This window comes from Perognathus longimembris, chromosome 22 (genome assembly GCF_023159225.1).
Source record: "Perognathus longimembris pacificus isolate PPM17 chromosome 22, ASM2315922v1, whole genome shotgun sequence".
Lineage (NCBI taxonomy): Eukaryota > Metazoa > Chordata > Mammalia > Rodentia > Heteromyidae > Perognathus > Perognathus longimembris.
The window spans coordinates 7,753,012-8,039,771 of record NC_063182.1 but is presented as its reverse complement, the minus strand read 5'-3'; the positions used below and the strand labels follow the sequence as shown (position 1 = coordinate 8,039,771).

Sequence of the window (286,760 nt, the reverse complement as noted above, 5' to 3'; positions counted from 1 at the left end):
CCTCCTGAGTAGCTAGGATTACAGGCGTGAGCCACCAGCACCTGGCTTGAAATCTATGTTTTCAGTGTGTATCAATAATCACTTGACATTTATAACTGATTTGTGGGAAAAGTTCAAAAGAGAAAACCTAATAGTTGGTTCTTACTCATGGTTCCTTAACAATACTATTAGAACAACTCACTTTTCTTCATATTGTTTAATTTCCTTATTTTAAAAAAAACACAGGAAAATGATCTGGGTGTAGTGATGCATACTTATAATCTCAGCGCTCTCAGCACTCAAGAGTCTGAGGGATGAAGACTGAGGTTGAGTTCAGCTTGGGCTACATACCAAGTCTCTGTCTCAAAAAAGAAAATAAAACGACCAAAAAGAAAAAACAAAACAGGAAAATGGTACTACTGAATCTATACTTCCAAAACAAGGATATGTAAATGTGGCCTTCATCTATATTTATCCTCATCTCTATTCATCAGACACTTGAAGAACCTCAGGGAAGGCTGCTCTTGGAATGTAGTTTAAATGGCAAAAGCCAAAATTTATCAACCATTTACAATGTTCCAGACACTATTCCAAATATTTCATATCTATGATACCATGTATGCCTCACAATAACCCTGTGAGATAAAGTAATTATTATCCCCATTGTGCTGAGGCTTGAAAGTTATGATTCTTGTCCCAATTCCAAAGAAAAAATCATAATTTGAGTAAGATAACCTGGTATTTTCTATGTATATATAATAGCAAATAATCCAGATTAAAATAGTGAACATGGATGAAAAGACTCTGAGTAGTCAAAGATATGTCAAAAGGTTTTGTTTTGTTTTGAGACAGGGTCTTGTTATGTAACCCAAACTAGGTTAAAAATCTTCCTGTCAAACTCATAACTGCCGGGACTACAGACACATAAATCTGGCCTTTCAAAAGTACTCAACAGGGGCTGGGGATATAGCCTAGTGGCAAGAGTGCCTGCCTCGGATACACGAGGCCCTAGGTTCGATTCCCCAGCACCACACATACAGAAAACGGCCAGAAGCGGCGCTGTGGCTCAAGTGGCAGAGTGCTAGCCTTGAGCGGGAAGAAGCCAGGGACAGTGCTCAGGCCCTGAGTCCAAGGCCCAGGACTGGCCAAAAAAAAAAAGAATATAGAAATTGGAGAATGATTGTCCCAGCATCACACATGAACAAGCAGACGTATGTGGTAGCACACACCTGTAATCCCAGCACTCAGAAGGCTAAGGCTGGGCTGGGGATATAGCCTAGTGGCAAGAGTGCTTGCCTCGGATACACGAGGCAAAAAAAAAAGTACTCAACAGTGGACTGGGAATATGGCCTAGTGGCAAGAGTGCTTGCCTCGTATACATGAAGCCCTGGGTTCAATTCCTCAGCACCACCTAGAAAATGGCCAGAAGTGGTGCTGTGGCTCACGTGGCAGAGTGCTAGCCTTGAGCATAAAGAAGCCAGGGACAGTGCTCAGGCCCTGAGTCCAAGCACCAGGACTACCCCCCTCCTCCAAAATAAAATACTTGCCTACATGGTTTTGAGTACAATTTTTTTTTTTTTTGGCCAGTCCTGGGCCTTGAACTCAGGGCCTGAGCACTGTCCCTGGCTTCTTTTTTTGCTCAAGGCTAGCACTCTGCCACTTGAACCACAGCGCCACTTCTGGCCATTTTCTGTATATGTGGTGCTGAGGAATCGAGCCCAGGGCCTCATCTATACGAGGCAAGCGCTCTTGCCACTAGGCTATATCCCCAGCCCCCTTGAGTACAATTTTAACAAGCATGTTGAACCCCCAGGGGATGATAAGGAACAAAAACAAATGCTGATTTGTAAGAGAAACGTTAAAAAGAAAATGAGAAACAATGACAAAATTAGAGGTACACAGGAAGTCTGGCTCTCTTTAAGATAATGACAAACATACTTCACAGTAGTCAGTGAGGTTATCTCTATGTGAGAGTATTTGTAAGTGATGCTTTCTATACCTATACTGAGCCAGCAATTAAAAGTTAAAGGATGGCCAAGTGCCAGCGGCTCACACTTGAAATCCTAGCTACTTAGGAGGCTAAGATCTGAGGATTATGGTTCAAAGCCAACATGAGCAAGAAAAGTCCACGTGAGACTCTTAGCTCCAAATTGCCCAATAAAAAGCCAGAAGTAGAACTGTGGCTCAAGTGATAGAGTGCTAGCCTTGAGGAAAAAAATGCTCAAGGATAGCTTCCAGGCCCTGAGTTCAAGCCTCAGGAATGGTGTATGTGTGCGTGTGCATGTATACACGCACGCACATACATGCACACACACACACACACACACACACACACACACACACACACACACACATAACCAAGTCAATGGGAAGTCCAGAACCCCTAAATGGGAGAAAAATAAAGGCTGAGGGCTTAGTTCTTTTTTCACTTTTTAAAATTTTTGTTGGTGGTACAGGGGTTTAAATTCGGGGCCTTGTGCTTGCTAGATTGGCACTCTATTATGAGCCAAGCGCGATATGGCAGTTGCAAAATATTCAATCAACAAATAAACAATCATATATCATTATGCATTTATCTCTGGTATTCTATATTAATGTCTAGGAATAACAAATGCTATTACAGAAATAAAGCAACCTATGGGCAAAAGAACGATGAGAAGGATTCTATTTAATTTAAGGGACCAGAGGAGGTTTCTCTTAAGATTTCTTTTTACTTTCTTTTTATTGCATTTTGATTAATATACATTATAGGAAGGGGATTCATTGTAACATTGCCACACATGAATACAATGTATCTCAGCCAAATTTACTCCCTCTATCATTCTCCCTTACTCTTCTGCTTCTTAAAACAATTCCAACAAGTTTCATTGTTCTATTTTCATAGATGCAAACAAAATATTTCAATCCTATTCATCCTCATTCACTCTTTATGATTATTTTTATTAAGTAGCTGTACTAAGGGGTTCCAATTCCACAAGTCAGGTTATGTGTACAATGCATCTTGATCCACGTCACTCCTTCCATCGTTCTCCCCATCTTTCCCTCTCTCACCCATACCCTTGAGTTCCTCATTCACCCTTCCGAAGATTAAACTTGAACTGGATGTAAAGAAGGTGAGGAGGCTAGCCAAGGTAACATCTGAAGAAAGGGTTCCAGGAAGACAGAACAGCAATGACCAAGACCTAGAGGTAGAGGTAGGAGAATGCTTAGCATTTTCAAGGGCACCAGTATGGCTAGAAGAAACAAAACAGAGACCAGAAAACAAGATCAGGGAGACAGAGGACAGAGACGGGCATATAGGTCATAGTGAGGATATTGGCTTCTACTTTGATTGAGATCTACCGTTCCTAGGGTTTGAATAGTAAAGTGATGTGAGGAGATAATCTGCCCCTACCATAAAAAGATCATTCTGATGGCTAGATTAAGAATATGGCTGATGCCTGTAATCCTGGCTACTCAGAAGGCTGACATCTGAGAATGGCAGCTCAAAACCAACCCAGACAGGAAAGTTTGGGAGACTCTTACCTCCAACTAAGCACCAGAAAACCAGCAGTGGGGCTGTGGCTCAAAGTGGTAAAGCACTAGCCTTGAGCAAAAGAGCTCAGGGACAGCCCCCAGGCCGTAAGTTCAAGCCCCATGGCTGACCAAAAAAAAAAAAAAGACTCAGCAAAGCATAGAGGCAGACATCTGTAATCCCAGAATTTAGGAGGGTACAGCAGTAAGAAGATGAGTTGAAGACCAACCTGGGCTACATAGTGAGTTTCAAGTCAACCAAAACATAATGAAACCTTCTTGTTAGGAAAGTCTCAATAACCTTCCAACTCTCCCCCCAAAACAAAGCAGGTGTCACCTGTAGAAGCAGCTGACAAGAGAGGAAGATGCTACTGAGAAACAGTAGTTCATGCTTATAATCCCTACCTACTCACGAGACTGAGATTTAAGGATCTGGTTCAGAGCCAGCCTAGGCAGACAAATCCAAGAGACTCCTATCTCCAATTAAGCAGCTCAGAGCTAGAAATAGAGGCATGGATCAAATGGTAGAGCAAATAGTGAGCAAAAATAAAACTAAGTGAGAGTGTGAGACCTTGAGTACAAGCCCGAGTACCAGAACACATACACACAAAAATAGTGAAATGTTGGGGGCTGGCTAGACTACAGTGATAGAGCCTTTACCTAGCATGTGTGAGGCCCTGTTTAATCCCAGCATCACTCAAAAAGGTATAAAGAATTGAAATATGCTGCAATAGACTGAATAAGGAATTGTGGTGACTAGTGCCAGGATGTCAGTAATGAATGTGGTTAAGAGGTGGTTTCATTCTGGATATATCATTAACTTGTAAAATGTACAAAATTAGGGATCATCAAATGCCAGTATATGTGACTATTTTCTGTTATTAGTTCAGTTTCTCCTGAGATCCTCTGACTTGCTGCCTAGGGTTAACAACAGCCTGGCTGCTAGCTTTCTGAAGCTGGATAGGTTTAGATAACAGACATTCAGGTCCTCCTAGCTGTTCACACCCATCCCTCAGCAATTCCTATGGTTCAGCCCAATTTGTTTAAGATGATGCCATCTGTCCCGACTGCTTCGGGTGGGAGTGGGAATGAGAAGCTCAGTTGTACTTGATCCTAATACCGACTTTTAAATAACTTCCTTCCTTGGAGTCCCTTCTCTAGTTCACCCTCTCTATTTCCTGTGGGCTTCAGAGGTTCAATGGGACAGGTTCCTGGGCAGATGCCTAGTGTCCTCTACTATTAATGTTCCTCTGCCTTGTTCAATCATTTATCCTTTCACCACTTTTAGCCATCACGGACTTAAAGATGTGTCTTAGTATGAATATGGAGTTTGTGCTTTTATTTCTGGTCTTCCTCCTACAAATATCTTTAAACATGTTAAAGATGTCTCCTGTCACTCCCAATTTAAAACTTTGTAAGATATTGCTTTCCACCTATCATTAATAGTCAGCAAAGACAATTAAGCAGTAGCCAGATTCTCACTGGCTACTAGCTACTCACTAGCTAGAAGCATCAGTTTCTTGCAGTGTAAGCCTTTTCATAGGTTTTAAGGATGTTCTGGTGTTCTATGACGTACCTAACACACATTAAAACCAGCCAAGGTTCTAATATGGCCTATGATCCCTAGGTCCTTGTAATCTTTTGTAACATAATCCTATAAATGGCATGTCATTATTTTTCCTATATGCAGTATGACTAATCTTCATTGAACATGAGAAAGAGCTACATAAGGGTATGAATACTACAGATCATCTTAGAGGCTGGCTATTACAGTAATCATGTTTGGTTCCTGTTATAATCCATGTAAAGATTCAATCTTTAGCTATGCCCATATCATACACTACTACCTAGAAAATAACAGAAACACTTGTACTGTATGATTTTTAATGCCCTTACTTTGAGGGAGTTTTGGGGGTTCTTTTGTTGTTGGTTTTGTTGGTGGTGCAAATGTACTGATATTAGGGCTTGAATTCAGGATGTAGGAGCTGTCCCTTAGCTTTATCTTTCAAAACTGGAGCTCTACTGCTTGTGACACAACTCCATTTCTGGCTTTTTGGTGGCTAATTGTATATAAGCGTTTCATAGACTTTTCTGCCTGGGCTGGCTTCAAATCATGATCTTTATATCTCAGCCTCCTGAATAGCTAGGATCACACTTGTGAGACACTGGCACATGGCATTTTGCGGAAGTTTGGCAGGAATCATTCTTGCTCCATCTACACTTGATATCTTGAATGGCCAGCATTACAGGAATGAGAAAATGAGGCTAAGCATTTCTCTTAAAAAAAAAAAAAAAAAAAGAACATTGTGGGGCTGGGAATATGGCCTAGTGGTAAAGTGCTCGCCTCGTATACATGAAGCCCTGGGTTCGATTCCTGAGCACCACATATATGAAAAAAGCCAGAAGTGGCACTGCGGCTCAAGTGGTAGAGTGAAAAGGAAACCAGGGACAGTGCTCAGGCCCTGAATTCAAGCCCCAGGACTGGCAAAAAAAAACAAAACAAAACAAAAAGAACATTGTAATTGGGCACTGGTGCTCACACCTCTAATCCTAGCTACTTAGGAGATCTGAGGAGTCCAGTCTGGGCAGGAAAGTCTGTGAGAATCTACAATTAACCACCAAAAGCCAGAAGTGGAAGGAACTGTGGCTCAAGTGGAAGAGTGTTAGCTTTGAAAACAAATAACTCAGGGATGGTGCCCAAGCCCTGAGTTCAAGCCCCAGGGAAAAATATTTAAGAACATATAGTGATTTCACTAAACAGTGTTGGTTGTATGAATGAAGTTTAAAACACTTTGACCTAACAGAAATGTTTATGTCTAATGAATAATTATTTCTAAGAATGAGCTCTACTACTGTAATAGTCTTGATTGTCAACTTGATTGGCTCAGACAGCAACTGAGATTACTGAAGTATTACTTCTGAGAGTCTATCAGGATGTTTTCCAAAGAGGAATAGCTCAGAAGGAAAGACTCATCCTACGTGTTGGTGGCACCATCTCTCTGTTTTCTGGATGCCATAATGTGAGCTGCTCAGCTCTACCACACCTTCTCTGCCATGTTGGACTGATGATGAGACTTCCGAAACCACAAGCCAAAATAATCTTTCTTCCTTTAAGTTGTTTTGCTCAGGTATTTTGTCACAAGAATGAAAAAGTGACTAATGCAAATACTACAGATGTAAGTAATTGCAGCTTTCTTAAGGTTTGGCCACGAATATTCACTCAAGTCTTTTTTGTTATCCAGCAAATATTAATGGTACAGAGGGAGACTTTTATATTTAATTAACATTCTCTGAATGTGCCTTTGGTCTATGACCCTATAATTAACAATATAATAAGAGACATAAAATAAAAACACAGTCCTTTCATTTAAAATTCTTTCATTCAAAGGCAGAAAACACAAGTCACAAACCAGTATTTCTTTGTCTTTAAGGACAATAAACACAAATAGCTATAAAAGTCCTTTAAAACCAAACATATATTGCCATTTTCTTGAATGGCTTTTTCCATCTCCATATGTTTTTATTTATCATTGAAAACTGTTTGTATACAATGGCTTTTTCAATTAAAAAGCACATTTTAGGGCACAATGTAGCAGAACCATCTGTTGGGCCTATTTTTATGGTTAATGTGGGGGTTCAATTCAGCAGACAGTGATAAGATGGGGATTTGGGGCTTAGAAATTCCATTGGGAGATTAGTTTATATTGGACTATACAATCAGGTCAAAGGACAGTAGTTGAATCTCTTTGATACAATTAAAATACAGGGGAATGCATAAATATATCTTTACTAAACTTGGTTCCATGGAAATAGTCCAGATCAACAGATTGAAGAAGTCTTTTCTTAAAATAGTTTTGCAGATTGGTATAAGCTCTAGATCAGATTAATTTGTGATAGTAAAGAATAGTGCAGAACATAATTTTACACATTTTCATTTCTGTAGTATATTAAGAGTAGATTTTGGAGTACACATAGCTTGGTATTTATTTGCTGAATAAACTTAGAAACAACATTCAAAAAATCCAGTTTTTATAAAATCTAAGTTTTTATACACTTAGCAGAAATGATCACATAAACAAATGACTCTCTAAAGAAACTCCCAGACACAGGAATGTCAAATGAGTCTGTTAGCTCTTAACATAGAAGGAAGAGGATATTTTTAAAGTTTTAGGCAAAGATGACTTTTCCATTATATAAAAAATAGATGCATACCATTTTAACCCCACTAAATTGACAAAAATGAAGATATATAACAATTCAAATCATTCAGGAATTCTTATAAATAATGAGAGAGTGAAAACTATTTGGCATGTTATTCCAAAAAGCTAAACATTTGATGTACCACAACTTAGCAACTCTACTCATTGCTGGAAGCAAAGTATGGTCAGAAATAAACATAAGAATATTTATAACAACAGTATTTACAATAATTTAAAAGGCTAGCTAGAAGTATCTCACCTGTGTATCAACAGAAGAATAAATTATGGTATATCTACACAATAGAATGCTATATTGTACTGAAAATGAGCAAACTATCTTTTCAAGAAACATGGATAATCTTAGAAATACCATGTTGAGTGAAAAGGGTAAATCCACCCAACTGTATTTTTGATAACAGTATTTTATTTATTTTATTATTTATTTATTTATTTATGTTTGCCAGTCCTGGGGCTTGGACTCAGGACCTTAACACTGTCCCTGGCTTCTTTTTGCTCAAGGCTAGCACTCTGCCACTTGAGTCACAGCGCCACTTCTGGCCATTTTCTGTATATGTGGTGCTGGGGAATCGAACCCAGGGCTTCAAGTATACGAGGCAAGCACTCTTGCCACTAGGCCATATCCCTAGCCCAGATAACAGTATTTTATTAAGCTCAATAGCAACAAATTAAACAACATTATTTTGGCATATATACAAAATAACCACAAGTTTAGTGCTCTACCACTTGAACTAGAGCTCTACTTCTGGCTTTTAGGTGGTAATTGGAGATAAGAGTCTCACAGACTTTCCTGTCCAGGTTGGCTTTGAATTGCAGTCCTCGGATTTCAGCCTCCTAAGACTCACAGGCACCCAGCTACATTCTTTTTTTTATTGTCAAGATGATGTACAGAGGGGTTACAGTTAGATGCTTAAGGTAGTGAATACATGTACATTTCTTGTCATACTTGTTATCCCTTTCCTCATTTTTCTCCCTCTTTCCTCCCCCTCACTCCACCCCCTTGCTTTCTTCATTATTTTTTCAAAAACCAAAAAAAATAGTCTTATCCTTAATGTACATTGTCACTGTAGTCTACAATCCTTATGTCCTCCATGATTATTAACTGTAAAACAATTCCTTCCAAATCAGGTGATAGATACATACATGTATCTTTTCTTTTGCTTAGTGTGATCTGTTCCTTCTTTTTCTCTAATTTCCCCCCATCCCTGCTGTCCTTGAGCTGCTTAGTTCGTTCTCATTAGTGTCCATTGCAGCTGTTGGGCCCTTTCTACTGTACTCCACCCCCCCCCACCATTTTCCATTCATTCTGTGTCCTCCTCCAAGCTTCTTTCAGATGTGCACCTGTGTACATCTTGTGTGAAGTAAAGGGTACAGGATCCTTTAGATTCTCTAAGATTGATTACAAATATGTCTTTTTCTTCCTTCTTTGGTGTTCTTTACAGCCTGAATATTAAATTATGTACATATGAATTTATGTACATATGAATTAGTGTTTGTGTTTCACTTTTGGGTGCCTTTCTCACAAGGCTGACCTTTTTTTTTTTTTTTTTTTTTTTTTTTTGGTCTCCCTGTGAATTGGTACCTAGGGTTCTGCTTTCTTTGTCATGTCTCTTTGTTTTTTATTTCTAACATCCACATATCAGGGAGACCATGCATCATTGTTCTCTATGTTCTAGGCTTTTCTCACTCAATATTATTTGTTCAAGACCTGTCCATTTCCCTGCAAATGCCATTATTTTATCATTTCTAATAGCTGTGTAGAATTCCATTGTGTACAGGTACCACATTTTTTTGATCCATTCATCTGTAGTGGGGCATCTGGGTTGTTTCCATATCTTGGCTATTGTGAACTCTACAGCGATAAATATGGATGTGCAGGTGTCCTTGTCATATCCTGGATCTTATCGCTCAGAATAGATGCCTAGGAGCGGTATGGCTGGGTCATAGGGTATGTCTATGCTGAGTTTTTTGAGGACCCTCCAGACTGCTTTCCAGAGTGGTTGTACTAGTTTGCAGTCCCGCCAGCAGTGCAGTTGCGTTGCTCTTTCTCCACATCCCCTCCAGCATTTGTTGTTGCCTGAGTTCAGAGTGTAGGCCATTCTGACTGGGGTAAGGTGGTATCTCAGGGCTGTTTTTATTTGCATTTCCTTCACTGCCAGGGATGTTGAACATTTCCTCATGTGTTTCTTTGTCATTTTTATTTCTTCTTCTGTGAAGTCTCTCTTTAGCTGAGCATGATGGAACTGATCTATAACACCAACACTCTGGAGGTTGAGATAAGAAGAATCACAGGTTTGAGGCCAGAATGAGCTACATGTGAACTTTCTCAAAAACAAAACACCCACCCCCTCAAAAAATATCCTGTAATGCATTGAGAAGCATACAATTTACCATATTAATTCCCTTGTGTCAGAAGGAAGAGACAGCAGAGAAATACAAAGGTAAATGTAAGTGATGTCAATGTTTTAAATCTTGGATTGGGTAAAGGTCCATGAATGTCCATCAGATCACTAAACTTTATACTTAAAACATGGGTTACATATATATATTTCATATGCATTAAAATTGTAGTATATATATCTGATTCATCCTCAACATGTTTTAATGAAAAATAAGACCTAGATGCTGGTGGCTCATAACTGTAATCCTAGCTACTCAGGAGGCTGAAATCTGAGAATCACTGTTCAAAAGGCAGCCTGTGAGACTCTTATCTCCAGTTAACGACTGAAAGGCCAGAAGTAAAACTGTGGCTCAAGTAATAGAGTGCTAGCCTTGAGCAAAAAACGCTCAAGGAGTTCAAAGTCCCAGGACCGGATAGGAAAGCCTTTGTGATTCTTCTTTTCAATTAACCACCAGAAAACCGGAAGTGGGGTGGTGGCTCAAAGTGGTACAGCAAAAGAGTTCTGGGACAGTGCCCAGGCCCCAGGTTCGAGCCCCATGACCTGAAAACCAAACAAGACCTAAATTTGTTGATAACTTACCAGAAATAAAGAAGAAAATGAATACAGGCTAGCATTTTTTTATCTAAAATCCTTCAGGCTAAATTTTTCTATTTTTATTTTTTCATACTTTAGGACTATGGTATATGCTCTATACTTAAATATGGTATCCTGGGCAACAGCTCTTAATCAAATACATTAATATTTCTACAATGAAATGTAGAAATAGGCACACCAAATGGAATAAGTGAAGATTTAAATAGACTGCCAGTTCTGATCTCATTTTGCTACAAATGAATTAAGAAAAAAATTGGTGCTTCAGAATTACAGATAGGAGATTGTGAAGCTGTATCTGTATGGAGTCATAAGTTCTGTATTCAATAATTAAATAGTAGAATGACTATTAGGGAAATATAGAACAATGATGAGATTAAATAAAAACTTTTCTGAGGACTGGGAATATGGCCTAGTGGCAAGAGTGCTTGCCCAGCACCACATATACAGAAAATGGCCAGAAATGGCGCTGTGGCTCAAATGGCAGAGTGCTAGCCTTGAGCAAAAAGAAGCCAGGGACAGTGCTCAGGCCCTGAGTCCAAGGCCCAGGACTGAAAAAAAAAAAAAATTCTGAAAACATAGTAAGGATTTAGAAACCTAATAATCCTTTTCTCTTGAAAGAATATGTATAGAGGGATAGGGTTACATTGTCCAAAAAGAAATATGTTCTTTATCTGACTTATGTAACTGTAACCCCTCTGTATATCACCTTTATAATAACAATTAAAAAATTAAAAAGAATATGCATGTAGTTCTCATATGGGAAGCTAGCTGGTTTACATGTGAGTGACTTCATTTGGCATAAACTGTTCACAATGTCTGGAACATCTTCCTTGAATTTTTTTTTTTTTTGCCAGTTCTGGGGCTTGAACTCAGGACCTAAGCACTCTCTCTGGCTTCTTTTTCCTCAAGGCTAGCCCACTATCACTTGAGCCACAGTGTCACTTTTGGCTTTTTCTATATATGTGGTGCTGAGGAATCAAACCCAGGGTTTCATGTATGTGAGGCAAGCACTCTACCACTAGGCCATATTCCCAGCACTCCCTTGATGTTTCTGTGACTGTTTCAGATCACTGCTAAATGTTACCTATTCAGAGAGGCAGCCATGATCAATCTTTGTCAGATGGCATACACACATATAATCACACAGAAACTCTTTTCCCTTCTCTATTTTCTTTTCTTCTTAGCACTCATCATATTATTTCTTGGCTTAGCATATGTCTTCCTTACGTAAACTGAAAACTCCATAAAAGCAGGCTTCATTTTCTTTGAACATCTAGAACAATGTCTAAAACATAGACATTCAAGAAATATTGTTCAATAAATGACTTGCGAATAAGCCTTACTGAAAAACAGGGTCCAAGAATGAATTCTGATATTGCAGATTACACTTACTTTCTAGAAGGAAACACACACATACCATTTTAATATCCCCTATACTATGTTTATATATTTATTAATGGGATTCCAAAGTAGTAATTACAAATATCTCTTCATACCATTAAGTAAATATTGATTTGCTATGTAGGAAGTGAAAATTAACTATTACATTTTGTTCATTAATTAATCTTGCTGAGTATTTAAGTAGACAAGAAGTATTCTCAAGCTAGGTGCTGGTGGCTCATGCTTGTAATCCTAGCCATTCAGGAGGCTGAGATCTGAGGTTCCTGGCCAAAACCTACCCAGGCAATCAAATCTGAGAGACTGTTATCTCCAGTTAACCAGTGAAATGCTGGAAGTGGAGGTATAGCTCAAATGGTGGAGCACCAACCTTGAGCAGAAAAAGTAAAGCCACTATACAAGGCTTTGAGTTCAAGCCTTGTATACATTTGTATATGTGTGCACACATGCCCATGCACATATACACAAGTATACTCCTACTCCAAGTATATTCAAAAGATAAAAAACAAATACATTTAAAGTATTAAAGTTTGCTTCTATTTTATTGTTTGTGTGTGTGTGTGTGTGTGTGTGTGTGTGTGTGTGTGTGTGTATACTAGTCCCGGAGCTTGAACTCAGGGCCTGGGTGCTGTCCCTGAGCTTCTTGTGCTCATGGTTAGCATTCTACCACTTGAACCACAGCTCCACTTACAGATTTTTGGTGTTTAATTGGAGATAAGTCCAGGCTGGTTTTGAACCACAGTCCTTAGATCTCAGATCCCTGAGTAGCTAGGATTACAGGTATGAGTGCCTACTTTTTATTTTTTACTTGGATTATTTTTTTATTGTTTTCTGGTACTGTTTACTTACCATAAGAAAAAAAGTCTACTGATCTTCATCTAGTTGCAAAGTAATACGGCATCAGGTTCAAAAAATGGTCTGGATTAGCCTCAGAGGACAGTGGCATATGGCTGAATGTATGTATCTAGTCTTAATCCAAATAATAAAGTAGCACCACTTTGATATTGCATTAGGGGTAGGGAACCTTTTATCTGCCAAGGATCACTTGGATATTTATGACGTAATTTGAGGGCCATAAAAAGTATCCATGGGCAGATGGACATAGGCAGCCATCAGGAAGAATGTGTCTGTCCAGTCTTCTATTGGTTGATTTTGAGGGCCCTATGCGGCCCTTGGGCTGGGCATTGCCCACCCTTGACTAGAAGTACTTGTAGTCACCACAGAATGTGAAACAACAATTCCAATAGTGCTTTCCAGTTCTGAGAGATCTTTAGCTAGTTTCTCTACATCTGACCTCATTCATCTATTCCAATATCTGAATTATGTTTCATTTGCTTGTGTGTATGCGCCCGTGCGCAAGTGGTAGTCCTGGGGCTTGAACTCAGGGCCTGGGTACTGTTCCTGAGCATTTGTTCAAGACTAACACTCTACCACTGAGCCACAGCTCCACTTCCAGCAGTTTTGAACTTTCTTGCCCAGGCTGGTTTCAAACCATGATCCTCAGATCTTAGCCTCCTGAGTAGCTAGGATTACAGGTATCAGCCAACATTGCCTGGCTGTTTGCTTGTGTTTTTCTGTTACTTTTCAAGAGAAGGAAAGAAAAGAAAGATTTGCAAATAAGTACATGCTCTTTGCAAAAGTACCAAGAATAAGTACCACTTGCAAATGACCAGACTTGTGGCTCATATTGATATTCCATAGATCACAAAAGAGACAAGACAATAGTATTATTACAAAATTAGTTACCATTAATTTTCTCTTTTTTCTCCCCATGACTCATTGGAAGAAGAAACAAAAACAGCAAAAAGAGTATTCCAGCCATGGGTCGGGGCTTCACATCTATAATGATAGCTATTAGGAGATCTGAAAATCTCAGATCTCAAAATCATGGTTCCAAGCCAGCTTGGGTAGTCTTAGCTCCAATTAAGTAGCGAAAAACTAGAACTGGAGGCCTGGTACAAGTGGTAGAACACCAGATGTGAGCAGAAAAAGCCAAGCAAGATCAAGAGGCATAGAGTTCAAGTCTTAATACTGACATAAATGAATGAATAAATAAAAGCATACTCCAGTGCCCAATGTGGTATTACATGCCTATAATCCTACCACTTAAGAGTTTGAGGCCAGAGGACTGAGTTCAAAGCCAGTGTAGGCCATACAGAGAGAACTTGTCTCCAAAAACAAAACAATTTAAAAACCCAGTAGCACTTTGATGGTTATCCCAGTTCTGCAAATATTTTCTGTTAGATTATGATTTACCTAACAAAATAATGGAAACAGAGATTGTAAATGTTTCCAGTTATTAAAGAATCCCCTGTACTAAGTCAATATAGCATATATCTCTAGGCCAGGTGCCACTAACCTGGAGTGTGATAGAGAAGAACCAAAATGATTTATCAGATAACCGGTACCAAAAAAAGATCAGTGACCCATAATTACCAAAAAAATTGACAGATGATATCAAGCTTAAATAATTTTAAGTGCCTTCGCTGTCAAGTGGTATATTATTGTGAGTCTCGTCTGAGTAAACACATTTTGGATTTTTAAAACTTATCTTTAAGTACCTGCACAAAGGAGTTGCCACTTAACAAAGCAGTTTATGAATGTGGTATTGGAGCTAGGAAGATAAGGAATGGTTTTCCCCAGTTCTGCAGCCCCCACAGAGAAGGCCTTTACCTGCTCATGAGAGCTGGTTCATGTTCAAATTTAAGAAGTAAAAGGCCCTCCTATACAAACAAAGAAAAAGTTTTTAGTCTAAGTGAAAATTCAAGATTGCTTATATAGTCTGTCTGTTTCTGGGCACATATGTACTCTGTTAAGTCTCATGCTTCTGACCCTTGTCTTCAAGGCCCTAAGTTGGAATAAAACCAAATAAATGCCTGAGGAACCACTTCGCACCCTAAACACGTGCAAACTTTGTTCAACAGAACAGTTTACTGCCAAAATGGTGTTGGCAGAAGTTTGGAGCAAGGGCCCCTGGGCTGCATGATTTGCTGGCACCAGAGACCTTAAAAATCTTAACCTAATACTGCTGAGTCTGAAAACTAACAATTCACTTGAGATTCCAAGTTTGACTTAAGATGGGAGCTGTCATCAAAAAAGTTTATTAACTCTTTATTCAGAAATAATTTTAAATACAATTTGATTTCCTACTCCTGATTGTCATACATTTATGTTCCTTTGTAGTTGTACTTACATAATAAACCAAATGTAGTTTATTTTTAAATAAATGTAAATTCCATTTTATTGGGCTACTTGGAGCACAGGGAGAACCACTATAAATACACAAAATTATGACAAAGTTCTGTTTAGAAAACACTTGGTTTAAATAACCACCATGTATCACAATTTATTATCCTCAAAAATGTGGAGAAATTAAGATATAGAATTACCTATAAAACGCTGTTTTACATCTGGTTCAACTTGTTTTCTCACTTCTCTTGTAGTCTACTTATAAATAATATAGGAAAGCCAGGAAAGAGGCCAAGAAGAATTCTTTTCAACAGGACCAACAGTATAAGTCCTGTTTGATACATAAACAGCATTATGCTGCTTAATGAGGAAAAATTGCATCTAAATTTTAAAATCGCAGTTAGAACACTGGTGACTGTACTTTATAAAGGTATAAATGTGTAATGCACTTCCCGTATTGAGAAACTATGGTTTGGGGAGATTATATTTCAATGGGAGACCAAATTTTTAAAGATAGTTGTTCCTTATAGGTTTTTTGGGGGACGGGGGGAGGGAAGGGGTGGAGAACTTCCTAACCTCTTCTTTCAGTACCTCCATGTATTTCATTAATGTCTCTGGGTAGCATTTCTGTGCTGGGTCCCCTAGAACCTCATAAATATTCTATTTCTTAGCTCCCATTTTGTATTTTCACCAGATTCTCATGTTCACAATACAGTTGGAAGCATTTAAGACCAATTACTCTCTAGGATATCAAGTTGCAGAAGACTGTAGTTTTAAAGGTATTTATATAGTAGTGCTGCCACCTAAAGATGAGGTGAATAAAAAAGTAATTCAAAAGAATGACCCAACACACTTAAGTCAGTCTCAAACCTTTTCTCACCTCTAATTGAGGCCTGATAAACATTTTAAGTACAGGAAGTTGAATGGTTTCACAACTGATTACTGAGTTGTCATATTTGTATGGTACAAAACTTCAAAAGGAACAGTTCTTGGCGATCCAGCCACTAATCGCTGTCTACAATGTAGAAGAGAGGGCATCAAACGACACTTCATGAGACAACAGAGAGATTTCTGGTTAAGTGGGTAAATTATAGACCTAGGAGGCTTTCTCTCATCCATGACAGGCTTCTAGAATTTCTTCATCCTGATTTAAAAAACAAAACAAAACAAAACAAAAACTGGGATGAATCACAGCCACCATTCCTATTTTGCTCCACAGGATAAACCTCTCAGAAGATTAATAGGTGAGTTTACAGTCTACGACTGCCTAGAAAAAAGATGAGGGGGGGGGGCATTTTGTGGTGTATTTGTAAGGCAACTTCGAAATAAAAGTTACTCAAGCTGGGGGGGGGGTCATGCCTTCGTTGTTCTAAATAACTAGCTGACTTCTTGGGAGATCCATTTTAATCACAACAGATGGCGAAGGCAGGGGTGTGTGTGTGTGTGTGTGTGTGTGTGTGTGTGTGTGTCCCCTCCATTTACTTTGCAGCTTATTAGCTGATCCACCTTCCTCCATGCGTTGCAGGATTGAGATGCGACGGCGTGGAGACACCAGAAGTTATCCTGTGCACCAAAAAATATTGTGATATCCAGAAAAAAAAACAACACACAATCGTCCTAAAGGACGGGCTGTTTTGCATTTTAGTCTTTGCGTGGCAACGCGTTGGCCATCAGCCCGGCCCATCGCCCCGGTCCCCCCGCAGCCTCGGGACGCATCTAATATTTATCAGGGTTTTGTCCTTCGTCACGTTCCCTCCGAGGGGCCCGGCTGCACCTACGGAGCGTGGGAGGCTGGGCAGCCACCCCACACTTCCTGTCAAGGCTTCTCCGAGCCGGAGCCGAGCGCGGCCGGGGCCTCCTCTCCGCGCTCAGGCCGCGCGTGCAAGCCCCTCGCGGCGGGCGTCTCAAGGCCAAGGTGAGCCCCGCCCGGGCGGCGCGCGGCCCCCGGCCCGGGGACAGACGGGGGGAGGGGGAGGGAGGGTGGCCGCCGCCGCCGCGACGCAGAGGCCCCGAGTCGGGGCTGGCGCAGGCCCCGCGGGCTCCCACCCCCGCCACAGCCCGGTCTGGGCCTTCAGGTGGCCCACGAGGGGAGGCTTGGCGCTCCCTTGGGCGCTCTGGGCGGTGAAAGGAGCGCGGTCCAAGCGGACCCCCCCCCCGCCCCCCGCGATCAGCCCCTTCCTCCGTGGCGCCCCGGGGCCCCAGGGCAGCGGGATGTTGACGCGCCAACGGCAGAGAGGGCGCGCGCCGTTCCCGCGCGCGACTCCGAGGGAAGGGAGCGCGCTCGGCGGCCGCCGCGGCAACAACTGAAACGCCGGGACGCGAGAGCGGAGCGCGCGAGCCACGGCGGGGGTGGGGGCCGCGGAGCGCGGAGCGCGCGCTGACGTCGCCGGGAGTCACGCACGGAGCGCCGGGTTACGCGCCGACGTCTGGCTGCCACGACTTGCCGTCTGCGGCGGCGGCGGCGGCGGCGGCAGCGGCGGCGGCGGCGGCGGCGGCGAGCGGTTCCCGCCGGGGAAGGAGGAGGAGGAGGAGGAGGGAGAGCCAAAGAGGGCTGTGAGTGCGCGGGAGAAGCCGGGTGTGTGCTGGGCTTGACCGCGGGAGGGTGAACCGAGCGAGAGCCGAGCCAGCCGCGCGAGCCGCCGCCGCCTCCTCCTCCTCCCCTCGGCGCCCCGCCCCCGCCAGCCAGCCCGCCCCCCTCCCTGCTCAGCCTGCGGAGCCCGAGTGAGGCGCAGCTCCGCTCGCGCCGCTGTCCAGGACAGGTGTGCGCGCGCGCGCCCTCCTCCCCTCCCCTCCCCCCTCCCCGCGCCAGCCTAGCGCGGGCCTCGCGCGCGCGCCCTCCCTCCCTCCAGCCTGCGCCCTCCCTCACCTGCGGCAGGACAGCGCCCGCCCGCCCGCCCGGCCCGGGTAAGCCCCTCGCGACCTTCCGCGCTGCCATCGCCGCGGCTCGAGATGCCACCCAGCTCGTCCCCTCCATTTGCCCTCCCAGCCCGAGAATAATCGTGGTGCCATTGCAGACATCCCCGCACCCTCCCTCTCGGGGACCCAGGCGGTGCAGCAGCAACGCCTTCCTCTCCCTCCCCTCCCCGTCCTCTCCCCCCCACCCACCCCCCGCCGCCGTCGCCGCGCTCCTGGCAGCAACGTAGAAACGAACCCCCTTCCACGTCTTATAAAGGACAAGATACCTCCCCCCTCCGTTTTGGGGGGCTCCCTCCGCAGGCGCTGGAGTCAATGATGCAGTTTTCCTATCCATCTCTGATCCCCATTTCCCCTGACTACCTTCGCCGTGGGGCCTGGGACTGTGCGCTAGACGTGGCCGGCACTCCCTTCAGGCAACCCTGGAAGGAGGGGAGAGGAAGGGAGGTTTTATATACTACGCTATGCCTCTTCCCTCCCCCCTCCCCCGTTTGAACATCCCCCCCCACACACACACACCCCAGGTTGCAAATTGCATATGCCCCCCCCCCGCCGCCCAGGATGCGTTGTTTAAAAAAAAAAAAAAAAAGCAAAATAGAAAAATCTGCGCTGACATCGCAGACGTAGCCAGGCCCAAGGATGGGTGGCGCGAACGAGGCAGTTTTACTGCCCCACCGGGCTAGGTCAGCTCTGCAGCCTCCTCTGCCTTTGTCCAGGGGCAAAAGAAAGGGCTGTGAAGCTCTAGAGTCTCCCTTCTGAAGGACAGTGGGCCCAGAGGTGGCCTGTGATGTTTGTAGGAGAGGTGAGATATGTATGATGTTTGTAGGGGGTAGGGGCCCCACCGATTTATCAGCCATAAGCCTGAACTTGGGTAGGTAGAGGCCCGGAGACGCGGGCTAGGTAACTTACTATGGTTCGTAGCTGCGAACCCCTAAATAAATGCCACCTTCATTTCCCTAGTCTCTGCGGGATACTCTAGATGATTTTACTCGGTTCTGTGCTGGGCCCCCCGTGTTTCTGTCGGGCCAGAAGGTTTTGGACAGCTTTCCGCTTCGGTATCTATGATTGTGCCCCGTGTCCTTGGAAGGGAGGTCCCAGCGTTTTACAACCGCCTAGATTTGGTTGGATTTGGTTTGACATGTTTTGGTAAACTGTCAGAAGGGTAAGGAGATTTGTGGATTGCTTCAAGACCCCCCTTCCCCCGCCCAAGCGAATTGTGGCTTTGGAAATTAGAGTGTTGATTGGAGTGTGGAGAGAGTTGCTGTTTTCATTTCTTTGAGTACAATACTAGTAAAACCATTTAAGACTCCCTGGAAGAGAGTTTTTGACATTTGACTGGGTTCTGCTTGGACCTTTGGGGGTCTATAAAATGTTGGGTTCTGTGAATCTTTTGTGAATTTTAGAATGTGTGCTAAATTTGCTTAAACTATTTTATAAATGTTTCAACAAAACATTTGGTAAACTCGAAGATTATATCAAATGAATTGTTTTCTTGAGATTTTACATGTTTAATTCATATCTCTAATCCTTAAACATTAATATAGCATTGAAGAAGCCTAATTTTCAAGAATAGGTAAGCTGTAAAGAGGGGCATGTTTTTACAAAATGATTGATGAAACGCGGGTACTATGAGATGCTATTGTTGATGTTATGTTAAATGTTAAAATTTACTTAAGCGTTTCCTTTATGTTTCCTGGTAGATAGCCATGAAAGGAAAAAGAATGGGTAATTCTTCCACTTTGACCATTTGTAGAACAACATTCTGGTTCGATTTAATGATTGAGGTATTGAAGATAATTGTTTTAACCCAAGTAGCTCTTGAGACACAACAAGTTCTAACATTCTCTTTTATTTTGGAAATTTGTGCCTTTGTAAAATATTAATCAACATTATCTCTGAGAGATGCTCTCCAGATTTGTTTTATAAATATGTATTGATTTTTACTTTAAAAAGTAGAATTATATTGTTTTAGAATCACCTGTATCTTTGGCTGATGAAAATTGAGGATTTTTTTTCCTTCTAATGTCTGTTTGTTTGTGTAATTTCTTTTGTGGGTAAGAGTTTGTTAAATACATAGTAGAATGAAAAAATAAATGAGCTCTAGTCTCATCAAAATATGTATATAGTGTCAATAAAATAGCTCAGGAAACCCAGACATCTTTATCATGTTTATATGTAATCACGTTTTGAGGAAAATAATATTCTTGTGAGTTTTCATTAACATGGATATTTTACTACATATTTCGTTTCCTCTTTTGCTTTCCTACCCTGTATTGAGATTGTAAATTTAGTTTTGCAACTACTTGTTTAAAGTAACATACAAACAGCTCACCTATAGGTTTTTCACTCATCAGGTTAGTATATTGTTTAGGTGATTCACAAATAGCTAAGTCCCTTTTAAATACACATATTTTTATGGATTTTCAATGTTAGATTGCAACTATAACTTTGAAATTCTACTTAAAGTTCTAAACTTTTAGTTTTAAGGCTTTTCTTCAAGTTAATATTTATTCCTCCCAGACTGCATTTTAAAACTATTCTCTATAGTGTAAGGAAAACACCTTTTACCTTAGGAGCCTGAGAAAAATCCTACACTTACCATTTTATACTCAGATTAATATTTCTTGTTCCATACTAAAAACATGCTATCTTTGAATTGTTCTGGAAAGGAGATTATTAGCCTTGTTTATTTTTTAGATCTATATAAAAGAGACAAGCTGGAATATACAGGCAGAAAGTACGTATATAACGACTAGAACAAAAGAATTGCATATTTACCGAAAGAGTTCCGCGTCTTAGCCATTTGCCCATTTTCACTTAAAATTTCCATATCAACTGTGCAAATTTAACATACTCTCTCCAGAAACTTCAATGGCCTCTGTGCTGGGGAACTAAGAAGTCAATTCCCAATTATATGTTTTTCTTTAAAAAAAAAAATTCCCAGGGCATTGTAAAACTGCTTCCAAACCCCCTGGACATAAATGTTTGGGACAGAGGGTAAGAAATTTAGACTGTGGAAACTAGAACAGAAAGGCAGGTAGTTTGGAGCCTTTGGCTTCTGTCTCTGCTGCCTTGATCATCAATGGCAAGGTGTAGCTGGGACCAGTGGTGGGCAGCCCTCTCATCAAAAACCGCATTGGCCTTTTTGCTGCTCAGAGTTCATTATGGGGTAAGGGTTTGGTTCACTGCAAAAGGAAAGACTTGAGGAAGAGCAAAATCCTTTCTAGATTGGACTTCATCAGATCTTAGCTTCAGTTTACCAGTGGGACCCGCTCTGCTGTATGCAGATATACTGCTACTCAGCCTTTATATTTCTGGAGAGGCTGGGGTCTATCCAGGGTTCTGATTGCTGCCTGAGCCTGAAGGAGACACCGCTACTTCACACATTTATTTTTTCTGGGGCAGGAAATAGTCCAGAAGTTTGTGTCCTCTTCCAACAGACTTGGGGATATGGGGAGGGAGTGCTGGAAAACAGCATTGAAGGTGCTCAAATGCAGTACTAGAGTTGCCCCCCAAATTAAAGAGAAGTTCTTTGTGGGCCCCAGAGCCTGGGTTTCTATTTCTCATTGTGAGCCTCCCCTTCAAAGTGCGGTTTCAGAGACCACTGGACATGGGCACCTGTCTCTAGGGCTGGTTCACAGCATCATCCTGCAAGTTGCTCTTTGGTGGCCAGGATTCTCTGCACTATTTTTTCCTCTTAGTAGGAAGTAATGAACTTTCAGTATAAAGTAGCTAATGCTGGAATAGGGGAGACACAAATACCTAGCAGACACATTTGTCCAAAAAGTAAATGATTAAGGGGTTTTTGAACTCAGGCATTGATACGGCATGTATATACCCCTAGACTTATTAGTTTCTCGACTGTGCTCTTTTTGGGGCAAGCATGTGTTTCTAGAGCTAAGAATTGGGGAATAAAGAAAGCTCTTTCCATTTGGGAGGGAAGAGAGAGAAGTTTAATGGGAGTCAATCTTAGGATGAAGGCAGCACTCAGTGTTGGAAAGGCCAGAGGTAAGGCTGTATACCTGTCCTCTGCAGGTTATAGGAGTGGAGGGGCTTTGGCGGGGTCCCTTGGAAATAGGCCTTAGCTTTGCCTGAGCTGCCTTGCTGCAGGTAACTGCAGTAAGGGAATATTAGCTACCTATCTGGGAATTGGAAAATAGGCCCTAGATTATGCATCCGTTCTAGGAAGAAAAAAATATTCCCAAGCCTCTAATTTACTATAACCAGAAAATATCCCCGCTTAGCTGTCACTGTCCAAAGACTCATTGATCAATTAATGGTGGGTAACCTAGTTGCCTAAGCAAAACCTAGCGATCGGTTAGTGTTACCTTTTGGGGGATGGGGGCTGTCTTTGACACTGGGGAGGCCCTGGGAGGAAGAGTAAAAGAGTAGAGTGAACCTGTTTTAATGAATCCTGTAAGGAACTGCGTATCCCAGGAAATTCCTGACATTTTTAGCTCATGAATTTCCGAAAGCCTGCATGGTTTTCTCTTCCATTCTGGGTCCTTCCAGAGAGGAATGAGTGGGCTGGGGTCTGAATGTTCAGGAGGGCCTGGTTCATCCGCAGAGCTGGCCTTCAACCCAGGCTGGGCTTAGCCAAGGATAGGGTGCCCCCCCTTCCCCAAATCTCGGAAGGAGGAGGGGGAGACAGGAAGGCAGTTGTGGTCCCAAGAGGGGCTGGTTGCAGGTTTGGGGGTGAGTGGGGGGTTTCTTTTTGATTGCTCTTTGGGAATAGGGGCAGAGACGGGAATAATCATTGCAGGCACCCGGGTCCTGGTGCGGCTACTGTCCTCCTCTTTGCTTCTCCCCCCCCTCCCGCCGGTGAGTGCGCCCGCCCGCCCGCCCGACTGTGCGGGGCTGCGGTTGGGGGGAGGGGGGAGCGGGATCATCTGAGGCCAGAGCGGCTGCCTGGCGCGGGGAGGGGAGTGGAGGGAGAGGGGAGGGACGGACTAGGTGTCTGCTGCTCCGCGCCACTGCTGCCGGCGCCCCGTCCTCATCCCCGGCAGCCCCCTCTGCAGCGAAGGGTTCCCGCCGCACCACCTCCCCGCCTTCGCCAGCCTTGGCAGCCGGGGTTCTGCGGTAGGAGGCGAGCCGGCCTGGCGGCGGGAGGGCCTGTCTGGATCGGGGTCTGGGTCTGGCTGAGGCTCGCGTGGGAGGGGGCGGCTGTGACTTGGTGTCCCCTCTGCAGTGGACTCTGCTGGGCTGCGCACGCCCTCCCCCGCCCCCCCCCCCTGCTCCCTGGGGTCTCCGGAAAGCAGAGCCCAGGGCCGGCCTGGTGCTTAGTATGGCAGCTGCCTTCTCGCCCTCGTCCCCCGACTCCCCAGGCCAAGGCCGCCTAGGGTTTGGCCAACAGCGACAACCGGGGTGGTGGCGGTGGCAGTAGCTGCGGTGGCAGCCGAGCTGCGACGCGGCGCGTCCCGCTCCCTCCTCCCTCGAGCGAGGGGTGTAGGGTGAGGGCTGGTGGGTGGGCGCCGCCTGGCGGGCGGGGGCCGGCGGGGTGAGGGGGCTGGCGTGGGGAGGGGGCGCGGGTCACGTGCCGGCGGGCGGGCGGGTGGGCGCGTACAGTAGGGCGCCCAGCTACTGTACTGGGGAGTCAGTGCCCTGTTACCGGGTCTCGTCTGTCTCGTCTCTCCCGCAGATCTCGCGAGAGTGGCTGACTGGCTGTGGGGGTTGCAGCGGCGGCGGCGGCGGCGGCAGCAGCAGGCGGAGCCGGGGAGGGAAAAGCAGCGGCGGCTGAGGCGACTGAGGCGGCGGGCGGAGCGGCAGGCGGCGGCGGCGGCGGCGGCGGCGCGGCGGAGCGCAGCATCATGGCGGACCGAGACAGCGGCAGCGAGCAGGGTGGTGCGGCGCTGGGCTCGGGCGGCTCCCTGGGGCACCCGGGCTCGGGCTCGGGCTCCGGCGGGGGCGGTGGTGGCGGCGGGGGCGGCGGCGGCAGTAGCGGCGGTGGCGGCGGGGCCCCGGGGGGGCTGCAGCACGAGACGCAGGAGCTGGCCTCCAAGCGGGTGGACATCCAGAACAAGCGCTTCTACCTGGACGTGAAGCAGAACGCCAAGGGCCGCTTCCTGAAGATCGCCGAGGTGGGCGCGGGCGGCAACAAGAGCCGCCTCACTCTCTCCATGTCAGTGGCCGTGGAGTTCCGCGACTACCTGGGCGACTTCATCGAGCACTACGCGCAGCTGGGCCCCAGCCAGCCGCCGGACCTGGCCCAGGCGCAGGACGAGCCTCGCCGGGCGCTCAAGAGCGAGTTCCTGGTGCGCGAGAACCGCAAGTACTACATGGATCTCAAGGAGAACCAGCGCGGCCGCTTCCTCCGCATCCGCCAGACGGTCAACCGGGGGCCCGGCCTGGGCTCCACGCAGGGCCAGACCATCGCGCTGCCCGCGCAGGGGCTCATCGAGTTCCGCGACGCCCTGGCCAAGCTCATCGACGACTACGGCGTGGAGGAGGAGCCGGCCGAGCTGCCCGAGGGCACCTCCTTGACTGTGGACAACAAGCGCTTCTTCTTCGATGTGGGCTCCAACAAGTACGGCGTGTTTATGCGAGTCAGCGAGGTGAAGCCCACCTACCGCAACTCCATCACCGTGCCCTACAAGGTGTGGGCCAAGTTCGGACACACCTTCTGCAAGTACTCGGAGGAGATGAAGAAGATTCAAGAGAAGCAGAGGGAGAAGCGGGCTGCCTGTGAGCAACTCCACCAGCAGCAGCAGCAACAGCAGGAGGAGACCACCGCTGCCACCCTGCTACTGCAGGGTGAAGAAGAAGGGGAAGAAGATTGATCAAAATGAATGGAAAAACACACACACACATACACACGCTCACACACACACACATATATACATACACACAGCCACACAGAAAAAATATACTGTAAAGAAAGAGAGAAAATAAAAGTTAAAAAGCTAAAAAAAAAAACCACAAAAAAAATAACTCTTAACTCCAAGGGAGCACCACCCACAGAACCTCCACCAACTGACAGTTTCTCTTCTTGACTTGCCACCCATCGCTGGATGTTGTCCACTTTATCCACCATATAAAACAGTAAGCAGCTGCTAAAAACAAAAAAAAAAAACAAAAAAAAAACAAAAAGTAATAACATTATATGAACTGTGTTTCCTACTTGATTAAAAAATATAAAGAACTGAGTGTTTATTTCCCTAATTAACCAAGAACTTTTGTACACATTTAAGCTATTATTATTAAAAGTGTTTGCAAAATGGTCAAGATTATAATATTGCTGAATTATATAAAAGTCCTTTTCATGTTGAGCTAACATTTGACTTTAGCACAAAGAAGAGATATTTTAGAACACGTAAAATAATATTTTTAGTTTTTCTCATTTTGTTACCAAATTTCAAACCTTACATGGAGGTTATTATAGTATATTTGACACCCTATATACCTGTGATTAGAGATGTGTATATATATATGAGGGCTAGGCATGCTGTGTGTCTGAGCTTTGTCTAAATGTTATGCAGAAGTTTGTAGAGTTAAAGGTACGTAGGTTTAATTCATGCAAGGTAAACAATAAGTGCTCTCTTTTATACAATATGCATTGCATCTGGACCTTAAACATAAAAATGGTCAGTGAAACTTCTGTGAACATGAAGAAATTATTAAAAAAGGCATTTAAATGAAATTTGCTAAGTTGTGATTTTTAATGGTTGGAACCAAAGTTATTCAAATAGTAAAAGGAAAAAGAGAAAGAAAAAAGAAATCTCCCATATTTTTCTGCATCTGTTTGCTTTGAGTAGGTGTTTTGTTATTATTGTGTATATGAGATGTACTTGTATCGTTCATAATATATTTTTTTTATGTGTAGAAAGATTTTAAAACTTAACTAACGTGCAGCAATTTCCAGTGAACCTGTATTTGGACATCAGGTAGTGAGTCTGTTTGTGGTCACTAGCACTGTCTCCTAACCTTGTAAGAGGTCTGAAGCTATCCTTTGGTTTTTGCCAGTGCTATTAACTTATGTAGACCTGTTAAAAAGCAGAGTAACACAATTATAGTTATCCTACTGAGCCATGGATTCTGAGTTTCATTTTAAAAGTGAAAGCCAAGTTGGTGTTTGTAAAGGATTTCCATGTAGCTGTGGTGCTAGTTATTACTGGCTACATTATATGCTAAGTGTATTTGTGTTCCCCAAGTGTACAAGCCTTCTATCAAAAGTATGTTCTATAACTCATATATTCAAAGTGTTAGGGTATAAAAATGCAAGCTTAGGAGAGCACTTTACCAAGCTGGTGTCCTCCAAACTGAAATTGTTTGTAACGATAGTCTTTTACAGGTTTTCATTTAAAGATGTTTGTGTGCTTTTAATTGACAACTAACTTCTTGCTGCTGTATAGTAAAATATTAATATATTTTTATCATTAAACTGCTGCATGACTATCATCTTTGAGTGAAGAGAAAATGTTATAAAAAAAAAAAGATGCCTTAAACAGTACATTTTGGTTTGGAATTCTGTAGAAAGTATTTTGGTAAAAAAAAAAAAAAAAAAAAAGAAAAGAAAAAGAAAAAAAGGATCTTTGATCTTGTCTGACAGAGAGTTCTGGGGAAGGAGTTGTTTCTTGGCAAATCCAGCCATTATAGATCTAACTGCTGTATGTAGAAGAAACACCTGTAGAGTGGGAAGGTATCACTGCTTCTCACACTATAAAGCATTGGCCTAGGAAGGTGAAATGGTTGTCTTTTTGAAGGATTTTTTTTTTTTTTTTTTTGCTGGTTCTTTGGGTTTTGAGTTGATATTTTTTCGCTCCCTGGTTGAGTATGTTGTCTTTGTTTTTGAGATCTACTGTATGTGTTGAATAACAAGCTATTTTCATTGTACTGTGCATTTTTTCCATTGCTTTTACTATTCATACAATGTTAAATATAAGGTGACCGTACAATAGTTAGGAGTTTCTTTACTTACAAAAATCACTGGAAATGATTAAATTGCTTTCCCCCTCTCCCCAAAGGTGCGTTTTTTCTTATTTCCATATAGTAAAGTTGAGCTTTTACAGTGCATAATGTGACATTTGGAATGCTTATCAATTGCATGTATACATTAATAACCTGCACTTTTTTGTCTTAAGGTTTGTTGAGCTGTTTTGTTCACTGTACTTTAACTGTGATATGGAAAAGATTGCATTCTCTGTGCTGTTGCTAATTAGGAAAGAGAATTGCTTTGATTTTTGTCTCTTGTTTACTATAGCTTAAAGTTAAGCCTTGTACTACAGGTTGTTGGAGTACTCTTAGATCAGTGTTTCATAGTAGCCAGCAATAAGTAGTGCAAGTCAACAAAAACACAGCAAACTTAGGCAAAGTGTCCTTTCTTTGAGATGTGAGTTCTTTCAAGAGGTTTTCTTTAGGGTCAGTTACCTAAAGTGAAGCCTTTCTTACCTATAGACTTCAGATTCTGCTTGGAATCCTACCGGATCAAGAAGCACATATATTGTGCAGTTGTCTTTACACTATTACAGTTGAACACAATCTTACTAGGATTTCTAAACCATTGTCTGATTTATGGTCAGTGGGTTTTAAAAGAAATCCACATGCAGATCTTTAAGACTAAGAAGTGATCATAGAAAAAAACTGAGTGACTGTAAAAATGCTCTTTTTTTTTTTTTTTTTTTAAGCATCTCATTTTACCTCCCCAATCACCCAACCTTCCCTTCTCCCCTCTCCTATTTCATCCTTCCACTACCTTTCCCCTCCCAGGTGCTCGGTACTTTACCAAGGTTCTATATCTCAGTGTTTTATGTTAGTTTTTTCTTGTTTTTATTTACTAGTTGGTAAACCCTGTTTGTGCTGACAAATAAGGTATATTTGACCATATGTGTTATTCATAGAAGACAGTATGATCAAATGTGCCAAAAATAAGCAAACAAAACTTAATTCTTGACAATGCCTTATTTTTAATGATCTGCTCTGTCTTATAGTTAAAGTCCAAGAGCTTGGTTAAACTATGTTATTTGCCTAAGTAAAAAGGAAAACTTGAACTGCATTTCAATATTGACATTCTTAAAATGAGAGACACTGTCAAGTAATTTAATCCAGAGATCAGCCACCAGATTTGAAGTGTGTGTATGTGCGTGTGTGTATTGTTACTCATGTTTCTTTTTTCTTTTAAATCACTGAGTCTTTTTTTAAGCTATTTTTTTAATTTGTGCCTCCTATTTATCATGCTGATGTTAGAAGCAGCAGTCATCCAGCCATAGAGGGAGCTAAAGTTAACTAACCAGAACTGTAGAAATCATAATACATGCCTTTGACAACAAAGGAAGTTCATAAGGAAAGCCATGCTGGCTTTTCCTCTACTACATACAGATTGGAGGTACATGAATATTTGCCAAATGGAAAAAAAAAAAAAGAGAGACAATGCTAGTCAGAAATGACAAACTGTTTTCCAGCTTCACAAAAGCCATGGAAAGTAAAAACCAAAACCAACAGAAATTTTAAAACTTTGAAAGTTTCACTTTCTAGTGGTCCCATGCAGGGGTTAAAATTTGACTCAATATGGAAAGTATATTGTTTTGTTATTGTTTTTAGGCCTTCATATCTACCAATGGATAGTCTGATATTTCAGGTAATGGAGAAAGCTGCTAATAATTTTAGCCCCTGCCTAAAGAAGACATTATTTCATTTGGGAGCAAATACTTATTGCCTTGAAAAATAGCACTGTAATAGCCTATGATAATTAGTTGTAGAATAACCTTTATCCCTTTCAAACTATGCAAATTATTAAATGTAAATTAAAATTAAATTAAAAATAGTTCATTATATTGCAATCAGATGACATTCACAAAAGTAACTGGAGCATAAACAAAATATATTAGTTTCAGAGTTTTTATGCTAATAAAAATATAACAGCTACCTAGTCTAAAAATGGTGAATATTAATACTGTATGATAGAACTGGGAAGACTGCCTCCCTTTTTGAAAAGAGAGATTGAGGATTTTTATAATTGTTTTTCATCAAATTTTAATATTTTTGTCAAATTTTAGGATTTAATTTGTAAAACAGTTTGCTTTGTACTGGCATATAGAAAATAGGGTATTGGTTTTAAATTTTTTGAAGCCAAGTGATCAAGTACATTTGTAATAAAAGTCAATGGATCTATATCAGTTGTACGCACTGTTTTCATTTCTTGTTGTTATTAATATAGGTATGATGTGCTTTTTCTGCAGGAAACTGAACTAAATTTGGGTTGGAAGGGAGAAAAAAATGATAAATCTGTTGATAATGAGAATCTGGGTGGGTACAATGGCTCAGGCACTTTCTCTAAGCCTTTTAAGTCAGATTTAATGTATTTTTAAAAATGCTATGCCAACTTTTTTTCTTCCTGGTTTCTTGATGTTTGGAGAAGTTACTCATTTTTGTTTCTGTGCTTTAATGTTTTGTGTTCTGGCATAAATGCTGAAACATTGCCATAACACATTTTTTAATTGTGACATTTTCAGTTTTCTGCCAACCGTGGTAACCTCACCATGGGCATGAATTTATACTTATATTTCCTATGTGGCTCACCCTCTTCTCCACAATTTTCCCACTCATTTTCTTCATGTTAACACCCACACACACATTTCCACATGATTTTAGAATGAGTTTTTCTGAAATTGTTGGTCTTGGTAGCTTTCTTTTTCTATAAAAAAAAAAACCATAAGGTTTTATTCCCCATCAAGAGAGATAACAAATCTAATGACTTTCTTCCTCTTTCAAAGTCTTTTGAATATTAGAATGACATTTCACTTACTATGTGAAAAAGTGCTAAAACAAGGGCATCTTTAGCAAACTAGATTTTGAAAACAGTTGGTAATAACTGAACGTTTATAGTTGATTATCCCTGGATTTGAATATCAAGAATTTAGATATATGGACATATTGTATTTCTTCATGTGAGTAAAATATAGAACATTTTAAAGATTTGATTAAGCAAGTAAATTCACTAATTTTGTTATGCTGCCTTTAAAATTTTTGTCAATTTTTGAATCACATTATATATTTTGTTCTCTTCATTGTGTGTTAACCAAATTTAGGCCATTTATAATTAAGTACACCATAAAACTAAAGTGATCATTACTATTAAAAATTACCATTTTCACTCAACAGCATTAATTAAAGTCTTTGCAGAGTTGCAGTGTATTTTTAAGAAAGGGTGACTTTAATATTTATGAAGCTATTTGATTCTAAAACCAAACCTAAATTTAAGGCCTGGGCCATTTTTGCTTTTTTTAAACAGACATTTCATTATTATGGGCTAAGTGAAGATAATCTAAGCTAGCATTGATCTGAGTTAGAATCTCAAGATGCAAGAACAACCAGATGAAATGTGAAAAATACCATTGGTTCTAAGCCAACAACTTTCTATCTTTCATCTGCCAAACTGACCACCAAATTTGATGCTAACTGGTGTAGACAACTTATGTCTTTAGGAAAGTTTAATAGGGTAAAGGTCACTTGTTTAAAACATTTTCCTTAACAGTCTGGTAGCTATTCAGTTTTGTTTTGTCTCCATATTACGTTTGGCATTTGCTGTTTTATTCTTTTCCCCTTCCTTTCTCCCTACTTGGTTCCTCCCTCCACCCTGATGTGTTTTTGTTTTTTTTCCTTCCTGATGTCCTTTGCTCATGTGGAAAATTGTCTTGTTGATAACATAGAAACATGGTGGTGATCTTCTGAAAAATTAAGTTGCTTCTTACAGACCAGAACTATTTTACATACCTTGGACACAAGATTTTTGTGTTTCCATGAATACATACTTTGATGATTACAAGTAACTTAACTATTGAATTTTTATAACATGGGGAAAATTTAAGTTAAAGAGTTCAATTTTCTTGATTTGGAGTTCACTTTTTTAATAATTCGAGACCTCTAAGTTTAGGAACCAAGTTCTTGTATTCTAGAATTGTGAAAAACACAGAAACATGCTTGTTAGTATGCGTTTTGGTTTAAGATGTATTAACACAGAAGGCATCTAGGTGGATTTAAGGAAAGATGACCTTGTGAAGTGGTAGTGAACAGATAGTACCTACTCACCTTGACTAGCTCAAACAATGATGACTTTCGGGTAATTTATTAGATTCATTACAGTTCTATCCAACTCCCATTCAGCTGGAATAGGTTTGGCAGTTTCCAGCACATTAGTTGGTAGCTCTTGACCTACCTCTTTAATGAATACATCTGACATCTTGTCTCCCATCCTGTTTTCCTTGTCTTTTTTTCTTTATTCTTCTTGCCGTAGGCCTGCGCTCAAGCTTACTCCCTTCAGAAAGAAGTAAAGAAATTGCTGACTTCTACCTTAGAACATAGCTAACTGATGATCCAGAGAGATTTCTGTATTATGAGGTAATTGGGCAGTATTTTCTGACTCTTATTTTCTACATAGTCTTAAGTTGGCAGTTTGAAGAGCTTCTAAATTAATGTTTGTTAGGGAATTTGTAAATTGAAAAGTGTAAGAAGTATGTGCTTAGGTAAGTTACTGGGAACTGAGACTGGTTTGGAAATTGGAGAGCAGGAAGGGGAAAAGCTGTTTAATGTCTTTGTAAATGGGGATGTGAGAGGTAGAAGGGAATGATTGGAAGTAAAGTGGGAGAAAATTTTATTGGAGGTAGGAAAAGTACTCAAATGAAGTCTGAAGGACAGTTGTTTGCTCAGAACAATGAAATTGATCTTTACTAAGGAAGTTTCAATAATGCCAGAGAAAACAAAACCTCTTTGGCTAAGAGAAAACTGATGTTCTATAGCCAGTTTTGAGGATTATGATGCATTGTACAAATATATTTTCATGTGTAGGATGATTTGTGGAATGTTTCCTTTTCTGGGCCAAATTTAAGTTGCACAGTTGTGAGATCTCAGCTTCTGGTCAAGGCAATACTAGGTACTTAGCATTTTGAAAAAAACAAATTTTAAGCTTTTTTTAAAATAATTATTTAAGCTACCAGTAATACTTATTGTTTTCTGAGGCTTTTGTCATATACTTTCAAAATAGTCTTGAGGTCAAATTATCTGATTTTTCAGTCCCCAGAGATCCATTCTCAAACACCCTTTCTTTTACAGAAACTTTAGTCTTAGGTTCACATAATTTTTTTAATGAGCTGGGTAAAAAACATTAAATTGCAATTTTAAGTATTTTTTGTATTTAACATTTGCAGTCGTAACTGCAAATTAGCATCATGGTCTTGAGGTCCTCAACAAATACTACGTTTCTAAAACTAGACAGCCTATTTCCTAAATTGATGTTTTTGTTAGTTTTCACACTTTTTCTCTTACTTTAAAATCATAGAAATCCCAACATTTTAGTAATGGCAGAATTTATATAGTTTAATATATGTTTGGGAGTTTATACGTTCTTTGTAGGATGATCTAACAGTATTGTTTTGTGTTGCTATAATCCCAGAGGTGTTTTAAATTATTTAAGATGAAGAATTACTGTTAATGTTTGTTTTTAAAGTTACCTAATTCAGATATACTTGGATTGACTCTTCACTGGCAGATTTACAATGGGTGTATACCCAGTGATTTTTGCAAACTTACCTTCAAGTTTTCATTTTAGTCAGACTATATACATTAGTAAAATAAAATATGTTTTAAAATAGTCCAAAGGAATTCTGTACTTGGAAGGTAATTTTTTAAAGTCAAATTCATTAACAATAGTAGCGTTATTTTTATGTGTCTTATTTTTTTAGAGTTAGCACTTAGTGTAGTTTTCATATCTTATTGTGTGTCAGATCTTAAATTATAATATAGTATCACTCTTAAACAGCCCCTCCCCTAGTAAGTAAATTCCTCCCCTAGAAGAGAATTCCCAAACCTACACCAAGAACCAGTGATTTAAATAACTGTAAGACAAGTCTTTGGAAGGTTTGAGTTTAGTCAGTAGAGATGATAGCCCATTTCCATGCTGCATACAGTTGTTAGGGTTTGTAAAGGTGTCATTATATATAAGTGCAAAAGCAGGAAAGACTATATAAAGTTGCCTATAAATTTTCTAGTTTTCATTATTTGCACTATTATCTTTGCACTTGATATTTTGAAAGTTAAGACTAGTCACTTTCACTTTTGTTTCTAGTCTTTTCTAATTTCTTGCAGAATTATGTTTTCAATATCCCACCCAAAGCAAAACTTATATGCAATTAAATCTGCTTTATAAGGCCAAGAAAATATTTCTTAATGTTAGCTATGTAATGCAAGCATTTGTTTTGATAAAAAAAATTTTTACAAAGAGCCCTTATTTGCCAATGAAGTCTTTTGTAAGTGTGAGCTTTATTAAACTGTTTAAGTAAAATGAAAGTTTAGGATAGGATATGTATAATGATGTCATTGAAATCCAAGTTCTGGCCTCGGATGGCTTGGTTTTGGAGTGTTGGTCTGTTTTTACTTAGCCAATGAGATCCGAATCTTCCTGGGTACATGCTTAAAACGTTGGAAGTGAAGTGGGTTGCAAGTCGCAGCTCCCTCCTCTATGTAGTTTTCCATAATATTCATATAGTTTTCTCATGATCTGTGTGATTTAACTGGTATTGAAATAATTATATTAAATGACTGTTCCTTTTTGGAATTCAGAATTGACTCACTTTTTTTTTTGAGGGAAGGGGACAGCAAAGGGTGTGAGACTTTATTTTAATCAGATGCTATCATATAACCTCACTGATTCGCTCTACAAAGAGAAGAACAAAAAGTGTACCTGTGAACATATCTTTTTGTCTTAGTGAGATTGTGCAATATGAAGTGTTCAGAATTGCAAAAATGACAGTTTCATAAATAGAGCAAAAGATGTGTTTTGGGCTAAAATTGTTTTTCTAAGTTACTTAATTATTTTATTTTGGATTCCCTTGCCCATAGCTTTTTACACACCTCATACTTAAAACCAACAAGTGAGAGGCTTTTGAGATTTGGTTTATTTTTGGAATGCTTGAGTGTGTTTCTGGATGGAGGAGGGGTGTTAATTCTTGACATGCTCTTCTTAGTATGTTTTGCTAGTCACTCTGCATCTTATGTTTGCAAATTCTGTTGAAATTCTGTGATGTATTTGAAATGAGAATATCTTCTATGAATGTGTGAGTGTTTGTGGCTGGATTCTATTGTGGAACTTGTGGCTTTGTTTTCAATTTGAGTAGGAAGTTTAACTTCCATTGTCTGGATTTTAGTTTTATCTGGTAGAATTGTGCCAGGTAGTCTCTAAATATGCACCAATTTTGAAAATGATAGTTAACAAATGTGGATTTGTCTCTAGATTATCCTCTACTCAAAAACCACATCACTAATTGCCTATGTTTCATGCTGTTAGATCTTTCAGTGTGGATGATGTGGATGGATGGGGATGATATTCAGCATAGATCCATGAATTAATTCTCTTAGGAAAAAAAGAAATTTGTCTCCAAACATTTTCCAGGAGACTTAAATTTGCCCATATGGAAAAGGAAAAAAAGAATGAAGGAAGTGGCTTTGATTACGTTTTAAAGGAGTTTAAACAGCTTAATCCTTTTTTTTTTTAGTTTGAATCAATTATTTCCTAAATGAAAACGAAAGAAATGATCAGCATCCCTTCCTCCTTTTTGAGGCCATTTTTCATTTTCTGCCCCCATTTCCTAACCCTGGTATTGAATGAATTACGGGTATTCCTCTAAGTCCCTGTAACCCTTTTTTGGGGGGGTCACAGATATCTAATAATCTGATGAAAGTGATGAACCCTCTCCCCAGAAAAAAATGCACATACACATAATTTTGCATACAACCTCAGGGGCATCACAGATCTTTTGAAACCCAAATTAAGGATCTCTGCTCTAAGTAAATTCTAAATAAAATTGTAATGCAAACAGTTGATAAGAATAGGAACTATCAACTTAAAATATTTCAGGTTCAGATTATTAAATGGTAGCCCCTACTAGCAAAATGGCATTGCAACCAGCTTTGTTAAACATTGTAACATCCAGACAGAAGGAAAAAGAAGCAAGGCTCTGAGAGCTGTTTATAAGGAGTCAAGGCATCTCTAGACATGGGAGCCATTTTTGGTTCAAGGCAGGGATCAGGATGCCTGACAACTTCTAGCAGGGTAGAGTTTGATAAACCAATGCTCAGGATGCCAAGGGGTTAGCTATTATCTTAACCCCTGCCTCACCAAAAGATTTTAGTTTTGTCTATTGGGAAACAAGATGTCACTAGGGAAAAAAAAAAAGATTTGCCTTACAACTTTGCTGGAACACATCAGTTTGGTGGGACACTAGCATTATTTTTAAGAAGGTACATTAAACCAAAGTAAATTATTCTCTATGTAGAACATTATTTACTAGTAACATTTATTTGGGTGTATTAGCTTTGACAATTTTTACCAGTAAATATTGATTTTATTTAAAACTGGGAATCCAGTTTACTAATAGGATAGTTGATATATCCGTTCTTCATCCCCATGTAAAGAATAGTTTAGAGGTTTATGCATACTTTTTACGTTACTCTCTTGATACCATGGGGTGGGTTGGAAGGGGGGATCTTTGAGTCAACAACTGACAAAATGTCAAAAATTCAAAATTCAAAATTTGAGAAGCAGCACTTTAAATCTAACTCTACACCATTTTAGTGCATGTATTAGTTTTAATAATGATTTTTGGTGCATGCCTTTGGGCTTATTCAAAAGTGTACAATAGAAAAGTATATTTCCTTTCTTAGAAAGGAGATGTTTTTCTACTTTGCAACATGTGATTACAACAATCTTCCTCTGTGGGAAGATTAACCATGTATTGAACTACTGAAAAGTATATATTTTTAGATATACAGAAGGAATAATCTACATGGAGCAGCATTCAGACCTATATAGAAGTCATAGCATTCTGTATAGGACCAAAAAGGAAGTAACCTTTAACACTTAAACAGGCTTTGTTGGGTAGAAATACCTTTAGATCTTGCATTGACTTCCAAAAAAAGAAAATGCCACAGAAGTTTGCTGAAACTTTTGTTTGAATTTTCTCTGTCAGTGTATTTAACCCAAAACAACAGCTTTGGGTTAGCACATATGTAAGAATCAAAACACAACAAAACAAAACAGATCAGTCTGGTTTGCCAATCCAGCCTAACTGAAATAAGTAACTCATCACTTGCAACATGAAAAACTGTACAACTCCTCTAAGGTTTTGACAAAATAACCTTGGCCGATGTGGGAAGATTCCCACATGAGTTTCTGACCCGACAGTGAAGATTCATGTTTGACATGATTTCAAACCTGACTGTCTGTTTAAGGAGCCATGGTACAGTTTGCTAATTCAATCCCAGATACCTGTTGATTACCTGTGAGATCTAGAGTCCAAAGTAGCCAGCAGCTGTATCCCTGGGTGCTCTGTGCCCATCAGATAGCATAAAGTAAGTAGGGTTGGGACAGGTCACAGCTCAGATGATTGACCTCAGGTGCTGTAGACAGCTCCAGATTCAAAAATTGTATCTGCTTTCTTGGGAGTCATCACTGAACTAATGTCCCACACTGTAACTTACTGTAGATGCTTTCTCTTACAGGAGGCCCAGAGCACACATCCTAATTGCTTGTGGTACTCAGAGAGGGGGTGCTAACTCTGATGCCCTGGCCAAATTCCAGTTTAGGGATGTGGGTCTTCTTGTCATTCTAATTGGAAATGTTCATCACTTCCCATTTTTCCTGTGGCTCTCCGTGCAAACTACACTAGTCTCTTTCTTTGCCTCCGTCCCAGGTCTTTAAGATACTGGTGTGTATTATGTGGGCCAAGGTTATGCTTTATGCTCATGCCCAAGAGTTCAGTTGGCGTCAGGATGCCCTGTGATTGGAAAGTGGACTCTTGTGATGTTTAGGGATGAAATAGGCCCACTTTTTGCATAAGTTAGGGAACATACACACTAGTGGGAGGCTTCCAGCCATGAGGTGTCAGCTGAAATCAATTTTCCCTCTTTACTTATGGCATGATTAGAAAATCTGTTGGGCAGTCAGGGAAGGCCGGAGTTCTGCAGCTTTAATCTGGGTAACTAAGGCTGGTTTGAGCAAGACTTTGGTTAATTAACTGGGTTCTCAGATGCCACAGACTCCGTGAGAAGTCACCATTATTTTCAATGGTTGTGATAGAATTTCCCCCTAGTAGCCATTATTTTAAGATTATATTGCAGAGTTGCTTTATTTTGAGCTTTTTGTGTATACACAATCCCAAACTGGAAGAAATTTTAAAAAAGGAATCCTGCTGTGAAAGGTATATATTACTCTAGATTTTTCTTACTGTAAATATTGTAAGATTGTAATACTGTCGATATTTTATTAACCAACAAATGTTAATCTATGTGAATTCAGACTTATTTTAAATGTGCTTCTTATTTACTGTGTGTGGTCCCTGTTGCTGACAGTATTAAGTTATATTCTGATGTAAGATTAACTTTATTAAAGAATGTAAACATTAATGTTTCCTTATGGGAAAACATATAAAGTATAAAGAAGACAATTCTTTTCATCAAAATATACTGTGTATTTACACTTGCTAGACCCAGCACCACTTACAAATTTAGTACATTGCTCAGAATTTCAGTTAACACAGCTGACATGGTTGTACTCTGTCTGAAAGTCTTAAGAGTAGGTATTGTTGGAATATAAACAGTTTGTATTTGTCTGCTGTGAATCATAATCTTGAAGTTTCTAATCAAGTTTGTAAATTTTTATAGTAAAATGTTTTAATGACAATTGAAAATTTTGTCTTCTCTAAAGAATGGTCAAAAATATCCGTTCAAAAATAGAATTGTTCTTTACTATCTTTCCAAAATGACTTTGGTTAAATGGACCAGATGTATATTAGTTAAAATTTAGAACTAAGTTGTTGATATTCTTTGCGTTTACAAGTTAATCCTTATTGGAGATGTGCCAATATACAGTAGAATATCATTAATTTGCACTGTTTCGGGGACCCCATTTAAGAATGCTGAATTTTGCCAACTAAAATGTAAGCAAATGTAATTTAAAAAGTAAATTTGAGCATTCTGTATTAACTATGTGCAGTTATCATATGAAGAAGCGCAGTGTGTTGGGCTGTAATATAACCATATTTGCTGTCATGTTCTCCCATCTCAGTGCTGGGAACTCACCATGTGGAAACCAAGCAAACGTGTTGTGCATCAGCCGGCTTGAGTTTGTTCAATATCAAAGCTGAAACTAGCGAGGTCTGCTGTACTGCTTATTGAAGTATTGTGATTCTTTTAGGCATTGATTCTTACAAAATATATACTGTAACAGTATACTTTGTACAGATTTAAATTTTATTTGAAAAAAATGAAATAAAGTAGGCAAAAAATAAAGATGTTTATTTTTCATGTGACTATATAAACAGCTCAGTCTTTTGTTTCAGTGCTTTTTGGGGAAGGGATCAAGGGCTTTTTTTTTTCTTTTTTGTTTTATTTCCCCATACATGGAAACCATTTTTAGGATTTAGTACACCTCTACTTGCCTGTTACTTGTGATCATTAATTGCCATAGCATTGAATGTACTCTCACACTGAAAACTTTCCATATTCTATTTGAAAACATCTATTTTTTCCAGGCACTGGTGGCTCATGCCTGTAATCCTAGCTATTGAGGAGACTGAGATCTAAGTATCGCAGTTTGAAGCCAGCCCCAGAAGGGCAGGAAAGTCCTTTAGACTCTTATCTCCAACTAATCACAGAGGGCGGGGGCGGAAAGCTGGAAATGGTGCTCTGCCTCAAGTAGTAGAATGCTAGGCCTTGAGCAAAAAGAAGCTCGGTCAGCACCCAAGCCCAGAGTTTAAGCTCCAGGACTGGCAAATACATACATGCCACACACACACACACACACACACACACACACACACGTCCACACACACGTCCACACACACAAAATATTTTATATGAATGGCTTTTCTGAGTATCTTCTTGTCGTTACACAGATCACACTCCTTTTGTTTTCTGTCCTTTTAAAGTTGAAGTCAGATCAGGGTATAAAGGCTTACAAAAGTGTCTATGACAAATCAAAGAGAATCTGCAGAAAACAGAAACTGTGTAAGACCTTTTCAAAACTTTCCTAGTGAGTGGCATGGGGGGGAGGCAGAGAATTAAGTTACCCATAAAAACATGGCCCAGGATCCTTCAGGACAGTTTCATTGGGGCCTCCTAGGAAAGCACATTATCTAACCAAACAGAACCACCTAGTTTTGACTCAAAATCCCGGAGAGGCCTCAGAGGTCTCAGGTCTATATTTCCCTCCACTTTTGGAAGTGGAAGTTAGAAATTTTCTTTGCAGATTTTTCCATTTTATCATTTTTATCATTTCTACTTACCTTCAGGCAGGATATGAAAATACTTGGGAGAACTCATTCTGCAAGGTTCTTGGCAAAAATCACACTACAGAAAATTTTTCAATATTAAACATATATGACAGTGGTTATATTCCTAACAACTGATGCATTGCTATAGATTATCTCAAGTTCACGGAATTATAGTTCTAGGCTTCCCTGGGTGGCTCCCAAGAAACTTTACTGTTTTATTGTCTTCTTTGAAGCAAACAACAGGATTGAAGTAGGTTTCACACTTGACAACCACCAACTCTGATAAAAATAACATAAAAGCTGAATCAAAACTTAAAGCTGGGAAGTATAAATGTGGTTCAAGTGGTAAAGTGCTAATTTTGAGGGGAAAAAAAGCTAAGCAAGAGCCCCAAGACTGGCACAAACAACACAAAAATTTTACAAGTTTTGGAGAGAGGCTAGGTACCCAAGAAACTAGTTTTACCTAAGTTCTTCAGTGTTTCTGATTTTAGGGGGCACACTGAGTGTAAGTAGTACTTCCTGAAAAAGACAGATTCTCCTGAAGAGAGGGTCAGATAAAATCCAGGTGTCCCTATCCAAGAGAAAGTTTCTGACAAACAAATTCATAGTGAAATCTAGCCATGATTTGCTCCCAATAAGTATAAGGGAATGAGGAGCCAGGCTCTTTCCTAACCTTGCCTTTTAAAATCTCCAAATGGGGTTGGAGGCATGGCTCGGTAGAGTGGTAGCCAGTGAGCAAAATCATCAGGTACCGAGTTTTAATCCTGGCCTCAGGCCTAAAAGTAAAAACTCCAAATGGGACCATCATAAATATGCGCAGCTTTCCACTTCAAGAGCAAAAGGCCCCAGGGTGAGATTTTACTATGATTCCACAGGGAAATGTCCAAGACTTGGGATAAGTAGGGACAATAAGACAACACTAGTAGGGCCACAAGGACCTCAGGAAATGTGACCAGTGTAACAACATGTTGGGGAACTTTTTTAAAATTCACATTTTATATTTTATATTTTATATCATAATGGTGATATACAGAAGAGTGATCGTTTCATAAGCCAGGTAATGAATACATTTCATTTTGGACAATGCCATCTTCCTTTGCCTTCTCCCAGTTTTTCCCTCCTGTCCCTGTCCACAGGTTATACAGTTCATTTTCAACATAGTGTCTAGTGAGCATCACTGCCGCATTTGTTCACCCTTTGTCTCTCCATTTCTGTGCCCTCTCTTTGCCCTCCCCCCAAAGACAGATAAGCAAACAAGAAAAAAAAGAAAAAAATCTCTTATTTCCATTTCCTGAAGTTAATTTCCATAAATATTATTTTATATGATCAGGGTCATAGAGGCATTGCACCTTTGTGTTCCTCCCCTAAGAGTATTCTCCTTTGGTGTCACTGTATGTGAATGTCTAGAATCCTGTATAATTTATCATGTCTCACTGTAATTTGGATTTAGCTTCCCATATTAGAGAAAACATGCACCATTTGTCTCTCTGAGCTTGGCTTACCTCATTTAACATAATCTGTTCTAGGTCCATCCATTTCCCTATAAGTGACATAGTATTCTTTCAAATGGCTGTGTAAAATTCCATTGTGTATAAGTACCACGTTTTGGGGATCCACTCATCTATTGTAGGGCATCTGAGCTGTTTGCTTGCCTTGATTGTGAATAGTGCAGCAATGAACATGGATGTGCACATGTCTTTATGGTATCCTGGCTGGTGATGTTCTAAGTAGATGACCAGGACTAGTATGGCTGGGTTGTAGGGAAGATCTGTTTAGTTTTTTGAGGAACTTTCAGACCGCTGTCCACGGTGATTGTACTAGTTTTTAATTCCCATCAACAGTGCAATAGGGTTCTTTTTTCCCCACATCCCCACCAGTATTTGTTGTTCAAATTCACCATGTTGGGCCATCTAGCTGGAGTGAGATGGAATCTCAGTTGTTTGGGTTTGCATTTCCTCAGCCAGGGTGCTGAGCATTTCCTCATGTGTTTCTTTGACATTCTTTCATCTGAGAAGTCTCTCCTTAGCAACTTTGTCCATTTAGTGATTAGCTTATTAGCTTTGGGAGGGGCTAATTTCTTGAGCTCTTGGATATTTTGGATATTAGGCCTGTGTCAGATATACTTCTTGCAAAGATATTATAATCTGTGGCTGTCTTTCTAGCTTAATAGCTGTCTTTTGCTATGCAGAAACTTTCTTATGGGCAATCCCATTTGTCAAGTCCCTCTCCTATCTGCTTTGTCCCTGGGCTCTTTTCAAAAAGTTTCTGCCTATGCTGATAAGTTCTAGTGTTTGGAGAACTTTTAATCACTTTTCTTTAGTACTTTCTTTTCTAAGATGATATAACTGACAATCTTCCCACCCTTACTTCCAATGAATGTAAATTTTAACCAAGAGAATGCAATTAATTTTGGCTTTGTATGGATTTTTTTTCTTAGGATTCACACTTTTTTATGTTGTTTCTTCTTTTTTTGTATTAATTTATTGTCAAAGTGATGTACAGAGAGGTTACAGTTTCATATATAAAGCAGTGAGTACATTTCTTATCAAACTTGTTACCTCCTCCCTCATTTTTCTCCCACCTTCCCCCATCCCCAGCCCCCTCCCCCCTTTTATGGTTTTTAGAAATATCTTTATTCCTAGTTCCAATAACAATTGCTTTCTAAGCAGATAGGACTTTTTGATCAGGGGTGCTGGGCTTGATAAGAACTTTACTCATTCAGGATCAAAGGAAAGAGATCTTTCTCAGCTTCTGACTGCTAAACCTCATGGCCAGCAAACACCTCTACTGATGTCACTTCAGCACTTCCCCCACACTTCTGGAACATGAGTAGGAGGAATCACTTTTATCCCCTGATAATGGGGATTCTACCTTAAAACCACAAATCACCAGTGTTCCCAATAGTATCAGTCCAGTTTTCCAACCAATGTTGATTTTTCACTCATTTTTATTTGCTCATATTGGGCCATTTATACCTAATTGAAGCGAGTAATTATCACAACAGACTCACTAAATATTGGAATGTTTAAAAAAGTGGGATGGAGGCATGGCTCAATTGCTAGTGCCAGCCAGGAGCAAGAGCATGAGGCCCTGAGTTCAAACCCCAATACCAGCACAGATAGACAGACAGATAGTTGGATGGATGGACAGACAGATGTAGAGAGGTAGGATAACCTTTATGCTTCCTGATACTCCCATCTGCTATACTCATACCTCTGCCAATATGTGGAGAATGGCAGAGTTCTAACATAGCTATTTTCTAAACCAGTGATATTTTTGGTCTACGTTATCACTATTCTAAGTCTTCCAAGCACACCACCTTTTACGCATTTAATCTGGGTTATTTCATTCTTTCTATAACCCTGTAAGATAGACACTCCTATCACTTCTACTTTATAGATTAGGACACTAAGGCACATGAACAAAGCCAACATCCCACAGTTGAAATTGAAAGTCCAGGTAGACTGATGTCAAATCATATCCTTGGTCCCAGTTACCCCTATCTTGACTTCCCAGGCCAGTGAGGCACTCCCTGCATGTCCCCCAGCTTTGTACTACCTTACCCCATGGTGTATTAAGCTGGATGGCAAAGACAAAGTTCCCTATACCAAGTAGGCTTCCTCTGCAGAGCTCCAAAACCACACTTCCTGTTTGGAGGGGGATTGTGAGTGGATCCACCCTTTAACTTTGTTTTCACCTTTCATGAGACTTGATCAGAGCAAGTTTGAAGGAAGCTGGCAAGTGGCCCTTCCAGCCCTGTGTCTACTGCTCTTGGTTACAGTAAGCACAGCCCTGAGTACTGTCCCTGCCTCCCTCTATCCTGCCCACAATGACCTGAATAAAAGGCTCTATGAACAAGGCCCTTGACCTGTCTCATTGTGTTAACCATTTCCTTTTTCTAACATTTTACCCACCTGTTGACATCCTACGTGAGCCTGTGTGGTTCAAACGAAAGCTTAGCAACAAGTGTCAATAGGTAATCTCTGGAAGAGACTCTGGGTTTGCCCAGATTCCCAGAATCCCACTCTTCACCAACAATTGACCCAGGGATTAGATCTGAAAAAACAGCCATGTAGTTTCTAGTTCAGTTTTGCTTGGACTTTTAAATTTCTGGGGACATGTTCCTGTACCCTCTAAAATACTATTCCCCAGATATTTCCTGACCTCCAAAGAGAGTTCAGAGTCTGTCAAGCTCCAAGGGCTTCTTCTAAAAATAAAATCTTAAATTCCTTGATTATTAGGAGATAATTTAGAGGTCTATGGCATCTTTTAGAACTATTGTCTAAAAAGGGAAGATCATAAGTTGGACCTTAACTATTAAAGATTTTTTGTGTGTGTGTGTAGCAGAGTCTCAAAGTATAGATCCTGGACCCTGCTTTGAACAGTACTATCTCCTGGCAAATACAAGTTCTTAAGCCCCACTGCAGACCTAACAAATTAGAATTGTGGAGCGGGGACCTAGCATTTGATGTAACATGCTCTCCAAGGTGGTTCTGACACACATGGAAGTATGAACGCACTCCTCTCTCAAGCAAAAGTTCTTCATCTCTTTTCTAAGATCCTGATGAGGGCTGGAGTTGTAATTCAAGTGGCAAAGTGTGCCTTGCAAGCATAGGCCCTGAGTTCAAACTCCAGTACTGAAGAAAAAGCTTGAGGCTTTCATTACAGAGGAGTTCAGCTACTTCACAAATTTGCGCACGCACACGCACACACACACACCCCTAAGGTCCAAGTTAAGAATTTCTGCTCTGTAATTTAGAGCCTCTCCATCCATTCCTTTCTTACTTCCTTCCACTTGCTCTCAGCACCACTACAAAAAGTAACTATATACTCCCAGTTTGTCCTTTTGTCCAAACAGCTGATGTCACTGAAGGTGTGTGTCCCCAGTACCACCATGTATGAGCTATAACTGCAGCCCATGAACACTGAACAAAAACCAAGTGCTAAGCCAGACATAGTTGTATACCCCTATAATCCCAACAGTCAATAAGTTGGGGTAGGAGGATAATGATTTTGGGGCCAACTTTAGCTACGTAGTAACATCTTTATCTCAAAAAAAAAAAAATCCTAAGCCAAGTAGCAGGGGCTAATGTCTATATGTATTTATGTATGTACTCCTATATAGATACACACACCATATATATATATATATATATATATATATATATATATATATATATATATTACTTCTAGCTATTTAGGACACAGATCTGCCTGGCTCAGGCAGACTCAAGATTGTTATCTCCAGTTAACCAGCAAAAGTCCAGAACTGGACATAACGGCTCAAGTTATAGAGTGCTAGTCATGAGTGGAAAAAAGCCCAGTGAGAACACAAGGCCCTGAGTTCAAGCCCCAGTACTAGGGGCGAAAGGTTCCTCAGGCATGGGCCACCAAACCAGAAGTCTGAGAGTAGATAGGAAAATACCTTCTCCTAGAGCTGGCAGCTGTGTCCACACAGTCCTGGCTTGAAGGTTAGCAGCAGCTAGAACTTGGTCAGTAAAAAAATCCCTGATCTCCCTAAAACAAGGCCCAGGCTTGGATTCCCTAGCTAAGAGCATCTCAGCTTACCCCTTCAAGTTGTTTTTGCTTGAGAAACCAGTTACTTGGTTTGGGGTCAGCACTTAGCTTTTTCTCTACAGTCATTCTTGGGCCATGACCTGACCTGGTAACTCAGAGCAACAGCATTGAGGAAAGTCCCTTCTCTCAAACTAGGGCCTCTTAAGGAGATTTCCTGAAGAGCCCCCAGAGCTGTAGTTTGGACTGCCTATTCTTCTCTCCCTCTGATTAGGGGAATTGCTTCCTGGTTCTAAGGAAGTCCAAGGAAGAAAGCATGTTTTTGCACCTTGAGTTTACATAGCTGAAGCAGAAGCTTAATTCCCTCCCAAAGCCATTTCTCCAGTCTCACTTCTGTCAATACCAGTAAAGAGTACCACCATACACAAATGCTTAAACCAAAAGCAGAATTCATTCTGGACTCTAGTTTTCTGCCTCTCTAGAATCCCAAAATATAATCTGTAAGGCCACATTTTACCAATACAACAGAACAGGTACTCTGATTCTCAAGCTTCAACCTGGATTAGAATCCCTTGAAGGATTTGGGGGAGGAAAAAAAGTTAGGGCTGGAGGGTATAGCTGAGCTCTCTAAATGTGGTAGAACCTGGCTAGAAAGTGCAAAGCTCTAAATTCAATTCCCAGTGCTGGAAAACAAAAAGACAGCCAAAATAGATTCAGAGGCTGGCATGGTGGCTCACACCTATAATTCTAACTTAGCTTCTTGGAAGATGGATATAGAAGGATTAAAGTTCAAGGCCAGCCCCCACAAAGAAAATTAGGGAGACCCCCATCTCAAAGAACAAATCAGATATAGTTAGTCATAATCTCAGCTACATGGGAGGTAGAGTTACAAGGATCACAGTCTGAATCAAGCCCTAGTAAAAACTGTGACCCTGTCTGAAAAATTACTTTAAAAAATGGAGGAGGGGGTGGTGCTAGAATCCTGGCTCAGTGGTATAGTGCTTGCCTTGCAAGTGTGAGGCCCTGAGTTCAAGTGCCTGTATTGCCAAAAATACACACACACACACACACACACACACACTACTGTTGAGCACAACCTGCGTTTCTGATGCAGCAGGTCTGAGGTGGAGCCTGCAGATACCATTGATCTAGGAATCACACCTTCAGAACCCCTTCTCTTAGCCTGTCACATCCAAAGTGACCATATATCCTACTTTGCCTGACACCATCCTTGTATCCGCTGAACCTGCTTAATTAACTGTAGCCCTCCTGTTCACTTGTACAAGTATCCACTTTCTTATCTAGAGACAGACTTAACTGGTCTCCCCATTTCCATTTGCACCTCCTGCATTCCATTCTCCACATGGCACCCAGAGTTACCTTTCTTAAAATACAAATTTGATGGTATTATCCCCCTTGGTTCAGTTCCACTTAGAATAAAAATCTAACTACTGTGTTTAGGAGACCACTCTCATCTCGCTTTGCCTGACTCTCCAGCTCGCTCTCTCTCTCTCTCTCTTTTTTTTTTTGGCCAGTCCTGGGCCTTGGACTCAGGGCCTGAGCACTGTCCCTGGCTTCTTCCCGCTCAAGGCTAGCACTCTGCCACTTGAGCCACAGCGCCGCTTCTGGCCGTTTTCTGTATATGTGGTGCTGGGGAATCGAACCTAGGGCCTCGTGTATCCGAGGCAGGCACTCTTGCCACTAGGCTATATCCCCAGCCCTCTCTCTCTCTCTCTCTCTCTCTCTCTCTCTCTCTCTCTCTCTCTCTCTCTCTCTCTCTCTCTCTCTCTCTCTCTCTCTCTCTCTCTCTCTCTCTCTCTCTCTCTCCTCTCTCTCTCTCTCTCTCTCTCTCTCTCTCTCTCTCTCTCTCTCTCTCTCTCTTCCTCTTAACCTCCTGGTTAATTTCTCTAAAACCATGCTACTGCTTTTTGTTTCTTTTTTATTATTTAATTTTATCGTCAAGGTGATGTTCAGAGGGGTTACATGCTTTTGCTTTCTTAAATCCATGGAGTCCATTGCCCGTAGTCCTTTGGCTTTGTTCTTCCTGCTTCCTAAGATGTACGTCTCCCCTTTTCAGAGTCAGACTTAATTCTCATGGTCCCTCTTCAAAAAGGAAGTGGGACCATTCCAGTCTCTGCCTCACTGCTCTGTCTGTTTTTCCTAGTGCTTAACACTGTCCAAATCATCTTCCTTCTGTTTTTTCTACTGGTGGTCTAATACTTGGGGTAAGATTCACCATAGCATCCTTAGTTGCCAGTCAATTCTGACACACAGAAAACACTCACTCAACATCTAATGACTAAATAAATGGATTCTGTTGAATCCAGGCTATGTTATAGGAGTCAGCTTTGCCCCATTTGAATTCAGGCTCTGTCATCCTATTTTATCTCACCTCTGGCCTACAAGTAGCATAGAACACACACCCTGAATATGAGGTAATTTTCTATGTTGCCAACTTCTTTAACTTCCTGGACCTCCTGCTTGTATACAGGCCTCATCACCTGCTCTCTCTTAGCTATTTCATTTCAAACAAAGCTCTGGAGCTAGGACACGTAATCTTGGTCTCAGAAGATAGCTTAAGATCCACTTGCCTTCTACCTAGCCCCTCAAAGACCATTAGTTGGGGCTCTAACAATTCAGCATGTGCTTGAGAGTGTGCCTTGGTTGCTGGATACAGGATGAGCAGTTTTCTCTCGGGCCTTTCCCTTGGTGAGCTGGGCACTCATTCTCCCTGGACCTCACTAGCTCAAGAAAAGGATGAGGCTATCTATTTGAGGGGTGATACGTCCTGTGTCTACTCTGAGGATGGAAAGTCTGGCCTCCAGAGAGCACCAGACCAGAGTGACACTTTACCAAATTTAGCTCCTCCCCTCCTTGTTCCTGAGTTCCCTCCTAAGATCTTTAAAATCAGTTGATGGCCGTTAATCTCCCACCCACCACTAACGTTCCAGGAATGAAGTAGAAAAAAAGTCTTCCTGATTATAGTCCTGAGATAGAAATGAAGCTTCCAGGGTCAACCGAGTTTAAAATAAATTTAGGCCCTTGGATAAATTTAGGGCTGTGGAGTATGGACTCATAAAATAAAGTCCTGTAGAGAAAAGATTTCCAACTTGCTCTCCAAAAAAGTTAGTCTCCTTGGAGTTCTCTAAACGTTCTAATATGCAGAGCCTGCTAGGTGCTCAGAAGTAGTAGGATAGTTTCTAGGATTATAATGCCTGTTTTCTCTTATGAGTTGAGTTGTATGCCTATCATGGCCAGTTAAGTTTTTCTCAAACAAATTCATGCTATTTATATTAATTAATATAATTATGTAACTTAAGCATGCCCAAAAAAAAGCAAGTCTCCTTTGAAAATCAAGCTGTTGCTTGGTGGACAGGAGAGGAGGAGGTAGCATAAACCAGGAGACAAAATCATAACTCTGGAGTGGCTCCAAGTCCTTTGTCTGGATTCTGATTTTTTAGAAAGGTGCAGTGAGAGGAAAAGATAAATGAATTATGTTTCACATCCAGCTCCATAACTCACTAGCTCTGGGGCCTCATAGAAGCTCTACTTACCATCTTCTGGTCTCAATTTCCTGATCTCTAAATGATATAGCAAGAATGTCCATCTCATTTGATTGTTGAGAAGATTGAGTGAAATAACTTAGGTCAAGAACTTTAAGCTTAGTACATGCCTTAGGGTAATGTTTAATAAATGCTTCTATCATTATACTCATCATTTTTGTTATTGTTGATAAAAAGGAAAGGAATATGGATGTTGATTAGATAAGAAAAACTCTAGTAGCTTCTATATGCCAGGTAGAGACAATGAGGAAGAACAAGTGTGTTGCTTTACTTTTCTCATTAATGTGGCAAAATACCTGACATATACAACTTAAAGGAAGAAAGATTTATTTTGGCTCAGTTTCTATGGGTCCAGTCCATGGTTACTTGGCCCCTGTATCACCATTGTCATGATGGCCAGGATGTGGTGAGAACTACTCATCTCATGGCAGACAGGAAGCAGAGCAGCTTTACTTCATAGGAAACAGAAAAAGAGAGCATAGGACTAGACTATGGGATGTACCACCAGCCTTACTTCCTCCAACTAGGCCCCGCCTTCTACTTTTCACCACTTCCCTATCAAAGGATTCCTCTATTGATTAAGTCAAAGTCCTTATTTCCCAAGGATCCAGTCACTTCCCCAAAATGCCATCAACTGGTAGACAAGCCCACAGTATATGAGGCTATGGAGAATACTTCATACATATTCAAAAGCTATAACATATGTTTCTAGAATCATCAGCTAGTTAGTGTTCCTCTAGCTGGAGGGAGAGAGACATATTCTGATTGCTCCCCACTGCAGTGTTGGGCCTATGCTCTTGCTTTTCTCCTGACAGCCCCTGGATGGCCCAATCTATGATTCTATCTTCACCAATCTAGATTGTATAATGGATCACATATATATTGGCCTTGCCAGTTTGTTTTTGTATTGCAACCTTCAATGTCTGAGATAGAAGAAAATACAGAAAAACAAAATGATCTTGGGTCTAAGGGCTCTGCTTCCTTCTGGATAGAGGCAACCATCCTGCCATCTGCCCAAGGTGTAGGAAGACTAAGAGGTTAGTGCTCAATATTAGTTCACCTGTTGGACATTTAAGATAACGATTAATGGGGCACTGGTGGTTCATGCCTATAATCCTAGCTACTAAGGAGGCTGAGATCTGAAGATCAAGGTTCAAAGGCAGCCAAGGCAAGAAAGTCCATGAAACTAAACTGGAAGTGGTGCTGTGGCTCAAGTGGTATAGTGCTAGCCTTGAACAAAAGAGCTCATGGATAGTGCCCAGGCCCTGAGTTCAAGTCCCACAACCGACAAAGAAACAGGGAAAAAAAAAAGATAGTAATTCATCAGACCTAGGAATCGCTCTGGATACTTTTATATCCATTTAAGAAAATAGGGGTTTTAAGCTTATGAATTATCCTCTATTTTTCCTACAACATGGTTGCAATATTAGAAAGCATTCTAAAGTGCCATACTTTATGCCACAAAGTGGACTGCTTTGATGTCATCTCACATACGAGAGGTGGGGTTGGGTGACTTCGCTAGCTCTGTGTTGGTGGTAGTAATGGCGAGGGAATACAGGGGTCTCTTCGTGCTGCTTGGTACTCAGCCATTCTTTGAATATTGATATAAAGGAGTCTTTTCTTTACCTTCTGGAGAGACATTGAATCTATGTTCCTCCATCCAGTTTTTAATTTCCCAAGGACTAGTGCTTTCTCCTTACCCCTGTGGCATCCTTCATGAAGGGTCAGGTGCCTTCAATGTATCCCCAACTGAATTTATTTACTCTTTACTTCTTACCCTCAAAACCCTGAAACATCTCTGAAAGCCAAATCTGGGCCCGTGGGATTGTCTGATGGTTCCTGAAATATGGTTCCATCATTAAAGCTATTTTGTAATTCTGACCAGTCTCTTGCTTTTCCTACTATACTTCATTGCTTAGTGCAGCTCTTGTTCATGTTAGAAAATGCCATCTCTCTCTCCCTTATTGAGAATTTTCCCCACTTCTCAGACATCAAGTTTATATGTTCAACCCGTTGGCATGGAAGGCCACAAGATTTCCCAGACTTGAATGTAGCTGTCATCCTACCCGAATCAGGCACGCTCGGAGCTCAGAGCCAGTCACGGGCGGGAGGGGATGGGCTGAGAGTAGCAGAGCACAGTAGTTCCTTGACTCTAAGAACAAGCCCAGGTCCCCATAGAGCGAGTCAGCTGGTGAAGGCTTCACAGAAGTTTCTCTCCACTTTGGAGGCCTTGTGCCAGAGTGTTCTAGACAAGCAACAGAGTGAATCTCCCTAACATGTGCCTCTGATCTGGAGCTGCCAGACGATGCGAAGCACCAGCTCACCCACAGATATGGGCACACTCACATTGCTGTCACTCGGGGTCTAAGCAGGGACCAGAGGCTTAGAAGCAAGCAGAACTGTGGTCTCATGGAGATGACGAAAGCCCACCACAGAGTGACATTTTCTTTGCATGCATTCCCTAAATCTTCTCTGTTTAGGGGAAATGAGGGCTTTGGCAGAGAGCTGCCCGTGCTGCTCCACTCTTAAAGAACTGGAGCCTGCGATGTCTACAGAGACAGCCCTTCCTCCAAATTCCCACCAATTTTCCTAGGCAGAAAAAAAAAATTTTGCTTCTACTCTAACTTTGCCTCTCCGCTTATGCATTCCGCTCCACTTAACCCATTTTCATGGAGCTGGCTCTTGATAACCATGTCTTGAGTTAACTCTTGATTGCAGGACTGTAGGGAGGTTGGACCATGGGAAATAGCCACCCCTCTGCAGCTACTGGCGTCTTCCCGAGCCTTGACTTCTGATGGCCAGACAAGCCACCCTCTACCCACATTGACAATATTTTATGACCTAATGATGTGTTACCTGGTAAGCGGCTTTTTATTTTAATATACTCAAAATGTATTCATGGATCTGTGTTTTGTGAGTTTTAAAGGTTTCCCTACTGACAAACAATAAGTATGTTTCCTTGTATTTCTCACAGTGTTTCATGTTAGTTTTTAATCCATCTAGAATGTGTTTGCATGAATGATGAGAGTTAGAGATCTAAGTTTTCCCCCCAGAGGGTCACAAGCTATCCAGCATTAATTATTCTATGGATCATATTCTTCCTCGGTGTATTGAAATATTACTGTTCTCATACTCAAAACTCCCCTAAGTACATGTGACTAAATCTTGTATCTCTGATGCTTTGAACTTTTTTACATTCTATACCAGTAATATGGTATTTTAATTATTAAAGCTTTTGGGTATGGTTTGATACGCTGCATTTTTTTCCTGTTTTTCCAAGGTCATTTTGCTATTTTTACTTATTTTTTAAAATTCTAGCTGTATCTCTAATCAGATTGTCACATTTCATTTAACAAGTCCTCTTGGGATTTTGATTATAACTGTATTGGTTACATGGATTAAGTAGGGAAGTTATATCTCTATAATACTGATCTCTGGAAGCAAGATAGCTCATCCTTGTTCTTAAAGGCCGCGGGGAGACATGCTCTCTTTTCCTGACTTGTCCAGTCCCCTAGCTTCCCTGAGCAACCAGATGCTTGTATTACTATGTTGCATGATCTTAGCTTAGTCATTCTCTTCTCCTACCCAAAGATGGGTAAAATGGTGGATAATTTGCTTTTGTTCAGTAATTATGAGCTTTATCTTTCCAAGACCCAAAGAACTCTGAGGGGATTATCTCTTGTCTTTTTCACCCCTACTTTTTTTTTCATCCTGTTCTCCCTCAGAATCTCCCTTCTTATCTTGCTCCTTCAGAAATTCCAGTATTTCTAATCTGGAATAGGTCAGCCTCATGTTCCCTTTAATTTAGACTTCCCTAAGAATCTGGTTGACCTGAAATGTAACCTCTCATTCAGATCTTCTCTCTCTTCCCATTGTTTTGTGATTTCTGAGCTTTGTCCAGAGGAGATGGTATCTTGGAAGACTTGAAGCATTCACAAGGACCTCTAAGGCAATAGCAGTGTTGGTGATTCTATGTTTAATTGTCCACCCTAAAGGTAACAGCTTATGACCCCAGATTTGCCACTGGACACCTGCCTATAACTTTGCTCACCAGGATGAACTCAGGATATGAAGGAATTCTAATTATTTTCTAACCCAGATTCTCTCGTGCACGACAGCCTCAGCAGCAGGCTGCCACATCTGGCTGACTGCCAAAGGCCCTGGAGTAAAGTGGAAAGCCATCGGCTCTCTACTTACACCCTTTCTTAGGGACAGCAGTATTCATTGATTCCGAAGAAGGATAGTGGCCAGAACTAAAGTTGTGTGGGCTCTTGCACCAAGTGTGACATCCAGGTAGGAGGCAACAGGAGCTCAGTACAGGTTCAAGATCCTCCAGAAGAGCTGGATTTGCTTTAAGGCCAAGGAGAGTAGCAACGCGAAAACATAGGCATTTTGCCAATACCTTTGATATTTAGACCTGAGGACCCAGAAAGGCCAGAGTCGTAGCATCCAGACACACTTTGCCCAGCCATGTTCTTCGGTTTCTGCATCTCCTGGGCTCTCCCTTTGATTCCTCCTTTTTCTGCTTCCAGGCTCCTCTCAGGCCAAGTCAGCACAGAATACCACCAGATAACTCACCTGAGCTTGATGGCTTTGTCACCTGCTGCTTCTCTAGGGCCACACTTTCACTATGAATACTGTGGAATGTATGGCGGTAATTGGAAAGTGACTCCACTCTAAGACTGTGACAGAAAACGAATTCCTACACATTTGTGTTTCAAAATAGAATGAGGTCTTGCATGGTAGTGTGTACTTGGGATCCCAGCACCCAGGAGGCTGAGATGAGAGGATCTTAAGTTCAAAAGCTCATCTCGAATGACATGGACCCCATCTGGGGGAAAATTGAACCACTCTCCAACAGCGAACAAAATCTGCCACATTGACTGGAAAGTTCTGGTAACCTAAGCTAAGCCACAGCATCTGATTCCTTGGGGTTCTCCTTCCAAAGACGACACTCTGCAAAGCATTTTCCTAGTCATCCTTACCCCACCCCCAAGTTGCTCCGAGCCCAGCTAGCCACCCAGTTTTACATGTCTAAATCTGAACTCAAAGTCCCAGGCAAGGAGCAGGATTGTCACAAGTAATTGCAACATCCCACAAGAATTTGTTTGGGAGTTAAAGGGAGCCAGACCTGGGCCTTCTCCAAAGTTTGCAAGTCTGAGCTTTTTGAGAACTACATTTGATCCTTCCAAAGTGTTGAATGTAAATGTTTGTCTATACCTGGGGATACAGTAGGTTGTGTTGAAATACATACATCATAGAATGGCAGCCACGTCCAGGGCAATATACATTTCCCACTCCCTGTGAATCTCTCAGCCATGTGAAGCCATTATTTCACTTTCCTCCTTTCAAAGAGGGACCTGGGCCTGGAAAGGTTAAGCAACCAGCTCCAGGTCTCCTAGCTGGTCAGAGAGGTACCTGGTTTCCCTAGAGTTTGGGACATTGTCATGACACATTTTTTTTTTAATCCCCAAAGGAGCCAAAAGGAAGCACAGCTCAACATTTCAAAACTTCCAGGCATGGTTGGAAGGGACATTCCCATCTTATTTTTCGTGTGGTCCCAAGACCAATGAACATGATACCCCAGGGATGGTGATAAGATAACAGGAGGAAGACCAGGCCTTCCTGCCTCAGTGCCTTAGAAAACTGTTAGGTTTTTCATGGACACATAGTACCTAAAAGAAGCATTAGAGCCTTCAGGCCTCCTCCAGGTTCTTCAGGGCCTCTGGAGAGCTGAGGATTGTTCCTCATCAATACCACTCTGGCTCTAGCAGTAACAAATGCAAAGGCCAGAATAGGCCAAAGCAAATTTCCTACTTGAAGGCAAGGGGCTGACAGACTCTTAGCAAGGTTTCTTTGAGCACAGCCTAACGTCTCTGGGTCCCCTCTGTTGGTTTACATGGCAGGTTTATTTAATTAGCCAGAGGCAAGTCAAAGTGCAGCTTGTCCTTCGATGTCAATTAATGTTTACTGAGCCACCACACCATGAGTGGCAATGAAGCTGATCTGTGTTTCTGTATCAGCTTAGGGAACAGACTTCAGCCACTCTTTCTTGGTGGAGTTGAGAACCAGTGTCAACCCATAAGTCAGGCTGCTGGGCCTCTGAGCTACATCTGAAGTGAATAAGGTCATGTGCTACACAAGCTTGACCACAGTAGTCATGCCAACGCCAGTGCCCGACACACGGTAGAGACTTAGAAATGATGGCTATGTTTTTAAATGTTAAACAGAGATGGCAGAGAGAAGCGGCTATTTCCCCCTTTGCGGCCTAGTCCTAGAGGGACTAGGTACCTAGAGGGACATGGTAGCAAGGAGCACGGCCCGCTTCCGTGCACTGTCATAAGCCTGTATGACAAGCTTCTTCCTGTGTTCACTTAGCCCCTTAGAGAAGATGGAGCTGGAGTGACTGACTGACCCTGGAGTTGTTCAAGCAACACACGAGTGCTCAGCTGTAAAGGAAAGGAAGTGTGGCTTCTTCTAAAGCAAGATCCTGCAGGTTTTTCTTTTACTCTTGTTATTTTGTTGTTGTTATTGTTTTTCCCCTTTTGTCACAGTTTTTTTTTTTTTTTTTTGGCCAGTCCTGGGCCTTGGACTCAGGGCCTGAGCACTGTCCCTGGCTTCTTCCCGCTCAAGGCTAGCACTCTGCCACTTGAGCCACAGCGCCGCTTCTGGCTGTTTTCTGTATATGTGGTGCTGGGGAATCGAACCTAGGGCCTCGTGTATCCGAGGCAGGCACTCTTGCCACTAGGCTATATCCCCAGCCCTTGTCACAGTTTTTGAGTTCTGTACTTTTTGTCTTGTATGTAAGTTTATCGGTTTGGGGAGGGGAAGGGGCAGCACAGAAAGAGTGGGACAAAGAGTGAACTAATGCAGCAGTGATCCTAGACACTATGATAAAATGAACTATACAAGCTGTGGGGGTGGGGTGGGAGGGAAAACACTGGGAGAAAATCAGGGAAGAGGCAACACTGTTCAAAAAGAAATGTACTCATTACCTGACCTATGTAACTCTAAGCAACAAACAAACAGGATCCTTTCTTTCCTTCCCTGACCCCAATCCCTGCACACACCCTAGTTCCCCCAGACTCTTAGAAGACTTTTGTCCCTCTTTCCCTAGATGTGCTTCCTTGAACAAAGTCATCATTGTGGTAGGGTTCAGTGACAGTGCCTTCCCTCCATCCTCTGCTTTTTGTGGGGCTGCCACACCTGATGAACAGGCTACCCCAACTTCTTAATGGCATGTTAGTCCCATTGCCCAAAGCTACCTTTGTGGTAGCTGGCTCTGAACACTGCCCCTCCCCCACCCCATAGCTTCCTTCCTCCTTGTGGCAGACTCCTATCAGGTCTGCCCCAGAATCAGGTTGGGGAGTTAAAAGCAGCCCAGCCCCAGGCATGGACCATTCTGAAAGCCAAGGTCAAGTGAGATGACACACTGCCAAAAGACCCAAAGGTCTGCTGTCTCCACCTGCCAGAAAGACAATTCTTCTGGTTGAAAACTAGAGCAAGATCCAGCAGCCTAAGACCTTTCCCGGACAGGTTTGAGCAAGAGGGTACAATGAGGCCTGCAAGTGTCATTGAGTGTATCACCTCTATTCAAAACCAGAGGCTGCATGGGATGGGATATCCTAATTACCTGAAATGACTTTGACAGAGAAAATGGAATGGGAAATGGGGCACAAACTGACAATCCGCTACAGCCAGCCCTGGTGGGCCTGAGGTATGGAGGCCCTTGCGCCCCCTGCTGGTCCCTTGGACAGGCTCTATCTTTTGGCTTCCTCCCAGGGATTCCTGGTCCTTCCTTCTTGCCTCAGTGTCCTGAAATGGTTATTTCACTACTACTACTACTACTACTACTACTACTACTACTACTTCACCATTGGCCCTAGCCTGAAGCTGCTGCCTCTCCCCTGCTCTGTCCCAGGCTTCATCCTTCTGCTAAAAACCTCTGAGTCAGAGCAATGTCGTGAAGGAGCCGGGCCCCCTGCCTGCTCCCGGCCTCCTCCCCCTCACCTGTACACAGCTGCTCAGCACTGGGAGTGGAAGTGTGCCTCTCTCTGCTGCTTGCCCCCCAGAGGGGCTCCTAGCCTGCAGCTCCCCCTCTCCCGGGTCTTCCAGGGCAGAAGTACTCTAGCTTTATGGGGCCTCTGGGCTTGGCTGCCCTCACTCTCCACACCACCCCCCCCCCCCCAGATAGGGCCGTGAATACTCTCGCTTTCTCTTCCCATCCACTTAGCAGGTGCTGATAGCCCGGGGGTTCACAGCCCCCTCCCGGGGCTCCCGGGTGCCCTTGCTGCCTCCTGGGTGTGTGGTCTTCTGGATTAGAAGCAGGTAGAAGTCAAGATCCTTGACCTCCTGGAAGGCCTGGGCCGTGCCAGCCCTCCCCACAGACGGTCCAGGGAGCGTTTTGAACTCTGTTCCTCTCCTACTAAAACCTGGCGCTGCCCCAGAGCTGGCCAGGGTGTGGCGGGCCCCGGGCGGGCCAGGCTGGCAGGCCAAGGCTGCCGTCGGCAGATCTCTGCAGGAGGCGGGGAGATAAGGACATAGCTTTCCAGAAAGGGGAAATAAAAAGGAAAAAGAAGCTTTGATTCCCAGGGAGACCGGGCGAGGGGAGGGGCGGGATCCGCTCCAGGATGAGGTCCCCGGGTGTCACTTACGCTGGTGGAGAAACACACGGGATCTGCAGGATGTGGATGGAGGAGAAACCACCTCCCCCCCCCCCCCCCCAATCTCCTAACTGCTTTGTTCCATCACCGCCTCCACTCCCCTCTCCTGCGGCCGGCCTCGGGCGGCGCCCGGTGGGTGCTGCTGTGGACAGCTCACCCGGCCTCCCGGCGGGCCCCGGCGCCGCCAGGGGGCGAAGAGGGGGCCCGGCGGCTCCGGAGACGCGGGGCGCGCCCGCCGGGCGCTCCGCTCGCTCGGGGAGGCCCTGCCCGGGGGGGCGGGCGGGGGGGGGGACGGGAGGGAGACGCCGGCGCGCCGGGGCCCGCGACCCGCAGCCCCGCCCCGGGCCGGCCCCGCGGCTCCCGGCGCTCAGGCCGGGGACTCGCGTGCAGCCTCCGCGCGCGCGCGCCGCCCGCGAGCCCGGCTCCCCGGCTCCCCGGCTCCCCGGCTCCCCACGCCCCGAGCCCTGCCCGGCGGCGCCGCCGTCCCTCCCCGTCCTCGGGCCTCCCTGGCCTCTCTCGCTCGGCTCCCGCGGCCGCCCCGATCTTCCTCCAGCCGGGGTGGGGCTGGAGTTAGGCCGCCATCGGGGCGCCGCGAACCCGAACGCTGGAATTTGAGGAGGGACCCGGGGGGTGGGGGGCCGGGGAGGGAGGGGAGAAGCAGCCGTGTGGCCCGCGCCCTGCTGGCACCCCAGGGCGAGTGCCAGGGGAAGAGACCCCCCCTCCCCCCCGCAGAACCCCGGTCCCGAAGAGCACACCTGTTAGAGCCCGTCCGCCCGCCCGCCCCACCCGAGCCCCCACCACGGCACCGTGCGCCCCGCTCGCGCGCGCGCGCGCTCGGGCTCAGCCCGTGGCGAGGGCCTTATTATGGGCGGTAAGTTTCTCGCAATCTCACAGCCACGGACAGATGTGCCCCCCTCCCCCTTTCCTCCCCACCCCCGCCCCCATGCTGTTCCCACACAGCGGCATTCTGTTCCTGCAATCCCAAGGCTGCCTTCTATGGAGAGAAAGGGAGTGGGGCGGGGGGGGGGGGGGGGGGGAGGGGGGAGCATGAGAGAGAAGGGGAAAAAAAGGGAGCACACACATACACACACACACACACACACACACACACGCTAGCAGGCACCTTAGGTGTTGTGCCACGGAATAAATCCTTACCAAAGGAAGTCAAGTTTCTGTTGGATTTCAAAGGGAGTGCTTCAAACAGCACCTTGCAGCTTGCTTCCTAGTCAATCGCCCATGCTTTCTTTTAATTTGGTGTATGGAGGGATTGCAACCCCCCTCCCCCACTCCCCTCCCCACCAGTTAAAGGATAAGCGAATTCTCAAATGGCATCTAGACTTGGGCCTCGCATCCTAACGCGCACGCGGCCAGCGCCAGGGCTGACCCCTGTGGCAATCAGAACTTTTGATTCGTGGCTGGTCAGATCCACACTCAGATCCTCGAGGGAGGGCACCCCACTGCCCACCAGGATGTCCACAAGATACCCTACCACCTACGTGGGGTTGAGAACTGCAGACCTTCAGATCTGCCTTTGGATGGGGATCTGAGCCCCAGGAGACTCCTCTGCTTCCTTCTCAGTCCATCAGGCACAGAAGTGAGCCCAGCGCTTGACTCCATGGGCAAAGGCCCTGGAACTCCATCCCAGAATGCTTTGAGCCCTTAGGAAGGGGGAGGGGTGCCAATGTACAGGAAAGGAGGCAACGGGAGGAGGAATATGCTTGGCAGAATGCGTTTTGGTGCCCATCTTTCTACCGAAAGAAGGCGGCTCCCTGTGCCCCAATCCTAGTCTTCACCCTCTACAGCTGCCAGCTTTCCATCTGGCCCCTCCCTATCTGAGGACCCCGGTGCCTTTCCTTGCTGCCTGGGGATTTGCAGCAGGGGGCTGCAGTGACTAAATGGTCACTAATTGAAATGTCCAGGCCCGACAAGGGGTGGGACTTCAGGCTGGAGGAGAAGAGAAATTGGAATAAAAGAACTGAGACAAGGGCAATGGAGTTTTGCATGTGGTTCCCTCCCTTAGCCTCTACTACCCCCCCCCCCCCCCCCCCCCCCCCCCGTCCGCTGGCCTTCTCATTTGCAAGGCCTGGCTAGGATACATCCCCAACCCCCACTTTCAGCAGAGCGGCAGGGCCTGAGCAGCAAAGCTTTGAGCCTGGGACCCATCCAACAACACAGCCATTCCAGACGCCTGGTCCTGCCTGTCTTTGGCTTCTCGGATTCAACGTCTGGCCTGGATATGGGTAAGCTGGGCTGTCCTGCTTTCAGGTAAGGACTGCACTGCCCCACCCTGGGAAATACCACTTACCAGCCCTCACCAGGGTGCCATCTCCACCCATGACAAGCTGGGCGGGAGGGGAGACGACAGGACTGGTTAACTCCGCAGTTTTAAGAGCCAGCAGTGTAGCCAGGCTCCCTAACTGGTCTGAGCCCCTAGGCAGACACTTGGGGACCCATGCCAGGGCCACGACATAGGCAGTAGCCATTTGCATGTAATCAGGTGACCTGCAAGGCTGAAGGTTTTTTGCTTTTCTTTACGGATGTGGATAAGACCGCCCCCAGGACCAACTAGGACTTGGCCAAGTGCTTTCCATGCTTCCCTCCTGTGGCCTAGGCCTTTGGGAAGGTGGCTCCCAGCTTCTCCACGCTGCCCTTCCCACCACTGCAACCTCAGGGTGGCTACAGAACTGGGCTGAGTTGCCTAGAGGACGGGGCACCTTCTACCACACCATGCACTGAGAGAAGGTCCTTGTCACTGCCCTGACCCTACTTCCTTCCTTCTGCTTCCTGGCTCCCAGAGGCGCGGGCAGGAAGGGATGGCACCCCCTGCCTCGGCCCTCAGGCGGGGGGTCAACTTTCTCTTGTTGTTTGAGTGCCTGGAAATCCTCTTCAAGGTATTATAAATATTAACCAGGTTCACTGTGAGGTTGGACAGCATATCCCAGGTAGATGCTAAGAACGCAACAAAGAAGGGATTCCAATAGTAATTTGACCATTTGTTGTTCACTTGGCATGGGTGCTCTAGTTAAATGCATGGATTTTAACATTTAAGCCTTTTTAATAACTAGCTATTAAATCATAGTAATTATCTAATCCTTACAGCTCTAAGAGTCATGTGCCATTGTGATCCCCACTTCAGAGCTTAGGAAATGAGGTGCCCCCCAGGATCACACAGACCTCCAGGAGTTGTATCTCTCCACCCTTCCCCCTTGGGTGTCCCTGCCTGGGTAATGACTCCCCCACTCCTGGTACCCAGCAGGCAGCATAACACTCAGAAGGAACCCCTAAAAACAGAGGCACCCTTGAACCAAAGCCCAACACAACCACGTGGGCAGAGAGAACTTGTCACTGAAGCTACTGGTTTGTCCGGAAGTTTCCTTAGAAACCACAGCCATAGGTCCCAGAGCACCCCCCGGGAGCACTCCAGAGTATGGCAAAGAGATGTGGTCCTAGGGAGAGTGTATTATGGGGAGGAGGACTGCTGCAAGTAGAACGTCAAGCCAGACCTAGAACTGCCCAATACCCCTTGTTCTGCGTGAGCAGGGCGGAGGTGGGGGTCCCCATGGTAACGGCCACTTTCAGGCCTTATAGCCATTAAAAACCATGGTGTTGCTGTGTTTTACAGAAGAAACTTAGGTCAAAGTCCCTTAGCTAGCAGTCCCTTATCAGCGACAAGGGCTTGAATGGGGTTGCATGAAGAGAGAGAAGGCCTGCTATTGAGGGATCAGAGAGAGAAGGTTCTGACGGGCGTGGAGAAGTATGAGAATGGGAGCCACCGTGCACAGTCCTTTACTCGCTGATAAACTGGGGGCTCTTAAAGCTGCCATGGGTGACCACCATTCACACGTCCATGACAACCTGTAGATCTCACAGACCAGGACTCGGAGCTACCACCATCCCTGTCCCCACCCTCTGGGCAGTCACCAGGTGAGCCCAGGCCTTAGGACAGGGAAGGGCAGCCAGCCCAGTTCAGTCTGAGTCAGAGAGGGGTCAGCGAGGCTGCAGGAGGGGCTTTTAAGGAAAGAGTAGGGTTGATAGTCTTGGGCAAGGCACTGAGCCTCAGCTCAGCACGCACCTGTGGGCTCCCCAGAAAGGTGGCTGAGGTAAACAGAGGCAGACGAGAGGCTTGCTGGTGGGCAGGTGAGGAATCAGGAGCTGGAGAGTTAGTTGTGTATACTTCCAAGCCTGTGGAAACTGGGATAGCCTGACCCACCCTTCATTGGACCGCAAAACAACCCAGACTGGGAACATTCCAGTCTAATCACAGCTCAGATCAGCAGCCCCAGAGGCTCCGTTTACAGTGCTGGAACTTCTAGTAGGGGAGTGGGTGCTTTGGGAGTTCAAGGGTTCCCTAGACACTCAATAGCTGGAGGCCCAAGAGTTGTGGGAGAGCTGGGTATGGATGGAGGGGAAGAGGGTGGAAATGAGCCAGAAGCCCCACCTTTGGGAGGAGCACTGAGGTCTCCTCACAGGAACAGGACTTTGAGTGATCCCAGTTCTCAGGAGGCCCCTGCTCTGGCCTCTATTTCTGGAAGGGCTGGAGGTCAGGATCTCAGCTGGGGCCCAGCCTGGGACCTGCTGCTCTTGCGTGTGTCTCCTGCACAGGCCCACATGGCCTTGCTCTGGGGAAGGAAGTGGAGCCTTTGGTGGTAGTGCCGAGAGAAGCCTGCACAGGTTCAAGAAGACCTGGGGAGAGGGCTCAGGCCAGTGGGCTGGTGTCCACTACAAAATGGGATCGGGAGTCATTCCACTGTGTCAATATATAAACATGTATGCCCATCCACATCAGCCGGCAACACAGCAGGGTAGCGGAGAGCACTGTGGGCCACGGAGCAAGGGTGCTAGGAAGTAGCTCTGCGGCACCTTGCAACTTACAAAACCTGTGCCTTGGTTTGTCCTTGCCTATAGAACAGGAGTAAAACCACTACAGGGTGGTTTTGAGGATTTAATAAGATATTGTATGAAACATTTCTGGCCCAGACTGGGCCTTGATAAACATTAATGCTATTACTGTACATTCACATATATATGTATGTATACACACACATATGTATATATTACCACCAAGTGTTCTGCTAGTTTGAAGATGAGAAATCTGAATACCAGAGAGGGTAAACTACTTGCTTAGTGGATACTAAGCTAAAAAAAAAAAAAAAAAAAAAGAGTCAGTTTGGGTGTTGGTCTGAGATCTAAGGATCATAGTTCAAGGCTAGACTGACCAGAAAAGTCTCACTCCATCTTCATTAGAAAAATGCTGGGCTGGAGGTGTAGTTCCTGCAGTAAAGCATCAGTTGTGAGCAAAAAAAAAAAAGCCAAGTGAGAAAGTGAGGCTCTGAGTTCAAAGCCTAGGACCAGCCATTTGCCCAGGAAGTGCTGCAATTCCTTTGGATCAACCCAGAAGCAACCTCTCTCTGTGTGGCTGTCTTAAGGGATGGCTTTTCCTGACTAGCTCCTCTTCTGCATCCTTAGCTTCCAGCCCTCAAACCACTTCCTCAGGGAATGTTCTAGACCAGACCTTGTCCCCCGACGTGCAGCAGGAGGGGGGGGGGTGTCCCAGCACAGATCTGACCTCTCACCAGACCTGCCATCAAAGGAGAACAGGCTTCACGGGCCTCTGCTTCCTGGACCAGACCACAGCAGAAGCCAAACCAGAAGCTCTGTGAAGCAGCAGGCCTGTGGAGACCCCTTGCCTGAGCCACCCTGCACAGACCGGGCAAGGGCAGCCATCACCAGAATGACTGGTTAGCTCTGAGTTCTCAGTGCCCTTCCAAAGGCCTTTGAGATCCATGCCATTTTCATTCTCATCTCACCGACGAGACAGAGACATTGCCCAGCTAAGTGGGTGGAACTGTGACGCGGGGGGGGGGGGGGAGCGGGAAGGGGAGGAGGAGGGGATGGGGGGCAAAAACCCAGTCGGAGGTCTTAATCCGGAAGCGGTCCACATCTGGAGCATGCCCAGCTAAGGCGATGGCCGGATGCAGCCTGCTAAGCGGGTGCGTACCCGGTGACACCTCCATCCCATTGTTCGAGAGGGCGTCATTCATTCCCTCCCGGTGTCGCCAGGTCTGTCCGGAACGCCTCCCAGTGCGTCAGACAGTCCCGGGCTCCGGGCTGACGATGCCTGAGCAGGGCCCGCCCCGCGCCGCCCGCCCTGCGCGCCCCGGGTCCCCCCCCCCCCCGGGCCGGTGGGAAGCGGACGCGTGGAGACGCGCGCCCGGGGAGAGCCGCACCGGGCCCGGCCGCGGCGCGCGGGAGCGGGAGGGATAGTTACACACGAACACAACCCACCCGTGACCAGAGAAGCAGCTAGAGCTCCGCCTGCTGGGGCGTATTTTATTTAATTCTTAATTTTTTTTTTTTTTGGAGCAAAGCCCCCCCCCACTCCACCCCCCCACCCCCCACCCCCGTTTCCTCTCCATCCGGGAAAAATGCTGCAGTCCACGGCCATTTTGCCGATGGCCGAGACCAGAGCGCTTGCGACTCCAGATCGCTGTGACCTCCGCGGAAAGGACGGAGGCGCCCGCAAACCCGACGGGGCTTTTTTTTTTTGGGGCGCCCCCGGGATCAAACAGGAAGGGCAGGCCGGGCTCCCCACGCCCCGACCCGACCGGCGACGCCGCCGCGGCCGGCCCGGCCCCCTCCCCGCGCCCAGGGCGGTGCTCTGCCGCCACCTGGTGGGCACAGCCGCCTCTGCCAGGGCGGCCCGGGCCCCGCCGCCCACCCCCCCCCCCCCCCCCCCCGGGGCTCGATCCAGAATCCAGGCTCCTCCCGCGGACGGAGGCGAAGGCCCGAGGCCGAAGGTTCGGGTGACTTCCTGGCGGGGGACCCGGGCGGGGAGCCGCTGCCTGAAAGTCAATCGACCCGAGACCCACAGGGGCCCCATTGTGTCTCGGGCCTTGACCTTGATTTCCTGCCGCGCTCAGCCCCTGGGGAGTGGCATCCCCGGGGTCTGATTGGCTCGGGACTCGGCGACAGTGGGCGGGTTGCGGGGCTGGACGCCAGGCGGACCCGGCCCCCCCCCAGGAAACCCACGGGGCAGGGGGGGGACAGGGACCGACGCCTCTCCTCCAGGAGGAGGCAGCAAGGCTGGGCGGGCGGCCGAGCAGGCCTGGGGTTCGCAGTCTCAGACCTTGCTGCAGATTCATCCTGGGATCCTTACGCGGGCTGCAGCACTGCCTTCCTTTTTTTCCCTTTAATTACACACAAATGGCTACACATTCCCGGTGTGAAACGAAGGCATCACACACTATCATAATAGCTAAAGCCACTGTCATCCTCGGGTAATTATTATTGTTCGTTTAATAGATGCCCTTCCCGACCTCAGGCAAAGCATTTATCCACTCGTGTGTACATAGGGAGAGGTGTGTGCTACCTCTCTGAGCCTCGGTCTCCTACATCTGAAGATGGAGATGACAGTACTCACATGGTAGCATTACTAAGGTTACCTGAGATGCTTCGCGCAGCAGTGCTTAGCTCAGTACCCAGGATGTTATTCTTGTCCTTGGGCCCCAGACCCAGTTCTGAGCTCCGAATTAGTCGCCCTTCCTCCCTTCCCAGCCTGGCTCTTCCCTCCCCCCTCCTCCCTCCTAGTGCAACAGACTGTGATAAAAATCTGTGCTCCCTAATGCCTGTGTTTTTTAAGAGCTAGAAAGAGCATCTGGTGTTTTCTGTATGTTCACCCCTTCCCTCCCGCATTTGACCTAGATGCGACCCACTCTCGGGTGGAGAGAGCATTCCTGTGCTATGCTAGAGAAGAGCTGCTCCGGCCCCCATAGCACTGCCCTTGAGCTATCTCCATGACAGCTGAAGGGGAGAGGGTGCTGCTGCAAGAGGCCCCGCGGGTGACACAGGTAAGTGAGCACCCTAGGAAGTAATCATGCCTCTCTGAGCCTTGACTCCTCACCTCCACAATGAGCGAAGGCCAGCAGCTGGGACTCTCAAGTCCTGTGAAGAGAACGGGGCCTGGACAGGGACCTTGCCCTGAGAAAGCCTGGAATACTCGTTCTTATTATGTAAATTCACTATGGAAATTACCAATGTCTTTCTACTCTTTAAAACAAGTTAGTCCTGCAGGGTGAAGGCACAGCACTTTGAGAGGCAGAAGCAAGACCAGCTCAGGTGTAAGGCCAGCTTGGGCTACATAGCAAGACCCTGCCTCAAAACAACAACAATAAAAAGAATACTTTTCAGAATTTACAAGTTTGAGTTTCACAGGCAAGTCTCTTCTTTTAAAAAAAAAACAACACAATGTATAGTTAGTTGTACAGTTTTCACTTCAACCTGTCTGTTTATGAGCAGGATGCGGTGGCTCTGGGGTGCAATGGCTAGCACGTTGGACTAACAGTTTATGAGTACAATGCAGCTCAATCAATATCCTCTAAGTCTCCTCTAGGTCTCTTTGACTGGGGTCCCAGTTGGAGCATCTAGTTGTCACCTTAGAGCATTGCTGGTCCCCTAAGGTTACTTTCAGAGCTTCCTCTACCCAGAGACCCCGGAGACATGGAAGGAACTCACTGTTCCAAGGGAAACAACACGTACCTACTGGGCACTGTGAATTACTGGCTAATATGTATTACATTCTATAAGACATTCAACAAGGCTGAGATATATAATATCCTTGTTCTCATGTGTCTTTCAATAGTTTTTCTGAACTTGATATTTTCTCTACTTTTTTTGTTTTGTTTTGTTTTATGCTGGTATTGGAGCTTGAACTCAGGGCCTCATGCTTTTTTTTTTTGGCCAGTCCTGGGCCTTGAACTCAGGGCCTGAGCACTGTCCCTGGTTTCTTTTTGCTCAAGAATAGCACTCTGCCACTTGAACCACAGCCTCTTCTGGCCTTTTCTATATATGTGGTGCTGGGGAATTGAACCCAGGGCTTCCTGTATACAAGGCAAGCACTCTTGCCACTAGGTCATATTCCCAGCCACCTCATGCTTTTTTATATAAGGCTAGTGCTTTACCACTTGAGCCACATCTCCGCTTAGAGCGATTTGCTAATTAATTGGAGATTAAAGTCAGTCTCATGGATTTGTCTGCCTGGGCTGGCTTTGATCCTTGATCCCCAGATCTCTGCCTTATGAATAGCTAGGGTTACAGACATGAGCCAGGTATCAGAAAACCTCTCTTGGTTTTTAAGGTACAATTTATATACATTAAAATTTACATCTTTGAATTTACATCTATGAATCTTGACCATCACAGCGGCTGTGTGACTACCATCACAGCTTGAATACAGCACAATTTCAGCACTCCCCAAAGCTCCATCTGCAACCAGCCCCTCCCCCACCGGCAGCCGGTGAGCTGCTGTGTGTGTCTGCAGTTCATCTTTTGCAGAGATGGACTCCTACTGTGTGTCCCTTTGCAACTGTCTTCTTTCATTCACCATCACACTTTTGGACTCATCCATGTTATTACATATACATAATTCAATTTTCTTTCAACTTTTTATTATGAACATTTTCAAATATAAAGTCGAGAATCACAATGAACACCTAGCAAGCAACCTACCACCTAGACTCAATAATTGTTTGCATTTTACCACATTGCTAAACAATGTATGTACATAGGCATGTATTTACTGAGAGAAATTTACAGAAACCTTGACCTCCCCTTTAAAATTATAACCTACATCACCTTAGGGGTATACAAACATCATCACACCTAAGAAAGCTGACAGGATTTCCCAAACATCATCTAATATCCATCCACTTGCAAATTTCCCCAGTGTTAACAACAGCAAACAACAAAATCTCATAGCTTTTTACCCAACCTGTTAGGGTTTTATTTCTGAACTTTTTTGGGGGGTAGTACTAAGGTTTGAACCTAGGGCCCTCTACCATTTGAGCCAACCTTCAGCCTATTTCAGAACTTTTAACTGTTAAATAATTATGAACTCACAGAAAGTTGGGCTTGGAGTGTGGTTCAGTGGTAGAGTGCTTGCCTAGCATGCATGAAGCCCTGGGTTCGATTCCTCAGTACCACATAAACAGAAAAAGCCAGAAGTGGTGCTGTGGCTCAAGTGGTAGAGTGCTAGCCTTGAACAAAAGAAGCTCATGGACAGTGCCCAGGCCCTGAATTCAGTGCCCACTACTGGCAAGAAAAAAAGAAAAGAAAGTTGTGGCTGGGTGCCCATGGCTCGCGCCTGTAATCCTAGCTACTCAGGAGGCTGAAACCTGAGGATTGCTGTTCAAAGCCAGCTGGGGCAGGAAAGTCCATGAGACTCTTATCTCCAATTAACCACCAGAAAACTAGAAATGGTGCTGTGGCTCAAATGGTAGAGCACTAACCTTGAGCTGAAAAGCTCAGGGACAGAGCCCAGGCCCAGAGTTCAAGCCCCATGACTGACCAAAAAAGAAAGAAAAAGTTGTAAGTATATTAGTCTCCTGTACCCTTTCCCCAATTTTCCCTCCAATAGTGACACCTTACATCTAACTGTACTAGCAGAACAAGGAAATTGCCATTGGTTCATCTGTTCTCAGTGGTGGCTTGCACCTGCACTCACTTAGGTGTGGGTGTGTTTTGTTCTATGCATTTGTATTCCAAATAGACATTCCTGTAACTTCCAGGACATCCAGCTGCATAGCTGTTACATCACCACAAAAGAACTCTTGTCTGCTGTGCGCATCCACACCTGCCGGTCACTTGGCTTTAATCTGTTCTCCCTCTCCGTTCTTGTCCTTTTGGTTTGTTTCTTGTTTGCTTGTTTTGTGGTTCTGGTTTTAAACTCAAGGCTTACCGCTTGCTAGCTAGGCAGGTGCTGTGCCCCTAAGCTACACCGCTGGTCCTTTTTAGCTTTGGTTGTTTGCTTGTTTTAGTCCCAGGCCCAGGGCTTGTCCCAAGGCCTAAGTGCTGCCCCTGAGCTTTTTTGCTCAAGGCTGTTACTCTACCACTTAAGTCACAGCTCCATGTCCAGCTTTCTGTGGCTAGTTGGGGATAAGAGTCTCAGGGACTTTCCTGCCCTGGCTAGCTTTGAACAGCAGTCCTCAGGTCTCAGCCTCCTGAGTAGCTAGGATTACAGGCATGAGCCACCTCACCACACAAGCTATTTATTTTATGAGGCTACCTAGCTATACAAGGAGGATTTCCTTGTGCCACGCCTGTATACCATGTATTCCAAGTAATCTACCCTGCTGTATCACTTCCCCTACTCTCCTCTCCTCCTTCCTAATACAATTTCAACAGGTTTTGCCGTTCTGTTGTAACACATGTCCACAATCTATCTCAATCATACTCATTAGCTCAGCTGCTTCCTCTAGTGCCCACCTTTGCCCAACAGCCTGTTTTCGGTTCCTCACCCCCAACTCCCTATTGACAGACAGCTTTTGTTAAAGTTCTTTATGCTTTTTTTAAATATACAATTACAATGTACTTCAAAATTATTCACCTTTTAAATTTATTTTTATTTTTACTTTTGCCGGTCCTGGGGCATGAACTCAGGGCCTGAGTGCTGTCCCTGAGAGCTTCTACTGCAAGCTGGCTGTCTACCATTTTGAGACACAGTCCCACTTCCAGTTTTCTGGTGCTTAGTTGGGGTAAGAGTCTCAGGGACTCTCCTGCTGGGCTGGCTTTAAACCACGATCCTCAGACCTCAGCCCCCTGAGTAGCTAGGATTATAGGTGTGAGCCACCTGTGCCTGACCCACACACTGGTTATTTTTGAGATAGGGTCTTGCTTCCTGCCCAGGCAAATGCCTGAGCCATAATCCACCTATTTCTGGCTTTTCATGGTGGCTAGGATAACAGGTGCCACTATGTCCAGGTTATTTCTATTGAGATGGAATCTTGTGAATTGTCTGTACTCAGGCGTGCCTGGGATCTTGATCTCCCACTTTCAGCCTCTCACACAGCTAAAATGACAGGGACGCACTACCTCACACAGTTGTTGATTGAGTAGGGGAATCTCACAAGAATGCCTGAAGTGGCATCTCAATCCTCCTGACCCTTCTAATCTCAGCCTCCCAAGTAACCAGGATTACAGGCATAAGCCACTGGCACCCTTTTTGTTTCGCTTTGTTTTAGAATGTTACATACATGCAGTTCAGTTTTTCCACTGGGCATAACGCCCTAAGCATGTCGCATACAGTATTAACAGTTCCTTCCTTTTTGTTGCTGACTAGCATTCCTGTATGCATGTACCACATTTTAGGCACTTTCCAGGTTACATGAAAGGCATTTGAATTTGTTTCTAGCAATTATAAATAAAGTTTCTGAAATCATTTGTATATAGGTTTGGTTGGTGGTTTTGTTGTTTGGTTTTGGTTTCTGGTTTTGCAGTGCTGAGGCTTAAACTCAGGGTCTTACATTAGGCAGACGCTCTAGCACTTGAGCCATACCCTAACTAAGCCCTTGTGCTTTGGGTTCTGAAATAAGGTGCCATCTAGCCTCCAAATCAGGAGACTCTGCCTCTAGCCTCCCAAGAAGCTGAGATTTGGGATTTCAGACCAAGCCACCATGCCTTCTCTGTGTGTGTGTCTGTCTGTCTGTGTGTCTGTCTGTCTCTGTCTATCTCTCTGTCTCTGTCTCTCTCTGTGTCTCTGTCTCTGTCTCTGTCTCTCTCTGTCTCTCTCTGTCTCTCTGTCTCTCTCTCTAAGATAGGTACTTCCTATGTATCCAGAGTAGTGTGGAACTTTGAATTCTCCTATCCCATCCATTTAGGTTTAGGTTTACAAGTGCTATGATTACAAGCATGTATCAATTATTGACCTGTCTCTTGTCTTTCTCCCCCCAAAAAGGCAAAGCTTGACTTTTTATGATGATGTCCAGTGCATAAACACACACAGGTACAGGTAGGAATCTTTGGAAGGGGTGTGTCTGGGAAACCTCCTGTGGTCCTCCTCCTCCCATTCACTTGTGTCTCTTACCAGGAGCCGGCCTTCTCTCCTGACTCCCTGTTGGACTCAGCACTGCCATTTGGAAGTCTGAGTAGTCAACCTTCCTGGGCACCTGTGACCCACGGCGACTGGAGCTAGTGGTGACACGCTCCATCCTGACCCGTGTGGACATTTCTGAGGTACACTTCTCGTGTCCCCACCACATCAAGTCCCAGCCACAGTGGTGACAACATTGTGCTGGCTTTCCTGGCTGTCCCCCTGCTCCAGTGATCATGTCTTAAATTATCTGGTAAACAAGACTTTTTTCTGCTTTCTCTACCTGCAAGTAGGTAGCAGGGATAGAGAAGAGCCCAAACTAAACTCGAACTAATATATCACATGTATAGCCTAATAGGAAAGATCAATAATAAAGGGAAAAAAGTTTAAATACGTACAGATGAAAGGACAGACTTTTAACAAACGGTGTTGAATAATTGGATATCCTTATGGAGTGTAATACAACTCAATCCCGATTTCACATTGTACTGGATGGAACAAGTAAAGGTTTTTATAAAAGAAAACTGTGGGCTGAAGATGTAGCTCATCCATGCATGTGTGAGGTCCTGAACTCGATCCTCAGCACCATAGAACAGTAAGAGAGCAAGAGGGAGGGAGGGAGGGGAAGGGAGGAGGGAGGAGATAACTAAAACGTCTAGAAGAAAGAATAATAATAAAAAAAAAAAACACCTTCAGGGCTTTGGGATAGGCAAGGATCACAGAAAGAAATAACCATAAAAAGAAAAAAAGCTAGAACCCATGGCTCACACTTATAACCCTAGCTACTCAGGAGATTGACAACAGAAGGTCGAAATTCAAAGTCAGCCCAGGCAGAAAAATCTCTGAGACTTTTATCTCCAACTAACTAGCAAAAAAAGAAAAGAAAGAAAATGAAAAAAAGCTGGAAATAGAGGCATGGTTCAAGTGACAGAGCACTAGCTGAACAAACATGAGACCCTGAATTCAAACCCCAATACCTGAAAAAAAAAAAGTGAATTGGGGGCATGTTAGGTCTGCCTGGGAGAATAGCCCCTCCTCCTTCGTCTTCGTGAAAGATAGCATGAATCCTCACCAGAAATCACCTGACTGTCAATCACCTGAGTCAGCATAGAGGGACTCTGAGGTCACCTCCTCATCCTCTGAGGGCCTGGATGGCTATGGTCACGCGCCTTCAGACAATGAGATCTGCATCCAGCCTTTCCCTAACTAATGCCACTCAGCCACAAGTTCCCTCTCTTCCTCCCTTCCCTTCTCCTCTCCTCTCCTCTCCTCTCCTCTCCTCCTTCCTTCCTTCCTCCCTCCCTCCCTTCCTTCCTTCCTTCTTCCCTCCCTCCCACCCTCTCCTCTTCTCTCTCTGCAGGCTGGCAGTTTCCTCTTCCCTCCCCCCTCCCCCCAAACTCTTTTCTGTCTGAACCATGTGACAGTCTCCTTTTGACACTCTTCTTACGGGGATGTAGCTCAGTGGTCAATTACTTGCCTAGAATGGGCAAAGCCCTGGGTTCAGCCTCTAGCACAGGTAAGAAAAAGAAAAGAAAAAGTGAATCAGCGATAGCTTGTGATAAGTGCTACAAAAGGAAGATAACGTGCTGTTGTAAGAGAAAATAATAAGGAAGAGATTATTTGTGGTTATCTGGCCAGGGAAGGACTCTTGAATAGGCAACACAAGAGAGAGCCAGTCAGGGAAGATGGGGTGGAGGGTCTCTCAGTAAAGGGCACTATAAACTAAGGCCCAGCATCAGGAAGGAGTTTGGGGAGCTTGGGCACAGTCTGAAAACCATGGCTACTAGCCAAGTAGGTGGGGCTAAGAGTGGTAGAGACAGGGTAGAAAGGCGACAGGATTCAGATCCTGTAGGTCCTTACCAACCGGAACAAAGACTTGGAATTTGAAATGAATGAAATGCAAATCCCTGTAGTCTAGGTAGCAGAAACATATCTGAAATAAAAGTAATTCGGAGTCACGGTGATATGTTTAGGAAATGAACAAGCGTGGGCGAGAGGGCAGGTCCGTGCTTCCTGGGGATATGGGAAGGCTTCACAGAGGAGAGCAGTAGCTGGGACTGAGGAAATAGAGTCAGAAGGGACAGGTCATTCCTGTGGAGGTGCTGTGTGTATCGACACCAGAGGCATACAGCCTCCTAGGCTACTCAGAGAGCGGAGCACAGACGAAGCTTACTGGAGTGTTTCTGGAGGGGAGATGAGGCAGGGACCAGTGGCCAAGGAGGCTCCAGTGCCTTGCCAGCCTTGATCCCACAGGAGATGGGAGCCCTGGAAGAAGTCCAAGTTGGGGAGTAGCAGGGCCAGGTTTCTACTTCCCGTCAAGACCACCAGCCTGGGGTGGCAGAGAGTACGACTCCTGGCTCTGTGAGATAAGGGAGAAAGCCTGAACACCTGGGAGAAGCATCCAACTCTGCTAAGAGGCCATTGGCCTGCCCAGGTTGAGAGAAAGATCTGCAGAGCCTGAGGCACTGGGGGGGGGGGGGATGGGCAAGGCTGCAAATGCTCATTTTATTTGCATCTGCCCCTATCTATCCAGACTATGACTAAAGCAACCCAGAGATGGAGGCAAAAGTGCATCCAGCGTAAGACTCTGGATGGGATGGGGTCAAAGGTAACAGGTTATGCCTCCACTGCTGTGCCGAAGCTTTACCAAAGTAACCTTAGCCATCACAGGTCACCATGACTCCTGACCAGCTGCGCATGGAGCTGAGACTCCACGGTGGGGCATGGTGGGGCCGACACTGCCTTGTAGCAGTTAGGAGATGGGCTGGGTCAGGCGGGGACCACTGGGAACTGCAGTGAATTGGAAGACTAAGTTCTATGTAAAGGGAACAGCTCAGTACTTCACATGAATCTCTATGTAATCCATCCCATCGTATGCCCATTGTATTGATGAGGAAAATGAAGCTCAGAAAAGTTCAAGAGAACCTGGAGCTGATGGCTCACATCTATAATCCTAGCTACTCAGGGGGCTAGATCTGAGGATTTGGTTCAAAGCCAGGCTGGGCAGACAAATCTGAAAGACTTGTACATCCAGTTAACTACCCAAAACTCAGAAGTGCAGGTGTGACTCAAGTGGTTAGAGCATCAGCCTTTCATGAAAAAGCAAAGTGAGTGAGGACCTTAGTTCAAGCCCTAGTACCTGTACAAAGAAAGAAGGAAGGATGGAAGGGAGAGAGGGAAGGAGGGAAGGAGGGAGGGAGGGAGGGAGGGAAGGAAGGGAGGGAGGGAGGGAGGGAAGGGAGGGAGGGAGGGAGGGAAGGGAGGGAGGGAGGGAGGGAGGGAGGGAGGGAGGGAGGGAGGGAAAGGAAGGAAGGAAGGAAGGAAGGAAGGAAGGAAGGAAGGAAGGAAGAAAGAAAGAAAGGCTCAATAAAGGACTGAGGATGTAGGAAAACACGAGTCTCTGGATTCTTCTAGTTTTAGCCTAGTCTCCCACTCAAAAGAGTTACTACATAATTACAAGTGATCTTCTAAGCAGGGAGAAGGTTGGGTGCAAGCTTTCTTTGTGCCATCCCTTTCAGAAGCTATCTCAGTCTTTCCTTTGCGTGGCTTCCAGGGAGAAGATTCCCGCGCCCTGGTGATGCATTTTCAAACTCCATGTTGCACACAGGCTCGTCGGGTCCCAGCCAGCCGTGGTTGCCGGGATCTTCGAAGAATCTCACACAGTGCCACATGCCTCCGCTCTCTCCAAGCAACAGAAGGAGGTGGTGGAGGAGGAGGCGGCAGCAGCAGCAACAGCAGATCTGTCCCCAGTGCACTACCGTGCTGTTTTGTTCTGATGATACACACATGGCATATGGCGGCGGCGTTACTATCTTGAGAGCTGATAGAAATGCGATTTTTCCTGTGCCAGATTTTACTTCCCTTTCTGAAGCAATTCTTGTAGTAAACAGAGGTTTTCTGATCTTGTTAAGATCTAAGGATGGGAATTCCTTTACACTTTTTAAGTACAAATATTGCCTTGCAGAATTATAGTTCATTGATGATAAGATGGTTTAAAAAATATATATATGTATATATATACATATATATATATATATATATATATATTGCTCCTTTATTCTCTCCCTCCAAAGGGCAGGACAGGAAGAGGATCTGTCACTACTGGGCAACCAAGTCCTCTCCAGTTATAGACCACTCCGGTGCTGGGGCCTCCATATGCCATCCTGAGGCTTCTAGCTCTTAGCAAATGGGCTGGCACAAAGAAAAGGCTTGCTGAGTGTGGGAGGCTCTGGGGTGGAGGTGGCAAGCAAGGACCAGGAAGCCAGTGGAATGTGTCTTTTGGGAGAATTATTTTGAACCAAATCTTGTGTGCTGACAGCGTAATGATTATTATTAGGGCCTCAGATATAACATGAAGCCCGCCCTGAAGTTAAATTTTCCCTCTTTAGATAAGCGTGGCCTGTCAGCCCAATAGAAGAGGGTTCTGTGCCAGCCTCCCCCACGACAGGGGGGTTGCAATGTTCCGGCTGCTCCATCCCTTTTACCTCTCATTAAGATCTTCTGCTGTGGAGGTAAGTAGGGGTCCTGCTTTTCTACCTTACACTTTTTATTTAAATCACCCTGAGAAATACTGTGTAAGCACTAAGATGTCCTTGCCGTTTCCCCCCACATTTAGTCTTAGGGTTGTGTCCAGGGACTTTCCTGGACACCAAATGCCCTCTAACAGACAGATTAACAACCACAATTATTCCCAGATAGACAAGTTTGGTTTGGCTTTCACATTGGTTTTGTTTGTTTTGTTTTGTTTTGTACCAGTACTGGGGTTTAAACTCAAGGCCTTTATTATTTTCCTCTCAAGGGTGGTACTTAACCACTTGAGCCACAGACCCACCTCTTGCTTTTTGGCAGTCTATTGGAGACAAGAGTCTCATAGACTTTCCTAGCTGGGCTAGCTAGCATCAATCCATGATGCTCACATCCCAGCCTCCTGAGTAGCTAAGATTACAGACATAAACCACTGGCACCTGGCTTTCACATTGTTTTTGAAACAAGGTCTTGGCATAAAGCTCCGATCAGCCTTGACTTCCTGCTCCTCCTGCCTCAGCTTTCAGAGTTCTGTGATACCTGCTCTGTGTGTGTTTGGTGGTATTGGGATTTGAATAGGGTGAGTTTCCTGCTTGCTAGGCAGGTGCTGTACCACTTGGTCCACTAAGGCCAGTGCTTTTTTTTGATTTAGTGATTTTTTGGATAGAGTCTCACTTTTGCCCAGGGTTGCTTTGGATTCCAATCCTCCAACTTCTGCTTCCACGTAGCTAGGGTCACAGGTGTGATCTACTGTTCCCAGCTTGTTCTTTGAGATAAGGTCTTAGTAACTTTGGTGCCCTGGCTGGCCTCAAATTATAACCCTCTCATCTGCCCATCCAGAGTAACTGTGATTGCAAGTGTGTGCCACTACAGCCAGCCCTGAAGACTGTTTTTAATACATTGAGAGAGGAGAATAATAAGATGATAGATGCCAGCCACTGGCAGTGCTTGTCCTAGAGGAAACACTTATTGCAGATTTGGCAGGTGTGTTTTTGGCTGTGCGTTCTAGCTCTTTGAATGACACACAGGAGACTTGAAGTTGGTGATACAAATGCACTCGCCTCCTGCTTCCTATAAGCAAGCATTAAAAAAAAAAAGTTTCTCTTATTTCTGCAATCCAAGTAAGCAATCAGTAAATGTGTGGAATGAGTATGTGGTTTTAATTCCCTGACTTCTTACTTTTCCTATGTACTAACTTATTATGGACCCACTTTATAAATATAAATATAAATGGGCTGACAGGCTGCTCATTTCTAAATTATTTGTGCTGCTTTTCTTTTCTTTTGCTGTGTTAGCTGAGTTGTAGCCTGGAAGAAAAAAAAAAAAGTTTTCTTCTCCAGGGCTGAGCTTCTAAGATCACCATCAACCTCGGGCCGTGTCTCCTGACATGATGCTTCAGAAAGTCACGATTAGAAACACATGCATTTATGGGCTGCTTCTTGAAAACTCCGGATGCCGTACAAACACATTTAGAGCATTAAGTGCTCCTTGAAGCAGCCTCCACAGAAGCGACGCTTTCAGAGAAGAGTGCTCTTAGATAAAAGCCAACAGCAGGTCCCATGTCGTACTCTATGTGGTTCAGCCTCTGAGTGCCAGAGCTTTCTCCCTTGGGTGTGCCTTTCCTGGAATACAAGAGAATGTAAGTTGACTCCCAAGTGAATTTGAACCTATTGGAATATTCTATTACACGCTCAGGCAGGAACTTACAATAGGCTTGTGGTTTCAGTCCTGGTGGCCTATAGGGGTCACCTGTGATTTTTCTTTACTCAGCATCCATCCCTCCTACTTCTGGTAACCAAATATTAATTCTCCTTAGAAAGCTATTCCTCCCACATGCTCGTCTGTGGGTTTTGGGGTAGGCTTACTTTACCGCCTCTGGCCACAACTGCATAGTCAAACAAAGGCAAAGTCTTCAAGCCAGTCCAAACTCTGACCCCATGCTGGAGCTTTCTTGACTACTATCAGGAAAGAGAAACCCTTATTCTGTGAGACTTTTTGCTACCCTCTCAGAGTGACTGCCTGAATAAGAATGAAGTGATGCAGAGGAAAGAGAGCTGAGAGAAGCAGAGACTATTCCTGTTGACAGTATTTGAGCACTTGGATGCAGGTAAACTTGACACATTCACTTTGGATTTTAGATTTCAGGAACTAATAAGTTATCACTCCGTCTTAAAGTGACTTGAGCTGTTTGGATTGACTCCTGCCTGCAATCCCAGCAACTTGGCAGGTGGAAATGGGGGGACCTTGATTCCAGGCAAAGCAGGAAAAAGTTCCCAGCCTCTGTCAAAGCTGGTGCTTCTATATTTTAATAGAGACATTCCTTACTAGCAAATTGGAAGATGTTGAGTGGAAAAAGAGGCACAAAACTCTGAGGCCCATTGCTTCCATGCAAATTGAGACCTTGGCCAGAAACAAATGGTTAATTTTGCCTCTTTCTCCTTCACAGGTACCTTGGATTCCATTAGAGCAGTGAACCAGAAAATAGTAGGAGTGGTGGAATGTTTCTCATTTCCTTAATACCTGCATATAAAAGAAGAGCTTGGTCATTCTTCCCTGGGCTTTGTGCTGGCAATATTCACAGGCTAGCCTTTCATATCTCTTCCTTGGTCTGCATCTGTGTGTGTGTGTGTGTGTGTGTGTGTGTGTGTGTGTGTGTGTGTGTGTTAGGGAGGAGAACTTTGAAATAAGCTAGAAGCCAAGTTTTGGTGGATTTCTTCAGTGCTTTAAAAGTCTATGCACTTGATGGAAGGGAATTCTGCTAGCATTTCCATATATCATTGAGTCTGTAAGCTCCAAAAAGATGTTTAATTGGTGCGGTCCCTGTAGACACTCACTTATTTCCTGAGTTTTCTGGGGGCCCCTGCATGCTGGACTCTGATTCCTACACAAGGGCCTTCAAGTAGACAGATCCTTCCTTCCTTCCTTCCTTCCATCCTTCCTTCCTTCCTTCCTCTCCTCCTTCCCTTCTTGCCTTTCCCTCCCTTCCTCCTTCCCCCTCTCCCTCCCTCCATTCCCCCTTCCCTTCCTTTTTTCCTTCTTCCTTCCCTCCCTCTATCCTTTCTCTTGCCTCTCTCCCTCCTTCCTTCCACCCTCTCTGTTTCTCTCCCTCCCTCTCTCCCTCTTCCCTTCCTCCCTCTCTCTCTTTCTTTCTTTCTTCTTTTCTGTGCTTGTACTAGGGCTTGACCTCAGGACACAGATAATATTCCTTAGCTTTCTCCACTCAAAGCTGGTGCTCTACCACTTGAGTTACAACTCTTTTTACTTGAAATATTTAATTGGAGATAAAAGTCTCATGGACTTTCCCTGCCTAGACTGGCTTCAAAATGAGATTCTTAGATTTCAGCCTCCTGAGTAGCTAGACTTGCAGGCATAAGCCAAGGGCACTGGGCATCTGGCTGACAGCCTCCCCCTCTGCATTAGAAGAGTAGCTTCTAATCCCTGGCCAGCTCTTCTCCTCCCTTTGCTGCTGCAGCTTTGCTGTGGCCCTACTTTCCCTTCTGATGCTTTTGATGCTTCAAAAGTTTCCCAATTCAAGGAACTTGGGGCATTTCTTCTAGCTCTTAATATTGTATCTATCTCTTCTCATCTTTTAATAAAACGAAGTCTACTAATAAAAACTAATGAGCTGGGTGGCTGTGGCTCATGCCTGTCATCCTAACTACTCAGGAGGCTGGATTCCTGGGGAAGTGTAGCTCAAAGCCAGCCAGGGAAGAAAAGTATGGGAGATAGTCAGGCCCTGGTGGCTCACGCCTGTAATTCTAGCTACTCAGGGGGCTGAGACCTGAGGATCGTGGTATTCAGAGCCAGCCTGGGCAGAGAAGGTGTGAGACTCTTATCTCCAATTAGCCACCAGAAAACCAGAAGTGGAGCTATGGCTCAAAATGTTAGAGTGCTAGCCTTCAGCAAAAAAGCTGAGACAGCACCTAGGCCTTGAGTTCAAGCCCCCAGACCAATAAAAAGAAAGGAAGAAAGGTAAGTGTGTGAGACTCCAATTAATCATCAAAAGCTACTCATGGGGGCTGGGAATATGGCCTAGTGGCAAGAGTGCCTGCCTCGTATACATGAGGCCCTGGGTTCGATTCCCCAGCACCACATATATAGAAAATGGCCAGAAGTGGCGCTGTGGCTCAAGTGGCAGAGTGCTAGCCTTGAACAAAAAGAAGCCAGGGACAGTGCTCAGGCCCTGAGTTCACGGCCTAGGACTGGCCAAAAAAAAAAAAAAAAAAAAGCTACTCATGTAGCTCAAGTGGTAGAGCACCGGTGGAGCAGGTAAAGCCCCAAGGATTTGAGAGCAAGCCTTGGTACTGGCAAAACAAATAAGACAAATTAACTACAGTGTACCATGCTCAGGCTTCATAAGTTTCCCAGTTAATCCTTAAAACGAACCTATATTATCTCCCCACCCCCCTTTTTTTTAAAAGACAAAGAAACAAATGCACAGATGCTAAGTAATTTTCTCTAGGCTACCTGATGGAGTCCAGATGCAACTCTGCCATTCTAGATGCAGCCTCCCTGCTCCTGCCAGTAGACTGCGGAGGAACAACCTACTGCTTCTGAGGAACCCACAACCTACTGTCTGTTTAATTTCCCCTAAGTCTTCAGTTTCTACCCACCACTTAGACTGACCCATAAGTAGGCTCACAACTCTCTAGTTTGTTTTTACATAGGTGTTCATCCATTCACTCATTTACCAAAGCAGCCATTAGGCGGATCTTATACTGTGCCCAATCATTTCATGGTTATCTTTGCACACTCATTTGTTTAGTAAATACTGACGGTGCCCCTGCTACACAGCTGCTCGGGTCACCTCTGTGACTCAGAACGCTTGCACTAATTCCTAGCTATCTTTCAGGGCTCTGCTCCAGTCCCTTCCTTTCATGCCACCCACCTTGGTCCATGCAGCTGGCCTGGCCCGTTTTCTGTGAATGGTGAGCACACAGAAGGACATGGCAGAGTTTAGCATTCAATTTCACTGTGGCCCTGAAGTCCCATGCTATCTCCTCTTCACATCCGGAGTCACAGGCCTGGAGAAGCAAGCCAGGGACTTGCTACTTTCATATTCATTAGAGTTCAGTGCACTCTACTAGACAGCCAAGAAACTTCTTTTTTCTGATACTGGATTTTGATCTCAAAGCTTTGTGCTTACTCTGCTTGTTTGCTCAGCTGATGCTCTATCACTTGAGGCATGTCTCCAGTCTGGCTTTTTGGTAGTTATTTTGGAGATGGACACTTAGGAACTTTTCTGCTGGCTTCAAATCTTGATCCTCAGACCTCAGCCTTCTGAGTAGCTAGGATTATAGACGTGTGCCACTGGCACCTGGTTGACAACAAGAAACTGTTAAGTAACTTTTAATTTAAATTTAATTTTTATTATTTTTGTTGCTGGGGATTGAAACCCAAAACTACACCTCCAGACTTTAAGAAATACTCTTTTTTAATTATTATATAGGTTTTATTTGTTTGAATTTTACTATAGTTATGAGCATGACTGTGAGAAAATATGGACACACTTGGCTCCTCTTCTGAATTAGCAATAAAATTACCAACATATGGAAGAAGCTCAGGAGTGAAAAGACCTTCTAAGTCTCAATTTCCTTTTGGAAGAAAATGACATCAATAATGAAAATTGCAAAAACAAGAGGATAAAATACATAATATTCAATGGCCACCTATCCTTTGTTATATATATTTTTGGTCCTCATAACCACCTCTGAGGTTTCAGTTACTCAATCAAATGATACATTCTCCCTATAAATACTGAGGGCTGCCAGGAAGTTTGTCCTTGGACTGAGTTTCCATAAATTTAAAGAATAAAAGTACAAAAGGTTGTTTACTAATTTTACTTTCAGGAATTAAGACTATACATTTCTTTCAAAGTAAGAAATACTCTTGTTAGGTGAACAAGTGGAATATATTGAGAACTGAAATTCTAGACCAGACACCCAAAGCCATAGATGGCCAATGTATCAGGTCCACCACTCATCCCAAAACACAAATAAATAAATAATGATGAAGAGCAAAGAGAGGTTTATTTTGTAGCATGACCACACCTAAAGAAGAGGCAAAATAAGCACATTAGCCACCTTTGGGGTCCCAACAGGAGCATTATGTTTAGGTAGAGAAAAGAACTGGGGCAAGGGAAAGAGAATGGGCCCAGTTACATAGTCAGGTAAACAATGCCTTGGTTGAGTATTATCCAGGCCTAGTTGTTTGAGGGGAGTTCTGGAGGAATTTCTTGCTAGCATTTCTTAGATGATTAATCCTGCTTTCGTATTCAGCCTCTTCATTATAGGTAATTGCCCTTCTGGGGTGGGGGTGGGGGAGAAGGGGAGTGGTCTGCCCTGGGAGGCTGCGCTGGACCCTTCTCTTGTCATAAAGGTGCTTTGTGATCCACCTTGTCCTTCCTAGAGCCCAAGTGATGGCGGGACAGAGAAGCAGAGTACAAGAGTTTTAAAATGGAGACAAGGATGCCAAGGTTCTCTCCTGCTTTAGATTAATGTGTGGGACTGAAGAGCCAATTATTTTTATGTGCTATAAAAACATCATGTTTTTTTTAAATAGGAATTTTAGGACTGGGATGTGGCTCAGTGGTAGAATGCTTGCCCAGCATATATAAAGCCCTGGATTTCATCTACCAAAACTACCAAAAAGGGAAAAAGCCTATTAAAAACATTGTAAGAAGCTAGGCTCCCATGACTCGTAAGCCTCCCTACTCAGGAAGCAGAGATATGAGGATTACGGTTCAAAGCCAGACAGGGCAGGAAAGCCCACGAGACTCTTTTATCTCCAATTAACCACCAGAAAACTGGAAGTGGCGCAGTAGCTCACCGTGGTAGAGCGCTAGCCTTGGGTGAAAAAGCTCAAGGACAGTGCCTAGCTCTACTTTTCTTTTGATGGTTACACCCTCATCTTACCAACTCAGGGAAAAGGGAATAGCTAGCAGAGCTGGAGAGATGAGAAAGAGATCAGGAGAGAATAGATTAGCAACAGTTACCCCCTTTTGAGATATGTTTAAAGGTAGTATAATGTGCTGTTCTGGTGAAAAATTTGACATTCCTAAATAATAGGTGAGTCCATAAGAGTTAGGGCAGCTCTAAAAACTGCCAGAGACAATTAAAAAAATAAAGTAGAAAGTGGCACAAAGAGACTCAGGGAAAGCACCCAGGAAGCCCCATGACCGACAATAAATAAATAAATAAAGCTGAAGTAGTTATAAAAAGGAATAGCTAGAGACTTTACTGAAGATTTACTGTCGCATCTTTCTCCCTTCAGCATAGCCCCAAATGCAGGTGCCATAAATGGCTTTTCTCCCTTCCAAGACAATTACTCCTCCCTTCTACTCCATTTACATCTTGCTCGGCCCAGATCAGAGGCGGAAAGACATATGTATATTACACTAGAGGCCTAGAAACGATCTTTGACCATGTTGCCAATGGATGTGCCCATTTCTCATCTTTTCTCATCAATGTCCTGCTAAGATCAGCACTTTGCTTCTGGTGGGCCACGCACGCTTGCCCTTTGCTCCTCCGCAAACAAAGCTTCTCTTTTCTGCCAGGCTATCTTCTTGTCCTGAAGACAGGTGGGCTCATCAGGTTCTCCTCACCTGTAGCTTCTCCCCTGCCCTCACATGGCAGCTGCTTGGCTCCTTTCTCTTTACTGCTTTTTACCACCCCTTGCCCTTCCTTATGACAACCCCTGTGGAAGCACTGCCTACCTGCTGTTTCTCTCCACTTGTTTCACCTTCCCCCTGGAGGGGCCTTCGCATCATTGGGGCTCTGCCCCCTCTGCACCTCTGGAAGTCCTTACTGCTGCCAGGCCTGCTGCCTCTGCCCACCATGTTCTTGCCCACGCTCCTCTCTGTTCCTTGAGGGCTGGGATCACATCTTCTGCCTCTCTTTTCCACTAGCTCAACTCTTCTGGTCTGAAGCCATGATTACTTCTCTGCCTTTCACAACTGTCTTATTTATATGCTAGTCTCTTTTTAAAATAAAGGCATGAAAAAAAATGAAGTGCCACTACAACAAAAATGACTAAATAATTGTGCCTCTGATCATAAAAAATACTATTTGTCGAAATGAACTCTAGGAAACAATGGAAACAAGAGGGCTTTTTTTTCTTTTAGTTTTGTTTATCTGTCTTTGGGAGGGTGGGGGGGCACAGGAATGGAGGGACAAGAGTGAACAAAGGCAGCACTAGACACTGTGTTGAAAATGACCTATACAATTTGAGGGTGGGGAGGAGAGGGAAAAACTGGGAGAGAGCAAGGGAAGGGGCGACATTGTCCAAAGAGCAAAGTATTCATTGGTAGGAATCTGGTTTGATCTCATTGAAGGATTTACCTCTCCCCTCGGAGCCCAATCTTTTTTATGTATCTAAAGATGGACTGTGATGCATTGATTCCCATCTTATTCCCCCAGGTCAAGCAAAGCACGGGGTGCGCAGTCATATGCATATCTGCAAGCAGTCACTGACCTTGGCTTAGCTCAACGCCCCTCATCCCACTGGAGCATTCCATTCTGGGCCTGGCCAGGGACACCGCCCTTGGCCTCCAAGAGACCGTAGCCTATTTTTGATTTTCTGCTTCCTTGTTAAGACCCATATAGACCCAGCCCCCAAATCTAATCCCTCTCCTACTCCCATACTCATGGGAAGGTCTGTGCCCTTGCTGGCAGTAAACAGTCATAGCCTGTTGAGAATCCAGTCCGGTCTATTCCTTTTCCATTCTCCTCCATTTTCCTAACACTCATTACTGGACTTATGAAACTGTAACCTTTCTGCACATCACCTTTACAATAATGGTACAAAATATTAAAACTTGAAATAAAAAGTGCCACTACTATAAAAATGATTAAGTACGTAATAAACAGTACAAAGGGTACTCAGATATGAGGCACAATTCATACGCTTTTCCTTCCTTCCTTCTTTCCTTCTTTCTTGATTGCTTGCTTTGCCAGTTTTGGGGCTTGAACTCAGACTGTCCCTGAGCTTCTTAGTGCTCAAGGCTAGCACTCTAACACTTGAGTTATATCGTCCCTTCCTGTTTTGGAGATAAGTCTCATGGGTCTTTTCTGCCTGGGCTGACATCAAACCACAGTCATCAGATCTCAGACTCCTGAGTAGCTAGGATTACAGGCATAAGCCACCAATTGGCACCTGGCTCTCGCTCTTTCTTTCTTTCCTTTTTTTCTTTCTTGCTTGCTTGCTTTTTCTTTCATTCTCTCTTTCCTTTTTGAGACAAGGCTTTATTTATGGCCCACCATGTTTGGCTACTCATATATTCTTTGAGTGTGTGTGTGTGTGTGTGTGTGTGTGTGTGTGTGTGTGTGTGTGTGATGGTTCTGGGGCTTGAACTCAGGGTCTGGGTGCTGTCCACGAGATAGTTTTGTTTTGTTTTGGGTTTTGCCAGTTCTGGGGCTTGAACTCAGGGCCTGAGCACTGTCCCTGGCTTCTTTTTTTGGCCAGTCCTGGGGCTTGGACTCAGGGCCTGAGCACTGTCCCTGGTTTCTTTTTGCTCAAGGCTAGCACTCTACCACTTGAGCCACAGCGCCACTTCTGGCCATTTTCTGTATATGTGGTGCTGGGGAATCAAACCCAGGGCCTCATGTATATGAGGCAGGCACTCTTGCCACTAGGCCATATCCCCAGCCCCCCCCCCCCCCCCCCCCGGCTTCTTTTTGCTTAATGCTAGCACTCTACCACTTGAACCACAGCGCCACTTCTGGCGGTGCTGAGGAATCAAACCCAGGGCTTCATGTATATGAGGTGAGCACTTCATCACTAGGCTATATTCCCAGCCCCTCTATGAGATATTTTTGCTCAATTCAGGCACTATTGAGTCCACTTCTGGCTTTTTGATGATTAATTGGAGATAAGAGTCTCACGGACCTCCCTGGCTTTGAACCATGATCCTCAGATCTCAGCCTCCTGAGTAGCTGGGATCACCAGCACGAGCCACAGGTACCCAGCTTACTCAGAAAGGACCCAATCAGTGTGGCACCAAAGGGATCACTAGATGTCAGTTCTAAAAGAATTTCATTATCTAAAGTCCTATTGTTTGTGAGGGAAAGACAACATATATGAAATCTTTATAGTCATGCACATGATGTTAGTAGAAAAGCAAATAACCAAGGAATTGCAGCCTCTACAACTTGCAAGTGGCAAGATAAGCTGATAAACCAAAACCTGCCTGACAACAAAATGGGGGCAGAGGGCTACAAAAGAATGAGGCAGTAAGAAGGACAAAAGAATGAAGCCATCTTCAAAACTCTAGTTTTCCCTGGTAAGGCCAATCTATGTTACAAGGAAGACAGGCGCAAGATGGTATGATGGGTTCATGTGCTGTCTTCTCATAGCACATCTATGATCTATGTCATGTTCTTTTTCTCTGCCATATTGTGTGTGTGTGTGTGTGTGTGTGTGTGTGTGTGTGTGTGTGTGTTGGTCCTGGGGCTTGAACTTAGGGCCTAGGTGCTGTCCCTGAGCTTTTTATGCTCAAGGCTGGTGCTCTACCAGTTGGGCCACAGCTCCACTTCTAGCTTTTGGGTGGTTAGAGGTAAGATTCTGACAGACTTTCCAGCTTGGGCTGGCATCAAATGGTGATCCTCGGATCTCAGCCTCCCAAGTCATTAGAATTACAGGTGTCCAATTCTGTGTTCTATTTCTTTCTTTTTGGCCAGTCCTGGGGCTTGGACTCAGGGCCTGAGCACTGTCCCTGGCTTCTTTTTGCTCAAGGCTAGCACTCTGCCACTTGAGCCACAGAGCCACTTCTGGCCATTTTCTGTATATGTGGTGCTGGGGAATTGAACCCAGGGCCTCATGTATATGAGGCAGGCACTCTTGCCACTAGGCCATATCCCCAGCCCTCTATTTCTTTTCTAATAAACTTTTCTACTGTCTTTATGTTTGAACCTTGCCTTTTTTTTTTAAACCATATGCAAGTATGGAGGTCAGATGAGCTGCTCTAAATATCTGATAACAGAAAGTTAGGGATTAAATATGTCTTCTGACTTGGACACATGAAGTGGTAACGCAGGAAGTGAAGAGTAAATCTGAAATGAAATTATCAATGTAAAAGGCTAAGTAGTGACTCTGAAACTGGGATCTCGATGATATATTTATCATTTGTTTACATTTTCATGAAAATGTTCGGTCTGTTCGGTCTGGAGAATCACAAAGATATATGTAGATTATATCAGGCAAGATGAAGAATCTGGGCAGAAATTGTGTTTCTCTTTTCTGGGGATTGAACCAGGCCTCCTTCGCATTAGGCAATCAACTTTACCACTAAAACATAACTCATTCCAGAAAATCACTCACTAAAACGAAAGAAAACAAGGTTGCAAGTTGGATTTGCGAACGTGCTCTCTCGGCGATGCCTCCAGGCATTCTCTGCAGAGGTTTCCCGAGAAACGGGTCATTTCCTGGGAAACAGACCTCCGACCAGAAGGTGCAGGCCGGGGCGCAGCCCTTCCCTTCCGCCTCCCGCCGTGGAGAAAGTCTAGAAATTCTCGCTCCTCGGTTCAAAGAGGGAAACTGAGCTGGCTCAGAGCAAGCGGCGTCCGCCCGGTCTTCGCAGGCGCCGCTCGCGCCAGGTAAGTCCCCGAGCCCAGAAGGCAGGGGGAGGCAGCAAGCGCTTCGGCCCTGCGAGGCGCGCGCTCAGCGGGGGTCCCACCGGGCCCGGGCCCGGGCTCGCCCTCCCCGGCGTGGGCCTCAAGCGGCGGGCCGGCCGGCGAGGGAGGACCCAACCCGAGGAGGCGGTGCCGGCCGGAGTCTCTCGGTAGCGGGCGGAAAGCCGAAGCTGGTTGGACGCTGCCAGCTTCAGAGCGCTCGGGGCAGTGGCCAGGAGCTGGCGGCATGGGCGGGGATTGCACCGAGGCCCCGCCCCTCGCCCCGCCCCTCGCCCCGCCCCGCCCCACGCGCGTTGCCAGGGGAATCAGGTGACTCGGAGCCTCGGGCGCTTGCGGTTGCCGTGACGTCAGGCGCGCGGCGCTCTTCGCTCGCTCGCGGCGGCTCCTCACTCAACTCGCGGCAGGTGCGGCGCGACGCGGCGCGTTGAGTACGGTGCGCTCCGGTCTTCTGCGTTCGGAGTCGGGCAGTGCCTAGTCGGTTTGTGGGGAAGAGAGGTGAGGGGGCCCTGCCGGGCGGGGGACCCGGGAGGCGTCGGACTGCGCGAGCCCCTGAGCTCCCCCAAGGGCGCCGGGAGAGCCGGCGAGCCTGGGGCCGGGCCGGGCTCCGGGGAGCGCGCGCCACCGACCAGGCGGGGGGAGGCGGGGGAGCGGCTGCGCCCCGCCGCGGCGGCCGGGCGCCCCTCGCGCTCCCCTCGCCGTCGGCCCTCGCCGGGGCTGGGAACCGAAGGGCTTGAGGTTTCCCCGGCTCTCGCGGCTTGGAGCCGAGCTCTTCACGCCCCGTCTCGGGGGCCGTGGGGCCGCCCCAGCTTCCGGACTCTGCCTGGGGCTGCGCTTTCGGGGGCGCTGCTCCGCGTGCTCTACGGAGCCTTCTGGAAGCGGGGGGCGCGAGGGTGGGGAGCCCCCACCAGGCTGGAAGGGGGCGAGAGGGACTTGGAAGTGTGGGGCGCGCAGCCGGGCGCTCTGTTTGGCCGGGCGTTGATGCGTATTGCTGGGCCTCCAGGGAGGGAGGGTGGGGTTGCCAGGAAGGAATCCCACGGGGGCTGAAGGGCCGGGGTGGGAGTCTGAGTAGAGACCTGTGGAGGTGAGATCTGAGAGGGGGGCTTGAAGGGCGAGGGCTGGGCTGGTGGTGGAGAATTATGTCTAATCCAGTTTAACACAAAACAACCACCGCCACAGCGACAGAAAACAACTCGAGGCTATTGAAACGTCGGCTAGGTTGGGGCTATTGGAACCCTGTGATGGGGAAACACGGAAAAGTTGATGTGACAAACGAGATAACACTCGAACTCTTCTCTACTAGGATTCCTCCAATCTTGTTTATGAAAAATGTAAAACAGGCACGGTGGGACACAGGCAGCTAGTTGCTGGTACACCCCAGCTATTGCTAACAGATTGTTTTTTAAATTTATCTTTTGAGAGAGAACACACCCGACAGAAGCTCATTTTCTTATATCTCATTTGAGTGGATTAAATGACAGAGCTGTGCTTACCTCACTATGCGTGGAGACTAATATCGAACATATCCCCCTTCAGGGGGGTCAAGTATCTTACAAACACACCTCTTGTGCCTAGGGTAAAGTAAAAACTCCCAACAACTGGTAGATTTAATGGAGAAAGGAGTTATTAGAGAATTAGTACCCCAAACATGAACTTGGGAGACCTGGTAAACTGACCAAGTCTACTTGCTTTTCTCAGTTTGTGGGCTTCCCAGTGTAAGATGGCCTGAATTTTAGTGGGCCATTTTGTCTGAGAGGCAGGCAAAAGATATTTTCCTTACATAAGGAGAAATGATTTGGCAGCTTTAGTTTTTCCCAGCCCTGAAGTATGTTGATACTATGATAAAAGATATACGCTGGTATACATTTTTATATTGAAACTTAAAACTTTTGTGTTCTGGGAGGAAGTGAAATGACTAAGCTTTCCCAGTAATGTGTATGGTATTTGTTTGACTTCAGGAAACAAAATTGGACCTTCAGGAATCCTGTACAGTAAAAAGCAGTTTGGGAAATTACTAAGAACTTAGGAAGATGACCACAGCCCGTCTGTGTGTAATTATAGAATCCAGTGCCAGGAGGGCAAATTCAGATTGGTGGGAACTCAAGGAAAGTAAACTTCCAGTGAAATCATTCTCTGTGAAAGAAACCCCAAGATAGATGATTACGAAAACAAAAACCAATCTACCAAACAAACAAGAAGAAACCAAAACAAAAAAACAAAAAACACCCTTCAAAATGTGTAAAAGGTCACAGTAGTTTTTAAGGAGCTTTGACTTTTTTAAAGAGTTGTTGGAAATAAGGTGTCCTGACCACATTAAAAAAAAAAATTGGCCAAGATGATGATGTACTCCTATAATCCCAGCACTCAAGAGGTAGAGGGATCATAGGTTTGAGGCAAGGAAGTTCAGGATAGTCTGGGTTATGAGACTTTGTCTTTAAATACAGATATATCCTACTTTCTGAATCTCTTTGATCATGCTTGAAGTGGCCAACTAATTATCCTCCTATAGAAAGAAACAGTCCACCTCCTCCCTCCCCCAGACACAATAACTATGTGCTGTCAGGGCAGTTAAGTAGGCCAAGAAGGTTCTTTTTTTTTTTTTTTTTTAATCCTTTTCATTCACCCTTGCCACCCCCACAAGTTTTCCCATTGGTAGAGAACTTCGGGTTTCATTGTCAGGAGAAACATTACTGTGTTTCCCTAAACACAAGCTACCATACCCACTAACACTGACTTTCAACAGAAATGGTTTTTCTCAAGGAGAAATTGGTCAAGATGAAAGACAGGATATAGGCTGGTACTTGAGAATTCCACCTTTGTCCTCTGGGTTGGCTACTCCTTTCCTGGCATGGAAAGATTCCTTGCCCTTGAAACCTAGTAGTGATCAGGTACCAAGGAGAGTTAAAGGCTATGTGAGATTTGAGTCCCTCAAAGCAGAATATTTTAATTTTTGGATGAATAATCATGTAGTAAGGAAGGAAGAAAGATAAGCAGGGCACTGGTGGCTCATGCCTGTAATCCTAGCTACTCAGGAGGCTGAGATCACAGTTCAAAGACAGCCTGGACAGGGAAGTCCATGAGACTTTTATCTCCAGTACCACTAGAAAAACGGGAAGTGGTACTGTGGCTCAAAGCGGTAGAGCACTAGCCTAGAGCTGAAGAGCTCAGGGACAGAGCCCAGGCCCAGAGTTCAAGCCCCTCAACCAACAAAAGGAAGGAAGGAAAAAAAGAAGGAAAGAAAGTGGTTATAGGTAGGTTGGTAGGTAGATGCTGGGTGCCACACCTGCAATCCTAGCTGAGAGGCTGAGATCTGAGGATCACGGATCGCAGCCAGACTAGGCAGAAAAGCCTGTGAGACTCTTATCACCAATAAACTACTCAGAAAAAGCTGGAAGTGGGGCTGTGGCCTGGAGGAGTAGAGTGCTAGCCTGAGCCCCAAGAGGCTTAGGGACAGCGCCCAGACCCTGAATTTAAGCCCCAGGACCAGCAAAAAAAAAAGGGGGGGTGGGGAGGAGAAGGTGGAAGTTACAAACTTTTGTAAAAATCTCCTTCAAACTCTAAAGCTTTTTAGTCTACCCTCTGGAGTCTATAGATTTGATTTCCAATCAGCCTACAATCGAGATCTGGAGGCCCATGGTTTTGTGCCTGCATGTATTTCATATACAAATAAATGCTGATTGTTGATTACCTTTTTTTTTTCTCTGTTACAGTCTTGGTTCTTTTCCATTCCAGTAAATGCAGTAAATCAGTAACACTAGATTATAGGCCTGGCAACTTTCTTTTCCAACCGTCTTTTAACAGCTAGATTATAGGAAATTGTCTCAGCCCTGAAAGGTATTCATGGTTACTAAATTAGGTGAGCAGTGAAGGAGTCAGCTTTTAAACATTTCTCTAGTCTATGTTTATTTAGATTTATGTGCTTGCTGATGTGGACTGTCCAAGTACTCTGGAACTATGACTTTCAGCTCTTAAACTTCTGATGTTGTTGACCAGATGAAACTTTGTCACCTGAGGAAAATTTAGACCGAGGAGACTTCTTGTTTTTCTTAAGCTGAGCTGAGAGTTGTGCTCCCAGGGCTTGGCCCAGGCCACTAATTGGCTTGACTATAAAGTAGGAGTCAGCAATTAAAAACAGCTGTATGGTAAAAAGGTGAATAGGACCTAAGTTGACCGTCCAGTCCTGCAACCAAAAAGTTCACACCACTGCAAGCACTAAATACAGAGGGCTCAGAAAAGAAATGATCTTGAAGCTGGGCACTAGTGGGTCACATCTATAATCCTGGCTACTCTGGAGGCTGAGATCTAAGGATCAAAGCCAGCATGGGCAGGAAAGTTCGTGAGACTCTTTATCTCCAGTTAATCACCAAAAAATCCAGAAGTGAACCTGTGGCTCAAGTGGTAAGAGTGCTGAGCAAAAAGACCTGAGAAAAAGACCTCAGAGACAGCACCCAGGCCCTGACTTCAAGCCCCAGGACTGGCACACACAAAAAACGACCTTGGAATGATGTTGAAGTGCCAGACTTTGAAGTCAGGACCCACTTTACCACGCGAACCCCACTTTACCACGTGAACCTGAGATAAGCAGGCCCTGTGAGCAGACCCAAGAGAAGCTTATTAGGGCCCAGCCGGTCAAGAACTCTAACCGCCCCCAGAATGCCTCGAGCCCTGTGCCTCGAGCCCTGAGCCAATCAGATTTGTACTCGTGTCCTGGTCTTGCTTGCTTGAACACCTGATTGCTGTAACTTTGTTTTTTTGTATTGCTTGAACACCGGATGGCTGTAACTTTGTTTTTTTGTCTTGCTTGAATACCTGATGGCTGTAACTTTGTTTTTTGCCTTTATAAGCCCTGTGTAATCGCAGCTCAAGGCTCCCTCCTAACCTCTGTTGTGTCGGTGGGTAGGACGAGGCCCGAGTTGCAGCTCGCTTGAATAAAGCCTTGCCTTGCTTTTGCATTTCGGAATGTCTGAGTCTCGGTGGCCGTCTTGGTGGTCGTCTCGAGACTTGGCACAACAATGTGTCTTCAGGAGACAGATGTGGAATAGTACTATAATGATCTCCGATTTACAGTGATTCAACTTAAGATTTCTCTACAGTGGTGTAAAAGTTAACCCATATAATCTTGAACTCCCAATTCTCCTACTTCCTCCCTAGTGCTGTTAAATTCAAGTACCACTTCACTCAGTGCATTCTGATGGTTTTTGTTTTCCTTTAATTTTTATTATTATATTCAATAAATTATGAGATATACTACACATTAGACCTTATTTAGATGTCTTGCCTAAATGCAGGCTAATATAAACTGAGCACATTTAAGGTAGGCTAGTCTAAGCTACGGTATTCAGAATATTAACTGCATTTTTTTCATAATGATACCTTATTTTGTAGGGGCTTTATTAGGATGTAACCCCATCATAAAGTTATGTACATCTGTACTGACTTAGGCTTCAAAGTTAGATGTGTTCAACTGGATTGCTTGAATCTAGCCTCTATGGGCAGTGGCAGCAAGGCTGGGTATGACTTTGTCACAAACAAGGGATGATTTATATTTTTCTGAACTCTTAACTAGATGGCCTCAGGGAGTGTTGGTAGTCATAGTAGGAGGAGGGTTTCTCTATCTGAATTTACTCATTAGGGAGTTAATGCCTTATTTAGAGGTGCCTGTCATTAATGCTAAAGAATAACCAGTCCCATGAGCCCTGACCTAGAAAACACATCACGCCTAGAAACGACATTTTCTATTCAAAGAAAGATAGGAAGTGGCTCCTGAGTTCAAACAAAAAACATCCTAGCTGGGTGCTGTGGCACAATACCCTATAATTCTAGCTATACTACTCAGGAGGTGGAGATCAAGAGGTTCAAAAGTTAGCAGCACCTCATCTCAATTAGTAAGCTATGTGTAGTACTGTGTGCCTGAGGTAATCAGCTCTATAGGCAGCCTAGTAGAAGGATCTCAGTCTGAGCTTGAGATGCTACCTGAAAAATAAGAAAAAGGGGCAAGAGTGTGGTTTGAGTAAGGAGCCTGCCTAGCAAGCTCAAGGCATGGTACTTTCCTGCTGCCACTAATCCTCCTGGACCCTCCCAATGGCCCTCTCTATCCCTCCCTCGTGTGGTTTTTCTGACAATTCCCTCTAAAGCCAGTCTAATCTCCATTCCTGTTTTCTGTATCCTCCTGGCTCTACTAACATTGTTGAATTATTCTTGGTGATCTTTAATGTCTCTTGATGACTAGATGAAATTCCATTGAGAAGCAATTGCCTTATCCCCTTGGCATTTTTAATGTTAACGTTTTTCCTTGGACCCAATTTTTAACTAAAATTTACTTAAAAGGGGGAACTGCCATTGCCTTAAATTGAAAACTGCTGTACACCTACCACAAATAGAAAGTGAATATAAGAAGTGAAAGGTTAGAGTCCAGATGGGCATAAAAGTTTGTGAGATTCCATCTCAATATCTGTGCTCAGTGCCCCAACCACATGGGAAGCATAAATAGGAGGATCGCAGCCCAGATTGGCATGGCATAAAGCAAGGTCTTGTCTTTAAAAGATAGAGAGAGGGAGGGAGGGAGGGAGGGACTGGAAGCATGACTTAATTGATAGAGTACCTGTCTTGCAAATTGAAGTCCTGAGTTTAGATCCAGTACAAAAGTTAGAGCTCTCTCTCCATGTTCCCCAAACCATGCCACATATCCCACATGTGGAAAGACAGTCTCACCCAAGGTATGACTCACCAAGAGTGAGGTTTTTTTTTAATTGGCACTAGATGATTGTAGGGATGGTTTGGGTAGACAGCTTTCAGAGCGAGCCTCTTAAGTCCTGTACCAAAACTTAGGTGTCTCTGATACCAGAAGAGCCACAGAATGAAGAATCTAGGAGTTACAAAGAAATAAGTGTGCTAGGCATGAGTGGCTCTTGCCTGAGATCTGAGGATCCAGGTTCAAAGCCAGTTTGAGCAAGAAAAGTTTGTGAGACTTTTACTCCAATTAACCAGCAAAATGCCTGAAGTGGAGCTATGGCTCAAGTGGTAGAGCCCAGCCTTAAGTGAAAAGCCATGTGAGAGCATAAGGCACTGGGTTAAAGCTCCAATACAGAGCATGTACACATACAAACATACAAAAGGGAACAAAAGGGTAAGACTCAGAGTGATGGTACACACCTGTGATCATGGTACTTTGAGAGGGTGAAGCAGAAGAATCAAGATTTTAAGGTCAGCCTGGCTATGAATAGACAAAGACCCTGTCTCAAGTAAACAAAAACAAAGTACAAATAGAAAACCACTGGTGTTTAGATTTTTTTTTTTAAGTTTTCCAGAAGGAGACTTGAGAGGTGGTAGGGCTGTGTGCTATTCTAGGCCTGTAGACAGGGTATGGCTTTGTTGATGCTGTGGTACTTTGTTCTGTGCATGTGGGCTACTGAAAGACTGGGTTTTCTTGGGGGTTGAAGGGGTGCTTTTTTTAAAAAAAATTTTAATTCCAGTACTCCAACTACTATGAATTCTTTGTCTTTCACATATAGAAGGCTCTTTGTGGATGTTATTCATGACATGTCTGAAGTCTAGCATTCCCCTCCCCCCCCACCTTAACTGTCCATGAAGCCCATGCTTTTGAAAATTAGGAGAAAGTGGGTAGAGAGCTGCTGTAGGGTTGTGCTATCTCTTAGGGTGCCACACATGGTAGGCACGAGAGGTGTGAACTGAAAGTCACAGTTACCATTAAGAGCTATCTGCAGTGTTGACTGAGTTGTATCTCCCTCGTGGTGCAGCAACCAGGAGTGCTTAAATTGCTAGGACATTAAGCTGTGGGGGCCTTTTTCTAAGCCATCAAGATTTCAGCCTTCCCACAAAGCCTAATCTAATGCTCTAGGAGGAGGCAGGCAGAACCTGTCTTTCAGGGGCTTGCTCATGGGGGGACCTGGCCTGGATAGTACCCTTATCAGGCTTTTTGGGAGGGATACCCTTGTCCCTTTCTAATTCATCCTCTCAACTTGGCAGGGGATGTTTGTTCTTCTTTAGCTCCTCATTCTCTAACCTTGCTTTTCTTTTTTTTTCTTTTTTTTTTTTTTTTGGCCAGTCCTGGGGCTTGGACTCAGGGCCTGAGCACTGTCCCTGGCTTCTTTTTGCTTAAGGCTAGTACTCTGCCACTTGAGCCACAGCACCACTTCTGGCTGTTTTCTGTATATGTGGTGCTGGGGAATTGAACCCAGGGCCTCACGTATAGGAGGCAAGCACTCTTGCCACTAGGCCATATCCCCAGCCCCTCTAACCTTGCTTTTCATTTCCCAACTCACTTTCTGTGTTAATAGCTTTCTTCCCCTTCCCCTACCCTTCTGTTCACTGCTGCCCCCTCTTTTGATCCTTTATTTTACCAGGCCATTTTTTCTCCATTCTCACTGTGAAGGCTTTTTGAAGTTCTAGTTACAGTGCTGTCTTGTATGTCCTGTGACTAGATGTAATTCAGAGGCTTCAGCCGTTTTTCTGAGAAGGAACCACTGGCTCTTAGTAGCATCCTTGTTGGGATGCTGATCACAGTCCCTTATATGAGTGGCTAGGGAAGGCTGGGCATGCCTCTGCCTCAAGTGGAAGTGGAATCCAGCAGTGTGGGAAGGATTATGGATTAGCTGGCACAGTACTTGAAGAAGTAAGAAAGGAGCAAGGTCCTCTCTTGGAGACTTCTTCCAGAATTTAAGTCATAAGGGAGTCCTGTGTGCAGGAAGTCCTCTGGTTTTTTTTTTTTTTTTTTTGGCCAGTCCTGGGGCTTGGACTCAGGGCCTGAGCACTGTCCCTGGCTTCTTCCTGCTCAAAGCTAGCACTCTGCCACTTGAGCCACAGTGCCACTTCTGGCCATTTTCTATATATGTGGTGCTGGGGAATTGAACCTAGGGCCTCATGTATACGAGACAAGCACTCTTGCCACTAGGCCATATCCCCAGCCCTCTGGTTTTTTAAGAGGACCTGGCAAATGGAAGTTGGAGAAAGGGACTTAGGTAAGGTATGCTTGGAACCCACAGGATTGTGTGCAGCTAAAGATGGTGCCTCAGAACCATGTTTTACAGTTGGTACCTTGAGCAAATTATATTCTTTGTATAGATGGATGTTTGTTGGAAGCATCTAAAAGCATAACTTTCCTTCTTAATAAGTTCAGAAATAGAATAGTTTTTCCTACAAGAAAGTAAAGTTCTTAAAAAGAATATTCTTAAAAAGAATATGTCAAATATAACGTATGAAAAATATAATACAAGGGCTGGGAATGTGGCTTAGTGGTAGAGTACTTGCCTAGCATGTACGAAGCCCTGGGTTCGATTTCTTAGTACCACATACACAGAAAAAGCCAGAAGTGGCACTGTGGTTCAAGTGGTGGAGTGCTAGCCTTGAACAAAAAAGAAGCTCAGGGCTGGGAATATGGCCTGGTGGCAAAAGTGCTTGCCTCGATGAAGCCTGGGTTCACTTCCCCAGCACCACATATATAGAAAACAGCCAGAAGTGGCGCTGTGGCTCAAGTGGCAGAGTGCTAGCCTTGAGCAAAAAGAAGCCAAGGACAGTGCTGGGGCCCTGAGTCCAAGGCCCAGGACTGGCCAAAAAAAAAAAAAAAAAGAAGCTCAGGGACAGTGCCCAGGCCAAGTTCAAGCTCCAGGACTGGCAAAAAAAAAAAAAAAAAAAAAAAAAAAAAAAAGTATAACACGAAAGTGTAGTTTAATCAATAATTATCTGTATTAGTTTAACTGTGTGCCAATTTGGTGGCACAGGCCTAGAAGCCTAGTACTCGGAGTTAAAGCAGGAGAAATACACGTTATAGATCAGCTTGTGCTATATAGTAAGATCCTTTCTCAAAACAAGCTGAATTCTAGTAGCTCACACCTATAATCCTAGCTACGCAGGAGGCTTAATCCTAGAGGATCTTGATTTGAAACAAGCCTAGGCAGGAAAGTCTGTGAGACTCCATTTCTTTTTTTTTTTTTTTTTTATTGGACATAAATTTTTTTACAAGGTGTTGTGCAAAGAGGGTGCAGTTACATAGTAGGGCAGTGTGTACATTTCTTATGATATCTTACGACCTGTTTTTCTATCCCTTGTCTAGGTCAGGTTGACATATATGCAATATACAATGTATCAAGAACATATACAGTATTCACAGACTTGGTCTCTACTGTCTCTCCATCTCCCTTAGTTAACAGTCATATATCAGGGAGATCATGCCCCTTTGTTTTCTGTGTTCTAGGCTTGTCTCACTCAACATTATTTGTTCGAGTTCTGACCATTTCCCTGCGAATAACAGTATTTCAACATTCCTAATCGCTATGTAGTATTCCATTGTGTATAAGTACCATATTTTTTGGATCCATTCGTCTGTGGAGGGGCATCTGGGTTGTTTCCATATTTTAGCTATTGTGAATTGTGCCGCGATAAACATGGAAGTACAAATGCCTTTTTGATATCTTGGATTTTGCTGTTTAGGATAGATGCCTAGGAGTGGTATGGCTGGGTCGTAGGGTAGGTCTATATTGAGCTTTTTGAGAAACCTCCATACTGTTCTCCAAAGTGGTTGTACTAATTTGCACTCCCACCAACAATGGAGAAGGGTTCCTCTTTCCCCACAGCCCCTCCAGCATTTGTTGTTTCCTGAGTTCAGAGTATAGGCCATTCTAACTGGGGTGAGGTGGTATCTGTGAGACTCCATTTCTAATGAACCATCTAAATGCTGGACTTGAAGTGTGGCTCAAGTGGTAGAGCACCAGCCAGGAGCAAGCAAGCCAAGCAAAGGCTTGACTGTACCAGCATACATATTCAACCCCACTCCCTTCCAAACATAATATTTATATAGAGCTACAGATTGTGGATCTAGCCAAAAAAGTTTCTCTCTGTGTGTGCTGATACTAGAACTTGAATTCTGTGCCTCATACTTGACTTTTTCTACCACTTGAACCACTCTTTGACTTCTGGATTTTTTTTTTTAGCAGATTCTTTTTAATACATGTTTTTGTGCCAGCCCTGGAGTTTGTACTCGGAGGCTAGGCACTGACCCTTAGCTGCTTTTGTTCAAGGCTGCCACTTCTGGATTTTTTTGGTGGTTTAGTGGAGATAAGAATCTCACAGACTTGGGCTGGGAATATGGCCTAGTGGTAGAATGTTTGCCTTGTATACATGAAGCCCTGGGTTCAATTCCTCAGCACCACATAAACAAAAAAAGCCGGAAATGGTGCTGTGGCTCAAGTGGCAGAGTGCTAGCCTTGAGCAAAAAGAAGCCAGGGACAGTGCTCAGGCCCCGAGTTCAAGCCCCAGAGCTGGCAAAAAATATATAAATAAATAAAATAAATCTCACAGACTTTCCTGCCTGGGCTGGCTTTGAACCATGATCTTCAGATTTCAGCCTCCTGAGTAGCTAGGATTACAGACATAAGCCACTGGTGCCCAGAAGTTCTTTATAGAAAGTTTTATGCAAAAAGTTACCCCTCCGTTGAAGGAAACTTCCTTGCATTCCCTCAATGTTTCAAAGTGTCAAAGAATGCCAAGGAGTACATAACAAGTTAAATATTGGAGGAAGACAAGATTTTTTTGGTTATAGACATTTCCACATAATTCTGAGCTACTGTGAGTAACGTAGGGCTGACTTTTCAGGCTTTACTGCTCTTAATCTAATCTATCAGGACAAGTTGTTACATCTTTGTGCAATAGTAAGCTTAAAGTCCAACTAACTTGAATGTATTAGCAAAACCAAGTATCTAAATAGTTTATATTTTAGGTGTACTATTACAAACAACAGTATACTATTATAAACATCATTGGATTGGATTTTTTGTTTTCTTTTTGGAGTAGAAGCCCACTTTGGAGCTAGACCGACCTCAAACTCTGTCCTCCTATCTCAGCCTCCCAATTGCTGGTAATACAGGCAGTTACCATTAAGAGCCACATATAATTTTATATCAAATATTCTTTGTGAGAAAGGAAAACACAAAAGCTATCTTCTGAGCTTCCTCATGTTTCTATGTCAGAACCTCCAGACATAGATGATTCACTTCATTTTTTGCTTTCTATGTGCGTTTTGATGCCCTTGTTCAGGAAAGTCCCATATCTGAGCATTGTGTCATTGTATACACACAGGCTGTTCTAAAGCTATACGCCAAAATATTGTTACAAAAGACATGCTGTAATATTGTTGACATATGAGGATAGCTTAGGACCTGGTATAATTTCGTGGCAAACAAAAGATTATGAATGAAGTAAGTGATGGCTGGTAGTAATTGGGAACTTGATACCAGAATCAGACTTTTTTTTTTTGGCCAGTCCTGGGCCTTGGACTCAGGGCCTGAGCACTGTCCCTGGCTTCTTCCCGCTCAAGGCTAGCACTCTGCCACTTGAGCCACAGCGCCGCTTCTGGCCGTTTTCTGTATATGTGGTGCTGGGGAATCGAACCTAGGGCCTCGTGTATCCGAGGCAGGCACTCTTGCCACTAGGCTATATCCCCAGCCCCAGAATCAGACTTTTAAACAGTAAAGGAATAATAGTGCAGGTTGTCCTCTTCCAGTCTGCCCCTCAAAAGAAAAGCAGCTTAGGAAATGACACCCAGTAAAAAGAGCTAGAAATGATGAGCAAGTCATAAAATGAAATATCTTGCCCATGTTGTGCTATTGATAAGAGGTTTCCTGGTATGCTGATGCTGGGATCACACTATCATCTTTAAGCCATTCCTGTCCTTCTGTTCATCTGTCCACATCAAGAGTGGTTATTCCAATGTGAAGGCCTGCAGTTCCAGAATGCCTGTGCTTACAGCTTGATTTTGAGGTTTGGGTTCAAGAACATTGTTTCTTACTTAAACTGACTGACCATCACTTGTGACATGTGGCTCCCAATTGAGACATTCTATTCATACCTCAGTTTCGGTTACATTGTATATATCTTGAGACTTCCCAAAGTGAGTTTTGTCTGGCCAAACTACCTTTAACATGCCCTTGAAATGTGGTGAACTTCCAGCATTTTTCCATCTGATGCAATAACTAATAGAAAAGCTGATTTTATTTTTCTTTTCAGCTTTCCCACAAAGCCTAAATTAATGCCAGAGTTCTTTTTATGCCCAGCTCTAGACCTGACATTTAGTAAGTCATAAATATCATTGAGTAAATAAATGATTATTTGCCAGTGGCATCTGATGGAAAAATTTTAATAAAGTTACATGAATCCTTTTTAACGGAACAAAAAATAGTAGCAGAAAAGGTTTTTTAGCAAGGCTGTGTTGCTTGCTCTTCAGTCTCATTCCATATAATAGGCTTTAATGATAAAGAACCTATTCCATCTCTCAAATGCACTCTTCTTTCTGAGACGTCCAGATTGTTGCCTCTGGATGAAGAATGAAGTTTAAGCAATCCAAATTTCCATTTATGCTTAGTTCTCAGTGGGATCATCATTTTCCCTTAGAAGCTTTCTTGAACTTCCCTGTCTAGTTACGTATCTATTTTGCCCTTACAGTGCTCTGTGCTTCCTCTAAGCTTAGTTTAAATTTGTAATTGCTGATCTTACTATCTCTGCAGTCTGAATAGGAACAATCTCTTGCCTACCACTGACTATCTCAATAGTGTCTGGAACCATTTGTACAGACTATGCTCCAGGAAGTTTCCATGCAAATGAGTAAATAACTTCCATGACTGCACTAAGGTAATAGTCAATGCAATAATTTAATGAAAACTGTAAACCAGAGATGGGAGCATAAAGGCATTAAAGCTTTTTTTTTGGCTTAAAAAAAAAAGCCAACAAACCACACCAAAAAACCATGGGCATAAGATCAAGAAAAATCCAGTGACTTAGAATATAAATAATCTACTTGCTAAAAGGCTAGCTAAAGATGACAGAGGTTTTTGAGTAAAAAAAAAAATTTTCTGTCTGAAACTAGGACTCAGACTCACTACCTGACACAGTTTTGCCCATTGGCTGGCGCTCCATTACTGAGCCATGCCTCTAACCATAAGACGTGTTCTTGTGTTTTTAAAGATAATTTTGTAAAGTACCAAGAAAGATATTTAAGGATAGAAGAAGAAGCATGACTTTTGGCTTTGGCAATAAGAAGGTAGGGAAATCTGCTACATGCAGAATTTTCTTTAATCCCATGTCTTTTACACAGCCAAATGACTTCTTAGTTTGAAAGCAAAAAAAAAAAAAATAGTTTAAAGATGTCTAATGAATTAAGTGTCTGGTGAGAAAAATACTCTCAACTACAGAAATCATAACAAAAAATCAGTAAAGAGTAGTAACAGAAGGGAAGTTGGAATATCAGTAAATAAATCTTAAGAGGGGTCAGCATTGTGAAATATCACAAAGCGTTAAGAAAACTAGATTTCCCCCTGAGTATACATAGTCGTTGAAAAACAGGTAAATATAAATAATTTAAAAATATCAATAATTTTAGCACACTGGAAAACCAGTGTAGATAATTTTCCTTCTAGCAGCGTAGAGCATGAAAATCTTAATGTTCAATTCAGCTTTATGTTTTTGTGTAAACATGACATTTTGTTCACCCCTGAAGCCTCCCTTGTGACTCTCTTCTGTGTCTTGCCTGTTTGGCACCTCATATCAATGGAATTGCAGTGAAGTTGGCTGAATCTGGTTGCTTTTACTTATCACTCTCTAGGATTCTCCCTTGTTATGAGCATTAATCTTTTATTACTACCTGTTTTACTAGACGTTATCTGTTCTGTTTTTAATGAATCTTCAGTTTATTCACTTCCTTCAGTGTATTGTTTTGTGCTGAACACATTGTCATCAATAACTATCTATATACAGCAGTAGTCCCATAAGATTATATTACCTAATGAGGCAGTACCCATCTTAGTTTGTGTAAATATATTGTGATGTTTGCACAACAACAAAATCACCTAACAACATATTTTTCATGGTGGTTCTCTGTAGTTAAGCAAGGCATGACTGTTTATCTAAAAGTAAAGTTGCTGGGTTATAAGGCAAAGCCTACCAAAGTAATGAGTATATTTTATACCTTTATCTAAAAGCTTGGTTGTTTTAGCTTTTATTTATAAGTCTGATATGAGGGGTTTTATTTTATGTGTGTATCAAAGTTCATACACAGCCAATAAATGCAGACTATTTATGGGGAATAAATCACTACCTTTCCTTTATGAATTGCAGTGGTACTTGCCTATTAAATTAGTGAATTATTAAACTGTATTTGTTTTAGGACTATATTCTGTTATATCAATCTATTTTTATTTTATGTTTCTTTCTTTTTTTGCCAGTACAGAGCTTGGACTCAGGGCCTGAGCACTGTCCCTGGCTTTTTTTTTTTTTTTCTCAAGGCCAGCGCTCTACCTCTTGAGCCACAGTCCCACTTCTGGCTTTTTCTGTTTATGTGGTTTTGAGGAATCGAACCCAGGGCTTCATGTATGCAAGGCAAGCACTCTACCACTAGGCCATATTCCCAGCCCAAATGCTGTCGTTTTAAATTCTTAACACATCTGGCCTCTGGTGGCTCATGCCTCTAATCCTAGCTATCCAGGAGGCTGAGATCTAAGGATCTCATTCTTCAAGTAACCACTAAAAAGCTGGAAGTGGAGCTTGTGGTTCAAGTGGTAGAAAGCTCAAGGACAAGCAGGACCTGAGGTCAAGCCCCAGGACCAGCAAAAAACAAAACAAAATTTTCTTTCTTTCTTTTTTTTTTTTTTTTTGCCAGTCCTGGGCCTTAGCACTGTCCCTGGCTTCTTTTTGCTCAAGGCTAGCACTCTGCCACTTGAGCCACAGTGCCACTTCTGGCCATTTTCTGTATATGTGGTGCTGGGGAATCGAACCCAGGGCCTCATGTATATGAGGCAGGCACTCTTGCCACTAGGCCATATCCCCAGCCCCAAAATTTTCTTATACAGCATGATACTGTACTTCAGAAGCATAAATTAAAAATGATAGTTGGAGGTATAGCTAGCTCATTTGCTCCCCAAGTAAAGAATGAAAGAAAAAATGGAACCCCATAAACCTTAAAACTATCAAATAGTGTGGGCTGGGAATATGGCCTCGTGGCAAGAGAGCTCACCTCGTATACATGAAGCCCTGGGTTCGATTTTCCAGCACCACATATCTAGAAAACGGCCAGAAGTGGTGCTGTGGCTCAAGTGGCAGAGTGCTAGCCTTGAGCAAAAAGAAGCCAGGGACAGTGCTCAGGCCCTGAGTTCAAGCCCCAGGACTGGCCAAAAAAAAAAAAAAAGAAAACTATCAAATAGTTACAATTTATCTTCTTTCTTTGTTAGACTAAGTTTGTTTTATTTTCTGTTTTCCTGTTTTGGGTTTATTTTTATGTTGGAGGCTTTCTTCCAATCTTTGTCCATTCATTTATGTATAAGGTAATAAAAAATAACTTAGGAGTTCTTGTATGTGGCTTTACTGTGTATACTTGCATGAGTCATTTCCTGTCATCCTCTCAAATGTCTGAAATTCACTTTCCATTGAGATGATTTCCTTTGTCTGGAGGATAGTGTTCCACTATACTACCTACAGAGGCAGTAACTTATTAAATTAATAAGTTAGTAAATTATTGTAATTTAACAAATTTTAAAGTTATTTATTTATTTTGTGTGCCAGTGGGGCTGGAACCTCAGGGCTTGTCTTTTCTGCTCAGGCTGGTACTCTTGCATCTGAGTCACAACTTTCAGCTTTTTGCTGATTAATTGGTGAGAAGAGTCTCTCAGATTTGTCTTCCCAGGCTGGCTTCAAACCTTAATTCTCAGATTTCAGCCTCCTGCTAGCTAAGATTAAAGACACAAGCCACCAGCTTCCAACCTTACTATTTTTTAATTTCTTGGATCTCTGCTTGGATGAGGTCTTCTAGTGTCTTATCTCCAAGGACTACTTTTACAAAGAATAGTTCCTTCTCTTATTGTTCAGTTGAGTGCTAATCTTGTGACTTTAAGCATGTCTTGTAGGGAATCATGGGTGGCAGTGGTTAATAGTTTATTAATGGAGCTTGACTGCTATACTGTTTGAGCTGTCCCTTTTCAACTCTCATTTGTCTTTTATGCTGCAATTTCCAGTGTTTGATTTGATTCTTAGTGCAATACTTCATTCACTATTTGGGAACTTTTATTTCACCTAACCAAATTTATAAGCAAGAGAAGACAGTCATTTTTACAAAATTCATTATCAAACTTAAACTTAAAATTCACTCGTCTTTTGGTTTTGTTGTGTGGTTTATACTAGTGCATATCAGTGTTAGACAATCTTTTTTATTTTGGTTGCTTCTTTACCAGCTTGGGAACAGTTAATTTGCACTCAGTAAATCCTGCTTCTCAAATGCTAGCCCTAGGATCTTTGATCTGTCTCAGATGCTCTTTTTGTGACTTTTGCCAGTCACTTACTGGGATGCTTTTCTTGCTGAGAGGAAAGTGAAAGTAGATAGAAATCCTTTCACTCACCAACTGTCTTGGAAACACAAGAAAGGAGTCTTACGTGTAGAAAAGAGGTAATGGTTTCTGGAGCACCTTTGCGGTTTATACTTTTTATAGGTTCCCTGTGAATAACAGATGGAATTTTTACCCTAGACATTATGTGATTTCTTACACAAAGGGAGAAGGGTATATACCAAAAATGAGGGGAAACATTATTGAGGGGGACGGGAGGAGGACATATATACTTTGAAGAGTTTTGAGAGCCCCAAGGAGAAAACTACATAGCATAATAAGCAGTTGATGCAAACAGGTAAAAAAAAAAGTCATGACATTTTCAGTCAACAACTGAAGTTGTAAGTTAATTCTTAGAACATTATCTTCAGAGAAATATAGATTCAGACTTTGCCTAAAGGCTGAGTGTTCCTTATTACACAATCTTGGGACTCATTGACTTAAGCTATAGTTTTAATGAAATTAGGTCGCATACATTGAATTTCAGAGCAGAGTAGTGATAATGGCTCTGTTATACCTCTGTGACTTAAACATAAGTAACTAGGGCTAGGAGTTAGCTAAGTGGTATGGAATTGTCTAGCCTGTACAAGGCTCTGGATTTAATTCCCAACATAGCAAAAATTAAAAGATAAAAATAAATAATAGAATGTCCATATGGCAGTTAATGTGATTTCTGCATCAGCAAGGACTTACTAGGTTTCTAGTCTTCCTGGGAAGAAAGAGGAGACATGATGGAAAAAATAGCAGGCATTTATCTATATCCAGATTCAGATGCTGTTTGTAGTATTCGTCACTGTGAGTCTTTCATTGGGGTTAAGGGAAAGGCTAGCTAGTTCAATGTGATACCATATTGGCACAGACAGAGATCAGAAGAGAAAGAAGACTAGGGTTGTTGGGGTTTTTGTTTAAAATTCATGTCAGGCCCTAAAAAATACATGAGTCTTTTTGAGAGACAAATGTCATCAAAATAGAGACCTTCAAGCCATCTTATAATTTCATATGATAAGGTTTTAGCTTACAATTACCTCCTTCAGGGGACTCTTGATCCCTACCTCTTTTGCTGGGTCTAAGCTTCTATTCTAGCAATTTAGAAACTCACCTTTTCTAAAAATAATTTTGTTTGTCTTTTCAACCATTTGCCCAAGGGAAGGAAGGATTTGAGCCACATTGATATGTATTCCTCCCTACTTAGCCCAATTTCAGTCACTGAGTCAGCACTGCATAAATGTATATTTGGTAAAATGTCATTTGCTAAGGCTCATTATCTTACCTTACTATTGTTAGTTCCCAGACTGAAAATTTTGTAAAGGCAATTTGAGTTAGGCTGGGTGTCAGTCTTTGATTTATGAGCTCTTAAAAAGTCATCTGGAGGGTGCTGGTGGCTCAAGGTGTAACCCTAGTTACTCAGGAGGCTGAGATCTAAGGATGGTGGTTTGAAACCCGCCCAGGCAGCAAAGTTCGTGAAACTCTTTATTTCTAATTAATCACAGAAAAAAGCTGGAAGTGGTGCTGTGACTCAAATGGTAGAGTGCTAACCTTGAACAAAAGAAGCCCAAGGACAGTGCCCAGGTTTCAAACCCCATGACTGGCAAAAAAAAAAAAAAAAAAAAAAAAAGTCACATGAAATTTTCCTCCCTCCCTGCCTGCCTGCCTGCCTGCCTGCCTCCCTCCCTCCCTCCCTCCCTCCCTCCCTCCCTCCCTCCCTCCCTCCCTCCCTCCCTCCCTCCCTGTCCACCTAGGGCTTGAACTCAGGGTCTGGGTGCTGAGGGGGCTTTTTTGCTTAAGCACTCCACCACTTGATCCATAGCTTCACATCTAGCTGTTTGGGTGCATTAATTGGAGATGTCCTCACACAGGCTTTCCTCCTGCCCATGCTAGCTTCAAACCTTGACCTCAGGTCTCAGCCTCTTGAGTAGCTAGGATTCTGGCACAAACCACCATGCCCAGCCCATTTATTTCTCTATACTCTGCTTTTTTAACATGGCTACTTCAGTTTGAGGCTGATAGGGCTACAGATTGTTTGACACTAGTGTTGTATGCATGTCTTTCCTCAACTTCATGTGTGCCTGTGTTAAAGGTAGTGAGTTTTGGTGGGGATGTTAGGTGAGCTTTTTACTGATGAAACCTCCATTTATGATTGGCTGAGTCCTAGGTTCCCTGAGTCAGTGATGATAAAAAAAGGAGTGGTGACTGAATTGGTTTAGACAGATTAGGCTTCCCATGATGTTGTGTAGGCACACAGCAAAGTTCATTGTTAACTTTAATCCAAATTTTCTAGGGTACCTTACTTTATGACTCTTATTGGGTTTTATATTAATATAAAGTCACGTGAATTTATTGGATAGATGTTATGAAAATAAATTAATAGTGAAATTATTAAATTGTGAATAGGAGGTCTTTTGGTACTATTTAATAGGGGATAGAAGCACTCATCAATACAGGAAATGCATATCTATACAAGGAAGCAGTTAGTTATACTGCCTTTGAGTCATATGTAGAATGACACTTGGTACTCCTTAGTAATGATTTGTTTGCTTTTAATCTTGCAATCACTGTGCCATGCAGTGTGTAGATTATAGAGGCATGGGAACAAGAAAGATGTTGGCCCTCCAAGCTTCAAGTTCAGTAAAGAGGCTTGGGGGCTGGGAGGCATGCCCTTCCTCACAGAAGTATACTGCTTAGGACAAGAAGACCTTAGAAGTACAAATGAGGGTTCTTGATGAGCCCTCTGGAGTCCTGGGAGCCTGGATGGTCAGAAAAGATGCTCTGCATTCTTCACAGGCAACTCTACCTAGCTTCCCAGAGCAGTGGGTCTGGGGAAAACCACCAGGTCACCCTGATGCCCAGGGTGGTGATGGTGCTTACAACCTTGGCTGGTCACCTATAGCAGTGCTGCTTGTTAGAAGAACCTGCTGAAGCTTAACCCTGTTCATTAGAAGATTTTTAGTACTGGGTCAGCTTCTGATTCATAGTGCTATTAGACTTTCTGTCCTCTTAAAGTTTCTAATCACATTTATGGGCAGTTCAGGGAATACAAAATACAAAATGTCTTATCCAGTACATTTATTTGGGAGCCTGCCATCTACAGACTGCAAGGCTCTAAGGACATAATGCTGATTAAAAACTGATTTGACCCCCACAATCACAGCCTGCAGTGTAGTAGGGAGACAGGTAAAAGGCAAATAGAAAGATACATAATTTCAGTTGGGACACCTTTAAGGCATTTTGTCAGTGATCTCATGGGTTGTTTTTTTCCCCCCACTGATTTCCATGGGTTTAATGCAGATCTTTTCTTTTTTCCCTTTGTCTTTTAGGTGCACTTTGCAGATCCCTGATGAACCCAGAGAACCCTCCGCCATATCCGGGCCCAGGCCCCACAGCTCCTTACCCACCTTATGCACAGCAACCCATGGGACCTATGGCAGGCCCCTATCCACCTCCCCCTCCTCAAGGGTACCCTTATCAAGGATATCCACAGTACGGCTGGCAGGGCGCACCTCAGGAGCCTCCTAAGACCACAGGTTGGTGTCTTTGAATATGGGAATGTGCATGTGTACAGTTCTCACATCACATGGTTTTCTTACAGAAAAGAAACTGAGCTTTTTGACTTGTAAATGCTCTTTTGGTGGTGAGGGTTGAGAGTGGCTTCTCACTTGAGGCCTGAGATAGTTCTGCTTTCTTCCTTCTTGCCTCATTTCTCTTGTGGGGTGATAACTTCCTGGCCTGAGAGCTACTTCCTGGAGCACTAGTTAGGGCTATTTACCAACTGAGGTCTTATTGTGGCAGCTACTTTTGTTTTTCAAGTTTTCTCTGTCAGGCCATTTTATCTGTCAGTTTTATTGGTCCTCAGATACCCTCTAGGGATTGGTTTACTTTACAAAAATTTTTTTGGTGGTGGTGGTGATCATAGGGCTTGAACTCAGAGCCTGGGTGCTGTCCCTGAGCTCTTTTGTAGCTACTTTGAGCCATAGCACCACTTACAGTTTTCTGGTGGTTGATTAGAGATAAGAGTTTCACAGACTTTCCTGTCTGGGCTGGCTTTGAACTGGGATCCTTAGATCTTAGCCTCCTGAGTAGCTAGGATTACAACCATGAGCCACTGGTGCCTGGCTCTAAATATATTTTATAGTTCTATTTATTCTGCTAGTTCTTGAGTCTTCAGTTCTTTTTCTGAGTCTTATGTCCATTTCTAAACAAGTTTTGTTTATACCCTTTCTCTACTGTACATTTGATGAGCTTGTAACTTTTTTTGAGCTTGTCTAGACTAAGTGCTTCCTAAATTTGGTGGGCTTTATGCAGAAAATATTCAGATTTGATTCTCATTCTTTGGTGTATTAAAATATTGATGTTGACCACTTTGAGAAAAATAATTTCTTTTTTCTAAGGATTAAAAGACTTTTTAGTTTAATATAGCATTCATGACTGATTTCACAATTGTATATGAGGCAAACACTCTTGTCCCTGATTTCACAATTGTATGAATGCTGTTTAACATCCTATCCTACAGATGGATTGAAGTTTCTTACTCTGTTACTAGTGTATGAGAATGCTGGATCCATTCTGCACCTAAACATAGGAAGTGATACCAGATGATCAGGTTCTCTCACAGAGGACCCAGATTCTATGAATAGAGGTCTTTAGACATTAAGGAATAAACCTTTCTAGGACTCATCTCATTGCTCGTTCTTGGTATTATTCCTGGGATCTTTAATCAGAATCATTGTTCTCCTGCTGTATGTTTGAGCTTTGTATGGAATTTTAATTTTTTTTCTCATTGGTTGGATGATTTTACATTTATCTGAAGATTTACATTTATACTGAAGATTTTTTTCTGCTGAACTGCAAGCATGTAGTCCCTTCTGTAAACTGCTACATAGGTGAAAATAGTTCCTTTTTCAAAGGAGGGAATATCTTCAGCCATTCGTAATTGATGTCATGTATTTATAGCTTAACAGAAGTGTGATGCTTAGGTGAGCAGGTAGAGTAGATAGATGGCTGATCTAAGCAGAAACTTTTTTCATCTGTTGATGCTACACAGTTCATTTTTCAGAAATCGTAGCAAAACAGCAAGAACCACCCTCTTACTCCTCTTAGAAATTCAGTGTTTCCATGTGATTGGAAGTGGCAGATGCTTGTGGGAATAAGACTTGCCAGAGGAGACACCTGCATGTTATGTCAAGAATCACTTGAATGGCTTTTGTTACTAAAACCATAACAAGCAGTATTTTTTGTGTTTAATGCTTTTTGTTTTTTAATGCTTAAGTCCTACATTACAGAAGAAGAAACTGGGGCTCAGAGAGGTTGTGTATAACATATCACCCCTAATCAGTGTTTTTTAAAACATTAATGAGGGCTGGGAATGTAGCTCAGTATTAAAGTGCTTGCCTAGCATTCATGAAGCCCTGGGTTTGATTCCTCAGTACCGCATAAACAGAAAAAGCCAGAAGTGATGCTGTGGCTCAAGAGGTAGAAAACTGGCCTTGAGCAAAAGAAACTCAGAGACAGTATGTAGGTCCTGACTTCAATCTCCAAGACTGGCCAAAAAAAAAAGATTTATTATTTCTTATGGTTATGAGTTGTCCAGGAGACTCTTCTGTTTTATGTTATCTCTTCTGGGGTCATTTGTGTGACCTAATGTAGCCTGGTGGGGGCTGGGTGTTCAGGATGCTCTCACTCACACAATTAGGTGGTTGATTTGCCTCCTTGAGCCTCTTTATACATAGTCTGTCATTGAATAGACCATCTGGAGCTGCTTTGTATGGTAACTTCCAAGGGGATAATAGTAGAAGCTGCCAGGTTGGTATTTAGACCAAGTCTGGCCTAGTGTCACTTACCTTACTTCCCATTCAGAAAAAGTCACAATGCCATTTCGACTCCATAGGAGGAAATAGATATTACCTCCTCCCCAGCTTTTCATAACAGTTTGAGATATAAGCCACCTATTTAAAATGTACAGTCCAATCATTATATCCATAGAATCTTTTAACCATTACCATCATAAATTATAACATTATTATCATCCCCAAAAGAAATCTCTACCCTTTTGTAATTACCTCCACCCCCTTTCCTCCAACCTTCTTTCCATTTATCTACTTTCTGTTGATATGTTTGCTTTCTCTGAAAATTGTATATAAATGGAATTATATAATATTTGGTTGCTTGTGACTGGCTTCTTTCTCTTAGCTTAATGTTTTCAAGACATGTTTTGTAACATATTATGTAACATGTCTTATAACATGTTTTATAACATGTCATTCAGTACTTACTCTTTTCTAGTACCAAATAATATCCCATTGTGTGGATAAGACATATTTGTATGCTCATTAGACAATGGGCATTTGGGTTGTTTGTGTCATCAACATTTGTGTAAAATAGACTCCTATTTGATCAGGTGAATGGAGTGTCAATATAGAGTGAGGAATTATGGACCACCTATGCAGACAATCAATTCATTCTGCTTTTTGTGTCAACAATTCACATCTCTCCCATGTGCAAAATATATCTACTTCCAAGACTACCATGTAACTCATCTAATAACTATATCAGTTTAAAATCCATCTTGTAAGTAGGCTGTATGTAAATATGACCTCTAGCCTGCCTTCATGATCTAAGTACTCTTCACCCCTCATTCCCATGATCCTACCCTACTCTGCCCAGATCAATATCAAATCTCACCTCCGTGAAACTTGTCTCTCCTATGCCATACTCTAGTAGGATTTAGCCCTCCTTATCATGTGCTTCACGAACTGGACCCTGAATACTTTTGCTCTCATCTGTCCTGACTCAGTTTCCATTTTATGTCCCTCTTAAACACCAGAGCTCAGTCAAATTTTCTCTTACCATGATAGTTAAGCCTTTCCCTATTTGTTTAGATAATATTCTTAAGGCTACAAGTGGAAAGATCTCAGCCTTAAATATTAACCAGCAACCCAGAATCACAACTGAGTAAAGAAAGCCTCCAAAATGAAAGGTGGTGCTCCAAGCAAATTTTTTTTTTTTTTTTTTTGGCCAGTCCTGGGGCTTGGACTCAGGGCCTGAGCACTGTCCCTGGCTTCTTTTTCTCAAGGCTAGCACTCTGCCACTTGAGCCACAGTGCTCCTTCTGGCTGTTTTCTGTATATGTGGTGCTGGGGAATTGAACCCAGGGCCTCATGTATACAAGGCAAGCACTCTTGCCACGAGGCCATATCCCCAGCCCCCCAAGCAAAATTTTTTAAAAGATGGGGAGGAAGGACTCTGTGAGATTAGATATTTAGATGCTGTGAAAAGCAGAAACTTTCTTATAAGAGAAAATGTTAATATTTCCCAGATATTTGGGAAGATAAATCTCATGAAAATAAGAACAGAAGTTTTGGGGCTTTTTTTTTGCCAGTCCTAGGGCTTGGACTCAGGGCCTGAGCACTGTCTCTGGCGGCGGCTTCTTCTTCTTCTTTTTCTTCTTCTTTTTTTCTTCTTCTTCTTCTTCTTCTTCTTCTTCTTCTTCTTCTTCTTCTTCTTCTTCTTCTTCCTCTTCTTCCTCTTCTTCTTCCTCCTCCTCCTCCTCCTCCTCCTCCTCCTCCTCTTCCTCTTTTTCTCCTTCTTTTTTGCTCAAAGTTAGCACTCTATCACTTGAGCCACAGAATACACTTCCAGCTTTTTCTGTGTATGTGGTGCTGAAGAATCAAACCAAGGGGCTGGGGATATAGCCTAGTGGCAAGAGTGCCTGCCTCGGATACACGAGGCCCTAGGTTCGATTCCCCAGCACCACATATACAGAAAAGGGCCAGAAGCGGGGCTGTGGCTCAAGTGGCAGAGTGCTAGCCTTGAGCGGGAAGAAGCCAGGGACAGTGCTCAGGCCCTGAGTCCAAGGCCCAGGACTGGCCAAAAAAAAAAAAAAAAGAATCAAACCCAGGGCTTCATGTATGCTAGGCAAGCACTCTGCCACTAAGCCACATTCCCAGCTCAAGATCAGAAGTCTTGTATAAAAGGAAACTTGGAAAACAGAAGCACTTAGCCAAGAAGAATGTGAAATTGACCTCAGCCTAATAAATCCAAATCCTATTTTGTAGCCAGATCTTGCCACTCCAGAATTTAAGGCTTTGCCACCAGTGGAGGTTACTCTTGACATGTCATAAGACCACTCTAAGTCTGAGATCTCTTCTCTGCATGACATCTGCTGAGACTGGAATACAGATCATGAAAACCAGTGTGTGCTAGGTTGGGTGTATGCCCACCCTTCATCCTGCAGTAAGATTTACAAACTTTCCTGTTGGCTTTGTGTCATGTCCACGGGGTGTTGTTGGGTTTACTTATACCTGCAATTCAGAGCAAAGCCCTATGATTTGGCAGCTGCTTCAGAGGAAGACGGGGATGGAACACAATGGCAGACTGATTGTTGGGAGGTCAAAATGCAGTTATCTCCATGTGTGTTCCTAGCAACTTTCAGTTGTAGTAGAATCTTGTATTTCTGGTCCATCTTAACAAGGAACTATCTTAACTCTAAAATCACATATACACATCTCAGCTAAGATGGTTGAAATACCCTGGGGGCTGGCCATATCTCCTCCTGCCTCTCCCCTCACCTGTATTCCCCTGTGGGCCTTGTCAGTGCTACTTTGTGAGGTGTGTCTCAAGAGGTGGAGCACTTACCTAGCACGTCCAAGGGTCCTGGATTCAGTTTTTAGTATCTCACATGCACAAGTGCGCTCACACATGCAGATTAAAGTTAAAAGGCAAAAGTTTAACCTGTTTTTGAAACAATTCCAGGCCTACAGAAGCATTATAAAAATAGTCAAATGATTATACCTTTCACTCGATTTCCCAAACCTTGAATAACCCCAATACAATAGTGTTGTCAGGCTTCCCCCCACTCCCAGGCTCAGAGGTCTGGAAATGTCATTTCTGTCCAACTCTTTTGGCCAAAGGAGCCATAGATTCTAGAAAATGAGGAATAGTGTTCACACCCTGATTGGTGGGTGGTAGGGGTAGGGTAGGGTAGGGTAGAGTCACTTTACAAAATGGTATGGGGGTGGGGTGATCTTTGGAAACACCGCTACAAGTTCCAGTACAGGGGGAATCCTGTTCAGTGAAGTCTTTATTTATTTATTTTGTACTGGTACTGAGGTTGAACTCTGGGCCTGGCTTCTATCTCAGCATTTTTGAGCAAAACTAGTACTCTACCACTTGAGCCACAGTTCCACCTCTGGCTTTTTGGGGAGAAGAGTCTCATAGATTTTCCTGTCCAGGTTGGCCTTGAACCATGATCTTCAGATTTCAGCTTCCAGAGTAGCTAGGATTACAGATATGAGCCACCAGTGCCCACCTCATTTAAATAACAATTTCCAGATTCTTATGAATATACCATAGTAGCAAAAGTATTAAAAGTGAATAATTGATTTGGACAATGGAGATTGGGAAGAATGCAGTTTGAAGCCAGCTTGGGCAAAATGTTTATAAGATTCCCATCTCAACCTCAGTGTGGTGGTACATGCCTATGAACCCAGTTGTATGGGAAGCATACATAGGATTTATAGCCTGGCTTGACTTGGACAAAACACAGGACCCTATTGGAAAAATAACTGAAACAAGAAGTACTAGGAGCATGACTCAAGTAGTAGAGTCCCTACCCTAGCAAGTGCAAGGCGGAGTTTTATCCTTAGTACTGCCTGCCCTTCCCAAAAGAAGTGAACCATCTATCTTTAAGAAAATTTCCGTGAGCTAGTTGCAAGGTCATAAAAAAAAAAAGGAGTGTTTTCTTATCACCATATTAAAATCACTCCCACTGGTACCTCAGGTCATCAGAAATTACTGTCCAGGTTAATCATCCTTCTAACCTCATAACAGATATCACTAGTTGATTATCCCTCTTTCTGCTCCTTTTGTTACATAGAAATATGATTTCAGCATACTAGGAGACCACTGTGAGTAGGTTTGAATTATTAGATAAAATTAACCCATTTAGAAGGGGTGACATTATCTAAGAAGTAATGTACTTTTTCCTGACTTATGTACCTGACACTCCTCTGTACATCACCTTTATAATAACAATAAAAACTTTAAAAAAAAAAGACAAATGTGGGCTGTGAATATGGCTTAGCAGTAGAGTGCTTGCCTAGCGTGCATGAAGGCCTAGGTTTGATTCTTCAGCGCCACATAAACAGAAAAGGCCAGAAGTGGCGCTGTGGCTCAAGTGGTAGAGTGGTAGCCTTGAGCAAAAAAGAAGCCAGGGACAGTGCTCAGGCCCTGAGTCCAAGCCCCAGGACTGGCCAAAAAAAAAAAACAACAAAAAAAAACCTGTTTACCATTCCTTACTAGGCCAACACCCTCCTTTTATTTAAACAGAAATATAGAGTTCTCTAGTGACTTGTCAGGATCTGTGAAATGTGACTAGAACACTCCTAATTCCAAACTAAGCACATTTCTTCCTGGGACTCTGCTGTGATGATCCAGCACAGATTTTGCAGAAATTCTCAGACATGCACAAAAGGAAAACTTTTTCCAGCCCCTTTCCTGCCTGTCTGGAGCACCTCCCCACAACACAAACACATGGAACACTACCTACTAGTTATACTAGAACACTAATTTTCTAATAGACACAATAACACAAGGACTGGGACATATTCTTTAACCTCCCTGTGTCCGGTTGGAAGCTTCATGAAGGCAAAGGTTCTTCTGTCCTTCATCTCTGTTTGCATGGCTCCCAGAACAGTGCGGAGCATGAACAGGTAGTATGTGCACACACTCAGATCTGTATTGGGTCAGTGGAAATATTAACCGTTTGCAAGATGGTTTTGGATTCAGGTACATGTCTGGCCAGGCACTATTTTCCCTTTAAGAGCTTTCTTTTGCTTTGTAACTCTTGTGAATCTAGAGATTGTGGTTCTAGACAGTTCTTCTAGGTTGGGATGGTGATATTTGTCAACCTTGTGATTTTAAATAAATTACATAGTACTTTAGTACAGCCCTTTCGGGTACCCCCATGAAATTCCAAAGGTAACTGAGCTTGGAATCAAGTTACTAAGTCAGGAACTACCCAGTGGCCCTGTTAAATAAATGTCTTCGTAACTTGATGAAATAGGGAGTGCATTTTTAAGAGGGCCCTTCTGAACCCTTGGCTTATAAGTCGATGGCCTGTCTTATCCCACTGGTCAGAGGTTGTGGTGAGGTAATAGAATAGCATAGTCTTTCTGCACACTATTAGTGTTTCATGGCTGCTTTTATCAGTTAGTGTGAGGACAGAAGGGAAAGAAACTTAATGGTCTGGCATCCCAGGCTAATTGGCCTGAGGTGTGGAATTACAGCCTGGCTTGTTTGAGCCTTTTATACTTTCTTTCATCAGAAATGCCAATCTGCAGTTTTATTGCTCTGGGAAGCCTTTCCAGTAGGGACAAGTGCATTGCCTCCTCTCTTTGCCAGGTGTTAAATGACAGAGTGAGTGCCCCAGCAAGGACACTGCATAGTGCCACGAAAGCTGCCTTGACTCAGGATAGGTAGAGTTTCTGCAGTTCTCTACACCTCTGCTTCCTTATCTGTAAAATTGACATTATAGGACCATAGTAAGGAATTGATAAAGGAATAAATACACCTTGTATAGTTTGAAGCACCTTGGTGGGTAATGAAAAGCAATGTTAGTGCCCCACATATTTTCAAATTTTTGTTTGTGCATAGACGGGAGTGGGAAAAAACAGCTCTTAGGAAAAATGGGCGGAGCCAATAGTTTAACATCACTCCTGATCTCTATCCCCACTGGCCTGGGACAAAAAGGACAGCCCAAAGGCATCTCTCATTTGTAATCATAGTCATGTAAGTAGTGTCCTTCCTATTATCCCCTCACTGTGTATTTATTATCCAGATCCCTGAAAATAGCTCCAATTTTACTTGAATAAAAAAACTAGAGTCAATTTGGTGCCAGTGGCTCCATACCTGTATTCCTAGCTAATCTGGAGGCTGAGAGTTGAGCATTTATTTATTTACTTTGCCAGTCTTGGGCCTTGAAGTCAGGGCCTCCGCACTGTCGCTGAACTTCTTTTACTTAAGGCTAGCACTCTACCACTTGAGCCACAGCACCACTTCCAGCTTTATCTGTTTATATGGTACTGAGGAATGGAAGCCAGGGCTTCATGCATTCTAGGCAAGCACTCTACCACTAAGCCACATTCCCAGCCCCAAGATCTGAGGATCTTAGTTCAAAACAAAGGCAGTCCAGGAAAGAAAGTCCATGGAACTCTTATCTCAAATTAACCACACACACACAAAAAAAAAAAAAAGAAGAAGAAGAAGAAGAAAGGGAAAAGAAAAAAAAGCTGGCTACTGGCCTTGAGAGGACAAAAGCCAAGGGACGGTAGCCAAGCAACGCGACCATATGTGAGCCAGCTCCTGCCTCTCTCACTCCTGTACTGCTGTACCCTCTCAGGCTATACTAGGCACTCACCAGGCACTTTCTCACTCCAGGGACTTTGCATTTGCCATCCCATCCTCAGACTGCTTACCTGGCTTACAACCTCATTTTGTTTTGGTGGTTGCTCAACTGATACCTCGCCAGTGAGGCCTTCCAAGCACTTCCTCTTCCCAGCCCCCTAGCATCCCTGTGCTTCCATCTTTTCCTTGCCTAACAGTCGGTGCTGGCTGCTTCATTCACTGCCTTTTCTCCCACTGGAACATAAACTCCATAAAAGCAAAAGCAGGAGCTTTGTGTGTTACTTTCTCTACTGAATTGCAAGTACTTGTTGAATGGCTGAGTATATCCATATTGTATTATCCTTTGGCTGTACCAGGGCATCTTGTGACATTTTTCTTTCAGGCCATCCCTTGGGGTTCTTTTCCTCATTTCTGCACAGAATCTACTGAGTTGCTGTCATGGGTCAGGCCTGGCATGGCAGTTAAACCTCCCTCTGGGTCTGAGCTAGCAAACATGCAGAGCAGGCGTTCTCATAGTAGTGCCTGACTTGAAGCGTGCTCTCTGCTCATAACTGTCTCAGTGCCCCAGCTCCACATCAGGTCTCCATTTCGTTTGGGCTCTGCTTCCTTGATGCCTTGCCACGTCAAATCTGGCAGAGGGTCTCACTCAGTGGAGTCTGGTGCTTCTTCCTTCCTTGCCTCCTGCTTTTCCCTGGTCTCTGCTTTCTTAAAAGAAAGAGTTGGCTATTAGGAAAAACACTCGTTATAGGTGAAGAATTACATAAATTGAGGTTTATCCTGTCTTAATTGATTTAACCATCCTTCTTCCTTTCACAAATCACTTAACGCATATCCCACAACTCCCATTGGAATCTTCTAATGCTCAAATGGTATTTGAGGGACATCTTGTGGAAATTCCCTTGGAACTTTTGATCTGTGGGAGCATCTCTCCAACTGAGCCTGTCAAAAATGTGAGAAAGGTCATGGTTTCTGACCTAGCCAGTGGATCTGGACATGTGTACCTTTTGTTAGGAGAAGGAAACACTAAACCTTGGTAGCCAGGATCATTTTCTCTGGCCCCCCAACTGGAAGAAGACAAGCTGTTTATGGGCTCTGGCTTGTGGCCTGAAAAGGGTTGTGGTTTTAGCATCAGATATTTCTATGTCATTGCAAATGCTTCCATTTTCCTGCTCCAGAGAGAACATGGAGTATAGAACTTGCTGGTCCTGGGTTTGGAGCAAAACCATTTCTCCTTTCTTACAGTTGACTTTCCTTTAGTCTGATATTTTTGCCATTGTTCTGGGCTTCTGTGTGATAGGTACAGGAACTGTGTGTTCAACTTAGGGATTTTAAGTATATTTTTCTGCCTTCCTTATGGTTTCCTATTATTTTGAGGACAGTGACCAGTATTCCAAAGGCCTTGAGGCCCCTCTTAGTTGGGACCTGTTTCCTGGTTTTGACATGATGTAGATATCTGAATAATCAGAACTGAGCAGTTTAGGACCATACTTGCCTCCACTTGATCTCACACACACACACATACATACAGACAGACACTCACACATACATATATATGTATATATATGCATATATGCATGCCATTGTATAGACTTTCTTCCTCCCTTGTTATAAGCAGGTTCCCCATAGAGAAGATTTCTTAGCCCTATCACTTTTTTTTATATATAAATTAACCCATTTATTGTAAAGAATAACTCGGCTAGTAGAGCTTTTACTGGTCTTTTAATTCCTTCAGTCTTCTAATGGCAGACTTGACTGTGATGGCAGAAGTGGTGTTGTAGGTCCAGGCATCCCCAGCCACTGTTTTCATGCAGGAACCACAGTGCCAGATGCACACAGCTTACCTCTTCATCTTGGTCTTGCCACAGAAGGAGCAGTGTACTTGGCGTGCTGACTGATTTCTATTTGTTTCACCATCTTCCGGAGTGAGGCACCGTAGCAAGTGCTGTATTTACCGATGATGCCAACCTTGGTGCGTTTGGCCATGTTGCCACAACTCAGGTCCAGGCCCAGAGAGAGCCCTATCACTTTTGACACCTAGGCCATCTTTTTTTATTGTTGTGGAAGTTTTTCTGTGCTTTGTACAATGTTTGGCAGTATAGCCTAACTCTAGCCACTAAATGGTAATAGTATCTCCTCAGTTTTGACATCTGAAAATGTCTTCAGGCATTAGCAAATGTTTCCTAAGGTCTGATATCACTACTTTCACAGAGTCTGAATGGTTAAAAGTTTAAGTGGGTCATTCATTGCTTTTGAGCACAGTGAAGGAAAAGTCTTTTCTAATCAGCTCTATTGCAAATGAAAAATACATGACATTTTCTGGTGGCCTGCCAATGGAGGTATTTTTGGGGAAGTGGGAACTGTGGACTGGACAAGCTTTGCTTCTGAGCTTCTCTGCAATCTGGGGTTGAGCCTGGATTTTTTTTCAGTGTCTTCTACAGTCTCTTTATTGAGTATATTATAATTTTTACTCTTTATGTTTTTAATATCTTTGGTTAAGTTTGTGACTACCCATTTTATTTTTTAGTCTTTTGCAAATAGCTTCGCTTACCTGTATAAGCCTACCCTGTTTTCTGCATGTGTGTGGCATGTGTGAATACATGCATGTGTAAGTACTGATACTGGGGGCTTGAACCCACACCTCAAGCTCTCATTGAGTATTTTTTTGCTCATGGCTAGCACTACAGCCACACTTCCAGTTCTGGCCTTTTGCAGGTTAGTTGGAGATAAAAAGTCTCTCAGTATGTCTTCCCAGGCTAACTTCAAATCTCTTCAGTCCTCAGATCTCAGCCTCCTGAGGAACTAGGATTACAGGCCTTAGCCATTAGCACCCTGCTGTTAAGCCTGAATGTTTGATACCAATTCCTAAATTAAAACCATTAGAGCTGGTAACAGACACATGTAATCCTAGTTACTTAGGAGGCTGAGATCTGAGGATCATGGTTCAACGCCAGCCTGGGCAAAAAAGTCCAAGAAACTCTTAACTCCACCAAAAAGCGGGAAGTGGAGCTGTGGCTCAAGTGGTGGAGTGCTAGCTTTGAGCAAAAAAGCCCAGAGTTCACACCTGGGCCCAGAGTTCAAACCTCAGGACTGGCCCAAAACAAAAATTAGAACAAAAAGTTTGAGCTAGCAGTTTGTCTTTTAATATTGCATATTAAATAATTATTTTATTAAATAATACTAGCTAAAGAATAAAGCTGATATTTGCCTAGTAGTTATTGTGTGTTTGGCACATTTAAAAAATTTGTTTAGTCTTAAGACCAACCCTGGGCTAGGAATATGGCCTAGTGGCAAGAGTACTTGCCTCATATACATGAAACCCTGGGTTCCATTCCTCAGCACCACATATATAAAAAAGGCCAGAGTGGTGCTATGGCTCAAGTGGCAGAGTGCTAGTCTTGAGCAAAAAGAGGCCAGGGACAGTGCTCAGGCCCTTAGTCCAAGCCCCAGGACTGGCAAAAAAAAAAAAAAAAAAAAAGACCAACCCTCTGAGTTAGGTCCTGTGGAATACGTGCCTCCGATGTATGAGTAATTTTTTGTTTGGGGTTTATTGTTTGTTTGTTTTGTTTGCCAGTCCTGGGGCTTAAACTCAGGGTCTGGGCACTGTCCTTGAGCTTCTTTTGCTCAAGACTAGCACTCTACCACTTGAGCCACAGCACCACTTTCAGCCTTTTCTGTTTATGTGGTACTGAGGAATGGAACCCAGGGCTTCATGTATGCAAGGCAAGCACTCTACCATTAGGCCACATTCCCAGCCCGTAGATTTTTTGGCACTTTATTTCTTTTTTCCATTAGAACTACCACTCCTTCCACAAATACTACTTAATGTCTTCTTTAATTTAGTGGCAGTCACAAATAAATGTACTCGTTTCTAATCAGATCTTATTTAGTACTTTGTGTGCATTATCTTTTGTTGTTGTTCTGATAGTAGAACTTGAACTCAAGGCCTCATTCCCTTGCTTAGCTTATTCTTTTCAGTGCTGGTGTTTGACCACTTTCCCCACACCTCTACTTCTAGCTTTTTGCTAGTTGTAGATAACAGTCTTTTGGATTCATCTGCCTTGCTGGCTTTGAACCAGAATCCGCAAATCTCATCCTTCTAAGTAGCTAGGATTACAAGTGTGAGCCATCAGTGCCCAGCACATTGTCTTATTTAATTTGTAAAGCAGATTAAATAATGGTGGTATTGCATTTGGAGAAAAGACTAAGATTTAGAGAGTTTAAATAACTTTGTTGAGCTGGGGCTCAAGTGATAAGAGTGCCTGCCTAGCAAGCACAAGGCTCTGGGTTCAAACCTCAAACCTCAGTACCACCAAAATAACTCTTCTAAGGTCTATGAAGTAGTAACTAACTGATCTTAACTTAAACAGGTTTGTCTAGTTCCAGATTGTGTGTGTGTGTGTGTGTATTTGTATTTAATTATTGGTATCTGTGTGTATGCTAGGCCTCTGGTTTGAACTCAGAGTGTGGGTGCTGTTCCTAAGCTTTAGTGCTCAGTGCTAGCACTCTACCACTTTTTTGTGTGTGTGATTAATTGGAGATAAAAGTCTCACAGACTTTCCTGCCTGGTCTGACTTTGTACCGAGATCTTCAGATCTTAGTCTCCTGAGTAAGATTATAGGTATAAGCCACCAACCCCTGCTGTATTATATTCTGTGTGTGTGTGTGTGTGTGTGCGTGCACACATGCGTGCATGCACACAACACGTGAGTGTCAGTCCTGGGGCTTGAACTCAGGCCCTGGATGCTGTCTTTGAGCCTCATTATGCTCAATGCTAATGCTCTACAACTTGAGTCACAGTGTCACTTCTAGCTTTTTCTGGATAGTTTACTGGGGATAAGAGTCTGACAGACTTTCTTGCCCATGCTAGCTTCAAACTGCAATCCACAGATCTCAGCTTCCTGAGTAGGTAGGATTACAAGTGTGAGCCACTGGAACCCAGCTTCAAATTATATTCCCCCCTGCCCCAGTCCTGGGGCTTGAACTCAGGACCCTGAGCACTGTCCTTGGCTTCTTTTTGCTCAAGGTTAGCACTCTGCCACTTGAGCCACAGCACTACTTCTGGCTTTTTTTTCCCTTCTGTTTATATGTTGCTAAGGAATCGAACCTAGGGCTTCATGCATGCTAGGCAAGCACTCAACTACTAAGCCAACATTCCCAGCCCCTCAAATTATATTCTTAATTGTTACCTATTTTGCATTCTGTTAGGGACTATCCATCTGTACAGTTCTCCAGTACTAACACATTGTTAGCAATAATAAGAGAGGGCTCTGTGGGTAAGAAGTGTTTTCTGGTGATACTCAGTTGCAACTCTTTTTTTAAAAAGCAGATGAAAATGGCCTTTAGTGAGTGAGCTTCGTACTGACTTTGGCTCTCACTTCATATATTTGTGACTTCAGGCCTTAAGTCGACAAGATCTGCTCAGCTAGCCCTAGCAATTTGAAGATTGGTTACCCTAGTAACTAAACTGCCTCATGGATCTGTGTGTTATGACAGTCTGATCATGAGACATTAGCAAAGTACAGACTCCTAAAGATGGCTTCATTCTTTTTTTCCCTCTTGGGGGACAGAAACATAGTCTGCTTTGGTCCCTTACTTTATACAGAATAGCGTGTTGCCTTGGCTTGCACAGCACTCAGAGGCAATGGAGTATGGAAAGAGAATTGCTCTTTGTAAATCTCATTTCCTCAGCTGACTGGTGGATGTGTCTACTGCCGGCTGCTTGGGAGCAGGCTGGGTTGGCCACACCTAGCTGGCCTAGGAACAGAAGATGCTTTGAGGTCTTACATTGCTTCCAAACTGGTTTGAACATTGTTCTTCTTAGCCCTCTTCCTGCCTAGGTGCAGCCTGGGTTTTCTGCTCAAATACTACTTACTTGAAAACATAATACAGGGGCTGGCGATATGGCCTAGTGGCAAGAGTGCCTGCCTCATATATATGAGGCCCTGGGTTCGATTCCCCAGCACCACATATATAGAAAATGGCCAGAAGTGGCGCTGTGGCTCAAGTGGCAGTGCCTTGAGCAAAAAGAAGCCAGGGACAGACAGTGCTCAGGCCCTGAGTCCAGTCCCCAGGACTGGCCAAAAAAAGAAAACATAATACATTCCTACTATCACTTTTTGCACAGCTTTTTTTTTTTTTTTTTTTTTTTTTTTTTTGCCAGTCCTGGGGCTTGAACTGAGGACCTGGGCACTGTTCTGCGCTTCTTTTGCTCGATGCTAGTGTTCTACCACTTGAGCCACAGCATCACTCTGGCCTTTTCTGTTTATGTGGTACTGAGGAATTGAACCCAGGGCTTCATGCATGCTAGGCAAGCACGCTACCGCTAAGCCACATTCCCAGCCCTTGCACTGTTTTCTTTAGTTAGCTTGATATAATAAGGACATCAGTTTGGTGGGCAATAAAAACTGCTTTGGGCAAAAGATAGCTAAGGAAGTTGTAAGATACAGGTGTGTAGACTAGGTGAGTATCAGCAGGATTGGAGTCAGTCACACTCTGTTGGAGCCTCACTGTGCCAAGCTCTGCTCTGCAGAACAAGTTCGATGCTGCAGGTGTCAGTGCCAGGAGACACTCAGGATAGAGGGATATTACCCCGGGATATACTTTCCAAGTAGAAATGAGGCATTAGCTGTAGTGGAGAGGCCCAGGATCCAAGGCTTGCGCACAGATGATGTGGCTCTAACCACACAGCTGCCTGTGCGACACAGTTTCCACAGGCACCTAGTGTCGTCCTCCCCGTGGTTGGTGTGGTTAGCCACATGGGAAACCTGAGGTGGAACCTCTTAACAACTGACAGCTTTTTCATCTTCTAAAGCTTCCCTTGGGTTTTCTTATAAATCACTTTCAGGAGAACTGGCAGCACTGATAGGAAGTGGTATCTTCTTTTTAAAGAAATAGTCTACATTCCACTTGTTCTGTGACTCCCCAGAGGTAAGATGCTTTTAAAATTGGGATATGAGTGCTGGGAATGTGGCCTAGTGGTAGGGTACTTGCCTAGCATGCATGAAGCCCTGGGTTTGATTCCTCAGAACCACATAAACAGAAAAAACTGGAAGTGGCGCTGTGGCTCAAGTAGTAGACTGCTAGACTTGAGCAAAGGAAGCTCAGGGACTGTGCCCAGGCCCTGAGTTCAAGCTCTAGGAGTGGCAAAACAAAAAAAAAAGGATATGACAGTGCAGTTATAATTGGACTACTTAGTGAAGACAGCATGGATTGGTATCTGCCCCACTGTGTAAGGACAGTGAGAGTATGAGGACCAAATCATCAGGCCAGAAGAGCTATTTTTTTTTAACCCTCTTTTGTTCAGCTCTGCTAATACCCCAGAGCTTCTGCTCCTGGATATACCCACGTTATCATCCAGAGAAGCATGGCCCCCACCCTTTTTTAAATGGCTTTTTAAATTAGAATACTATATCTTCTTGGGAGTGTATTTCAGAGCTTATGGTTAGCACACACAAGGACCAGGTTTTAATCCCTAGCACCACAAAAAAAAATCTTCTAGAAAGTAAATAATACCTCCCATTTTACTGTCAGTCACATTTTTTAAAAATGATGCAGCCTGTTTAAAGTCATCCTGTGTGTTAGCTTTTGTCCAGGGAATGTATTTGAAGCCAATATGATTAGACATAAAAATATTGTTGCATGCTCCACTGTTTTTGTTTTTGTTTTAAATTCAAGTCTGTCCCTGGCTATACCTTGGCCCCTGAGAACAGGAGGCTTGGCAGTGGACATAAGTTTACTACAGGGTTTACATTGCAGATGTTAGTTCAGGCTGCTGACTTCATGCTGTACCCCCCCCCCCCCCCAGTTTAAATTACTCTTGTTTTTAAACACTTCAGTGCAATGTAAAGCTCTACAATATTGGGTTGCTTTTCTTTGTAGCCTTTCATTCATTTGGTTTATAGGATAACAACTACAATAGCCACAATTTACTGTTAATTTTGTGCTAGGCCCTGTGTACTGCCTTTTGAGGAATATCTCATAATCTTAATAACATTCCTAAGAGGCAAAGCAAGGTAGAGGGACTTGTGTTTTACTTCAGTGAGCCATACTAGGTCTATTAAGCATAACGTCTGAATTCAGTGACCATGCGTCATGAAAGCTGGACCTAGAGATATAGAACTAAAAAGGGCAGGAAAGTCTGTGAGACTCTTTCTCCAATTAACTACCATAAAACTGGAAGTGGCACTGTGGCTGAAGTGGTATAGTGCTAGCCTTGAGCTGAAGAGCTCAGGGACAAAGCCCAGGCCCAGAGTTCAAGCCCCACGACTGACAAAAAAGAAAAGAAAAGAAAAAAGACCCTCTGCCAGTCTATGGATAACCACAAACTCCTCAGGGCAGTGAGCAGAATGTTCTGGGGCTATGGATCTGAAAGGAAGGTTGTAGAGGAGCCCTGTAGGAAGGTATATTCTGTGCCGTATTCTCCTTGGCCTAGCTGGGCTTAACTCTGAGCTCCCTTTGCTTGTTTGACCCTCTTCCAGGATAATCTCCTATGTAGATTGTTCCCCTATGTTATAAGGTGATGGACTGATCCCAGGGATTGTCCACAGCCCCTTTCTGGAAAAGTTGAGGGTTGCCAAGATCTTATTTGAAGAGTTTGAACTATGAGAAGTAGAGCAACGGCTGCGTGTGGTGGTAATACATGCCTGCAAGCCCAGAATTAAGGAAGCTGAGGCAGAAGAATCACAAGGCCCTGGAATACATTGCAAGGTACTTTAAACACAACAAGAAAAGAAAAAGGAAATTTGTTGAATTGGAACCCCTTTTATAACTAAAGATAATTTTACAATGAAAAAGAAAAAGTGCGACTCTCTTCCTTAAGCATTTGAAACTGATTAAATCTTCATGCCTTTTCTTATTAGTGCTTTGCAATTACTGTCAAGTAATTGTACTAGCCAGCTAAGCCCATGTCTGCATCCTGCTTATAAGACAGGCTCAAAAGAGCTTTTCCAACGGAGGTAATGGATAGAAAGCAAATTGCTTATTCATTCATTTGGTGTCTTCTTTATGTAAGACTTACTGAGTGCCTTGTGCTGGGCCAAGGATATAGAGTGATGAGTGGTGGTGGAGCCCTGAGAAGTTTTATCCACGCAGAATTAGGAGCTGAGGATCACAAAGTTCCTCTTTGAGGTCAAAAAGGATTTTTTAAATAGGACCATTCCACTCTTTAGTCATGGGAGATGAGTGGTAGGAGAGGCTACAGAAGCTTCTTGGTGCTGGCCAGCTCCAGGCTGCTGTGTGGTGGGCATTGTAAAAAATGTATGTGGTTATGAACATGATTGGAAGGCACTTCCACTTGTCACCCAGCAGCCCGGCTATCCGCAAAGAGTCGGAGTCGGCAGTGTTTTAGAGAAATAGGTACCTCTTTTACCCCATCATTGTCTAAAAATATTGTATTTGTTGTATAAAGTGGGGCTGTTTATAAGACCTCCTAGTTTCATGCAGTGCCCATGTTGCTTCTAGATGGCTTAGCCATCAGGGAGCTAGCTCTATCTTTGTTCACTGGGTCTCTTGATCCAGGAATAACAATAGCTCACATATACTGAACGCAAACAATAGACACTGAGTTAACTCATTAAGTTTCTGACGAAGGTGCATTTTAGGTGAAGAAATTAAAGCTGGAAGAGATTGTCTTTTCCTCAAGGTAGCTTTGAGACGCCCTAGGCTGCCCATCTCTAGTGCTGTCTCCCCTGCTCTGCAGCCTGCCACGTGAGTGGCTGGGTCTGTTTGCACTGTTATGGGTAGTATTGCAAACCAACAGCCATGAGTGTGCCCTTGGTTGAGTGGGATTTGAGTTTGCTGAAAGTGCTTCTGCTCTGTCTATAGCACCAGCTGTGTTGCTATAAATAAACCCAACTTTGTGTAGCTGAGCTCTGCTCCGTGGATGGGGAGAAATTAGTTGCTTTCTGGCCTTCCTAGAATATTAGAACTGCCTGTCTATGCACATTCACCTACAAAGTGAATCCACTTGTTTTCCACCTAGAGTTTCACAGCAAGGGTTAGCCTATTTGGAAGGAAAGGTAGTTAGCATGATGTTGGAGACTTTGGAGATTCCTCTAGAAACAAGCTGGCCAGATTGGTAGAGTTGGCCATGCAGGTCGCTATCTCCCTGGCTCTGCCTTGTCTCCCAGGCTAGCAGCACTCCAGGCACAGGTCAGGCTCTCCTGCCTCCTTTTATTCCCTGGGGAAGGTCTCTGCCCTCACATTTGCCAAATAAGTCTATTTGGTTGGGAAAAGTAGGCGCTTTAAGACACTTTGTCATTGACTTTTTGGTAGAAGTTGGCTTGTAGCAGTGTTACAAAATAGTAGCAACTGCTATGAAAAACTTGGTTGAGCCGAAGCACCCCAGACAGTTCTTTCCAAATCTCTGAGATGGTGGACAGTACATGAGAAAGTAGTAGGGAGGGGTGGGGACAGACCTTACAAATGAAGTTCCCATGTTCACTGAAAATAGCTGTTCTGACCCATCCCTCCCCTGAGGACTCATTGTGATCTGGGTCTAGACAGAGGTGTATTCAAGAGGAAAAAAAAAGGAAGCCCATGGTAGAGGTAGAAAGCAGCCTGCAATGTTTTACGTAAGTATATCTGCTGGAGCTGTTAATCAGTAACAAAGGAATCTGGTACGGGTAGAAGCCAGTGTATGCACACCGAAGATAAAACAAGCTTTGTGTTCAGTAAAAATGATATGGCAATGTTTGCCCTCCTAGAAAATGTGGCAAGTACTATTTGAACGAGACTCCTGGGCCAGCACTCAATATGAGTCAGGCTCACATTGCCGATAACGGAGCAGCCTGTGCCTTTCTGTGCCTGGACATTAATTGGCAAAACCCAGCAGCTTCCTTCTTGGTGATCTCTGCCCATTTGGGCAAGTTCCAAAGTGCCAGCTCCCCTCAGAATAATCTTTCCGTTTTTTTCCCTGTAACCTAATGCCTGAAAACCAAGACAATGGTGATTCTCCCAATTTCTATTTAGACTTCTAAAATCATGCAGTAGTGACATATTTAGGGCTATTAGCAAATAGGAGCTTTGGTCAGGGCTGGCAATATGGCCTACTGTTAGAGTGCTTGCCTTGCATACATGAAGCTCTGGGTTCCATTCCTCAGCACCACATAAACAGAAAAAAACCAGAAATGGTGCTGTGGCTCAAGTGATAGAGTCATTGAATTGCTTTTTATTTCTGTTCTGCTCTCGTCTTTTGGCTCTGTTTCCATGATTCCTTGGTTCCAGGCATCTTTTCTGCTCCTACATGGGATGTGTAAGTCATGCGTTACCACCCTCATCACTGTTCTATCCTAGAGGGGAGTGGAAGGGAAAGACAGGGATATCAGGCCGTGCTGCAGTTACTAAGAAGACAAGGCTGATCCAAGATGATGCCTTGGAGATGGCTCTTGGAGAGCTACTCATTGCCCATTGTCCACTTACTGTTTCTTGTGGCCTTGTAAGGGAATAGAAAGGACAGAACAGTAATGAGATTGAAATGCTCCCCATTTAACTATTTGAAAAGGTTTGTCCTTATTTTAAATCTCAGTTTACTTCTGGTCCCACCCAAGTTGCCACGTGGCTGTGAACTTCCTCAGGCAGGCCTTTGTCTCTTCTTTCCAAGTGGACTGAGCTTCTGAATCAGAGATGAAATCTGTTCTCTTGTTCTCTCTGCAGTCTCCTGCAGGGTTGGCTGGATCAGCAAAACAAGAAGTGAGCATGTTAGGGTAGTGGGGAGATTAAGCCATGAGTCAGGGACAGCAGCAGCCTTCTCCTCTGGCATGGGTGCCTGGTGAGAGGTAGCTGGAAAAGTCTGGATGGAGCAGGCAGGAAGGCAGGTCAGATCATAGGCAGGCAGAATGTTTTGGTTTTTTCATGCCTCTGGCTGGCATCCTGCCTGACCCCAGGAGACTACAGCCTTGCTCTGCACTACCAAAACTAGAGAACTTAAGCTGCTGTGGAACAGAGTGTCCCTGAGCTACCTACCAGCTTGGTTCTTCCTGCTGGGAAGCTCTTCTGCAGCGTCTCTCCTCCCCAGGTGTGGAGGTACCCTGGAATCTTCACAAACAATCACAAGGCTGATGTGTGGTATGTGTAGAAGAATTCAGAACATAAAATTTGCTATTTTAGCCATTTTTAAATGTATAGTACTTTAGCATTGGGTATATTCACACTGATGTGTAACTATATCAACATCATTGCTCCAAAACCTTTTTGTCTTCTGAAACTCAGTACCTGGTTAAACAACTCCCCTCTCCAAATCCTGACAACCACCATTCTACTTTTCATTTCTAAGAGTGTGATGAGTAATTTTTTTAGCCACTGATTGATATTTGGGTTGTTTCCACCCTCAGACTATTGAACATACTACTATAGTTAACATGGGGCACCCAAATATCTGCTCAAGTCCCTGCTTTCAGTTCTTTGGAGTAAAGGGCTTTAAAGCACCAGGAACAACATGTTTGTGAAAGATTAGTTGCTGATGAATCACCCTATCTGGTAAGGCTAGGCTTTCAGACCAAAAGTCAGCTTTACTCAGCTTCTAATTTTAAACTTCAGCATAACCATCCCTGGTCACCTGAGTAGTCATACTACATTGGGATATTTGATAGGCTTTTGCAACATGCTGTAGTTCTTGGTTTATATTTCACCTTCCGTTGATTATACTTCATTTGGCCACGTCTTATGCCTGTGGAATGAAGCACCCTCAATACGTATGGTGGGCGCAGGGCACTGCTGGCTTTGACCCTCATCTCTCTTGATTTGAGTAGCACAGTCTTTTGATCTCATCCCCCGTCCTGGCTCCATCTTGGGACCAGAAGCCATGAGCCTGCTGAAGACCAACATCACTTATCCTCCACACAGCAGCTTTGTGCAAGCATGTAGAAGTGTTCCCTGTGTTTGCTGGCCCTCATAATTTGTTTTTGTTTCATCCAGTTCCTATAGAATATGTAAAATTATTGAACTTACAATGTAAATTTTTACCTTGGCATTTGGATTGGCTACTGGCCTGGTTTTTTCATCATCTGCTAAGAAAACACTGGGAAGATGATGGACCTTTTTTTGGTCAGTCATGGGACTTGAACTCTGGGCCTGGGTGCTGTCCTAAGCTCTTCAGCTCAAAGCTGGCACTCTGCCACTTGAGCTACAGCTCCACTTCCAGTTTTCTGGTGTTTAATTGGAGATAAGAGTCTCATGAACTTTCCTGCATGGGCTGGCTTTGAGTCATGATCCTCAGATCTCAGCCTCCTGAGTAGCTAGGATTACAGGCCAGTAGTGGACCTTTTGATGGTTCAGTGGCACTGTCAGGGGTGAGGTGTCCTGAATCCAGTGTCCTTCTTTGTTTGTGAGAAGTGGAAACTAGAAATGGCAGGTAATAAAACTCTCGTCTTAACGGGCATGTGCTTGTTCTTGGTATTAATTTCTTACTAGAAATTATCTCAATGCACAAGTTAAGCCACTCAAACTTCAGCATGGTTAAGGACACTAAGAACAATCCTAGTTGCCCAGGTGGTTGCACTTGCCTAGCAGCCTCAAGACGCTGAGTTCAAGATCCAGGATCACACACACCTACCTCTGTGTTGTTGTAAACTTTGACCCACAGCATGTTGAAAACCTAGATGGTGGCCATGGTGAGCAGCACAGGGACCCCACTACTGTCTGCTGTGTCTAGGAGGTTTGGGGGTCTTTGTGGATCTGTGCCTGCTTCACAGTTCCCACCCATCTCGTGCTATCCATCCTTGGATCTTAGTCCCCTTGATGGCAGTGGGTGGAGAATGCATGTGCCCAGCCATGGAAGAGCTTAGACTAGGTAGGGTATATAGAAACATTTTTGAGATCGTCTTGTTTTCTTTGTTCTATCTGATGACAAGAGTAAGAGGAAAGTGGCACCGGCACGTTGTAAAAGTGTCTTTTTACCCCCAGCGCTGCCTTATTCTTCCATGTGTTGAGCAGCATGGACTGGCCTGCAGTCTTTTCCAGCTAACTTCTTCCGTGGGCCCCTGTCTGCCTCAGTGCTTTGCCTCCTTTATGTATCAGCTGTTTTCAAATGGCTGTTAGAAGGTCTGGCTGGAGTTCTAAGTCAGAAAGAAAGGGAACATCTGGAAGGCTGTCTGGAGCCCACAGGCAACTTGGCCAGGTAAAGCAGAGGAGAAGGAAGAAGATGAGAAATGCTCTCTCCTACTGCTCTGTTCTACTCCTGGGGTGCGCTGTTGCCTTTTCTAACTGCTCCTGTACATGGCTTCTAGGATAAAGGTGGACGAGTCAGGTGATATTTGTGATGAAAACATTTTCATCTTTGGACCCTTACTTCTAGGCACACTATTGATCTTGAGAAGTGACAAGGGTGGGCCAAGACAGGGACAGAGCTAAACTAGGAAGAAAGGAAGCGACAGACATACAGGTGTGAACTGGATGAGATGACGCAAGGGACTGATAACTTTTTAAGAGTATGGCGACTGTTGAGTCATTCCTATTTGAGTTTATTCTGGATGTGGAAGAAGAGGAGAAGAGGCCACCAGACAGATTGAATGCCCATCAGAGAATCGGTAGTTGGTGGGGAAGGAGTGTGAAGAGGAGGCTTTCATGGGGTTGCCTACCTTTGATCTGGATCTGTACTTTGGGAAAGCCTGATAGTGAATCTAGCAGCTGGTTTCGAGCTGGATAGTTTGCTGCCCTGTGCTAGAAAAGCCTCCCCAGGCAGGGAGAGAAGAATGAAGAGTTATGCAAAGGGTATGCCGCCAGACCAGTTCCTGGAGGTGGGCTGGCGTGTCCACTCACAGGTGCCACTGCGTAGTCAGGAGCCTTAGAAGTCTGAGGCCTGGCAGGTGGTCCAGGGAGGTACAGATAAAGCTTACAGTGAGATGAGATTCCTTCCAGGGTGTCCAGGTGAGTTTTTTATTAGGCAAGAACCTATCTGTCAAGGTGCAGGAATATCTGTGGCCCCTGGATTACAGCCACTGGGCTGTCCTCCTGATTGATCGCATGTTTTTTGTTTGTCTTTATGGTACTGGGGTTTCAACTCAGAGCCTCATGCCTGATAAGCAGGATCCTACCACCAGCCGCTTCCCATGCAGGCTCAGTGTGTGAACTTCCTGGCCACTGGCCTTGGAAGCTGCTCTGTTCTAGGCCCTGTCTGAGCTTTCCCAAGTCAGGCTTCCCAAAGACATGGCTGGTCTCTGAGGTGTTGTGGTTAAGCCAAAGGACAAGCGGCAGGAGTGCTCTGTGATTTCCTGGCAGTCTCCCACCCAGCATTCTAACATTCTGCCATGAGTTTACTAGAGATAGAGACTGGCTCTGATTATCCCCCTCCCTCATGGTGACTTTGAGCACATTCCTCCCCCACGCTGGAACTCTGATATCTTCACCTTAGAGTGGAGGGCTAGCTAATTTTGAAGGCCCTTTGCTTCTAGAACATCCTGTGGCTTTGCCTCCTGGTTTCTTAAAGTGAATTCTTCCTTTCCCATCAAGATTCCAAGTCTTGCAGGGCATGGTGACACACACTGATAATTTCAGCACTTGGGAGGCTAAGGCAGGAGCATTCAAAGTTTGAGGCCAGCCTGGCTACATGGCAGGATCTTGGCTTGCAATTCAGAAGAAGGAAGAGTAGGAAGAAAATGGAGGAAGGAAGGGTAGGTAAGAACTACCACTCACTCTTCACTCAGTCAGGAGAAGGGCCTTCCTAAAAGATCATAGTTGTGTGAATAATAATTGTTACATTAGTAAATTTATTGAATGCTTTGTAGTATGCTAAGGACTGTGCTAAGATGTTTATATCCATTTCTGTTTTTCCCAGCAACTCTGTGGTCTGCAGATTACAAACATTGTACCTCTTACAACAGAGAACTCTGAGGCAAACATGCTCAAGATTATGTGGCTAGTGTGTAGGTGGCTCTACATTTAAATCGGTTTGCTATATCTTATCAATGTCCCTATTCTGAAGTAATTGTGGTGCTTCTCACTAAATTGGGACAGGATGTCTTTGAGAATTATTGACTAGATTAAGGCTATCCTCTGTGTCAGAAAAACCATAACACCTGTTTTTCCTGTGCTCCCTCACCACCAACCCACACAGACTTCTGTGAGCTCAAAAGGTGAGGGGTTTCCCTCCATCAGTGGGCAAGACAGCTAGACACCATCCCCTAGGCCTTCTGTAACCTAGTGCTGCTGTGTGGATATGACATCAGATCCCACAGGTTAGGGCTCAGCCTGCCCCAACCCCTTAGATGCCAGTCTCAGGCCCCAGTTATTTTTCTGTTTGGGGGGAGGGGGTATTGGGGCTTGAAATAACCCCTCCTCAGATATAATTAATTTGCGTGAGTGGCTTTCAAAACTTAGGGAGATTCTTATATTACAGTGGCTATAGATGAAGAGACACATGGCATGAGAAATGTAGAAAAGAGGGTGTGGTACTTCCATGCCAGGTGCACCAGATGCACCATCCTCCAAACATTCTACCTACCCAGCTGTCTGGTAGTTCCCAGATAAATAGTACCTTGTCTTTGCAGTTTGTGTGGAGATTTTATTGCTTAGGCAGGACTGCAGCAGGGTGTAGAAATGGGACTGAACAGAAGAAGGGTACGAGCTAATGCTAATAAGCAAGGTAGAGAAACCCGTTGAAGCCAGTGGGCCTCAGCATTCTTCTTGGCCTCTCAGTGCAGCATTCCTCCCTCCAGGGTGTGGGGCAGGACCCATCTGTAATTAGGAGGTTTTATGACCTCGAGCAAGGTAGATCAGATGATTTCTGTATAGCCAGTTCCAAAGGCAGGGAATATTAGAGTCTCGATGGCCTGCCTTGGGAAAAAAATTCTAATTTCAGTGGCCTGTCTTGCGGAGAGAGTTATGAGCCAGGAACAATGGAGTAAAAACTTAAATAGATGATATCACATCCTCCTACACATAGTGTCAGGTATGGAAAGCCCTTCCCTACTTGACTCTGAACTTGCCACCCCCACAGTCTTCTGAGAACCTCTTAACTCTTCTTCCCACTCTTTCCTGCTGTCCCTCAGGTCGCTAGGAAGGAGTCTCGAAAGAAAAGGCTGGGTGGGGACATAGGGACAGAGGTGATCTGTTGCAAGTTAGGTAGCTTTGATGTCCTCCACCCCTGTGCTAGGCAGTATGTGCCTACTGGAGAGATGTGCTGATGCACACCTTGCCCACCCAAGCGGTCAGCTTTGTGAGTTTTCAAGAAAGTTCTGCCGTTGCTCTCTGATGAGCTTCGAGCAGATTCATGCCTCCTGTGGCACAATTGCCTTCACTCACCTTTAGAGACCTTGGTTCCTCTGCCAAGGAATTTCACAGCAGAAGTCACACTTTTCTTTGGTTTACTAATCAGCCAAGCACTTGCCTTCACCCTGTGCATGCATACATGTAAAATTGGGTTCCTGACTCAGGAAGAGGAGACATTGGCTCTGTCTATGGAAGAGTGTGGAAATGGTCCTGGGGCTTGAGGCTTCTTTTGTGCTCAAGGCTAGTGCTCTGCCACAGGAGCCACAGCTCCACTCCTGACTTTGGGGACAGTTAATTACAGATAAGTGGCTCATGGGCTTTCTTGCCCAGGCTGGCTTTAAACCTTGATCATCAGATCCAGCCTCCCGAGTAGCTAGGATTACAGGCATGAACCATCTGCACTTGGCTTGGGAAGGTCTTCTGAAAGAAAGCTTGCTCCGTGAGCCGACTCAGGCTTGCGCTGGGCTAGGAAGCAGCCTGTCCTGGGCTGCTGATCGATTGGTCCAGATCTTGAAATTGCATAGAGATTTGGCTGAGGTGTTGCATATCCTTGTGATCAGAGGAGTTTAAAGAGGTGGTGAAGAAGCAAGAATGGTTGGAGCCTAGTTGGTGGTAAGCAGAAGAGTGTCATGACAGTAGAGAAGCAGGCATAGGACAGTGGAGTCTGCTGCAGAAGAGGCCGGTGACTAGCATGCAAGTGATCTCATAGCTGATTTTCTTTTTTTTTACAAACCATATAACCCTTTCCAAAGCAAATTCCTCCCTCATAAAATGAGAGTACAATGTGTAATGTGGTCCACCCTGTAAATGTTCAGGGTTCTACAGACTGGAGCCCTATAAAGTTGAAGAAAAGAATGATGAAGGTGCTGGGTCTGGGAACAGCAAGAAGGTGCGCTGGAGGCTAAGGCCCCTATCCTGGCATTTACTCAGGGATGTTGGAGCCACTGAGGAGTGGGCTAAGGAGTTATGTGCAGGAAAAAGGAGAGGATAAACCCAGTGACTTTGTCCCCAATGTGGGAGAGCACTGCTGTTAAAGTGAGTAGACATTGGTGTTCCTGACAAGGGCACTGCAGAGGTGTTGGGCTGGCTACCCTGGAGACCATTGGTGAGTTAAGTCAGCATGGAGAGGCTCTGCTGAGAATGGGAGCAAAAGCATGTAGGGATCACACTCATGGGGTACGCAGAGAGGGGAGGCAGGAACCTAAAGATGTGGCCAAGGGGAATCTCCAGGAAGAACTGACTAGACCTGCTCCCTGATGTCTTTCCTCTTTCCCCGGGATTCGGCTCAGGTCAGCTCCTGGCTCCTCTAAAACCAGAGAGAAGAGGCTGAGGATGGTTAGGTGAGGGCCGAAGTGCAGTTAGTTGGTGTTGCTGGAGTGGAGGGAGGGTGCAAGGGAGCAGAAGCAGTGAGCTGTTTGGGACCAGGCATGGGGGACGGAGGCACAAGTACTCACTCACAGGGCATTTGCCGTGTGGGCTCTGAGCTCCTGTGGAGAGGAGTAATCGTAGTTTGATGGTGGCTCCTGGCTGTTTGGTATTCTATCACATGATCTGCTTTAATTTATTAGCTTATTGCACTCCAGCTGCTACTTTGGGGTTATTTAATGTAGCGGTGGTCATATACTTTATATAGATTGCTGAATACTGGGACAATTATTCTATAGGATAAATTCTAGATACAGATTTCCTAGGGCAAAGTCGTCTCCCCTCTCCCCAAGCTCACCTTTGAACAGACTCCATCTCACAGTGGATGGGCACTAGCGACACCATGATGATAGTGCTGCAGGCTGTACTGAGGATTAAATGGGAGTGGGGAAAGCTTCCGGCCAGTGCCCGCCACTCCAGGCTGCTGGGATGGGGCACAGGGTGAGGGTCCCAACTCTGCACTCTGGACCGCGTGAAAGGAAGTGCTGTTGGATTTCATAGCTTGGAGGAGGAGGTGAGAAACAGTGACCAGATTCCCTGGTGTGCTGGACTCCACAGTGGCCCACCCTCATGGAGCTCACAGCTTAATATAAACAGGTCCAAGTCCCCTCTCCTCTGACCCGGTCTCTCTCTCCCCTGCCTTCCCCTCCCCCCCCCGCCCCCCTCAGTGTACGTGATAGAACGGGAAGAGAAGACGGATCCGAGTAGCGGCTGCCAGGCCCTCCTGGCTGCGTGCTGGGCTGCGCTCTGCTGCTGCTGCCTCCTGCATGGCCTGGACTGAGCTGCCAAGATCCCAGTGCCCTGCAGCCCTCCCTGTCACTGCAATAAACGGGACTTGTACAAACTCAAGTCTTTGCTTCTTTAAAACAAAGTTGATCAATAGACTTTAAATTCTTAGCACCTATTGAGAGGAGAAACAGTGTCTAATTTGCCTTTCCTGCTTTTTAAATTTAAATTATTATTGTAAAGGTGATGAGTACATTTCTTTTTGAACAGTGTCATCCCCCCTTCATTTTCTCCCAGGAGTTTCCCTCTCTCCCCACGCAAGATGCATAGTTCATTTCCGACAGTGTCCAGTGAGTATCACTGCTGGATTAGTTCACCCTTTGTCCCACCATTTCTGTGCTTCCTCTTGGCATTTCAGATAAACTTATGTAGAAGACAAAAGGTACAGAATTCAAAAAACAGTGACAAAAGCAAAGAAAACAAAAGAACTACAAAAAGTAAAATAGAAAACCTCTTGATTCCACTTCTTGGAGTTTATTTTGATGAGCTTGATAAAGCATCATTTTATATGATCATTTGCCCTTGTGGTCCTCTCCTACAAATGTCCTTTGTTTTCACTGTGTGAATGTTTAGAGTCCTGTTTAGTTTATCATGTCCAACTGTAATTTTTTGTCTTTTACTATCCATTGGGTTTACTTATAGATTTGCCTTCCCTGCTTATTAGTGATTTTAAACATAAAAATATAAATTTGGGGCAATTTGTAGTTAATCATGAATTATTTGTACATATTCATAGCTCATTTAGGGAAATCTTTATTTGCACACTAATACCTGTCAATTTCATAGGCTTGCAAATAACTTCCTATCAGATCCTCTTATCCTTTCTGTGTTTTGGGGGTGGGGGGGTGGAATTGTTTGTTTTTTTGCTGGTCCTGGTGCTTGAACTCTGGGCCTGGATGCTATCCCTGAGCTGCTTTTGCTCAAGGCTAGCATTCTATCACTTGAGCCACAACACCAAGCTTTTCATGTGACTAAATGTAGATAAGAGTCTCACAGACTTTCCTGCCCAGGCAGCCTTCGAACCACAATCTTAAGATCTTAGCTTCCTGAGTAGCTAGGATAATATCAGGCATGAGCCATGGGTACTTGGCTTTGAAAACAACAACAACAAACAAACCACAGTGCTGGGTGTTGAACCCGGAACCCCAAGATTCTTAAGCACAGACTTCACTACTGAGCTACATTCCCCAGCCCTAGTATGAAAAATCTTAAATGTCATTCTTACCACTCTATCATGCTTTTTGTATTTTTGTCTTTGAAAATAATGATTTTTATATTCCAAAGCTAACGATCACTGTATTTTCTTTTGAAAATGTTTCACATATGGTCTTCAATTCACTTTTTTTTTTTTTTTTTGTCAGCCATGGCATTTGAACTCAGGGCCTGGGTGCTGTCCTTGAGCTCTTTTACTTAAGGCTAGCACTTTACCACTTTGAGCCACTGCACCTCTTCTGATTCTTTGGTGGTTAATTGGAGATAAGAGTTGCACAGATTTTCTTGTTCAGGCTGGCTTTGAATTCAGATCTCAGATCTCAGCCTCCTGAGTAGCTAGGATTGCAGGCATGAACCACTAACACCCGGCTTTTTTTTTTTTTAATGAGTGTTTTGCTGTATAGCCCGCCTGGCTTTGAATTTTTGGTCTTCAGCCTCCTGAGTATTTGGATTATACCACACTCAGTCTAAATTTATTTTTGGCCAAGGTGTAGGATAAGGTTCTCACTTTTTCTGTTTTGATCATTCCTACCTTGTATTGAGTAGAAAAAAAGATTCTGACTCAGTTTCTCCTATATATGGCCACAATGGAAAGCAAGATAGGAGGTTCTCTGCAGGAACCAAGTAAGTATGCAGCAGCGGCAGACACCTCAAAGCATCACCTAACTCCTAAGTCCTGAAGCTGTGTGTTGGAAGACTTGGCAGCGGATCCCACAGAGACATAGTCCCCAAGAGTGCCCTTCCAATGCCTGTCACACGCTCCCGATAGTTCTACCGAGGCTTATCACCTATTGGGTATAAGTCGGGGTTCGCATACCCACTCCTTAGGTGCCAGTAATTTGCTTGAGTGGTTTGCGTAACTGTGTTTACTGATATTATCAAGGATATTTACAGGAAGTTGGAGCTGCGGCTCAAGTGATAGAGTGCCAGCTTTGGGCCAAAAAGCTAAGGGACAGCACCCAGACAGACCCAGAATTCAAGCCTCAGTGCCAGCATCCCCCCCGCCCCCAAAATGAGGGATATTACAAATGTAGGCTACACATGAAGATGCAGAGGGCAAGGTGTGGGGAAGGGCGCGGGGCTCCCGGGCCCCCTCCAGCTGAACTGCCTTCCATGTTCAGCTCTGAACCCTGTCCTGTGGGCTCAGGCAGGACCGAAGCGTGGACAGTGAGTAGAAATGGCATTTGTCTGATCTCCAACCAGACAACATGGGTCAGAGGATGTTTTTATAGCCAGCTCCTGACAGAGACTAGAAGCTTTATATTTATGGCCTTGAGGAAAAGAAATTCAGTTTCTCTGGCCTGCCTTGAGGTGTACGTTATGAGTCAGGAGCCTTAGGTGAAAACCAAAAGATATCTATAGCCATCCTTTTCCCCATTCATTAGACTATGCTTTTTTTTTTCGTGCACACGTGAACCAGTATTAGGGCTTGAACTCAGGACCTTGCACTCTTGCTTAACGTTTTTTGCTCAAGGCTACTGCTGCCCACAGTTCTACTTCTGCTTTTTGGTAGTTTATGAGAGATGAGTTTCCACAGACTTTCCTGCCTGGGCTGGCTTTGAACCTCTGTCCACAGATCTCAGTGTCCAGAGTAGCTAGAGAGCATGAGCTATCAGTGCCTGACTTTCCTCCAGTGATTTCAAATGAAAATGTTCACCTACCAAGTTCCCACATAGAACGGGCTAGAATCAGGAGTAGGTGAGCGCCTCCCTCACTTCTGGCACACCCCAAAACACATACTGCTTAGTCTTCATAATTTGCTATTCTTGGATGTTTATTCTATATTTTATGTTTCTGTAGAAAGACTCATTTGGCTCAGATTGAAATAGCATGTGATTTTCAGAGTAATTTGGAAGAGTTGACATATTTATGATACTGTGTTTCTGTCACAAAGTATCTCTCAGTTCGTTTCTGTTTTGTTTCATTTTATATCATTTTGTTTACTTCAGGGCTGGGAATGAACCCAGCACTGTGCTATGCTAGGCAAGTGCTCTACCAACCATCTCAGTGTATTTTTATCTTAACTCTTTAAATTAAGTCTTGTAACTGTACTTAGCTTTCTTATAATAATACCTTTGTTTGGTATCTGAGAAGAAATCTAAATTTAAGTTAAGCTTACTTATAAATTTGGTGCTGTTGTGGATAGATTTCTTTAAAAAGGAAAAAAGCTACCTGTTTTTACTTGATGGAAGCAACTAACTCCATTCCACAGGTCATAGGTAGGAATTTCACTCAGTTGTTTTTCTGTCACATAGTGGCTGGGAGAAAAGCAGTTCCTCAGGGGGCCTTGGCATCCTGCAAGCCACCAGCTTGCCCAGGACAATCGCTGATTCTGCGAACTCACTGAACCGTTCTAGTGTATCAGCTGACAGACCACACAGAATAGACCCTCCCTCAACACCCCCCCCTCCACCCCCGGGGCCTTACAAAATCAACCCACGGGCCTTACAACATCTAGAAAGAGAACTAGATACCAACATTAAACAATCCCACAGGTGGTAAGTGCCATTGTGATCCAGCTTGACATGACCACAATTATTGTAACCAACACTTTTGCCCACCAGATATACCTGAGACAAATTCCAAACCATTCAGGACAAAGTCATTAAGATAGCCTAGCATATCATGATGACCACTGAAACCAGGATTGTTTCTTAACTGATGATTGGTGTATTAATAGTGTTAGTCTCTCTCTCTCTCTCTCCCTCCCTCCCTCTCTCTCCCCCTCTCTCCCTTTCTCTCCTTCCCCTCCTTCTCCCTCCCTCCCCCCCCCCCCCATGCAGCCAGTTGATTGCAGGCCACCTTTGTCTACCTTAGCATAAACCTTTTCCTGCTGCCTGAGAGGAATTTGTTTTGCCTCCATCCAAGACACACTTTTGGCCATAAATCTTGAATATTGCACTTCGGCTCATGTGGAGTCTCTCTTCTTGCGAGTTTATGTACCGAGTTTTTCATACCAGACATGTTTTCATATGAAGAGATGCAATGCTATGAGAAAAAAATAAAAGGAACAATCTGGCACTAACTTATTAGCTTTCCCCACAGTTTCATGTATACACTGAGATCTGAAAGATGTTAATAAGCACAGTGGCTGGAGGAGCAGCAGGTGTAAAGTCCTAATGGCAGGAGAGAACCTGGTGCCCTTGCAAAGCGAGAAGCAGTCGGTGTGGCAGAAAGTTAACAGGATGTTGGGAACACAGGAGAAACAGCACATTCACAGTTTTAAGGGATTTTTATCTTTGCTCTGAGCAATGGGAAGACACTGATGGATTTTAAAGCAAAGAGATAGTAACAGATCTGCATGTTTGGAGATTCGACTTCTGTTTGGAAGGAGCACAAGAACGTGAGATGCTGGAGAGAAATGATTACAGTTAAGAAAATTGGAGGTAAAACCAATAGGACTTAGTGATGGATGATTAAAGACGAAAAGTGAAAAAAAAAAAGACGAAAAGTGAGAATGTCCAGATACATCTTCTCGGACTCCTGACTGGTAGCACTGTTCCAGAGGCTGAGAGCAGGGAAAGGAACTGTATCTGAACGTTGAGCTACTTTGGGTATCCGGGTGTCTGAAAGACACTCGAGCGATGTCAAGGCAGCAGCCTGGAGGAAAGGTTGGGATGAAGATGGAAATAGGGAAGTCCTTGGCTTGGTGGTGGTAATTGAAACTGTGAGCATGAATATGATCATGTTGGGTAGAAGCAGAGAGGGAAAGGAAAAGGTAGCCGCTTAAGGCTGAGCTTTAAGGAATTCCAGCAGGGATCTGTAGATAATGAACCTGAAATATATTCCAAAGTAGAAGCCGAGGAGGCTGGGATGTCCAGAAGGCTGAGCAGGTCTGTTGAGAAGGGAAGCGTGGTCACTGTCAGCAGAGAGTAGTGAAGGGTCAGGTAAGGTGAGAGCTCCATGCATCTTTGGAGCTAGCCACACTGCTGTCACCAAGACACAGTACTGCTGAAACTATAAGACAAGGCTTCTCACACTTCAGGAAAGGCATTTTCCTAAGCCCAGAGGTACAAAGAACCAGCTGGGATGGAAAGGCGAGGAACACTGGCTACCCTGGAGTGGTTTAGGCTACAAAACTATGAGTTCCAGAAAGATCTCACCAGACACAAAGAAAAGGCACCAAAGTAGTGTCACTCAGTTTTGAGCCTGGGCAGAGGAAACATGATTTCCCAAACAGATTGTGTCCTCCAAGGTAGCAGTTGGAGCGACCCACACAGAGCTGGCCAAGCATCCAGGCTCTAGAAGGCCCTTCCACCGCCACCCAGTCTAGAGCTTCAGGAACAGCATCGGAGAGTTTGCTAATTAACCTTTTCAAAGCCCAGCGCCAGTGCTCATTCCTATAATCTTAGCTACTCAGAAGGCTGCGATCAAAGGATTGTGGTTCGAAACCAGCCCAGACAGGAAAATCCATTAGACTCTTATCTCCAATAACCAGTAAAAAGCCAGAAGTTGAGATGTGGTTCAAGTGCTAGAGTGTTGGCCATGAACAAAAAAAGCTAAGAAACAGTGCCCAGGTCCTGAGTTGCCTTTTCAAAAGCAACTCCCATACAGCTCTAATCTAGTAAATAAAGGATTGCTGTGACTGAGTCAAAGGACCATCTCCTGCCTCACCAAAAATTTTTGTGACGCTCGGACACGCTTTGAATAAGTTCGGTCTTTAGCAATTTTCACTACTGATGGCCAAGAGAAGTGTGAGCTAGTTAGGGTTCCCCCTAAAATGTGCTGCTGTCCTGCAAGCAAAGTGACCAGTGTGTAACGGCTGTGAGGACAGGGAAGGCGCTGTGGTTGAGCGGGAGTCCACCACGCAGTGATGACTTCATTTGCACGGTTTCTGCTTTTTGGCAATTGTGAGTACAACTGCTGTAGACATCCGTGCACAGGTTTTTGCACTCAAAGTGAATACCCAGGAGAACCTGTGGGTGACTGGAACCATATGTTGTGAGATGTTATTAAGTAGCTGACAGAGGGCTAGAGTATCAGGCAGATGGAATATACTGTGGGTTGGTCAGCGTCCCCGCCTCCTTCGTTCTCCCCTCATGTTCCATAGTTCACGCTGTACACCAAATGACTGCACCGGCTCCACCCGCCTCCCTCCATTTCTGTGCTGTCCCTTTACTTGTCCCCAAAAACGTTTCCACGTCCTGCTATTCGTTTTGATAAACGGTACTTCAGTTATGTAGAGGAGTTAGGCCTTTGGATTCCTAAGTACCCTCCTTCAGTCAGCTGTTTGCGTGTAAATACATTGTGCCCTGCACATGTTACCATGCGGAGCTGTAGTTTAGATGGGTAAGCGTATGTGCTGTGTTTGGGGCGGCTGCAGCGTCTTGCATGCCTGTCAGCAATGAGGAGCGTTGTTATTCCAGCTATTCTGTGTCCTCACCACACTTGACCGCCACTATTTGTCATCTTAGCCATTCTGATGAGTATGTAGTGATACCTTGTGGAGGTTTCTGTTAATTATGATGTTATGCGCTGACTTTATTTCCCTCAAAACTTCGTTAAGGATCTCATTTTGTCTTCCGCCGGGTGAATGTGGGGTCTCCGCGTGCTTGCTGACCTGCCTCCCCCTTGATCTTGATAGTGGCGTCTTCCAGGCCCCCGCCGTGGTCCCCCTGTAGCGGGAGGAGCTGTAGCGGACCAGTAGGGTGCTGAATTGCTGTGCTGTGTTCCCTTCTCGCCCTTCAGCCCCCACGGGCTCCCCTGGCCGACTTGAGGATAAAACTGCTTCTTCCCCACACTAAAGATGAAGATGTGTCTTTCCTCAGGACATACAGGATTGCTTGCTAAGGTCTTGTGCAGAGGAAATGGGACAGTCACCCTAATAAGCCACTTTTGAGGTTCCTATTACTGATTCCTCCCTCACACTTGCCTGGGAAATGCTTGGTTATCTCCTCAGATTTAAAAGTATCTAGATCTTTCGTCTTGTAGCTCCTGTGGGTGGGGCGCCGCGGCTGTGCAAGTGTACCACAGCCACCAGTGCCCAGACACGCGTGGGCTGCTCCGGGCCTGCCCCCGGGGAGTGCCGCCAGACACGCGTGTGCCGGGGTCCTCCCCTCGGGATGCTTCATGCAGGGTGCTCACCCGCCCGCCGCATGCACCGAGGTGAACCTGCCAGCGTGTACAGTGAGAGCTTTCCATCCATCTGTCTACCCCCACCAGGAAGTGGCTTCCCCGCCTCCTCCCATCCTCAGGAGGAAGCAGGTAGCTTGCCCGAGAAGCCAGCTGTGGAGTGGCCTGTCCCCCCAGCTCAGGTCTGCCCAACTTCCCTGTCGGTACAGGGGCAGGAGGGCTATGGGACCTGGCTTTAACTTCTTTGCTTTACTCTCATTTAAATGGCCTTGATTGGAAAATGCCAAGCGCTTCTGAACCTCTGGTCGCTGGCACCAGAGCAGTCTGCTTCCTGCTCTGTAGCTGTGTCTCATGAGGAAAATGGGGTACCCTCCTGCTCTCTCCGCTGTGCCTTGGTCAGATTCCTCAGTGTCCCCCTTCCTCCCCTGGCGTCTCTAGCTGGGAGGGGAGGGGAGGGGAGCTGGTTTCTTAAATACTCTGGGGCAGAGGACAGAAAATGTTTTGTTTCCTTTGTCTGAAGAACAGAGCTGTGTGTCTAAAGGTTTGTCACCACGAAAGGTATTCTCGGTCCCTTTCCCTGAGGCCTGGGAAACACAAGCAGTCTCGCTGGAATCTCCAACCGTGGACGCAGGCTGTTGAGAAGCTGGTCCTTTCCAGCCTTTGAAAGGTGTACTCGCTCATTCCTGGCCTCGTGCGGTGCCGTTCCTCGGTGTGTTGTCTCAGTGACCGATGTAGACCGCGCTAGGAAATGCTCGCGTGTGTCTGTGGGAGGCTCTTCTTCCTTTAAGGAAACAGTATCTAAATAACTCACCTGCCAGGCTCTGGAGCTGTGCCCCCTCCCCCCTTCCCCTCCTTCTCAGCGGCGTGCCTCTCACCTTTGTCACGCTGTAAGCATGGGAGCTACGGATGCAGACACGCGTCTCACCCTGGGTTGCCCGGCAGGGCCCCTGCGCTCCTGCAGACTCAGAAGAAAGCATCCCCTTGCCCGGGGATTTTCCACCCGAGGATGTCACTGATTGTACATGATGCCTATAAAGTGCCCCTTTCCGGGCCCCTGCCAGCTCCAGAGGCACGTTGCCTTCTGTTGCCTTCTTTTCCATTTTTGTCACCGCAGCTCTGCGGCACAGGCACGCGGGGACTTGTTGCTCCGCACACAGCCTGCCCATGGTGGCCTGGATGGGACTCGGGCCTGTGTACCCAGCCATTGTCTTAACCAGCAGGCAGCTAGGTCTGGTGAAGTGCAGTGACCGCTCACCCACCGTTCCGGAGGCCCCGCCATGTGTAAAAAGCCGCGAGCCAGCAGCGTTATATAGCTGGGCCTTGCTAACCCGTGCTCCACTTACGGCGGATTTCACCCATTGCGGGGTCTCCGGAACGTAACCCCCGCCAAGTGGGCCTGCAGGCCTTTCAGCCCAGCCGCCTGTGCTCGGGTGTCCCCGCCTGCTCTGGGCCAGCGCACCCGCTTGACAGGCAGCGGGACTTTGAACTCCCACCTGCAGCAGGCCGTGGCCATTCTAGGTGAGTTCCAGAGCTTAACCTCAGGCACAGGAAGGAGAGTGTCGTCCCCCCCCCCCCCCCCCCCCGCACCACATTGCAGGCAGCCAGGCTTCCTGGTTTGGAGTATACTACGTGCATGCGCAGAGCCCTGCCTCATTCAGTGCGCACCTGTCAGATTCCCTCCCCTCAGGACGCGGTGGCCGCCGGGAGAGGTGGGAACAAGGACCCCGCGCAGGTTGCTGCTCCTGAGGCCGGGCCCGTGGCAGCAGTGAGTGGGGACAGCCTGCCCTCTCACACCAGGACACGAAGCAGGGCGGAGGAAGGGACTGGAGAGCACCTCCGTCCTGACTGCGGGCCAGGGCTGGAGCTGGCGGGCAGTGGCCGTCCCTGCCAGCCCCACATTGTCCCGCTGGGGAACTTGCTCTTCACCTTCCGAGTCCACTGTCCAAACCCTAGAGCCTCGCTCTGCCGGCCAGCGCCACGGAGGTGGCAGTGGGGCTGCCTCCCGCCTCCTCCCCTCCCCTCCCCCAAGGCGCTCACCAGGCCCAGCAGGTGATCTGATGACGTTTTATTTTTAGCAGTTTTGCTCGGTAGCAAATGAGCTCACTACAGACACCGCCACAGCAGCTCCCTGCCCTCTCCGAGGCGGCTCTTTCTGCTCCTCGTGAAGAACGGGACTACTTCCTGCTGTCCGTCAGGATGTCTCCTCTCCTGCCTCTTCCCTGTGGCGGAGGGCTGGCCTGGCATCTGCCGCCTCCGGGAGGACTGGCAGCCACCTGCTGGTGCTTTCGATGCCCAGTGTGGGGCAGGGAGGGGGCAGATGAGACTCAGGGCCCCTGCTCCTGGCAAAGCTGCCGCCTCCATTGGTGGCACTTCCTGGAAGATGTGGTGGCTGTGAGGACCAGCCCTGGTGCCCGTCCCCGCTCTGGGTATGGTGGACACGGGGAACAGACGCCGGCCCTGGCACTGGCTGAGTAGGACGGGGCACTGGGGGGAGCTTCACCACTGGGTTGGTGTACGCAGAAGCCAGCGATCAGGTCCACGCCCACCAGGAGCCCAGCCTGTCCCCAGGCTGGCCACTGGAGGGCGCTTGCTTCCAGAACCACCTACTGCTGGTTTTATTTTTAATTTGCTAGTCCTGGGGCTTGAACTCAGGGCCTGAGCACTGTCCCTGGCTTCTTTTGCTCAAGCCTAGCACTCTGCCACTTGAGCCACAGCGCCACTTCTGGCCTTTTCTACATGTGTGGTGCTGAGGAATCGAACCCAGGGCTTCATGCATCCTAGACAAGCACTCTACCACTAGGCCACATTCCCAGCCCCACCCATTACTTTTTACACACACACACACACACACACACACACGTGTGTGTGTGAGAGGGAGGAAATAAGAGAAGAGAAACGAGAGAAGGGAAATAGGGATGGGAGGGGGAGAGAGGAGGGAGGGCATAACGGGAAGAGAGTAGGGAGGTAGAAAAAAACAGGGAGAGGAGCCAGGCTGGAGGTAGACAGCAGGGCGAGGGGCTGACCTACGAAAGCAGTGGGCTCTGGGTGCCGTTTCCTTTCCACACGGTGCTGGGCCCCGCTTCGTACCTTGCTGGACAGGCTAGGCAGTTGTTAGCACAGCCCATCGGGCCTGGTGTGGAGCACCTGGGCAGCCGCCATCTTTGTCCCAGCGCCGTGAGTGACGAGGACAGTTAGCGGATGCCACACAGCGTGGTGTGCCTGGCCGCGCGTGGCGCAGCATGCGGGTTCCCTCCTCAGGAGGCGGCAGGCTCCGGAGCAACGCGGAAGGCGGGGCCCATCCTAAGCCTTCATTTCCGGCTCCTCACCTTCCCTAAGAGCTTCCTCCCGGGCCTGTCACCTCCTGCTTGGGGCAACTTGGGGGACACCTGCGGACTCATGTGCCCAGCCTGTGCAGGGGAGAGCGGGCTTGACCCCGTGGGCTAAAGGGGAGGTGGCGGGGCTTTGCAAGACTGTGCCCCCTCGCTGTCTCGGCTGACACGGCCCACACTTCACCTCTCCCCGCGGTCTCGGTGCGGCGGGGCTCTCAGCACACGAGGCCACCTGTGTTCCACCAATGTCGCCCCGTGGCTGGGCTGGGGAAAGGAAGCCGGTCTGCTAGGGTTCTGGGATTCCAGCAAGAGGGACAGCCCTGGTCCCGGGGCTGGAGAGAAGGTGACGAGATGGATGTGTGGCACTGGTGAGCACCCCATCAGTGACTGCTGACTGGAACCTCCCGCATGGGGATCTGGCCGGAGGCGGGCGGAAGCCTGCGCGGGAATCCAGCGGGCTATTTCTAGAGCCCGTCCTGGGGAAGGGGTCACTCTGTAGCCGCTGCTCTCCCTCCCTGTTGAAAGCTGCACATTCAGGACCCAGCGAGACGGGGACGTGCGGGTCATGTAGGCAGAGGCAGCTTGCTCGCTGCCGCGTGTACCCCACAGTCCTGTGCTCCTCTTGATTCCTTCCCTGGCCAGACGGGGCCTGAGCAGATGGGCTTGCCAGAGACCAACGGGGCTTCAGTGTGTAGTTCCTTTTCAACGTGGCTGCTCGCGTTATCTCAGGTTCCTGGAGGGACAACAGGGGGCGCAGACCTTACAGAGCCCCGGAATCAATAAGCTCCTCCCCTTTGACTAGGCTTCTATGATGGCAGGTCAGCTCTCCCCAGCCATCTGCTTTCGTTGCTAGCTTAAGTTGGGCCAGGGGGGAAGCGAAGGACGAGCTCTGGGGAGCAAGGGGAGGGTGTGGGAAAGCTCTCTAGTACGCCAGAGCATTTCAGCTGCGGCTCCAACTCCAGAGCGGAGCTGCCAAGAGAGGAGGCATAAAAATAGAAGCCCAGCACCAAAATAGAACTACAAGACAGCTGGCAAAGGACTGGTCTAATTTGTAAGATTTGTACATTCATGAGCTTTGCAAAAGTGAGAAGTCCTTATTGCTTAGGAGTTTGGTGGTGGTGGTTTTGAGGTTTGTAAAATGTTAGCTGAAAGTCCTCAGCAGAAGAGCAGCTAATGCAGTGCGGGGCAGTGGTCTGTGACCTGTGGGTCTGTTTCAGCTCAGATCTCTGTTCTCAGAAGAATGGAGGCCACGTTCACAAGCCACCCCCACGTAGGTTCTAGCCCTGTCTCACTTGGCCAGTCTTTGGTCCCTGCTTGCTTTAATGCTTTGGGAGTTTGGAAGCAGAGCCCACAATTATGTACTGTCTAGGTATAAGAAAACAAAACAAAAAAAACAGGGTTCCTGGTTATCCCTTTAGGACTTAAAGCCCCCTTTTTAGGCTGTAATTCTTGCCCTCAGGCAGTAATTTAGCCTTCCCCATGTTCCTAGTTTACCAACCAACTAGGGCTCACCAGTTCTGGCTGCCTGGGCATTTGTCAGGTTGTCACTCCTGAGAGGTTGAGGGTGTTCTGTCTGGAGTGACAGGAAGGGACCAGTTACCATCCAACTTCAGCAATGGCAAGGGCAAAATGGCTGCCTCCAACTGCTCAACGGCTGCCGTTGGTGAAGCCTTCTGTTGGCCTGGGAGGCTGCCTGCAGGGACTGAGGTTTGCACCATGCCCTCTCACTCTCCCTGTTTTTCCTGCAGTGTATGTGGTAGAAGACCAAAGAAGAGATGACCTGGGCCCATCCACCTGCCTCACAGCCTGCTGGACTGCTCTCTGTTGCTGCTGTCTCTGGGACATGCTCACCTGAGCAGGGCCCTCGTGCTCTGCTGGCTCTGCGCCACCTCCAATCGTGTGCCTGCCCCGTCTCTTCTGATTGCTGTAATAAGTGACTAGCCTGCGCAGACCCCTCCACTTCCAATACTACGGGATTTTAGATTAGTGAGGGTTGCTGCTGTTTAATTCAGTGACTTGATCTTTCTAATGTTCAAAATCCATTTCTTAATGATCTTTAACAAATGTGCTAAATGACTTTCCTTTTATTTTTTTGGCCAAAGGCTTAGTTATTAAATATATATTTATAATTTTTAAATTATACGTTCAAGATAGTGGCAAGATGTAACATACCACCCAATGATTTCTCTGCTTATACCCTGTATGTTTCAATAAATTTGTCAAAACTTCACTCGTTTGAATTATTGCAGATAATCTAAACACCTAGAGCTGAGCTGTCTCGGGCTGTTCCCTTTCCTTTCCTCTTCGGCAGGCTTGGGTTCATAGAACGTGGTTATCTGTATTGCAGGCTGCTGTCCAGTGCACAAGGAGCCTCGTTATCATTTAGCTCTGGCCACATCCCAACAGTCTGGGTGTCCTGTAAGCCCTGGAGTCTTCCAAGATGGGCCCAACTTGCTTTTGGTCCATGGCCTACAAAGGGTCCTCTTGGTGACTGGGCTGCCTCAGGCCTGCTCCCTAGAAGACTAAGAGCCCACAGTTAAAGGGGACAGACCCAAGGCTTGCTTGCTTCCTTTCCCCTGTACTCAACTAAGCTACTCATCCTACCTTTGGCCACAGGGTGGCGCTGAACCGCCACCAAGCAAGTGAGATTCTCCTAGCCTGGCTGGCAGGGCAGGCCACAGTAACCTGCTAGAGCTCCTGCTCGCCTGCTGCCCGAGAGCAACAGTGCCACAAATACGTCCTAGCTCTTGAGAGGAAAAAAAGGCCATGGTTTCTGTGTCACATGTCTGGTGCCAAAGGGTGCTGCTTGCTACTGAGTTCACTTCTGGCAAGTTTGGGAGGAAGAGGGAAGGAAGCAAGGCTAACCGCCATGCCACTCTTCAGTCTTGGACCGAAGTTGTCTTTGAATCTAAGTTGTTTTTCACATGGAGTCCCACAGAGGGATTCAGACCCGGAGACGACGCTGCCTTTTGCCTTTTGTTTTGTTTTGGCCAGTCCTGGGCCTTGGACTCAGGGCCTGAGCACTGTCCCTAGCTTCTTTTTGCTCAAGGCTAGCACTCTGCCACTTGAGCCACAGCGCCACTTCTGGCTGTTTTCTGTATATGTGGTGCTGGGGAATCGAACCCAGGGCCTCATGTATACGAGGCAAGCTCTCTCGCCACTAGGCCATATCCCCAGCCCCTTTTGCCTTTTCTTATCCTGTGGCTCAAGACAAGCAGACATAGAGTGGGACATTGACTTTTATTGGTCTGACAGTTTACCTAGCAGCAGACTCAGACAAAGCCTCCCCGTCTTCCCAGGACCCCGTCTTCTCTCCTGGAAATGCCTGGCTCACCCCAGGTTCCAAAGGTGTCCTGGGCAGGGCGGCGGCAGAGAACACACACAGAGGAAAGTGGGGGTTGATGCCATTCAGAATGAAAGGTCCATCTCGCGGAGGGGGGTTACGCTGGCACAAGCCCCTCCGTTCCTGCCGGGACGAGAGGAGTCGGGGAAGTGCTGCTCTCGGCCGCTCCTACTGTGCCCTCCGTGCCATCAGCATCTCCCGGATGTTGTCCTCCGCTTCCTTAACGCTGCGCTCCAGGTAGGACTTTTTCTGCTGCAGGGGGAGAATGGGGAGGGTTAGGGCCAGGGAGAACAGGTCAGGCGGGCAGGCGCAGCCTTGACGGCCAGGACTGGGATGGAGACTCCTGGGCGCGCACACAGTGCGGCTCCTGCCCCAGGACAAGGCGCTGCGCGCTGGAAAGCAGCCCTCCTCCCCCAAAGGCTGCGCGTCCGCACACAGACCAGACAAAGGCCAGGAAATTCCCCACACCGCTCCTGCCCTACTACGGACTGACTGTCTCCTCCAGAGTTCCCATGGCCCGGGCCACGTGCCTGTGCCGCCTGGTGCTCGGGGGTGCGCTGCTCGGTCCCAGAGTCACACACACACCGCGCTGCAGCAGCCGGCGGCAGGGAACCCAGGACCGCGACACAGCGAAGCCGACCTGTGCGAAGTTGACCTCCTGACCCATCTGGGTCCTAAGTCAACAATCTCAACTTACACAGAGAGATGTAACTACTCTCGGCAGCCACATCTTGACCAGGACGGTGAGAGATGAGTCCGTCAGCGATGTGCGCACACTCCCAGCCCGGTGCTCAGCCCAGGAGTAGGGCGGCTCTGCCACAGGCCCTGCCGGAGCCGCGCTTGCGTCTATCCGCGGGCATGGAGGCTGGCTGTCCTGGGGGAATGCTCACACCCTTCTCGGGGCACACCTGACTGGGAGCCACGCTGGAGCGCGTACGCAGAGCCCAGTGCAGGCAGCCCAGGTGCCACCGAGGCCGTCGTGCCCTTTCAGTGCCACGTGACCCAGAGCCGCCAGGAAAGGGCTGAGGGGCAGGGCACCGCCCTGTGCCTCCCCGGGCCTCCCCCATCGCCACCCCGCCTCACCGCCCCCCAGCCCCAGGAGCCTCCTGGGGTCACAGGGAACACAGACCTTCCCAGATGTTTCACGAGCCTCTGACTCGTCCTTTATAACTTCACATTGCCTTTCTGCTAAGGTGGCCCGGCTACTCGCCGCCCGCCAGCTTTCCCACACCCGTGCCGCAGCCCATCTCCCCAAAGCTGGCCGTGGCCGTGGTTACAATCGCGCGGTGACACATGTGTACTGTTGCTAAGGAACTGTGTTTAATTACACTGCTAAACCCGATACAGTCCAATCATTGTAATAGCAGAGCGGGAACTTGAACTTCCTTTGATAAACAACCCTAGAACTTACTTGTGACTTAAAAGGAGGCGCATACCAATAAATCCTGACACACCGCTGAGGAACGCACACACACTGGGTGTTCACGGAGGGAGCAGCAGCCACACAGGAAGCACCCTGGGTGAAGGACAAGGCTCCCCCGGGGCCGGGGCCGTGCTCAGGGACTCGGTCTGTCACATGCCATCTCTGCTAATGTCACAGCTGGCCAAACCATAAACTGAACATCAGCAGATGCCTCTGCCCTGCTCCCCAGGCGGCCAAGTTCAGGGGGCCATTCTCAGTTACAAAAATCCTTTATTCCACACGGTAACATTTATTTCTTCATTTACTTTCACGAATTGCACTACTACTTCTGTACTATCCCTAGGGTCTTGAAGGTCCTTAATGGAAATTCTTTGTGGAAAGTTAACTTCAAGAGACAGAAGCGAGACCCGTTTTCTCACTGTTTCCATAGTGTCTCATCCCCAAGCACAACCACGCCGGGAGATCCCCGCAAGCTGGCGCGCAGTGAGGCGAGGCGCCTCTCCCGGGGAGACGCTGAACCCCAAGGCCCGCAAGGTAACCCACCTTGCTGGGGGAGGAAGGTCTCTGCAGAAGTTAACCGCCTTAAAGTGAGGCCAGCCTGAATTAGCACGGGCCGAGACCAGTGCCTAATGTCCTTGTGGGAAGGCCTCGTGGAGACAGACACGGAGGGAGAACGCCGCGTGTGGAAAGGAGCAGAAACGAGCAGTTTATCTGCAAGGAAACTAAGGTTAAGAAAGGATTCCTCCCAAGGCCTCTCAGACGGCATGGAACTTCCAGAGCCCGGAAGCAGACACTGCTGTGTTGCAGTCTCTGGTTTGTGGTAACCTGTTATACAACTGGGAAACCAACATAGGGCCTGAAATGAGCCTTTTCACACAACCTTCTCTTCTGGGCCCGAAGGCCCCCGTCCGGCCTCAGCTCTCAACGCACTGAGTTTCAGAGCCCTACTCTAGTTCTATGTTGGGATTATACTTACCCCAAAATCAATGTGGAACTGACAAATGCAAAGGAGCGTTCAGAGAGAAGGGAATTAAGGAGCCAGCGACTGCATTAACCCCTTCCTCCTGATGCCCACAGCGCATGCCTAAAACAGACAAGTCAGAAATTCTAAGGACCCGTCTCCTCCCGTTTCCATACCTGACCACTCCATTCTGGTAACTTCTAAACAAAAGCATTTTGCATTAGCCTTAAATCATCTTGAATAGCAACATCCAACCAAGCAAAAACCCCATGCACCTTGTCCAAAACGTGTACCAAATGCGACCTTAACGAAGCGCTTCCTAGGCGTCCGCTTGCTCCCGCTGACCCCCGGCCGCTTCCCGACGCCGTGCCAGCGCCAGCTCTAAACCCGAGGCGCTCACATGGCTTCCGGCCTTCAGTGAAGAGCGAAGCCTGTCTATGGGCTAATGAAACAAAATACAATGAGCGAGCGGCTTAGGACAGCGATGCATGGCTCACAGTTCTGGGTCTGCAAAGACCACCATCAAGCAGGTTCTGTGCCTGGTCAAGCCCTGCTGTCCACAAGGGGCCCGCCTCACACTGTCCTCACGCAGCGGAATCCTCCGGAAAGGGCACTGATCCCCCAAAAGGCTCAGGACCTTCTAAGCCCCACTCTTTCAGGTCGGTGGCCGCCTTACCCGAGACCTTTTCCCACACACCCTGTTCTCAACACCACTTCTCTACCCCGAGCAGCCACCGTGCGCCGGCCTCCCTACACGAAAGCTGCACCGGCGGGACTGCGCGCTGCGTGGTGACGAGGCCCCGCGTCTGGCAGAACGGCTGGGACAGAAGCACAGCGCGACACTCAGGAAATGCAGCGCTAAGGATGGGGACGGCGCCTTGCGGATTCACCCGGACACGCTGCTCCCCTCTCGCTTTCCTCCAAGCTGAATAAACGCACAAGCACGGAAGAGGCGAAGGCAGGACACAGCCCCACGGCGCTTTTCTGGCTGGGACACTGGCTTGCAGTGTCTTGCCCTTAGCTATGCACAGACTCGGGACTTCAAAGACAAGACAACGAGCGCCCTGAGGACCTGGCCCTGGGGCTGGCCTGGGTCAGCCTTCACCACCACAGAACAAACTGCCTTCACTTCCCACGCCCCAGCTCTGAAACCCTTAGGACACTGCTCCATCGGATGTCGCCCTCGGGGCCTGCGAGCTGCGTGCCCAGCACGGTCCAGGCGGAGGCCCGCCCCGCAGCCCGCCCCGCAGCCCGCCCCGCAGCCCTCCACGCGGCCCCGGCCGCACCGCGCCTGCGCTGCGCTGTCCGCAGCCTCGTCTTGCTGAGCAACTTCCCGCAGAGCGCGGCCCCCAGGAGTCTCTCGAGCGGCACCAAACCACAAAGCTCTGGTTGCAGCAACATTCTGAGCAGCTCGGAGACGCCCTGGGGGAGCTGCGGGGGCAGCGGACGTGACACTGCTCCCCTGAAGGTTCATTCTTCTGGGCGGCAGCGAGGGGCTCCCTTCATCCTCGCTAAAGGGAAGAGGCGCGCGTCCCCAGAACTTCCCCAACATGACACAATTTCTCAACCAGACTTCTGAGGTAATTCATCTTATGACACTCTACAGACTTTTTCTTTTCTTGGAAACGTGTCCCGTCCCTCCCCCGCTCCCCCTGTAGAATTTCCTTTCTCCTGTTTTTCATGCTTTGGGAGTAGAGAAAAGAGGGTTCTGTTGTTGCTCTGAGCCTGGGTCTTGATTAAGTACTATCTGGCTGTCCTGGAACTCCTAATCCCCCTGCCTCAGCCTAAATGCTGGGATTATAGGCAGGAACCACCATACACCTAGCTATTAGAAACATTTTCTCCTGTTTCTCTCCAATTGTCCAGTGAAGATCTGCACAATCCCAGTGTCTCCTCACCGGGCCTCCCTGCTTTTCTTTAGCCTCAGAGCCCTTTCTCCAAATGAACCCTCATCAAGGCTAAACAAATACAAGAAGCAAGATGGAGTTCAGGGGGAAGAGGAGTCAGATAAACGGACAGCGCACTTCTAGCTGGCCCATCTCCACCCGAGACTCCGGAGGCCCACGGGCCCACGGAAGCTCCCCTCTGTCCCTAAAGTCTTTGTCTTCAAAGCCCTTCTGCTCTCAGTCTGACCTACTCAACCTCTCCCTTGTGTGCAATCCATCTTCAAGCCTCTGTAGATGCCTGACTTTAATTTCTATTAATAATCAGAAAACTGAAGGCCAGGCCATCTTCCCACTGTCTCGCCAGTGGTACTGGAATGAAAGTCCCAGCATCGCATGGATTCTCGTCTCCTCTCTCTCAGAGAGAGTGCCAGCCACCTACCGTGGGGGTCTAACGGGAAGCCAAGAATGCACTGAAGGCTTGGGAGGCCTGTCTTGGCGGACGGCAAAATGTGGATGGCAGCGGGGAGGACGAGCACAGCAGAGGAAAGGGGGTGCAGGAGGGGCTGGGCCGGCGGGAGCTGAGAAGAGCTCAGGGAAGAGGAGTGCTCCCATGACCCAATGTGTGAGAAAGCTGGGCAGGAGCAGGAGAAGTGTGTAGGCAAAACCTGGGCGGGGAGCGGAAGCTGGCTGCCCACTGTGAATGCACTGGAAACGCCTCTTTCCCACCAAAGCCCCCCTTAGGCTCCAAGCCGACTGCGCGCTGCAGACCACAAAGAAACAGCAAGCGACTCAGACTCCAGAGAGCCCGCGGAGGACGGGCGCAGGGACCTGCAAGCGACTCAGACTCCAGAGAGCCCGCGGAGGACGGGCGCAGGGACCTGCAAGCAACTCAGACTCCAGAGAGCCCGCGGAGGACGGGTGCAGGGACCTGCAAGCAACTCAGACTCCAGAGAGCCCGCGGAGGACGGGCGCAGGGACCTGCAAGCAACTCAGACTCCAGAGAGCCCGCGGAGGACGGGCGCAGGGACCTGCAAGCAACTCAGACTCCAGAGAGCCCGCGGAGGACGGGCGCAGGGACCTGGTCCCACTGAGCACGAACCTCGTTTTTCTCCTGGGCCTGATTTACCTGCTGGAGGTCTGACACTGTACTGTGGGGGGTGTAAACCCTTCCTGGTCACCTGCTGGTCTGCACCCCAACTCAATCCACTAGGACAAACCTCCACACTGCTCATGCACCTTAGAGCGGAGATACACTGGGGGAAATCTACTCCTTCCACAACTTAGTGGCTAGTCCCTCAGTAGCCCTGAGGTCTGTCACCTACCTTCCTACTGTATCAGCTCCATTTTGGCTCCAGCCTACCAGACATCAGGGAAAGAACAAGGTGGAAAGAACATCATAGCTAAGGGCAGAGCCAGGAGGGGCAACTAGTCCAATGCAAATGGAAATGACCACCAGGCTTAGTCCAAAGAATCACTACCATTTGGGGTACCAGGCCTAAAAGGAATGAAGGCAAGCTGGTAGGTATATCATGCCAAGTGACAGAAGCTAAAATAGGTTGGTCTGAGACATTTGGTTGAGCAAAGATCAAAGGCAGAAGGAACTCGATCACTACCTTAAAACCAACAGCTGTTCTCAAAGTATTCTTCCTATCCCAGAAACATTAGCCAGAAAGTTATCAGAAATGTGCATTCTTGGGCCCAACCCAAATGTTGAGGGGAGACCAGCAATCTGTCTGTAGCCTCCTGAATTCACTGAATTGTAAGAACCACTGCTATAAATCAGAATCAGTGAGCTTTTCCTATAAAGGACCCGATAATAAAAGTGTGCGGCTTTGTGGACTTGCCTGTTACAGCTACTCAACGCTAGCACAAAAGCAGCCGTGGCCAATGTGGGCGGCGGCTGCGATCAGCGGGATGTGGCCAGCAAGCCTATCCAATTCGCCAATCTGTCTTCTTTAAAAAAAAAGATGGAGCTTTAAAAGGTAGAATGGAGTGGGTTGGGGATATAGCCTAGTGGCAAGAGTGCCTGCCTCGGATACACGAGGCCCTAGGTTCGATTCCCCAGCACCACATATATAGAAAACGGCCAGAAGTGGCGCTGTGGCTCAAGTGGTAGAGTGCTAGCCTTGAGTGGGAAGAAGCCAGGGACAGTGCTCAGGCCCTGAGTCCAAGCCCCAGGACTGGCCAAAAAAAAAAAAAAAAAAGGTAGAATGGAGTAGAGGTTTTTAACTTTCCATGAAAGCTGTCTAATAAAAGCCTAAGTTTCCATTCATCTATCTTTCCATTCATTCCGCTGGCTGCCAGATCATGTCTCGTGCTTTTTCCTTCAATAACTGGCTTCTGAAATTCATGACATGGTGCTTTCTCACCCCGTTTCCCTTCCAGCAACGGCGCGGGTATGAACGAGCCCTTAATCAAGACGCGTCAGCTTCCTCCAGCCACACCACAGCCGCACCTGGCAAGGTGAGCTCTACCAGAACCTTCTCTCCCCTCCTAATTACAACTGCACCCCCCGTCACCCCACCTTGCCCATGGCAAAACCCAAGGTCCTGTCAACACCCCTGAAATTCCCCCGCCCCCCGCGCTGCCTCCTATTCTTGCAGCTCACTTTTCTGGCATTGTTCCTCTAGCGTTCCGTCAACCTCCTCACACTTCCTGTGTAGCACACTTCCACAGCCCCTCGCTCACACCTATTCCCGCTCTCCTCGGCCTCCTCCCTCTGCTGCACCTACCTGGCAAGACGCCCCGCTAGACCAAGCTGCCTTCATCCACGCCTGCCCGCTGACTGCGCCCGCAGGAAGCAACCCTGCTGGCTGCTCCTCCTTCACACGCACAGCCTGGACTGGACCGAGAGTCTCTTCACGTGAGAGAACTTCACCTGTGCTCCAAAACAACTGTGTACCTGGTCTCCTCAAACCTCCTAACTCTTCTTCGCAGCTCACTGGGGAAACAAAAGCAAGGTGATGGGCACCGTCTCCCCACTGCCAAATTCACCACTGGCCCCTTGTGCTCACACACGCGGCCTCCTGCTGCTGTAACACGGGAACAAGCAGAACCCGTCACCAAGGCACTGACTGCGTCCCCAAGCACCTCTGCCCACTGTCACCTTTCGTCTTTCTTTTTAACCTTTGTATCGTTCTGCAAGATTCTTCCTGGAGAGGAAATTATTGCCGGGGAGAGGGGGTGGGAGGGGGCTTTCTTAGCCAGGCGCTGGCAGCCTGAGAAGGTCCTGAGAAGGACCATGATTCAAAGCCACCTTGAGCAAAAAAGTTCACAAGACTACTTCTCAGCCATGGCTGGACAAAATGGTGTGTAGTCATCCCAGCTAAATAGGATGCCTAAACTAGATGGACCGTGGTCTAGCTGAATGTCTAGGCAAGAAGCAAGGCCCTCTCTCAAAAATAGCCAGTGTAGCCAGGAGCTGGTGGCTCACACCTGTAATCTTAGCTACTCAGGAGGCTGATATCTGAGGGTTGTGGTTCAAAGCCAGCCTAGGCAGGAAGGTCTATGAGACGCCAATTAACCATCAGTAAACCGGAAGGGGAGCTGTGGCTCAAAGTACACTGGCCTTGAGCAAAAGAGCTCAGGGACAATGCCCAGGCCCCGAGTTCAACACCCCCAACCAACAAAAATAATAATACTAACCAGTACAGAAAGGGACTGGAGGCCTTGCTCAGCGGTATTTGTCCAGCAAGTGTGAAGCCCTAGATTCAAACCCTAGTACCATCACAGCCCTCTTCTCGGCAAAATTTCTTTAGCTGTTTTTAGTGGCAGCCTCTCACTTCTACTTGCTCTCCAATCACCCTTCCACCTGCTCCACTGAACTGACTGCGCTCCAGGCCCAGGGATCGGTCCACTGCCCAGAGCGTGGGTACTTCCCTAAGACCTTGTAACTCAATCGGCAGCTCTCAGCAAAATTCTCAACATGCTTTCCTCTCGGCTTCCATGGCGCCACACCCTTTCCTCCTCCCCTATCACTGGGCGCCTGCTCTTCACCCCTCAGTGCCACCTCTCACAGCCTCTCAGTTGCCCGGCCCCCCAAAGTCACATCGCCAGCCCTGACCTCCCTGCACTCCAGATTTCCATATTCACTTCTTTACAAAACAGATCCCCTAGGATGTTAAACTCAGTTGATGCATTTAAAATAAAGACCACTGGTTCATAATCATCTCGGTGAACGGCACTCAACTGAAAAAACATGAAAACCAAAAGCAAAAGATACAGAAGCTATCCAATTCTTTTATTTTCCTCAAAGTCAATCTCCATCAGCAAATGTTACTAACTTCCAAGTACAATTCTAAACTGTATTCTTTTCTGTTTATCTCCACTATACCTTCCTAGTCCAAGCCTGAATGTCTATAAGGGATACCTTAACAGGATAAATCTCTGCTAAAAACCCTTCTGCTGGTAAAGACAAGTAGAGAAAAAGGCGAGGGAAGAGAATGGGAGGGGAGAGGAGAAAATAAAGAAAAAGGTAAAGAAGGAAGGATACATAAATATATAATATATAAACATATTTTCTATACAAATACAAAAAAATTTAAACTCCCTCCTGACTTCAGTCTGCTCAAAATTATCTCCCAGCTTCCCTTCACAACTAGAATGCAATCCAAACCTAGATGGTAAGGCCCTACCTGCATGATTGGGACCCTGGCAACCTTATTACTACCATTTGGTACTCTCGTGCTTTTGCTTGAAATCCACCAAACTTGCACCCATCTTAAGATAAGAGAGTCGCTATTGTACCTTCTACCCGTGACTTTCTTCCTCCAGATACTTTTAAGAGGCTGTTTCTTTTTACTTAGAGCTTGGCTGAAATTTTGTCGTTATAAAGAGACCTTTCTGGCTACTCAGCTGGAGGTGGTCCCTAGTATAAGGTTCACCAGAAAGGAAAGAAAACCCACCACATGGTTCAGGCAGAAGGGAGTTTAATTGGGGGGAGAGCGAACTGCCAGCCCACACAAGATGGCGGCACAAGTAGACAGAGGAGAAGGAAGAAGAGAGAAAGAGCAAGAGAGTACGAGAGAAAAGGAAAGAGAATAGGGACTTGTGTTGAGCAGGATTATATAGGGAAAGGCGAGAGGTATGGCCAGGTGGATTGGATGTGATCTCAGAAAAGGAGGTGGTAACCGCCTCCAGGTGTGCCAGTTACCTAGGTAACGCAGGTACTGGGCGAAGACTTAAACAGGTGGGGGGCATCTGCATGGAGCCCCTTGGGGGTTGGCCTTACACCAAGAAGCTCTAAAATACCACCTTTCGCCAGGCACTGGGGCTCATGCCTATAATCCTAGCTACTCAGGAAGCTGAGATCTGAAGATTGTGGTTCAAAGCCAGCCCGAACAGGGAAATCAGGGAAGTCCGTGAGACTCTTATCTCCAAGTAATCACCAGAGAACCAGAAGTTCTGTGTGGCTCAAAGTAGTGGAGTGCTAGCCTTGAGCACAAAGAGGCTCAGGGACAGCACCCAGGCCCTGAGTTTGAGCCCCAGGACCAGGGAAAAAAATATATACATGTAACATTTTGGAGGCAACAGAAATCCACAAAATTTTCATTTTAAGCAGAAGTGACAAAAGCTAACTCTCCACTGTAAAGTCTTATTCCAGCTGAAGTATAGAACCAGACTGAGAATGCAGATCCCCACAGAATGCTCCAAATCGTGTCCAGAACAGATAACAGATGTGTTCTAGATACAGATCCCAGTGGCCCCCAGCAGCTAGGCTAGGCAGTAAACTCCCTCAGGCAGCAATGCCACGGAGCCCCCTGGTCCAGTCACTCCGGTGAACTGAGGACATATAATTTCCTGAGTGCTGTGATACACACAAAGTTGAAAAGTTCTGCACTGAAAAACAGAGCTAGGAAACCTATTAAGAGTAGGCAACAGGGGATGTGGATATGGCCTAGTGGCAAGAGTGCTTGACTTGTATACATGAAGCCCTGGGTTCGATTCCCCAGCACCACATATATAGAAAACGGCCAGAAGTGGCGCTGTGGCTCAAGTGGCAGAGTGCTAGCCTTGAGCAAAAAGAAGCCAGGGACAGTGCTCAGGTCCCGAGTCCAAGGCCCAGGACTGGCAAAAAAAAAAAAAAAAAAAAAAAGAGTAGGCAACAAGCTATGTGCCAGCCAATCACAGCCGTAACCCTAGCTACTCAGGAGACTGTGATCTGAGGATAATAGTTGAAAGCCCTGCCAGGGCAGGAAAGTCTTGAGACTCTTATCTCCAATTAACCACCAGAAAAATGGAAGTGGCTCAAAGTGGTAGAATGCTAGCCTTGAGCAGAAGAGCTCAGGACAGAGCCCAGAGCCTGAGTTCAAGCCCCATGCACAACAAAAAGAAAGAAAGAAAAACAATAAAGATATCCTATATCCTAATTGACAGTAAGGTTAAAAATGAGTTACGGCCAGGAGCCAATGACCCTAACTACTCAGGAGGCTGAAGATCTGAGGATCATGCTGGAAGGCCGGCCCGGAGAACAAAGTCCATGAGACTCTTAGCTCCAAATAACCACCACAAAAAAAGCCAGAAGTAGAGCTGTGGCTCACGTGCTTAGAGCACTAGCCTAGAGCACAAACACCCAGGGATAGTGCCCAGGCCTTGAGTTCAAGCCCACGACTGGTTAAAAAAAAAATCCATAATGACTTTACATTCACAAGGACAGCTATAATTAAAAACAGAAAATAAGATACTGACACGGATATGAGGAAACTGGAACTCAGCTGGTGCAAATGTAAAGTGGTGTAGCTACTGCAGGAACCAGCCATTCAAAAACTTAAAAAACATAAAATGACCCAGCAATTCCACTCTGAAGTACCTATCCAAGAGAAATGAAACAGGTATTCAAAGAAAATTTGTGAATGCTCACTGTAGCCTTACTCTTAATAGCAAAAAAGTGGAAAAGATGAAAATGGACATCAACTGGACAAACTGTGGTATGTTTACACAATAGAATATTTAGGCTAAAGAAGGAATGACATAACTGTATGCAACAGGAATGAGCTCTGAAAACAACTCAAATAAAAGAAGCCAGACACAAGAAGCCGCCTATTATATGAGCACCACGAACAGATCATCTAGGCTGGGGGTATAAATCAGCAGTAGAATGCCTGCCTAGAAAGCACGAGGCCAAGTTCAAGCCCAGTATTACAAAACAGCAGCAGCAACAACAAAAACCAGACACTCTACAGAGATGGGAAATAGAGAAATGGTTGCCCTGTGGTGGAGAATGGGAAGTCGCTGCTTAATGGGAAGTACAGGGGTTACTTTTGGAGATAATAAAAATACTCTGTAATCAGAGGGTGGGTGTCTATTATGCAACACAGTAAATTTTATGTTACATAAATTTTACTTCAGGTTTTAGAGAAACAGAGGGGGAGACAGAGAAAGACAGAGAAAGAGTACATGCAAGTGCACCAGTCCTGGGGCTTGAACTCAGGGCCTGGGTGAGCTTTTATGCTCAGGGCTAGCATACTACACTTGAGCCACAGCTCCACTTCCAGTTTTTTAGTGTTTAACTGGAGCTAAGTGTTAGGATTTTTTAAAGCAGGTAGCCGGTAAAGAAGAACAAATGCCATGCATATTCAGGCTGGAGAGAAAGTTTATTCTGCTGACCTGCTCCCAAGTTCAAGGTGCAGGAGGTGGGCAAGAGAGGAGTCACCCCCAGGGAGGATGCCTTCTGTAGGGCAGGGATGGGGAAGTGTGGCCAGGATGTGACCTCAGGGAAGGGGGAGGTAACTGCTGCCAGGTTATGCGGGTTACCCAGGTAACTGGGTGGAGACTTAACCAGGTGGGGCATCTGCATGGAGCCCTCCAGGAGAGGACCTTACAATAGTCTCAAGCATTTTCCTGCCTGGGCTGGTTTTGAACCATGGTCCTAAGATCTCAGCATCTGAGTGGCTAGGATCACAGGTGAGCCTCAGGCAACTAGGCAAAGGGCTGGTAATTCTCTCTCTTTTTTGTCCAAGACTGGGACTTGAACTCACTATGTGATGCGTACCTTTGCTCACTGGCTGACATTCTACCACCTAAGCCATGCCTGTCCTTGTGGGCATTTTTTAAGTAACTACTGCAGGTGCTGGTGGCTCCAGCTCCTCAGAAGGCTGAGGTGAGGACGACAGTTTGACGCTACCCCAGACAGGAAAGCTGGACTCTTATCCCCAATTAAACACCAAAAAGCCAACATGTAGCTGTGGCTCATGGACAGTGCAGAGACCCTCAGGTTCAAGCCCCAGAACCACCCCCCCACCGCCCCCCGCAAAAAAAAGGAACTATTCTCAAAATGCTGCACAGCAGAGGGCAACGACAGGACATTAAATCTGAAAACAGGATTGGCCAAGCCACTTCCTTACAAATTACTTTCATCACCAAATCAGACTGTACTCCACCCAAAGACTTCACAGTAATATATATAGACAAACTAGCCAGGGTAAAATAAAGTGACAAATTGATTTCTAAAAACTAGTGGTGTAAGCAGAAGCACTCATCGTTTAGGTTCATGAGTCAGTGGTACTCTGGAAGAGCCACGGACAAACAAGGGTAGGGAACCGTCTATGTGATCACATTGCTACTTTCCAATAGAGTAGCGTATTTACTTATGCAACTAAAAAAATACAGATATGACAACCGGAAAGCCATAAAAGGACCTAGAGACAGTGAAAACAAGCACAGACGCATGACTCACAGGAACCGCCGGGGCTGGTTGGTATGGGTCAGCAGAGGGCAGAACTGGAGAACCGCAAATGTGCTCCCTTATCAAAGAGCTATTTATAAGGCTTTCCAAAGACCATGGCTCTCTTTTAATTAAGAAAGAGAAAACTTGTAGTTATGCGAGTCACTATCACCCGGGAAAAGGATATTCTCCACCTCTAAGCTAAACTTCAAGGTTAGACAAGCCACCCAAGATCTTTCCTCACAGCTGAGTCCCCAGAAGCACTGTAAGAGGTCGGCTCCACACCACCCACCCAGGGTGCTCAGCGCTCAACAGACCAAACGTCACGGCTGTCGCTTGTCCCCAACTCCACACCCACCAAGTTACCATGGAACGATGTAAACAGAATATAGTTTCATACGCTATTAGCTCTGATCTAAGTAGCTGACATAATACCAATTAAATTTATAATGATACTGGAGTAATAAAAGAGTCCTTGGCGCAATTCTCTTTGCAAACATGATTCAAAGGGTGGTTTTCACTTTGCCCTTTCAACTTCCAGATGGCAGGCCAATTAGAAACCACTCAATCCCTTGACTCAAAGTGTTTGGAAGGAGCTATTTTATTTTCAAAAAGGATACCACATCTGTTTGAATGTCTAGCTACTCTACTAAGTATTCTTAGAATCTGTGTTTTCAGACTCCCAATGAATGATACACTAGCTAGAGTCTAGAACCTGGTCCTGGGTTCCCACTCGGGCTCCCTTCTTTGATTCTCACTCCATCCAAAACATGGACAGAGGCACCAAGTTCATGAGATGGCTTCACCCAAGTCCATGACTATTGAGAAGTAAAAGCAGCAGACATCACTGACCTCAAACCACTCCATTTAGCCCTACCCAGTGCTTTATTTACACTTCTTGAAGAGGCAGACTTTGGGCCTTTGCCTACACAAACATAATGTATACCATACCAACAGTGGATCCTTCAAAGAAAATACAGCAAGTTATATGTTCTTATGGAATATCTGATGGCAGCTTAAAAATAAACTACTTACACTTATTAGTGTAGATGAGAGTTCAAAAACCTGCTATTGGGGCTGGGGATATAGCCTAGTGGCAAGAGTGCCTGCCTCAGATACACGAGGCCCTAGGTTCGATTCCCAGCCACATATACAGAAAACGGCCAGAAGCGGCGCTGTGGCTCAAGTGGCAGAGTGCTAGCCTTGAGCGGGAAGAAGCCAGGGACAGTGCTCAGGCCCTGAGTCCAAGGCCCACGACTGGCCAAAAAAAAACAAAACAAACCTGCTATTGAATGAAAAAGTAAATGTAAAAGGCAGGAACAACATGATGTCATCAATCAAATGTAAGATGCATATGTAATGTGGAATGGGAAAATGCAGACCAAACTCAATAGTTGTTGCTTCTAGTTAATGGCAATGAGATTGGCATGTGGGAAGGACGAATGATACAATGTCATTGGTACTGTTCTATTTTTGCACACACACACACACACACAAAAGTAGCTAGGCACTGAGCACCTGTAATCGTAACTATTCAGGAAGCTAAGATCTGGGGATCATTGATTCAAAGCCAACCTGAGCAGGAATGTCCATGAGACTCTTACTCCAATTAACCAGCAAAAAGCCAGACGTGGAGCTGTGGTTCAAGTGGTAGAGTGCCAGCCAGCCTTAAGAGAGAGAGAATGAGAACCAGTGCCAAGGCCCTGAGTTCAAACCCCAAATGGGCATAATATATATATATATATATATATATATATATTACGGAATGCTAGGGCAATGGGTTATAGTTCAGTGTACTTGCATAGTATGTACAAGGCCCTGGGTTATAGATCTTAAGCATGGCAAAGAAAATCATCAGCTAACATTTGTCAATTTTCAGTGGTGAGTAGAGAGGTATTTGTTAATCTAACTTTCTTACATTTTTGTATCTTTTTCCCTAATTAAAAACACTTTTTGATCTTATAAACATGTGGTGGCAATATTCTCAATCAGCAGATAGCTGCTGAACACACACCACATGCAAATAATAAAATCCAAACACAGCACTTACCATATGCCAAGTATAGTGCAAGTGATTTCCAAGAAGCAACTCACCAGGCTGGTACTTTCTGTGAGGGAGACATGCTATTCCCCTCAGCCTCTCCCACTCTGCCAGAAGCTACTTACTTGCAAAGGGACACAATTCTCTGATGACAGGCTCCGCCCACCTCTGCAGAGAGACCTGTGGTTGTCCATTTATATGCCTAACTCTGGTGTCATTAGTGTCGCATAATAAAACCACATTCTTCAAACTGCCTTTTTTGTATGTGCACCAGCTGGGACTTGAACTCAGGCCTCAGATTCTCACTTGGCTTTTAGGCCCACAGCTGATGCTCCACCACTTGAGCCATGCTCCTAGGTTCTAACTTTTCGCTGGTTAATTAGAAATAGATATTGCTGATATAGCTTCCTAGGCTGACTTTGAACCTCAATTCTTACATCCAAGCTTCCTGAGTAGCTTGGGTTATAGGGGTGAGTCAGCAGCGTCCAGCTCCAAGCTACTCTTTATAAGTAATAAAGGTAAAAGGGACTTTTTTTTAAGATAATTTTTTTGTCTGTCTTCCTTTCCAGTATTCTCATTCTGAGTAGGAAACTAATGGTATTTATTATCCCCTCCATCTCAATCACTGCTGCTGTCACTTTACAATGTTTAGGCTTAGAAACACTAAATTTACCTGTGATGGAAGTAAGTGGCAGAGTTAAGAATTCAGATTCATATCCGTCTGATTCTAAATTATTAAGCCAAGGCCTTAAGATTTTTGCTAAGAATCCTCAAGGTAACTCAAAGTTTTCAAAGGATGAAGTGTTCCTCAGAACATACCCAGGTCTCAAGGATAGGAAGAAATTATGTGTAATGTGTGGTATACACAGGGAATAAAGTTAAACTACAGGAGATGACCAAGATGCAATGTACTTATACACTGTCAAGTTAAAATGAAAGCCCTTTGTACAATTACTTAAATTTAAAAAAAAAAAAGTACAGAAGATATGAAATCTTGCCAAGACAGGCATTGTGGTATACATATATATGTGTGTTTATGTATATATAGACATAGACACAGATGTGTATATATATATGTATATGCATATATGTATATATATATAACACAATGTCTTGGAAAGATTTCCTATCTATCTATCTATCTATCTATCTATCTATCTATCTATCTATCTATCTATCTAAACACATAGGAGGCTGAGGCAAGAGAATCACAGTTGAGTGGCCAGCCCAGGAGATGAGTAGGCAAAAGCAACATGCGGAACAGTTTTGAAGTCGTTTATTTTTCCCCAGTGGTACTGGGAATTGAACTACCACTGGAACCATGCCTGTGAAGCAGTTTTGAAGGTTCAAAGGTTCATAAAAGGATCTGATACTCAGCCATTCCCTCCCAGAAGTGAGGTTCCACAGAGAGCACTGGGCCAAACCAAACTCTTTTTACCCCCCCTCTGAAGTCTGATCATTTATCTGTTACTCTTTAAAATTCTTACTGTGACCAGACTCAGCAGTAGAAGCTCTCGCAGAGGACAGCCTTGGATTCCTAGCAATCTGTTCCTGGCATATTCCTTTGGCTTCTTTCATTTTCTTGGCCAAATACTCAGCATCTTGCTCATTTTTCTTAGTACACAGTTTTCTTCAGAGGAGCATGCCAGCATTTATGCTGCAGGACATGGAAAGTAGATGTTCAACCTTGGGTGCTCAGGGTCCTAGGTTTCTTATCTCTGTTCAAGGACTTTCTGAGAACATAGTGGTGGTTACCATCTTTTAGAGATTGAAACATTTGCAATTCTGCTAGTGCTTTGGGGACCCAGATAACAGGGTACCATAGAATCTTCCTCTCTCTCTCTTTTTTTTTTTTTAACAATGTCTAAGTTGAGAAGACTCATTCTGCCATTCTCAATGTAACCCCAAGTAATTCTTTGGTCTACAACAGGAATGCCCCAGACTCAACAGCAGGTGAACTCAGCTAGGACAGCCTGCTTCAGGGTAAAACCTTGTTAGTCCCATCATTAATTCCAACCTCATAATCTATTCTCCTACCAGAGCATCAGCAGCAACTTTTGTGACCATATGCTTCAAAAAGAACAAGTTTTGCATTTGTTCATCGTCTTCTGCAGTGAGTCTGTGACAGACAGTGGCTTCATCTTGATGCAGCTGCTAGTCAAGAGGTACCATCAAAAAAGAGTCCAATCTGCCTTTTTTTTTTTAACGCAAGGGTTTGATATATAGCCCAGACTAGCCTCAAACTCATAATTCTCCTGCCTTAATATGCTTTTAAAATTAGTTCTGAAGCTTGAAAATTGACTAGAAAACACACTGATCTATGAATTAGCAATAACACATCTGTTCCTATAAACATGAGGAATGTCTGCAGTGAGATAATCTCTGTGGAGCCTAGTACCCATGGAATGCTGTGTGCAAACCACAATGAATGAATCACATCAGCACTGGGAATAACTTGTTCAGAATAAGTAGTGCTTAGACAAATAAGTAGAAGCAACACTGATTTCATTCATTTTAGTTCCCTTCTTGGACTGTTCCAGTCTCATTTCTCTCCACCAGCATTCCAATCACTGTTTCTTTACACATCTTTTCTTTTTCCTACTGATCCTAGTGCTTTAACTCCGGGTCTGGGTGCTGTCACTAAGCTTTTTTGCTCAAGGCTAGCACACTACCACTTAAGTCACAGCTCCATGTCTGTCTTTTAACTAGAGTTAAGAGTCCCATGGATTTTCCTACTGAGGCTAGCTTTGAACTGTGTTCCTCAGATCTCAGACTCCAGCATAGCTAGGATTACAGACATGAGTCACTAGTGCCTACCATCATTACGCACTTGTCCACACTCTGGTTTGAAATATTCTCCTCTGCTTCAGCTCAAATTAGCAAAGTCCTTATTGACCTTCAAAATCCCAGTGAAATGTCTCCTCTTCTTTGAGTCCAACCTAGACCCCTGCAGCTGAAGAGTGAATATTATATGCAGAAGGAAGAGGTTCAAATTTTCAGTTATTGACTCTTCTCTTTCAACCCTTCACCCTATCATCTTGTCTCTAAAACCTCTAGAGTCTGACCACCTCCAATGCCACTCTAGTCCAAGCTGCCACCATCTCCCCTGGATAATGCATGAATCTAGGTAATAAGGCAAAACAATGACCTAAGAAATGTTTAAGAATATTTTCAAAGCCTGCAGGGTCAATATGCTCACATCCCAAAGCTTTAGGTAATAACAGGATCTTCATTAATGAAGGCTTTCCCAAGACTAAATTTTTACCATGTCATCCTCCAAAAATCTCTAATAAAAACAGCCCATTTTCCACCTTCAGTGTTAATGTGGACAAGTTTAAACACCTTCTGTTCAAATCCTACCTCCTTCTCCCCCCTCAAAAAAGAAATGCACAAAGGAAAAGAATTTCAAATGAGACTTCAGTATACAAAAATCAGTAACTTCAGAAAACCCAGTAAGCCCTCAGGTGAGTCAACAAACAATGCAGAATACAAGAAATTTAACTGAATATCTAGTCCTGGTTTCCACAGCCACTAAATATATAGCAAGCATTAGGAAAGGCATTTAAATTACTTCTTCAGTGATCTTCACCAGCTTCACAAGCAAGTACCAGATTGCTAGCTCTATATTATGAACAGTTATTTCTATTATTAGGGAGAAGTTAAGGACAGAGAAATCCAGTCAAATCAAAGCAAAACTTTTATGCTGATACTGTAGATTAAAGTTAAATGCAAGTACACTGGAGTTGCAAGTGTGGTCAATATTATCAAAGAGCCTGGTTCAAAATACTTAAGTGTGGCCTAGGGGTAGAGTGCTTGCCTAGCATGCAGAAAGCCTTGGGTTCGATTCCTCAGCACCACATAAACAGAAAAAGCCAGAAGTGGTGCTGTGGCTCAAGTGGCAGAGTGCTAGCCTTGAGCAAAAAGAAGCCAGGGACAGTGCTCAGGCCCTGAGTTCAAGCCCCAGGGCTGGCCAAAAAAAAAAAAAATACATAAGGGAAAGCACTAAGTAAAATGGTGTTTTGCACACCTAACCTACCCATTCTAATCACGGCCCTCCCTCTCTTTCTCCCAGGCTAACTGCACATTCCCACTGTCAAACAAGACCACAACTGCCTGGTTAATCTCTATCACAAGCATTGAATCAGAGCATGCTCTTTGAGCCCCTGGACACAGGCCCCCCACAATAAGTGGATGTGGGGAGGCAAGCCCTGTGGAGTTTAGGAAAAGGGAAAGCTCAAACAATGTTCTTGTCAGCACTTTAAACAAAAAATCCATTCAATGGGAATAGCACCATGTTCCTTTTGCCCTTTCTTCCTAGGAACTAAATTAAACAGATTACAAACAGTGGCAAGAGCGGGCCTTAGAACAGCCTCCCCCTTATTTGTTATTTTTAGCAGTTTAGCCCGACAACGCCTGACAACTAAACATGCCTAGAATAGCTCATGGGAGGGGGATTATCAGATGCTACCAGCAAAAAAACCCAAAAAACAAAAAACCTAGTCATCACTTCCTCTAACCCTAAGAAAGAGCCATTTTCCATGTCTTTACAACATCACACAATTTGAGCCTTTAGAGTCAAATATAAAAACAGAGTGCTTATAAAACACCAGTGGAAACTGATAAGGTTTCCTGCCCTGGAGTATTGTTCCAGCCTAGCATGTGTTTTCTTAAAAACAAAAGCAGAAGCAAATGAAATAAATCGTTTCACACAAAAGTTAGGTGTACAATGCCTTCTGTGTCTATTCTGGAAATTTTTCCTTAAAGGATGATTGTGTACCCCCAAAGAATAGCTTCAGTGAATGGTGACTAAGTTCGAATATTTTTACTATGCTAGTAGCAGGTGAGAGATTTGAAGGCAAAACAAAGTGGGATTGGGGAATCTCTTCCAATTAACCATAATTAGCAATACAACATCCCTATATATTCTACTTGAAGAGGAAATATAGCCAAAATATTGAAAACTACAAAGACCAAATAAAAATGGTAAAGTTAATGACAAAATAGCTGTACAAATTAACTAAAATTTATTTTAAAAAATACATTTCATACAAATTAACAAAATTTACAAAATGCTAATGTACACTCAAGAGATCTAATCAAACAACAACACTTTCTGAACAACAAGGACATGAATATCAACACTGTATCATATATTTCATAAGACAGTACAGAACAAAACACTATAAATGAATAAAATGATGTCTTCCTGGGTATATTAACTTAAGTATGGGGAGTTACTAAGCTCCTGTCAGCACAGCTCTACCCAAAGTATGTGTCTCCTGTGTCAGTGTAGGTTTGTTGTATTAACAAATGTGTCCCACCAGGCGCTGGTGGCTCACACCTGTAACCCTACTCAGGAGGATGAGATCTAAAGATCTCAGTTCGAAACCAGCCCAGGCAGAAAAGCCCATGAGACTCTTATCTCCAATTAATCACCCCAAAGCCAGAAGTGGAATTGTGGCTCAAAGTGGAAGAGTGCTAACCTTGAGCAAAAAGCTCAGAAACAGCACCCAAGCCCCAAGTTCAAGCCCTATGACTAATAATAATAATGTGTCCCTTTGATGTGGGATGTGTTGGGAGGCTGTATATGTACAGAGAAAAAGAGGAATCTCTGTACCTTACACTCAATTCTGCCGTATACCTAAAATTTCTCAAAAACAACATCTACTTAAAAATTGTGCTCATTTTTAGAAATCCAATGAAAAAGTAAAAGATGTTCTGTAGGAAAAAAGTATATTTCTAAACTAGGCAATGAATGCCCAATACAAAATACATTTAGACTGTCTCACACTTATGCTTATACGCCACAGTGACTATTACAAAAACATCAAGAAGTGTGCCATAATCTTGTGTTATACTGTAGATGACAAATCTGTAGGTGGTTTTTATTTTAGCTTAAAAAACAATATTTTACCAGACACTGGTGGCTCACGCCTATAATCCTGGCTATTCTAGAGGCTTAGGTCAGATAATCAGTTTGAAGTTAGTCCAAGCAGAAAAGTGTGTGAGACTTCACTGCCAATTAACCAACAAAAGGTTGGGCTGGAAGTGAGATTCAATGGTCAGAATACAAGCTGTGAGTAAGCTAGCTCAGCCTGAAACTCCTGATTTCAAGTCCTAATTCCACCAAAAATACAGAACAAAACAGATTTCTTGCTAGGCCTATACAATCTTAGCTACTCGGGAGACTAAGATATTAGGATCACAGTTCAAAGCCTCCCATGCAGGAAAGCTTGTGAGACTCATCTCCAATTAACTAATAAAAATCCAAAGTGGAGGTGTGGCTAAAGGACAGCGCCCAGACCATGAATTCAAACTCCATACTAGCGCACGCACACACACACGCACACACACACACACGTTTCTAATTAATTTTATAAAGTAAACGATCTAGATATGCAAGGACACTTTTTATTTTGTTCTCATATTTTCATTCTAAGGAGGTTATTTTTGCTGCCAAAGTAGCAAAAATTTCAGAAAAAGACCAAAGTTGTGAGATAAATGACACTAAATAGCTTCTAATCCAATCATTTTACAGATAAGGAAACTAAGGTAGGGTAAGAGAGTTAGAATCAAGAACTCATACATCAACATGGCTTTAGGTAGTGGTAATCTAGTAAAATTGGAGACCTCTGTGTTCTTTTCAACTGATATGTGACCCAAACTCACTAAATACAGATGTGGCCTTCAGTGACCATGAACAACCTTGCTTTTTCTTGCTAGTATCTATTACAACAGATTAGAGGACATCTGTGATGAACTGAAACTGGTCAGAAGAATCTAGGGTATAAGAAAAAGTTGACTGATTAATTTCTCCTTACCATATAATCACAAGAGAAGGACGGTGGGCATTAACATTTTTTTTTTTAAACTCACAGTCTAACTCATCAAAAAAAATCATTCTCTAGATAGCCTAAAAATTACGTGAGGAACTCTCAAGCATGGTTAGGAAGGGGCTAAGGACATATTTATGGCTACATAGACAGAAAAGAATATATCAGGGAAGCATTTAACTGAAGAGTGAGAGGTCGTTAACACTCTAAAACATTCAGAGGAACAGTGTGGTGTGGGCACAGGTAAGTATTCCAAGGAGAGTTACAGGCACCTTGGCAATATGTCCAAGAAAAAAACAACCGATTCAAGATCAAAAGGCTGAACTCTGGGCTAGCTGGAATGCAAGTCCAATTACCTCAAGTTTCTTACCTTAATCACAAAATAAAGAACCATCAGGGAAGAGATGAGATCAAAGGTGTGTATCTGTAAAATCTCTGTAATATATATTGTTCACATAAATAAAAGCTATTCTGCTTACACGTAGTTCTCTTCAGCCCTACTGAAAAAAAAAACAGATCACAAATAGTTTATATTTGGACAAATTTCAGTTCTTGGATCACAACACATGTACCACTAGCCAACGTGCTGGTAATACTGATATACAGGGAATGCCCATATGGGCTTTGGGGATCAATGCCTACTCTGGAAGCTACAAAAGAAGGTCCTGAAGCTACATTAAGCCCTAGACATCAGAACACTGAGATTATGTATAGTTTACTAGGAACTCTGGAGTTTCCAACCACCAAGCTCTTTTAGACTAAGTTTTAAATAACTGGAAACTATTTTAAAACAAATACCCATTTTTATAAATGTGAAAAATGCAAACGAGGGCTGGGGATATGGCCTAGTGGCAAGAGCGCTTGCCTCGTATACATGAGGCCCTGGGTTCAATTCCCCAGCACCACATATACAGAAAATGGCCAGAAGTGGCGCTGTGGCTCAAGTGGCAGAGTGCTAGCCTTGAGCAAAAAGAAGCCAGGGACAGTGCTCAGGCCCTGAGTCCAAGCCCCAGGACTGGCCAAAAAAAAAAAACCAATGCAAACGAATGCAATAGTTTATAGATAACTATTCATATCTGATATCCCAATGTATGCAATCAAAAAAATGTTTAATCACTTGGCCCAAGAGTCTTCAGGTCAAAACAACACAAAAAAAATTTTATTTCAGGGGCTGGGATTGTGGCCTAGTGGTAGAGTGCTTGCCTAGCATGCATGAAGCCCTGGGTTCAATTCCTCAGCACCACATACACAGAAAAAGCCAGAAGTGGTGCTGTGGCTCAAGTGCTAGCCTTGAGCAAAAAGAAGCCAGGGACAGTGCTCAGGCCCTGAGTTCAAGCCCCAGGACTGGCAAAAAGAAAAAGGAATTATTTCAGCAACATATTTTATTATTATTATTTTTAAAAGGTTGTGTAGCTGGTGCAAATGGCTCATGCTCATAATCCTAGCTACTCAGCAGGTGAAGATCTGAGAGTCATGGTTTTCAAAGCCAACCAGTGCCAGTTATTCCTCAAGATTATTATCTCCACAAGCTAGAGGTATAGCTTAAGTGGTAGAGTGCCAGCCTAGCAAGCTGAGGCCCTGAGATCTAACTCCATGACTGGGAAAAAAAAAATCTCCAATTAACCAGCTAGAAGAAGCCTGAACTGGAAGCTAGACAGTGGTAGAGCACCAGCAGTAAGCAAAAAAGCTAAGTGAAAACACAAAGCCCTAAGTGCAAGATCCAGTAGTGGCCACCCCGCCTGCAACACGCATACATGCACAAGAGGAGTTGGTTTGGGGGAGAGGGAGCACACTAATGGAGAGAGAAAGGGTAAGCAAATGCAGTCAAGATCTTCAGTGCACATCATGTAAAAATTAAACTATGTAAGGGTAATGTGGGGGGTGGAAATGAAGATGAATGATGTAAAGGATGCCACCAATCAAGATGCACTCCACCAGAGCCTCACATGAAATTGAAACCTCTCTGTATAACTACTTACTTTAAAAAAAAAAAGGGTTGCTGAAAATGTACATAAAACTAAAATCGTCTGAATTGCATGTTTATGTTTGAAATCAACATTTTCTTAAAAGCAATAAACCCAGTGCTAGTGGGTGCCAGTGGCTCACACCTATAATCCTAACTACTCAGGAGGCTGAGATCTGAGGACCGTGGTTCAAAGCCAACCAGGGCAGGGAAAGTCTGTCAGACTCTTCTCTCCAATTAACCAACAAAAGCTAGAGGTGGAACTGTGGCTCAAGTGGTAGAATGTTAGTCTTGAGCACAAAAGCTCAGGGACAGGACCCAGGCCCAGAGTTTAAGCCCTAGGACCAGCAAAAACATAACAAAATAAACCTGCTGAGGAAAGAGGGAAAAAAAAGGAAATGGAAAATGTGCCCATAGTGTCTAGCTATCTAGCTCCTGATTTCAAAATCATCAAGCTAATTCTTACAGTAGTGAGTTTATACTTTTTTTCCAGGATTCAAACTCTCCTGGGGTGGGGGTAATAGTCTCTAAAAAATAACTCCCCAGCAAGGGGCTAAGATAAATTGTACATTCTATGAGACCTCTTAAGGATGAAAATGAATAGTCTGATAATATTTCTATATAACATGACACTAAAGAACAATGAAAGTTAATGGGTAGTAATTAGTACTTCACAAACACAGCTAAGCAAAAGTAGCAAAATGAAAGAATAGAGTCATTTTGTTTATGAAGTCCAAGAGTAGGCTAAACTATATTGTCTTGGGGATACTGTATACTTGCAGGTAGTAAAACTACATTTTTAAAAAATGAAATAATTACCATAAAAGTTAAGATAGTAGTCAGCTGTCTAAGCACACAGGGACAGAGGCATGATGGGGGAACAAAACAGAGTGGGGCAACTCCTACGTCTCATTAGTATTGGATATCCCAGCCTCACATTGTTATCAATAAGCTATATATATTATTTAGTACACAATTCTGTAAATGTTATATCGCACTAAAAAAACAAATAACCAACCAAAATTGTAAGGAATTCTACACTGAGTTATACAAGGAGTTGAACCATACTTCCTGTTTGGTGTTGAAAAGACATTCTAGTGGCACAGGCCTGTAATTGAATTCAAGCACTTAGGAGGCTGAAGCAGGAACATTTCAAGTTTGAGACAAGCCTAGGCCAGCAAGTCTATTGACCAAAAAAAATCTATCACTAACTCTGCTCTTAATTTCTCTCCTCTTTTCCCTAAAAATACAGGTAACGATCAGTGCCTATCTGCTGGCACCAGTAACTCATGCCTATAATCCTAGCTACGTAGGAGGCGGAGGCCTGCATCAATGTTCAAAGCTAGGCTAGTCAGAAAAGGTCTGTGGGATGCGATCTCAGATTAACTATCAAAGTGCTGGACTGGAGCCAAAACTCAAGTGGAACATTGCCAACCTTGAGCAAAAAAAAAAAGACAAGTGAGAGAGCAAGTTCTATGTTCAAGCCAAATTACCAGCTCCCCCTTCCCCCAAAAAAGCAGTGCCTATTATATAGTAGTCTAATGGTGTTACATCCAAAGAGAGGTCCTATCATATAACTGTACCAAGTCAAAAATGAAGTACTAAGGGAAAAACTGGACATCCATCAAAATGCCAAACATGCTATGGAAAAAATCACCCTCAATAGGCAGAGCTAAATTTCCTCAAACATGGGAATTTCTCCAAAACATGTTCTCATCAAAATATTAGAATCAAGCCAACTGCAGAGTATCACAGGCACCTCCTATCCTGTTCTCTCATTACTTTTCTTCCTACTTATTCCAGCTAAGTTATATAATTTTGGTTAGTCAAACCAAAATTGTCATTTTTGTGGCAGAATCAGTACACTGAAAATCAGGACTTTATTTAATCCTTTAAATTTTTACTTATAGCCTAGCCTGGGAGAGCTATTTCAGCAACTCTGCTATCAAAATACTCTGTATCAGAGGTCTTAGGCCAGGAACCAGGAGGCCCAGGATTTCCTTATTCTTGCTCTATCATGGCTAAGGGCACTGGTTGTAGAAAGAACAATTAATTCTGCTTGAGAAAGAAAAAAGGTGGTAAACCAGCATATGAGTGTGCCTGAAATATAACAGAGAATTTGGGTTGAAGGCAGATGCGCCTGAAGTACTCATTGTTTGGCCCCCATCTGACAAAAAAAAAGAAAGAAAGAGTAAAGGGAATTATGGCCAAACCATGTTCAAATGTAACACTGAAAACAGCTATCACAGGATTCCCCATAGTTGAGATTCATATGGTCAAGAGTCGAGCTCTAAATGCCTATACCAAAAAAGAAAGAGCTCTCAAATAGCCTAATGGATGCCTCTCAAACAGGAACAATCTAAACCCCAAATTAGCAGACAGAAAAGAAATAATAGCAAATTGGGCATAAACCAATGAAATGAAGATTTAAAAAATTACACAAAGAACCTCTAATCGAAGCTACTTTAGCTACTCAGGAAGCTGAGATCTGAAGATGGTTCAGAGCCAGGCTGAATAGCAAAGTCCATGAAACTCTTATTTCCAACCTTTTGGTGGAAAGGTCAGAAGTGGAGCTGTGACTCAAGTGGTAGAGTACTACCTTTGAGCCACAAGAAGCTCAGGAACAGCACCCAGGCCCTGAGTTGAAGCCCCAGGACCGGCACAAAAATAAAATAAAATAATTTTAAATTACATACACAACCAGAGAAACTGTTTTTTTGTTTAACATTTAACATTGATAAAACTCTCAACTAATGTGACCATAAGAAAGAAGAGCCTCCATTCAAGAACATTAGAGGTGGCTGGGGATTTGGCCTAGTGGCAAGAGAACTTGTCTCGTATACATGAGGCCCTGGGTTCGATTCCCCAGCACCACATATACAGAAAACGGCCAGAAGTGGCGCTGTGGCTCAAGTGGCAGAGTGCTAGCCTTGAGCGGGAAGAAGCCAGGGACAGTGCTCAAGCCCTGAATACAAGGCCCAGGACTGGCCAAAAAAAAACATTAGAGGTAAAAAGAGGAACTGCACAAAAAAATACCAATGAAAGTCAAAGGATCATAGGGGATGCTCTGAAAACCTATACTCAAATAAATAAGAAAATCTAAAAGAAATGGTTGTATTTCTAGACACAGTTGACCTTTTACAAAATTGAACCAAGGTGACATAGTCATTTAAACAAGAAATGAGATTGAAGTAGTAATTGTAAGATCCACCCCAGGGAGGGCTCCATGCAGATGCCCCCCACCTGTTTAAGTCTGTGCCCAGTACCTGCGTTTCCTAGGTAACTGGCACACCTGGAGGCGGTTACCACCTCCTTCTCTAAGGTCAGAGCCAATCCACCTGGCCAGATCTCCCACCTTTTCCTATAAAATCCAGCTCAACACAGTCCTTGTTCCATTTCCTTTTCTCTCTTGCTCTCTTTCTCTCTCTCTCTCTTCTTCCTTCCCCTCTGTCTCCCCATGCCTCCATCTTGTGTGGGCTGGCAGTTTGCTCTCCCCTCAATAAACTCCTTTCTGCCTGAACCATGTGGCGGAGTTTCCTTTCTGGCGAACCTTACAGTAATAGTCTCTCAACAAAGGGAAGTCCAGAGCCAATACTCAACACCCACACTCCTCAAATTCCATGAAATAGAAAGGGAGGGAACACTACCAAACTCATTCTATGAAGCCAGTATTACACTCATTCCTAAATCAGACAAGACATACATACAAGAAAAAAGAATTAGAGACCAATCTCTGATTAATGTTGATGCAGAAAGAAATAGAGGAAGACATCAAAAGACAAAGACCTCCCCTGTTCATACTGCCATTTATCGTGAAAACCATCATAGTGCCAAAAGTAACTACATGTTCAATGTAATACTTATCAAAATCTCAATATCACCGAGCACAAAGTGGCTCATACCTGTAACGACAGCTTCTCAAGAGGCTCAGATCTTAGGACTATTTACTCCAGAACAGTTAGGCGGATAATGATGTAAGATACAATAGCCAGGTGTCCTAGCTACTCAGAAAGCCAGTCCAGGCAGAAAAGTCAGTAAGACTCTTAGCTCCAGTTAACCAGCAAAACAACAGAAGTGAAGCTGTACGTGAGGCTGTAATTCAAGTGGGGGAAAGCTCAGGGACTATGCCCTGCACTGGGACAAACCCCAATCCTGATACAAAAACAAAATACAACCACCACCTGGTTACCACAGGAGAGCAGTTTTATCTTAAGTTTTATTTGTTGTTTCTTTTTACTTTTTGGTTTCGTTTTTTCAATGCATCTTTCTAAGCCACAAATCTACCGTCAAGTTTATTTATCAACAGTCTAACAAAACTATACACTGAATGTTTCCAGGCCAGTGCCCCGGAGAGGTCCCCAGAGACTACAGGGGTGTCTCCCCAATTCAACAGTGGGCTGAGTCAGATTCTAAATACTGCTTCAAATAGTTTGTAGTGACTTGATAAACTATTAAATCATGGTATATCCACCCCGATCTTGAGAAATTTTGGTCATTTTTTTTGTCCAATCTCACTTTCAATAAATACAGGATAGATTTTTGAGCCAAAGAACAAAAACTATATCCCAAAGATCTTAGCATAGAAGGAAACAGTAATAAACTTCAATTTCCTAAAAACTTATTCTTTTCTATCACCTTTTATCCTAGCTTAAATAAATATATTTTCTTCCATGGAGTACCCATCTGTAGACAGTCACAGCTCAGTAAGCCCTCAGACAGAACGAGCTCTTGTCACCAGCTAGTCTTGATCTCAAACTTAAGATTAAAGAAGCTACAACATGCACTAGAGACACTACAACACCTCTAACAGCTATTTCAATCACCCAGCTCACTGCAATGCCCCCTGGCACAATCTACTCACCAAACCCATTTTTTTGGATTCAAGAACAAACCTACTAAATATAACAAAAGATGAAAACTAAGCTACTTGATCACTGTGGTGTTTATGCATTTCTCTTTTTATACTTTTTTAGAAATAGACCTGTCTATGAAAAGACAATGATGAAAATACATTGAGATTAACAGCAAACATCCTGTCTTTAAAATTGTCCACTGTTCCAAAGGGTTTTATTACTTTTGTTTTGTCACTACATTGCCATGAAATACTACTATTTCATGGCTCTAATCCTATTAGACAAACAAAAATACACGAACCTTTCCAGAAACACATTTTCACTTAATATGACACAATGAGATTATTAATTTTTCTTAAAGTTGACTGCTTTGTCAAAATTCACTCAAACCTACCTCTAGTTCTTTAATTTTTTCTTCTGCTATTTTCTGTTTCTCTAACAGCTGGTTGTGAATTACCTCTTTGGATTGAAGAATAAACCTATAAAACAAAGTTGAAAAGTAAGCTATACATTCATCAAAATCAATAGCTATATGCTACAAACTTCACACTTGAGAAAATTGATAAAACTTAATGTGAAAAACTCAGGAAACCACTACAGTCTGTAAGTCTTCATTGTGGAAAACAAATAATGACTTAAAAGTATTTTCTACTTTCTTATCAAAGAGAACCAGGCTTCAAGTAGATTCATTAAAAAATAAAGTCATAAAAATCTTTTAGGAAAAAATTCAACATTAAAAAAATTACATAACTTTTTTCAATTATTTAACTTAACTTTTATTCATACTTTTCTAAATAGTACTTGTAAAGTGAAGCTTTCCCTTTTAAAAAAATTTGGTAGTAGCAGTTAACTCATGACCTTTGAAAATTACAATCAAGTACTGTGTTAGGATCAATGCATTAGTGTTTATATGAGCTCCTCACACAAAAATCACTGTATAAGCCTATTATTATTATTTCCAGAGTATGTAATACCTCTGAAAAGCTCAAAATGCACAAATGGAAATTTTCTTTTTTTCTCCATTTTATAATCACAATCATTATTTACCAGATGAGGGCAGAAATATTGAAGAAGCTTTAAAAATGAACACTGAACCTGTTTTGAGGCTTTATGTTCATAACTCTGCTGCAGAGAATGGAAGAATAAACTTTTATTGTTTCAAGTAAATGAACTAAAATACGTCCCTTCTACTAGAACCAAGGGAAAAGCCCAATTATTTAGACCTCTTTCAAGGCTGCCTAACTAAGCCAAAAAAATTTCAAGTAAAGATTATCACTAATCAAGCAGACTATTTCTTCTCTTTGCAGCAGAATTCAACAGCAGAGAACTAAACATTCTCTCTTAACAAGAAAACACACTTAAGGTAGCAATATGCAATTTCTTCTCTCTACCCAACAGAAACAACACTGTACCCAAGTGGTCTCTCACCAAAAGGGTCTGTTACTATAAAACACAAGCAAAAAGAGACCAAAAAGAACAAGCTATGTTCTAATACCTACGAGGAACCTTCCTTCTTCATGAATAGACCTTGTCATATCTATTAATGCCATCTGATTAAAAAAAAATATCATCTGATAAACTCTCTTTTTCACTCCATGAATTACTAAACCCCACTTTTGATGTAGCCAGCCAAGATAATTCAATCTTTGGTAGTAACTTTTTTTGTGCCAGACTTGGGGCTTGAACTCAGGGCCTGGGCACTGTCCCTGAGCTTCTTTTTGCTCAAAGCTAGTACTTTACCACTTCAGCCACACAACCATTTCTGGCTTTTTCTGTGTATGTGGTACTGAGGAATCCAACCCAGGGTTTCATGTATGCTAGGCAAGCACTCTACCAATAAGTCACATTCCCAGCCCAACTTTAACTTTTGTAAGAATTTTATGAATAGTATATACTAGAAAGATTGCCCATATTGCAAAATGTTGATTAAATCTGTATCTTTTCCAATCTACAACCTTTCATGTCAAAAACGTTCCTACTTACTGGTTCCAAGAGACAAGTACTGTTTTGGATAAGATGTGGTGCACAAAATATTGTTCTCATAACTATGTCAGGCCAGATTTGAGAAGAGTTGGTTTTTAACTGAATTAGGTCTTGGTGACACCATGTAAAAAACATTATAAAACAAGTCCCAGGGGCTGGGAATATGGCCTAGTGGCAAGAATGTTGCTTCGTATACATGAAGCCCTGGGTTCGATTCCTCAGCACCACATATACAGAAAAAGCTGGAAGTGGCGCTTTGGCTCAAGTGGCAGAGTGGGTAGCCTTGAGCAAAGAAGCCAGGGAGAGCACTCATGGCCCAGGACTGGCAAAACAAAACAAAACAAAAAACAAGGCCTAAGAATTGCTAAATTATATCATAACATGTACAATTTTCTTAAGAAAGTCTTTCAGTCATAGAAACAATTTCCAAAGTGAAATATACCTTTTTACATAGCATTGTTTGTTGGCTAATAAGTAGTATTCTCAAATTAATAGGTCATCAGACATCATGTTTATTAGTGTCTGAGAAAATTTCAAAGCTAAGATTAGAGGTCAAGTCATTACTTATGTGCACTTTAAAAAGAAAGTATTTGAGCAGATACTAAATCCCTTGAGCAGAAAATAAAATTACTAGAAAGCAAGAACACTCAACAACAAAAACATGTTTTTCCATGGCCACACATCCCTGAGGTAGCTACATTGGATTGTGCCAACTTCAAAGGTCAGAGGCTGGCCAATCTACTACTATAAGCTTAAAACATCTCAGCTATAAAAGTTTTAAACAACAAGGATGAGTACCACTGTGTAACCACAAATGTTTACCTCAAAAAGCAGTACACAGTCAAAATGCAAACATAATTTATGTAAAATTTGGTTAAATCCTCCATTAAAAAAATACAATAGAGGGGCTAGGGATATGGCCTAGTGGTAAATTGCTTCCCTCATATACGTGAAGCCCTGGGTTCAATTTCTCAATACCACATATATAGGGCTGGGAATATGGCCTAGTGGCAAGAGTGCTTGCCTCGTATACATGAAGCTCTGGGTTCGATTCCCCAGCACCACATATATAGAAAATGGCCAGAAGTGGCGCTGTGGCTCAAGTGGCAGAGTGCTAGCCTTGAGCAAAAGGAAGCCAGGGACAGCACTCAGGCCCTGAGTCCAAGGTCCAGGACTGGCAAAAAAAAAAACCAAAAACACATATATAGAAAAAGCCGGAAGTGGCGCTGTGGCTCAAGTGGTAGAGTGCTAGCCTTGAGCAAAAAGAAGCCAGGGACAGTGTTCAAGGCCTGGAGTTCAAGCCCCAGGACTGGCAAAAACAAACCAAAAAATAAAAAAATAATAATAAAAAAAAAACAGAGATATAGACGCTGCAAGAAATACCCAGACTGCTGAAAAATCTTTTAAGAACAATACCTCATCTTGTTGCTTAAAAAAGCAGTAAATTACATGATATTATCTGGAGAGAATGTAGTCTTATTATCATAAAGGAATATTAGACACAATGTTTCTCACAGTAGAGAAACTAACAGAGAGACTGCCTGATTGTGGGTTAGGTCACAAAATGGAAGATAAAAGATTCTGGAGTTCAAAATGTGCCACAATGGAAAAATGAATCAAGAAGAGTAGTCTCAAGTGTCAAGTGGAACACATATGTGCTTAATGCCCAGGACTATATTAACCAAGATTAGAGTCATTACTCTGCAAAAGGCCTCCATTTGCACCTATAACTTCATGCTCTATGGCCCTGCACTATCAACTCTCAAAACCTTGTGAATAGCTTCTTCATTTATTTGTAATTATGCTATCTGAAAGATATACTTCCGTGATGGCTTTTAGATTTCACTATATGAGAAACATCAGAAGCTATGTTCTGTATCATCCTGCAAGCTAGTACCTGACTTGTACTTTCTTTTTGTATGTTTGTGCAGGTATTGGGGCTTGAACTCAGTACTCTGGACTCTCAAAAGGCTTCCTTGCTCACCATTGGTGATCTGTCACTTGATCCCTGAATTCAGCCCAGGTATTTGCTAGTTAATTGGTGACAGGGTCTCTTGGACTTTTCTGCCCAAACTGGCTTTAAATTACAATTCTCTGATCTTAGCTTCCTGGGTAGCTAAGACTAACAGGCATGAGCCACCAGACCCCAGCAAATTTCACTTTCTTATAAATCAGCATAAATCAAAAGTGATGTTCACCTGCCCAAAACATAATCCAGGGCCAATGGCAATGTTGTCTTTTGGATTTACTTCCAAAGTATGGTCATCTGAATGCATGCTATTCAGAAAAAAAAAACTTTTCTTAGGACTGAAGTGGTTTAGAGTGCCAATCTAGCAAACACCAGACTCTTAATCTTAAGTTCCAACCCAGTATTGCCCAAATAAATAAAAATTAAAAAACAGAAACAAAAATGCTTATGATAGCACAAGTTGAGTATGAAACATATAGGATGCCTGACAACATATCCTAGTGGCACTTGGGCTTCAGAACAGTCACAAATGAAGTAATATGAAAAGAACGCTTAAGAATGAACTAGTCTTGCTTTGCCTCACTCCTCTGATGATAAAAAACACTTGCAAAAACCAGGCACTGGTGACTCACATCTGTAATCCTAGCTACTCAGGAGACTGAGATCTGAGGATCACGGTTCAAAGCCAGCCTGGGCAGGCAAGTATATGAAGACTCTTATCTCCATGAACTATGGGAAAACCAGAAGTGGAGCTGCAGCCCAAGGTGGTAGACAGCACTAGCCTTGAGGAAAAAGAGCTCAGGAATAGCACTCGGGCCCTGAGTTCAAGTTCTACAACTGACCAAAGAACAAAGCAAGACAAAACAAAATCTCTTTGCAGATGGGAAGTCTGAAGTTTGGCCTAGGCAAAAGCATAGACTCTACCGGAAAAGCAAACTAAAAAGCAAAAGGATTGGAAACATGGCTCAAGTGGTAGAGCACTTTGCCTAGTAATTGTGAAGTCCTGAGTTCAATCCTCAGTACCGCAAAAAAATTTTAAAAATGTATTTTATCTATTTTGTCATCTAGCTATTCTACTCCCAAGTATGACCTAATTATATCAACAAGCCAAAGAGATTCCTGCATGCCTGTACTTTTTGTAGCACTTCACAATAGCTAACACATGAACTCAGACTCTGTACAAAGGCATGCCAGGTATGTAACATAATGTATATATAAACGGGTATGTATACATAGTATAAAATTTTCCAGCCATAAAAGAGAATGAAATCCTGTCCTGTGCAAGATAGATGGGACTAGAGGTCATTATATCAACAATAGAACAAAAAAAAAAAAAAACAAGTGCTTATATGTGTAAGGTTTGTCAGAAAGGAAGCCCTCCACATGGTTCAGGCAGAAAGGAGTTTATTGAGGGGAGAGCAAAGTGCCAGCCCACACAAGATGGAGGCATGGGAAGACAGAGGGGAAGGAAGAAGAGAGAAAGACAGAAAGGCAGTAAGAGAAAAAAGGAAAAAGAGCAGGGACAGTGTTGAGCCAAATTATATACGAAAAGGTAGGAGATATGGCGAGGTGGATTGGCTCTGACCTCAGAGAAGGAGGTGGTAACCGCCTCCAGGTGTGCCAGTTACCTAGGAAACGCAGGTACTGGGCACAGACTTAAACAGGTGGGGGGCAGCTGCATGGAGCCCTCCAAGGCTTTCAATATGGAAGTTTTTCTTAAAAAAAAAAAAAAAAAGCAAGGTGCCAGTGGCTCCTGCTATAATCCTAGCTACTCAGGAAGCTCAGATCTGAGGATCCCAGTCCAAATACACACTGGGAAGGAAAATCCTTGAGACTCTTATCTCCAACTAGCTACCAAAAAGTTAGAAATGAAGCTATGGCTCAAAGTGTTAGAGAGCTGTCCTTGAGCACAAATGCTCTGGGACACACCTGGGCCCTGAGTAGAAGCCCCAGGACTGTCGATCTAATAATGGACAGTGATTACTAGACAACGTCAAAGGTGTACAGGGTAGAAAGTGAAAACATCTAATTGGACTCAATCAGTGCACAAAATACACAAGCATGCAAATATCACCCTGCGGTCAATACATATTAATGAATTTTTATACTAAAACATTAAACAATAGAGTATAACATATGGCAACTTACAAAGAAATGAATAGCCCTAGAAATAGTATAAACAAGACGAATATAAACAGTACCAACTGAAAAGAATTTGTCCTACTGTAACAGTAAGAAAAAGGCTGGGGCTTTCTTTTTTTTTTTTTGGCATAGTTGGTGGGAAAGTGTCATTCGTAGTATGAGTGCTTCTGGGTAACCAAGTGGCTCAAAAATGGCTCCACATAAATTATTTTCTTAAAAAAACAATTAAAATGGGCTGGGAGTATGGCCTAGTGTTAAGAGTGCTCACCTCGTATACATGAAGCCCTGGGTTCGATTCCTCAGCACCACATATATAGAAAAAGCTGGAAGTGGCGCTGTGGCTCAAGTGGCAGAGTGCTAGCCTTGAGCAAAAAGAAGCCAGGGACAGTGCTCAGGCCCTGAGTTCAAGCACCAGGACTGGCACCCCCAAAAAAACAAAAACAAAAAAAATACTATTTTCTCTTAAAAAAAAAAAAAGAGGGGTCATTTTTGGCCACTTCAAGATGACCCACTTTTGGCCTAATGACAGTGGATTCTTTTCTAATAAACTTTCCTAAAAAGAAAAAAAAGAAAGATGAAGAGTGAATAGTTTTGAAATATAGTGCAACTTTGTATGAAGATGGTATAAGAAACATCAATGAAAGCTGTTGATCACTAAGTGACTGGGAATGCAAGGGAAGAGAAAACAATAAAAGGCTTATTCTCAGCAAAAAGCAACACATACACATCTGAAATGCCATGGCAATTGATGGAATTAATACCCTCACTTAAAAGAAAAAGTGAGGGGCTGGGAATATGGCTTAGCGGTAGAGTACTCGCCTTACACTCATGAAGCCCTGGGTTCCATTCCTCAGCACCACATAAACAGAAAAGGCCAGAAGTGGCGCTGTGGCTCAAGTAGTAGAGTGGTAGCCTTGGGCGAAAACGAAGCCAGGGACAGTGCTCAGGCCAAGCCCCAGGACTGGCCAAAAAAAAAAGAAAGAAAAAATGAATGACAGGAAAGTAAAACAGGCTCTGATGGGGGCACCAATGGGAGCAGGGAAGACTAACAGCGGGTGAACATGGGTAAATGTAGACAATGACATTTTCAATCTGTGTGTATAAAAATAAAACAATGAAACCTGCTAAAATTGTTTTGAAAAGGGGGAAGAGTAAGGGAGAGTGACAAGTGATGGAGGGTGTGATCTGGGAACTAACCTTTACATGTGTGAAATTGTCAAAATGAAACACCCTTTGTACAACTAATGTATGCTAATTAAAAAATAGTTGGCTTCCAGGCCCATGCAGTCATACTTACTTGTTCATATAATGCCAATGGCCTGTTTTTCACAATGGCAGAAATACGAGAGAACTGCAGAATACAGGGCCAGGAAAGCCAAAAATAAATCTTTTAAAAAAAAAATACTTGCCAATGTCTAATCTAGAGAAAAGCAATAGCCGGGAGCTGGTGGTTCACACCTGTTATCCTAGCTACTCAGGAGACTGAGATCTGAGAACTGTGGTTTAAGCCAGCCCAGGCAGGAAAGTTCATGAGACTCTTATCTCCAATGAACCACCAGAAAACTGGAAGTAGCACTGTGGCTCAAGTGATAGCGCGCTAGCCTTTGAGCTGAAGAGCTCAGGACAGAGCCCAGGCCCAGTTTTTTTTGTTTGTTTGTTTGTTTGTTGTTTTTTTTTGGCCAGTCCTGGGGCTTGGACTCAGGGCCTGAGCACTGTCCCTGGCTTCTTCTTGCTCAAGGCTAGCACTCTGCCACTTGAGCCACAGCGCCCCTTCTGGCCATTTTGTGTATATGTGGTGCTGGGGAATCGAACCCAGGGCCTCATGTATACGAGGCAAGCACTCTTGCCACTAGGCCATATCCACAGCCCCCCAGGCCCAGTTTTAAGTCCTATAACTGACAAAATAAAAAAGGAGGGAGTGATTCCATCATCTCATTAATAGGCTCATTGCAAAAAAAATTATAATTATGATATCTTGAAGATAAAGGCAAATTAGAATACTCATGCATTCTAGTTGGCATGCAAAATAATGAAGCCATTTTTCCTTGGAAAGTACAGTGGATTTGTTATAAACCTAATCACATTTCATTCAACCCAACAATTCAACTCAGAGGTAATAATGGTGAGATATATAGGTGAATGTTATTCAGAAAAAAAGGAGGGGGAAATGGAACAAACTACTGTCATATGGAATATCAAAAGCATTAAACATTATGCTAAGTCAAAGAATTCAGACACCAAAAGGCTACATATGGTATGATTCTATTTCCATAACATACTTTAAAAATGCAAAACTAAGCCATAAGATGGTAGCTCATACCTATAATCCTAGCTGCTATGGAGGCTGAGATCTGAGGATCATGGTTCAAAGCCAGCCCAGGCAGGAAAGTTCATGAGACTCTTATCTCCAATGAACCACCAGAAAACTGGAAGTCACATTGTGGCTCAAAGTGGTATAGTACTAGTCTTGAGTTAAAAAAAAAAAAAAAAAACTCAGAAACAGCGCCCACGCCTCAAGCCCCACAAAGGACCCCCCACCCCCCAAAAAAGGTGCAAAAATCCTGTCACTACAAAATAAAAATAATCAAATTTTCCAAATTAGAAGAAATTTTACTGACAGATTTATCAATAAAATATATTTACAACATATTAAGTAAGGCTTCAAGTTGGCCTAGTGGCAAGAGTGCTTGCCTTGCATGCATGAAGCCCTGGGTTTGACTCCTCAGCACCACATATACAGAAAAGGCCAGAAGTGGCACTGAAGTGGCTCAAGTTGGCAGAGCGCTAGCTGTGAGCAAAAAGAAGCCAGGGACAGTGCTCAGGCCTTGAGTTCAAGCCCCCGGACTGGCAAAAAAAGAAAAAAAATAGCTTCAAGTTAAAAACAGTCATCATGTTCTATTATACCCTGTTCAACATGGAAAAAAGTATGTAAAATACAGATTTACATATAGATGTTATTATAATTAACCCTGGGATAATTGGTTAAATTTGTTTGCTTGTTTTTGGCCAGTCCTGGGCCTTGGACTCAGGGCCTGAGCACCATCCCTGGCTTCTTCCCGCTCAAGGCTAGCACTCTGCCACCTGAGCCACAGCGCCCCTTCTGGCCATTTTTCCATATATGTGGTGCTGGGGAATCGAACCAAGAGCTTCATGTGTAGGAGGCAAGCATTCTTGCCACTAGGCCATATTCCCAGCCCGGTTAAATTTGTTTCTTACAGGAGGTAAAGTAATTTTGAAGATGTTTCACATGTACACTGAGATAAATCAATTAGTGTCACTGAACAATGAATAAACAAATGGGAGATAGTAAGAGTTGGGCTCCTGACTTGTAGAGAACAAGTTACAGATAAGGAAGAAAGACGAGAACGAACTCTATGGTTTTCAACAAAAGTAGGTGTCAGTGTGAGCTCAGCTTAATATACATATAATGCATTCTTAAAGTATAGATATGAATAAACACAATGCATGTAGCTATCTGTCTAGTCACTGTCAGGACTAGAAATAGTGGTATACAATATCAGCAAACATTCCCAATAACGGTATCTTGGCTTCTAAATACCATTCTTCTCCAATAAAGGGAACCAGAATTTTTAGGGAAAAGAATGATTCTAGTATTTACACCAGGAAAATACAAGATGAACCTGACACATCCTATAGTATGGTTAAGTCAGGAAATATTCTAAAAAAAAAAAAAAAGGCTAAAAATAATGAAAATCAATAGATATTAGAAAACATATGCACAACACCTGTTTAATAAAGGACTTACACCAAAATTATACAAAGAACTCATCATCATCAACAAAAAGCCCATATTAAAAGATACAGAAAACCTGCTTAGCAAATGTGAGCCCTGAGTTCAATCCCCACTAACCCAGGGGAAACAAAATACAGAAAAAAAGATCTGAATAGACGACCTATCCAAGAGAAAGAAAATAAGCATATAGGTCTGGAGGAGCTGCTAAGTTATAGAGCACCTACCAAGTAAGTGCAAGGCTGAGTTCAAATCCCAATACCCACCCCCACACACAAACCCACAGAAAATAAGCATGAGAGAAAACATCACATGCCAGCAGAAATGGCAAACTCTACTCACAGTGAGATACTACTATACATCTAATATGAAGACAAAAATCCAAAAATACTGATACCACTACTAAACGCTAGTGAAGATACAGAACAAGAGCCCTCATTCGTTGCTGGGGGAATGCAAAAGCAGTGCAGCCCACTTTGGAAGACAGTTTAGCAGCTTCTCATAAGGCTAAATATATGACCAAACAAGTTACTCCTCAGTATTTCCAAACGTTATGTATATAAAAACTTGCACAGAAACATTTACAACAGCTCTGTTCGTAACTGCTAAAACCTGGAAGCAACCAAATATCCTTCAATAGTAAATGAATAAGCGGTGGAACATCCATACAATAGAGTATTATTCAAAAAGAAAAAGAAATGAGCTATCAAGCCACAATGACATGGAAAAATATCTTAAAACACATTGTTGCCAAGTATGCCTATATTGCCAGAATGAACAGGCTACATACTGTATGGTTCCAATTGAATGACATTCCAGAAAAGGCAAAACTACAGAGCTAATAGAGAAAGATCAGCAGTCACCAGAGAGGAGAGGCAGGAAGGATGAGAGGGGGGATGAAAAGATAGAACACAAAGAATTTAGGGAACAATAAAACTATCAATGTGACAGTGTAATACTTGATACAAAAAGACTACGTATTTATCAAAGCCTAGGATTGCACAACACAATGATTCTCAATATATACTATGTACAAATCTCTCGTCAACAGCTTATCAATATTCTTTTATCAGTTTTAACAAATGTAAGGTTTTAATTTATGTAGGACAATAACAGAAAACTGTGAAGAAAAGGGAAGAAAAGATACCACAAATGCTGTTCTTTCTGTAAACCATAAACTAGTTTAAGAAAAAAGCCGTTTTAAAAATGGCTGAGGAGCTGAGTTGTAGCTCAGTGGCAAAGCACTTGCCTAGCAAGTGCAATGTCCTGGGTTCGATCCCAGTAACAAAAAAGAGGGGCTGGGAATATGGCCTAGTGGCAAGAGTGCCTGCCTCGTATACATGAGGCCCTGGGTTCAATTCCCCAGCACCACATATACAGAAAACGGCCAGAAGTGGCGCTGTGGCTCAAGTGGCAGAGTGCTAGCCTTGAGCAAAAAGAAGCCATGGACAGTGCTCAGGCCCTGAGTCCAAGCCACAGGACTGGCCAAAAAAACAACAACACAGTAACAAAAAAGAAAAGAAAAAGACTAGAAACAATTTAAAAGGACACAGGTAACAACTTCACTTTACTAAGGTCTTTTTCATCCCTTCAATGAGGGGGGAGATGTCGGGAAGATCTGGAAGCACTGAAAGGATGAAGGAGAACAATAAATGGGGTTGCATTGATCAAGATGCACTGTACTCATAATCTGACATGTGAAATTACAACTTTGTTCAACCACTTAAATTTTTTTAAAAATATCATTAAGAGACTTGAGTAAATGCAAAAGGAAAAGAAATCTAAGGACTAAATGCAATGTCAATCTAATACAACAAATCAAAGACAAGGGAAGGAAGATCTACTAGAATAAAGGCTATGAATAAGATGAGGAAAAAGAAATCACTGGAAGTACTAGAAAATCAGCATCGCTTCAGACACCCAGTTCCATATATAAACATTCTTGTTGCAGATAAGCAACACACACTGCTAGGCTCAAATTGCTACTAATTACAATCACTCTATTTTTAAATCAAAACTACTATATGGGTCTGGGAATGTGGCCTAGTGGTAGAGTGCTTGCCTAGCATGCATGAAGCCCTGGGTTCGATTCCTCAGCACCACATATAGAGAAAAAGCCAGAAGTGGCATGGAGCTCAGTGGGTAGAGTGCTAGCCTTGAGCAAAAGGAAGCCAGGGGCGATGCTCAGGCCCTGAGTCTGAGCCCCTAGGACTGGGGAAAAACAAAAACAAAAACAAAAAAAAACCTACATGGTACTTACTCCAAGTAAATAATCTCCTCTTGTAAATAATCTCTCATGTGAACGTTTATCCTTACTAAACATGGCAATATTATACAACTTCCTCCAGGATATGGTCTTTTACTAAGTAGGTTAAAATATGACACTGGGTAAAATATAAGCACTAATCATAAAAAATTACTAACTTACTAATATTAAAGACAGAACAGAAAACTGGTGGAAGTCATAAAGAAATATAAATGTATTCTAGCACAAATGTGAAAGTCTCAGACTCTCTCTCACACACACACACAAACACACACACACACACACACACACACACACACACACACAATGTGCATTGTGGTTCAAATCTTTTAAGTCCTGGCCAATATAAAAGGTTAAACTTAGAACAGAGATGCTTTATCTACTTTATCTACTGAGCTCTGTCCCTGAGCTTCTTTTTGCTCAAGACTAGCACTCTACCACTTGAGCCACTGAGCCACTTTAGGCTTTTTCTGAGTAGTTTATTGGAGAAAAGGGTCTCCAATTTTCCTGCCTGGGCTGGTTTAAATTGCAATCCTCACATCTCAGCCTCCTGAATGCTAGGATTACAGATGTGAGCCACCAGTACCCAGCTTAAACATTTTTTTTAATTGTGGGTAGTGGGGCTTGAATTCAGAGCCTGGGCACTGACCCTGAGCTCATTTGCTCAAGGCTAGCACTTTTCCACTTTGAGCCATAGCTCCACTTACTGTTTTCTGGTGGTTAATTAGAGCTGAGTCTCACAGGAGGACTTTCCTGACCAGGCTAGCTTTGAACAGTGATTCTCAGATCTCAGCCTCCTGAGCAGCTAAAATGACAGGCGTGAGCCACCAGTACCCACCTAAATATATATATATGAAAGTATATATACATATATTTATATATATATATATATATATTTTTTTTTTTTTTTTGGCCAATCCTGGGCCTTGGACTCAGAGCCTGAGCACTGTCCCTGGCCTCTTTTTGCTCAAGGCTAGCACTCTGACACTTGAGCCACAGCGCCACTTCTGGCCGTTTTCCATATATGTGGTGCTGGGGAATCGAACGTAGGGCTTTATGTATGGGAGGCAAGCACTCTTGCCACTAGGCCATATTCCCAGCCCCTAAAGATATGTTTTTAATACTAGTTCCTGCTACTGTGCCAATTTCCTATCAGAACATTTTAGACCCTCTTTTCAAAGTGTCTTCCAAGTAAGCTATTCTGTTTCAAGGATACTTCATCCTCAAAACAAGAATTTATAAGAGTTTCGACCTGGACAGTGAGATCTACTCCCAGATATGCCAGTCAAACCTAAATTCTACAAATAAAATAAGCATACATTCTTCACAAGACACAGGCACAACTGGTGCACACAATCCACAACTCTTGGTGAGTCCATCAGCGTAGTGGTTATTTGCAGATCCCAGAAACTCTTTTTTGTTGATTGGCTGGCTAATTTTTTTAGAAAAAGGTGTTGTGGGCTGGGGATATGGCCTAGTGGCAAGAGTGCCTGCCTCATATACATGAGGCCCTGGGTTCAATTCCCCAGCACCACATATGTAGAAAAAGCCAGAAGTGGCTCTGTGGCTCAAGTGGCAGAGTGCTAGCCTTGAGCAAAAAGAAGCCAGGGACAGTGCTCAGGCCCTGAGTCCAAGCCCCAGGACTGGCCAAAAAAAAAAAGAAAAAGGTGTTGTGATGAAGCCTCAGGTTGGCCTAGAACTCATATTCTTCCTGCCTCAGGCTTCCAAGTGCTGACATCTTATTCATTCATTCCTGATACAGGGTCTCCCTATATAGCCCAAGCTGGCTTCAAATTCTCTATCCTCTTGCTTCACTGGGCTCCCAACAAGTATATTGGAATTATAGGAGGGAGCCACCACAAACTAGCTCCTGGAAATTTTATTTTATTTATTTTTGGTGCCAGTACTAGAGTTTGAATTCATAGACTAGGCACTGTCCCTGGTAGGCTTGTGCTCTACCACTTGAGCCACACCTTCTCTTCCAGCTTTTAGGTAGTTAACTGGAAATAAGAGTCTCATGAACTTTCCTGCTAGGGTTGTCTTTGAACCATGATCCTCAGATCTCAACCTCTTGAGTAGCTAGGATTACAGGTATAAGCTCCCAATGCCTGGCTAGGGTTTTTGTTTGTTTTTAAATATCAGGAATACAGAAGCAGTCTTTCAGATAACTGAATGATTATCCTCATTTTTTGTTTTGGTTTGGTTTTTTGCCAGTCCTGGGGCTTGAACTCAGGGTCTGAGCACTGTCCCTGGCCTTTTTTGCTCAAGGCTAGCACTCTACCTCTTGAGCCACACACAGCGTCACTTCCAGAGTGTTCTATATCTGTGGTGCTGAGGAATCAAGCCCAGGGCTTCATGTATACGAGGCGAGCACTTTACCACTAGGCCATATTCCCAGCCCCACTATCCTCATTTGGGGGTGGGGGGGCAGTCCTGGGGCTTGGACTCAGGACCTGAGCACTGTCCCTGGCTTCTTTTTGCTCAAGGCTAGCAACTCTGCCACTTGAGCCACAGTGCCACTTCTGGCCATTTTCTGTACATGTGGTGCTGGGGAATTGAACCCAGGGCCTCATGTATACGAGGCAAGCACTCTTGCCACTAGGCCATATCCCCAGCCCCCACTATCCTCATTTTTTTAAAGCAAGTTTAAAGACTAAAAAAGTTAACTCCATACCTAACAAGGACACACCAAATAAAAATTTTATTTTAGCACATTTGTACTCTCCAAAATAAACAAACTTCTTTCTTATTTAACAATAGACTCCAATTAGCACATTTTTCAAAATTAATTTCCTGTGTTTGGGTGAGAATGTTTAGAGTCTGGGAGCTATGGGAGGAGAAGAAAGGAAAGAATTATTAAAGTACTCTTCTGCAGAAACATGAGTATGTAAGTCTTACGAAAATGTTTGCTAACCTCTCCTGGCCTAAAAACAGTGATGTCATTGCAGACAGAGGCAGAACAGAGGTGTAATGAACATCAAGTTTTTAAAGCACTAACATCTTAAGGGAATTAAGAACATTATTCAAAATTCTCCTTCCCCAGAGTACTCTATGCGAGAGAAGAGCGTGCCTTTCTGGGTTATATACATATTCTATGTCAATAAAACTGAAGTCATTTCTCCCTGCACAACAGGGAAGTTTTTTTTTTCACTTAGAACTCTGAGCAATGAAAGCTATGACTTTAAATGGCTCTGTATAAAAATCTAAGGGCGGATCATGTTCTCTTAGTAAAAGCTCTGAATGCCAAGAACGTTTCTTCTTTTAAAAAAAAATGAAGCTAAAATAAACCTTCATTACTTTTGACATTTTATCTTTGCTTTATTTTCTAGACTCAAATATAAATCAATACTTTTAAAGAGAATCCAATAGGAATAGGCAAGCTTGCATTTGCAATGTGGTTCTCAAACCAAAAGTATCTACTCCTCTTTTTTTACCTTCTATAGTAAACACTAAATAAAAAAAAAAAACTAAACTTCATTTTGGTGAGGACAACAACATAATTTCTACATTATCTACAGCATCATCAAAAAATAAAAATATTTACTATACCAAGATTTAAAATGTTCATTTTCTAATCTCAGAATAAAATGTAACAATTTCTTCAGCTTTCAGATGTACTCTATAGCTACATGAAACTACAAAAGAGTTGCAAAATGGGCTGGGGATATGGCCTAGTGGCAAGAGTGCCTGCCTCATATACATGAGGCCCTGGGTTCGATTCCCCAGAACCATATACAGAAAATGGCCAGAAGTGGCACTGTGGCTCAAGTGGCAGAGTGCTAGCCTTGAGCAAAAAGAAGCCAGGGACAGTGCTCAGGCCCTAAATCCAAGCCCCAGGACTGGCAAAAAAAAAAAAAAAAAAAAAAAAAAGTTGCAAAGTATTCATCCTGTCTTTACTGAATGTCACAACTCAAATTATAGGTCAACACTAGCAAGTAATATAGAACCACGGGGCTGGGAATATGGCCTAGTGGCAAGAGTGCTTGCCTCATATACATGAGGCCCTGGGTTCGATTCCTCAGCACCACATATACAGAAAATGGCCAGAAGTGGTGCTGTGGCTCAAGTGTCAGAGTGCTAGCCTTGAGCAAAAAGAAGCCAGGGACAGTGCTCAGGCCCTGAGTTCATGGCCTAGGACTGGCCAAAAAAAAAAAAAAAAAAAGATAGAACCACAAACCAGTTAAAAATGGTAAACAAAGACAGTTCAATCTCCATGCCATGAAATCTCAATTTGCACATTCAAAATGCTTAACTGTGTTCAGTTTTAAAAATCTATCAGAAATAGACCCAGTACTTCACTTTCTACCTGTGCTGCATTTATCTCAAGTTTTTGCCACTGGATCTGTCAACCATCAGGGATAAACCATTAAATTACTTCAACAAGTAGAAATAGTAACACTGCTCCCAAACAGCAATTTCTGCATTGCTAGACACTTATCTAGTTGGTAGATTTATACCATTGTTCATTCTTAGTTCCGTAAATGTAAAAAATACCCACAGAATGGTAGCATATCTCTAAATTAGTTTAAATATGACACAAAGTTATTTTTAGTTAGGTTCCAAGTTTTAAAAAGGCACTCATTCTTCTCAAAGGCTAATCTACTCAAGTTCCTCCTACTTTTAAATAAATAACCAATTTGTCTTGCGGAAATTTACATAGTACCCCCAAACAAAAAGTATGTTAGAATAATAGTCTTCCCTTCAAATCAAGACCAGGATTTTATCTACTATTAATCAAAATAAGTTTGACATTTATTTTAGCATGATTAAATGTCACTTAAGTGCACTTCCAAATGTAATTCTTGCAAAACAACTAAAACATTTTTTAAAATTATCTTGTACTATACAAAGAAAAAGGAAAATTGCCCACAAGCAAATATAAGTGGATTCTTTTTTTATGGAAAAAAATACAAGAAATATTCACATCACGTTGATTCAAATCTGCATTCCCTCTGCATGCTAGAAAGATGCAAAGACAAACACTTCCAAATATTCAGACAGACCATCCCACAGTTGTAACTTTCATCATAGTTCTCAAAGCAGTAGGGTGAGGTCAGCTCACAAACAGCTTAAGTAGCAAAACTAGAAATTGGTGGTAGTAGTATCAGGCTACATAACAGCCTCTCCAAAGAATATGAAGTAAGAGGACTAAAATGTGCTGGCAACTCGCCAAAAGACTGGATGGACCATAGCTTTGAGCAATGAATACTCGAGCTTACGGTATATAACAATTCATCTTCTCTGACCCTATTGCATGACTTTCTTTATTTTAAACCAAAAATAAACAACTGTAAGAAGTCTTTAACACTAACAAATTTCTCTTACTTACAAGCCTGACGGACATCTGAGCTTGCAATGTTCTTAAACGAAATGCATACCCTAAGAAGAAAATGTAACTTCATCCTACATGACGATAGAAAACGTAAAAGAAATACAATTATAATGAAATTATTTTGCATAGACTAGCCTTAATTCTCCAAGAATTAGGCTACCTTCAGCATAACTCTAAAAGTTTGGAGTTTCTTTGTGGCCAATCTGACTATCCCTGCAACTGGCTGGCATTTAGAATTAGTCAACTTTCTCAACAGATCTAACAAACAACTAATCTTGTCACATTAATCCTGTGAGATCAAAGACAAATTTGGTAAGAAATAATTTCTTTGACCTTAGAAAAATGTTACTTTTTCTGGGAATATGGCCTAGTAGCAAGAGTGCTTGCCTCCCATACATGAAGCCCTGGGTTCAATTCCCCAGCACCACATATACAGAAAATGGCCAGAAGTGGTACTGTGGCTCAAGTGGCAGAGTGCTAGCCTTGAGCAAAAAGAAGCCAGGGACAGTGCTCAGGCCCTGAGTCCAAGCCCCAGGACTGGCAAAAAAGAAAAATGTTACTTTTATCATTTCACTTTGACTAAATCATACATTAAAACAGAATAATTGGGCACTAATTTTTAACTATGACACTTAATAAATCTTTTTTTCTAAGATTAAGCAGGTTCAACTCAAACCAATACATATTTACTGAATATCTCTTTTGTGCCATACAATATACTCAGAAATGAGGAAAGTAAAATATATGTATATGATCTCAGAGTGATGATCTAGTGGAGAGCTACTCCAGAGCTCAATAGACTACAGAAACAAAAGCCCTACCATCAACCAGGAAAGGCTGTGTAAGTCGGCTACAAAATCTTCAGAGGCATTTTAAGACGGAACTCTATCTTTAAGGAGGAGAATTTCACAGGGGAAAAAGAAATATTGTAGGCCAAAGACAAAATGAGCAAATGCAAAGAAAGCACAAAAACATGTTTGTGCAGGGTTACGAATAACAATTTCTAGTACACGTACTAGTACTCTTCTACCCATCAGTCGTTAATAAGAGAATGTTTAATGTCCACATGAAACCTCAAAATCCTTTTCAACATATAACAAAACCAGTAGAAGGAAGGAAGGAAGAAGAAATATATATGCTATCCTGAGTCTGCAAATAGAAAGTGGTTGGACCTGACGCTAGCTAGATAGACAAATTATGAATAACCATGAGTGCTAGGTTAACAAGTTTAGGTTTTTTTTCCTGTGGTCAATAAAAAAGAACAGAAGAGTTTATGAGGAATGTTGACATGACCAATTCTGGCAAATGTGAAGAATGGGTACCAACAGAAGGCAGGAAAAACAGTTAGGAGCTATTGCAATGGTTAAGAAATAATAAGGCCTCAATTTAAGATACAGAAAAATGTATTGCAGTGCTAAAACAAACGTTTTATGATAACCTCTTTTTAAAATAAAAATTTGGAGGGGCTGGGGATATGGCCTAGTGGCAAGAGTGCTTGCCTCGTATACATGGGGCCCTGGGTTCGATTCCCCAGCACCACATATACAGAAAATGGCCAGAAGTGGCGCTGTGGCTCAAGTGACAGAGTGCTAGCCTTGAGCAAGAAGAAGCCAGGGACAGTACTCAGGCCCTGAGTCCAAGGCCCAGGACTGGCCAAAAAAAACAAAACAAAACAAAATAAAAATTTGGAGAAATTTAGTATTATAATCAGAATTCCCAAGTAATATTCAAAAAGGAAGACAATTTAAGGTAAAGACTAGTATTAAAGGAGTGAATCACAATGATACCCAAGATTACTCAAGACCATAAATTCAGAAATAGATATTTCAGGTTTAGCATCAAGAAAAAGAACATCCTCATGACCAGACTAATACTCAGCAAGTCTTTTCTTCCTCTTGGGGCACTAGTACTCTAGCCAAATAACAAACGCTATTCACCTTACATGCCCTTACAATGTAGGGTCAAACTCAGTGCAATGCAGAAAGCACAAAAGTTTAAAAGCAAGGCTTACCCAAACATTTGAAAATACACATTTCTCTTAAGAACACAATTTACATGAAATAAATATTCTGAAAATAATGCCAGTCTATCATTAATTCATAGCCAAGCCTTTAATTTCTAAAATTCTTTCCATACAATGCAACCTATCAATGTGCTTCAGGGAATATGCAAAAAAAAAAAAAAATGCAAACTCTCCCCTCACTTCTGCAAAAATGTTTAATAAATGAAATTAATTGTAACTGAAAATAAAAACTTCACTGTAACTCAAAAGGGCCAACACAGTGCGTCTATTCTGAAAAAAGGATTCTTAACTATTACAAACAATGGCTTGTATAATGATATAAAATCCAGGCACAAAATGTTAATAGCATGCTAGGAAAGCTAGCCTTGCTACTTTGAGACCTAAGGATATTGACATTAAGGATAAAATTATTCTGTATTGAATGCAAACAATGCACTTTGTATTACATAAACACATAATCAAGTACTTTTTTCACCCTAATTCCTTTGTACTATTTAAAAACTCACAAAATTAAATTATCTTAAAATAAGCCAAAATGGGGGCTGGGAATATGGCCTAGTGGTAAAGTGCTCGCCTCGTATGCATGAAGCCCTGGGTTAGATTCCTCAGCACCACATATATAGGAAAAAGCCGGAAGTGGCACTGTGGCTCAAGAGGTAGAGTGCTAGCCTTGAGCAAAAAGAAGCCAGGGACAGTGCTCAGGCCCTGAGTCCATGCCCCAGGACTGGCAACAAAAACAAAACAAGCCAAAATGAAAAATATAAACTCAGAGATACAATTTATAAATGACATACTGTTCATTCTCAAAAAGCAAATCAGATCAACCATTTACCACAATCTTATCCAAAAAGAGATTAATTTAGTCACGAGTCAGATCTACTGCTCACGATATCATTCTAAAGTCATTACTAAATTTTACAAGTTATGCTTCTTTCCTATCAATCACAAAACAAGTCATCCCAAGACTGAGGTCAAATTCCATTGTAACTAGAAAACCTCAGAATTTAAAATAATGGTTCACTTACTACATAATATTCAAAGACCAAATTCCAGAAAAGCCCTTCTTCCCTACTGCCTCATAAAAAAAGAAAATCTGTCTTCTCCTTTTAGCTCACTACAATGGAATGTGACTTGTACTTAAGAGCTTTTCCATTCTTCGTTTTCTTCTTAAAGAATATGAAACAAACCTACTCTCTCACAAAGATAAAATGTTGAGATTAAAAAAAGTTTAATGTTAAGTGGTTGATTAGAACAAAAGGTATGTTAGTTTACCAGATTTCTCACGTGGAAATTGTTCTGTTAGAATGAGGGTACCCAAACATCTAAAAGACTTTTTTATGATTTGTATGACTCCAAATAGTCTTCAGGGATGAAAAGATTAAAATCACACCAACTAAATTTTCACATACAAAATTATGATATATTCCGGTAATACATCGTATTTTTCTCAGTGAAGTTACACATTTAAGTACCTCATTAAAGAGAGAACAGAGTAAGACATGTACTTCAAAGTATAAATTCAAACATTTAATAATAATACCTTTCTAAAATTCTGTTATTTAGTTTTTTAGAAAAGATGTTTTACGGGGCTGGGGATATGGCCTAGTGGCAAGAGTGCTTGCCTCCTATACATGAGGCCCTGGGTTCAATTCCCCAGCACCACATATACAGAAAATGGCCAGAAGTGGCGCTGTGGCTCAAGTGGCAGAGTGCTAGCCTTGAGCAAGAAGAAGCCAGGGACAGTGCTCAGGCCCTGAGTTCAAGCCCTAGGACTGGCCAAAAAAAAAAAAAAAAGAAAAGATGTTTTACTAGATGATTTTGAAGCTTATTTCTCTGACACATTAACACAGTTTGAAAATGAACAAATTTCTGAATGGCAACTCGTTTGCACAACAAAAGAAATGTTATTAAATTCCGATAAAAGCTTTCCCAAGATAACACGATTAAGGATATATGTTACTTACATTCTTCCTACACCTTCATACATGTTAGTTTCATCTACCAAAGTCATAATCTCTGTATCGGTAAGGTGTGCATGCTTTTTTGTTCTGTTTAGTTGTTCAATCTGTATGTCTGCAAGCTTCACCTTCTGTTGCGTGTCAATAACTTTGGCCTGGAGCTCTGTGAAGGCCTAGCAAAAAAAAAGTCTTTGATTTAGCAGGTAAAACATTTCAAAGAAAACATTTAGGCCTAATCTAAATTATTAAAACAGAACATGCTAGCCAGAGACAACAGTTGTGAAATTTACTGAAGCAAACATTAATGTGACTATATAATTGCAATGCTAGGCTAAGTTCTGAATTTATCCTGTCCTCAAAAGATGTAATCAATTTGAAGCAAAATAAGTATGCATTAAATAACCCTATAAGTAGACAAAAGCAATAACTGCAACACAAACAATCAAGTCAAGACTCAAAACAAGAATCATAAAAGTACTACATTTCAAAGCACTTGCCCAGGGGCTGGGGATATGGCCTAGTGGCAAGAGCGCTTGCCTTGTATACATGAAGCCCTCAGTTCGATTCCCCAGCACCACATATATAGAAAATGGCCAGAAGTGGCGCTGCGGCTCAAGTGGCAGAGTGCTAGCCTTGAGCAAAAAGAAGCCAGGGACAGTGCTCAGGCCCTGAGTCCAAGGCCCAGGACTGGCAAAAAAAAAAACAACAACAACGCACTTGCCCATATTAGTTTGAAATATGTGGAAACAATGAAAGACATAATATATGTGTGTATGTATGTACATTGATATATATATGTGTGTATATACATATATATGAGTGATAATATACATATCTCATTTACTCCTTTCAATAATATTGAGTACGGAGTAGCAGTTATCTCCCACTACAAATTACGTAACTAAATGAGCTAGAAGATAAAAGTGGCTGGGCACTGGTGGCTCATGTCTGTAATCCTAGCTATTCAGGTGGCTGAGATCTGAGGCTGGAGGTTCAAAGCCAGCCTGGGCAAGGAAGTCCATAAGACTCTTATCTCCAACAAACATCCAAAAAGTCAGAAGTGGAGCTGTAACTCAAATGGCTGGCCTTGGGCAAAAAAGCTCACGGACAGCACCTCGGCCCTAAATTCAAGCCACAGGATGAGCACCAAAAAAAAAGGTAAGTGTGGCTTCCTAGGGTTGAACAACTATTAAGTGGAAAAGCAGGTACTTAAATCCATTTCTTCTGACCCTTAATTCAGGAATCCTTCCAATCTACTATAAAGTTCAAAATACAAATATTTGGGGGCTGGGGATATAGCCTAGTGGCAAGAGTGCCTGCCTCGGATACACGAGGCCCTAGGTTCGATTCCCCAGCACCACATATACAGAAAAAACGGCCAGAAGCGGCGCTGTGGCTCACGTGGCAGAGTGCTAGCCTTGAGCGGGAAGAAGCCAGGGACAGTGCTCAGGCCCTGAGTCGAGGCCCAGGACTGGCCAAAAAAAAATACAAATATTTGTAAGAGAAAGATAAAAAGGAGGACAAAAATTCTAAAGCAGTGGCAAAATAACATCATGATCTTCATCTGTACATACCATACCAAATTTGACTGGTGTTTACTAACTGGAAGATAAACACAGCATTTGGATACTCTTGAAGTACTTAGAACGACTTTCACTAGCTGTCAAATTCATAGCTTAATAACATTTAGTGTCTGCTGGCCGCTAACCTTTTATTCTGACTTTGTTCTGCCTATAGAAAGGCCTAAAAAGTTTATGTGAGGGGTGGGCTGGGGATATAGCCTAGTGGCAAGAGTGCCTGCCTCGGATACACGAGGCCCTAGGTTCGATTCCCCAGCACCACATATACAGAAAACGGCCAGAAGCGGCGCTGTGGCTCAAGTGGCAGAGTGCTAGCCTTGAGTGCTAGCCTTGAGCGGGAAGAAGCCAGGGACAGTGCTCAGGCCCTGAGTCCAAGGCCCAGGACTGGCCAAAAAAAAAAAAAGTTTATGTGAGGGACTGGGAATGTGGCCTAGTGGTAGAGTGCTTGACTAGCGAAGCCCTGGGTTCAATTCCTCAGTACCACATACACAGAAAAAGCCGTAAGTGGCACTGTGTCTCAAGTGGTAGAGTGCTAGCCTTGAGCAAAAAGCCAGGGACAGTGCTCAGGCCGTGAGTTCAAGCCCCAGGACTGGCAAAAAGAAAAAAAAATATGTATTTGGGGGAACAAGAGAGTGGAGAAAAAAGGAGAGAGGTGTCAGAAATTCTATTAGTTTTCACACACAAAAATAGACCTTGTAGGGCTGGGGATATAGCCTAGTGGCAAGAGTGCCTGCCTCGGATACACACCACATATACAGAAAACGGCCAGAAGCGGCGCTGTGGCTCAAGTGGCAGAGTGCTAGCCTTGAGCGGGAAGAAGCCAGGGACAGTGCTCAGGCCCTGAGTCCAAGGCCCGGGACTGGCCAAAAAAAAAAATAGACCTTGTAAAGATACTAGACGATAAAACCTTTAAATACATTTTAATCAGTTGTCAAAACTACTCAATTTAATTATTTTCTATTTGCACTTGTCTGTCTTTCTTAACAAAAAAAAAAAAAAATCAAATAGTACTAAAAAGTGGGGCCATGCAGTTGGATTCCTACTAGTAACTAAACCATAATTAAATTTCAACTTTTCACAACAACAACAAAAAAGGTAACATTTTAGAATGCACAATCTTGTTTTGAAAATTCAGCTAAAATTCAGGTATTACCCGACAGTATAAGCATATTGTTAAGGCTAAAAAGCTATAGCATAAAGAAACACTGTTCATAAGCTAAATTTGCAAGTGCTAGGCTAGAGAACAGGGCTTGAGTGGTAGGGTGCCTTCCTAGGAAGCATCGGCCCTGAATTCAAACTCCAGTACAGCCAATAAGCAAAAAATAACTTCACAAGGTTCAAGGACAAAACAGATTCTTAACAATCACAGAGTAATAACAGCTTTATTAAGAGCAACAGTTTGGCTTTGCTGGGTTGGGGGGGGGGGCGTTTCTCAGACGACTACCCTAGGTTGTCCTCAAACTTGCCGTCCTCCTGCCTCGACTGCCCAGTGCTGAGATTATTAGGTATGTATGCCATCATCCCTAGCTCAGCAACCCTATTTCTTTTTTTCTTTGCCAGTCCTGGGGCTTGAACTCAGGGCCTGAGCACTGTCCGTGCCTTCTTTTTGCTCAAGGCAAGCACTCTGCCACTTGAGCCACAGTGCCACTTCTGGCTTTTTCTATATATGTGGTGCTGGAGAATCGAACCCAGGGCTCCATATACACAAGGCAAGTACTCTACCTCTAGGCCACATTCCCAGCCCCAGCAACCCTATTCCTTGGCAAAGGGTTTTCCAGACGCAATTACTTAACGAAGCTGCTCACCTTAAGAACCTAACAGTCAAAATACCATGTGAGGTCATTCTAGTCCAAATCTGAGACTTTTCTAAACCGTTTCCTTTTCTAGAAGGTAGTTTCAGTGCTGTTTAGAATCCTCATCAGTCTTTTGTGGGGGGGACGGGGGGGGGGGGCAAGCTGTTTGAGAAACACCCTTTTATAAGCAACTGGCTGAAGTAGGAGAGCAATCCAATTTCCTTCTGATAATGACCACATTTGCAAAACGAAATTTTCTTTTCCTTTGACAAGTCCTTGAAAAGGGGGTCGGGCAGGGAGGGGCACAGCACTGAATTCCCCCAATAAAGTCAAGTACCTAACTTTCTGGAGTGTAGACACTGGGACCTTTCAAGATAGGCCATAGAATAAATGGCCGGGAAACAAAAGGCGAGCTTGTTTTTTTCCAAGCAAATGTGGAGCCCGAACCCCAGCTCCGGGCCAGAGGCCTGAGGGGGCTTCAAGTTGAAACACGCGGGGGGGTTCTTATTAGTGTCACCGAGTCGCAGGAGGCTCAAGAGGCAATGGCAAGCAGGGCTGGGGCAGCTCGGAACGCGGGGACCGACGGGAACCGACGGGAACCGGGCCCACCGCAGGCGACCACCCAAGCCAGGGCCTCGCCAGCGCCTGCCAGCGCCCACCGGGCCAGGGCCGCTCGCCCCCACCCCAGCTGAAGACCCACGGGCCGCCTGAGGGCCCTGGAAACCATGCCCCGCACTCCTCGGGAGCCCCTTCCTTCTCCGCGACACGGGCCTCCCTCAAGACGCTAGCCCACACTCTCCCCATCCCCCGCAGAGAAGGCGCTACGGGGCCCCCAAACCCCGCTTTACCTTCTTCAGCTCCAGATCCACGGGGGCCGCCATCTTCACGCACGCTCTGCGCCTGCGCGTTGGAAGAAGACCGGAAAGGCGGGGGAGGGGGCAGAGGGCGGGAGTTGACCGCCCGTCTTCCTTCTGCGCCTGCGCGGGAGTCGCCCGCGGCCGGTTTATTCCCCCAACCGGGTGGCTAATCGTTTGTAATCCGCTCAGTGTGACTTCTCTGTGTGACAAAGCAGCTCGGCCTTGCTTTCTGGATGGAAGCTGCAGGTTTCCTGGGTGGCTTTATGCGATTTGACAAATAGTTACTGCTGTTGAACTGAAATCGGCACGTCGATCAGCTCCACCCCTGGTCTGTGGCTCAGTACTCCCCTGACAGGTACTGGAGCTGCTTCTGGTGACCAGTACGGATGGCCTTGCCTGGGCCCATGAACTGAAAGCTGGAGAAACGCCTCACCCCTGCATCCATTTTCCACCTGCCTTTGCTCTAGGCTATTCTCTCTCTCTCTCTGAGGTCACTTCGCAGTCACCTTCCAAGAAAAGCAGGGCTTCCGGCTAACATTACCAGGAAGGATGAGAAAACCGGCTCCGCTCCCAAGGAAAAGAACAGCAGGATCGTCATCATCCTTAGGCCTGGTACTGATGGCTCATGTTCATACTCATAGCTACACAAGAGGCTGAGATCTAGATACTGGCCGCTCAAAGTCCCTGAGACTGTCTCCAAAATCACCACCACCGACAACAAAAAACCAACAGGGCTGCTGGAGGCATGACTCAAATGGTAGTGCACCAGCCAAGCAAGCAGGCAAGCTGAGCAAGGGTGAGTTCAAACCCAGTGTTGCCTCCTCAGTATAGTCCACCCACAAGGCAACAAGCTTGTGTATCCTGACCACAGTTACTTCACTCAACTGATAACAACTGGTCTGCTCAGGACTCCTCCATAAGGAGCCACCAGGCCATACTTTGACCAAGATTGTTTAATATTTATGCAATGCTTTCTTCTTCTGCCTTCAGTTATTTGTCTACTTAAACAGCCACAGTCTGGCTGAAGATGAGCTGAAGTGCTCATTTTGCCTCTCCAAAGTCATGTCCCAGACTGAATAGGAATTCCTTTCTGTGCCTTTCTTCATTAACATCACCCACAGGAGTCTGGGGCAGACCTGGTGTAGCATCCCTGGAGTTTGGGGCCTGGGTTTAAAACTCCAATTAGACTTCAACTAGTACCTGTGCTGTCAGGAATGAGTAAAGCCCTGAGCTCAAACATACCAGTATGAAAAAAAGCATTTAAAAGTTTGGCACAGGCCTGGGAATATGAACTAGTGGTAAAGTGCTCACCTCGTATCCATGAAGCCCTGGGTTCGATTCCTCAGCACCACATATATAGAAAAAGCCAGAAGTGGCTCTGTGGATCAAGTGGTAGTGCTAGCCTTGAGCAAAAAGAAGCCAGGGACAGTGCCCTGAGTTCTAGGCCCAGGACTGGCAAAAAAAAAAAAAAAAGTGTGGCACAATTAACACACTAAAATATAAAAACAATGTTTTTTTTAAAGCCAGGAGTGGATGGTAGCTCACACGTATAATTAATCCTAACTACTCAGGAGGTTAGGATCTGAGGATCAAGGTTTGAAGCCAACAGAAAAGTCTGTGAGTCTCTTATCTGTAATCAACAAAAAGCCAAGCACCGGTGGTTCAAGCTGTAATCCTAGCTACTCAGGAGGCTGAGATCTGAAGATCTCAGTTCAAAGCCAGCCCAAGCAAGAAAGTCCATGAAACTCTTATCTCCAATTAACTACCAAAAAAGCTAGAAATGGAACTGTGGCTCATAGCCTTGAACAAAATTTAAAAGCTCAGGGACAAAAGCAAACTAAGGCCCTGAGTTCAAGCCCCAGGACTGGCACAGACATACACACAAAAGGACAGAAGTGGAAGTGTGGCTCAAGTAGTTGAGCACCAACCTTAAGCAGAAAAAGCCAAGGGAAAGTGTGAAGTCCTGAGTTCAAGCCTCAGTACCCATGCACACAAGACAGAAAAGTAAAACAGTGCTGGGGAGTGGGAACACAAACAGGAAGAGAACTAATGAGAATGACTATGGTCTAGGTAGTTTATTTGCATGTCTCAAAACAGAGCAATGAAACTTGTTAAAATTGATTCGAAGGGGCTGGGGATATGGCCTAGTGGCAAGAGTGCTTGCCTCCTATACATGAGGCCCTGGGTTCGATTCCCCAGCACCACATATACAGAAAATGGCCAGAAGCGGCGCTGTGACTCAAGTGGCAGAATGCTAGCCTTGAGCAGGAAGAAGCCAGGGACAGTGCTCAAGCCCTGAGTCCAAGGCCCAGGACTGGCCAAAAAAAAAAAAAAAAAAAAAAATTGATTCGAAGGGGGGAGAAGGGTACAGGACAGTGATAGAGGAGGTAAGTTTGATGGGAAAACATTGTATATATGTGCGGAAATGTCACACTGAAATCGCCCCTTGTACTACTAACATATGTTCATTTAAAAAATAAAAAAATTGCCCGGTGCAGGTGGCTCACGCCTGTAATCCTATCTACTCAGGAGGCTGAGATCTGAGGATCACAGTTCAAAGCCAGCCTAGGCAGGAAAGTCCATGAGACTCTTATCTCTAAATAACCACCAGAAAACCAAAAGTGGTGCTGTGGCTCAAGTGGTAGAGCTCGCTCTAGCCTTGAGCTGAAGACTCAGGGACAGCACCCAGGCCCAGAGTTCAAGCCCCACGAACAAAAGAAAAAATAAAAAAATAAAAGTAAAGGCACGGTTGAAGTGTTCTCCAGAAGACTTTATTTCTACTGACGTTTCCTAAGAAAACAGTCTAGACACACTGGTTCTTGGAGGCCAAATAACTCTGTTAAAAGGTTTCAGGCTAGAGACGTAACTCAGTGGCGGAGGCATGCTAGTATCTGTGAGGCCCTGCATTCAGTTCTCAGGACAGCAAGCAAGCAAACAAGCAATAGAAAGAAAGAGAACGAAAGAAAGAAAAAGAAAGGAAAAGAAGGAAGGAAGGAAGTTATTTCCCCAAACTTAGAGTTCCTGACAGTAAGGCTGAGAAATTTGCACTTCTGACAATATCCCCATCATGATGACATAATTGTTTGAGGACCAAATTTTGGGGCTCTTTCTTATAAAAAGATCTAGTATTTAAACCAAAAGAATGGATAGTTATTGGATTTTGGAAATGGAAAAAATGCCTATTCTAAATGTTGTTAGGAAGGTAAAAGAACAGAATTTGCAAACAGCGAAATCTAGATTCAAGACTTGGCCTACTAGCCTAATTCTGTTTTCATTTACAAGCTGTGTGACTTAGAACCATCATTTATCTTTAATGAGCTTCACTCTCCTCAAATTCAACTTGAAAATTAAAATATTGACCTATTGTGATGACTATTGGATTACTATGAGGAATAAATAAGACCAGAGATCAGGATAATATTCTCCAAATATAGCACTATGCACATACCATGTACTCAATAAATTAGTAGATGTAATTGAGTTGAGATAGTTATCATTGTCCTGTAGTGTATCTGTCAAAGTGTGGCAAGTGAGTACTGCATCTCCCATCACACCAACCAAAGATAATGTCCCCCTTGAGCTCTCCTTGAGGCTGCTGCTTCTCCCAAGACACACTTGCAGAGCTGGGGATGTACTTTGGTGGTACATGCACCACAAAGAAATAAGCAGGGGAGGGGGTCGGGGGAAGGAGACATAACACTTTCTAACTTTCTTTAAAATCATTAGTCTTTAGGGCTGGTGACTTGGCCCAAGTGGTAGCACCTATCTACCAAGCACTAAGGCCCTAATTCAAACCCTAGTACCACAAATAGATAAATATTCCACTACTCAGGAGGCTGAGAGCTGAAGATCAAGGTTCAAAGCCAGCGTGAGAAGACAAATCCACAAGACTTCTATCTCCTATTAACCAGAAAAAAGACAGAACTAGAAGCAACTGGGATTATAGGCGTGAACCACCAGCTGCTGGCTCAGAACGTTTTCAGTCAGGGCACTTGAAGTGTTTTTTGACTGAGCTCAGCAATCAAATATTTCTCTGGCATAATTAATAATGTTAACTGGCTGCCGGGCTAGATTCACCTCCCCTGGTGCGGAGATGCTAAGCTTACTCCCTTTTTAGTGCTCCCCTTTTCACCCTCTCCCCTGGGCGCCCGACCCGCGGGCGGCCAAGGTGGAGCGAAGGGACACGGGCTAGCCTAAGGTGCACGTGGCCGAACGAGATCCCCTTTCCTCCCTCCTCACCCACCAAGGAAGCCAGGTGCACACGGATCTCGTAGACGCTTCGGAGAGCAATCTGGTTTATTCAGGAGGGGCTCACAGTAATATAGTGATGATGACGAGGATTGAGCAGGAGCTGGCGATAGGCTGGCAAGCTTGTCCGTCCAAGAGCAGCTCCCAAGGACCTCCCTCAGGGGCTAACGTCACTTCCCATAGTACCGCCCTCTGGGCAAAGCCCAGGAAAGGGAGCACATGTGCTCGCTTGCGCGAGGTGGGGGATGGTCTCAAAGCTACCCCTTCTGGTTCCGGACCCAGAAGGAGATAGGTGTGGCTCACTTCCACACTGCCCCTGGGCTGGGGGAAGGGCAGCGACTCGGGAGCGCTCTCCTCGCCCTTCCCCCCTCAAGGCCAAGCTGAATCCCCAACACTGGGCATTTTAATTAGTCTCTCAGTTCCAATAAAGGGTACTTTATTTTGACACTCTGCCATAATTTTCCACATTTCTTCATATCTTTTAACAAGTTTTTTAATATCTGTCTCAATTTCCACATCTGTCCCATCTGTAGTACTTCCTGGATCTGTAATAGGGAGGTCAGATCTGGCCAGTGCCATCATTAGCTGTGGAGGAACTTCAGATTGACTTCATCTCCACTAAGCTCTCCCCCACCCTATCCAGGGGAGCTCCCTTTATTATGATACATTATGTAAATTGACCACCTGGAGGCCTGGGAGGTTCAAGGGAACCTGTGCCCTCCTATGAGTAGGCGAATCCACCTGCATCCCATGAGCCCCGCCAAATCCATGCACCAATTCTAACTAGAATGATAGGTTGGTCCAAACAGATACTATGAGACAGACTGTAACTCTATTGGCCACCTGCGTGCGGCCTAGCATGCTCTGTAAGTGTTGTATCCTCATTGGTCACCTGCGTGTGGCAAGTCTGTCTGTGATATTTGCCTTATAACCAAACTGGAAGGCCACACGGACATGCGGTCCCAGCTCCCGAGTCTGGGCTGCACAGTGCGGGCGGCTCCAGCTCTGACTCTGGGCCCTGACCCTGCACACGTGGTCGGCAGTTTCGGCTCCCGAGCCTGGGCTGCAACCAAGGCCGGTCGGTTCACTTTTTGTTCACTTGTTACTTCCCCAATAAATCTGTCTTTTTGTCATCTTGTAGCTGGAGACTGTGTGGTGGACTCTTGGGGGAACCAGGAATCCCCTCCCTTGTGGGGGGGGGGACCCCCGTTTCATTGTAGCCACTCTACTTCAGGTAAGAGTTTGGGTTTTCAATCTCACCTCCAAACTTCACATCTTGTTTCTACCATTTACTAGCTGTGCCATTCAAGGAAAATTTCTTACCTTCTCAAAGCTTCAGGCTCTTTGATTATAAGAGATCGTGACTGGGTGTCAGTGGCTCACACCTTTAATCCTACCTAGTTAGGAGGCTGAGATCTGAGAATAGTAGTTCAAAACCAGCTCAGGCAGGAAAGTTCATGCAACTCATATCTCTAATTGGAAATGGAGCCATGGCTCAAGTGGTAGAGCGCTATCCTTGAGCAAAAAAGCTCAGCCACAATGCTCAGGCCCTGAGTTCAAGACCCAGGAATGGCACACACACACACACACACACACACACACACACACATATGCACACATGTGGAATTAGTGGTAGTACCCCATCTCATGGGTTATATGAGGATGAAGTGAGATAATACATTATGTAAAGTTCCAGACATATTGTCGTTATATTAACTCAATATTAGCTTTTATTTATGTAAGCATTGCAGACCTACAAATCAATAAAAGACCAATCCACAGTACATCAGAGGTCATAAATAAATGAACTGAGAAATATTAAATAACATGAAAATCCTGCTATCAAGGAAGCAATCACAGAAATGGAAGAGCATAGAGGAAAGATTCCTAAATCAGGAGTCTTTGGATTTTTGTCTGAGGATGAAACCCAGGATCTGGGTCACACCAAGCAGGTGCTTTACTGCAAAACTTTATCCTCAGATCAACTCAGGAGTCCTTTTTTTCTCTGGTGCCAATAGTAGGGTTTGAACTTGGCTCCTTGTACTCTTGTTTGGCTTTTTCACTCACAGTTGGTGCTCTACCACTTGTACCACATCTCCACTTCCACCTTTTTACTGATTTCATTGGCATTAGGAGCCTAACAGACTTTTTTTCCCTAGGCTGGCTTCAAATCACATTCCTCAGATCTCAGCCTCCTGGGTAGCAAGGATGACAGGCCTGAGGCACCAGCCCCAGGCCTTCAACACACCAGTGTTATATGAAAATAAGGTTGTTTGTGGCAAAGACAGAAGACAAGGTATTCCTAAAAGAGACAATGACACCCAGGCAAGACAAAGACTGGTGCCTTGAGGAAAACACAAGGTGTTGGGTATGGCTGGAGCACAGGGACATGCCAGTCACAAGAGGAGCTAGAGAGGCAAGTGAGGCTAATGCTGGAGGACCTTCCAAGTGAAGTTCCAGAGTTTGGATTCCACCCCGTCATCGTTGAGAAAACTTGAGGAGTGTGAGCAGAGGAGTGACAAGTCAACAATTTTATTTTTATTTTTTAATTTTCTTTAGCTAGAGCATCCCTATGGAGTCCAGGCTGGTCTGGAACTTGCTATGTGACCTAGCTTCAAGCCCAGAAACCTCTTCCCTTTGCCACTCAAGCTCAGGGCTACAGGTGTGCATCACCTAGTTATAATGTGCTTAAAAAACAAAACGACGCTGGGCACCTGTAGCTCACACCTGTAATCCTAGCTACTCAGGAAGCTGAGATCTGAGGATTTGGGTTCAAAACCATCCTGGGCAAGAAAGTCTGAAATTCTTATTTCCAATTAACCAACAAAAAGCCGGATGTAGAGCTGGGGCTCAAGTAGGCAGAGTACCAGCCTTGAGTGAGAAAAAGCTATGGGACAGTGCCTAGGCCCCAAGTTCAAGCCTCAGTAACAGCACAAAGGCAAAAAATAAACCAAGGCAAGGATCTGAGTGTGATGAAGAAAACCTATCATCTCAGCACTCAGGTTGAAGCAGGAGAATCATTAGTTCAAGACCAGCTTAGACTACCCTGTCTCAAGAAAAAAAGCTAAGTGGTAAGGCACATGCTTCACATCTATGAGGCCTGGGTCATAAACACACACACACACACACACACACACACACACACACACACACACACACAGCAGAAAACAGCCTTACCATTTCTTATGAAAGTAAATTTTATAAACCATCTGTTGTCCGGGTAGACATATTTGTTAGCTTGTAGAGTTGCTCTATGAGAGTCTAAGGAATGGAGAGTGACGCATTGCTAAGAAACTCTGAGCTAAACCTTCCAGCTGACAAAGTAAGTTTGGGCTGAGACCGTGCTGGGCAGGAAAGGGGCTTTCACGGTGCCTGGCAAATGACACAGTCATAGGAAACTCTGCAAGGAGAGGAAGTGAGTCGTCATTGGCAGGAACTGATGTCGGCTTTTCCTAGGCATCTTGCCACATTCATCTGTTTATGAAGAATTCAAAGAGAGTTAATATGTTTCTGAAAGTTAGTACTTGGTATCAATCTTGGTGATTTAAACTTATAGAAGAGGAAAAAGCTGGACAGCGCAGCATAGCAGAGCCTAGCTTAGTGGGGGTGTAGGATCTGCTAAGGGCCAAGAATAGAAACTGCCCAGGAGTGGGAAAATAAAATCAGGGAAATCAATGGCCTCGTGGGGAATCCTTGCCTCTATCGCCCCAGCTCACCAAGTCCTTTAGAACAGGAAGAGGAGTACAATGGGGTCGAGCTGAAATCTAGACAAAACTTCACAACTACTTTATAAATAGGCACCAAAAATACCACCTCAGAGGAATGTTATTCTACTCTTGGAACCATACCTAGGACAAGTGATTAAGGCTTTCCCCAGAGCACCCACTTTAGCTCTGATTTTTTTCCGATTGTTGTTTGATGGAAGCAGGGCTTTGTACACACAAAGCAAGTGCTCTACCACTGAGCTACGTCCCCAGGCTTGGCTCTAAGTGTTTAAATAAGAGTTTTTTAAGTGTAAGAAGTTAAAGATGTGAATAGCGTTCCTTTTGTAAATTAGAACATGAATAAATGTATCATGTAGTAAGCAAAGATCTTACTTAAAATAGGAACCAAACCTAATGTCTCTGAACCAAACCCACTGGCTAGAGGCATAGAATGTTCTGATTGGCAAAATGCAGTCTACTAGCCATTCCTGGAAGATTAGGGGTATCATTTCCCACCCCAAAAACACATGAACTGAGGGTAAAAGATAATTGGTTTCTTTCCAAAATAGTAAAGTATACCAAAGAAACAGTTTAAACTGTTTAAGCCAGGTACTGGTGCCTCACGTCTATAATCCTAGTGACTCCAGAAGCTGAGATCTGAAGATTGAGGTTAGAAGCCAATAAGGACAGAAAAGTCTGTGAGACACTTAGCTCCAATTAAAGAGCAGGAAGCCAGAAGTGGAGTTGGCTCAGGTGGTCCAGTGCCAGCCTTGAGCAAGAATTTTTAAAAAGCCAAGTAAGAACAAAAGTTCCTGAATTCAAGCCCCAGTACTAGTACCACTGTAAAGAACAGTTTACCATATATCTCGAAGAAGAAGAAAAAAAAGATGTTCCTTACAACTTAACTGCCAACATCTGAATATTTTCACCCTCTCCTAATGCACTTCAATGTACGTGAACTTCACGAAGATTATCCTTCTCGTTCCCCACATAGCAGGGAAACAGCCTTGCTTTGCGATGGGGAGCGTGGGTCATTGGACATGGAGGGTCCCATTCAAGGAAATTAGAGCCAAGACTTACTGTTTGGCTTTTCTTGAGCTCAAAGACACTAGATACTGTCTCTCTGTTTCATGAAATATCAATTGTAGTGGCCACTGTTGAGGAGGTGAGAGTTTAGACTTCCTTTTGTCTTCTTAAATAGGATCAAATGCCTCTGCAGGGGTTTGGGAAGGCCGCAAACTTGGCTCGCTGTCAGGTAGTACTGTCTATGACCTCAGAAGACCTTGTCTTTCTAACCACAGAAATGAGTAAAGAAATAAGTGGTTATCAGTGAGAATACTTACCCTGGAACATGAGAATCAGAGGACAGTGTGGAATCAAGGGATAATTTCTCCAAGGGATCCTGCTGACCATATATTCATAAATCTCGATTGTGTCCTGCTAGCTAAAATACAGGGTCTTGCATAAATTTTTTAGAAAAGCATCCTAGACTCAAAAAAATAGAAGGGATTTTTGTCTTCTAGTCTTCCACACACCCCTTTATAGTTGAGGAAAATGAAGATCACAAAGAAGTAGTTTGCCATGATCATAATAAATCAATTTCCAAGCTACGACATGCTCTCTTCCAGAATTTCTCCTCCAGTCTATTCTCTCTTGGGCAGTGCTGAGTCAGGCAGAAGTCTCCATTTATCTTCAGATTGTAAGACAATGGAACTCATTCTTATAATCACTAAATCCTTGGAGGTACCTACACGTGTGAATCTTGAAAAGGGCCTGGAGCCTGGAGCCCCAGGAGAAGTTCTGGGGCTTAGCACCCCAGAAGACAAATTTGATGTTTCTTCACACTAGGCCTATCCATCAGGAACTCTTAGTATCTAGAAACAACCAGAGTTTCTTGGATGTCCTTGGCAGTATGCTAAATGTGTCTGTGCAGGTGTTTGTTTTTTTTTTTTTCTAGATTTGGGTAGGCATCCCAAAGGGACTTCTCAGAAGGTCAAAGGGCTTCTCTACTCTAAAATGATATTCCAAAATGTGGTTTTTGGTCAAAATCAACAGAAGAGTTGTATTTGTTTATTTAGTGCTCGTTGTAAGGCTTGAACTTAGGGTCTTGAGTGCTGTCCCTGAGCTTTGTTGTTGTTGTTATTGTTCAAGGCTAGTGATCTACCACTTGAGGCACAGCTTCACTTCCGGTATTTTGGGAATGTATTGGAAATAAAGAGTCACACACATGGCTTTCCTATTCAGGCTAGCTTCAAAACAGCAATCCTCAAATGTCAGCCTCCTAAACAGCCAGGATGACAGGCATGAGCCACCAGCTCCCAGCCCACCAGGGGAGCTTTAAAATCCCTGAGACCAAGCCCATTCAGAAGAGTGGGTTCAGTGAGGATCTCTACTGAGACCCAGAAAATGTGTGCTTTAAAAAAAATGTATCTTGGGCTGGGGATATGGCCAAGTGGCAAGAGTGCTTGCCTCCTATACATGAAGCCCTGGGTTCAATTCCCCAGCACCACATAAACAGAAAAAGCCGGAAGTGGCAGTGTGGCTCAAGAGGTAGTGCTAGCCTTGAGCAAAAGAAGCTCAGGGACAGTGCCCAGGCCCTGAGTTCAAGCCCCAGGACTGGTAAAAAGAAGGCCCAGAGCCAGGTACTGGTGACTCATGTCTGTAATCCTAGCTACTCAGGAGGCTGTGATTTGAGGATTGTAGTTTGAAGCCAGCTTGGACAGGAAAATTTGTGATACTTTTTTTCTCCAATTAACCACCAGGAAACTGGAAATAGAGCTGTGATTCAAAGTGGTAGAGTGCTAGCCTTGAACAAAAGAGGTCAAGGATGGCCCCCAGGCCCTGAGTTCAAGCCCCACATTCACCACCAACAACAACAAAATGTCACAAACATAAGATGAAAGGACCTGGGCCCCTGATCCTCTACTTCAAGACAAGCTTCCCACTTAGTGCCCATTTAGGACATCTGACATTACCTGGGTGAGAAGTCAACCACTCTGCTAGGCCTATATCAGTGGAAGTTTCTTGTGAGAGCAGCTACATGATCTTAATTATTCCCTGACTCTTTAGAGGCCAATAACACCCTTCCACCTCAGAGTCCTTCTCCTGACTGCAAGGCTGTTCTCACAGCATGGAATAGCCATCCCTAATGACATGGTGGTTACCTCTCTGTACTTAATGTGGCCCAAACTGTCTTCAGCCCCTGGAAACTTCTCATTCTCCCCTGTGGCACCTTTTTGTGGGATGCTACTACTTTCTACTCTGACACACAAGCCTAAAACTTAGGGCCCTTCTTGTTTCTTGTCCTTCACCCCTGTGGCTCCTTTTTCCTTTCTCTCATCCTTCCCCTATCTCTTGACTTCCTATACTTCTCGCCTGCTTCAGTTACCTCTCCAGCCTGAGTCATCAACCCAAAAGTAGGTCTACTTATGCCATGCCCTACCAACCTCACCTGAACACCCTAGGTTGGTTCTTTTTTCTTTTTTTTTGGCAAGTCCTGGGGCTTGAACTCAGGGCCTGAACACTGTCCCTGGCTTCTTTTTGCTCAAGACTACTACTCTACTTCTTGAGCCACAGTGCCACTTCCAGCTTTTTCTGTGCTGCTGAGGAACCGAGCCCAGGGCTTCATGCATGCTAGGCAAGCACTCTACCATCTACCACTAGGCCACAGTCCCCCCCCCCCCACCTCAGGTTGGTTCTTTATCACCCTAATGAACCATCCAAATTCGTGGCACAGTCATGAAGGCCCTGAATGACCTAGCATTGCCCTTCACTTCCAGATCCCAACTCAGCAGTCTGCCCCTGGATGCACCAAACTCCTTTGGGTTCCTCATTTGCACTGTCCTTCCTCTCGGCTCTGACGTTTCCCTCTACATAATGACAAGCTCAACCTCCCCGTCACTCGGACCACAGCTGCTCATCCTTCGAGTCCCAGCTTGAATTTCACTTCCCCAGAGAAATGGCCTCCCTGACCTCTGCATCGAGCACCTCCAACTGCCCATTTTAACTCCCTTGACACTTCATTGTTGTGACTTGTTCATTGTCTATTTTTCCTGTTAGAGGGCTGGGCCTGTTGTTCTTAGTCTCTAGGACAAAGCAGGAATCCATGGCTGCCTGTTGAATGACTATCTGAGAGCCAGGAACAAGTCTGCTAAGTGCCGATTTGAAGATGTGACGTGGCATCTCTTGGCACCTTGTGGAATCACGAATGTCTTTAGTGATAGAAATAGTTAATTCTGTTTCTTCATGCTCTGAATCAGGGCTGTCGGCCTCCACTTATTAATGAAGAAATTGAGCCCCAGAGGAGCAGGTGATTTGCCCCAGGCAACAGTGAGGTGAGCCAGTTACAGGGCTGGCTATGACTATCTTACCTTCTGGCCCCTGCCCCCTACTTTTCTTGTTTCTGAGCACTGGGCGGAAATGTAATGTCATGACACATTGGGGGATTTCTTTCTTCTCCTGCATTTTTCTGGTGTGACTCCAGCCTGTGGGGGGGGGGGGAAGCATAGACTCTGGGAGGAGGGAGGTGGAGAGGGTATTTGCTGCATTCCTCAGCAGCCTCCGTTTGCATAGCTCAAAGAAAGAAGAAAGAAGTTAGTGAGCTTTGGCAGCCACACTGGGCATTCAGCTCCCGTTCTGGCAGCTACAGAACAGACTGAACACGAGTTCTGCCAGAGCTCGGGAGGCGGGCAGTCTCTCCCAGCGGGGCTGCCAAGATAAAGCAGAAAGGGTCAGGGCCTGTGTCTAACATGGGGGGTTGCGAAGAGGGGCCATAGCAAGGGGCCCTTCTTTCTGGTCAGCTTGACAGCTGGCTCATGGCCAAGTGACTGTGTCTATAGGACAGGGTGGAGGGGACGGGGTCAGGACCTCGGTGCACATTAGGTGGCTAGCTCAGGCCTCTCCCACTGTGGAGCTGTTGGGGGGGGGGCAGCCCGTGGACAGATGTCCCCATCCAGCTGCTGGGGCCCCTGCCATCACATTCCAGGCGGGCTGAGAGCCCCAGAGCGTGGCTTGAGAGAGTGCGAGGTCTCGCGCACCATGGAAACGGGGCTTCCGACGAAAAGGTCACATATTTGATGCAACTGTCATGCAGGCACCTTAAATGCAGCACTGTTCCTCTTTTCCTGAGGACGTTGCCAGCCAAGAGAGCTTGCACCACGACTGGAGGGAGGACCTGGCTGCCTGGATTCCTGCAGACTTCTCTCACTGTTGCTGCTTTTCTGCAAGCCCTTCTAGAGCCCGGCCTCAACTCGTGTCCACAGGGAAAGCCCCACCAAGCCTTGATTCTGGAAAAGTCTCAGCGAGGCCATGAAAGAAAAGGAAATGCATATGAGATGGACCATGAGGGTAAAAATGGCAGACAATAGGAATCGCTATCATTTATTGAGTATTTACCTTATCCAGGCATGACCACACATGCTTTCTATACCAAAAAAAAAAAAATTCTAACAAGAAAACCACAGCTTGGATTAAATAAGTTGCCCAAATGGCATGATCAGACTTGGAACGCAGGTTCGTCTGATTCAGAACCTGAACTCTTCACCTCCATTTCATTCATCATGTATTCATCATTCATTCCCTTACTCAAATGTCCATTCATTCATACATGCCTCAGATACTTAACGAGAACCTATGACATGCTACAGACTCCACTGGGTGGAAGCATGGGCTCATGACCTATGACCTATAAGTGTCCACAGTGGACAAAATGGATGAACCAATACCAGCAACGCACAGTGGGATGAGCACCATGGAAGACAAATGGCAAAGCTGTGGTGGGAAGATAATCTTTTTTTTTTCCCTTGCATTTTCCCTTGCATTGTTCAAGACCAGGTGATATGGGAGCAAGAGCAGGAATGACCGAGTTGACAGCGGAAGTGGCTGATTGCCTTTCCCCGGGTGTTTATTAAGTACTTAGCCTAGAAATGGTGTCTATGGTAACCGGGTGCTGGTGGCTCACACTTGCAGCCTCGCTACTCAGGAGGCTGAGATCTGCGGCTCATGGTTCAAAGCCAGCCTGAGTAGGGAAGTCCTTAAGACTCTTATCTACAATTAACCACCAGAAAAACCGGAAGTGGTGCTGTGGCTCAGAGTGGCAGAGCGCACTAACTTTGAGCTGAAGAGCTCGGGGACAGTGCTCAGGTCCAGAGTTCAAGCCCCACAACTGACAAAAAAGAAGATGATGATGACGATGAAGAAGAAGAAGAAGAAGGAGAAGGAGAAGAAGGAGGAGAAGGAGAAGAAGGAGGAGAAGGAGAAGGAGAAGGAGAAGAAGGAGGAGAAGGAAGAAGAAGAAGAAGAAGAAGAAGAAGAAGAAGAAGAAGAAGAAGAAGAAGAAGAAGAAGAAGAAGAAGAAGAAGAAGAAGATGAAGATGAAGAAGAGGAAGAAGAAGAAATGGTGTCTATGTCTATAGGGTTGGACTTACATCAGACTTCTCAGGGCAGCACTTAGTCATAAATGCACTGGGTCAAGACCCCTTCTTGAGCTTTCCCAGAGTCACCAGGAAAACAGAAAGAGGTCAAGACTTCCTAGAGAGCCTTGGGTAAGTGCCTGGATTGCGTAGCCATCCTTAGTTCACACATTAGAGGCACGAAGGGAGAATGAGCTGGTAGCTTGCCCCACTAAAGTCTGCCCACTGTTCAAGCAAGGGGACAGTAGAAATAAAAGTAGCCTTTCATTGTAGGCATACCACCCCACTGACTTGTAGGTTGGGCAAGGAAATAAAGGTTGGGGGAAAGAATGACTTAATGCCTCCCATCTGTCTGGTTCATACACCCACATCGTATGTCTTTGGAAAGCCTCCCACAGGCTCTGACCCACCAGCTTCAGCACTGCGCCCTGAAAGGAGCCCTTTTCCTGAGATGCCCTGCTGATTAGTAATAGACAAGAAGCTTGGAGGGAAAAATAAAAGAAGGGAGGGAGAGCGAGAGGGAAGAAGGCAAAGAGAGAGGAAAGGGCATCCTAAAAAGAGCAAGAGGGCAGCTTGGCTTCCTTCATAGCTCTGTGGGAGGCAGGGAGCTAAGAGATCCCTGTTCTCTTCTCCATCCATCAAGGAGGCAATCAAGAAAAAAAAAAAGTGTAATTCTTAAAGTTAAAACAAAACAAAATCCAAGCTACAACAACTTCCAGGTTATATGCATTTGGTGGTGGCCTGACACTCCGGAAACCAGTCACGGGAAGGCACAGTTCTGATTTCCTCCTTTCCCTGACGGCCTGGCCTGGCCTGGGCCCCCACCACAGTGAGCAGGACACAGAGTCTCGTCTCCACTGTCACTGGGGAGCCAGGGTCAGCATTAAGGAAAATTATATTAGCTGAGAGCAACCTAATGCTGTTACTTCACCCCATGAGCCGCGGGGCCCTCGGCTACTAATCCTGGGGCTAATCTCCTGGCACATGGGAGGCGTAATATCCTATATGAGAAATGGATTTTAGCGCTGTAAAACACCATACAAGGACCAGCCCTTCCTCCCCTGTCCCCATTTTCAGGTTAAAAACCAAAAAGCACCTCTTTAGCCTCTTTGGTTTTGTTGGTTTTTCTTTTGTTTTTTCTGGTTCTGAGACTTGAACCTGGGCCTGGCTACTGTCCTTGAGCTTCTTTTTGCTCAAGGCTAGCCCTCTACCACTTGAGCCACAGTGCCACTTCTGGCTTTTTCCTTTTTTTTTTTTTCTGAGTAGTTTATTGGAGATGAGTCTTTCCTGCCCAGGCTGGCTTCGAACCTCAGTCCTCAGACCTCAGCCTCCTGAATAGCTAGGATGACAGGCATGAGCCACCTGCACCCAACTTTTAGCCTCTTTTTACTCCTGCTTGAATCATCTTTCCCCCACTCTTCCCTCTCTGTGGTGCCCTCCTCCTTCACCCTACATGGACTTAACATAGCTGCAAAAGAATTCCTGATTTCCATGGCCCTTTAACTTGCCCCCATTCTTTTCTGTATTGATTGAAAGAGCCATTGTTTACCCAGTTGCTCCAGCTAAATTCCAAGAGGTCATCCTTGGTTCTTCTTTTCCCCACACATCTTCTCTGTCCATCAGCGGATGTTACATGTGATTCTTCCAAAACAGATCCTGAATTTGACTCCCTTCTTTCCTTCCTTCCTTCCTTCCTTCCTTCCTTCCTTCCTTCCTTCCTTCCTTCCTCCCTCCCTCCCTCCCTCCCTTCTTCCTTCTTTCCTTCCTTCCTTCCTCCCTCCCTCCCTTCTTCCTTCTTTCCTTCCTTCCTTGCTCCCTCCCTCCCTCCCTTCTTCCTTCTTTCCTTCCTTCCTTGCCCCCTCCCTCCATCCCTCCCTCCCTCCTTCCTTCCCTTCCTTCCTTCTGTCCCTTCCTTCCTTCCTTCCTTCCTCCCTCCCTCCCTCCCTCCCCTCCCTCCCTCCCTCCCTTCCTTCCTTCCTCCCTCCCTCCCTCCCTTCTTCCTTCTTTCCTTCCTTCCTTGCTCCCTCCCTCCCTCCATCCCTCCCTCCCTCCCTCCTTCCTTCCTTCCTTCCTTCTGTCCTTCCTTCCTTCCTTCCTTCCTCCCTCCCTCCCTCCCTCCCTCCCTCACTTCCTTCCTCCCTCCCTCCCTCCCTCCCTTCTTCCTTCTTTCCTTCCTTCCTTGCTCCCTCCCTCCCTCCATCCCTCCCTCCCTCCCTCCTTCCTTCCCTTCCTTCCTTCTGTCCTTCCTTCCTTCCTTCCTTCCTCCCTCCCTCCCTCCCTCCCTCCCTCACTTCCTTCCTCCCTCCCTCCCTCCCTCCCTTCTTCCTTCTTTCCTTCCTTCTTTGCTCCCTCCCTCCCTCCATCCCTCCCTCCCTCCTTCTTTCCCTTCCTTCCCTCTTTTCTTCCTTCCTTCCTTCCTTCCTTCCTTCCTTCCTTCCTTCCTTCCTTCCTTCCTTCCTTCCTTCCTTCCTTTCTCCACCTTCTCCGCCAGTCCTACTTCTGGCCACCATTACTGTGGGAAACAGTAAACACAAAGCCATAAGGTGGGCCTTAGAGAATTGGACCGCCATTCTCTGTCCCTGGAAAGGGCGGCCCTGTCAAGACCTACTGTGCTTAGCATTACAGTGGCCACCGTCTTTACCCTCCTATTATTCCTGAACATCACAAGACCTTGGAGCTGGCAGGTGGCCTATGCAAATTGGTTGTTTTCTTGTTTACGGGTAATTGCCAATCCTAGAATTATTTCCCCCCAACTAACACCCTTATCGCTTTGATATAGCCACCTTTCTGCCCTTACTGAAGTAGTCTCTTTGATATAGCCACCTTCCTGCCTGAACTTTTGTCTGAGAATGAATAAGAACCCTGTCCAATTAGTAGAGTAGGCTGTTTCCTTGTTCTACTTTGCTTCAGAATTCAGTTGATGTCAAAAATAAAGATAGAGGGCTGGGGATATGGTCTAGTGGCAAGAGTGCCTGTCTCATATACATGAGGTCCTGGGTTCGATTCCCCAGCACCACATATACAGAAAATGGCCAGAAGTGGCACTGTGGCTCAAGTGTTAGCCTTGAGCAAAAAGAAGCCAGGGACAGTGCTCAGGCCCTGAGTCCAAGCCCCAGGACTGGCCAAAATAAATAAATAAATTAATTAATTAATTAATTAATTAAAGATAGAGCCCACAGGAACATCTCCCCACTTACCTGTGTTTCCAGAGCGAGTGGCGCTCTAGCAGTCCCTCAGAACTATAGTCAGGGACTTGCTTCTATTTTTGGCTTTTTAAAAATTCAAGTACACAGCCCAAAGTATCTTCTTATACTATAGGAAAAGGGTTTTGCCTTTGTTGATTCTGAATGTCAAAATCAAGTGCTTTCTTTCTCCACAGTTGATAACATTCCATGAAAGGCCTCTTCCAATAGAAAGGATTTTTCTTCTAGAAGAATCCACAGGAGGTACTGCTGTGGTGGACACTGCTGGCCAAACTTAGTAGATCTAGGAATCAGATGCTGGTTCTGAATGAAGGGTTTGTGAGATTCTAAGCCAGACTTGATGCTGTAGATTTCATGCTAAGAAATTAAGTTTGGTATGCTGGAAGTCCTCTGAATTAAATGGCTGATTAAAGCCGGCTGGATTTGGAATGGTTTGCATTAGTTAAAGGAATAAAGAAAGCAGTATTGTCTGGGGGGGAAACCCCTTAATTTTAGACACCACTCATTCAACAAGTTATCTGCTCAGAAAGCTAGAATTTCGGTCCGAAAAGTGAAGAACGAATGTCAAGTTGTGGAGGAATGCTTCAGAAAGCATTTTCACCTCAACGCTGAGCTCTTGTTTGTATGGTCTTACAAAATAATGAGGAGCTTTGCACATCACCTTTGTGGTTTCAATCCCTGGCTCAAAGCTTTCTGGAAACCTCTATTTTTTGTAACCTTTTTTTTCCCTTTTGTTAAAATAAATAAAAAACATTGAATGTCCCTACCCCACCCCTTTCTCTCTTACTTCTTTTCTTCCATTTTGGCATTTTCATTTTGAAGTGCTTTCCTTTGGTTGTTGGCTTTATTCCCCCCTCCCTCTTTCTCCCCTCCTTTTTCTTGTTATTCAGAGTATAAACCTGCAAAGCTCTGCTCTGTTTTGGTTTTGAAAGTTTAAGCTTTTCTGCTTCTGTGAGAGCACAGGCTTCTGGCCCTTTTGATTCCAACTGAACTTTTTGTGTTCTCTAATGATACTAACATGGTGTAGGTTTTATAGTCTCCTAATTTGTACTGGTAATGCATATTCCAAATAAATAGTTTCTTTTGTTGCAAAAAAAAACACAACAAACAAACAAAGAACCCTGTCCATGGGTCCAGCGGCATCTGATGCTGGAGAGGGGCAGCAGGTCCCCTGATACCCCAAACATCAATTCCACAGTCCGGTCTCCATCATTGCCTTGCTCCCGGCCTTGCTCCCGGCTGCAGCGGGACAAGGCCCTGGCGACGGTTTACCACACATTGCCTCCTGTCTAGACTAGCAGAGTTCTGCTAACTCGTCTTGCTTTTTCCATTTGTGCCGTCTAGTAGCCCTTCTCTGTATAGTAGTCATGTTTCTGAAACGTAAATCAAATCATATCCCTCCTTGCCCCAAATACTACACTGGTGAGCCAGATGCCAGTGACTCACACCTGCAGCTACACTTAGGAAACTGAGATCTGAGAATCTTGGTTTGAAGCCAGCCCAGGCAGGAAAATCTGTGAGAATTTTTTAAAATTATTTTAAGTAGTTGTACAAGAGGTTGTTGTAATTCAACATGTCAGTTTATGAGTACAATGCATCTTTTTTTTTTTTTTTTTTTTGGCCAGTCCTGGGGCTTGAACTCAGGGCCTGTCCCTGGCACTGAGCACTGTCCCTGGCTTCTTTTTGCTCAAGGCTAGCACTCTGCCACTTGAGCCACAGCGCCACTTCTGGCCATTTTCTGTATATGTGGTGCTGGGGAATCGAACCAAGGGCTTCATGTATACGAGGCAAGCACTCTTACCACTAGGCCATATTCCCAGCCCCAGTACAATGCATCTTAATCAATGTCACCCCTTTCATCATTGTCCCCTGTCAGGGAACTGGAACTGTGGCTCAAGTGGCAGAGCACCAGACTTGAGCACAAAAGCTAAGGAACAGCATCCAGGCCCTGAGTTCAAGCACCTGTACTCTCTCTCTCTCTCTCTCTCTCTCTCTCTCTCTCTCTCTCTCTCTCTCTCTCTCTCTCCCCCCTACTGGTTTCTAAATTATGTACCATGTCCAGGAGATTCCACATGATACAATTCCTTGCCTCCTTCTTAAGCATGATGCCATGCTACCGCTGTAGAAGCCTTCCCTCCCCCCTCCCCCCCTCCCTTATACATACTAAGCTTATTTTTGTCTCCGGGCCTTCCCATGCCTGCTTGTCTCAGGTCACATGTTACCTCCTCAGAGAGGAAGCCCCCTTACACACATGACTTCCGTACCCACTAACATCAGCATATCACTTATTCTGAAATTATCCAATTTGTGTATGCATGGACTGTTGGTCCATATGTCAGTACTATTCATGATAAGAGACGGATTCTCCAGTGACAGTAACAGTACTTGGCACTTTTTAAGGGCTCTTTTTTTTTTTTGTCAGTCATGGGGCTTGAACTCCCGGCCTGAACGGCTGTCCCTGAGCTCTTTTGCTCAAGGCTAGCACTCTACCACTTTGAACCAAAGCTCCACTTCTGGTTTTCTAGTGGTTAATTAGAGAAAAGAGTCTCATAGGCTTTCCTGCCAGGGCTGGCTACTTACCACAACCCTCAGATCTCAGTCCCCTGGTAGCTAGAATTACAGGCATGAGCTACCTGCACCTGGCACCCATCAACTTTTTTGAGAGAGAGAGAATAAATGAGTGTCTTTGCTCCAAAATGACTTCTTTTCACCCCCCATCCTGTGTCAAGATCCCCTCTCTTTTGGGACAGGAATCTCATTTGGAAGGTGATAGGGAGGCCTTCATAAATAGTTGCTGAATGAATAAGGCTAAAATGAATTACTCCAGCAAAGAATGCCTCTGGCTTAAGGCATAGCTATTCCCAAGAGTATTAGCATTCTCCAACAGGAAGCTTGAATTTCAGGCATTGTTGACAAAGGGAAGAATTTCAGACCAGCCGAGTTAAAGTGATATATTTGGACAATGTTGTTCCACAGTTCCATGGCTGCTTAAATCCACAAAGACCTATAAAGATTCTTTAGGGCTCCTTTGAAATTGCAGTTGAGGTTAAATGTGAAACAGTGCTTGAAAAGCAATGTTTGAGTCTAAAGAAAGAATGCAAAGACCTCGATTTCAATTCTAGACATGCCATCCATGGTGCTCCTTGGATAGATCACTTAAGTTCTGGAAGGAAATACCACCATTTTTATCTAAATGCTTATTAATTAACAGACCAATGATGCTGCTTCTACTCATGAGAAATACAAAACAGCGGCTTCAGAATGATACGATAGAGTAACCAGGTTTATGTCATTATTTGAGGGAATTCTGATAGGAACTTTCTAAGGAAAAAACTATGTATATGATACAGAATATAATATATAGTATCAAAAAGCAAAAACTTAAATAATGTAAATATAATTCTTTAGATTTGGAATTATGAACTTTAGGAGCATATTATGGCTAAAATAATTTAAATATTTTAAAATAGGCTCACAGCTATAATTCTTTTTTTTGTACATTATTATTTATATTATTTATACCATACCCTGTATACAAAGACAGTGAGCAAATTTCTTTCTTTCTTTCTTTTTTTTTTGGCCAGTCCTGGGCCTTGCACTCAGGGCCTGAGCACTGTCCCTGGCTTCTTCCCGCTCAAGGCTAGCACTCTGCCACCTGAGCCACAGCGCCCCTTCTGGCCGTTTTCCATATATGTGGTGCTGGGGAATCGAACCGAGAGCTTCATGTGTAGGAGGCAAGGACTCTTGCCACTAGGCCATATTCCCAGCCCCATCACAGCTATAATTCTAACTACTCAAGGGGCTGAGATCTGAAGATTAAAGTTGGAAGCCAGCTTGGGCAAGAAAATCAGTGAGACTCTTATCTCCACTAAAAGTACCAAGAAAGGCAGAAGTGGAGCTATACCTCAAGTTGTAGAGTGCTAGTCTTGAGCACAAAAACTCAGGGACAGAGCATAGGCCCAGAGTTCAAGTCCCAAGACTGGCCAAAAGATAGATTCCCGGTGTGATCTCGCTGGCTTCTACTTTGTAATTTTCCCGCCTCACCCTCCCAAGTGCTGGGATTACCAGTGTGTACCACTATATCCAGCTCAAAATTAGAATTTAAAATTGAACTAGCTGGGAATACAGCCTAGTGGTAAAGTACTCGCCTCGTATACATGAAGCCCTGGGTTCAATTCCTCAGCAGCACATATATAGAAAAAAGCCAGAAGTGGCGCTGTGGCTCAAGTGGCAGAGTGCTAGCCTTGAGCAAAAAGAAGCCAGGGACAGTGCTCAGGCCCTGAGTCCACGCCCCAGGACTGGCAACAAAAACAAAAACAAATAAAATTGAACTAAAATTGTTAATAGATGAGCCAGGTGTGATGGCACAGGCTATTTGATGAGATCTTGTCTCAAAAATGAAAACAAAAAGATAAAGAGATCAATATCTTGTAGACTATAAAATGCATCTTGTGTATTTTTTGCTCATTCTTTTGAATGTAAGAAGGAAATATTTGTGTATTGACTTCTGCGGTTATGGAAACAAGTTCAACATTCAAATAAGCAAGAGTTCAATTCATTTATTTATTTTAAAGATAGTTCTAGCATAAGTGGGAGAGAGCAAGGGAAGGGGTGACATTGTTCCAAAAGAAATGTATTAAATGTACTGTAACCCCTCTGTACATCACTTTGACAATAAATAATTATTTAAAAAAGAAATGTATTCTTACCTGACATGTAACTGTAATTCCTTTGCACATCATCTTTACAATAATAACAAAACTTTTAAGAGTGTTAGCATATAGTTTTACAAAAAGGTTTCACTGTGAACTTCTATACATGCATACATATCCATATCAAACTCACCCACTCTATCCCCCGCCCTTATCCCTTTATACCTTCTCTAACAATTTCAAGAGATTTCATTGTCCTATTGTCATATACTTTGCAACTCTTTAAGGTAGAGAAACACACACACACATACATACAAATTTTGGGGCAGCGCATACGGAATTCAGGGCCTTGTGCATGCTATGCAAGCACTCTTGTCTCTGAGCTACACCTCAGCCCCAAGATAAATGTGTATCATTTTTCTTTCTTTGCTTCTTTCTTGCTTTCTTTTTGTGCTAGTCTTGAGGCTAGAACTCGGGGCTTAGGTGCTGTTCCAGAGCTTTTTTATATTCAAGGCTCTACCAATAGAGTGACACCTTCACTTCCAGGTTTGGTTTGGTTTTGTTGGTAGTTTATTGGAGAGACTTGCTTGGGGGCTGGCTTTGAACTCAGATCCTCAGATCTCAGCCTCCTCAGCTGCGAGGAAAGCCACTGGTGCTGGACCTTTTTTTGTAAAGTAGTTGCACAAAGAGCTTTCAATTCATCAAGTCAAATTATGAATACAATGCATCTTGATCAATATCATTCCTTCCAATGATTTCTCTCATCTTTCCCAAACCCATTTATACCCTCAAAAGCCTTTCTTGGTGGGCCTGGGGTTTGAACTCAGAGCCCCAGCACTTGCGAGGTAGGCACTCTACCACTTGAGCCACTCCCTAGCTTAAGTATCTCTCTTTTACAGGTAGGTTCAAAGACCGAGTATCGTACATGAAGGCACTTCTCTAGCCAACAGTGAAGCATGGACTTAGACCACAATGCCAGTCAGCTTGTCCTTCCTCCTCTACTGTACCCTTGTACAGCACACTGGACCACCTTTTATGAATTTGTCAACTGGAAGCAGAAGGAACTCTGATGAGTTGTTCCCTAATCTTTTTACATACGATTTCTTCATAACATTATCTCCGGAAGGAGAGAAAAACCAGTCCAGCCTATAGTTACTCAGGAGTGTAACTTAGTCGTTAGAGTGCAGGCTTGAGAGTCAGGTTTTCCCAATTCACATCTTGCCTTTGCTGTTTAATAATAAGCGTGTTATTTCACATTTCTCAGCTTTAATTTTCTCACCTAAAACACAGGTACAGTAAAAGTGCCTACCTTCCAGATTGTTGTGAGTTGTGAGATAGTTCCTATAAAGGGTGCAACCAGTGCTCATACGTTGTGAGCCTTCATTGCATGCTAAATGTTTATAAACCTATTAATGATGACTATATTAAGTACCATAAATTAAGATATCTTACAGGCAGCTAAAAGGGGGCCTGTCAAGAAAAGGTAGATATTTCTCAGTGCTCAGGGGGCCAGCTTCTTCTGATGAGCAGTCTTAGGAGGAAACAGGGCTTGGAGGCATGTCTCAGTTGGTTGAGTCCCAGTCAATGAGGCAAAGTGTTAGGTACCAAGTTTGAGTACTGGTCTTGAACCACAACAACAGAAAAGTAGGTGCAGGGTGGGTGACACTGTACTGGTAAACTGACATGTTGAACTAAAGTCCTGCTTCATTTTTAACAAACTTAGAAAGAAGATTGGATGAAGATGGAGGAGTTCTCAGGGCCACTGTATCAGCAAAAGCCCAAGAGCTAGAGACTTGGCCCAAGTGGCAGAGCACCTGCCTAGCATGCAAAAGGTCCAGAGTGCAATCCTCAGTATTGGAAAATAGTACAGTCGCCTAGAGGACTTCTGAGAGGAACTCCATTAGCAACAGAGGTAGCAGGAGAGAGCAGCTGAAAGGCAGGAAGCCCTGAGCCTGCAGGAAACCTCGGCTGGAGAAACAAAGTACGCTCAGAAAAGCCCAGCCCAGGATAAGAGCTTGGGACTGGAAACTTGCGAGCAGGAAAGGGAACCCACAGAGTTCAAAGAAACTCACGCCACCAGTTGTTTTTGACATCTTTACTGATTCCTAAAGTCAGGCATTTATAGGACCGTGTGGAGTACGAAGCAAAAATGTGCCCTTAATTTTCAAAAATCTTTTTACTGGCTGGTGGCACACACCGGCAATGCCCGCTACTTGGAAGGTCGAGACCTACAGGGCAGGGATTCGAGGACTGCCCAAACAGAGAGCCAGTGAGAACCAAGCTCAACCAATAAAAACTGAGCATCGTGATGTGGATTTGTTATCCCAGCTACCTGGGAGAAGTAGGAGAACCAAGATCCAGGTCAGCCCTAAGCAAGTAAAACATGTGGCGCTACCTGAAAAATAACTAAAGCAAAACAGGCTGGATGGGCTGGGGATATAGCCTAGTGGCAAGAGTGCCTGCCTTGGATACACGAGGCCCTAGGTTCGATTCCCCAAGCACCACATATACAGAAAACGGCCAGAAGCAGCGCTGTGGCTCAAGTGGCAGAGTGCTAGCCTTGAGCGGGAAGAAGCCAGGGACAGTGCTCAGGCCCTGAGTCCAAGGCCCAGGACTGGCAAAAAAAAAAAAAAAAAAACAGGCTGGAGACATCAAGTAGTAGAGTCGCAACTGAGCAAGTGATACCTTGAGTTCAAACCCCAGTACCACCAAAAACAACAATAACAAGTTCCCAGTTACAACAAGCAGACTGTGATGTAAGGGTTATCTTTATTTGGATTGCGAAGTATAAATATGAACCAGGTTTGGAAATACAGATTGTAACAGTTCAGATATGGCACCAGAAACTTCCAAAAGGGACCATAACAGCAAATGTTTGTAGTTTTAGTAAGATGGGTAAGGCTACCCAAAACTGCCACCAACTCCAAACTACTCTGAAGCAAATGGCAAGTTAATCAATTACCAAGAACAGGTCAACGCTGCCGCTTCCTGTTCCTCCTCAACCTTTTCCTTTGCTAACACCTTCTCCAGACTGTCTTTCGCCGCACTGACCCCTGCGTGGAGTAGCACCAGAAGAATGGCAGGAGTTAAGAGAAATGTCTTGACACAAGGGAGAGTGGGTTCCCACTCGTGGGCCTGGGTTCGTGGAGATGAGCGGCTAGGACAGCCATAGGTGTGGATACCCAATCTCTTGTGAGATTTAGCGGACACAGGGAAACACCGATATCAGTTACACTTTGACATCAGCACCTTGGGCTTTCAAAACACAAACAGTAGACAAAATCGCCTAGGCAAGACTGCAATCCAACTCATAGAGTGGGTCTGACCAAGTCATTTCCTGCATCCCGACCGCACGCACTTCCCTGGGGCACTGTGCTCCTGGGGCATCTTTACAAATGGAGAGAGACAATGAGCTACCACATCCAGGTCACAGAGCCATCTCCATTTGTGACAGCATGCTGCCCTAAGCTGGATGGTAGGGAGGCAAGGAGGGTCACGACATTGCTAAAGTAACAGTCTAGGCACTTGAAATATTATTGTTAGATTGTTAAAAACTAAATAAATTAACATACATAGAATAAAATAAATATATAATTTAAAAGGCATTTTACAAACAAACCAACAACAACAAAAAATAGGTTTTCTTTTTCCTCTGGGTAGAAGTCCCCAAGAGTTCTCAGGTTTGTGGTATTTCACAGTTAGCTCATCTAGCGCTGGAGAGTCCAAATAGCAGATCCCTTGGTGACTTGAAGTGCAGGCTTCTCAACTTTGTTGCTTTCTTCCAGGCCACAGTCTTTCTTCCTCTTTTTAACCTTTGTTTTTTTTCTTCTTCTTCAGTCAAAGATCCTGGAGCATGTGGAATTTAGCTGGTATTTTAGTCCAGAAGACAAGTGTTTAAATAAACTGATGGGAGCCGTGGGATTGGTGGAAGGGAATCAGAAGCGCCTGAAGGGCCTGGTGTTTGTTTTCTTCTGATCCATGTCCCACTGGATGTATTATCTGGCACTTGTAGGCGCTGGCATTTTCGCAAAGCAATTATAGGAGGCCCAAACGAAATACCAAAGCTAGGGATGATAAAGTCTTGTGGCTAGTTAGAAAGTCCTTTCCCTTGCCAGGCCTGCAGTCAACTAGTGTCTTCTCAGAGGGAGCCATCCTCACAGATTCCTACAGCACAAGAGAAAGGCAGTTCACGTTAGGTCAAGGGATAAGGGCGTGGCTCAAGTAGTAAAGCATTAGCCTAGCACACATGAAGCCCTGAGTTCAATCCCCAGTACTGGGGGTCAAGGGGGGAACTGGGCCCAATCTAAAGAAGCCTCACAAAGTCTTCATGGTCCGGTTTTAAGAAATGGAGCCAGGCGCCGGTGGCTCATGCCTGTAATCCTAGCTACTCAGGAAGCTGCAATCTGAGGATCAAGGTTCAAAGACAGCCCGGGCAGGAAAGTCTGGGAGACTCTTATCTCTAATTAACCACCAGAAAACCAGAAGTGGCACTGTGGCTCAAAGTGGTAGAGCACTGGCCTTGAGCTAAAGAGCTCAGGAACAGAGCTCAGGCCCAGAGTTCAAGTTCCATGACCAAAAAAAGAAAGAAATGGCAAGAGTAGGTTGGGAGTACAGTCAAGTGGCAGACTGCCTGCCGCTTCCCCAAAAGAAAACAAATGAAAAGAGCAGCCAAGTACTCTGTTTCATGACTGTAACTCTGGCTACAAAGGATGCATAGATGGGAGAATATCTGCCTAGAACAGCCATGGACAAAAGCTTCAGACCCTACCTGAAAAAGCAGAAAGGTCACGGCTCAAGTGACAGTGTTTTCCTAGCAGGTGCTAGGCCCTGACTTCCAAAAAGGGGAGGCAAGGGGAGAAAGGGGCTGAGGTAAGGGAGAAGCTGACTGTTTAGGTATTTTCCTTGGGTATCTAACAATGTTCACCCTGATGATAATTCACCAGTATTCTTTTTAAAAATAATTGTACAAATGAGGAAGGAGGTAACAAGTTGGATAAGAAATGTATGCACTGCCTTATGTATGAAACTGTAACTCCTCTGTGCATCACTTCGACAATAAAGACATAAATAAATTTAAAAAAAATTGTGCACTGCAACCCCTCTTCCCCGCTCCCCCATCCTATACCTAGCCCTTAGTCAAGAGAAAAATTCAGCACTCACTGAAATGGACCAGGACCTACCTCTACCTAAGCCCTTGATGCCGCTAGGGGCAAAGGATGTGCGATTACCTTGAGCATCGTCTCTTTCAATGGGAATTAGTCATGCCCAACTTCACTTTCTCTTCATTTTCCACATCATAACCTCCTCTCCTGTGGTACCTGAGAAAAGTAAGGTTTATGAGCGAGAGCTGCCTACTATGAGAACAAGAGTGTGCAAGTCCCAGAGCAGGTCCTTTCTAAGAACTCTGCTATGGTTGCTCTCTCCATTACTTAGAAAATTCCAGAGAGTATGGCAGGCCTATAAACCATGGACAAAGGCCAACTGAAGAATGCCTGTATCTCCCAGCAGGCTACATTTTACCAAGAGCTTCCACTATATTTATTTGATCCTTACAGTATCCTCATGAGGAAGATGAATAGTATAATCACTGAAAGATTACTGTTCTCAGAGGAAAACCAAACCAAACCAAACCAGGTACCTCATTCTAGGTCTCACAAGGGATGAGTTATACTGCTTGAAAACACATATAATATTTCAGATCTCCCCAAACCTACAATATATTCAGGGTGGAGGCTTAACCTGATTCAGATAACTTAGGATTGGAAGAATCTATCAAAAGTATCGTGCATACCTTCACTACCAAACAACACATGAATGCATCAAAGAACAGAGCCAAGGGAAAGGAATACGCGAAGTGGTGGCTTTATGGGTGAGTCCCTGGGCCCGAGAAGCAGGAAACAGAACCTGTTACGTGTGGCCTGGGCTCTAAGGCACTGCCTGGCATGATGCTATGCCAGGCAGAGCAGACTTTGAGAGAATCTGCACCCAGTATCTAGCCCAAGATGAAGATGAGAATGGGGTTCATGTGATCAACAGTTGGGAGTCCCAAGACAAGGTAGAAGGGAAGAGACTTGCAGAACCAGACTATGCGGGGGGGGGGGGGGGGGGGCCAACACTTACCTGAACATGAGAAGTCCCACGATGACAAGGAGACAGACGGATGACAGCACCACAGCCACCACTGCCAGGATAGTAGTGTGGTCGTAGGAATACAAGCGATTCTCCACCGGGAGGCTCAGTCCGTGACACCGCTCTCCATGGTAACCCGGGTGGCAGCTGGCATAGGACACAAAGTGGAGAGGGGTGAATGGCTTGGCATCTTTGTGTGTCTCTCTCTGCCACGGTCTACCTATTTAAGCCAAACTCCATTTTCCAGGCCTTCAGCCTGTCCATCTCTGCCCACGATCTCTAGCTGCCTTTCCTCTAGCTTTCTCCGCTTTAAGGACATCCTGAAAATGTCCCTCTGAATGCTCTCACAGTCGCCCTTCCTTTGTTGTCCTCCCTTTTCACTTCTCCCTCTGGTTCTCTGGACCCACAGTCCCGCTCCAGGCAGGGAAAAAATGAGGAAGGACTTGAAGGTCTCAGTTTAGATTTGATCCACGTGCGGCTGATTTATTCCATGTGTGTTCCCACGTTCTATTTACGCCACCGAAGAGTGCTTGGGCACAAGGGCTGGTGGGTTGAGTTGAGGGGATTCAGTATCACTCCCTCTGGTGAGGCCCCTCAACACCCAGAAATAAATCCAGCCTTGCCCATCAATGCTTCCAGCATCCAGTCCCTCCCTACTGCTGCTTGGCCTATTAATAGGCCCTGTTCCCTTGCCAGGAGTCACTTTTTCTCAAGTTTCTTTCATTTAACTCCCAGCTCTCTCTGAGTGCAGGGCTCAACCTGGGAGCTTCCCTGCAGCCTTTGGCCTCTGAACGGGGCGCTTTCAGGCCTCCTCCATGACAGGGCAAAGCAAACAAAACCAAGATAGCATCTTCCTGCCCAGCTGCCCTGCACTGCATAAAAGAATGTCACAAACAATCCCTTGGCTCTTCTTAAGTGGCCACTGCCTCTTCTAACAAAGCATTTCCTTGAAGCTTTTAGAAAAACTGCTGAAGAAACACATCCTCATCCCTTCCTTTCTCTGGGTCCCAGAGATCCTTTGATGTTTGTGGGAGCCCCATTCTACAAAAAGGTGAAGCGGTTTCTCAAGGTCACACAGCAGTGCAGAAGCACAGATGGGGATTGTCTGACTCCGGGCTCAGCAGGCTGCCAACCCGCCGGCCAGGGGCAGGGACAGCCTGTCAGCTTAGGGGCACGAAGCCACAAGCTGCTGACAAGGCACTGAGAACTCAGTGGACCTCTACCTGCACTTCCTTTGGGAAGGAACTTGTGCACCTGGTGCCTCAGGGAAGCGGGGACGCTGCAAGGAGCTGCTTGTCTGAGGAGCCACTCAGCAGTGGCGGAGGTCAGGAAGCGCGGTGCTGCATCTGGTCCCTACCCTAGGACTGCCTTGTACCTCTCCCTGCCCCGGCTCCCCCTCCCGGCTCCGAAGACCCAGCTCACTGGAGGATAAAGGCAGAGCATGCCTAGAACACAGAGCTCTTAGCGAGGCCTTTTCCATGCATGTGGTCCCTCACCTGGAGTTGGGGGGGGGGGGAGGTCACATAGAAAAAGCTGCCAGGAGTATCCCTGGAAAACCACCTGTGCACAAGGATTAGGGGTTGGGGAGCTTATGTTTAACTAGGAAGCAGGAAGATGAAGCAGAAACCACTTTGATTTCTGATTCTTCCCACTTTGAACAGCAAAGACTCACATATGTAAGGAAACACATCTGAAGACCCTGGGGCTACTGGCCCTGCTCTCTGACTGTATTGTTATTCCTATTTATTATTCATAGCCTTAACAATTAGCACTAATAAGTAGCAAACATCAAAGGCTCTTACTATGAGCTAAGTACTCTGAGCTGCTTTACAAAAGCATTTTACTTAATCTTACTTATTTGGTGCTAGGAGTTGAACCTGGGACCTTTTAGTTTCATGTAACCTTTCAGGTTAAAATCAGGCCTATGAAGGAGTTACTATCCCCATTTTTTTTTCCTTTTTGTGCTAGTTTTGGAACTTGAACTCAGGGACTGGCTGCTGTCTCTGAGCTTCTTTTGCTCAAGGTAAGTGCTCTATCACTTGAGCTATTGGTCAACTTCTGGCGCATGCATGTGCACACGCGTGCGCGTGTGTGTGTGTGTGAGAGAGAGAGTGAGAGAGAGAGAGAGTTTAGTGGAGATTAAGAGTCTCACAGGGGACTGGGGATATGGCCTAGTGGCAAGAGTGCTTGCCTTGTATACATGAGGCCCTGGGTTCGATTCCCCAGCACCACATATACAGAAAACGGCCAAAAGTGGCGCTGTGGCTCAAGTGGCAGAGTGCTAGCCTTGAGCAAAAAGAAGCCAGGGACAGTGCTCAGGCCCTGAGTTCAAGGCCCAGGACTGGCCAAAAAAAAAAAAAAGAGTCTCACAGACTTTCCTGCCCAGGCTGGCTTTGAACTATGATCCTCAGATCTCAGCCTCCTAAGAAGCTAGGATTACAGGCATAAGCCACCAGCACCCGGCTACTATTCTCATTTTGAAGATGAGAAACTGAGGCTTAACTTTCATTAAATAAGTTGCCAAAATTACAGAGATAGTGAGTGTTAGAACCACGATTCAATACAGCAGCCTGGATGGCTTCAGAGACTGTGATGGCCCAGGAGGAATTGAAGTTGAGTCTGTTTTGTACTTCTAGTCCATCATTCAAACCCCACAGGTAGTTACTCAGATGATAGAAATAAAGCTTGGCCTCAGAGTCCAGCAATTCAGTTACATAATCCCTCCTCCTCCAGCCTGAGTCAAAAGGATAATAATGTAAACATCCTAATATTACCCACTCCCTTTGCAGCTAGCTCCTGGATTCCCCCAGGGAAGGGGGGGGGGGGTGGAGTACATTCCAAGCATCCCCGGGTGGGGGTGAGATCATGTGTCTTGTCCAGATCCAGCACCGGTGTCCACCAAACTGGGACAAATCCCGCCTCCCCATGTCTGTGACCCATTTCAGAATATGTATAACAGAAGCAAGAACCTTTTGGGGCCAGGCACTGGGGCACACGCCTGTAATCCAAGCTACTCAGGAGGCTGAGATGGCAGGATTGGGGTTCAAAGTCTTACAGACTTTCCTACAATTAACCACCAAAAAGTTGGAAGTGTAGCAGTGGCTCAACTGAAAAAAAAAAAAAAAAAGCTCAGGGACAGTGCCCAGGCCCTGAGTTCAAGCCCCAGGATTGGTAATAACAACAACAATACAAAACTCTAGGGGCCAGAGACAAAACACTGGGTTTCTTCACCTCTACCCCAGCAGGTGGAGGGAGCATCATTTGATGGACAGCACCGTGAATATAAGTATTATCAGACTGGTTCCACTACCACTTCTTTTTGGGGGGTTGGGGAGCCTGTCATGAGGCGCTGTCCCTGATCTTTTGTGCTCAAGACTAGCATGCTACTACTTTGAGCCACAGCGCCACTTCCAGTATTCTGGTAGTTAATTGAAGGTAAGACTCATGGCCTTTCCTGCCCAGGCTGGCTTTGAACCAGGATCCTCAGATCTCAGCCTCCTGAGCAGCTAGGATTACAAGCATGGGCTACTAGTGTCCAGCTTTCTGCTGTTATTTCTTTCTAGCCAGGTGATTTTGTGCAAGTCTCATTACCTTTCTAAGCTTTGGTATCCTAATGTATTACAAGATAATAAAGGCCTATAGCCCTGAAGCATTGTGAATAGATCAAAGTAGATAATATAGATGAAAACACTTAATAGAAGGAAGGCCCCACGTAGGTGTGAGTTACTGTATAGTTGGACCTGCAGAGGGTACAGTTGCTATCTCAAATGGGGAACGCAAGCTAGCTGGAGCCAACAGAAAGGGGCTCACCAATCCTCCGAGTATCTGGGCAGTGTGGCCAATGCAGACTCCAGTCCTGTCTCTCTTCCAACTCGGAGTCCTCCTAACCCAAAAGCTCCCAGGTTTCCTTCAACCACAGGAAACTCTGCAGCCAATTTCTGGGTCAGTGGCCAGTCCAAAGCCCCAGGAAACTGTTTGAGGGTAACTTGGCTGATGACACAGAAGATTTTTTCCTATTCATGGCAGCTGCAGAGAGTTGGTTTAGGAAGCCAGATAGCCTCAAGTTTACCACAGCAACCTGGACACACCCTGGCTGGTGGTTCCTGGATTTGGAAGCAAGGAAGAACCACCAAGACCCCTAGAGATAGGTGCACAGATGTCACATTGCCCCCAGACCAAGAGCTCTGTGTCTTTTTTGTTTTTTGCCTTGAGTACCCGGACATAGGAGGCAGCCAGACCAGATACAAAATCTTCCCCATGAAAATCTGTCCAGGAAGCTGTCAGGGATCTTCAAGTCAGATTGCTATGCCTTAAGCCTAAGAGTGCTCTAGAACAACAGCTACCCTCTATAAAATCCTGCTCAAACTCAGGTCAGGATAGGGAAGAAAACAGGCCCCAATAGTGGGGCCGGGACACATGGAAAGCATGCTGACCTAGGAATGAGGCACCTGAGACCCTGATTCTGTTTCTCTCTACTTATTTAGCTGTTGATCTCATGCAACTTGTTGGCTGTAGTTTCCTCATTTTTCAAATAGAAATAGAAAATCTGGCCTACCCAGCAAAGGGCTTTTGGAAACCACAAGAGATCATATCTCTTTCCCATCTCTTAGAAGATCAGCTAGCTCCAAGTAGGTACTCAATACACTTACTGGCCTTGATTTATAGTAAGTGTAAACACTTAGCCCTGGGATGAAGGAGAGATGTTAACATTATGGTTACGACCACCACTATCCTAGGGTCACTGAGAAGATGGCTTTGGGTGCACTTAGCAGGATCTCTGGGTTCAGGTGGTCAGTTGAGTTCTGATCTTCAGGACAGTAGCCTTATAAGAGTTCTTTGCTGAGCAGTGCAAGCCCCACATCCACTCACCAAAACACCCTGGGCCAATGGGGCCCAGAACAATTCTTGGTCTCAGTCCATCTTGACTGCCCTAAGAGTCATTTTCTCCATCCTGAGCTAATGATGCCACTTTGCAAAGGTAAGACAAATATTTCCGATTCTGTTGCAAGACACTGGGAAGGATACTATGCAGATTTTCTACACCACTCTTAAACAATCTTCTCCTATGCCAAGCTCCTAACAAGGATGCTACAAGAAAGGACACAGTGATTGTTAGATATGATGGGGATGGATGGGTTTCTCTGCCAATTGCCACATATGGGGCAGCTCTGCTAAGTGTGCACTGACCGGGCAAGAAGTTTCCTTGTTTTGTTTTGTTTTTTGCCAGCACCAGGTCATGAACTCAGAGACCTCAGGCTCCCCTTAGCTTACCTGCTTGAGCTGGCACTCTACCACTTAAACCACACCTCTAACCCAGCTTTTGAATGGCTAATTGGAGACGGAGTCTCCTGGACTATGTTCCCTAGACTGGCTTTACACTGTGATCCTTCAGGCCTCAGCCTCTTGAGGAGCTAGGATTTTGAGTGTGAGCTACAGGCACCATGCTCTGGACAAAGAAGTTTGTAAAAGCCAAGAGATCAAAGGGCGCTGGTGGCTCAAACCTATCCGAGGCAAGCACTTTTTTAATTTTTTTTGTCAGTCCTGGGCCTTGGACTCAGGGCCTGAGCACTGTCCCTGGCTTCTTTTTACTCAAGGCTAGCACTCTGCCACTTGAGCCACAGCGCCACTTCTGGCCGTTTTGTACATATGTGGTGCTGAGGAATTGAACCTAGGGCTTCATGTACACGAGGCAAGCACTCTTGCCACTAGGCCATATTCCCAGCCCTGGCACACACCTATAATCTTAACCTCTCAGGAGGCTGAGATCTGAGGATCGCAGTTCAAAGCCAGCCTGGACAGGAAAGCCCATGAGACTCATACCTCCAATTAACCACCAGATAACCAGAAGTGGCACTGTGGCTTAAAGTGGCAAAGCAGTAGCCTTGAACAAAAGAGCTAAGGGACAGTGCTCAGGCCCAGTGTTCAAGCCCCACGACCGACAAAAAAAAAGAAAAAAGAAAAAAGAAAAGAAAGAGAAGAAGAAAAAAGGCCAAGGGATCTGCACCAATCACAGGTAGAAGGGACACTCGGTAGTCAGACTTCTTGATAGGCTGGGAGACAGCATGCATACAATAGTGAGTTAGCTCCAGAATTGTCAAGTCACAAGGTCCCCAGAGTCGGCTCTCTCCCCACAGGAAAGAAGATGGATGTTTGCAGCCTGACGTGGGGTGTTGGCCTCAGGCACAGTGGTGACATTATGCCTGCCAGAGAGCATGGCAGTGCTGTCATCCCTGAGGGGTTGCCAAGGCAGCCAAATGCTGGGTTTGGCCTAGGAGAAGCTAAGCAGCCCACAGCCCCTCCACCCACACTCCTGCCAAGGAAGGACTGATGCTGCCTTCTGGGCTGGGTTCGATTTTCTTTTAATCTTGCACAAGGGAAGTGTTCAAGTATCCCCCCCCTTGCCCCCCACCCTGACCAAAGGCCAATACTCTCTAAGCCCTTGCTGCAGTGAACAAGCAGGATTGTTGGGGGGGGGGTCCCCTTGCTGCACAATGATTCTTCTCTGTACATTCTTCTGTATATATTCTTCTCTATACAGCCCTGCCATGCCTTAGAACTAGCCTACATTTGTTCATTCATAAGCACACATCCTCCTACTACACCATACCTGCACGGCATGTGATTAAATGCACCTCCTTCCTCCTCCACTCTGCTTCACTCCACCCAGGAACCTGCTCTGCCATATTTTCTGCCGCCTCCCACACAGAAAAATGCACAAGGCAGGAATGAAGGACCAGCTGCCTCCAGAAGTCAGCTCTCCTCGCCACAAGCTCAGTTCTGGACAAGCAGGAAATGTCCCTGAAGATTGAAGTGTCACAAACCCACACCACAGGAAACTGCATCCTCTTTGGGGGGGTGAGGGGGGGAAGGGGCTTTGCTGACTAAAAATATGTTCCTTCTTCTGAACTTCCACCCAAAGGTTAAAAAGAAGCGGGGTGAAAATATGACTTCAAGGAACAGTAACAATGAGAAACAGCCGAACAGTGGAGAGTGTGCTGAGATTCTATTTGCAGAAGGGGCACTTACATGCACGATGGAGCCCGGAGCTCCTTCAGATATTTGCACTCTCCGTGGATGCAGAAGTCCTTATACTTTCGAAGACATGGGTCTCTCTTCCGCCCCAATCCTTTGCCCTTCTTCCTCCTTTTCCCCGTCTCTTCTTTGCTTGGTGTGGCTAGCGCTTGTGGCTTGGATGATAAAGCAACTGCAAGAGAAAGAGACGCCGGTAAGACTTTGACTCTCCACACTCTCCTTGCCCCTGCCCCAGCCCCAACACTTTTTTTTTTTTTTTTGAGAAAAGGTGTAGTTTAAGGCTGGCCTTACACTTGCACTCCTCAGGCCTCGGCCTCGACTGCTGGGATTACAGCCGCATGCCCATCACACCTGTGTGTCCTTTGATCTACCTGGACTTGGAGGTTTGGGAAGACCCTCTGCCAAAGGAACACTGCGTAGAGCCACTAGAAAAATGACATTTCAGGAGGAGGGAGAGGCTAGGATAGGCCCCACGGAAGGCACTTCACACCTCAGGAACCTCGTTCAGGGAATGCTAGCTTGCAACCCAGGAGGCAATGCTACTAAACTCATCTCCCCTCCACTGCCCACCTCCAGCTCCAGCTCCCCCCATCGACTTCATTCTATTTTAGCCTTCAGTCAGCCTCATTTCCTGTTACTTCACTCAGTGACCCACTTGCAGGAAGATAGTGTCACAGGCAAAAATTGCTTTTGGAGAAGGTAGTTGGATGTTTGGGGGAAGGAAGCTTCTAAAATAAGAAGAGCGTCTATGTGTTCAGGTGACCCCCCTCTGGGATTCCCATCAGTATCAAGGCCCGGCTCTGAAATAGCAAGCAGCTTATCCCTGGTAAAGGGCTGTGCTTTTCCCATTTCAAGCAAAATATTTGCCCTTCTCTATGCCCTTTATAGCTTAGCTACTTTCTCAAAGACTCATTTCCATCTATCCTCAAATATTGTGTTTATAGGACTCTGGGGGTTTTTTTTGAGGGAGGAAATAAAAAATACAATGTGTATAAGGGAACGAAGGATTAAAAGTCAGTAACTGGAACAACAATGACTCCCCACTTCTTTCCAGGATTCAGAGGCTAGGGGAAAAAACCACCTCACCCAAACACTCAGTTTGACCTGACCAGAGGCTATACTCACTAATCCCAGGGCTGGGCACCAGCTCCTTTCCCACACCTGCACCCAATAATGGAAAGGTGTCCAGTGTCTAGGGCTATAGCCTGTGTCTGGCAGAAAGGAGAGCACGAAACATTAGCCTGGAGACCTAAAAGTTCTCAAGCTAGAAGCTTATGGCCTTACATTTTCAAGATCTTAGAATCCTGAAGGGCAGTGATTTGCCCACGGCCAAGAAAATGTCATCTGTCCCAGGTGAGGCAGGTGGCCACGAGAGGAATACAGAGACCAAGGCAGGAAATCCAAGTCATCATAAAGAGGAGAGAATGGCAGAGTGACAACCAGGCTTCTACCCAGGACAGGGAGCAGTGAGTCAGGTCTGTAGAGGTATGAGGAGCAGCCATGTGGGGGTGTGGGGGGGTGAGTCACCGCCTAGCCCTGCCCAGCCTAGAAAGGCGAGCCAGGAGAATTTAGGCTGTTGGGGCCATAGGTGACCCCAAAAGGGCCAGTGTAAGAGGATGAAGTCTGGGAATGCAGGCTCAGCTTTGGAGCAGACTTGATTCGCATAAAGCAGAGAGCGCACCCCAGTGAGACACTCTGGGGAAGGAGGGAGAAAGGCAGCTGAGCAATAGGCGGGACTAGAACAGGTGAGTATCTTTCCAACCAAATATAGCTGTTCCGGGCCATAGGACTTAGTCTCTGCTCCACCCCTGAGAACCACTGCAGGTGGCCAGGCAGGGAAGCCAGCAGGATGTGGACTCTGCCCAATCCATGTCGGTGTTCAGACGTAGCAGCCACACCGGCAGGCAGGTGGGAGGAATCCACGTGGTTCTTTCCCCTTGGAGTCTCCTTGGGGATTCAAGTGGTTGGAAAGCCTCCTGGTGTCGGGAATATTCAAACTCAACCCCTAAAGTCCCAAGGCTCACCTTTTAAACCTCCCTCAGAGGAGCTGGCCCCACCTAGGGAGGTCACCAGTTCCTCATTCCCTTGGTCGTCTCCCCAACCTGCTGACAAGTGGGTGGAGGGCACGAACCCTGCACACCGGCTGTAAGAGGCACATGTGCTATCTCTACTTTACCTATTTTCCATATCACTGGATTTGGAAAGCAGGACTTGTAGGCGTTCGCACATAGGAACTCCTAAGAAAAACATCTCAACCCTGTTCCTACTCCCCAGCCTAGCTTACTTCCGAGGACAACTTGGCCGCTTCCGTTTGCTCCAAAGTATCCAGAAGGTGATATAACCCACAAAGTGGAACCCAAAGAGCAAATAAAGGAAAGGCAGACAGACGGACAGTGGGACCTGCATTTCAGGATGCCTAGCTCTCTACAATGCCATCAGCTTTTCCTTCAAGTCCTGCATAAATAAAACACAGGAGTGCCCCAAACGATGCATCTTAGACCTGATTATTCTTGAACTGTTCGCCAGAGCCCAGGCATGGGTAGCCCCCGCACCCACCTCTGAAAAGGTCTGAATCTTCCAAGTCCACGACCTCCCTGGTCCGGGCACCTCCCGTGGGTAGCAACTGGTCCGTGGAGCCAGTGGAAGGGTCCGGATTGCTGGTTCCAGCTGCCATCCCTCTCCGAAGCCGCTCCAGGCTCTCCCCCGTCACCAACGCGGAGAACACTGAGAACCAAGGGCAAGGCCGCGTCAGACCCCCGCCTAGACCCCGCGCCCCCCGGCATCGATGTCTCCGCCCTCCGGCTGGAGCGCGCGGGCCCCACCAAGTGGCACGCGTCGGGGGCGCCGCCGCGATCTCCCCCCCGCGCGCCCCCCGCACGGCGCCCCCGTGCCTCCCGCCTCCGACCTCGGGGGGCGTCGGCAGCTTATCTTACTTGCAGCCAGAAAGAGCTTCGGCACCACCGACGGCAGCAGCTTCATGTTCCCAGGCAGGGCAGAAGCGGCGAGGCGGCGATCCGTTCGGAAGCGGCGGGCACCGGGCGTCCGTCCGCACGGGAGCCGGGCGGGGGGCGCGGGAGGGTCCGCCGGCCTCCGTGGGCGCGAGCCTGGCTGGGACCCTTTGGCTCCGGCTCCCGGCCGCCGCGCGCGGGTGTGCTGTCCCGGGGGTCCGCGCCCGAGCCCTGGCACCTCCGTCAGGCCGCTCCGCCGCGCGCCGCGTGCAGCTCCTCCGGCGGACTGAGCGCTTCCCCCGGCGCGCCGTGGGGAATAAGGCTCCGCGCGGCGCCGGAGCTCCGCCCCGCCCGGCGCCGCCCCCTCCCCTCCCCTCCCCTCCCCCGCCCGGCCCGGGAACCCAGCCCGGCCCGCGGCGCCGCCGAGCCAACCAACCACCCGAGCCCCGGACCCCGCGGGCGGGCGGGCGGCGCTCACATGTTTGGGGAGCGAGCCAGCGCCGTGGAGGCCTGGCCGTGGGTAGGGCCGCCGATCGGCAGGTGGCAGGGACCCGTCGCTACCTTTCCCGGGGAGCTACGGCGTGGTGACGGCTGGGCTGAGGGCTCCATTTCAGGCCTGGTTCTTTAGCCCATCCCTGCGCCGTACCAGGGGGCTCCCCACCCGCGCGTGATACCCGAGTTTCAGAAGCTCACTTTTTTTTTTTCTGCCTATCCACACAGCAAGTAAAGAATAGCTAGCTCGTTAATCATTTAAAGCCTACGGATCTTAGGAGCAGAGTTGAAGTTGCACGCACCTGGTGCCATTGTAGCCCCAGCAAAAGAAGTGCAGGGTCGCTTCCCCCAGCTTTCTTCGGGTGACAGACAGGAGTCCACGGTAGGATTTTTATTATGGATTATAGTTCCTAAACTTCTGAGACCGGACAGACAGATGATCAAAGAAGCCTTACTTTTTTTTTTCCTTGCCACCCCATAAGAAAACAACCCCCCCCCCACCTCCCGTGTAGGACCCAGCTGGCTAACCTAGACTGCTCCGGTCAACAGGTGCCAGGAGATTGATAGGCTTCTCTTCTAACCCATGTATTTTTACAGGGATCTTCTGAAGTCAATGTCCTGACCCTAAGAAACGACTCTCTCGGTGGGTGTTTCAGCTTCCAGAGACGTGCTGTCACAGAGTTGTTTGATACAAGGCTGGGTTGGCATTCAGAGCCCTCAAACTGTGCCAGATAGAGCACCTGCCTGATTCAGCCGTGTGTAGGGATAAAAACAGGTCTCCTATTTATACACTGTCTATCCCACTCTCTCTCCCCGCCCCCACCTTGGCAGGGGTCAGTCTGGCTTTATACTCTCTTAGCCTGCTGGGGCAACTCTCCCTAGGCCTGAGTTTCTAGAGTGCACTGGAGTTATTATAGGCTCGGGTTTGAATCTTGCCTTTGCTACCTACTAGATGACCTTGGAGAAAATACTTAGTATTTTTGTACTTCAGGCTCCACCACTTGCAAATAGGAATAATGACGATAATAATGCTTACTCTGTAGAAGAAGGCTTTTTGAGGATTGCTCTCAATCAGTGTGATGTATTCGTTATTAGCAAGCATTCAACCTTGAACACTGTATTTCCTTAGAATCTCTTCTCTATTCTTTCCCCAGACACTTTAACTACCCCCAAAGCCAGGTCTGGGATTCCGTGTTGCAGTTAGGCTGGTTTTAGTCGGAAGCTCACCTGTTACCTATTTGGCCAAGAGCCACTGTGGGATTACTCTTCCGGTAGTCAGTATCGGCCAGAGACCTCAGTGGATGGTCACCACCCAGACCACACCTTCTTCCTCCCTTAGCAAAGTCCCAAAATGAAAGCCACCTAGGGGGCCAGGGTTCTCTCCAGGGGAGGGTGGAGGGAAACACTTCCTGACACATAGCCAAATCACCCCCCCCCCCCCCCCCCCCCCCGCCGCTGCTCACGCCCTGCTCTCCTGTCTCAGCCTGCCTCTTGCTTCCCATGCTCTTCCTTTAGCCTCCTCACCCTACCTCACTGGGCAACTCCAAGCTTTCATCACACCTGAGGGCCTCACCCCAGCCAGGCCTGTGTGTCAGCCAGGTTTTACAGGAAGGTCCTGGAAAAAAGATGAAAGACCTGACTTTGATTGGGATAGTCAACTTCCGTTCTCAGAACTCAGGTGTCTTTTCACCCAAAAGCAAAACAGAACAAGCAACAAAATCACCATTCATGCTGAGGTAAATGCAAAAACTCATCGATTCCACAAACATTCCCTCCATACTTTTCAGATGCTAAGGATAACACCACAGTACACAAAAGAGCCAAGGGCCTGCTTGCATGGGGCTTACCATCTACTCTGGAAGATGACCAGGAAAATACATCCCATAGTGACAAGTGCCGAGATAAACGTTAAAATGATGTGCTAGAAGGTGACATACATCTGAGATAACACTTTCGATGGGATGATGGATTAATGAAGCCTTCTCTGAGCAGGTGACAAGCAAGCTGAGTCCTGAATGAAGAGGAACTAGACTTGAGATCACCCATGACAAAATCCCCCCAGTCCTGCAGAGAGTGAAACAAGTTTGGAGAACTGCAAGGTGTCCAGGAGAGCCATGGCGGGGGGAGGGGGGGGAGGGGAAGTAGACAAGATGACAATGGAATAAAGGCTAGGACAGAGAACAAGTTTAAATTGTAGACACTAGGTTTTCTTCTTCATTTCTGTGAGACTCAAATGAGATGTCAGTGGGAAAGCAGAGGGAAGATTCTTCCATGTCCTCCCTTCCTGCCCCAGGACGCCTCATCCACTGCGGCTATCAAGTGTGAGGGGCACTTAGGACGTAATCCTAAGGAAGCAGAGGTCAATCGAAAACTTGGCTTTCCATTAACTATCACTAGGTGAGTTGAAAAAGGGACAAAATCCAGACCTGAATCCTGGCATCCAGTTTCCAAACCAGGCTGTGTCCTAGGGCCTCTCAGTGCCGTTGACTGTGGAGTGCTCTTACAAGCCGGTACAGAGGACCTGAGAGAAAAGAGTAGCAGAGCCCACAAGGAAAGAGGAGTAGAGGTCGTATCCTCCTTTTCCTTGGAGAGGAACCAGCTGAAGTTCCTTTCCCACTGCTATGTCTGAAACATCAGTAGTTTGCTTCCCCCAAACCTGGCTATGCATTTGGTATTACCTGGGAATGAATTCAAGATGAGAAGCTCCAGGTCTACCCCCCCCCCCCCCGCCAGTCCTCCTGAATAAAACTCTCCTGGGATAGAGCCTGAGCATTTGTACCTTCAGAAAGGTAATTCTGACACCAGGTTCAGAAATTCTGAGCATCACTAATCATTGTATCCAGATGTCCAACATCTGCATGAAGTCTGAACCTCGCAGGCAGAGGCTGAGGAGCTCTGTACAGTGCCAGCTTCCACGTGCTCACCACTTCATAGCAGCCTAAGACTACACACTGTTATCATTGTCACCTCCATTTTAAAGGATTGAAGCTAAAAAAAAAAAAAAAAGTAACAGCCTAGGGTCACCCTGGGTAACAGCCTAGCTAGTATCTCATCATCCATTTGCATCCCTCTCTCTTACCTGGGCTTTTGCTCTTCAGCTCAACACTGGCTGAGCAAATGGATAAGGAGACGGCAGGTTCCTCTCTACCTCAGTGGACAGCAACATCATCAGCTTTACTGAGGTTCTGCCCTTGCTCGTTCCTAGAGTGTGATAAGAATCTGCATTACTGGGCTGGAAGAAGGATTAGGTAAGGGCTTCAGGACAGCTAGTGAAATGAATGCTCTTAGGCTTATTCTGTTCTCTCTCTTGAGATGTGTAGCTCAGTCTCCTGCCTCTGCTTTTCAAATGCTTAGGATTAGTGAGTATGCATTGTCTAATACTAAGCCTTTTCTTTTTCTCCTTTTTCTAAAGCTCTCTACTGTGAATGTGTTGTTTCATTTCTCTTATCTAAGATTTGTTCATCTGAAAATGAGGATAATAATAGTTATTATTATAGGCTCTTGTGATTAAAAAACAGATCATATATATATATATATATATATCAAGTAAAATAGAATGCCTTTGACACATAGTAGGAAGTTATTCAATGAAAGCTGTTATAAACAAATGTATTCTTTTCCTCCCTCCCCCTTCCTTCCTTCTTTCCTTCCCTCCTTCTCTCTTTCCTTTGCCTTCTCTTCCCATTTCTTCCTTTCCCTTCCCTTCTGTTGACTTCCCTTTCCTTCCCTTTCCTACTGGTAACTTGAGTAAAATGGTTCTTTGTCATAGGCCAGCCATTCTCAGAGATGAAGTGGTCATGCTTATCAATTCAATGGTGAGTTTTGTAATCTTCGATCTAAAAATGCAATCTTGACTCAGAACTCAGAAAACTATGTGCCCTGGGGGTACTTATATTAAGTGGCCAGTTACCCCAAATTTGAAGGTCAAGATCAGAGGGGTGCTTCTTCCCGGTCCTAAGATGGCTCTCTTGCCTTAAGTCAGCTACCCAGGTGGATTTCAAACCTGCCCTTTAGAATCCCCTTGTACTTCCTTATGCTGCTGGCCAGGAGCACCTGAAAGTGTGTGCTCCACACACATCTGGATTGTTTGGGGCCTGGATCCATTTGGACAAAGAATATGAATGAATGAACTAGGGAGAAGCTGTTTTTTTTGGTGGGGGAGGGATGTCCAGAGATCCTTGTTATCCCAGAATTTGAGGAAGGGGCATTTAGAATGTGCTTCTTTCCCTGTTATTCTTTCCTATGTGCAGGCTTATTTCTATGGCTTTGAATGATTAACATCGCCAGACATAGGACTTTGTCCTTCAGCCATTCTTTAGCACAGATGGATGTCTGCCAGCAGAGAAGGGGGGAACAGGGGTTCCTCCCTCGTCACACAACCCTTCTTCTTCTTCAAGCTTCAGATTCCTCATGTGGAAAAGTGAGAGGTTAAACAACTGTCATGTAGTCAGGTACTGCCCAGTGATGTCCCTCATGAGTTGTTTTCTGTCATGTCAAAGGCCTTGCTGAGACAGTTCTGGGACAATCTATCATGCCTGATCTACAAGGCGTGATAGCCTTTCTCTCCATGACTCAGCTTCTTTGCCTGTAAGTGGGCAGAATAAGGGTCTACTTAGGGAGTTCTTGTGACAACTGAAGGAGGAAGCATCTGTAAAGTGCTTAGCAAAATGCAAAGGTCTATATTAATAGCTCACTACTCTTGTTAACTTTTCCAGTGCTTAACCTTGGAATGCAATCACATCATACTTCCTACCAGGAATGTGTAACACTAGTTCCTGGTAGAAAGGCCATCAGTGCTAGCAATAATTAAGCGACCATTTATTCGAAGATCTAAGACAATGGGTTGAAAAGGAAGAGCTACTGCCCTCTGTGGGACGTTCTAGGGATTTGTGAGAGAGTTTCTGGTTGTCACTGAGGATTCTCAGGCATTTGAGAGAAAATGGGGTCAGGCCTACATAATTAACAATATGCCCCACATTTCAAACGTGTGTGTGTGTGTGTGTGTGTGTGTGTGTGTGTGTGTGTGTTGGTCCTGGGAGTGAACTCAGGGGTCTGGGCACTGTATCTGACCTCAAGGCTAGCACTATATTGCTTGAACCACACAGCTCCACTTCTGGCTTTTTTGGTAGTTTATTGGAGGTAAGAGTCTCATGGTTTTTCCTTCCCTGGTCTGGCTTCAAACTGTGAACCTCAGAGCTCAGCCTCCCGCGTAGCTAGGATTGCAGGCGTGAGCCACCAGCACCTGGCTCAAACTATTTTTGAGTGGCCTGCTGGCCACACATCTTAGTGAAAACTTGATTATAATTACTTGAGCCTAGAACTATTTCTAATTTACACAAGGCCCTAAATAGAATTTTTGCATTGACTTTTCCAGGAAGGAAATAAGCACGGATTATTCATTTGGGTGGTATCTGAGTTACCAATATAACTATATCATTTTTTAAAAGCTGTTCCATTTCAGTTAAGTCTGTGTAGGTTTAATAAATGGGTCACTTCTTGGATATTTCTGGAGTAGTTAAGATTAAAAAACAAAACAAAACAAAACTTTACATAGCTGGGCGCTGGTGGCTCATGCCTGTAATCCTAGCTACTCAGGAGGCTGAGAACTGAGGATCAAGGTTCAAAGCCAGCCTGGACAGAGAAGTCTATGAGACTCTTACCTCCAATTAACCACAAGAAAACCAGAAGTGGCACTGTGGCTCAAAGTGGTAGAGTGTTAGACTTGAGCTGAAGAGCTCAGAGACAGTGCCGAGGCCCGGAGTTCAAGCCCCAAGACCGACCAAAATCAACAGCAACACCACCAAAAACTTCATGTAATGAAATTATATATGCACACAGTAGAGGTATGGTTCAAGTGGTAGAGCAGTAGCCTTGAATGAATAAGCCAAGCAAGAGTTCCAGCCCTAAGTTCCAGTCCTAGCACTGCCCCACCCTGCACCAAAGCAAAACAAAACAAATGGCTAGAAAGGAAGACCGCTTCACATTTTATATATACACATTTTTTTTCAGACCAGGTCTAGCTATGTAACCCTGGCTAGCCTCACACATGAGATCTACCTACCTCAGCTTCTCAGAGTGAGTTGTTGTTTTTTGTTTGTTTTTGGCCAGTCCAGGGGCTTGGACTCAGGGTCTGAGCACTGTCCCTGGCTTCTTTTTGCTCAAGGCAGCACTCTGCCACTTGAGCCACAGCGCCACTTCTGGCTGTTTTCTATATATGTGGTGCTGGGGAATTGAACCCAGGGCTCCATGTATACGGGGCAAGCACTCTTACCACTAGGCCATATTCCCAGCCCTGGGTGTTTTTTTTTTGGGGGGGGGGTTTGTTTTGTTTTGTTTTGTTTTTTTTGGCCAGTCCTGAGCCTTGGACTCAGGGCCTGAGCACTGTCCCTGGCTTCTTCCCGCTCAAGGCTAGCACTCTGCCACCTGAGCCACAGCGCCCTTTCTGGCCATATTCCATATATGTGGTGCTGGGGAATCGAACCGAGAGCTTCATATGTAGGAGGCAAGCACTCTTGCCATTAGGCCATATTCCCAGCCCCTGGGTTTTTGTTTTTAATGACAATGCCAAGCACCGTCAGTTCCAAAACTGAACTCAAAGGCAAGCTCTCTACTACTTGAGCCATACAGCTCCTTTTTTCCTGTTCTTTTCTTTTTGTGGTGCCAGTACTGGGGCTTGAACTAAGAGCCTTACGCTCTTGCTTGGCTTTTTTTGCGCAAGGCTGGTACATACCCTACCACTTGAACTACATCTGCACGTGTAGCTTTCTGAAGTTTCGGTGGAGGGGGGAGTTCCAAGCACTTTTCTGCCCTGGCCGGCCTAGGCTACCACCTTCTCACTTGTGCTTTGCTACATTCTTAGCAATGCTAGCTGTACACCACCGTTCCCAAGCATTGTGCTTGCCCTGCAGCTGCAGCTAATGAGGTGGAGCCTGTGAGTTCTCATGCCCAGGCTGGCCTTGAACTGTGACTACCAATCTCAGCCTCTTAAGTAGCTAAGATTAGAGGCTTTAGCCACTATACCCAGACCCAAGTGAGTATTTTAAAATTCATTTTCTCTTTTATATGAATTAGAATATTGTTTTTTTGTTTGTTTTTTGCCAGTCCTGGGCCTTGGACTCAGGGCCTGAGCACTGTCCCTGGCTTCTTTTTGCTCAAGGCTAGCACTCTGCCACTTGAGCCACAGCGCCACTTCCAGCTTTTTCTATATATATGTGGTGCTGAGGAATCGAACCCAGGGCTTCATGGATACGAGGCAAGCACTCTTGCCACTAGACCATATCCCCAGCCCAGGATATTGGTTTTTATATTTTGTCTTTTTGGTGATACTGGGGTTTGAATTTAGGATGCAGGAGTCATGTCTCCAGCCCTTCTTGCTTTAGTTAGTTAATTAATTTGTCAGTCACAGGGCTTGAACTCAGGGCCTGGACACTATCCCTGAGCTTTTTCTTTCAGGGTTGTATGACTTTGAGCCACAGCACCACTTTTGGTTTTCTGGTGCTTAATTGGAGGTAAGGGTCTCAAGGACTTCTCTGCCCGGGTTGGCTTTGAACTGTGATCCTCCGATATCAGCCTCCCGAGTAGCTAGGATTACAGGTGTGAGCCACTAGTGCCTAGCTTAGTTTTTATTTGTTTTTAATGATTTCCCCCTAAAATCTTAGAAGCATCAGTGAGTTTAAAATGGGTTTCATTTGGCTGGGGATATAGCCTAGTGGCAAGAGTGCCTGCCTCGGATACACGAGGCCCTAGGTTCGATTCCCCAGCACCACATATACAGAAAACGGCCAGAAGTGGCGCTGTGGCTCAAGTGGCAGAATGCTAGCCTTGAGCGGGAAGAAGCCAGGGACAGTGCTTAGGCCCTGAGTCCAAGGCCCAGGACTGGCCAAAAAAAAAAAAAAAAAAAAAAATGGGTTTCATTTGGCATGTCCATATGTGCGTAATCATGTAACTTGATCAGACTCATCCGCGTTATTCTTCCTCATCTCTCTTCCCCCTTTGTTTTAAAGTAGAGTTTCACATGTTTGCCCGGTTCGACCTCAAGGATCCTCCTACTTCTGCTCTTGGGTGAGCTGGGACCACAGATGTAAACGACCCTATCTGGGCTGTTTTTTGAGATTGAATCTGGCTAATTTTATTCAGGGCTGGCCTATCTCAACCTCCCAAAGCTCAGGGATTACAAGCATGTGCCAATCCACCAGGCCTTGTTTCTGTCTGTTTTTCTGTAGGCAGCATCTCTGTAGCCCGGGCTGGCTTCATCTCCCGCCTCAGCTCAGCCTTCTGAGTAGCTGGGAATACAGGTGCTTAATTGTATCTGGCTCCAGGGTATTGATTTTTTTTTTACAGAGCAAATATACAGTTAGGGTATTATATTTGAACTTCATTTTAGGATAGGAAAGGAATATTAACAATATATTTTTGATAGAAAGGAAGTATTGATTTTTTAAATTAATTTTTATTGTTTTTAATAAAGGTAATACACAGAGGGGTTACCATTTCATAAGTCAGGTAATGCATACTTTGTGGGGGTTTTTGGACAATATCATCCCTTCCTTTGCTCTCTCCTAGTTTTTCCATCCCATCCCACCCACAGGAAATAATGATTTTTTAGATTTAGAGCTATTTACACAAGAGATACACAGGAAAGCCCTCCTAGATAGACTTTGAAAAAATGTTCTGAGCTGGGTGCCAGTGGCTCACACCTGTAATCCCAGCTACTCAGGAGGCTGAGATCTGAGGATAGCAGTTTGAAGCCAGGCTGGGCAAGAAAGTCTATGACACTCTTATCTCCAATTAACCACCAAATTTCAGAAGTTCAGTTGTGGTTCAAGTGACAGAGCATCAGGCTTGAGTGAAAAAGCACTCAGGCTTGGAGTTCAATCCCCAATACCATCACCCCCCCAAAAAAAATATTGTTCTAGATACTGTTACATATATGGTCTCATACATAAATTCTCCTTGTGGTGTAGTCTTGGTGTCTGTCTGGCGAAGTAATTGCTTACTGGATATGACAAGTGTGGAACTCATAGATTCCCTTTTTGCCTCCATAGCCAAGAAGCTCATAGTAAGGCAATGTGTTCAGTTGTAACGTTGTCCCTAACCCAAGATTTTTAGGCTAATTTCCTTTGTCCATGATTTGATTTTATTCTAGAGCTCCTTAAACATCCATTAGATATTTACCCATGTCCATGTCTTTTGTTATAAACCACCTTCCAATCTTTTCTAGAAGCAGGGAGAATATCAATAGTGAACATGAAGCTCAAATAGCACCTGTTTTCTTCTTCCCTCTTGAGTCTGGAAGTCTAAGGACAGAGAGGATTACAAAGTCTAAGTCTGAGTGCTATATGGCAGACCCAGGTGGTCTTGTCCTACACAGTCCATCATCCTGCTTCCGCATGCTCTTTCCCTCCAAATGCCTTCAACTTCATCCTGGTGCCCGAGTGTGGGCGTTGTGAGAAGTAGAAGCAGTTTTGGAGTTTTGGGGTCAACATGGGGATGAGAGAAGGACTCTTCCACTTCAGGGAAGTCCATAGTTCCAATGGAGAATCCCTCCACACACACTGCCCTTCGCTCAGGCGAACATATCACATTGCCGTCTTTGTGTGTATGTTAGTGCCCAGCTTGAACTCAAGACCTTGAGTGCCCACTTGGCTTTTCACTCTTGGCTGGAACTCTGCCATTTGAGGCAAGCCTGTGGTCCAGACCTTTTTTTCTGGTTAATTGGACGTAGATAAAATCTCATGGACTTTTCTGTGCAGTATGGTTTCAAATCTTGATCCTCAGATCTCAGCCTCCTAAATAATTAGGATTATAGGCATGAGCCATCGGCACCCAGCTTACTTTAGATTTTTGAGTGAGACAAGCCTAGAACACAGAAAACAAAGGGGCATGATCTCCCTGATATATGACTGTTAACAAAGGGAGACGGAGAGACAGTAGAGACCAAGTCTGTGAATACTGTATATGTTCTTGATACATTGTATATTGTATATATGTCTACCTGACCTAGACAAGGGATAGAAAAACAAGACGTAAGATATCACAAGAAATGTACACACTGCCCTACTATGTAACTGTACCCTTTTTGCACAACACCTTGTAAAAAAATTTATGTTCAATTAATAAACAAATAAAAAAATCCCAACACCCCAAGTACAACACAGACGAATTCAACCACAATTCTTTTTTTTTTTTTTTCAAATTTTTATTATCAAACTGATGTACAGAGAGGTTACAGTTTCATACGTTAGGCATTGGATACATTTCCTGTACTGTTTGTTATCTTGTCCCTCATACCCCCCTCCCTCCTCCCCCTTTCCCTCCCCCCCCCAGGTGTTCAATTCAATTACACCAGTTTTGCAAGTAAAAAAAAAAAAAAAAGAGTTTTTTTTTGTTCTTTGTTTGTAGACCTACAAATGGGAATTGAGCTCAATACCTGATGTTTTCACTCATTGTCTGGTGCTCTACCAACTGAGCCACATCTCCAGCTCCTTACTTTAAATTTTTGATGCAATTAAATTATTAAATCTTTTTTTTTTTTCAGTACTGGGGTTTGAACTGTTGTGGGTGTTGTCTCTGAGAAGCTTTGCTCAGGGACAGTGCTCTACCACTTGGGCCATAGCTCCATTTCAGGCTTTTTTTGTGAAGCTTGCCTCAGGGCCTGAGCACTGTCCCTGGCTTCTTTTTGCTCAAGGCAGCACTCTGCCACTTGAGCCACAGCGCCACCTCTGGCCATTTCCTATGTTTGTGGTACTGAGGAATCAAACCCAGGGCTTCATGTATACGAGGCAAGCACTCGGATTATAGGCATGAGCCACCTGTGCTCAGTGTTCATACATTATTTCTAATTCTCCTAACAGTTCCCTGAGCAAGGTAGTATCACCTCCATGCTATGGATGAGACAAGAAACTAAGATTTAATGTGAGTGAAGAATGTTTAGCTTGTCTAGCTCATTATAAGTCTTTCCATAAAATAAAATTGCATAAAACTATACAGCATGCACATCCCTACACCGATGCAGGTAGAAATGATAAATCCTGTCCTGTAGTTTGCAATATGCTAGTTAGTATTTTTTCCTTTGATATTGTTGCTATATTTTGCATGAAGGATGTCACCTATAGGGAAAGCTGGATGAAAGTAACCAGCTACAGACCTCTCTGTAAAGTTTTGCAGTGTATAAATGCACATTATGAATGTACCATTACAGTGGCTAAACAGTTCAAAAATATGTTAAACAAAAAGCTAGAAACTAAAGGATCTAGTTGTGTGGTAGAGAGCTCGCTTAGCATGCATAGGATGTGGGATTGATCCCCAGCAACACACACACACACACACACACACACACACACACACACACACTTATAAAAAAAAGTTTAAACCTATTGCTGCCAGGTGCTGGTGGCTCACATCTGTAATCCTAGCTACTCAGGAGACTGAGATCTGAGGATTGTGGTTCAAAGCCAGCCAGGGCAGGAAAATCTGTGAGACTTATCTCCAATTAACCACCAGAAACCTGAAGTAGAGATGTGGTTCAAAGAGGTAGAGTGCTTGAGAAAAAACAAAAACAGCTCAGAAACACCACCCAAACCCCCAAGCCCTGAGTTCAAGCCCCATAACCATGAATGAATGAATGAATGAATGAATAAATAAATAAATAAATAAATAAATAAAATACCTATTACTATTGAGTATACACTATGTGGAAAATGAACTATGTAACTTGTGGGCAGGAATGGAAGGGGAAACTGGGTGAAAGCAAAGGAAGAGGTGACATTTTCCAAAAAATGTAAAGTAATGTACTCATTACCTAATTTATGAAGTGGTAACCCCTCTGTATAACACCTTTGCTTTGCTTTGCTTTTTGGCCAGGCCTGGGGCTTGGACTCAGGGCCAAAGTACTGTCCCTGGCTTCTTTCTGCTAAAGGCTAGCACTCTACCACTTGAGCCACAGTACCACTTCTGGCCATTTTCTATGTATGTGGTACTGAGGAATCGAACCCAGGGCTTCATGTATACAAGACAAGCACTCTTGCCACTAGGCCATATTCCCAGCCCCTGTACAACACCTTAGTAACAACAATAAAATTATATTTTAAAAAAACTTATTGTGGGACTGGGAATGTGGCCTAGTGATAGAGTGCTTGCCTCACATACATTAAGCCCTGGGTTCAATTCCCCAGCACCACATATATAGAGAACGGCCAGAAGTGGCGCTGTGGCTCAAGTGGTAGAGTGCTAGCCTTGAGTAAAAAGAAGCCAGGGACAGTGCTCAGGCCCTGAGTCCAACCCCAGGACTGGCAAAAAAAGAAAAAAGAAAAACACTTATTGTAAGGATTACGTAAGATAATATGCCTGGGACAGGGATTGGACATTCAGCATTTCAGTATCTTTCCTAAAGAGCTCTTTCTCTTTCCATTATGGAGCAATTATTCTCATTGTTATATAATAATAGCAGCCTTCTTTTATGTGTTTACTGAGTACTAGGGCTATATTACATCATTGTTTCATTTAGTAAGCCTACAGAGCATGGGCTTTATTTTCATTGCTGGAGATTGAACCCAGGGCCTCACATAAACTTGGCAGAAGCTCTACCATGCCAACCCACAAATGTTTTTATTATTTACTTCCCACTTGCTCCTAAGAAAACTCAAGTTCAGCCAAGGTAAGTCTCTTCTCCGTTGCTGGGAAGTAAACATGTAAGGTTCATATGGGGTGGCCAGTTGGCGAGGCCACGCCCACCCCACAAGATTCAGAATAGTGCATTGCATTAAGGCCCAATCCTTGGAAATCATCTATCCAACCATCTCCATGTACATGCAGAGGAAGTGAAGCTTGGAGAGAAAGGCCTTGCCCAGGGCCTATGACCTGGCCACCGGGAGAACCTGGTTTTTGAACTCTCCTGGGCACACCCTGGCCTGTTCACCTCGTGTACCCTGGGTCCTGCCTGGGCGTCTCCTGGAGCCCATAGACGTAGCCCTCATCAGCCTGCCCAGCTCAGAGACCCAGACGCGGGAGTGGAGTCAGGGGAGGTGGCCTGCTGGACCTGCTACAGCAGGCAGAGTAGAAAGGGTGACAGAGGTGGGCAAGGACAGAGCCCCACTGAACTCTGGCAAGAGTGAAGGCGGGAATAGAGGATTTGGAGGGGGGGGGAGGAAGGGAGGACATGCATGCCAAATCCATGATTCCACCCCCCTCAAGCGGTCTTGAGTTCCTTGTCCCTAAGATTGGAGCACATTCTTGAAGGTAATGGTCACACGGGTTCCCTGGCCTTTTCAGGCTCTAGGCTAGTTTCTATTCCCGCTGAGACTGAAATCTATCTTCCCCTTGAGACTCAGCACCCCCCACCCTCCCGCGACTGGGTAAGGCAGTCCCTCCTTCCTTTAATAACAGCCTTGGGACCTCTCAGACCCCCCCAGAGGTTGGTGGAGAGGGACACCTGGGTCCCCTTTTCTCAGGGGGCAGGTTCCTGGTATTCGTTGAGGGGGGGGCTTGGCTCACATTCAAACGCACTTGAATGCTCCTCCCTTCCCTATCCTGTTGTGCTCCCCACAAACCCATCCCCTTAGGTCAGTTGGAGGTAGGCGAGGGAAGGCAGAGAGGGTCATGTACCCCCTACCCGTCATCTCGCCATCTCGGCGCCAGCGCCCTAGTTGGGAAACAAAACACAGCCCATCGGCCTAAGGGAGAGGCCCTAGCGATCCGAGCCTGGGGAGCAGCGCCCTCGTGTGGCTCTCAGCAGTAACGCGGCTCCTCGCCAAACCCCTTTCTTTGTATGCGCTCATCCAAAAAGTATTTATTGAGAGCCACGGCCGTGCCAGGCTGCACAAGGAGCAGCCAACAAGACAAGTAAGATACTTCTCCATAGGCTGTACATCTCAATGTGTGGAGAGGCAGGCAATAAACGATGAACACATGAGGCAGTTACTAGAGTGATAGCTGCTAGGAAGAAAACAAAACAGCAGTGTTATGGAAAGTAACCTCAGAGGGAAGTTTCCTCTGAATAAGCCATATTTGACATTAGACTTCTCCTGCGACAAGGATTTAGGCATGTGAGGATCTGGGCCTTTTGTTCTCAGTGGGAGGGTTGTTGTTTTTGCCTTTTGGGACTGGGTCTCCCTATGTAATCCAAGGTTAAGGTGAACTTTGGATCCTCTGTCTCAGCCTCCACAATGCTGGGATTACAGGTATGTGTCACCCCATCTAGCAGGAATGCTTTTTTCTTTTTCTTTTTTTTTTTCTAGTTGTGGGGCTTGAACTCAAGGCCTGGGCACTGTTCCTGAGTTTTTTCCACTCAAGGCTAGAGCTCTACCACTTTGAGCCACAGCACTACTTCTGGTTTTCTGGTGGCTAATTGGAGAGAAGAGTCTCACAGAGTTTCCTGCCCAGCTATCTTTGAATCACGACCCTTGGATCTCAGCCTCCTGAGTAGCTAGGATTACAGGCATGAGCCACCTGTGTTCGGCTAGGAATGCTAGGACCCCTATAAACCAGGTGCTGGTGGCTCATACCTGTAATCCTAACTACTCAGGAGAATGAGACCTGGAGGATCATAGGTTGATGCCAGCCAAGGACCAACCTCCCCGCCCCCCAAAAATCTGTGTGACTCCATCTCCAGTTAACCAACAAAATGCCAAATTGGAGGTTTAGCTCAAGTGGAAAACTCTTACCAGCGTAAGGCCCTGAGTTCAAGCCTTCATACACACACACACACACACACACACACACACACACACACACACACACACACCCTGTGACTGCTGTATGGTGGAAGGACTTTGGGCAAAGGAGAAGAAACAGGAACAGGGAAGATTATCACAAGAGCAGATAGAAGGCAAGGAGAAATGACCGTGGCTTGGATCATGGTAATAGCCTTAAAGATAGGGTTGAATTCTGGGAATATTTGAAAGATAGAGCCAACAGGATTTGGTAAGTAACTACATTCTTCTTTGCTTGTGAGACTTTGGGAGCTCTTTTACAAACACACCCTGTCTCTTCTGTTCTCAGTAAGAGTTAAAGGGGAAAAGCCTAGGTACAAAGGTAAATTAGGGAGTTTCCAGATGTTGTTGGACAAAAGAATTTAAGACAGGCACTGTGATCTCCATGACTTGACTGAATTTCCACATCATTAGTCAGCAGTCTCCTTTACCTTGCCTAGCCCTAGTTGTTTATTAGTTCCCAGATTGTCCAAATGTATGAGGGCTATGTTGTTGACACTTAAAACAGTCCTGGATGTTTGATGTTTCTATTTGATACAAGCTAGAGGAGGTATCAGTGCATGGATCTGGGCCAAGCATCTCTCCTATTTATTTACACAAAACTCAGTCAGGTTAGACTTGATCCCAGGAAAAACGCACACCTATGTATTGCCCCCAAGTTGGGCATGTCTGAAGAGCCCAGGAAAAGCCAGGCTAGCGTTGCAAACACTCTCAGGCTGCAGGGGGTAGAGAAGCGAGCAGGAGAAGAGGTGACCGGTACGCTCCGGGGCCAGCAGGCCTTGCTCTGTTTGTGTCGGGTTGTGGTGAGGGGTGCATTATAAACTCAGCCAGCCAGAGACCCTGAGATTCTGTGTATGCCTCCTCAAGATGAAGCTGCCAGGCCAGGAGGAATTTGAAACCTCCAGTGCTGGTGAAAATGTTCCTATCGGAGAGCTGGACAATGTCCTTGGCCCTGGTCCTGATGTGCCATTAGACACAGACAGCAGGGACATGGTGCTATCCAAAGACCCTATGCTCTTCATTCAGCTAAATGAACTGCTAGGCTGGCCCCAGGCACTTGAGTGGAGAGAGACAGGCAGGTGAGTGGGACCCGCTAGTTCTCTGGGGTGCATTCCCATCCCCACTTCTGATTTCCTCTCTGTGTTCCACCTGTGTTCCATGAGTGTTAGTATACTTACTGGCTCCTCTGTGTTCTAGTTTTGGGTTCTCTGAGACCCAAGGAAGGGTAGCTAATTTGGGGATCTATTCTGTACTACTGGGCAAAGGACCTTCCTACTATCCTACCTTTCCTGGCTCCCCTGTGTTCCCGATCCTAGACATGAGAGAGACTTTCCCAATGACACTGTCTACCCATCCATCCCAGGTGGGTGCTGTTCGAGGAGAAGCTGGAGGTGGGTGCTGGCCGGTGGAGTGCTCCCCATGTCCCCACCCTGGCACTTCCCAGCCTCCAGAAGCTCCGAAGCCTGCTGGCTGAAGGCCTTGTACTGCTGGACTGTCCAGCTCAGAGTCTCCTGGAACTTGTGGGTAGGCTGGGAGCCATGTTAGGGAGGGCCTGGGTAGATACGACATTTCCCGAGGGATCTACAGTCTTGGAACGTTTCAGAGCCCATCCCATTCTAAGGACCGTCCTTTCCTTTCTCAGGATCAAGGTGGATAGAGTAGAGGAACACGTTGATTGGCCTCTGGACTCTCTGACACCCCTAGAATAGAATGGATCCTAGGGAGGAGAAAGGGTATGAGTGATGGAAGCAGGGAGCTCTCAGGATGGAGTTTGAGTCCCACATTCGTTCTACAGAGCAGGTGACAAGGATGGAGTCGCTGAGCCCGGAGCTGAAAGGGCAACTTCAGGCCTTGCTGCTGCAGACACCTCAGTACAACATCCGGATGAGAGGCGCCAGGCTCTGCTGGGGTGAGACACGCAGGGTCACCCCCCTGGGGTAGGAGCAGCCCAGAGGTCTCCTGTACCTGCCTGAGCCAGGAATGGCCGAGGCTTGGTTTAGACCTCAGCTTCATGAGCAAGAGAAAGCGGAGGGTAATGGTGAGCGGGGGAAGGAGGGGGGGAGACTAGAAACCTAACAGCCAGAGCTCTGTGAAGGAATGTGCCTGGTGGGCCCTGGGCCAAGACCCTTACATGATGTATCTCATTTAATTTTCAAAGTCACCTTGGAACGTTGTAGAATGATCCCCACCTTGGTGAAGAGAGATCTGAGGCCCAGAATGGGGGGCAGGGTTGGGTGCCAATTCCCACAGCTTGTCAGTGGCAAAGGTGATGAGAGAGGCCTGGTGGACTCACCGGCAAGTCTGTGTTATTAACTACCACGTGTGCCTGTTGTGTAGACTCCACCAATCTAAGAAAGGTTTCTCATGACGAAAGTGGCCCCCGGAAGGAACAGGTGTGTGGTCTTCCCTGGGAGAGACTGGCAGAGGGGTTCGGAATGAACAGAGGGCCTCTCTGCAGTGGGCTCATTGGGGGAGGTCCTGGCAACATCCTTCTCCCCAAACGACATCTTACACTCTGGTTACTCAGCGTCAGAGCCCCCTGAGACAGAAGCTGCCTGCGGGGGCAGAGGCCGCAGCGGTGCTGGCTGGAGAGCTGGGCTTCCTGGCACGGCCTCTGGGGGCTTTTGTTCGACTGCAGAATCCAGTGGTGCTGGGGCCGCTTACTGAGGTGCTCCTCCCCAGCAGGTAAGGCAACTGAGGGGGAGTCTGGGTCCTCAGAAAGGACCTTTATAGGAGGGATGGGGTGTCCCTGGATCTGGGTCTTTGGGGATGGAGGTGGTGGTACCCAGGGCAAGGTCAGGACTGCAGAGTATGTAGGGGCAGATAGGGAGGTCAGAACCGGGTGTTTGCAGGGCAAGAGGCTGATGTCTGTATGTGGAAGCAGCCTCGGACCTTCTGTGAGGCCCCGCCCTTCTTCAGGTTTTTCTGCCTCCTCCTGGGTCCCCCCACGCCTGGAAGGGCCTACCATGAAATGGGTAGAGCAGCAGGTGTCCTCCTCAGTGACCTGGTGAGTTGAGCAGGTGTGTGTGTGTGTGTGTGTGTGTGTGTGTGTGTGCACACACACAAGCTAATGTGAGCATGTATGGACTGTGTGTGTGTGACCAATCACAACACCGGGGCTGACTGGTGTTCTTAAGATGGAGACTGAAGTTTCCATGGATACCGATGTAACCTGATTACTGGCCCAGTGCAGGCCTATAGGAGGCATCCAGCACCCATGGAATGAGTGACGTACCGGGTGGGTCTAATTCGGAGGCACATCCACGTGGAAATGTCTTAAAGTCCAAATCTGCATGTCCTGCCCATTCTGTGCCCCTGCACCCAGCGATTCCAGTGGTCGGTTCGCCGGGCCAGCACCCTTCATGACCTTCTGGCCGCCCTAGACGCCTTCCTGCAGGAGGTGACGGTGCTCCCCCCCGGCCGGTGGGACCCGACAGCCCGGATCCCCCCACCTAAATGCCTGCCCCCTCGGCACAAAAGGTACCCAGGGGGGCTACCATTCGCCCAGCCCCTTCCCCTCTGGTCATGTCAGAGGGCCTGTCTTTGGATTGGGAGCCCTGCCTCAACTCACTGGCTGGGTGGAGCTCCTCAGCTCACTGGGGGGGGGGTCCCCTTCTCTTCAGGCTCCCCTCCGAAGTGTGGGAGGTAGCAGAGGACGGGCAGCAGCGTCGTGGGCCATACAGGCCCAGCCCGGAGTTGCAGCGGACTGGCTGGTGAGGCGAGCTGATTGGGAATGAGGGTTTGGGGTCTTGCCGAGGGGTCACGGGGTGGGGGGAGGGGGGGCGGCTCTAGGTGTGGGGGGGGTGTCTCCTGGCCACAGAGAACGTAGGCCGAGTGTAGGCTGGGGTGTGGAACTATGGATCACTGACAACCCACGGGTGGGAGGCTGTTTGGGGGTCTTGTCCAGGATGTGCGGCGGAAGGTGTTGTGGTACCCCAGCGACTTCTTGGACGCCCTGCATCCCCAGTGTGTCCCGGCAGTGCTCTACATTTACCTGGCCACCATCACAAACGCCATCACCTTTGGGGCTCTCTTGGGCGATGCCACCGAAGGTGCCCAGGTGCGTGGGGTGGCAGGAGGTACAGTTATGGGAAATGGGTTGGCATAAGCTTATGTGTGTGTGTGTGTGTGTGCCACTACTGGGGCTTGAACTCAGGGCCCCCGGCACTGTCTTTGAACTTTTTCACCCAAAGCTGATGCTCTACCACTTGAGACACAGCTCTGCTTCTGTCTTTTTGCTGGTTTGTTGGAGATAAAAGTCTCACAGACTTTCCTTCCCAGGCTGGCTTTGAACTGTGATCCTCAGATCTCAGACTTCTGAGTAGCTAAGATTACAGGTGTGAGCCAATGGTGTCCGGCTAATCAGAAGCTCTGTTGAGCTCCATGTCCCCTTCTTCTGGGGACTGAAGATGCTCTGCTGCAGCTTGGGTGTCAGGGACGCCAGGGCCCTGTGATGTCTCTGTTGGCTTCCAGGGGGTGCTGGAAACTTTCCTGGGCACTGCAGTTACTGGGGCTGCCTTCTGCCTGGTGGCAGGCCAGCCCCTTACCATCCTCAGCAACACGGGGCCCGTGCTGGTCTTTGAGCGCCTGCTCTTCACTTTCTGCAGGTAGGGGACCTCCCCGGCCTCCCCGGCCTTCCAACCTTCAGCCTGTCCTGGCCAGATGAGAGGGCTGGAGCTATGTGTTTGGCTAGAGGGGCATAGCCCTGCCTGTATCTCATCCCCACAGAGATCACAGCCTGGACTACCTGCCCTTCCGCCTGTGGGTAGGCATTTGGGTGGCCACGTTTTGCCTGGTGCTGGTGGCCACAGAGGCCAGTGTGCTGGTGCGCTACTTCACCCGCTTTACAGAGGAAGGGTTCTGTGCCCTCATTAGCCTCATCTTCATCTATGACGCTCTGGGGAAAATGCTGAGCTTGACCCGTGCCTATCCCATCCAAAGGCCAGGGTCCCCTGCCTATGGCTGCTTCTGTCAATATCCAGGCCCAGGAGGTAGGTCAGGGAAATGGGCAAACAGGGAAGGAAGGATGTGGGAGGGGGAAGGAAAATGCTGAGTATTTATCCAGTGAACAGTAGCACTCTCTTTTACCCTCTTGGGTTCTGAACCACTTGAGAAATAAAACAACAGAAAACCCAGTATTGGTCTTTATTAGACACAATAAAGATATCAAAGACTTGATAGAAGAATACGCTCGTATGGGTGAATGGGTTTCCTAACAGTGGAGCCACATCTTGACTTAACGGCAGCAATGGATAGAGACTTACTTGGCTCCAGAGAAGTAGAGCTAAATAAATGCACCAAGTAGGCAGCTTGCTTCTGAGAGAAGGGAGAGGGGGTGGGAGAGCCAAGCATATCACACTTTATCTCTTAAACTCACCAATCGAGGAAGTCATATCTCTTCCTGGGTGATAACCAAGCAGGTGGAGAAAAGCTTGGAATGTTCTACTTGAACATAGCCCTACATGGGGAAGGCAGTACCAGGACTAGGAGCTATGTACCCTCTAAAGTGTGCCAAGCACTGTGCCAGGCAGGGACAAGACCAGTTCTTACTCTGGTAGGAACAATTTGTGAGTTCATAAATTCAGCCATTTTCTGAGCAACTGCTCTGGCAGATCTCCTGTTGAATCCAGATGGTAGAGAATTTGAGGATTCTGGGTAGGAGGCAGTGTCCTGAGGAGTGCATATTGTGGTTGCAATGGAGTTGCCAGACAGTTGCTCTGTGATTAGTTGCACCATCAGATTAGAATCCTGTGGAGCTGGAGAAGGGCCTGAAGGGAATGTCCAACTGAATTATGCTCTGCTTCCCAGAAAATGTGTCTCAGTGGACATGGACAAAGCCAAATGCCAGAGATGACATCACAAGCATGGTGAGGGCTTGCTCCTGGGAAGGCTTGGGAGAAAAGGGTGACAACCAAATCACTCCATTGATCTCAGCTCTTCACGCTTCACAGTCTAGGGAACCCCTCCTAAGGTTCAACCATTCCCGATGGCCAATGACTTCCCATCCTGTGTGTCCCCTTCCCCTTGAGGTGGGTTTAGGAGAACAGAATGCTTACTGTGCTTCCACTACCCTCCATATAGGAACTAGGCCTGGTCAACGCATCCTTGTTACCTCCTCCTGAGTGCACCCAGAAGGGAGGCTACCCTCGAGGTCCTGGCTGCCACACAGTGCCAGACATCGCCTTCTTCTCCCTTCTCCTCTTCCTTACCTCCTTCTTCTTTGCTACGGCCCTCAAGCATGTAAAGAACAGCCACCTCTTCCCCTCTGTGGTGAGTGCTGCCTTTCTTTCCATGTGAGAGGTCTTCTCTTGGCCTCGAGGCCTGTCTGTGAAAGGAAAGCGATGGCATGTCCACACCTCCCCGTGTCCACTGTGTGTCCAGGTGCGCAAAGCATTCAGCGACTTTTCCTCAGTCCTGGCTATCCTGATGGGCTGTGTCCTTGATGCTTTCCTGGGCCTCGCCACACCGAAGCTCCTGGTCCCCACAGAGTTCAAGGTGAGAGCTGGGGGATTTGATGGGGACGGGGGAACATCAGCACTAGAAAACCATGGAGGAGAAAGATGCACAATTCTTATTCTTTTCTTCATGAGTTGTTTTCCTAACTCATAAAATTGGTCCCACAGAGCTGTTGAGAGCATTACGTAGTGCATGAGTGAATATAGAAGGCTGTGCACAGCAGCTATTACTCTCGGGTAGGGGTCAGAAGGATGAGCTCTGGACAGCCAGCCTTGGGTTGAAATTTTAGTTCTGCCACTTACTATGTGTGCATTAGGCAATTTATTGAAAGTCTAGGTCTTAATCTATAAAATGGAAATAATATAACAATAGCTCCTACCTCATAGGTTGTTTTGAAGTTTACATGTCTCACAGTGCCTGGCATACAGCAAGCTCTCAGTAAATGTTAGTCATTATTGTTATGGGCTCTCCCTACCCTCTGCTGGGCCCCGTCCACTTCTTTCCTCCTCACTCTTTTCTTTCACCCCTCATTGCCTGCTTGGTTCCAGTAAAGCTGGAGTGCTCTCTCTCTCTCTCTCTCTCTCTCTCTCTCCCTCTCCCTCTCTCTCCCTCTCCCTCTCTCTCGTGTGACTGTACAGAACAAAGCTTTGTCAGTAGGCTTTGTGTCACAAGAGACTTCCCACCAGCTTCCTCCAGCACAGAAGGGCAGGAAGAGGAAGGCTCCATTTGGGGCAGCCTGGCCTCAGGGGCTCAGAACCCCACGTTGTAACGCAGGCTCTCTCCCTCCAACAGACGCTTATAATCAAAGCAGATGCAGACACACCTAGCCCGGCCCCACCCCTGCCCCAAATCTGGACAGGTCTGAGCCTGAGCTGCCCCACCCTGAATGGGGGAGTGTCTAAGAAGGAGGGCTGTATAGACTGCAAGAAGTGTGGGAAGGCCACATCCAGTGAGGGAGGCACCTGACAGCAAAGGCCTAGAGCCTTTGGTTCCAGCCAGGCTGGCCCCATCTTGCCCTCTTTTAAGGTACAACACACACACACACACACACACGCACACACACACACACACACTTTTCCCTAGTACCCAGTGTCTTAGAGAGGGGAGCAGATTGTAAAAGAATACCAAGATTTTTATGGGGGGGATGTACACATGTATTCTTGGAACCCATGTATTCCATGTACATCTGTCCTCCCCTCAGCCTACACTCCCTGGGCGTGGCTGGCTGGTGTCACCTTTTGGAGCTAACTCCTGGTGGTTGAGTGTGGCGGCTGCTCTGCCTGCCCTGCTGCTGTCTATTCTCATCTTCATGGACCAGCAGATCACAGCAGTCATCCTCAATCGCCCCGAATATAGACTGCGGGTAAGGCTTGATCATTAAGGTCCCAGAGCAAGGGACAGGACCTCCAGGATGGAGTCCAGGTGGTCCCTCTTCCATGGCCCAGGGTAGCCTCGTCATCACCCTCCATCCACTCTCTGCAGAAGGGAGCTGGCTTCCACCTGGACTTGTTCTGTGTGGCTGTGTTGATTCTGCTCACATCCATGCTCGGGCTGCCCTGGTATGTCTCAGCCACGGTCATCTCCCTAGCCCACATGGACAGTCTCCGGAGAGAGAGCAGAGTCTGTGCTCCTGGGGAGGCCCCCAGTTTCCTGGGCATCAGGTGAGGCCAGGATTCGGAGACTGGGTAAGAAGAGTGGAGCAAGGTAGTTCTGGGATATGTGACAGTTATTTGGGCAGTTTAAGTTCACTGCAGTGCATGGGGGGGGCACCTCTGGATTTCTCTCCTTCTTCAATCATGATGACGAGGAGGTCCCTCAAGAGTACCATCACTGATGCAAAGGTGGAGGTAACCAAAGCTGAAGTGGAGGGTGAAGTATCACCTGATAGTCCTTACTCAATGTAGAAGCATATCAAAGGCTATTCAAAGGAATTCATTACAAAAGCAAGGCTGAAACTGGTGGAATCACAATCTGTCTAAAATATATTAAGTTACCAGTCACTGGTGGCCTGAGGACTGAAGTGCTCTGTCCCTTTCCTGCTTGTCACTTGAGGCCCCCCTTTCTGCCGGGGAACTGATTGGAGGACCTCTCTATTTTCCTCTGGCTGCTCGGGCCTCTACTAAGTGAGTCATTTGATATCTAGCCTAGGTGTTAGGCATTCTTCCAAACCATAGCTATCTCTTCCTTCTCCCTACAGGGAGCAGAGGCTGACGGGCCTGATGGTGTTCATCCTTACTGGCGTCTCCATCTTCCTGGCACCTGTACTCAAGGTACCTGTCAGGCCAGGATCAGGGTCAGTACATATTAATAATACATGCAGCAAGAAATGCTACTGACATAGACAATAGGATTTATATATAGTCTTACTCAATTCTCACATCAGCCCTGCACTTTACAAATGAGAACTATTCAAGTTAAAGAGGTAAAGTGACTTGCAAGAGCCCACCAAGAGAGCTACAACATCTCCTATGTACCACGCTCTGCTGTGACAACAGGAGAATAATCAAAAGGAATATGAGGCTAAGCACCTACTGTCAACACGCACAAGCAAACGTTTAGTAACAAGTGACAGCAGAAATGGTTAACAAGTCAAGACAGAAAAGCAGGCATGGAGTGCAGAAAATGTCAGACAAGAGTCACTGGCAGGAAGACAAGAGCCACAGGTGAGGCAAGGGAAAGTTCATGGAGGCTGAGTGAGAGAGGGCCAGTTGGACTGGATCAGCCACTAACTAGGTGACTCTCAGAAACATATGCCAAGCACTGTTCTCGGTACTGGGGTTACAGTTGCAATCCAAATAGACTATGTTTCCATCCCTGAAGTCTGATGACAGGAGACATTGCGTGCTCGCTCTCTCTCTCTCTCTCTCTCTCTCTCTCTCTCTCTCTCTCTTTCTTTTTCTCTCTTCTTTTCCCCTTTCCTTTTAATTGGAGATAAGAGTCTCATGGACTTTGCTGCCCTAGCTGGCTTCAAACCACCATCCTCACATCTCGGCCTCCTGAGTAGCTAGGGTTATAGATGTGAGCACTGGCACCTGGCATCTTTCTTTTCTTCAAATTAGCTTACACTAGTTATACAGAGGGAAATTTCAGTGTTACATTTCCACACATTTTACAATATGTTCCTACTCCATCTATCACTCTCCCTTTCTCCCTTTCCAAAACAATTTCAACACATATTTTTAGAAATTAAAATAGGATAACTTCAGGTAGAGAGAAATCCAATTAAAAATAAGTGGATATGGTGGTTGAGGCTACTTCATATTGGGTGGTTATTACTGAGCTGTCATAAGATGAGCCATGAGTGCTGAGAAGGAATTGGCCATGAAGAAATCTGGGAGAAGAGCATTTTGGTGCAGAGAATAGCGAAGCAAAAGGCTCTTCAGAAGGTAGAACCAAACGAGTGCATTGATGAAGGAAAGGATGACAGAATCCTGGGAACACAGAGAACAGAGGGGTCTGTGATACCTGAGATTGGAAGGAACCTTGGCATGCCTATCATCCTAGTTCTCAGGAAGCTAAGGCGAGAGGATCTTGAGAGGGAGAGAGACAAGGAAATGGGCAAGTTTTTCTTTCAGCTTCTCCATTTGAAAGTACAGACAATAACTTATTTCACATGATTAATGAGAGGATTCAGTGAAATCAGGCATGCACAATGTACCAGGAAAAGAAAGCCTGGGCAGGCAGATGTTAGCACGAAGGTGGGGCCTTTGGACAGCTGGAAGGTAAGCTATTCTGTAAGCTCTCTCTTTTTTTTTCTACCAGTTGATTCCAATGCCTGTGCTCTATGGCATCTTCCTATACATGGGGGTGGCAGCGCTTAGCAGCATCCAGGTGAGACCATTAAAATCTCCTAGCAACCCTTGTCTTCCTGCCCACACTTGCCAATCCCCCTCCTGGTCCACGGCTGCCTCTCTTGGGCGCAGGGCCTCTGCTGCCACGCTCAGGGTGGGGAGGCCAAGGGAACTTTGGATCCCTCTCCAGGCCCATGTTTGGCTGGGATCTCTGCAGTGACATTGAAGACTACCTCAGCGCCCTGCTTCCTTTGCCTCTCATCCCCCCAGTTCATGAAGAGAGTGAAGCTATTGTTGACGCCTGCAAAACACCAGCCAGACCTGCTATTCTTGCGGCATGTGCCTCTGAGCAGAGTCCACCTTTTCACGGCCATCCAGCTTGCCTGCCTAGGTCTGCTGTGGATAATCAAGTCTACCCCTGCAGCCATCATCTTCCCCATCATGGTGACTTGGGGCAGGGCTAGGTTGTCCCGGGGGAGGTTCTGGGAGCCTGGGAGGATAGTCAAAGCCTCTCTAAGAGCAACTTACCTCTCTCATTTGCCCTGGTTCTTCCTGGTTGAAAATGCGAAGACAAAAAGAGATAGCTGAGCAATACGCAGACTTGTCCTGTGATACTTAATTCACTTCCTTTCCCAACCTCTTGGGCTTAGCTCCTAAACCTAGAAAGAAAAGTGACCTCCTAGGAAAGGCAATGTTGACAACTTGTGTTCCTCACAGATGAGAAAGTTAAGAGGCACGGGCTTTGAAGTAGGACTCGTCCGGTTATCACCTCCCAGTCACATAACTTTTAGGAAGTTACTAACCTCTCAGGGTCTCTATTTCATTTGATGTACAATGTGAATACTTATTGTATCTAACTTACAGCAAGGTGTTAACACTCAATGCCTAGCATACAGGAAGTGCTCAATACACGTTACAGTTATTTTTCATCTGCCCTTGCTTACAGTCCTCGGCTTGTTTCTATTTCTGCAGTTGCTGGGCTTGGTGGGGGTCCGAAAGGCACTGGAGTGGGTCTTCTCAGCACAAGAGCTTCTCTGGCTGGACGAGCTCATGTCAGAGGAGGAAAGGAACATCCCGGAGAAGGGGCTGGAGCCAAATCACTCATTCAGTGGAAGTAACAGCGAAGATGTGAGCTCCAGTCTAGGTCTTCCTAGGGGAATGGGCACGGGTTGGGAGAGATCTCCCTTGTCTAGAAGCGATCCCTAAAGCTTAATATCTCCACTAAACCTGAAGATCTGATCAAAACAAGCATTTCTCTGTGTTGACATAAGCAGAATGAAGGACCTCCTATTCCCTTCTTCCTTCTGTTTTCGTCTGTCTCAACCCATCTTGGGACCTTTCTTCCACAGTCAGAGTTGATGTATCAGCCAAAAGCTCCAGAAATCAACATCTCTGTGAATTAGCTGGAGTACAAGTCTGGAAGTAGAGATCCCTGGAAACTAAGCATGAGGTGAGAGTATGAGACAAGTTCTCCTGACATTAAAGATAGGAGGTGTGGCTTCAGACCTTGGGAACCTGTTGGTATTTGTTTTTCCTTTTGGAGGGGAGGGGGCCCAGAGTTTGAACTCGAGGCTAGTGTTCTCATCACTTGAATAAGTGCTCAAGTGCTTGCGCCTTGTCTGCAGTCCAGAAACATATTTTTACATTTTCTTTTCCTTTCCCTCTTTTTTTTTTTTGGAAACCATCTTTGTGTTCTCTTTATACCTCAAGACCTCCTCTATCCTTGAGTGAAAGAAGTAAAAAGATTTATCAGAGGGAAGAACAAAACCGACCAGGGAACCTGGGCTTGATTCCCTGCAAATTTGAAGTTAAGCCAGTGGAGGGAGCTCAAGTTCATGATAGGACGTGGTGGTAGAGGGAGAGTCTAAGAGAGAGTTCCAGGACAAAAGAAGGGGAGAAAGGAAGAGAGGATAATGCCTATGTTCCTTTCTCTTGGCCAAGAGGCCTCTCCACACTCCAGTTATGTAAGTAAGGATTCTCTATGTCTTGCCCTCTCCACCTTCCATTTTATTTACCATTTTCTGAGGTATAACATACCTATCATAGAGGATCTAGGTCCAAGAAATACAGTGGTTGGTTAGGTAGGGTAATCACAGTCTCTGACCTCAGAAGTGTAAATTCCTCTTGGAGAATCAGACAAATAGGCAACTGTTAGTGGGGTAGGGCTGGATAAGGGAAGCACAGGCTGAGGGAGCAAGGAAGCCTCCAATTCTACTTTGGAGGGTACTGAAGATGGGTTGGTGGGAGTTAGGATGGTTTTTCCAGAAAGCAGCCATAATTTGAAAGCTGAAGAGTGAATACAAGCTAGCCTGGACAGGATAGACAGGAAACGATCTCTGTAGAAGCCATCACAAGAACCTAGAATTGTTTTCCTTGCTAATCCAAACTTTCTTCTGCTCCACAGAAAATCCTCCTTTCTATGTCTCTACAAACCCAAGGCCTTCACCACTAGCAAGAGACATTTTCTTTTCTTTTCTTGAGACACGGTCTCACTGTGTAGTCCACGCTATTCTTGAACTTGTGGTCGTCCTGCTTCAGATTCCTGAATGCTGGGATGATAGGCATGCACTACCATACTTGGCTCTGTAACAAAATTTAGGGGCACTACATGGAGAAAGAGTGATTCACTGGCTAGCCTAGAGTAAGATTGCCTAGGATTTCTTTATCCTCTAGCGTTTCTTTTGCTCTATTCTTTGCCCTATTGTGCCCCTAAACACTTGCTCTGGCCTTAGCATGTCTTCTTTGGATTCACAGGTGCTTTACTTAGGAAATCAGAACATTGTTGAGAGATGCTGTCAGCTGGGGACCTGGAACAATGGGACAAGCCTGAAGAGTAGCTGGCCAAGATCTCAGTTACTTCCTGAGCCACGGTGGAAAGTGACAGGGAGTTTTGTTAGTGCTTAGGAGAGGTGGGTCTGACCAGTCCCCATTCACTTACTCTCTTAACATTAAAGGGACCCGAGCCCAGAAGCCCTTTCCATCTTTAACTCTGTTCTCATAAATTCTCCTATATAGAATCTAGTGATGATTTTTTCTAGTCATGGAGGGAAAAGGAAATGTTTCTCTATTTGAAACAAGTTTTTACACACATAAAAATAATCTTTATTGTTGTCTTTTTGATCACAAAAGTCAAAGAGGTGGAAATCATCTTGTTCATATTTTCATGTATGGTGTTCAGATTTAGTTTAATGGGCACTTTCATATTTTTATTAAAATGGAATTGTGCTGTGGAGTTTTTATTTTATTTTGTGCTGATTCTAGGGCTTGAACTCAGGACCTGAGCACTGTCCCTGAGTGTTTTGTGGTTTGGGTTTTTTTTTTAGCTCAACACTAATGCTCTACCATTTGAGTCACAGCTCTACTTTCCAGTGTTTTTGTGGTTAGTTGGAGATAAGAGCCTCACAGCTTTTCCTTCCCTGGCTAGCTCTGAACTGCGATCCTCAGATCTCAGCCTCCTGAGTAACTAAAATAATAGGCATGAACCACTGGAACCTGGCAGAATTTTAAAAACATTATTCATTACTTTTTGACAGTACTGGGTTTTAACTTAGGACCTTGTATTTAGACGAGATCATGCGTGTTTAGGGTGGTACGGCCATAGACAGGACCTTGTATTTAGTAGGTATTCATTCTGTAGCTTGAGTCACACCTCTAGCATATTGTGGAATTTTGTAACATGCCTCTCACTTAATATTCGTTGAACATTTTCTCTATGTCAGTATACATGTCTCTACCTCATTCTTTATCGTGGACATAGAGTAAATAAACTTATACATTGAAGTTGAGAAAAATATACACAATAGCACATAAAATGTCTTCCACAAGTACAAGAACTTTGACATAGTATATATCCAGGAATGGAATGAAAGAATAACAACGAAGGGGTTGGGGGTTGTAGTTCAGTGGTAGAAAGTTTGCCTAGAATTGCTTAACACCTTGGGTTCAATCCTTAGTATTAAAAAGAAAGACGAGAGCTGGGGATATGGCCTAGTGGCAAGAGTGCTTGTCTCGTATACATGAGGCCCTGGGTTCGATTCCCCAGCACCACATATACAGAAAACGGCCAGAAGTGGCGCTGTGGCTCAAGTGGCAGAGTGCTAGCCTTGAGCAAAAGGAAGCCAGGGACAGTGCTCAGGCCCTGAGTCCAAGCCCCAGGGCTGGCCAAAAAAAAAGAAGGAGGAGAAGAAGAAGAAGAAGCAGCTGCTGCCTCCAGGTGTGGTGGCCCAAGCCTGTAATTCCAGCACTCAGGAGGCTGAGCTGATCATGAGTGTGGGCTATATGGTCGTTTACTCCATAGTAAACAAACACATATAGAGCAAAGAAAGACAGGAAACTCCTCCTACTCCAAATAAATTCAAACAAACACATAGGGTTTAGCATCTCTCTCTATATCCTAGATTATATTACCCTTACAGGTAAACACTATGCTAATTTATTTAAATTTTATCTTCAAATTTAATCTTTTTTTTTTTTTTCTGTTTATGTGGTACTGAGGAATCAAACCAAGGGCTTCGTGCATGCTAGGCAAGCACTCTACCATTAAGCCACATTCCTGGCCCTGTACTGTATTTTTAATTAATTAATTAATTTTGTCAGTCCTGTGGCTTAAACTCTGGGTCTGGGCACTTTCTTTCTTTTTTTTTTTTTTTTTGGCCAGTCCTGGGCCTTGGACTCCGGGCCTGAGCACTGTCCCTGGCTTCTTTTTGCTCAAGGCTAGCACTCTGCCACTTGAGCCACAGTGCCACTTCTGGCCATTTTCTATATATGTGGTGTTGGGGAATCAAACCCAGGGCTTCATGTATACGAGGCAAGCACTCTTGCCACTAGGCCATATTCCCAGACCCAAATTTAATCTTTAAACGATTGTGCAAAGGGGACACAACTTAACATGTCCATTTATATGTCCGCTTCTTGGTCAGTCACCTCTTCCACCATTCACCCCTATCCCTTCCACCTCTTCTCCCCAGACTCGTGCCACATTTCCCACTCCCTTTATCACACACCATTCCCTTTTCTACTCATCCACCTCCCTCCCACTACCCGACACTCCAGTCAGTTTCAGCGTCCTCATACTCATTGTGTTCAACTGTCTGTTAATTGTTCAAAGGTGTTTATTGCATGAAGTTTCATTCCTGCATGTACTAGACTTGCCAACAAGATTGTACGTACTTGTGACTATGTCCATTTACCTGTGTTTACATGTGAGGTTATATTCGAGAAAACATGTGTCCTACTAACCTAAATTTTGTTACTATTCCTCTTACTTTTCCCCCACAGGGCTAGGGATTAAGCCCAGAGCCTTGCCTAGCAAATGCTCTACACTAAGCTACACACTGAATTGTTTTCTTGCCATGTAGCTCAGGCTAGCCTACAACTCACAATCCTCCTACCTTGACTGTCTTAGTATTGGGGTTACAGGTGTGTGCGCCCACACCTTGCTTATCTCCTCTTACGTATACTTATTCGTTATTTTATCTATTTAATATTTTATTATTTCAAATGTTATATAAATAGAACCATAGTATAGATTCTTCTGTGGTCCCTTTTATTCAACATTGTTTTGAGAATCAATCATGATATACGTTGATGTTTAACACTCCGTCCTGTGGCTCTATCTCAGTCTAAATCCAGTTTCCTATTGACTCAGAGGATTCTTTGGTGAATTAATTGGGACCTAGTGCCTGCTCTGTGAAAAGTTTAAGTTGATTTAAAGTCTTTAATTACCAAGATCTTTTTTTTTTCTTCAGCTAGTTTTGGCAAACTGTATTTTTCTAGGACTCTATTCATGTTTTTTCCTTTTCTTTCTTTCTTACCCAAGACCTTGGGTACACTTCCACTGAGCTACATTCCCAGCCCTGGAATCCATTAATTTTATCTGAATTCTGTTATTAAAACAACCCTTTCTGTATATTCTCTGTAGTATGTTCGCTATAGATTCCTTATCTTTTGTTCTTGGTTACTCTTGCCACAAGTTAGTCTATTTTACTAGTCTTATAAAAACTTTTTTGGTTGGTTGTGGGGCTTGAACTCAGAGCCTAGGCACTATCACTGAGCTTCTTCTGCTCAATGCTAGTGCTTTACCCCTTGAGCCACAGCACCCCTTCTGGCTTTTTCTATTTATGTGGTACTGAGGAATTGGAACCAGGTGTTCGTGTATGCAAGGCAAGCACTCTACCACTAAGCCAAGTTCCTATCCCTAAGTCAATTTTATTATAGTATTCAAAAGCTGAAATAATTGTATTTTCTTGGACATTCTTACAGACTTTCTTTTTTTATTTCTCCATATTGGGGAATGAACTCAGGGTTCTGCACATGCTAGCCAGTAATAGGACATTTTTTATAGGACTATCAAACTTATTTAACCACTTCCTCACTGATGTACATATAAGATTTTTCTTTTGAAACAGGGTCTCACTATGTAGCCCAGGTGACTTCAAACTTACAAATCTCCTTCTTCAGCTTAGAGTGCATATGCTACCATGCTCAGCCACAGTAAGATTTTAACGAATATCCATGTCCACATATTTTTGAGCTCAAGTTTCTGTTCTATATTTTCCAAAGAGTTTGAAATAGACTCAAAGTATAGATTAAAATGTTTGTGGCTGGCTGCAGTGTCTCATATGTTATTCTTAGCTACTCAAGAGGAGATCCGAGGATTATGGTTTGAGTAGAAGCTAGAATAGTGGTAACACCTATCATCTAGCTATGTAGGAAGCATCAAATTGAGGTGCAGGCCAGCCTGGGCATAAATGTTAGACCCTATTTGAAAAACAGCTAGAGCAAAAGAATTAGGACTGTAGTTCAAGTGGTAGAGCACCCGCCTAGCATATGCAAGGCCCAGAGCTCAAACTCCAATACCACACCCACACACACAAGAAAAAACTGAAAGCACCTCAACTGATTTCGCTAAGGACTGAATTAGTCTACACTATTGCTACTGGTAAGTAAGCAGACAACTGATGAGTATTGTTGAGCATGAAATTCCTAAGGTCTGAATTGTGGTCTCACTGGTACTTCAGGGTCATTTTAAGCATTTCTTTCTTCTTTTTGCCAGTTCTGGGACTTGGATTCAGGGCCTGAGCACTGTCCCTGCACTCTACCACTTGAGCCACAGCACCACTTCTGGCCTTTTCTGTTTATGTGGTGCTGAGGAATCGAATCCAGGGCTTCATGCATGCTAGGAAAGCACTCTACCGCAAAGCTACATTTCCAGCCCACTTTAATCATGTCTGAGTTCTCCAGAAATCCTAATATTCATCTGAAATTCTTGGTATATAGGAGTATCTCTATTTTCTTTGTACTGTCTAGAATGGATGGATATTTATTAAAAACCGTGATAGCTTAAGAGCAGAGGTGTTGGGACAATCTAGGGCTTTAATCAAACTTGCAGTATAGACAGGTCTGCCAACTTTCCAGACATGTCCTATACAACTCTGTAACAGACAAATGATTATCTTCAACTAATGAACTATTACAAATACTAAATCTCTGCTGGAGAGGACCAGTCCTGGCTGCTTTTCTCTCATTACCAGCATTGCCAAGCCAGTGTGGGGGTCTCATAAGGTCATCTAGATGAAAACTTCCAGGATGAAGTCCTGATCACATTTTTTTCCTTATAGCTTCCAAGAGCTATATGAAACTCGTGTATCAATTAGACTTTATACCGGTGTCTTCTCAGGATCCTAGTAGACACTATACTACTTCTTTGAGGAGGAATATCTCACAGGTGGCACTGTCACCTCACCCTGCAGGTAAATGCCGTTCTGCCTTTCCTGCTTTATGGGCTTGCCTTGATGAGCAAGGGGTGTGGCAAACTAGGTTGACTTCAAACACTCCATAAAGTTAGAGATCAGCCTTTATTGTGACTCAGCCTTCACAAGCTAAAATTGTTCCCTGAGTTGGAATCCTGGGCCTGCTCCCTCCCCACTCTGGTAAGCAATGGAGTACTTTTGATTTTTACAAAATGTAAGATCATGTAGGTCATCTCAGCATTAAAAATTTTTTTTTGTTTTAGCCAGTCCTGGGGCTTGAACTCAGGACCTGACCACTGTCTCTGGCTTCTTTTTTTTTTTTTTTTTTTTTTTGGCCAGTCCTGGGCCTTGGACTCAGGGCCTGAGCACCCTCCCTGGCTTCTTCCTGCTCAAGGCTAGCACTCTGCCACCTGAGCCACAGCGCCCCTTCTGGCTGTTTTCCATATATGTGGTGTTGGGGAATCGAACCGAGAGCTTCATGTGTAGGAGGCAAGCGCTCTTGCCACTAGGCCATATTCCCAGCCCCTCCGGCTTCTTTTTGCTCAAGGCTATCACTTGAGCCACAGTGCTACTTCTGGCTTTTTCTATATATGTGATACTGAGGAATCGAACCCAGGGCTTCATGTATACGAGACAAGCACTCTACCACTAGGCCATATTCCCAGCCCCTCAGCAATTTTCTTTTTTTTTTTTTTTTTTTTGTGGGTTGTTACTGGGGCTTGAACTCAGGGCCTGGGTACTGTCCTTGACCTTTTGTCCTTAAAACTAGTGCTCTACCATTTGAGTCTAAGAGACTTTCCTCCCTGGGCTGGCTTTGAATTGCAAGCCTCAGCCCAGTCTCCTGAGTAGCTAGGATTACAGGTATGAGCTACTGGCCTGGTTCATTTCAGCAAATTTCTTGACCTCAATGCCTAGTCCTTCAGTTACTACTCTGTTAAAAACGAGAGTGTGAGGTGTCTCACGCCTGTAATCCTAGCTACTCAGGAGGCCGAGAGCTGAGGACTGTGGTTCAAAGCCAGCCCAGAGAAGTCTGTGAGACTCAAAGTCTAAAGTGGAGCTGTGGCTCAAAGTGGTAGAGCACTATTCTTGAGCAAAAGAGCTCAGGGTCAGCACCCAGGCCCTGAGTTTAAGCCTCATGACAGATAAAAAGAAAAAAGAAAGAGTGCATTAAAGCTTAGAGGAATCCTCAGGTGGCCTTCTCTGACTCAATAGCTTGATTCACTCAAAAAAGCCAGGCCAATATAATATGTAAAAGAATCTAGATCTGCTGTTGGGGCTGCTGTAACTGATGATTCTCTCATTAAGAAAGTGTCTATAAAGACATGATTCTAAGTTTACACCAGGCTTGGGTATTTCTAAAGTCTGTTGTAGAAAGACATGGTATTAGCCAAGAAGCGTTTCTAGAGAAGGTGGATGTGGCTGCCCAAGCTGCAGTTGTGAAAGATGACATATGAAAGGTGTTTGAGCTGAGCACAGGTGGCACACGCCCCCCCCCCCACGTCATGCTTCCCTATTCAAACCTCTTCTTACTCTTCACGCCTAGCAATCATCATCTGCATAGTTTGCCTTCCTTAGAATATCATATAAGTATAGAAATCATAGAGTACGTAGACTTTTCAGTCTGACTTATTTCACTTACCAATATGCATTTAAGATGAATCTACATCTTTGCTTGGTTCGGTATCTCATTCCTTTTACATTCCTGAATAGTATTCCATCATGTGGCTAAATGGCAATTTGTTGACCCATTTGCCTATTGACGGACCTCATAATTGTTTCTAACTTTTTTAATACAAACAAGGCTGCTATAAACATTCAAATGTAGGAACTTTGTGTGGGTGTAAGTTTTCAAATCAATGGATAAATACCTAGGAGTGAAAATACTCAATTATAGCTTTATAAGAAACTACCAAACTGTTCCAAACTGGCTATATCATTTTGTACTTTCACCTGCAATGAATAAGCATTCTTGATGCTCTGTATTCTTGCCAGAAATTTGTATTGTCAGCTTTTTAGGTATTAGTCATTCTAATAGGCAGAAATACAATTTTTAAAAAGGACCTTGGTATATAATACCACATTGCTCTTCAAAAAGTTTGTATTCGGGGCTGGGAATATGGCCTAGTGGTAGAGTGCTTGTCTCATATACATGAAGCCCTGGGTTTGATTCCTCACCACCACATATATAGAAAAAGATAGAAGTGGCACTGTGGCTCAAGTGGCAGAATGCTAGCCTTGAGCAAAAGAAGCCAGGGACAGTGCTCAGGCCCTGAGTTCAAGCCCCAGGACTGGCAAAAAACCAAAACAAACAAAAAGTTTGTATTCGATTATCTGGCATAAGTTTTGTTTCCATATTTCTTTGTTTCTCACATTTAATAAGACATTATCTGATTCTTTATGCTTACTGACAGTTTCTTTCTCTCAGATTGTTACCCTTTAATCCAGACCTTCATTACTATATAACTGGATCAACAGCAATATAAAAGACTGCTTATTTTCTAGATTATAGTATCTCCTGTTTCAATCAAGTTTACAATATACAACTAAAAATGTAATTCTTTTAACATTTTTCCCCTGATGTTCCATTCCCAACATCAAAACAGAAAAAAAAAACAGGATTTGTTTTAGTAACTTTGCTTTTCAAGAATCATAGAGGGCTCGACACCGGTAGCTCATACCTATAACTATAGCTACTTGGGAGGCTGAGATTGGGAGGATTCTGGTTTGAGGTCAGCCTGTGCATACATGTGAGACACCTTCCCAACTAATAGTTAAGTGCAGTGGTATGCACCTGTCATCTTAACTATGTGAGAGGCTGGCCTAGACAAAATGTTAGACTCTATCTGAAGAGAACCGGTGCAGAAAAGTGTGGACTGTCTCAATGGTATAGCATCCAGCTAGAGGCTCTGATTACAACTCCTCTAGTGCCGCTAAAAAACAAAAAACCCAAACCCAAATCATGGTTAGTGGCCTACTGAACTGATGGAACTATCGTTTCAGCCATGCATAGTGACTCACACCTTTAATTCTAGCTCCTTGGTAAGAGGAGATCAGGAGGATTGCAGTTCTAGGCTAGTAGGGTCAAAGAGTCCATGAGACTCTCATCTGGCCTAATAAGCTAGGTGTAGTGGTGTGTCACCCCAGCTACACAGAAAGTGTGAATAGGAAGATCATGGTGCAGGCTGTCCCTGGCAAGATGCCAGGCCCTACCTGGAAAAATAACAACAAAAAAGGGCTGGGTGTGTGGATCAACTGGTGCAATGCCTGTCTAACAAGCACAAGGCCTTGACTTTAAACAACTCCCATTCCAGAATTCAGTGCTCTGCATACTAGTTCAATATTTTCATCTCAGTTTTAATTTCAAATTTTGGCTAATACCGTGGCCTTGTTGGCTAGTTGGCTAGTGCTCTACCACTTAAGCCAGGTCTCCAGTCCAGCTTTTTACTATTTATTTTGGAGATGGAGTCTCATGGGCTCTTCTGCATGGGCAAGCCTCCAAGTATGATCCTTCAGATCTCAGCCTCCTGAATAGCTAGGTTTATAGACATGACCCACCAGCACATGGTGCATCCCGGTATTTCCTTAATAAAAGTTTCTACTTAATCCTATTTCTGGTTTCTTTTTCTTTTTCTCCCAGTCCTGGGGCTTGAACTCGGCCCTGGCACTATCCTTGAGCTTCTTTTGCTCAAGGCTAGCCCTCTACCACTTGAGCCACAGCAGCACTTCCAGCCTTTTCTGTATATGTGGTGCTAAGAATTGAACCTAGGGCTTCATGCATGCTGGGCAAGCACTCTACCACGAGGCCACATTCACAGCCCCCCTTCTGATTTTTTTATATGATGAAATCAGTCTTTTTACCGTTCTGATACATAACATGAAGATGTCAACTTTGTCTTTATTCCTATCATTCCTTTCCATTTACACTGTTCTATAGCTTTAGTTTCCCTCATTCAGTGGGAGTGCCTTAGTCATTTGAAATTCAGTCTTAGTTCAAAATGTCCACAATCCAAGCCTTTTCCTAAATAAATTCATTCTATTTAAACTATTTTAAAAAAATTATTCAATACTTCCGCAAAAGTTTATCCTCTCTTGAATACTTCTTTTTTTTTTTTGGCCAGTCCTGGGCCTTGGACTCAGGGACAGAGCACCGTCCCTGGCTTCTTCCCGCTCAAGGATAGCACTCTGCCACTTGAGCCACAGCGCCGCTTCTGGCCGTTTTCTGTATATGTGGTGCTGGGGAATCGAACCTAGGGCCTCGTGTATCCGAGGCAGGCACTCTTGCCACTAGGCTATATCCCCAGCCCTCTTGAATACTTCTTAAAGTTGGTTAGACTAGGCCAGGAGCTGATAGAGCCTTGAGAAGAAAAGCTCAGGGATAGCACCCAGGCCTTAAGTTCAAGCCCCACAACAAACAAACAAATAAAAAATGTGATGCCAGGCGCTGGTGGCTCATGTCTATAATCCTTGCTACTCAAGAGGCTGAGATCTGAGGATTGTGATTTGAAGGCAGGCTAGACAGAAAAATCCTGTGAGCCTCTGCCGGGCTTCGCTCTTCCCCACCCCCCATCTACGTGGGAGGGGGTCCTGGGCTTGTCTGCCTCTTCCATGTGGGATCCTTTCTCGCTCTCTCAAGTCCCCCTGGCCAGTAGGGATTAGTTGCGGAAGCGGGGACCCAAGGTAGCCTCAGTTCGCGTGTGGTTGCAAGACCCCATGCCCGCCCAGCCCAAGGAAGACATGGGGGCGTGGGAGTCCTGGAGAAAGCCTCTGGGGCATTCTGGTTTATTCAAATGAGGAGCCAACAGATATACCCCCAAAGGCGGGCACAGGAGAGGGGCCACTGGTTGGCCACAAGGGCTGTCCCTCAAGTGATGTCAGGGGACTTCCTCTAGACACGTGCTCGCCCTCAGGGGCTGGCGCTTCTCTTCCAGTTAAAGGCGGAAGGAGAGGGGGTGGGCTAAAGCCAGCTGTGCCCTCTTAAAGGCACAGCTGTCCCCAACAAGACTCTTATGTCCAATTAACTATTCAAAAACTGGAAGTGGTAGTGTGGCTCAAAGTGGTAGAGCACTAGTCTTGATCAAAAAGAGCTCAGGGATAGTGCCTAGGCCCTGAGTTCAAGCCCCACAACCCCCTCCCCCCCTAAAAAACTGGCTTAGACTGTTGTTGTTGTTGTTGTTGTTGTTGTTATTATTATTATAGTGGTGCTGGGGATCAAGGTGCACACAAAAGATACATTTTATATATCCTACTATCATTCTATTTTTATCTTTGCATTGATATGGATTGAACCCAAGGCCTTCTGCATGCTTAGGAAAGTGCTCTACAACTAAGCCACATCCACAGCACCTATTTTCTATTATTTCATGTTTTTTTTCCCCTACCTAGTCACTTATCATCAAACTTATTATTCATCAGGATAATTGGAAGGAAGTGCATTAAGTCTTTTGCTACTTTTATGTGTTTTCTAATATACTAGGCACAATGCTAAGAACATAGCATGAACTGAATGTAGGTTGCATGAACAGATACAAATTCTAGTAGTCATTTGAAATATTTCAACTTTTATTATACACAAAAGCTTTGCAAACTGTAAAGATTAAAATAAGCTAGGAAATACAAATATTAAGAAGAGAGGAAGAGGGGCTGGGGATATGGCCTAGTGGCAAGAGTGCCTGCCTCATATACATGAGGCCCTGGGTTCGATTCCCCAGCACCACATATACAGAAAATGGCCAGAAGTGGCGCTGTGGCTCATGTGGCAGAGTGCTAGCCTTGAGCAAAAGGAAGCCAGGGACAGTGCTCAGGCCCTGAGTCCAAGCCCCAGGACTGGCCAAAAAAAAAAAAAAAAAAAGAAGAGAGGAAGAGGGGCTGGGGATATGGCCTAGTGGCAAGAGTACTTGCCTCGTATACATGAGGCCCTGGGTTCGATTCCCCAGCACCACATATACAGAAAATGGCCATAAGTGGCGCTGTGGCTCAAGTAGCAGAATGCTAGCCTTGAGCAAAAAGAAGCCAGGGACAGAGCTCAGGCCCTGAGTCCAAGCCCCAGGACTGGCCAAAAAAAAAAAAAAAAAAAAAAAAAAGAGAGGAAGAGGCTGGGAATATGGTAGAGTGTTTGCCTTGCATACATGAAGCCCTGGGTTTGATTCCCCAGCACCACATACATAGAAAAAGCCAGAAGTGGTGTTGTGGCTCAAGCTAGGCTTGAGCAAAAAGAAGCCAGGGACCGTGCTTAGGTCCTGAGTTCAAGCTGCAGGACTGGCTAAAAGAAGAGAAGAGGAGGAGGAGGAGGAGGAGGAGGAGGAGGAGGAGGAGGAGGAGGAGGAGGAGGAGGGGAAGTATTTAAAACATCTCTGTATAATTACCTAAAGATAATTACTATTAATTAATATCTTGGTTTTACATATGACCTACTATAATTTTTCTGTGAAGGTGTGGTATTTGATGTGAACTGATGACTATGTTCTGTGTGATATGAAATGCCTCTGAAGTTATCTACCTTAAAAGTATACCTCGAATGGCCAAATGGACACACAAACTTTCTAGGCCACACAGGTACACTCGCCACCTACAGTAGAGCTGCTATTTCTGATTCTTGGCTCAGAGATCCCCTCACCAACTCCTTCATTCTCATGACCCCAATAACTCTGTGATATGCTGCCCTTTATCTGACAGTCAGAAGCCCAAGGAGGAAAATGGATATCCATTTTCCCCTCCTGTCTCCTCAGCTGAGAACCTTACTAATTCCAAAAGTGTATTTGTGTTCTTAACCACTTTTTTTTTTTGCCAGTCCTGGGGCTTGAACTCAGGGCTTGAGCACTGTCCCTGGCTTCTTTTTGCTCAAGGCTAGCACTCTACCACTTAAGCAACAGTGCCATTTCTGGTTTTTTCTATATATGTGGTGCTGAGGAATCGAACCCAGGGCTTCATGTATAAGAGGCAAGTATTCTACTACTAGGCTACATTCCTAGCTCTTAACCCCTTCTAAAAATTAAAATAAAACAGAAAACAACAACAACAAAAACTTCATCTGGCCAGAGGCTGGTGGTTCATACCTGTAATCCTAGCTACTCAGGAGGCTGAGAGCTGAGGGTAACAGTTTGAAGCCAGCCAAGGCAGGAAAGTCCAGGAGACTCCGCTCTCCAATTAACCACCAGAAAACTGGAAGTGGAGCTGTGGCTCAAAGTGGCAGAGTGCTATCCTTAAGCAAAATAGTTCAGGGACAGAGCCCAAGTCCTGAGTTTGAGCCCCACAACTGACAAACAAAAAACACAAAAACAAAAAATACTCCATTTTTGACACTAAAGGTATGTAAACAGAAGAAGCAACAGTCATGTCTCATTCTTTCTTTTTAAATTATTTCTCAGGGCTGAGAACCAGGGCCTCACACTTGCTAATCAAGTATTCTACCACCGAATCACACCCACAGTCCTCTTGCCTCATTCTTTTTAGTTAGCAAGAATGAACATCTTAGGGGCAAGCAGGCTTTGTGTGTGTGTAGGTACATATATTTTGCTCCTTTTCAAGAAGGGTGTGCTCTGTAGAAAACTTTGCAAATAATTTAGTAAAATTTTCATAGGCTCTGTGTTGGAGGTGTGCCAGATACAGACATGACTCCTCATTTTTATATGTTCACTTCATATATAGAGATATTTTAGGTACATTTAAGAGTATCCTACCCAAGTGGTAGCCTAAGTCTAGCTTTTCAATTCAACTAACATATGCCTACCAATTTCTGGAGGGTTTTAAAGTTACTATAATTGTAGAACTGTTAATAATTACTTCCCACCTCTAAAAGAGTCATGGTACAATCAGTAGAATACTATGAAATGGTAAACAAGAATAACAAGGCTCTTTATACACTGGCACATAACATTTCTAAATAGAGTGGAAAAAGCAAGATGCATATGTAGAACATACTGTCATTTGTTTTGTTTTGTTTTTTTTTTTTTGCCAGTCCTGGGGCTTGAACTCAGGGCCTGAGTACTCTCCTTGGCTTCTTTTTGCTCAAGGCTAGCACTCTGCCACTTGAGCCACAGCGCCACTTCTGGCTTTTTCTATATATGCGGTGCTGGGGACTCGAACCCAGGGCTTCATGTATACAAGGCAAGCACTTTACCACTAGGCCATATTCCCAGCCCCACATACTGTCATTTGTGTTAAAAGGGTAAAAATGAATTGACATGGATAAAACTGCTCATACACATAGAAAAAGTGCAATGACTCACACTTGTAATCCAGTTATTTGGGAAGTGAAGATCAGGAGGATAGTGGTTTAGGCTAGCCTGGGCGAAAAGTTATCAAAACCCCATCTCAACAAAAAAGCTGGAAGTGGTGGTGCTTGCCTATTATCCTGGCTACACTGGAGGGAGTATGAAGAACAATTGAAGTTCAGGCTAGCCCTTCCTGAAAAATAAGTAAAGTAGAAAGGGCTGAGGGCATGGCTCTAGTGGTAGATCTAGTAAACATGATACCTTCAGCTCAAACCCCAGTACCTCCAAAAAAAAAAAACCCCAAAGTCTCTTTCATATCTAGAAGATATTGAAAAGCCTAATAGAGGTTTGCTCATGAAAGAAAATATGGATAGTCAGTGGGCAAAGCAAAAGGACTCTTTCGCTCATCGTACATGTTTGAAATTTGGACCACATGAATGGTATGTATTAAGTTAGATTTTCTTTTAGTGTGAAATTACATTGTCTAAGAAACTAATAATATGATTGGAGAAGCCAGGAAACAAGTTTTAAATTAAATGTCTCCAACTGTTATAAAAGAAGAAGATAAGTTTGGTGGTAGACAGGCATAACTCCACCCAGAAAGCTAATTAGTAGGTTTATTTTTATTTTTTGAGAGAGGGAATGCATGTAGCCCAACTTGGCTTCCAACTGACAATCAATTCTCCCACCTCAGCTTCCTGAGTGCTGTGAACTACCATACCTGGCTTAATTAGAAGGTGTAGAAGAAAGATCGAAAGTTAGAATGATGCGTTTTCTCCACCTTTCATAATACCATAGAATTAATGTGATATAGTGGTAAAGGCATGGGTTTGGGGATCAGACAGAAATAAAGTCAAAGTTCAGCCTTTTCATTTATTAGCCTCATAATCTTAGACAAAACATTTAAACTTTTTGAAGTTTCAACCTTTTATAAAATAGTTGAAATCAGAATAGAATTATCATAAGGGTTTAAAGACATAACATGTAAAGCAATACATTTGCTGGTTTGCTTCTTTCCTTATTTAGATGGACTGAACTGTGATGGATTGGCACATAGAGAGAAAATGCAGGTTGCATGTATCTATTCCCTGTATCTATGATTTACTTTGTTAGTCAAGTATTATGAGAAATGAAATCTCTTATTACCTAAGATGTTTTTAAAATCCTTACGCTACAGAGTTTTCCTTTTTTCATTTCCCTCTCTGATTAAAAGATGGCCAAAAAGAAGTATATGCTTTGATACAGCTTTCAAACAAATATAGCATTATAGGGAGGGAATATAGCTCAGTGGGGGACTGTTTTATCTATTATACATAAGGCCCTGAGTTGTAACCTCAGAAGAGTTACCAAAAAAAAAAAAAAAAAGGCAAATGTGCCCCAATAAATATTTCAGCCTGTTCTGTAGGGAGATAATTTATTTGAATGCCAATTTTTCACAACAGTAAATATATTTTTCAGGGTTTGAACTAAAAAAAATGTCAGCTCATTTGCTCAGTCAGACCCTTACAACTTGAGCTATGCCTCCAGAATGGCCTTTTCTGATTATTTTGCAGATGGAGTCGTAAGGACTTTTCTGCTCAGGCTGGCTTTAACCTATGATCCTCCAGGTCTTACCTCCTGAGTAGGTAGGATTACAGGTGTGAGCCACCAGTGCCTGGCAGGTCTTGACCTCAATCCTACAGATTTCTGCCTGGGATTACAGATGTGATCCACCAATCTTGCCAGCATTAAATCACACTCTAAACAACTACACAGTAGACTAAGAGCTCTTAACTGCTGTACTGTTAAACTACTGACTGACAAATGTTTCAGGTAAAAGTTCAGATGAAACAAAGGTTATTGTTCAATCATACTGATCTGACTACTCAATTGCTAGGCATTGGGTAGACTGTATTTCCCTCTCAAATATATGGGAAAAAAAATGAATGTACCAGATTTCCTTTCTCCTCTTGTCTTTAAGATTCATTACATTTGTTTAAAGAATTTAATGAATTTTTCAGGGAGTTGCACCAGAAATTATTTTTGTATTCGCAGTAGGAATGACAAGTAGTTCCTTTGTAATATTGCACTAGTCAATACCTGTTTTTTGCCTAAGGATGTATCCACACCAATTCTGGATAATCCAGCTTTGAAGTGGGTTGGGCACTGCTTGGATTCTTTTGTTGCTGCTTGGTTAGGGTTGTGAACTAGTCACACATGCCTTGAAACTTAAATAGCACTGAGGCTAGAGGCTAATAAGTCCTACAAATACTGAAGACAGAATCCATGTCTTTTACATCAAAATAGGTCTCCCATTTTCTATACTTCTTTATTATTTAGAAATAAAACTTAGTATGTTCTGATCATAAGAAACAATGTCCTTGTTTATATGTGAAATATCAAAATGATTACCAAACTAAAGAGTTGTTTTTTGTTTTTCTTTTTAACATTTCCTGAGTCAACCTTTAAAGACATATAAATAGTCATTATATTCAGTAGAAATTTCATAACCTAGTTTAAGGGAGGTTAAATATAAAGTTATCAAGCAATCAAAATAGACAAAGTTCTGTTAAATTGTAAGAGAAAATGAGATTTTTGTTTGTTTTGACCTCTGTTATCACAGGAACATTCTTTGGTCAAAGGCCATTTGTCATCCAAACTTCACCAAACTCTTTGTGGTCATGGATTAGCTCCAACCTGAATACTTTTAACTTCTTTCTCTCTCTTTTTTTTTTTTTTTGGAACTCTGGGCCTTGCTTGCTAGGCAAGCACTCTATCACAGGGTCACACCCTCTGGCCCTTTTTACTTGAGTTATTTTCCAGTCAGGTTCTCACACTTTCCCCCGGGATGGGCTTTGGACAGGATCCTTCTATCTCCGCCTTCTAAATGGCGGGGATTATGGACACAAATCAACAAGTACAGCTTTTTAGTGGGGTTCGTATCTTATGGTATCCAACCAAGACCTTCAGGATGTTCACCTCCAGGGTAGTTAGAGTTACTGGAGTGAGCTACTAACCCTTCCTTCAGCTTTTCTTTTCTCTTTCTCTTTTTTCTTTTGCCAGTCCTGGGGCTTGGACTCAGGGCTGTCCCTGGCTTTTTTTTTTTTTTTTTGCCAGTTCTGGGGCTTGGCCTCAGGGCCTGAGCACTGTCCCTAGCTTGTTTTTGCTCAAGGCTAGCACTCTGCCACTTGAACCACAGTGCCACTTTTGGCCGTTTTCTATATATGTGGTGCTGAGGAATCGAACCCAGGGCTTCATGTATAGGAGGCAAGCACTTGCCACTAGGCCATATTCCCAGCCCCCCGTGGCTTCTTTTTGCTCAAGGCTAGCACTCTACCACTTGAGCCACAGCTCCACTTCTGGCTTTTTCTGTTTATGTGGTACTAAGGAATGGAACCCAGGGGCTTCATGTATACGAGGCAA

The 286,760-nt window shown here is 44.8% G+C and overlaps 5 protein-coding genes, 3 long non-coding RNA genes and 1 pseudogene across 14 annotated transcripts; 5 read left to right on the top strand and 4 right to left on the bottom strand.

Moving 5' to 3' along the window:
• Positions 1 to 17,078: 17,078 nt before the first annotated feature.
• Positions 17,079 to 29,310, top strand: Pura (purine rich element binding protein A). Of its 3 annotated transcripts, none has more exons than XM_048331583.1 (2): positions 17,079 to 17,207; positions 23,844 to 29,310. In XM_048331583.1, the coding sequence occupies exon 2, from the start codon at positions 24,013 to 24,015 to the stop codon at positions 24,979 to 24,981; it is 969 nt and encodes a 322-aa protein (XP_048187540.1). In that variant the 5' UTR covers positions 17,079 to 17,207; positions 23,844 to 24,012; the 3' UTR covers positions 24,982 to 29,310. The 3 variants fall into 3 exon arrangements, with proteins under 3 accessions (XP_048187540.1, XP_048187539.1, XP_048187541.1); XM_048331582.1 differs by lacking the exon at positions 17,079 to 17,207 and adding an exon at positions 17,782 to 18,196; XM_048331584.1 differs by lacking the exon at positions 17,079 to 17,207 and adding an exon at positions 23,145 to 23,284.
• A 3,533-nt stretch (positions 29,311 to 32,843) lies between these two features.
• Positions 32,844 to 38,489, top strand: LOC125340132 (IgA inducing protein). The gene has a single exon (XM_048331585.1). The coding sequence runs from the start codon at positions 38,173 to 38,175 to the stop codon at positions 38,329 to 38,331; it is 159 nt and encodes a 52-aa protein (XP_048187542.1). The 5' UTR covers positions 32,844 to 38,172; the 3' UTR covers positions 38,332 to 38,489.
• A 47,545-nt stretch (positions 38,490 to 86,034) lies between these two features.
• Positions 86,035 to 135,643, top strand: LOC125340121. The gene is made up of 3 exons (XR_007208688.1): positions 86,035 to 86,176; positions 106,899 to 107,105; positions 135,275 to 135,643. It is a non-coding gene; the product is annotated as an uncharacterized LOC125340121 (long non-coding RNA).
• LOC125340122 lies at positions 87,338 to 88,373 on the top strand. Its single transcript, XR_007208689.1, has 2 exons — positions 87,338 to 87,674; positions 87,946 to 88,373. It is a non-coding gene; the product is annotated as an uncharacterized LOC125340122 (long non-coding RNA).
• On the bottom strand, positions 117,656 to 117,973 carry LOC125340120 (annotated as a pseudogene).
• A 13,587-nt stretch (positions 135,644 to 149,230) lies between the features above and the next one.
• Positions 149,231 to 203,680, bottom strand: Pfdn1 (prefoldin subunit 1). The gene is made up of 4 exons (XM_048331574.1): positions 203,616 to 203,680; positions 199,401 to 199,567; positions 178,365 to 178,449; positions 149,231 to 149,600 (listed from the first exon to the last, which is right to left on the bottom strand). Exons 1-4 carry the CDS (start codon positions 203,646 to 203,648, stop codon positions 149,517 to 149,519), a joined length of 369 nt encoding a protein of 122 aa, XP_048187531.1. The 5' UTR covers positions 203,649 to 203,680; the 3' UTR covers positions 149,231 to 149,516.
• Positions 162,794 to 163,930, bottom strand: LOC125340123. Its single transcript, XR_007208690.1, has 2 exons — positions 163,563 to 163,930; positions 162,794 to 163,345 (listed from the first exon to the last, which is right to left on the bottom strand). It is a non-coding gene; the product is annotated as an uncharacterized LOC125340123 (long non-coding RNA).
• A 24,911-nt stretch (positions 203,681 to 228,591) lies between the features above and the next one.
• On the bottom strand, positions 228,592 to 242,298 carry Hbegf (heparin binding EGF like growth factor). Of its 2 annotated transcripts, none has more exons than XM_048331112.1 (6): positions 241,936 to 242,298; positions 241,559 to 241,726; positions 238,997 to 239,174; positions 231,962 to 232,117; positions 231,070 to 231,159; positions 228,592 to 230,005 (listed from the first exon to the last, which is right to left on the bottom strand). In XM_048331112.1, exons 1-5 carry the CDS (start codon positions 241,979 to 241,981, stop codon positions 231,087 to 231,089), a joined length of 621 nt encoding a protein of 206 aa, XP_048187069.1. In that variant the 5' UTR covers positions 241,982 to 242,298; the 3' UTR covers positions 228,592 to 230,005; positions 231,070 to 231,086. The 2 variants fall into 2 exon arrangements, with proteins under 2 accessions (XP_048187069.1, XP_048187068.1); XM_048331111.1 differs by having other exon boundaries at positions 228,592 to 230,011; positions 231,069 to 231,159; positions 241,936 to 242,297.
• Positions 242,299 to 246,760: 4,462 nt separating this feature from the next.
• Positions 246,761 to 270,687, top strand: Slc4a9 (solute carrier family 4 member 9). Of its 4 annotated transcripts, none has more exons than XM_048331110.1 (22): positions 246,761 to 246,893; positions 258,514 to 258,674; positions 258,946 to 259,059; positions 259,488 to 259,543; positions 259,678 to 259,835; positions 260,070 to 260,157; positions 260,476 to 260,630; positions 260,774 to 260,863; positions 261,036 to 261,210; positions 261,624 to 261,757; positions 261,879 to 262,141; positions 262,959 to 263,017; positions 263,232 to 263,420; positions 263,532 to 263,645; positions 264,808 to 264,969; positions 265,089 to 265,267; positions 265,804 to 265,876; positions 267,369 to 267,437; positions 267,668 to 267,841; positions 268,370 to 268,525; positions 268,747 to 268,847; positions 270,152 to 270,687. In XM_048331110.1, the coding sequence occupies exons 1-21, from the start codon at positions 246,853 to 246,855 to the stop codon at positions 268,798 to 268,800; spliced, it is 2,664 nt and encodes an 887-aa protein (XP_048187067.1). In that variant the 5' UTR covers positions 246,761 to 246,852; the 3' UTR covers positions 268,801 to 268,847; positions 270,152 to 270,687. The 4 variants fall into 4 exon arrangements, 2 of the variants coding, with proteins under 2 accessions (XP_048187067.1, XP_048187066.1); XM_048331109.1 differs by lacking the exon at positions 246,761 to 246,893 and adding an exon at positions 257,255 to 258,229; XR_007208634.1 differs by lacking the exons at positions 246,761 to 246,893; positions 270,152 to 270,687 and adding an exon at positions 257,989 to 258,229 and having other exon boundaries at positions 268,370 to 268,667; positions 268,751 to 268,847.
• Positions 270,688 to 286,760: the final 16,073 nt, after the last annotated feature.

Excerpts from the sequence above, each read along its gene's own strand:
- LOC125340132 (XM_048331585.1), top strand. The coding sequence starts at position 38,173 with ATGTGCAGTTATCATATGAAGAAGCGCAGTGTGTTGGGCTGTAATATA.
- Slc4a9 (XM_048331109.1), top strand. The coding sequence starts at position 258,018 with ATGAAGCTGCCAGGCCAGGAGGAATTTGAAACCTCCAGTGCTGGTGAA. Across the intron at positions 258,675-258,945 it reads GAGTCTCCTGGAACTTGTGG|AGCAGGTGACAAGGATGGAG; the intron begins GTAGGCTGGGAG and ends TTCGTTCTACAG. Across the intron at positions 259,836-260,069 it reads GAGGTGCTCCTCCCCAGCAG|GTTTTTCTGCCTCCTCCTGG; the intron begins GTAAGGCAACTG and ends GCCCTTCTTCAG.
- Hbegf (XM_048331112.1), bottom strand. The coding sequence starts at position 241,981 with ATGAAGCTGCTGCCGTCGGTGGTGCCGAAGCTCTTTCTGGCTGCAA. Across the intron at positions 241,727-241,935 it reads GAAGCTCTTTCTGGCTGCAA|TGTTCTCCGCGTTGGTGACG; the intron begins GTAAGATAAGCT and ends CTTGGTTCTCAG. Across the intron at positions 239,175-241,558 it reads AGATTCAGACCTTTTCAGAG|TTGCTTTATCATCCAAGCCA; the intron begins GTGGGTGCGGGG and ends TTTCTCTTGCAG.
- Pura (XM_048331583.1), top strand. The coding sequence starts at position 24,013 with ATGGCGGACCGAGACAGCGGCAGCGAGCAGGGTGGTGCGGCGCTGGGC.
- Pfdn1 (XM_048331574.1), bottom strand. The coding sequence starts at position 203,648 with ATGGCGGCCCCCGTGGATCTGGAGCTGAAGAAG. Across the intron at positions 199,568-203,615 it reads TGGATCTGGAGCTGAAGAAG|GCCTTCACAGAGCTCCAGGC; the intron begins GTAAAGCGGGGT and ends TTTTTTTGCTAG. Across the intron at positions 149,601-178,364 it reads AAAAAATTAAAGAACTAGAG|CAGAAAAAGTCCTACCTGGA; the intron begins GTAGGTTTGAGT and ends CTCCCCCTGCAG.